Source organism: Equus asinus, chromosome 9, assembly GCF_041296235.1.
Source record: "Equus asinus isolate D_3611 breed Donkey chromosome 9, EquAss-T2T_v2, whole genome shotgun sequence".
In the NCBI taxonomy this organism is placed as follows: Eukaryota; Metazoa; Chordata; class Mammalia; order Perissodactyla; family Equidae; genus Equus; species Equus asinus.
Window position 1 is genome coordinate 56811236 of NC_091798.1, and position 226094 is coordinate 57037329.

At 40.3% G+C, this 226094-nt stretch overlaps 2 protein-coding genes and 1 non-coding gene across 10 annotated transcripts; all 3 read right to left on the reverse strand.

The window, feature by feature from the left end:
* Nucleotides 1–5384: 5384 nt before the first annotated feature.
* HSD17B4 (hydroxysteroid 17-beta dehydrogenase 4) lies at nt 5385–86513 on the reverse strand. The gene is made up of 24 exons (XM_014844074.3): nt 86285–86513; nt 84102–84155; nt 75134–75241; nt 72897–72956; nt 71621–71642; nt 71470–71516; nt 69756–69840; nt 68465–68652; nt 59170–59261; nt 56538–56562; nt 54768–54896; nt 52158–52261; nt 50482–50715; nt 47911–47962; nt 43071–43142; nt 41033–41136; nt 38121–38186; nt 30697–30766; nt 29991–30097; nt 28803–28889; nt 25865–25951; nt 24657–24795; nt 13815–13942; nt 5385–5805 (listed from the first exon to the last, which is right to left on the reverse strand). Exons 1-24 carry the CDS (start codon nt 86340–86342, stop codon nt 5716–5718), a joined length of 2208 nt encoding a protein of 735 aa, XP_014699560.1. The 5' UTR covers nt 86343–86513; the 3' UTR covers nt 5385–5715.
* A 28109-nt stretch (nt 86514–114622) lies between these two features.
* Nucleotides 114623–225043, reverse strand: TNFAIP8 (TNF alpha induced protein 8). Of its 8 annotated transcripts, XM_014844072.3 has the most exons (3): nt 180333–180385; nt 175903–176324; nt 114623–116143 (listed from the first exon to the last, which is right to left on the reverse strand). In XM_014844072.3, exons 2-3 carry the CDS (start codon nt 175913–175915, stop codon nt 115578–115580), a joined length of 579 nt encoding a protein of 192 aa, XP_014699558.1. In that variant the 5' UTR covers nt 175916–176324; nt 180333–180385; the 3' UTR covers nt 114623–115577. The 8 variants fall into 8 exon arrangements, with proteins under 8 accessions (XP_014699558.1, XP_014699559.1, XP_070373652.1 ...); XM_014844073.3 differs by lacking the exons at nt 175903–176324; nt 180333–180385 and adding an exon at nt 224905–225043; XM_070517551.1 differs by lacking the exons at nt 175903–176324; nt 180333–180385 and adding an exon at nt 224471–224642.
* On the reverse strand, nt 135633–135739 carry LOC123275893 (U6 spliceosomal RNA). The gene has a single exon (XR_006512067.1). It is a non-coding gene; the product is annotated as a U6 spliceosomal RNA (small nuclear RNA).
* Nucleotides 225044–226094: the final 1051 nt, after the last annotated feature.

Consider the following 226094-nt stretch of genomic DNA (forward strand, 5'->3'; position numbering starts at 1 on the left):
GTGTTTTAGTAAGGCCTCTGGTGGCTGCAGGGAAGTGGGTGGTGAGAGAGTGGTGGCTAAAGACTGGAAAGCCATTAAAATGAGCTATTAAATATGAGTGCATACTTGAGGAGTAGTATCATAGAGTAAAATAAATGACAAGAGTTGGTGAAGGACTGAATGTAAGGTGTAAGGAAGAGAAAAGTCAAAGATGACTCTGGTTTCTTAGTTTAGTTCAGCAAAAGGTGATGTTCTTAACTAAGACAACAAGAATAGATGCAGATGTAGGAGTGGAGAGGAAGATCACGTTTATTTTAAATGCGTGTCTGCAGTAACTATACGACAACAGTATAGTAATGATTTGGAACTCTGGGTGAACTATGGAATTATAGAGAGATCAGAGGTAAAGATATAGACTCTGAGTTACCAGCACTCAGGTGATGGCTGAAGATATGACAGTAGATGCAACAATCCAGGAAGAAAATGTTTACCAAGAAGTGGAGAGGTATGAAACCTTGATTAAAAATCCTGAAAAGATAGACGGATGGAGGAAGTTACAAAAGAGACAAAGTAGAAGTCAGTGAGATTAACCCATAGGTTCATCAAGAAGTGAACATATTTCTCATTGGACTATAAAAGAGAAGTAAAAAATTAAGAAGGATAGTGCATTCAACAATAGTAAATATTACCAAAAGGTTACTGAGTATTAGGACTAATAAGAAGCCCCTAAATCTAGCTATCAGTAGCTCTATGACCTTTAAGATCGACAGAAATGGGTTAGTAAGATAATTAAAAGATCACTTTCTTAATATGTTTTAAGCATCTAGGGTTTATATTCAACACTTCCATTAATGTATGGTGGCATCTGATTAATTTTAATATGCTAGTTCTATTTGGAAGAACACTAAGCTTTTCCAAGCTAAACAGGAATAATAGCTGTTATAAAATACCAACATTAAAAGACTGCCATTGTTTTTTTTTATTCAGTTGGCATAACAATGAATCATTCTAAATTAAACTTATGGGATGCAACAAAAGCAGTTCTAAGAGGGAAGTTCATAGTGATAAACGCCTACCTCAAGAAACAAGAAAAGTCTCAAGCCAGCCCTGATGGCCTAACAGTTAGCTTGGTGTGCTCCACTTTGGCGGCCCGAGTTTGGTTCCCAGGCACGGAACCACACCACTCATCTGTCAGTAGCCATGATGTGGCAGAGGCTCACACAGAAGAACCAGAAGAACTTACAACTATATACAACTATGTACTGAGGCTTTGAGGGGGAAAAAGGAATTTAAAAAAAAAAGAGGAAGATTGGCAAATCTTCCCCTACAAAAAATAATAATAATAATAATAAATTTAAAAAAAGAAACAAGAAAAGTCTCAAATAAACAGCATAACTTTACACCCTCAAGGAACTAGAAAAAGAAGAATAAATGAAGCCCAAATTTAGCAGAAGGAAGGAAACAGCAAAGATTAGAGCAGAAATAAAAGAAACAGAGACTAAAAAGACAATAGAAAAGATCAATGAAACTAGGAATTGGTTCTTTGAAAAGATAACCCAAAGTGACATACCTTTAGCTAGCGTCCCCCCCAAAAAAAGAGAAAACTCAAATAAATAAAATCAGAAATTAAAGAGAAGAGCTTAACAACTGATACCATATAAACACAAAGGATCATAAGAGACTACCATGAACAATTATATGCCAACAAACTGGATAACCTAGAAGAAATAGATAAATTCCTAGAAAAATACAACTTATCAAGATTAAATCATGAAGAGAGAGAAAATCTGAACAGACTGATTACTAGTAAGGAGATTGAATCAATAATCCAAAACATCCCAACAAACAAAAGACCAGGACCAGACAGCTTCACAGGTGAATTCCAACAAATATTCAAAGAAGAATACCACTCTTTCTCAAACTCTTCCAAAAATGGAAGACTCATTACCCTGATACCAAAACCAGAAAAGGATGCCAAAAGAAAAGAAAATTACAGGCCAATATGCCTGATGAACACAGATGCAAAAATCCTCAACAAACCAAATTAGCAAACCAAATTCAACATATATTAAAAGAATTATACACCACAATCAAGTGAGATTTATTCCAGGGGAGCAAGGATGGTTTGACATTTGCAAATAAGTCAATGTGATACATGACATTAACAAAATGAATGATAAAAATCATATGATCACCTCAATAGATGCGGAAAAAGCATTTGACAAAATTCAACATCCATTTATGATAAAAACTCTCAACAAAGGGGGTATAGAGGAAACATTCCTCAACATAATAAACTCCACATATACAAGCTCCATAGCTAACATCATACTCAACAATGAAAAGCTAAATGCTTTTCCTCTAAGATCAGGAACAAGACAAGGATGCCCTCTTGCCACTTTTATTTAACATAGTATTGGAAGTCCTAGCCAGAGCAATTAGACAAGAAAAAGAAATAAAAGGCATCCAAACTGGAAAGGAAGAAGTCAAACTGTCACTATTTGTGGATGACATGATTCTATATATTAAAAAGCCTAAAGAATCTACCAAAAAACTATTGGAAATAATAAATTCAGCAAAGTTGCAGAATACAGAATCAATATACAAAAATCAGTTGTGTTTCTATACACTAATAACAAGCTATCAGAAAGAGAAATTAAGAAAACAATCTCATTTAAAACTTCATGACAAAGAATAAAACACCAAGGGATAAATTTAACCTAGGAGCTGAAAGCCCTGTTTACTGAAAACTATAAGACACTGATGAAAGAAACTGAAGACACAAATAAACAGAAAAGTAATCCATGTTCATGGACAGGAAGAATTAATATTATTAAAATATCCATACTACCCAAAGCAATCTACAGATTTAGTGCAATCCCTATCAAAATTCTAATGGCATTCTTTACAGAAATAGAACAAACAATCCTAAATTTGTATGGAACCACAAAAGACTCTGAAGAGCCAAAGCAATCTTGAGAAAAAAGAATAAAGCTGGAGGCATCATACTCCCTGATTTCAAGCCACATTACAGAGTTATACTAATCAAAATAGTATGGTATTGGGATAAAAAGAGACACATACATGAACGGAAGAGAACAGACAGCCCAGAAATAAACCCAACCATACAGGTCAATTAATTTACAACAAAGGAGCCAAGAATACACAATGGGGCAAGGACCGTCTCTTCAATAAATGCTGTTGGGAAAAACTGGACAGCCACACACAAAAGAATGAAACTGGACTACTATCTTACACCATACACAAAAATTAACTCAAAATGGATTTAAAAACCAGAAGACCTGAAACCAGAAAACTCCTAGAAGAAAATACAGGCATTAAGCTCCTTGACATCAGTCTTGGCAATGGTTTTTTGAATCTGACACCAAAAGCAAAGAGAACAAAAGCAAAAATAAACAAGTGGAACTACATCAAACTAAAGAGCTTCTGCACAGCAAAAGAACCATCCACCACATGAAAAGGCAACCTACAGAACGGGAGAAAATATCTGCAAATCATATATCTGATAAGGGATTAATATATAAAGAACTCATACAACTCAACAGCAAAAAAACAAAGAATCTGATCAAAAAATAGGCAGATATGAATAGACATTTTTCCAAAGAAGACATACAGATGGCCTTCGGGTGCATGAAAAGATGCTCAACATCACAAATCAAAACCATGAGATATTACCTCACACCTATTAGAATGACTATTATCAAAAAGAGAAGAGATAAGTGTTGACAAGGATGTGGAGAAAAGGGAACCCTTGTGCACTATTAGTGGGAATGTAAATTGGTGCAGCCACTATGGAAAACAGTTTGGAGGTTCCTCAAAAAATTAAAAATAGAACTACCATATGATCCAGCTATTCCACTCCTGGGTATTTATCTGAAGAAAACAAAAACACTAACTCAAAAAGATACGTGTACCTCCATGTTCACTGTAGTATTATTTACAGTAGCCAAGATATGGAAACAACCTAAGTGTCTATCAATGGATGAATGGATAAGAAAATGTGGATGGATGTGTGTGTGTGTTTGTGTCTAATATATTACACACACCAAAAAAATGAAATATTATTCAGCCATAAAAAAGAATGAAATCTTGCCATTTACAAGAACACAGATGGACATCAAAGGGCATTATGCTAAGTGAAATAAGTCAGAGAAGGACAAATACTGTATGATCTCTCTTATACGTGGAATCTAAAACAATGAAACGAAGCTCATAGAAACAGAGAACAGATTTGTGGTTGCCAGAGGTGGGGGAGAGGGGGTAGGGAATGAGAGAAGAGAGTGAAGGGGGTATTAAATATTAAAACTAACTAAATAAATAAAATTAAAAGTATGCTACCAAAAAAAGGTTAATTTTATGATACCATACAGAGTTCATGAAACTAAGGCATAATTGGCAAACATGTAACTTTTCTTCTACGCCTTCTATATATCCTGCTCATTCATTAAATCAACAATAATACACTGACATCCTCAACTATGTTCCATTACTGTGCAAAGTATTACAATTTCAAATTTTTGAGACTTTCTCCCTTGATCCCCAAGCTCTAGTTCCTTCAATCTTATTCCCTGAAGCAAACTGCTGTGCTGCACTCCCAGAAGCCCCACTCAGCTGATGACATATTATTCCCCCAGGTAGATTATCAACTGACATAAGAACATACCTGGAATCGCTCTGCTGCTTTGGCCCCTTTGCAGGGCAGGCTATAATCAATGATGAGTTAGCTCAGGACAATTCTGAAGGGCAGTCCCAGCTTCAGAGCTCCCAAAAGAATGGCTGAGGCCTTGTGGTAACTGCACCACAGCCTAACTTCTCCCTCGGCACAGCGCTGCTTTCTTTGCTTACCACCCCTTACCCCCAGGTATTGATCCCAAGAACACTCTCAAACAAATTTCCTGCCCATGAATCTCCTTCTCAAAGTCTGCTTCTCAGAGAACTCAGCCTATAACACCCACACAACCAAACATATTCTCCTCAGTTGTGCTCCATGATTGAAACTTACTCCATCCCTCAGCTGAGCATCCCACTAATTGGTCACCTTTGCAGCCAACTCATCAAAAGAGCATCTCGTCAACACACATCATCTCGCCAAAATGTTGGGGAAAACAGTGATATGACAGTACTTGCCAGTAACATGTTTATGATTTAAGATTATTGATTAAGCAAGAAAGCTGTATATTTGGTAAATTTACAGCATCATATGAAAGCAAAGAATTTCTAGCAAAAGGGAGGGAGGAAGAAAGAAAACTATTTGGAAACCCAAAGACCTTTCTCTTGACTTAAAGCAGAGCATTATCTATTATAGCAAAGTGTGAAAAATGAGTACATGCATAAAAATTCATGTTAAAACTGGAGTATCAATTAGAGAACAGAAAATAACAAAATGAAGCATAAAAGGCATCCAAGTGGCCTTTATTTATTTAATTTTTTCTTCAACTTATAAGTGCTATCACAATTCTAAAGAGATTGGACTTGGGGGAAATTTTTTATCAAGATATAGATCTAAGAACAGAAGGATAATCATGTGCTACCTTACAGTTTCTTGTAAAAATAATGATAACATGAAAAATTAGTAGAAAATGAAAACCTGAAAAGTTATCTGAAATCTGAAAATGTTAACCAATTTCCCCTGTATCTTAGTTTTGATCACTTTTGCACATTTGAGTGAAGAGAGTATTTAATTTTTCTCTTTTCATTAATAATGTAGTATGTCCTTCAGAGCTTGGCGTAGTCTTTTAGAATCTTCTGAAGCTTCTGGCTCACCATGATGTTCCCTTTGGCCTTCAGTTTGCCACTAAAGAATGCCTGGAAAGGACAGAGAGAAAAAGAGTACCTTCATCATGTTACATTTTATTTCTTTCTTTTAAAAGATCATTGTTCAGACTAAATACAATTGAGTTGTTAATTCTGGACAACAAAGGCAACTTTTATCTAGCAATGATAGTTTAATGATTGCAGATAGCACCCATATTTTTAGATATCTAAGAAAAAATAAATGTTTCTTGTGTAGTTTAGAAAACCATAGAATAATTTATCTGCACTGACAGATCTGGGAGTTATGCTTCAACCTATGCTTCTGGCTTCAGTCTACGTTCTTAAACATAAATTTGAGACCATATGAATAAAAAGCCTTTACTGTATTCCTAAGAATAAAAATATTCAGAGGGGAAGAGGTACGGGGTAGGGTAAAGGGGCGCATGTGTATGGTGACAGATGGCAACCAGACATCTGGTGGTGAACACAACACAGTCTATACAAAAGCTGAAATATAATGTTGTACATCTGAAATTTATATACTGTTATAAACCAATGTGACCTCAATAAAAAAAAATTTAAAAATTCAATTCAGAACTTTTGAAAGCAGATCAAAAATATTTATTACATCTTCATGAAATAGAAAGCCATATAATGCCAAAATAAGATAATATAACAAAGTCGTGAATAGATCCTAGGCTGTAGCATCGGAATGCCTGGGTTAAAATCTAAGGTCTGCCACTAACTAGCAAAGTGAGCTTAGGCAAATTAGTTAACCTCTCTGAGCTCCCACCTCCTCATCTATAATGGGCATGACAACAGTACCTAAAAAAGACAGCTTTGTTGTGTGAGTTAAATGAAATGGTGTGTAAAGTGCTTAGCTTAGTGCTTGACATGTTGCATATTAAGCTCATCATCACTAAGCACAAGGCTGGCAGGTTAAAACACTAAGAGCTTCCATACTACCTCCGCATCTGACCTGACAACAGAAACTTGTGCAAGTTGCTTAAATTCTCCCTCAGTGTCAAGTTCCCTATCAGTAAAATAAAAATAGTAAATCACAGATCAGAGTTTTTACAGCTTATTGAGAAAATAACATGGAATATCAAGTGAAAAAGAAGTCCCTAGATTTTTAGCTAGATTGAAAAGTTAGTAATATCCATGTATACTTAACATTACAAAGCAGCCCTACAGATACTCTCACTTGAGAAGCACAGTCATCGACTTGAAGTGGCCATGTCAGCAGTTCTCATCCCAGTTGACAGATGAGAAAACTGAAGTTCAGGGAGCGTAAATAACCTGCTCAAGGCCACAAAGCCAGCAGGAAGGAGGGCCAGGACCTGAACTCGGGTGATCTTTGCTCAACATCATCTCCTGCTTATCAACTAGCAGCAACTTGATCTCAAAAGTAAATTCTCACCAACTTGACGAAAAGCAAAAACTACTTAAACTTTTCATCCCAGAAATAATAAGGGAGAACGCATTCAATCAGGATCAAGTGCCAGGTATTCAAACTGGAGATGGGAATTTCAAAACGAAGACTGCTTTCCCTGTACAGTTACAGAAACAATGGTCTGTGACTCCTGCAAAGAGGGCAGTACGTAGACTTGCTTGCCAGGGACTAAAGGCTGAGAAGAACTTACAACCTAAAATACGAACACCTAATTCCTTGAAGTAAATACACCAATATTTGATGGCTGTTATTGAGTGGAAGGATTTTGTACATAAGTCTTAGTTCCTATCTATTTTCTTAGGATGGATTCTTAGAAGAAGAATGACTAAATCATGACATTTCTTAAATAAGGTTCCTGACTATACTTTCATATTGCCACAATTTCCAAACTGTGCACCGTGGCGCACCAGAGCATCACAGCAAACTCCCAGGGATACTGTGGAATATTTAAAATTTTCCAGGAAAATCCAGTAACATTGGTAAAACACAACATGAAAAACTACTATTGTTTGGGCCTAACTACTTACTTAACAGAACCTTTAGGTATTTCTTTTGGTCTAGGAGTGCCATGCAGAAAGTGGTGAGACCCTAAGTTGCTATAAAGGAAGAAAGCCAGCGAACCTCCGCCACAATGCTTTCCAGAAAGACTACATCAAACTGATATTCCTTCCAGCTACATGTGAATTCTCTTATCCTGACCTTAACAATGCTATTTTCTTAATCTTTGAAAATCTGAGGGAAAAATCACATGCTTTAATTTGCATTTTTTGGATCCTGAGAAAAATTAATAGTTTTTCTCATGTATGTTATTCATTTCCATTTTTTTTCATTAATTATTGGTTCATACCTTTCGCCCATTTTTTATATTGAGATCTACTGCTTTCTAGACTTTTTTATAGGTTACTGATACCAACATAGTGTGTATCATTTTCTTTCCCCCAGGCTTATGGGAATATCTTACGGAGTCTGACATGCAGAAGTTCTTAATTTCTAGATAGCCTAAACTACTGCTATTGAGCTTATGTTCCTTATTTCTATCCTTGCTTCAATCTACTCAAGTATTAGATTGGCAAGATTCTAGGCTAGGAAATATATCTCTCTCCCTGTGCTCATGAGTAACATTATAGAAAGGGAGTCAAAAAATAAAACGTAAACAAGTAAAGCCTGTTATAAATGCTATGAAGGAGAGAATAGGATGCTATTAGAGAGTCTAACAGGAAGGAACTACTTTGGATGAAATGAAGCTAGCCATGCAAAAAGTTGAGGGTAGAAATTTCAAAAACGTCAAATGCAAGACAGCAAAGGGGTGAAAGCTGATGGGAAGGAACTGAGAGGAAAAACAATGTAAGTGGAATTAGCATAATAAGTGATGAGGCAGGACCGGCCGGTGACGCAGCAGTTAAGTTCGCACGTTCTGCTTTGGCCGCCTGGGATTCACTGGTTCGGATCCTGGGTGAGGACATGGCACTGCTTGGCAAGCCATTCTGTGTAGGCGTCCCACAGATAAAGTAGAGGAAGATGGGCACAGATGTTAGCTCAGAGCCAGTCTTCCTCAGCAAAAAAAGGAGGATTGGGGGACCGGCCCCGTGGCTGAGTGGTTAAGTTTGTGCGCTCCGCTGCAGGTGGCCCAGTGTTTCGTCAGTTCGAATCCTGGGCACGGACATGGCACCGCTCATTGAGCCACGCTGAGGCGGCGTCCCACGTGCCACAACTAGGAGGACCAACAACTAAGAATATACAACTATGTACCAGGGGGCTTTGGAGAGAAAAAGGAAAAAAATAAAATTTAAAAAAGAAGGAGGATTGGCAGCAGTTAGCTCAGGGCTAATCTTCCTCAAAAAAACAAAAAAAACACAACTAAGTGATGAGGCAGGTAGTGTGGGATGAAGCTGAAAAGATGAGCAAGGGAAACATCATATGTAACATAACAACAGGTAGTTTGGATTTTATCCAAGTGCAAAAGGAAATCTTGGGAGTTTTTTATCAGGTGGAAAGAACTATAATCTGATCTACATTTTTAAAGTATTACCCTGGCTCCTGTGTGGAGAACAGATTGGTGGAGAGGTAAGACTGGAAGCAGCGAGATCAGTCAGGAAGCTACTGTAAGCCAAGTGAGAGGTGACAGAGGCTTGGATCAGGGTGCTATCCTTAGTGAGGAAGATGAAGTCAAGATATATTTTGGAGAAAAATCAGGCAGGATTAAGGATAGAAAGGACACACAGAGGTACAGAAGGAAACCAAGATGATGCTTACATTACTGAGCATATTAATTTGGGTAGACAGATGACAGCGCCATTTCCTGAAAACTGCTTATAACACTACGAAACTCAGAGAGGACGACCAAGCGAGACATTTAAATTTGTGAATTGTCAACATATAGATGGCTTTAAATACCATGGGATGGATGAACTCATTTAAGGAGAGTGTTATTTAGAGAAGCTCCCTGAAATGAGCCCTGAAAAACACCAAATTTAATGGTTGAGGGGAGAAGAAGACACCAAAGGAAATTAGGAATAGCCAAAGGTGGAGAAAGCGAAAAACAGGAAAACACAGAATCATAAAGCCAAGGGATGAAATTATTTTAAGCAGTTGGTGGTTGACTGACTTGAACATGACTGAAAGGTTGCGTAAGATGCAGATAGAGAAACAGTCATTGGATTTAGCAAAACAGAACCTTGACAAAAATGCTATCAGTGGAATAACAGACGTGGATGGAATAACAGACGTGGAAGTCAGATAAGAGAGGGTAGAAGAGCAAAGTTAAGACAGAATGTTTAAACCGGTGCTGCCCAACAAAGTAGCCACTAGCGTATGTGGCTGCTGAGTACCTGAAATATGGTTAGTCTTGGCAGAGATGCACTGGATTTTAAAGATTGAGTATAAGAAAAAGGATATAAAATATCCCATTAATATTTTTAACATTGATTACATGCTGAAATATTTGACTGTATTGGGTTAAACACATGAAATTAAAATTAATTTCATTTGTTTCTTTTTAACTTTGTTTAATGTGTCTACTAGAAAAATTTTAATTATATATGTAGCTCACATTACATAACTATTGGACAGTGCTGGTTTAGACAATTCTTTTGTGAAAAGAATCACAGACATGCTGGATTGAAATCTGATATCAAGAGAAGGCATTTAGAGGCTGGCCCAGTGGCATAGTGGTTAAGTTCATGCACTCCACTTCTGTGGCTCAGGGTTTGCAGGTTCAGATCCCAGGTGCAGACCTACACACTGCAAATCAAGTCATGCTCTGGTGGCATCCAACATACAAAATAGAAGAAGATTGACACAAATGTTAGCTCAGTGACAATCTTCCTCAAGCAAAAGGAGGAAGACTGGCAACAGATGTTAGCTCAGGGCCAATCTTCTTCACCAAAAAAAAAAAAAAAAAAAAAAGAACAGGAGGACATTTGCTTTAGAATCAAGATATTAGCCTGCCTGTATGCTGTGTGAGAATTATGTAGTGGAATGGGAGAGATTGATTCAGAAAAGAGAGAAAAGGGGAAGCAGCAATGATCTTGAGCAGATATCTGGAAGAGAACTGAAGGGACTAGTCTTTGACAGGAAGAGAAAAAATTCCTTTAATATAGTATATGGGAAGAGAAAAAGATGGATGCAGATGCTTATAGAATAGACCTGATGATAGGAAGGTAAAAGTGTTCATCTAAAAGCCTTTTGTTTTCAAGGAAACACGAAGGATGTTTGAAAGGGAGGTGGGGGTGTGTGAGAGTTTAGAGAAGACAAGTACGAAACAGTCAACAGGAATGGAAGTTTACTGGAAAATCATAATAAGATTGCTAGACAGTGCTTAGAGACTCTTTGAGGCTTGTGATCAAAAACTTAAAGGGAAGCCAATCTGTCTAGTTGGATGGCTTTTTTCCTGCCACGTTCATCTATTCAGGTACAGATACAAAAATGGCAGGGAATGGGGTTAAAACAGGGTGGAGTTTTCCAGGCAAGTAAGATGAGAGCGATACAAGGGAGTTGAAGGTATTTTCAAGGGAGATATTATGCAGATGAACCATGGAATCTAAGGTGAACAAGGAGAGAAGACAAAACAGAAGGGACCTGATGGATAGAAAGTGGTGGTGTCAACAAACTGAAGCCCTCAGCTCTAGTAATAGGAATAACATAACAGGTTAATGGAACTGTAGGTGATGGTATTGAAAAATAGAGATGTTTTGAAATAGATGTTGAAGTTGTACATTTTATGCTGCTAATAAGGACTAAAGCTGATATACAATAGAGTAAAAGATAATTAGAAGTGAGATCAATCAACGAAGAGAAGTCACTTTTATGAATCTTGAAGTAAGCCACCAAGGTTGACAAGAACTGGTGGCAGAGAAAGACTGTCCACTAGCAGACAAGGTCTTTGATAACTGAAGAAGAGTGATGACAGCACCGCAGTGGAGGAGAAGGTAATAAAGCCAAATAAGTCTAGAAAATCCCTGATATTCAGTGTCTCTAAGAATTAGCATTAAGAACAATAAATATCCAAGTTTTCATCAAGTTTTTGCTTTGCTTTTATTTTCCACATTTAATTCTATCCCATGTGCTATGATTTAGGTATACGGAATGACAGAAAGCACTACCACTTCCTACGCAACTCCCCAGTACCATTCACTGAATAAACCATTCATCCCCAAAAGGCCTGGTATTCCAAGCAATTATATAAATGTTTCCCTAATCCTACATTTAATCTTTATATACATGCATCTCAAATATAACATATCTAAAAAAGAACTCTTAATTACCCATTCTCTGCCCCAAAGTCAGCTTTCCACTTTAAAACTCAGATGCTGCCATTCCACAGCTCAGTGGCTTCCCACCACACAAGAGCTAAACTCCTCGGCAAGACCTACCAGGTCCTGTGGAATCTGGCCCTTGCCTACTTCTCCCATCTCACCTCCTACCACTCTCCTCCCTGTTCGTTTTACTAGCTCTACTGGCCTCCTCACAGTTAGAAAACCACAATAAGCCTCCAGCCTTTGCACTAGTTGTTTCCTTAGGCTCAAGGCTCATTCCCTCACTTCGTTTAGTCTCTATCAGGCCTTTTCAGACAACTCTATCTAAAATAGTGCCTTTATCCCGTCACACTCTACTCTAGGGGTTGGCGAACTACTCCCTGTGGACCAAAACTAGTCTGCTGCCTGTTTTTGTAAATAAAGTTTTACTGGGACACAGCCCCATCCACGGGTTTACATATATTCTACAGCTACTTTAACTCTTTAACAACAATGAAAGTGAGCAGGTGAAACAGAGAACCCTGGGCCAGCAAAGCCCAAAATATTTATTATGTGACCCTTCCAACCACTGCTCTAACCCATTACTCTAACTTGCTTTTCTTCATACCTGAAAGAAAAGTTGAATTCTATTTCTTTTCCATTCCCCTCTAGAAGTAAACTCCACACTGTAGGGGCACTGTCTTGTTCAGCCACACTTCGAATCCCAGTAATAGTAGGTACTAAATAAATTCCCGGGAAGGAACTAGGTGAGGACTCGGTGCCAAGCACTACACTAAGCTCTTCATGTATATTACTGGATTTAGTTATCATAACAATCCTTTGGGATTACTGCAATTATTATATTCATTTTACCAATGAGAAAATTGAAGTTTAGAGAGTAAGTGGCAGGGCTAAGATTCAAACTCAGATTTAACTGATGCCAAAGAACATATTTTTAAACACTATACTACTTTACAATTCTTTTTAAATAAATCTTTCTAGCCAGGAAAATTGAACATTGTCTGATTTATTCAAATTGCTTTGCGTCTCGTAAAGTTGTATAGTTTTCATCACATAAGCACTGTGCTTTTCTTGTTAGCGTGGTCATTGGTATTTTGTAGTCTGGGTTGTGATTATCAACAAATTTATTTCAATTATATCTTCTACTTGGTTTTTGCTTCTCTGTGAAAGCTATTTTTTAATAATTATTGTGCATTGAACCACTTGTTTGAACTCCTTTATTCTAAGAATCAATAAGTTGATTCTCTTGGGATTTCTAGCTAAAAAATCATGATTTGAAAACAATAAACTTTTCTCCTCCATTCTAATTGCTAAATCAGTTACTTTAATTTTGTGTGCTTGTGGATTGGCTAAAGGCTTCAGAAGATTAACTCATAATGGTCAGAGAGTCTCTTGTCTTAATCATGATTTTCCAGTGAAATGCCTCTAAATGTTCCACTTCCAATAAGACACTGACTGCTATGTTCTATCCTTCTATTTCCAGTTTTCAATAACAGTAAAGACTAGTTCTTAATCTTATATATCAGGAACAAATATCTTATTTTATAAAATATCTACTAATATCATACTGTTTTTCACCTCTGAACTAATGGCAATAATACATTAAAAGATCTAAATGTGGGTTTTATACTGTTTACAGACTAAAGAAGAATTTCACCCAAAAATTCAGTTTTAAAAAGTGTTCAGTTCAAACTCCACTAGAAAAATATATGATCTGTCAACTCAGATATTGCTATCAACTGTCTTCTTCAGAGTTGTAAGCGATCTATCTTAGAATTTGGGAGTCAGCTAAATACATCAATTGTCAACAGGAAGCAATAATGATGAAGAAATGAACATTTTAAGAGTGTTACCTTCTGAGGATCAAGCTTGCCCTGGACTACCTCCATGAAATGCTCATCTGAAAGTGTCAAGGTTGTGTCAGCAGAGCCTCTTGCAGGGCCTTGATACACTTCTCCAGAACCATTTTTCAGGTCAATAGCTGGGAAAATAGGAAGAAACCAATATGTATCATTTTTTCTTCACAACATGAGAGTAAAATACACCAACTAAAATGCAGACATTTCTATAGTTTCCAAGTGGTTACTTATAGTTAATGTGGTAGTTATTCTATGTTACATATTACCTGTCATTCAGAAAAACTATATAAATCCTTTATTTTTTGAGATGTCCTTTCTACAAAGAAGTTCTTCAAACGTCAAATCAATAATAGATTTTCCTCATTGAAGAAGTTTACAAAACAGAGATACTTTAAATGTGAATCAATGTAGGATAACATATTATAAGGAAGTTGTTGGAGGTTATATGGTTAAGGTCTTTAGGTTCAAATACAGACTCCACAGTCAACAAAGGACGAAAGCTGGATTTTAAAAGAGTTGTATGTTGTTGGGTTGGGAGAAGGGAAGACACACTCTACCCACCTTTCAAATACCTGAATTTATCAAAGGTTCTGTCATATGGATAGCAAGATAGTCAAAACACATTTTAAAAAGATTTTAATTAGTTTGTTATACTTATGATTTATTTATAAAGTTTTTATTGCCATAACTGTTGTAAACATTAAAATTAGCTTCTTTTTCCTTAACTCTTTTTGACAGTAGGCTTAAGTGTCCCAGAAACAGTCTGGGTAAGTGGGAAAACTACTAAAAATTTACCTTTATTGCTCTCTATCTAACACTTGTAGAGCTGTATGCCAAAGCTACATTTTAGAAAGTTTGAACTGTCTCATACATGACCGAAACCAGTCATCCAGGAAGCCCAATTACACTCATCCAGCTCCAGCCACATAAACGTGCTTTCTCTTGCCACAGTGAAGGAACTACAATTGCATCACTTTCCCTAAGAGTGTGAAGGGAACCCTCAATTTAGGGTCAAGGAAAAGCTACGCGTACATAAGAAAACAACAAGTGCTTAACTACATTCTGCTTAGCCAAACCCTGCTCCAAAAAGAAAATAAAATCATTCCAACTCTCTTCAGAAGAGAATTTTGCCAACTAAACTAAAAATAACTTGTTGATAATGGTTACCTTGAGGAGGAGAAAGAGTGAGGAGGACCTTTTTACTTTGTATACTTCATTCACTCGCTTCACTGTGAAATTTCTACAATGGGTATCAGACCATGCAAGGTATCAGAAGTGAGGCACGAAGAGCAAAGGCTCTGTTCTTATTGGCACCTACATATTGTGAATGTGTTTCCATGTACTATTGGTACAGTTAAAATGAAAGAAAGGGAGAAAAAGAGAGTGATGGAGGTGGGGGGTAAGAGGAAGGAAAGGAGAGGAGAAGGAAAGAAAAGCAAGCCTCTGGCATTCGGCAGATAACATTCACGGTTTTAACTCTTCACAACTAAGACTAAGACCCACTATATACACTAGTCTTGCTCAGGAATAAAATTGGACCATAAACATCTTAATGCTTGCGTGTGGGAGTAAGTCTCAGGTAATGAAGGTTCTTAGCTGTCCACCTGCCCTCACACTCCCCTGCTGCTGCCTCATGGCCATGACTCTTGTAAGCAGTAAAACTTCTTTTTTTTTTAAAGATTTTATTTTTTCCTTTTTCTCCCCAAAGCCCCCTGGTGCATAGGGGGTCCTTCGTTGTGGGTCCTTCTAGTTGTGAGCAGTAAAACTTTTTACTGTGGAAAGCTAATAGCTAGGGCTGATAAAAGAAAAGAAGGCTAACAAAGGGAAGGTTCTCAGCAAGAATACAGAAATTTGGGGTGAAGGAGTGGAAGTTCCAGTTCCACAGTGGCTCAAGTCATGCATGCAACATGGCTCCTATGGGAGAATCATCCACCACCGTCACCTTGAGTTTACAGATGCCTATAAGGTCATGGCTAATCTTGCTAAAATGAAGAAACAGACTGTATGTATTTTCTTTTAGTGGAGATTTCAGAAGCTTTATGAATAACTTTAGCTCTGTTTTTACATAACCATTAAGGCTCTGAAAGAGTTCATAAAAATTTCAGTTATAGTTTACAGCATTTAATGGGGGAGGGAGAGGTGTTCAACAAGAACGTGCATCTGGAAACCTGGGGACCTTTGAAGGTCTTGGGATAAATACCGTACAAATTACAAAAGGCTACCACAGGAGAAAGGAGTTATTTTTATTGCTGCCTCTACCCCTTAAGATTATAAATTCTTTGCTGGAACAAGAACGTCTTGTCTTTGTATCCCCTACACTTCCTTGAACATAAAGTACTTAGTAACTATTTCTTAAGTGTATGATCAGAAAAGCACATGGAAGAAGCATCTCTATAAAAAAAATAACAACAAAGAAAAACTTCAGTTAAAAATAAAGGATTTTTAAAAAATCACACCAAGAAGGACACAATACTTTTGTGCTAGTCCTACCCAAAATTCATAAACTCAGTCTAATAATCATGAAGAAACATTAAGCAAACACAAACTGAAGAAAATTCTATGAAATAACCAGCCTCTACTTTTCAAATATGTTGAGGTCATGAAAAACAAAAACAGACTGAGGAATTCATCCAGATTAAATGAAACTAAAGAGATCTAACAACTGAATGCAATATATGATCCCAAATTGGACCCTGATCAGTTCTTTTTCTTTCTTCATTTCTATTATTATTATTATTATTATTATTACTATTATTATTAGTTTGCTACAAAGGACACTACTGAGACAATGGTACAATATTAATAAGGTCTATATAATAGATAATAATACTATATCAATGTTAATTTCCTGATATTGATAATTGTTCTATGAATAGATAAGAGCAAGACTTTGTTCTTAGGAAATGCTACTAGAGTATTTAGGGATAAAGGGACATTAGGTCTGTAAGTTACTCTCAAGTCCTTCAGAAAAAAAATAATATGTATGATGAAAATAAAATAGTAAAAAGCAAAAATGGAACAAAATGTTAACAATATGGAGAAACTTGGTGAAGGACAGATATAAGTTCTTAGTACTATTCTTGCAACTTTTCTGTAAGCCTGAAATTATTTCAAAATTTAAAAAAATATATGCTATTAAGATGAATCACATGCACAGCAAGATAGGAAGCCGTAACAGTTTTCAGTGGTTTTGTGTGTAAATGCACATGGGCAAGCAGTCAGGGGCTGTCCTGGTAAGAAGGGAAGCAGCCGCTGTTGCTAAGGGAATATAGAGTAACCTGAAGTAGATGACTCTCCAACAAAAAGGCTCCCATCCTTTACCGGACAGCATATTTCTTTCCAAAGGTCATCTTTCAAGTCTTTTCTATAAACACATGAGACTCTCATTTGGATCCCAATTCAAAATTTGGAAACAATACCTTTAAGATTTAGTTTATATCCAAGATGAGAAATCCTAAAGAGTAAACCGGTTTGACTACTAAAAGATGAGCACCAATCCAGAAGCTACTAGGTTCTAATGATCAAATGGTATCCTCAAGAATGAATGTATCCTGATCTTAAAAGAACGCCAGTTGCCAAATCTGTCTACATTTTCCACATTCCGGCAAAATTCCAAGATCCAAAAGAGATGACCTCTAACATTCAAAGAACATCTTCACCCAATCATTGTGACATAGTGCATAACAGATGCCTGGATTTAATCCAAATATGCAGACTGAGCTCTACAAAATCACAGTATATATTTTTTAAAACCCAACTCACTTCATTACTTAACAAAATTCCAGCAAAATTGGACAGTATTTCTAAAATCTTGCTATATAAATGTAAATTCCAATTATGTTCCTTCAATGGAAAAGATTACAAATATGTGAAAGGAAACCAAAATTCCTTTAGGAAGAAAACAACCAAATTGCTCAGTGCTAACCAGCTTAAACCTATCATCCTAAGGAAAACAAAATATATTTTTTACTCAGCAACATTGTAACACTGTTACATGAAAATAAATCTGTCTTTGTCAAAAGTTTCAGTTGTATGGCTATTTTACCGGATACATTCAAACAAGTAGATTCTTACTTGGAAATATGGGATTATATTTCTGCCTAGAGTTACAATAAATTGCATATTTAAAATCTGTGGGCCAAATTCTAAGATGTTCAACTTTATTTATGGACAAATGGAAATACTGGTGTCATTACTCTACAAACCATGAATAGCAGATAATCTTGGAGGACAATGAAGATTTCTTTCCATTTTCTCCCCGCGTGTCATGAAGCAGAGTAGCAAAGCTAATGCTCTGAGTTCCAACTACTATTTCCATAAATATGGTTTCCAACTGTCTGTCTCTGGCTGTGAACTTACCCCTAAATTCCAGGCTGCAGTTCCCAGAATCCAGTCCAGATCTCGGTCTGCTATAGTTCTGGCACCACAGCGTGTCCTCTTCTGGCCTAAACTTCTCTCCTCTCCCATGTTTTGCATTTCTAGTAATGGAGTCAATATCCTTGGTCACTCACGCCAAAACCTCAGCATTAGTTTTGACTCTCTCTCATTCTTCTTGTTTTATTAACTGTCTTGTTTTTCAGACATCAGTCAATTCTATCTTAGCAATAGATCCAGTAAGGCCCTCTCCTCTCCATTATCACTTTAATTTAGGTCTTCCTTCCCTTTAATCTGCAATGCAACAACCCTTGTATCCTGAACCCCAGGATTTCACACTTTCCTAATACATTGCTTCTAACAGTTATTACCATGGACAAACAAAGATATCCTGTCTTCATATTTGTAATCTACAACATCGCAGAGAACTGGGTACACAGTAAATGTTCAAATTTTTGTTGAATGAACCAGCTTCCCATTCTGTGAAAGCCAACAGCACCTTTTCCACGTCTCTTATCACTTGTTTTCTATCAGAATTACTTATATATATATACACAAGCCCCAATTCCTTATTTGAACTCCCTGAGGCCAGATGTGTTTTGGAATTCAGAATTTTTCAGATTTTAGAAAGGAAATACAGTACATAAAACATGTATTATATATTATAAAAGCCCCTCCAATGGTGCAAAACTCTATAAACAAATACATGATTTCCATACTCAACTAACCCACGGTAAGTGAGAGAAAGACAATCAATCCCATCGTGTAGGTTCAGACCAGGTTTTGCCACCAATGAGTTAGGAGAAAAAATATTCCATTTTTAGAGCTTATGGTTTCTGAATTTGCAGATAAAAGTAACTATGTTTTAATTTTCAGGAGCAGACTATTCTATACGGCATATAAAGCCTCTGATTCCTTATCTTCTTTATGCCTTCCTGCCATCTTTTATTTTCTTTGAGTTTTCACTCTTGCTTACAACAACAGAATTGGATCCAAAGGGTTTACCAGAACAACTTTTGGGTGGTTTTAGAAATTAATAGTGATAAATATTGTAAAATATAATGCTTACTTATAAATGTTTTAATGGTATCATACTGTTCCCAGACATTTCACTCATACTAAATAGAAAATAAACGTCACTATCCATATGATAAACTTATTATTTTAATAGCGGGAAAGCTACTAATTCAGCACTTTTTTAAAAAGGCAGACATCTAATTCCATCTAAATCTATGCATTCTACGTGGCTTTTAGCATTTATTCAACACATACGGAATAGGCTACTATGTGTTATAGACCATACTAAAAGTTGGAAATAAATTAATCTGCAGCTCTTTCTCAGGGTTAAGCCCAAGACCAAGTGGGAGGAAACATACAATTATAAATGATAATACAGTAGGATAACTGTGACAAGCAACAGACTCTATTTAAACAGAATTCAGAGATTTATTTCTCTATCTGATGTCCATGTCACCTTTTCAACCTAATTGAAGAATCCCTAGCAAAATAAAAAGCTAAAGGACAACCATTATTCAAAATGGTAGAATACCTGAAGGCATAGGATATTGGAAAAAGGTGTTCAAATACGTCTGGGCATTCAATTACATTTTGGAGTAATAAAAAGACATAGATAAGATCACTGTGTTCTTTTTCTATTATTATTATTATTTTTTGCTGAAGAAGTTTTGCCCTGAGCTAACATCTGTTGCCAATCTTCTTCTTTTCGTTATGTGAGCCACCACCACAGCACAGCCACTGACAAATGTGTGGCATAGGTCCACACCCGGGAACCGAACCCAGGCTGCTGAAGCAGAGCATGCCAAACTTAACCACTAGGTCACTGGGGCTGGCCCAAGATCACTGTGTTCTTGACATTATAACAGATATTAATAGTGAAGTAAGAAAGATAGGCTTCTATCTTGACCTCTACCTACCTAAGGAAGCACTACCTACGGATATTTTTAATAATTCTAAGACAATAATTCATGATTAAAACATTGTCTCCAGAGGTAGAAATTAGAAGGTGCCAGTGACTATTCCAGGATATGGCTTCCTTCCCAAAGGCAGCTCACTGAGGCCCTTCCTCTGGCTTCTTATGCAGATGAAGGACCTCTATCTCTCTGTTGCACACTCTCAGCCCACAGAGAAGAGAAAAGGGCTCTCCAGCCTCTCTCAGATCATCTAAGCCCAGAGAGGCAGAGGCCACACTGGCCCTCACCCCGGCAGCCCTCCTGCTCCTAGATGACCAGGCACAACAGGCTTCACAGGGGCCTAACCTTAAAGGACACAGCTACAACGCCTCCCCCTCCACAGCCAAAACCAACCCTGACCCAGCACTGAAATGAGAACTCTCCTAATTCTCTCTAGACTCAGACTAATTTGGTTTTAAAAGACCCCCAAGACATACATCCTGCCCAGAGATTTGTTGTTGGTGTTGTATGGATGGCAGAATGGGGGAGGGATCAGGGAAGATGGGCACAGTCTAGCATCTCTGGGTTCGAATATGCCTTCCAGGTCTCTGAGCACAAACCCCTCAGTTCCAAGACTTGCTCAAGGTCAGTCACTTGTCTAACTCCACTGATACCTGTCCCCAGCCAAGGTGAACTGAGGAGCTTAGCCTTGTTGTCTGTAACCAGACTCTGGTATGCCATAATGTAAACAAGGCTGGGACAACTAACAGCAATTTAAAATACAAAACATTTGTAATTAAGTGTTTAGCAAAACATTTTTAAAACTGCTTGTAAAAAAAAAAAAGGTAGGTATTCCCTAAGTCAAAGCATTCAATCATCTATTTGATGTCATTAAGCACCAAGATGCAAACTAGAGATGCCAACATGGAATCTTCTAAGACATCATAAGTCAAAAGACTTAGATAGTTTCTACTGCTGCCAGCTACCGTGATTTAGCTCGGTGACACAAAGACTGCGAGAAAACAACCAGAACTAAAAGAAGTTACACAGTTGAGAATCAAATCAAATAACAGATGGGCAGACAACCAAAGAGAACGGTAAATGCTTTTAGAGAAAGCTTTAAGATCCAATTTGATTGTTAGCTTTAATAAATAAGGACCTGAAGAAGAGATGACAAAACAGACAAAAGCCATAAGGCATCAATAATAAGTAGTTACAAACAAGATTTCCACATTCCCATTTTTCCAGTGGAAATGTAAGGAAAAACCCTTTTCCTAAGTTAATCAAATGTCACTTTCAAATGTAAGCACATTTTCTAATATTGCCTACAAGGAAAGTGCCACCAAGATAAGGCAACAAGCTTAGTTGGTATTGACACTACATTGAAGGAAACTGTCCTGTTTGCTAAGAATTAATCATCTGTACACCGTCACGTGTCACCTAATGACAGGGATACTTTCTGAGAAATGCATCGTTAGGCAATTTTGTCATTGTGTGAACATCACAGAGTGTACTTACACAAACCTAGATGGTATAGCCTACTACACACCTAAGCTATATGGTACTAATCTTATGGGATCACCATCTATATGCAGTCCGTCATGCACCAAAAGTTGTTCTTCAGTGCATGACTATACTTTATAAATCCCTACAGAGTTCTATTCTGCCAACTTTGAGACACACAATTCCAGCATATGTTTCTCACCCTTATAGATCACATTCCTCTCCTTCACCAATATCTTCAAAAACCTGGTGCTTTACATTTATAACTTAAATTTTAATATGCTTTCATCCATAGGGAAAAAGTTTAATTCCATCATGGACGGATACAAAGAAAGAAGGACAGAAAGAAGAAGGAAAGGAAAGGAATAACACCTACATATACACTGTTAATCTATGAACTTATTTAGAAAATATTAGGCACTTTGAAATTTGAGGGACTAAATACATACTACATTTTTGCCTTCCTTTATCCCCCTTCTGAATTAATTAACTTTCTATAAACACAAACGTCTGTCAGAAGAACAAACATCAAAATGTTAACTGTGGGTAGTGGGATTATACATCATTATTTTCTTCTTTATATACCAAATTTTATATAATGAACATAAATTCATTTATATAATGAACTCCCTAAGGGGAACAGCAATTGTTATATTAAAAATAAACTTGTTTATTTTGAACCAAAATCAACTGAACAAAATTCCATAATGTTTTATAGGAATATGTAATAGAAGATCATCTCAAAAAGTTTCAGTTGATTTAGATACACAGTTTAATTTTTTTTGTTTAAGTGAGCATTTACAGTGATTTTTAGTTGTAATGAGGAATAAAACAATCTGATTTTTAAGGCACTTAGGCATTCTAAAATAGCAATCAGAACAAAAATAATGGAAATCTGTAAAATGTTAGCTTCTACTGTACAAGTAAAAACCCAAACCTATAGATTTTTTTCCTTGAAAAAATGGTTTGAATAGACACATTACTTGCATGGTATGTGTTGTAGAAATATTGAGCGACGATGGTTCATTCCATCAGTTATGGGATTTTCAGAAGACAGCCTATACTCCTTGCTTTCCAGTACCACCCGAGTATACTACATCTCATACACTAGCCCACAGTCCCTAGAGAAGGATTACAACCAGGCTTGAGATGGGCCTAAAAGTTTAGATGGTCCTAGAGTATAAGCCAATCACAAGCCACCTCCAGGAGTCCCTTAGCCTTACAGGGGCTCTCAGCCAACCTAAAATACATGGGATCCCATTGTATTTCACAATAATGAAGGAAGGGAAGAATCTTATGAGCTAAAAACTATTCTGGATGCTTCCTACCCTACATTAGTAGACAGACTCAGGGGACCACAGCTGTCTGACTACAAATGAAAGGATCCTGTCCCTTAGGACTTCTAGGTAGAAAACATGAAAAATCAAAAAGTTTCAGCGAACATTCACTGGTACACCATATTTCTCCAACAACTCTAGAGGTCAGAATACTCTATAACATAAAAGTAAAAGAAATGATGGTCAACGTTCATTAATAGCATGTTTCAAGATTCAAAATATGAATAGCTGTGAGCCATGGAATGAATGTTTGTGTCTCTCCAAAATCCATATATTAAAGCCCTAATCCCCAATATGATGGTATTTGGAAGTGGGGCCTTTGGAAGGTAATTAGGTTTAGATGAGCTCATGAGAGTGCAGTCTCCACGATGAAATACATTAGTGTCCTTAGAAGAAGAGACATGAAAGAGATGACCTCTCTGTCATGTGAGAACATAGCAAGAAGGCAGTTGTCCACAAACCAGGAGGAGGGCTCTCCCTGAACCCAACCATGCTGGCACCTTCATCTAGGACTTCCCAGCCTCCAGACTATGAGAAAATAAATTTCTGTTGTTTAACCTACCCAGTCTAGGGGTAGTCTATTTGTTATAGCAGCCTGAACTAAGATATTCTCTTTGTTAGAAGCAGTGGCTCATCAATTTATAACTGATTGATGAGAAGAGAGAATGCATGTGTACTCTCTTCACTACTCTCCACTGTCCTGTAACCTACTTGGAAACAGCACAGTGAATCTGATACAGCCACACATTTTTCTGTCATGACAGAAAGACACTGGATGCTTCCAAACTCGCTAACGGATGACTGATTAGCAAAGTGAGCCCACAAAAGTGCTAGTGCCGTACTATGTATACAGAGAAAATTCTCTAATCTAGAAAAAACCTTTCACTCAACTTTAGTAATTTCATCTTACCTTTCCCGATTTTACTTTAAGAATTAAATTAAAATTGGACACTGCAATCTATTATATCCCACAACATAGAAAAGTTTGTGCCATGATTAATATGGGTCACATTCTTAAAAGTAGATGCAAAAGGTCTGGTAGGAATTTTTTTTATCTTCTTTCTCTTTTTATCACCTAATTTCCCTTTCTTTATAAAAGAGTACCAAGGTCCTTTTGGACCTCCATATTAGTGAATGGAAATGTGACTGCTTTCTTTCTGCAGCAACTTAGTTTATACAGGATGCTTTGCCAGGTTGCTAACATGGCACTCTAACAGATAATTTCCCTAGACTAGATATAATTAGCACCTTTGACTGCCATCCGTATAAGTCAAGAAAATAATTATGACTTTTCACTGATAATTAAGGTGATAAATCCAAATTATTAATGTTTGAGGATGAAAAAAGAAGTTTTAAAACTGTCAAAATTTAACAATTTAAAAACATTTCATTTGACCTGATGTACTTTATGTTTAAAAGGAATTTGGAGATTAAAGAAGCATACAGCTAAGATGACTGTTTAAAACCACTATTTGAGGTTACAATGAAATCTTTAAAGCAAATATTTTCATTTTAATTGATTCCCTATCTGTCTAAAAAACATACATGTCTTTGGGTGTCCTGAAACTTGTTACTTCCCAGGAAAAGCAATTTACCTAAGACGGTAGGATTTATTTACCTTCAAAAGACAGGCTTTCATTATAACAAGGATATTTCATCTCTATCTACTAAGAGTTATCTTAGAATATCATAAAGGCAGAGATATGACTTACTCCACGTAGCTGCAGTATTTCCACCTTTAGTGATATGCCACTCAAATACAGCGTTTACCGTCTTTACCACCTGGTGCCCAATATCCTTAAGGCGGCGACCTATTTCCTCAAAAACAAGGGTACTCTGAAGCTCCCCACCCTAGCAAAAAGGAGAAAATTTAAAGATTTTACTCTTCCGTTTTCTCCCCGAAACCCCCTAGTACCTAGTTGTGTATTTTTAGTTGTGGGTCCTTCTAGTTGTAGAAAATTTAATTTTAAAAGTTATATAAAAATGACTCAAGGGGAAAAATTATTACAAAATATACGTGCAATACGGTGACGTGCAATACGGTTTTAAAAACCTATACATAAATAAACTAGTTTTTTTCATACCAGGCTTCTTTCACACTTTCTTTATGTTTATTTATGTCATGCAGAACCTCAGTCCTCTTAATAAAAGGATTTTACTTTGATCAGAATTCAGAAATAATATTTTAAAAGGAAACTAGGAACTGGACAGCCTATGTCCTAACTAACTTCAGCAGGGAGATACTGGACAAATCAATCTTCTGTGGTCTCATTTCTTGACTTGTAAAATGGGACTAAATTGCATGAAGCCTGAATTTCTTTCTAGCTCTAAAACTTCTTAAGAGATTCTCTAATTCTTCTTAAAGGGACTTTAATTTTAGTTATACGATAATACGGCTGACAGACAATTAAAGACCATGGGTATGAAAACCTCAACATTACAAAGTTAATATTTTGGAGACAGAGAATACAAACATTTTTATTAAAAGTCTCAGTATGTTAATAGAGAATAACACAAATGTTTTAATAAATAATACATGCTACTGTTTTTATATTTGCATACAAAGCTTTATACAAATATTTAAATCAAGAAAAAGGTACAGGATATTTCTTTTTAATTGATTTTTCTCCAAAATACCATTATTTCTCATTAAATAACTGACTTAGTTACTCTAAACCTAGAAAATTATTTTCCCTTGAAAGATACACTAATATTTTCGAAAAAAATTTTTCGTAAATTCCTAAGTTGTCAAAATATTCCCCTTTCATTCCAAGCAGTTCTGATTTAATGTCCTCCAGTTCAAGAATTAAGAATCTTTCACAGCTCTTAATTTTCTAAAGTAGCCTGAACATTCTTAAAGTGATCTTAACTGAAATTCATAAATCAGGAAATGACTTGGGTACCAGTTTTTACAACCTACCTTAGAGGGTGTCTTAGCTAACATATCAGATGTTGGCACAAGATCCACATACGCATTTGAAATGACGATGTCTCCAGTTTCTTGGATCTTATAAGGAGTACAAGAGAAAAAAACAGTTCACTCTTATGATGCCAATGAAAACACAATCGTGAAACAGTATAAAGTCTTTTTTTTAAAAAGAAATTTACATTTTTTCCTCATATGAAAAAGAAAATAACAATCCAAATTAAATAGTTTATAAATTAAATGTCAAGATGAACGAACATGAAGGCTTACTCATTTAATACAACTGCTATTAACCCTAACTGTAGAATCAACTGGAGACCTTTTATTTATGATCAGGCCCCCTCCAAAAACTCCAATCTAAACGGTCTGGGGTGGAGCCTGGGCATCAGTATTTTTCAGGGATTTTTTTTTTTTTTTAACATAAGTGCATCTAATGGGGAGCCAGGGTGAGAACTGATAAATTCTTCTGTAGTAAAAGGAAAGGCACAATATCCACATGAGGTCCTGCTACTCAAAGTGCATTTGCTCTGTTAATATAGAATAAAATTGGCTAGGAACAGACCACAGCAGTCTTTTTAAAGAAATACTTACAATTATTTCAAACAGGAAGTGTATAGAAGCATAAAATAAATGCTTAAACAGTGTTTTATCAAAATACTCATTAAATGAACTCGAATTCTAATTCCTAATACTTCATCTAAAATTATTCCAATGGCTATTCTTTCATAAAATTATGGTATTGCTACAAGAGCAGAGGATAGTGTCTAAAAATTAAGGTAGCATTTATTAAAGATTGATTTTTAACAATCAAGATCACTCTCGCTTGAATACTTCCCATCATACAGAAAAAAAGATCCTTCAAACAGCTTGTTCATTTTATTTCAAATTATGTACAGTGAAAAGCATGGAAAGAGACAATTTATGAAGAAAATACAGTACACGTTAGTAAATTACTTTCTTGTAACCAAGCCAAGCATATCACTTGGAACATTAGTTTAAAATGTTTCTTAAAATATAACATGAAGCAAGGAAGGCGGGGAGGAAGGAGACATTGAGGGAGCGAGGGAAGCATCCCTCTATATAACTAATAGGAAAGAATACATCTAATAACTGGAGGAAAAAATAGCCAATATACTGAATAGATAAGAAGACATGCTTAGAATTTATCAAAGTGGCAAGAATGTATCATATTTACATATTAAATTATTTTCAACTCTTTAAAATTTGAATCCATAGAAACTATTTCTGTACTGTTCACCACTAGAATCATAGAAAAATAAAAACCTGTAATGCAGTCATGGTCCTTAACACCTTTAGAGTTCATGACCTTATTCAAAAACTAAAAGTTACATGAAATAATTAGAAAATAATAGGGCTCCAGAACATGCGTCACAAATATTAATTGTAAGAGGATTTCGGAGAGAGCCAATATGCATCTTTGTACGGGTGGGGAAAGGGGAGAAGCAAGGGACTGCCTCTACGGGCAAGGGAGAGCTCAAACTGAAGCCTAAAAGACGGAGGAATTCGAAACTGAAATAAAGTTTGCATAAATTAAGCAGGAGAACGATATTGCAAGCAGCAAGAAGTAATAAGAAGTAAGGCAACCTCATAAACAAGAGTTCTGCAGGGTTATTTATTTATGAAAGACATCATGACACAGTAAAAAGAGTTAGGGCCCTGGGATCCAAGCTGTGAGACAGGCAGACCTCAATTTCTACCTCAGCTCCACCACTTTGTGTGTGACCACGCGCAGGTTATTCAGGAGCCCCGAACCTCGATTTTCTTATATTAAATGTAGAGTTATTACGCATGTTGGAGATAATGATACAGCCTGCTTACAGGTACTCAACAACTGGAAGCTGTGATTATTGTTGGTGGTGTTTAAACTGCCCAAGACAAACAATCTGTGTAGTGCAAAATGAGCACGCCAAAAAGTATCAGCTTGGTCAACTGTGTGAACAAAACATACCTTTAAAAAACTTACAAATAAAAGGATGATTGCAGGTCTTTTTAGTATTTTACTGGAGCACAGCTAAGAGCCTCAACCAAAAATTACTTAATTCTATAGGGAAATATAATTTTGTCCCATCACTTTCTATTAATTAGGCCCAGGCTCTGATATAAGATATTAATTTGAGGATTTTTGTGCGATCAAGAGGCACACAATTTCTGACCAAAAGAAAAGATAACCATAACGGATATGATTTTATTGCTCTGTAAGATATTAACCAGTTTTGTCTCTAACTCAGCAAAAGTATTTTAGAATGCCTTTCCTGTAGGACTATATAAACACTGTCCTTCTAATTCTCTCTTTTTTGTGTGTGTGAGGAAGATTGTCCCTGAGATAACATCTGTGCCAGTCTTCCTCTATTTTGTATGTGGAATGCTGCCACAGCATGGCTTGACGAGCAGTGTGTAGGTCCGTGCCCGGGATCCAAACCTGTGAACCCCAGGTCATGCAAGCAGGAACACACAAACTTAACCACTACACCACCAGGCTGGTCCCTCTAATTCTCTTGGGAACCAGTTTTATCATCTTGCTAGCCTCCTCACTAAAGAATTAAATAAATTTTTGTCATGTTTTCATTTTATATCTGTCTGAGGGTCACACCTTTAATTTCCTGAAGATTATATTTTGACAACTTGACTGACTGGTTGAGCCAAAAAGATATGGTTGGTTGGGTTTTCAGAATAGCTGTGCCACTGCTATGTAGACAAGCACCAACTTAGTAGAGAATAAAAGAGAAAATAAAAAACAAGGTATGTAGACATTTTATTTTCAATTAAAAGTTACCACTGACTTAAAAAAAAATTTTCTAGGTTTTGTCTCATGTCCACAGTATTAACCAAAAGAATGCTAAGATGAAACATAATTAGAGGGTCTGGTGAAGAGGGTAACAAAACAAAGTACCTCGAACTACTTTATTCATACCTTGGTTTGGAAATGGATTCTATTTCCTTCCTTCCACATCTCAGTTTGTAGAGTTTGTCCTGGATATACTGGTTTTGCAAAACGAGCCTTTAAAAAAAAAATGAGCATGGGAGTTAAAAATGTTTTAAAATAAAACTTTTCTACTTGCGCAGAAAAAAATTCAGAGGGAGACTGGAGAGTATAAAAGGAAGAAAATAGAGGTTTAAATATATATAAATTCATAAAGGAGCAAAAATAATAATATAATAAAATTAGTAGAGAAAGGATATAGTTGGTATGAGCTAATTCTTTGTCTTTCAAAGTATTGAGTCAATAAATAAGGCTTAAGCTTGACAAGTCAAGAAACTGAAGCACAATCATATTAAGTCGAATTCTACAGGTAACCATCAGAACAACTTAAAAGCAGCACTTAAAGCTGGCACTATTTAATTCTAGGGATTAAGATCTGGGGTGGGTATATAGGACAAAATAATTCCACTTTTTATTTCATAATTTTCTATACTATTTTATTTGTTCTGTGTACATATTATTGTAAAAGATAGTTATAATAAAATGAAAAACATGAGAATAATCAGTGTTATCATAGGCAAGGAATCACAGAATGCATTTTCATTACTGTGTGGAGCACAAACTCATAAAACCATTTGGAGTGATCTGACACTCTCAAACTTTTTTTTAGTGTATCTCTCTTGACTTATGCAAAGATACTGTGCGCAGAGATAGTTTTCTTTGTAATTTATAATGGATGAAACCATCTTAAAATACAAAAGCTAAAATCAGTATGTACATCATATTGATATAGGTATATATTTATTAGAGTTCAAATGCAGCCACTTAATTTCAATTAAAGTAAGGCAAATTACAAAACAGTAAAAAAAAATTTTTTTAAAGATAAATCTTGAGTTTTTGTTAAAGCACATGCTGATATATGTATGGTGCTAATAATATATAAAGCAATCCAATCAACCTGTTAGCATTATAACTGTGCATGATATCCTTCACGATGCATGGGTAATAGAGGTGTTTATAACTACAAAAGAAAATATGCTGATTGCCGAGTCAATGAAATAATAAAAATATATATTGCTTCAGTACAGTACTTATTTTAAATGAAGTCACTAAAACTTTTCTTCTTTAAAATACAAAAAAAGGAAGTGACGTTCAAATTATGCAGTAATATACATATACCTTAATTGCCTTGAATCTTGACACATCATGATCTGCAAACTGCTGTAAAACATGCCTGGCAGAAAATCCAAATGTACACAATCCATGTAATATTGGCTTGTCAAAACCTAAAAGAAAGAGAAAGAATTTAGTCAGATATGGGCACATGTCATGATTAAAAACCAAGAATAGTTAATTCAAGATTTCAAAAATAAATCTTTAAACTGCATTAGCAAGAATTATACAATCTATTTTAAGAAACATGGAAAATATTTTATCAATAATACTTCCTGGGAGAAAATTATGAAATAAACAAAGAAAGAAAAAAAAGAATGTTAGCGATCTGGGAACACAAAGAATTGTTTTGTTTAGCTTTGGTTGCAACTATGCAAGCATCTGTGGTCATTTCAATATCCGTGTACGTAGATGATCTTCCCTAACCTTTCAGTTCCTTGCTCTCTCCTCTAATGATAACTCAGACATCCAACCCCATCGTCCTATCCTAGACCCTGCACTAGCAGGAGCTTCCTTCCACCATAATCTGAATTTCATGCACCATTTTATGAACACTACTTCCTACTTTTCCATATCCTTTGTATAAATGTATTAGGAGAGGACTATTTTTAAAATGTTACTCAAACTACGAGTCATAAGTAGTAATGTCTTTAAGCATTATTTAGATGACTGAGCTAGTATTTTTCATTGATACATAATATTAGCAACTCACCTGCTAAGCTAGAGAAGTTAGGATCAATGTGTAAGGGATTCCAGTCTCCACTGAGGCGGTACAAAGCAGCCTGTGGAGAAAGAATTATAAAAGTAACTCCACTCAGTGTTTTCTTAGAATACATTAAAAGAAAAACAGGAAATATGGCTTGTAATTATATAATAAATGCATCATAATGTACCTAATTGAAGCTTTGATTAAAAATAACTATTTCTAACAAAAAAATATTAACTGTAAATCAAATGCTTTTTGTAACACCTGCCACTGGAATCAGTTGAGAAGCAGAGGAGGACTGTCAAATAACAGGAAGGGGAGCCAAGAACTACATGTGAGTATAACCCTGGTCACCACTACCTAAAGAGAAATTCACAAAAAGGAATCCATCAATCTACTCTCACCAAAACACAATGAAGGGGCCAGCCCCATGGCCAAGTGGTTGGGTTTGTGCACTCTGCTTCAGCGGCCTAGGGTTTCTCGGGTTCAGACCCTGGGCACGGACACGGCACCGCTCATCAAGCCATGCTGGAGCAGTGTCCTGCATGCCACAACTAGAAAGACCCACAACTAAAAATACACAACTATGTACCAGGGGACTTTGTGGAGAAAAAGGAAAAAAATAAAATCTTTAAAAAAAAACACAATGAAGATAAGGTAAATGTTTACAGCTTCTTCTGTCCAAGTAAAATTTATGCCAACTTTCTTAACAGGGTGTCTTAAATTGAAGCCACACAATACTAGACATATAAACATCAAAGACTTCTCACAAACTTTCATTCTCCAGGTACACTAAATCCTCAGCATCAGCTCATCCCGCAAGAAAACAGACCGATAGCTTGCCATTAAGATTAAATTTCTGCTTATTCTAGATTTTCAGATCACTTCTTTACTTAAATGAGGCAGAAAGATATAGATAATAGAAAAAAAAGTCACCATACTTTCCAGCATTTAAATTTTCCTTTGTTCAAACTAGAGAGTACACTTTCCAGTTCTGAAGGGGAGAAATTCACAAAACAGCTAAGAGTAAGCATTTAAAATATCTGTAAATTAACTTGAGAGCCCTATGGATCTGCCTCGAGACTTCTTCCCTTTCTCACCAGTTGGTACGTTACGCTTCTTTCCATGACTATTAAAATGTTGTGTAAGGACTAGCCATGTCAGCATATCTGACTTTCTTAATTACTGTTTTTTTGTTATTTTTAATTATTGATTATTCTTTTTAACGAATTTTATTTATAGAAAATAACACTGTCTATAATTCATAGGAAAATGTCATTTCCTTTTTAATATGCTTTGTACAAATTTAATAAGCTTTTTCCCTTCCCCATTACCCCATATGATAGTTCTATAAATTATTCATTTTTTTCAATGACTCAATATTTTTTCCCTGAATACATCATCTAAAAATAACTAAATCAAATCAACAACTATCAAATAGTGGTGACTTGCAAGATTCTGTAGAAGACGTTGGAGGATTAAATGATAATTTCAAAAAGTACTTTACAAACCAATAAAACATCAGGCAAATATACATCCTCATGTTTCATACAAATGAAAGAAAAGATACATTTCAGGGCCTGAAGGGAAAGTTGTCAAATGCATGATAAATCATGGGCTTTGGCACCCGACAGACCTGTTCAAATCCAGTTCTGCCATTAACGGGCAAGTTTCTTTATCACCCTAAGCCTCAATTTTTTCATTTAAAAAACTGAGATGTTAATAAACCTCTTACAAAGCATTATCCTTGATAAATATTTATACCTCAACAAATGTATGCCATTATTGTTGTTTTAAAAGATTTTAGCAACAGTATAAGGCAACCAAGTTTTTAGGATTAGTACCAGTATTCCTATCTCTCCGATATCATTTTTATAAATGAAAAGAAACAACTCTTCTAAAGAAATCATACTAAAGGAATATGAAAAATTTCATATTATTTCAATGAAAGCACTGCTTCCTACAGACAGCATAGTTAGCAAAGACGAAAAGAAAGATCCATCATGAGAAATGACTAAAGTCAATTGATTGGATATTTAACTAAATTCAATCATAATGCAAAATAATTGTTCTCTAAATAAAAAGGAAGGCTGTCAAGACATTTTCTGAATATTTTAAAGGACTTCCATATTTCAGAAGGAAAGCTAAAAGTTTCTTGTTTTGTTTCATTTCTGCCTAGATATAAAAATCACTAAACTTCATACAAACCCAAACACAGCCAACTAAGAAAAATAGCTATATATTGTCTTACTGATGTATTACATGTGAGTGGGAGGCTCCACATACAAGTAAATTAGTTCTTAATTTTATTTTTAAAAATCGTGCCATTAAGTTAAACTAAATGTCAAATAAAAAGGCTCAGGAATCAGTGCTTCCCAAATCTTCACATCCTTCAAACAAGCACACAGATCAACAAGAACAAACACAATTAGACAGATCCCAGGCCTCCAGTGTAACTAGAAGACAGAGAACACCGCAAACTCAAATTCCTGCAATTAGAAAAATAAACACCAATTTCTAACAGAGATATCTTCCAAGCACCCTCTCAAAGCTACCGTAGAGAGAGAGGCAGGAGGGCGGGTGGGGAGGAGAGTGCAGAAGCAGAGCATGAAAAAGAGAAGAGCAAAAGAAAGAAAACGCTTCTAGAGAGAGAAAGTCCAACTTAAGGAGAAAAATCCTGGAAGATTAGAACACCGACTACAGAGAAAAGAAGCACAAATGTACAGGCCTTAAAAGGCAGTTCCAGAAACGCAATACTTCTAAGGGAGAAGAGGATAAAACAAAGACATCCCCTTTGAAGACCCAATAGTGAAGGAAAAAAAAAGCAAGAGGGGAAATTTATGATCCTGCAAGACAAAGAGAACTAAGAATAATTTGTTTTAATAAAACACCTGCCTACAGTGCCCTACTCCAAAAAGCCATCCATTAAAGAAAACGCACTTTGCTACACTGACAATAGGGAAATCCTGAATTCCTTGAAGAGGGAATCTTGTAAACCATCCCAAACTACCGACATTACCCATAAAATGCATATAGGTATGTAATGGTCATCTGTACTATAAAACCAAAAGAGAAAATAAGGAACAAAACATTATAATAAACCAAATTTCCCCCAAACAAAACAACTACCAATCAGAAGAAAACTATAACACAATATTCAAGCATTTGAGGATATGAAACAAACATCCTGAATCTGAAATTCAAAAACTAGAATATAAATGGACAACAAACATGAAGAACTGAAGTAAGATATGATTAAACCCAGCAAAGAACTGGAAGGAAAAAATCAAAATCATATCAGAAATAAAGACTAAATTATAAGATGCCCAAAAGAGAACATATCCCCACAAAAATTTAATAAGGGGCATAGAAAAAAGGGAGGAAAAGAACCAAGAGAATGGAAATGAGATCAAGAAAGAAGAACAGAGAGAAAGTAGTTGAAAGGCAGACAGAAAAAGACCCAGTGTATATGACTGGAGTACTTGAAAGAAAAACAAAACAACGAATGAGAACTAATACTTAAAATTATAATCCTAGAAAACTTTTTGAAAACAAAAGAAGATCTGAATATACATTTTAAAAAGGCCCATGAGTTACATGGGAAAACCAAGCTGGAATGAGCAACACTGAGACATATCCTAGTAAAACTATCAGACTTTAAAGATAAAGAAAAAAATCCTAAGAGCCTCAAGAATAAAGATCAAGTAACTCAGAGGAAGATAATTAGACTGGTATCAGACTCCTCAAAAGCAACATACAAAGCATGGTAACAACGGAACACCATTTTTAAGAAACTCAAGATTTCATATCCAGCCAAGCTGTCTTTCAAGTCTAGGGCATAGAAAAAGTCCTAAATACATATGAACCAAAGGAATACCATAGACACGAGCCCTTCTTGGGGAACCTACTACAGGAGGAATTTCAACCAACCAGGAGATGATGGGGCACCTTTGGCAAAAGAACTGATAGATTCAATTGCAAATCTAAGACTAAAACAAAGATGTGGAAGAGAGTGTAAGAATAATACATAAACATTAAATGTCCTGAAAAAGTAAAATTAATGCATCCCAAAAAATTGGAACAGTAAGGGAGAGAGAAACAAGAAAATAACATAGGCTCTTTAATTGATATACAAGAAGCAAGTAGAAAACAAAGGACAGCAATAAAAAACTGAAAAACCAGATAGTAATAAATCAGAAAATGAGGTAGTAAGGGCATATACAAAGGTGTAGGACATCCACTTCTGGCCATGATGGAGTACCTGGGGTGGACTTACTCTTCCACTGAAAACAACTAAAAAAAAAAAATTTTTTTTTGAGTGGGGAAGGAGATACTGTTCTTAGGCACTAGACAGTAGGTAGTATGGGATTGTGATTCTTGACAGAAGAGAAACAAACAAGATGAACTCTACAACTGCCACAGCTTTCTGCCTGACAGCACTTTCCAGACTGCCATGCAAGAAGGAAAACCCAAACAGAGCAAAACAGTCTCAATGAGTGAAAGAGGTGAAGATCAAAGTTCTGCGAGACTGTGCAGCTGGAACATGTATGTACTAAAGAGGAAGAAGCTACACAGAAAAGAACTACAGAAATCTAAATAGAAGTCCCCTTGAGGGCCATACAGAAAGGCCCTGGAAGATGAGACACCACATGAAGGAAGAGGCCATGTGGACAAGATTAGAGACACCCCAGCCAACAGCCAGCACTAAGGTCCTCGACTTGTGAAAGAAGCCATCTTAGCCTTCCAGTCCTGTCCAGTCACCCTCTCAGAACAGCTACATGAGTGATAGCCAACACCATTTGTAGCAGAAGGACCATTCAGTCAACCCACAGTGTCTCCAAAAATAATAAATCATTGTTTCACAACAAAACAGCCAGGGGCCAGCCTGGTGCCCTAGTGGTTAAGTTCATGCACTCTGCTTTGGCAGCCTGGAGTTTGCAGGTTCGGATGCTGGGAGCAGATCTACACACCACTCATCACACTCATCATGCTGTGGCAGCGTCCCACATACAAAATAGAGGAAGACTGGCACAGACGTTAGCTCAGGGCCCATCTTCCTCACACACCCACAAAAAAGACAAAAAACAGGCAGTACTTATAATACACATGGCAATTTAATAAAGTATTCTATTTTAATAGATAGTATAAACCAATATGCCAAAAATTTACTTTATTTAGTAATGATGATAGCTAAAATCATAATTGTTAGAATAAGTAGTATAAGATATGTATCTGGGGAAACCACAGATTTTTGTTTTTGTTCTCCCCAAATGCAAAGCCTGACATCTGATACCTATTCATTCTTTGATCTTCCTTGATTATAGGGGATGAATTTCCTATTTATTATGAAAAACTATAAAGTACACTTGTAATGTCATACCAATTTAAAGAGGAAGAAATTCTCCTAAAGACATGATAAACAGAATATCCCAGGAGTGATATTGGCAGAGGTAAAAATATGGTTGCCAGTTCCCTTACTGATTAAAAAGTCACAATACCTAGCACAAAGTTCATGCTATAATGGCATAATTTTTTCCTTATTTTCACTTCTCCTTAAAGATTTGCCCATCCACAATCATCTCCCTCTACTCTCCAACGTGAACGCTGTCATTCTTACTCCTTGTACACTCATCAGGCTCTTCTCTCTTCCAGTCTGCTATCATTACTTCCTATCCCCTTCCTGGCAACGCTGCAAGCCCTGCAACTCTGGTAAGACAGAACCTACACACCATTTTAGTTCAGCTAAGTCCCATCTTTTCTAACAAACCCTCCCATATATCATTTCCTAATGAGCATCCCTTCTCTGAAAGTCTACAGTACTCACTCTATAATTCAAAGCCTTGTACTTAATAATTCGTTGTTTGGAATAGGTGCCCTAGTTATTCAGACATCTACATCTTGAGTATCCGAGTGTCCTTCCAGCTCTTTGACAACAGACCACATTTCTTCCAGATTTGTATCTCCTACAGCACAGATCCAGCTGAACACAGCCCACAAATCCCCTGAAATTTATGCAAAGTTTTATACAAAATGTTTTTTGAACAAATAGTAGGTAGCTTTCATCATATTCTCAAACAGCCATATGATACAAGAGAGTCAGGAACCTCTGTCAAAGGATGAGTGCCCATTATTTATACAAAAAATATCTGTTAACTTAAAAACTGTCCTTCGTTGCACAGCAAAACAGTCAACTCTGCTAAAAGCTAACAAAAAGTTCTATTCATCTGAAGAAGAGTAAAAGAAAGAAATTCTCTCTACTTAATGTAGAAATCCAAGCCTTGGAAACTATTCAGCTTTTCTTATCTACAGCAGATACATTTTATTATTTCAGTAACCCCAGAATAATAAAGGAGCATTGTTGGGTTTTCTGAACCATGAAACCATGAAGCCTTTTCTGTTCTTTAGCACCCTAATAAAATTAATTTCATTATGAAGCTTTAATTAAACATAAATATGGGTGGATTCTTAAGAAACTGATAAGAAACGGGGATGGGAAAAACATTCAAAGGCAAAAAACTAATCTGAGGAAAAAAGTATTGTTCTTTCCGTCACTCAATTATATAGTGCAGAAAAAAATACACTTAATATGTACCAATCTTAAGTCTTTCTGGCTCAGGAAATTATATCTATGTTCCAGTAAACAAATCCTGCGTAAGTTCTCATATCAAGCATATCAAAATTAGCATCAAAAATTAAGTAAACTTTATGAATAATTTGCTGTCGTTACCTGGTCACTCACAGCATAACTCTGGAGCTTTACTTACTCTGTTCTGTATCTGCATGGTCAGTAGAGAAAAAATCTTTATATCTTTACATCTCTCAAAAACAAAGTTGCTTTTCTCATCTTTATGGTTACCTTTTGTTTCTTAAGTCTTTGCATGCTCAAAGAATTTGTTAACTGATAGGGTATTTTATCTCCTTCATCAGAAAACAAATTATTTATGCTAAATAAAAGATTAAATCACCTACCTCTTCTAAGATGCTTTATTTTGCCTGTCTACTAAAGTTAGCAAATAATAATCTGTTTCCAAGCCATGTACTCAGCTTTCTTTCCCAATAGAGAAAGGATGATTAAAATTTGCTTTTTAATTCTTTTTATCCTGCCTTCTGAGGCTTTCATGAAATTCTTCACCACTAAGCTAGGCAATCTCTTTAGGGCAAGCACTCCATTGCCAACAAAGCATGATGCTTTTTGAATTGACTAATGAAAAGCCATTTTATATTTTCTTTTGATACCTAATGGAGAAAAAACCTGGTAAGTAAAAATTTAGAAAGAATGAATTCCAACCACAGAAATATGTCATTATTTTTAATATGTTGAAAGACATAGCCACTAATTTTGGACTCACAAAATTATAGGCTATCTGAGTTATAAATTTAAAAGTGTCAGCAGTCAACGGCTTCATCACTTCTTGAAAATACAATCTTACCTGATTAAGTGAGGTGGTGTCTGTAAGTATAGCATCAGGAGGTCTGTTAGGTACGGCTACCGCTACCTGAAATCAAAAAATGTTATATGTTAAATACTAACAAAGTCATTGGTATTCTCTTTACCCAAACTGGTATTTGAGAAAGACCTATGTTTCAATATCATAAAAGCTGCAAGTTGAATAAAAAGTATTTTTTAAATATTTTATGCTCAGGAGATAATGACATTTAAAATTTCATAACTGCTGGCTTTATCAAGATTATGATTTTCCTGAAATGCTCTGTTTAATGAAAGGAATTATATAATCAGATCTATTCTCCAGGCCACAAAGGAGAAAAAGGTAAAGGCTCTTTTCCCAATGCAAAAGATGATAATAACTACAAGATTAGAAAAACAATTCACATCTAAATTTATTTAATCTTTAAATGCACTTTACTAAGGGTGTGGATCTCTGCATTTATATCATATTTGGAGGTAGTTAAGCTTCTTGGATGTGTTTTTCCTCAAAGCCATTATTCCTTCAATTATTTTTTCCTGCTGCTTTCTCTCCTCTCTTTCTGATAATCCTATTACATGAATGCTGGTATACTTAATGGTATCCCACATTTTTCTGAGGCTCTTCATTCTTTTTCTTTTTTTCTCTCTGTTCTTCAGACAGACATAGACAGATAAATAAATAGATAAATCAACCTTCAAGCCTTTTTATTCTTTCTTCTGATAGTTCAAATGTACTATTGAGCCCCTCCAGTAAATTCTTCATTTTAGTTATTATACCTTCAGCTCCAGAACTTCTATTTGGATCTTTTTTATAATTTCTATTTATTTATTTTCTCTATTTAATGAGTCATTGTCGTCATACTTTCCCTTAGTTCTTTAACCACGATTTCCTTTAGTTCTTGGAACATATTTACAATAGCTACTTTGAAGTCTTTGTTTGTTATGTCCTCTCAAAGGCAGTTTCTGTTGCCTGTTTTGTTTTGTTTTCCTGTCTATGAATCATGCTCTCCCATTCCTTTCAGGTCTTTGTAATTTTTTGTTGATAATCAGACATTTTAGATAATATATTGTAGTAACTCTAGATACTGATCCCCCTTCCCCTTCCAGGGGTTGTTACTGTTAACTTCTTTGTGTGGTGACTTGGCTGGACTACTTTAGTTAAGTCTATTTCCCCCACAGTGTGCAGCCTCTGATGTTGCTCCTCAGAGGGGCAGCCTTGGGCAAGCACGCAGCCACCCTGGGATGACCATGGTTATAGCAGGGCTCTCTGTGCCCCTCTCTTTCTCATCTCTCTGTTAAACTGTCTGCCTCATTTGGTATTATACCCAGCTGTTAGGCTCCACTAATTGCCAGACAATTGCTCTATAATGTTCAACAATGCCCTGGGGCATAGATTGCTCCACAGTCTGATCCAATTAAAGTCAGGCCTCTTTGCAGGGGTAGTCTTTAATGGCAGCCTTTGAGATGTGTTATGATCCCATGAGGGCTCTTTCTCTCTAGTAAACTTCTAGTTGGACTAGTTTAGCTTACTGCTCTCATGGAGCTACCAGCCTCCTCTTGATTGTTTATCACGAAAGTAATCTTGTTTTTGAGTGCACTCTTACTTTTGAACTTCCAAATACTCCATTCCAAAACAAGTCAATTTCCTTGGAAAGAGCTTCAGAGCTCTCTATCATTACAGCCTGACTTGCCTCCTGGGCAAAACTTCTGCACCTCTGCAGCAGAGATGGGGACAAGGATGGTGGCCCACTTCTCTCCAAGTGACATCCGCACTTTATAATAGGGTGCTGGTCAGGGATAGTAGCTTCTGGTCTTTTCAGTTTGCTTCTCCCAGCTTGTAACCCCCATCCTATGAGTAAGCTGAGGCAAGAGTGAACAGGCCCAGTATTCTCAGCCTACCATGGGTAGAACAGAGTTTCCACCCTACAAGTAGGGGCTGGGCGGAGGAAGAGAGCCCCATAACTCCTAGCCCTTTTACCCAGAATAGCACTTCTGCAATACAAGCTGGTTGGAGAATAAGAAAAACTATGACCTGCTCCTCCTAAGAATATAGTGTGGCCCTATTCTGGGAGCTGGGGGCAGAGGGATCCTGTCTTTTTGGCTATACATGCCTAGAGTGGAGTTTCTGTCATGCTGAATCACTGGAAGAGGGAGGAAGGAGACAATTGTGGCTCAAATGCCATAGATTCTCACTGTTCTTACCAAGATACAGATTTTCTTGAATAAATATTTCTTCATTTGCTATATACCCTTATGACAATTCCCAGAGACTTTGAATATTTATAATTTTTACCAATTACGATTATTTCACTGGGGAGAGGGTCGAAGGAACTCCTCACACCATCATTCCAGAAGTAGTCTCTCAATACTTCTTTAAGTAATACTTTATTTACTCCAGAAAAATATTTATTACAGTATAATCTTAACTCAAATAAATTAGAGGCAAAGGTCAGGTAAAATCAGTGTAAAATCCAAGTTATAAAATATTTTTAGGAAAAATATGTTTTTAGATAGAATTTGAGAGCTAAAGAGTAATTAGAATTGTCTTACACAAGAGAAATGCTTAAGTCACTTAATGAATGAAGATTTTAATTTATACAAGGATCACCTGTATATGCTAGGTTTTTCTAAAGACTTTTGGGTGCTGCAAAGTTTATATAAGAAAGTGAAAATATTCCCATAATTATCTCAGGTATATTATACTTATCTCAGCCAGACTTCTTTATATATAACATATGTTATATATTAAAACAAACATAAACAGCACTTCAAATCCAAGGAACCAATTCTGACTCAAAAAACTGTGGATTACTGAGGCTCTCCTCTATGAAATTTCACATATGGTAATATGGTAAATTCAAAAAACAGACAAAGATCTTTAGCCACACATATTTTCCTTACAAAGGCATAGCCTACCTTCATTTTGTCTGACGTCCGTTTTCCACCAAAGCCTCCAGAGCCAACAAGGAAGAGTGAGAACTGATTATAACACAGAAGTTCATTTCCAGAATAAGAATAAACTGAAAAGTCAATGAGAGAAAAAGTAAAGTTACATCAAAAGACATGACTAGTTAACCAATATACGACGAATAATTCCTCTAAAAGTTTCAAAAACAAAATCCAATTCCTAGAAGGTTTTGTAATTTAAAGATGCCAACTTTTGGGTTACAAAGCATTCATTTTATTCATTCACTGGCAGTCTCTGGAAGGCAGAGAGAAGAGATCTTCCCAAATCCTGTCTTGTCTATGAAATAGCAGTTTCTCTCACCTCTTCTTAAACCTCCCCAGCCACCCTTCATACTTCAATTCTCTCTATCTCAAATATTTCAAATAATCCCACTATCAAGTGCAGGTACCCACACTCTCAAACTTTCAAAGGCTCTGCCAAGGCGCTCAAAAGAGCCTGAAATATGAAAGAGGAAATAAGTGATAATGAAGGTATAAGCTTCAGGAGGGCAGGATCATGACTGCTTTGCTCACCATCATATTTCTAGCAATTAGAAAAGTACCTAGGACAGAAAAGACACCTAATAAATATTTATTAAATTAATGAATCAATGAATAAACGACATGAGAGAGCAAGTTAGTGAATAAGCAAGTAATGAATGAAGGTAAGACAGCTGTCACTCTTTCTACTGACTAATTTCCTAGTCAGAGTTTGAGTATTATCTGTATCTCCAGCTCTAGAAAACTAGGAATATGATTTTGAACTGTAATCTAAATACAACAAAAAATAAGAAACGCCATGGCAATTTGTATTTAAAATAAGATTTTCATCTTTATTACACAAGAAATTGGATATCTAATTTCATCTATACTTTATCTATAAATTCTAACACATTATTACCTATTACCAAGCTATAGTTAAATAAATGGAGTAGGTCAAGAGAGAATAGTAAAAACTAAAGCTAAAGCTACTGCAGAGGTTCTGCTTTGTGGTATGTTACATTTGGCAGAATGGTGAGAAGAATAAAAGGAAACTGGGAGGACTGCAGCCACGTGTTGGCCAACATCTGGAATGACAAGAAAATACAAAGATCTAAAAAAGGAGGAGGAGGAGGAAGAGGAAGATGAGAAAGAGGAAAAGGAGAGAGAACAGACATATGATGAAATACTGAGTTAACAAAAACAATGTAGTAGAAGAATATTTAACAGCATCAAAAATGTTCTCAACACATTAATAAGCAAAAATAAGGCAGTTCCAAAACAGCATATACAGTATAACCTCCTATGTATTTAGAACAAGAGTGACAAAGCCGATATTCCAAATATCAGACAATATTAAACTTTCCACTGTTATCTCTAAAATTTTTGACAATACCTATTTCTTGTTCTTAAACTTTAAAATAAACAAATTTCAAGCATTCTATCTTTAGCTTATGTTAAATTACTAGTATTTCAATGTCTATTAAACTACTATAACCTTTTTTCCCACTGCAAAAAAATGTGGCTATGGTGTTTTAAACCACATTATGAATTCAACGGGGTTGAATGCGCAAGGTCTCAGGAACCTAACTACCAGTTATAAGAATGATTGAGGGGTCAAATATGTACCAAATTCCAAAGAGCTAACATAAAAAAGAATATTTACAATATAGCCTAATTATCAACTGAGGGCTATCTATGTATTCCTCTCTGCCAAAAACATACTCTAGCAAGCATAATTCTCCTCTTTGTTCTCTATACCAGCATGCTTCTCACCTCGGTGCTTTGGTTATGTTGTCTCAAATCCCCTGAAATGCCCCACCCTCCCCACCCCTGTCCAAATCTACTCCTTCTGCCCTCCCTCCCTTATTTTCTAAAAGAGCTTATAAATTTATGGAACGCTTATCTTGCTTTCTCACCAATTGGAAGATAAATACAAACTTACTGATCAACTTCTATGGTGAAGTATTATGTTACATACAAAGTCTATCAATCTAACAATATTACTTAAGAACTGGAAATAAGTTACCATCCAGAAGAATTACTGCACTGGATCCTTTATCTAGGACATCAGCAACAACCCCTTCACATTTTAATTTTCCTAAAATGAAAAGTAAAGTAAACAAATAAATAGACTGTTTTAAAGATCATAAGTTATTATAGTAAGACATGAGAGAATTTAACAAAATTTCCAGTATATGTGCAGCAAAAGTAAAAAATTATAGCTTGAAATAAATTTCAATATAACGTTGAATTAAAAGCAATCAGAATATCTGAATGACTAAATTTGAAACATCAATATTTCTGATAAATTGGGTTTTAAAAAGTAATTTTCAATCATTCAACAAACATTTGTTAAGCATACAATCAATACCATTTACCCCATTCCTTCTCAAATCTCTACTCTACTAGATTCAATGAGACATTGTTTCTTTCTAATCACTCTGTTCTTTTATGGACTCTTCTTTCCACCATTTTACTGGTGATGTCTTGATGGATTACCAATGCCTGAAGGTGAACTCATTTATTTTTGCTCAAACCTGCTCTTCTCTTTTGTTCCTTATATGAATGAATAGTACTAGCCACACTGCTGCCCAAGCCAAAAACTTGACCATCGCCCCAACTCATAAAATAGAGTCTAAATATGTGGCAAGACTGGAGTATGCAGAGATTGAAAGAAGCTGGATTACACTAAAAGCTTTTGACTTCATCCTAAAGTCTATGGATAACCATCTGGGGTTTTTAAAAGGAAAGTGACAAACACACTTGCATTCTGGAAACAGCATTCTGGCTGCAGTGGGGTGAACGGACCTGAGGGGAGCAAGAATAGAGGCAGAGAGAACATTTAGAAAGTGAGAGGTGATGGTGGCCTAATGAAGAAGTGGAAGTGGAGGTGGACAGAAATAGAAATTCTTGATGCAGTGAAGGGAGAGAACCCAAGAACTTGCTAACTGTCTGGATATGAAAGAGGGTAAAAGAGAAGTCAAGGATGAGATCCAGATTTCTGTCACTTTCACCTGCTAAATATCTCTCCGATCCACCTATTTCTCTCCATCTCCTCACTACCACCTTAGTCTAAGCAACCATCATTTCATTTGAACTACCACAACAGGCTTCTAACTAGGTACCTGCACATCCACTCTGACCAACTTTAAAACATGCTCCATCACTTCTCAAGGCTCTTGGGATAAATATAAAACTCCCTAAGGTGATCTATGTGATACTATTCTCTATCACCACTACCAGGCTCTCCAGCCACCCTGGCCTTCCTTTGTTCCTCCTTAGTCATGCTTCTCCTTATCTCTAGGATCTTTCCACAGGATGTTGGCACTGTCTGGAATGCTATTCTTTCCCTCTTTGCCTAACTTCTTATCTAGGTGAAATCTTTCTTTAAAATCTCTCCTCCTGTCAGTTCCTCAGAGAACACTTCCCTTACCACCCTGATTATGTCAAATCCTTCTATTTTAAGTTCTAACAGTGGTGTGTATGTTTCATCTGTAATGCTTACCATATGTAGTTGCAGTTGTACGTTTATTTGTGTGGTCATTTGATTATTGGCTGCCATCCCCAACAACTAGATGATATGCTCCATGAGGGCAGTCTAGATTTGTTTCTGTTCTCCATTTATTCACAGCCCAAGCAGAATGCTCAGAACTGAACAAGCAATCAATAAATAACTGACAAATTGGTGATGATCTCCCCAGATGATCAACTCCACATACAACCAAACAGGGCCTACTCCTTACACATCTCTACAACTCCTCCACTTGGATCCATCTTCATGCCTGTAATCCTATCCAATCAACTACGGCCTCTAACCTAGATTATTACAACAGTCTCCTACAAAATCTCCTTCCCTCTGTCTCATTCCTTTATAATCGGAGCACCACAAAGATGAGCCAGAGTTGATGTTTTCTAGAATCCACATTTGATCACATAATTCTCTCCTGCTGACACTGCTTAAGTGGCTATCTATTGCCTTTAAAATAAAATCCAAACTTCTTCACCTGTCTTTCAAGCCTGTTCAAGATCATTTTTACTTCTCTGCTCTCATATCTTGCTTTCTTCCTCAACTTACCTTTAAAGAAGCTTGAAGTATTTTCAGTTCCCCTAACAGCCAACGTTCTTCCTCACTTCTAAACTTTTGCGTATAGTGTTTCCTTTGCCTGAAATATTTTTTCAATCTCCTCCTAACACGGTTAACTCCTAATTTCAGAACTCAGTTTAGATTTCATTTCTACCAAGAAGCCTTCCTCAACCCCTCAAGTTTAGTTCCGGGTTAGAGACTTTCCTATGTGCTCTTGTGCCAAACCTACACTTCTCCCATAATACTGGATTACACAATGTTTATCATTGCCCATCGTCTCCATTCATCATTAGACAGACTCTAAGCTCTGTATAAATAAATAAAACGTCTTTTTTTGGTTATATTATCAGCCATTTGTGGACAGCCTAGCACATAATAGATATTTAATAAATATTCAATCAGTGAATAAAATTACAGACAATTGTTTTCTTGCTACACTTTTCTATAATTTCCAAATTTTCTATAATGAGTACATCTTATTTTATAATTTGGTAAAAATCTACTTAAATATGAGTACTTAAGGAGAAAAAGGTTAAATGTTTCCTAACAATCAAAATCACAGCTCCAGGGGCCAGCCCTTGGTGTAGCAGTTAAGTGTGCGCACCCTGCTTCGGCAGCCCAGGGTTCACCAGTTTGGGTCCCAGGCACAGACCTACACACCCCTTATCAAGCCATGCTGTGGTAGGCGTCCCACATATAAAGTAGAGGAAGATGGGCATGGATGTCAGCTCAGGGCCAGTCTTCCCCAGCAAAAAGGAGGAGGATTGGCAGCCAGATGTTAGCTCAGGGCTAACCCCCTCAAAAGAATAAAATAAAACACCACAGCTCCATGGGGTACTATTTTGGGGATTTGGCATAATAATTTATATTTGCATAATGCTTAACTGTTCAAAAGCACATTTACATATGCTAACATTTGATGATCACATATTTCCTGTAAGAGAATCAAGGCTGCTAACATTATCAATCTCACTTTCCAGACGAAATAAAGTATTGTTTTGCCCTAATAATAGAAATTATCTTCAAAAAGAAGTGATTCTAATTAAGAAAGACATCAAGTAGAAACATAATAAAGATCAAACTTTTGAACCCAGCAAATCTAGTGACCAGCACATCATAGACTAGAACATGTCTGGTTCATGATGGAAAATAAAGTACTGCTGTTAGGTTTCTCGTACTTCATCTAATGCTTATTTTTTTACCACAAGGAGGGATAAGTCAGCCTATGATGGTACCACTGTAGCTAACAAATGAGGCATTAAGAGATACGGAGATGGTGATATCAGTCTCCTGATGCTTGAGGTCCTAGGTATCAACTGGTGTGTTTTTATGGAAAGTTTATAAATATTAGTCATACCTTGGTTTTCTGCAGTTTAAAGAGGTTCCAAACCATAAGTACCTCAAATTCTGAATATTCATATTTACTAGAGAATAAACTTTAAACTTACTTAAAGAAAATGCACAGGAACTACCTCATGAGCACCATAACTTGAAGCTAAGGAGGTACAAGAAATTAAGTATTTTCTATCACCTTCCTATTCATATCACTTTTCGGTTGTAATCATTTTTGAGTATATGCCTAATTTCTCTCTTCAGATTTAAAATCCCTACAGGCAGAAACCTATCTTACAACATTTATACTTCCCTTATAACAATGGTTCCCAAAAGAATGCTAGTTAGGCTGGTTGCATACAAAACATATAGAGAGCTTCCTAGCCTCCACCACTGCCACCAGTGCCACCACCAGAGCACATACACACAACACAGGCATACACACAAAATCTCCAAGGTTGGGATCCAGAATCCATATTTTATTCAAATAAGAGGTGATACAATATAATGTAATAATAGGCAATTTTGATATGCAGCCAGGTTAGAAAATTATCTGAAACAGAACACTGTGCCATGCACGTGGCAGGTATCCAGTGGATATCCGATGAATGCTCAGTCACCACACACTGTGCACTGCCTCAGATAAAAAAGAGTTCTGTGGAAACTTATGCTATAACACTAACACTGAAATAAAGCTATTTAGCCTTAAGCAATGTGAATTTCATAATTTTTTTAGTAAAATAAAAAGATACAGGAAAAAAATAAAGTAGGATTCTAGCTACTTGCTGACCTCTGTTATATAATGTCACATGATAAACACTTTTTTTTTTTACCACCTTCTATGGCCACTATATAATTAGACAATATTCTGATATCAGAGTAGTGAAACAAACAAACATACCAAATTATAGTGAAAGAATAAAAAGAGAAGCTTTACTGAACAAGTAAATATTATTGAGAAAAATAAAACTGATCCCTAAGGCAGACTTGGTTTTATTTACTCTAAAACAAAACAGGAAAGAGTTAAGTACAAGAAATTCTGTATCTTTTAACATTGTCTACTTTATGAAAACAGTACTAATATAGATACCAAAAAAAGAATGAAGAATCATATTAATAAGAATCATAAGTGATTATACACAATCACTGTTTAGAATACACGCACACAAAATGCTCCTTTCAGTTGTTAATAACACAGACATCAACAGAGAGAAACTGTTAGTATTTTGAATCAATTTGTTAAATAAGATTATTAAAAGACAAAGTTTAAGGAAACCAAAACAGGTACTAGTTAACATCAATCTACTCTAATGGCTGACATGCACATAAATAACTTGTGATGTGATTTATTTAGGTCACACTATGCCATCTTAACACACTGACAGTCTGGAAGGTTAGTCAGAAAAAGAAACTATGCTATGATTATGGAAACAGTGTATGAAGAACTCACCCGTTCTGGGAAGTGGCTTATATAACTCCAAGTATTGCTCTCCATGAAGAACCTATGTTAAGGTAAGTAAAATTTTATTAGCTGACTTTCTTTTTCCACAGGGTCTGCCTCTGTATATTGCTAATCAGAAGTGACATTTTACTGTCCACATGCTCACATCACTCCTTCCCCCAAATTATCTGCCTCGGTTTGGCTTCTATTTCTTAATCATATGATTCAGAAACAATCAGTCTTCCAATCTAAAGACTATCAACAGAGAAGATATCTTATATTTGTGTTCTTCCTTGTCAGTCATACATCCTGGTTGACTGATAATTATGGATTATTTGCCAATGGGGACACTAAACTGTGCTATACTTCTAGTGCTTATCACTGTGCCTGAAACACACTGGGTACCAAATCAATATCTGTTGAATGAAACTGAACAAATTGGCCAGTGCTAGTAATTTCAAGTCCCACATACCAAATACAAACAACTCACCAAAATACAAAGATAAACCTTACAACCACCTTCAAGGTAACAGCACTATCAATATCAACATTTCCTCAGTATGATATTTTGTAAATTATCTACAAAGATAGATACTAAGTGCACTGTGTAACTTCATAGCCACTTAACCTCAATGTATCAAAACAAGAATATACAAATAAATGTAGGAAAACAATAGAACAGGAAAAACAAAACCCAATAGAACAGGAAAAACAAAACCCGACCCACATGTCCAAATGACCACACTCCACTGCCATAGGACAGCTTAATTCCCAGTCTTCCTCAGCACCCAGAAGGAAAAAAAGCAGGAGGCAGGTGCGGCGGAACGTGATAGGAAGACACGTGAAGGACTGCCTCACTGTGTCAAATGGCCTGGAAAGTCGAGGTTGGGAAGACTGGCATTCAAATTCTAAGATGGTTATCATTCCTGGCCACAGATTTTGAACACCATTCATGATTTCCAACTCCTTCCAACTCAGAGAGAGAATTTTAAAACATTTGCTTTAATTGTTTGCACTTAACGTTATCCAAACAGAAGAACTGTTTGCAGCAAATACCATGGGAGAGTGACTCAAACAACAAACTGCTTGGCACATATTTCTCACCTCCCTCTCAACTTCATCAAACACTCTAATAAAATAAGTTCTCATAAATTGAGAGCAGCAGTGGGCTAACCAACCCTCCAGCGAATGGGTTCTACAATCAGCCAAGGTCGCAGAAATCAGCTAGCAGCTCTAGGAGTCAACAATTATCACTGGGCTCACAGCCTGAACCTTACTCGTGGAAATAAAATCTACACCACCTCAAAAGCTCTCTCATAGTTGTTCACTCCTTCCTTCTTGAAACAATGTATTCACTTTGCTTCTCAAATACCACATTCTCCTGATATTCCTCATACCTTACCAGCTATTCCTTCTCAGTCTTTCTTACTAATTCCTCCTCATCTCTTCAACCTCTAAACACTGCAGGGCCCCTAAACTCAGGCTCTTCCCTACCTACACTCACATATTAGGAGATTTCATCAAGTCTCATGTCTTTAAATATCACTTTAATGCTCAGAAACCCAGTTGGACCTCTCCCCAAAACTCCAGACTCATATACTCAACTGCCCCCTTTATATCTCCATTTGAATGTGCAATAGGCATCTGAAACCAATTCCTGATCATTCCCATCTTAAAGTAACTATATATATCTATTTTATTATACACAGTAATATGTCATATGTAACTACTGCACATATTAAGTATATTTTACATAATTATAAATAATATGCATATGCATATACATCATCCCAGTTGTCTTGACTAAAAACCTTCACCCCTGACTCCTCTTTCTTTCCCCACCTATCCAGCCTTTTGCCAGAATTACTCCAATGGACTTCTAAGCAGCTTCCCTGCTTCTGTACTTGGCTCCCATATAATCTATTCTCCATACAGTAGCAAAAATGTGCCTATGAGCGATCATAGCCAGATCATACCACTCCTCAGTTCAAAGCACTACAAATGGCCTCCCATGTTAATCAGAATATAACCCAAAATCCTTACAATAACTTCATTCAAGGCCCGCTTCTCCTACCACTGCCCCCTTGCTTACTTTACAGCTATACTGGCCTCTTAGCTGTTTCAAAAACAAGCCAAGTATGCACCTGCCTCAGGGCCTTTTATACTTTTTCTCTCTGCCTCAAATACTCTTCCTCCAGATAATTACCTGGCTTGCTCCTTCACCAATATTATCAGGTAAAGATTATCATGTGCCTTTTATAGATAAGGAAACTGGAGGTTGGAGAAGTTATTTGCCCTTGGTCAAACAGCAAGTAAATGGTAGAGAGGAAATTAATAACACAATGCTAGGGTTACGGGGCTGTACATAATTGTTGTCTTCTTTTTGCTTGCCCTTTCAACTCTCTTCTTCTCTTACTCTTAAAAAGAAAAATCAAAAGATAGGCTACATCTTTATTCCTGAATCAACCAATAAAAACTATTTTATTAATACACACATACACATATAAAGGATGTGACATTTATCAATCATATTTAAAGAAACAGAAGAAAAGCAAAATAAAGTTTGCTTATTATACACACCTTCGCAAAGTCGAGTGAAAGCCCAGGAATCTGTGCTAATTCTCCAAGCACAGATTTCTGAGCTGTAATAACTCCAAAGGTAGGCAAACAGGAGAAATCAGAACTTCCTTCATAAATAAATTTCATATCTTTTGGTTCCTTGATTGATGCTCCCACTCCAAGGGCATACATAATAGCTTCCAGTTCCGTATAAGTGGAAGAAAATGAAGGAAGTTTCTGGCCAATAGCTCCAACCTGTGGGACAATTGTAGAAAATAATTTTTTCCCTGATATTTTTGTCAAATCTGTAAGGTTTTAACTTTTCAAAACCACTAACTGCTTATATACCTAGTTTTGCTTTTGAAAAGAAGTGAACAGAATGTCATTTTAGTGAATTTGATGGAGTATCATAATTGTTTCATTATATTTGATTTTTTTAATAGAAATCAATTAGATAATGTGTGGGAAAGGAATCATTTACATATAAGTACTTAATTTTATCGCTTGCTTCTTGCTTACAGATAGTATGTCTCATTTTCAATTTTCCTATCTCCAATGGTGGAAAGCCCTATTAATTCAGCAACTATTAGCTACTGAAAAACACAAAAAATAAAGAATTTATTATAAACAGGGATAGTGCATTGCCATATAAAATCTATTGTATAAAATTTACTGTAACAGATGAGCAAAACACTGCTTAATGCTTGTAAATTAGACTGCCTTATAATGGTTTTAAAGTGAGATTTTACTTGAAGTTCCTTCCTAGGAATGTCCTTTATCTAATCGGATATTGTATTTTTCTTTTTAGTGATGATATGCCCAGCATATGTGTGAAGCATATATTAGGTTATAAAAGAATAATGTCCAATTTTCAATCACTTTCATTCTAAAGCAGGAGTTGGCAAACAACGGCTGAGAGCTAAGAAGGGTTTTTACATTTTTAAAGGTAGTTAAAAAAAAGAAAACCAGGAAGAATATGTGACAGAAACAGTATGTGGTCCATCATTGCTAAAATATTTACGATTTGGCCTATTACTGAAAGTTGCCAACCCCTATTCTAAAGCAAAATCACATTTATAAACTGATAATATTCTCAGGGTTAATTAGATTGTTAATTTTGTCACTATGTCTGCCCTGACTCACAAAACACCAGAATCAAATGTGTCAGACGATTTATTTATTACTATTTATGCACTACAATGTTTTTTTTAAAGGATAAGTACAGGAGACAGTATCAGCAAACTTCAGATGAGCTATAACCACAACTCTACTAGAATTTCTGACACAATGGGAGGCTTTTTACTTGCAGCCATGTTGAAATATTTGCAAAATACAATCTATCATTTCCCTTAAAAGAAATGACTCAGAAGAGGCACTAAAATAAACAGTCTTTTATAAAATATTACTAACTAAAGTAGGATTATCAATAATACTCCAAAAAAAACCCAGACACGTCTAATTATACTGAAGAAGAGAAAAGGTTACATTTAATATTTTAGCCTTATGTTCAAATTTATAAACATTTAGTACATATTTTATGAGAAGTCTTATAGTCATATCTTTCCTATTTAACAATAAATTAATAGCTTGGAAAATAATTTTTTGTATGAAAAAAGAGAAACGAAAAAAAAGAAACAAAAAAAAATAGAAGAAAATCTCCACAGAAGGCACAGCTTTAGGCTTTTTCCCCCGCTTACAAATCCTGATGTGGCCGTTGATGCCGCATGACTGGTATGATTTGTTGAAACTCCTCCATTGGAATCCATTTTACTTAGAAGTCCAACTATACCGCCAGTTGATTCTACAAATAATAATAATGCTTTTGTTAAAGATATGACTAAGAAAAGTGTGGGGACTGGGAATTGGCCACCCCAAGATATGTCTCTTTGGCATCAGGATTATTTGAGGCTGATTGCTTTTGATAAACTGGGACAGGGAAGGAGGCTCTGAGGAATGGAACTTGCCCTTTGTTAGGACACATTTACATTTGCAAGGTAAATCTCTATCTGTAAAGGTGCCTCCCTCTCTGTACCAGGAAGAAGAAAGGAGATGACCTTCTCTCTAGAAACTCTTAGTCAATACCAAAGGCAAGGACTTAAATCTGCATTTTATTGTGCTAGTCTGGTAACCTCCTGTAACTGACTTCCCTCCCCCTCCCAATGCTGGCATTTCTTTAAGGATTAAGCATCTTTCCTTAGGCTAGGAACTGATTGCTGCACTCACCTGTGACCACCCAGCTCAAGACAATAGACTTGCCTCCTGCTACGCCCATAGCAGACCACTATCTGCTGTGTCCATCAAGCACTGTGCCGACAGGGCAATCTTGTGACTATTGTGAGAGGGACATTTCAATCACATGTGAAACACCCCGTTTGGGGGTATATAACCACTATGTGCACCCCACTTCTTCGGTGCCCTTTCTTCCTTCAGGAAGAAAGGTCCCGGGCCATGGCTCCTCATAAAGCTTTGTTTAATTTTCTCTTGCTATTCTGTCTCATGTGAATTTAATTCGTTCTCCGGCCAGACGAACCCACATTTGGGAAGAGGAAATGTCTTCCTCCCCTACAAAAGCTACACTGTGCTAGATAATTATTCCTACAACATTCAGCAAGCCTGCTGCAGAACCTCCACTGGCACCCATGAACTGAATGTATGATGTCAGGCTATCATAGGAAAAAATTATGAAAGACTTTGAAACAGACCAAAAGTAACAGGGTGTCGTCAATGGAAAACAAGGCACTGTCCAACCTACTCTTCCCAGGTTACGACTCTAAGGAGGCTCTGAGCTTTGCAATGTCTTTGAGTGATTTTCCAACTCTGTCAAGTGGGATCCCTGTCCATAGACATGCAATTTCTATCTGGTGGAGGGACAACTAATTTCCCTTCTCTCCCCACCATCACCCTCCCGTGGGACAGAACAATGTCAAGATTACCCCCCAAAGTTTCCGAACAAATAATAGCTCTGAAGATAGTACTAAAAATTCTTCCCGAGACAACCGTCAATATGACGAGTGACTCCAGACAGGGTTCAGAAGCTGCTGTTCTGGGGTCCAAAAGGTTAATAAAGGAAACTCATGGAGTAGCCGCATGTGCCATAAGTCCAAAGGCTCTGGGACCTTCCTAACAAACCTTAGAGATATGGGCCTCCTTCTAAACTCAAACAAAAACTATGACCAAACTACAGACTTTGAGATGACCAGAGATAACTGCCATCCCTGGCAACACTAGTGGAGAGGCTTCTTGCCTACTAACCCTCCCCTTACCGATCCATTCAGACTGCTGCCTAGAGGGAGGGCTATTTAACTGAAAGTCATCTTGGTACAGGCTGAAAGTACTGCACTCAGACACAGGCAATCTGACAAAAAAAGATTTTTCTGTAAAATAACTCTGATTCATGATCTTTCCCAGAAAGGCCCTTTAAATCTCATATACTATATGCATACATGATTTATACTGGAAAAAAATAATGCGACTTTCATTGGTGATCTAGTCCTGTGACATATCCTCGATGATTCGATAACTCAAGGTAGCGAGCATTTACTAAATCCTTTCTACAAGTTCAGCACTATGCTAACACCAAATACAAAAAAAGGACATAGAACACACAGTTTCTGCCTCCAAAGGAACTTACCATATGATTAAGAAACCACATACGGATGAAACAAAAGTTGTGGAAAATTATCATGAGATGTTCAAGTGGTAAGAATTCAGCTAAGAAGAGAGATTAGCGTAGCCCAGAATATCTGGGGAGGTTTTGCTGAACATCTGGGGCTTGACTTTTCTAAAGCAGCACTAAGATTAGCACAGGTGATAAAAGGAGGACGCAGCATTTTAGAAAGAGAAGCAGTTAACAAAGACAAAGTGCTAAAACAAAGCAAAATCTATTCACTAGACAGAAAAGAGCTAAGCCTAAACGGAAAATAGGCTTAAATAAACTTTTTGGGAAATAAAGAAAACTCAGGTCAGATAAGGATCACGTGGTTAGATAACAGAAGACTTTGAAATCAACCATCGGATGGGGAGTAGAAGCATTCAGCACAAACAGATAAACACTTCATACCATCCCCCAACCACCCACAGACCAGAAAAACAGGATTATAAAAAAACTGGAAAATTGACAGTGGAAGTGACATACATATCTTAACTTTGAAGAATTCTAATACCTACTAGAAAGGAGAAATGTGCTCTAGCTGATTCAAGTGTCTAAACCACCACAGTTAAAAGTAGAAGACAATTCCCTAAGAAAAGAAAATACTTTGTTGCCTCTGGTTCCCCAGCCAGGACTGAACTGGATTGGGACTCTTTACCTTGAATTGTCTGAGGATTGCTGACACTACCAAAGTCACAGATCTTCTTCCAGTTCGCCTTCACTGCCTCAGGAGTCATTGGCTGATTCCTCTGTCTTACAAGGGCTCCAAGGGTCCGCTCCCAGCGTACTGGTTATAGAAACAAAGCTAAGATACTGAGCAGTTGTTGAGTAAGTTGACAGAAAGTAAAATTCACAAGAGCCCCCGGAATTTTCTTTCAACTTCAAGAAAAAGGGAATTCAGAAAAAAGATTCTAACTTCTAAAGAATTTTACTATAAGTCTTAAAATGCATTTTTCCTAAAATAACAAAGCCATTAGGATAACGTCCATTTTTTTTTAAAACATTGAAGCTGAAGGGAAAAATTTCTCCTCTGACTATGCCAGACACTACTACAGGTAGAATGAAATGCTGAATCAGAAAAAGTTAAATTATAAATAACCATGCCACAAGACTGACTTCATGACCACAGATTATTCGGGTAATACACTTCAAAATAACAGAATGGAGGTTTGTTAGATAGCAAACTAAGGACAAGAGATAATAACACGTCAAAGAATCCAGATAACCAAATTAATATATCAGATAGCCCCAAATAATTATCCCTTTTCCCCTTTTTGCTCTTCCTCCTTTTCCACAGGAAGTCAACTAGAATGCACAGATTCACAAAAGTCATTATTACTGTTTAAGTTCCATGAAGAGAATTTTTAACATTGTTTTCTTTTTAAAAAGCCCAAGGAATAAATAACCACTAGTAACTTATTTAAACATAATGGTCAGACTTTGATGATGATTAAATGGAAGATTTGTCTTGGGGAATGCCAGAAATGCCTAATTCTAGAGCTTTCCTATTGATAAAGTCCCAGACACAGCTTTTATTGTAACAACTGATCATCCTTTCTTATACGGGTGTCATAAGACACTTAAAAATGCTTGAGTAATATGTTACTTTAATAACTGGAGAGAATAGTCACTTATAATGAAAATACTGATACTCTACAATATGTTGTAACAATGCCCTCCCATAATGGCAATCTTTTAAATAACTCAATTAATTTTAATACAAGCAGCCAATGAAAACTTGAATTGGGATATTGGAATTTTTCACCAATTTTTTAAATGTCATAAAGCAATTACCCAATGTGGTGCTCACAAGGTTTGAGAGGTGGGGTAAGAGAGACTTGAAGCCAAATGAATTTACTACTGGGCTGAAGGGGAATAATTTCCAGAGATCAGTTGCAATTTCTGCCCCAGAAAGTTGTTCAATGTGATTCATCACTGTCTCCTACTGACGTCCCATGCCCCAAAGAAGAAAAGCAGCAAATGAGAGAACTAGAGAACCTGCCTGCTGTGCCGTCTGGGAAAGGGTTCTTCCCATCTTTTCAAAACAGCCCTCCCTCCCACTCACTTCTCTGCTGAAACAGCAGGCACAAGCATGTGGGATGCCAGAGACATGAGAGGACAAACATCAGTATAAAGAGAGACTGTGCTATCTGAAGGAACAGCCAGTTCTGAATAAGACAGAACAAGTCCTGAAGAAGGACTGCCAACAGGAAGAAAATTGAAGAGAATCTTGAAAATGCCACAGGCCTGCAGGACAACTTCCATGTTTTAGAGGACCTGTTGGCATAACAATGTTTGAGTTTGAATATGTGTGCATTAGAACCAATGTTTAGACATTTGACAAGATCTTTACCCAGCTCTAATTCAATACGCAGGTTTAAAGATATGGAAATAATGTATGGCAACCCAAAAACCGAAAGAGACTTACATTTTCCAATCCATCCTGCTCCAACCTACCAAAAAGAGGAGAAAAAAGTTATATCATCTAATGTGAAATCACTAATAGAATTTTTTAAATTAAAAAAACAGACAGCTATCTTACTATTAGAATGCTAGACGACAATGATGAAAATAATACGGCTCCACAGAAGTCCATTGGCCCCCATGACTTTGCACTCTTCATGTTACCAAGAGTAGAAATATGAAGCAGCACAAAGCAGTAAGAAAGGCACTGTGCTTTCTACACACTCTACACTCTGACGTCAGAAATCTCAGAAATCAAGGTTTAATACCAGTTCTTCTACTGACTAGCTGTGTGACCCTGGTCAAGTTATTTGACTTCCCTAAATCCAAGTTCCCCCTTATATAAACCAAGGATAACAATACACTCTTCATGAGGTAACCATGAAGGTTAAATACCATAAATAGTAAAATCGCCCAGCATTATCACAGGCTTGAAATACATGGCCCTCTAGAAAGACCTAGTGAATAAAAAAATAAAAAGCAAAGAAAACAAAACCAGTATTTGACTTAATAAACGATACATAGCCATTTTAATGAAGCACCTTTATATAAAGATAAGACAAATGACTTAATATATTAATATATGTTAATATATTAACTGCCATGCAGAAAGATAATTTTTTTCTAGATGTCATTCAAGGAAATCCTCAGAAGAAAATGTCTGATGTAAAGACACGCCTGATGTTTGTCATATCTTCAAAGACCAGGCTACAGTGTGCCAGAACTTATCACAAGAATTCCGCATGCATGTGACTGAAGAACATACCAGCAGACGGCACATATCTTAGTGCTCAGGGGTATGGGTTTTAATCACCTTTTGCCTTTATATTAATATGCCCCCACCTTTTACAATAGACCAATCAGCCTTGATGCTATCAGAGCTGATAAATCAGCAGTGGTTGTGATAACAGGCAGAAGAGAGATCATCTTTTATCTTATTCTGGGAGTAAAGCAACAAGCTGCAAGATCCTCTCAGGTGTTAGAAAAAACAGCTCCACTGAGCCAAAGAATCTTTATCTGCCACGCTAGATCTCTCTCAGAACTTCACAAAGTGGCAATTTACTTTCGAGGTTTAAGTCTGGATACTACACACATCTCTTACTATGTTGGATCAATTACACATACCAAATGCTCCTCACTAAGAATGTTCACAATATAGTAAAAGAAAACAACATACAAAACCTCATCACGGCATGATCCTAATTGTCTGTATATATCTGGATGTGTGTATAAAATGCATATCTAAAAAAGGACTATTCATGTAAAATGTACATCTAAAAAAAAATAAAAATATTAATTGTGGATGACTTTTATTTTGTTCTATATACTTTCCCGTACATTTGAAGTTTTCTACAAAAAGTATATATTATTTTTGTTAACAGAATTAATAATAAATGTAATTGTAAAATATAAAAAATTTTAAAAATTCCTTAATGAGGTAAAAGATAGGCAGGCCAAATTTTGACCTGCAGTTGGCTTGATATTATTAAATTTTCCTCTTCTGTAAATTTAGAGTTTTAAAGTTCTTTCCACCTCTAATTTTCCACAATTCACATTCAATGGCTGTGATTAAGAAAGTGGGGGCACATATCTCTACCTAGACATGTGCAGACTGTTTTTTCTTTACCTATCAGCTTTATATTCAAATAATCAGGCAAATATATCATTCACTTCAACCTGAAGCAAGTTATTTTACTATCAAAAAATATTTTTGGATGTCATAGTTTTCCTCATACAACAGGTTCACTATTATCACAGAGAATCAAATAAACCTGGGAGGGGAATCTAAAATATAATTGTTCATGCTAGAAAAGAAAAAAGTGAGCAAACCCAAATGAGGAACCAAAAATGTATAAACTGACATGAAGAGATCTAAAAGGAATTTGACTATGGAGTGAAAACTCGATCTCATTGGATGGTGGGATTATGTTTGATTTTTATTTTTACAATAAACGTTTAAAGCTTTGCAACAAGGAGAAATAGAAAAAAAATTTTAAAGTTAAGATAAATAGTAAGTTGTGTTTACTGATCTATCATACCCAGACTAGATTCCTGCTACATTAAAATAGCAGTTAAAATTGAGGGGTGAGTGCTATGTACTAGGTCCTATGCTAAGAGTTTTTAAAAAGATGATTTCTAGTTGCTAGCACAAAACCCCAAGAATACTAAACGCCAGGGAGGTTAATTTGTACAATATTCAAGCAAGCCAGCAATTATCGGAACAAGAATTCCGAAAATGTGGCCCAGCTGACTCTAAATCCTAACCCCTGTCCTTCTGCTTTACCATTCAGCTTCTCAAACCAAATGAGACTAAACACATCAAACCGGCCACATTTTCATTTGATAAGAGTATTAGAAACGAAGAACTAAGGAAAAACAGAATTTATGAAAGTGCTGTTACTTTCTCAAAAAAGGACATTGGTCAACACTTATTCCTTAATTGTAACATAAACATAATATTTAAAAATATACAAGTAGCATCAGCTGATGTAGATTTTCACAAATGTGAACAAGTGGAAAATACTAATTTTTAAATCTTTTTTTATATTTAATTACACAAATATTGCTTTGGGAGAAAGAAGGAAGGGGCAGAATACCTCAAACAAGCTACCATTTTCCTCACAACTTTCGTGACAAAGCCAAAGGACCAGGGGGGCCACGTAATCCGGCTTCAAAGCTTCTACAATATCTGAAATAAACACCAAAAAAAAGTTTATAGAAAACAATATGTACATACTTAATCACCTTACCTTCTGAAAATTCCTTACTTATAAAATCACAGGTAATTTAGAGACTTTTTAAACAAGAACAAAATTAGATACACATAATTAGTCTAACATTCAAAGCTTTTGGAATAACTTTTTTCATCCCAAAGGAGACATTCCTGAAGCTCTCTCAAGCTTCTAATATTGAAGGTATCAGACACACCTTTTCAAAATGGATAACATACTGTTCAGGCGAAAATAAGTTAGAGCTGCCTAGGTAGACTGGTGAGCAAAGCTATATATAACGTGAGGAACTTAGGACCATTCATTCCCAAAACTATTTTGCTCTCCCAGCTATTTAAGCAGAATCTAGAAAACTACAAAACAGCCTTAACAATTGCAATAGCAGTAAGATAATGATGTGAAACGGACCTTGCAACCATTACTGACAAGTAACAAGGTGTAAGAAATATTTTCCCGTTGCATACTTTCTCTGAGCAACTTAATAGAGCAGAAAGGTACCACACGAGGAGTATGAAGACCTGGATTTTACTGCTGGCCCTGTCATGGAGGCAACTTAGGACTCTGAGCACATCACTCAATTCCCCTGGATCAGTAAGTAATTATCAGTAAGATGGTAATTAAAATGCTTTCTCTGCCTAGTCCACCAAGTTGTTCCAAGGCTCAAATGAGATCCAATTTGTTAATACATCTTACAATCTTTAAAGAATCAATAAATGCAAATTTTAATTGTGAAACGACGAAATATAATTTTTAATTAATATGCTAAAGTAACAAAAAAAAAATTAAAGAGCAACTCCAAAATCTTTCACTTCATAGCCTCTAAAAGCTTTCAAGTATGCAAAAAGTCCAATGGCACACTGTTCTCCATTCTCCAATAAATGAACGAAGAGAAAACCAAAGGCAGACTCCACCCACGTCAAATTACACGACAAAACACATTCTTAACCTACATACCATTCACCTTAATCTATAACATTTCTCTAATTTCCCTTATATATCAACTGACAGATGAATGTTAAAGTATATTCACACAGATTCAGATGTTTGAGTTGACTAATTTTATAATGACTGCAACAATAAACACATCTATGGAATCCAACTGAGTATCTATTATCTTAGGTAAGAAAAAAGAAGAAAAAGGGGTCAACTCAATGGCGGAATGGTTACGTTCACACACTGCACGTCAGTGGCCCCGGGTTCGCTGGTTTGGATCCTGGGTGCAGACCTACACTCTGCTCATCAAGCCATGCTCTGGCAGCGTCCCACACAGAAGAACTAGAATGACCTACAACTAGGATACACAACCATGTACTGAGGCTTTGAGAAGGAAAAAAAAAAAAAGAGGAAGATTGGCAACAGATGCTAGTTTACGGCCAAAAAAAGAAAGAAAGGAGAGGAAAAGAAAAGAATTTAAGCCATACAGGAAAAATACTTCTAACTTGCATCTTATTTCACATATTATCACTAATAATGTAAGTAAATATTCTTGCTTTCCAGTTCTCAAACACGTTCCCAAACTCCTAGGTTAGCTTCTTAATAAACGCAATTTTATGAACAAAAACCAAGGCTCAAGAGGGTAAGTGAAATTCCTGAGAAGTCTCACAGCTAAAAAGATATAAAGTTATATGAAATCAAAGGTAGACCTTAAGATTATTTACTCAATCCAGTGTTCTTTTACACAATACCAGATGATAGGATTTCTAACATTACAGTGAGCTAGGTACATTGAGGAACCCTTCTCCTGCTAGAAATGAGACTTTCGAAGTATTACTGAGACAGAGAAAGTACTCAACAAAAAAGAAAGAGGAAAAAGAGCCCTTAGCTCTGTGCTGCAGGGAATGCAGGGTTGCCCCCAAAACAGATACAAACAACAGTACTAATATATGGGTACTTAGAGGTAGGCCAGCATCAAGATGGGGTCTGGAGCCTAAACTGTTATACACTGAACCTCAGCTGTCAAGGAAGGTGGAAGTAGTCCAAGGCTGGCTGTGTCTCCTGGTTACCAGCAGGAGCAAAGAAAAATCCTCTCTGAGGAAAACATTGGTAATTTAAAACACAAAACAAACACAGATTAAGATCAGGCAAAGAACTCATGATTAAAAATCACCAAAAATACATGAAGGAAAGCCACCATGAGTAAAAGTCAAAAGAAACAACAGATTTAAACTACAATGAGACAGAGGTACTGGAATTTAAAATATATCATACACAAAACCTAATTATGATTCAGAAAATAAAGAATACAATCACAACGGTAAGCAAGCACTAAGAAACTGTCAGGAATAAATAGAGTAGATCTGGCAGGGGAGAAGGGAAGAATTATTGAAAGCAAAGAAAATCAAAAGATATGTTAAACAGTAGATTAGATACAGATGAAGAGTGAATTAGTGAAGTAGATGACATATTTGATGAAATTACTCAAAATTCAATATAAGAGAAAAGAACATAGAAATATAAAAGAGAAGTTAAGAGAAATAGAGGACAGAATTAGGTCTAACATACATCTAACTGACATCTGGAAAGAAAGAAGAAAGAGAGTGGAGGAGTAATGCTTCAAAAGATAAAAGCTAGGGGTCGTCCCGGTGGCACAGCGGTTAAGTTTGCACGTTCTGCTTCGGCGGCCCGGGATTCACTGGTTTGGATCCCGGGTACAGACATGGCACTGCTTGGCAGGCCATGCTGTGGCAGACGTCCCACATATAAAGTAGAGGAAGATGGGCATGGATGTTAGCTCAGGGCCAGTCTTCCTCAGAAAAAAGAGGAGGATTGGCAGCAGTTAGCTCAGGGCTAATCCTCCCCCTCCCCCCCCCAAAAAAAAATAAAAGATAAAATTTTTCCAGAACTTGTAAAACTAAACAAAAATATAAACATGAATCCACAGATCAAGAAACTACAATGTAAGCCAAGGATGCTCAACACATAAGAAGAAATCATGCCCAGAGACATCCGTGAAAGAACAGAAGGCAAAAGATGAAGAGACAATCTTAAAAGCACCAGAGAAAAGAACAAATCATCTGAAAAAAATGACAATTCATCAACAATGGATACCAGAAGGAGTGGAATGGCTTTATCAAAATGCTGAGGGAAAATAAGGATCACCCTGGAACTGTGATCCCAGAAAAACTGTTATTCAAGAATGAAAAGTGAAATAAATACATTTAAAGATAAATTAAAGATAAAAGAAACTGAGAGAATATACAAAAGACACTAGCACTAAAGTAACTTCTAAAGGACATATTCTAGGGAGACGAAAAATGACTCCAAAAGGACGGTCAAAGATACAAGAAGGAAAGTGAATTTAAAAAACGATAAACAGGAGCTGGCCTGATAGCATAATGATTGGGTTTGGTGCACTCCGCTTTGATGGCCCAGGTTCGCAGGTTTGGATCCCAGGCACCACTCATCAGCCATGCTGTGACGGCAACACACATACAAAATACAGGAAGACTGGCACAGATGTTAGCTCAGGGCAAATCTTCCTCAAGCACAAAGAGGAAGATTGGTGACAGATGTTAGCTCAGGGTGAATCTTCCTCAGCAAAAAAACAAAAGGAAAAAGAAATGTATATAAATCCAAACAAATGTTTTACACACAAAATAATAACTACAATGATAATATCTAATTTATAGAGGTAAAAAAGGAAAACTATAAAAATGGAAAGCAATAACACATAAGTCAAAAGGCAGATGACAGGGTTAAAGTCTTCTTAGATCCTTATACTGTTCAAAAAAGAGGTTAAAATATTATTTAAGGCAACCAGAAAAAGAACAGAAATAGAAACAGAATATGTACATTTTAACAGAAAACAGCAAACAAATGAAATTTTCAAACAATCTCCAGTAATCAAAATACAAAAAGCAAGAGATGCACAGAAAAAGTAGTATTAACAGACATCATAATCCAAACATATCAATGATACAATAAATGTAAATAAACTAAACTCATCAGTTAAAAAAGAGTTTGTCAGATTTGATTTTCTTTTTTAAATCTCAGGCAGTTTACCAAAGAAAAACAACAAAAAGACATGGAAAGATTGGAAGTAAAAATATAAAAAAAGAAAAAGGAAAGAAATCCCAGGAAAACACCTATCCACAAAAAATCACCTATTTTAACATTAGACAAAATAGACTTTTTAAAAAAATTAGGAATAGTAAAGGGCCTAACACAAAAATAATCCAATAACAAGAAAGATTCTAAAAACATATGTAAATCAATAAAATAGCCTCAAAAATTACAAATCAAAAGCTGATAGAAATACAGGAGGAAACTAATATTTATTTATATATTATTTCCAAAGCATGACATTCAATATATCTTTCTCAATAACTGAAAAGTTGAGCTAAAAAAGCCAATAAATACATAGAATATTTCAAAAACATAATTATCAGGCTTGTTATGCTATAAAGAGCTCTGCTACCACCAACTAGAAGACACTCTTTCTTCTCAAGAATACAATGAACATTTACAAAAACCAATCATATACTAGCCTATTCAGAATATCTCAAGAAATTCCAAATAACCAGTATTACAAAGATCATGTTTTCTGACTACAAAGCAATTAAGTTTAAAACCAATAACAAAAAAATCAATGATTAAATACCCATGTTTGAAAATTTAAAGTATGCTTGCCACATATATATATTTGCAAAATATATTTCAAAACATGTCTGACGTAAGAAACACGTAAAGTTATATATATATATATATTACTTTCCGTTTATCAAATATATTTCAAAGGGAGAAACTGCAAATGTCTCCATATATTACTCATAACGTGGTTCTTTAACAAATAATTCCTTTAATAACCTATAAGTGTATATTTCAGAGGAAGAGAAGAAAAAGTATGGGGCAAAATAAATTTTCAGCGCTTTCTAAACTGCAAGAGTAATAAAAAACAAAATAAAAAATAACAGAAATTTAGAATCTGAAGAGTCTTTTTAAAATGATCTACAATAACTCTCTTTACAGAAGGGAAACAGGGCAAGAAAGATTAAGTCATTAAAGTAGATGTTATTTTCCAAACTTCTTTTACTAAAGTATGGTAGGCATAAAGGATACTACAACAAACATTTACCTAACCTCTCTAGAGACAGAGACCCGTCCAAAGAAACGGAAACTACATTCTCAAAGGAAAACAAATTTAAAACCTAAACTTTTCAATATTTTCTTGAAAACTTACTGCTTCCCAAGAAGAATCTACAACCAAGAACAAAAAGTGACTAAGGTAGAAGTCCAGTAAAGAACGGTAAACACGAAATTCTAAATAGTGGTTATCTCTTGGTATGAAGCAGAGAAGGTAGAACAGAGGGTACGAAGTTAGACACAAGTCATCGGTAATATTCCAATTCTTGGGCTGAGTAGTGAGTTCAAGACAATTCAGTATATTTTTATGCTTTACTTCTTACCAGCAACCTGCACTATTTCGCATAGATATGTAGCATCACACTTAAAAGGAAAAAAAATGAATTGTATCTGTCCTTCATATAATCTGGCTCTTTCACAAGAATTCCTTTGACATAAATATGAGAGTATAAAGAGTTTTTAAAATAAGAAAGTTTTAAAAATGGCCCTGCTGACATAGAAAAGGAAAAAAATTAGATCTCAGGTCCAAATAGCTCTATTCTACCCTAAAGCAAATTGGTTAGGCACAGCTCTTAGCAAGGGCTGGTAGGTATATGCCTGGTATTACAAATTCTAAGTTCTAAAACGAACGTTAGCTCAAATGTAGGAAGTAAATGGTACTGTGAATAAATATTTGTGTTTCATGAAGGAGCTAACTTTAAAATCATTTCATCAATTGTTCTGCACCATTTCACAGAAGCTACTTTTAAAGTATTTTGGAGATTTTCTTTTTATAAATATGTCAAAACCAGGAGTATCAAAAACAACAAACAGTTTTCCACTAGTCAAGTATTCTATTTATTATATAAATAAATAAATAAGAACAGGTTCTCAGTCATAGATTTAAATTTTTAAATTTCATCTTTTCAAAGAACAAAGTTGGAAGACTCACATTACTTGATTTCAAGACTTAGTATAAAACTATAGTAATCAAAACATCATGGATTTGGTAAAAAGGTAGGCACATAGATCAATGGAACAAAACAGAATCCAGAAATAGCCTCACACTTATGTGGTCAATTGATTTTCCCCAAAAGTGCAAAGGCAACCCAAATCAAGAATGAGGAATAGTCTATAGGACAAATGAACTAGATTTTTCAACAAATAAATGGCTTTTTTTTAAAAAAGAGAACAAACTATTATGTGTTAAATGAAACAAGAGATACAGTAGCAAAATGCCTGTGGACTTTGGATCCATGTGTAGTAAACCAACTCTAAAAAGATATCTTTTGTACAGCTAGGAAATTTTAACACAAATTTGGTATTAGGTGATGTTAACAAATTATTTTGTTTGGTATGATAATGGCATTATGGTTATAAAGCTCCTGTCTGTTAGAGATACATTTCCAAGTATTTATGAAGTGAAATATAATGTCTAAGATTTGCTTTGAAATATTAGAGAAAAAAAGGGAGAAGGTAACAAAAAAATAAATAAAACAAAATCATTTTGAAATATGGCCAGAGCATTCTGTTCTCTTTAACAAAGGCCCATCCTCAAGGGAAACTACCAGAGACTTATCTGACCCAGGGGAAGGGCAATTAGACAACTGGAGCCCCTCTAGCCTTCCTGTCCCAAATATGGGGAGGAAAAGAGAAAGGCTAAGAAATTCTTCCACAAGTCACAACCCAGGGACTCTGACCCATTAAAAAAAAGAGGTTTAATCCTAAAATCATAGAACACTTCCCTTCCCCAATAACTTACAGCCACATCAACACAGCTCCAGTGTAACAACAGTGGATTACAACTGAGAGCACTCCAAGACACATACTCTATTTAACAAAGAGTTTCTAGGGAAACCCAAAGACAACAGGGAACACAAAAACAAGGACACAGAGGGAAATGAAGCCTCTGACAGTGACAGCTATAGCAAACAGTAAACACAGCCTAACTCCTAGCCAGATAAACATAAAACCTCACACTAAAGACCTATTTACCTCACTTTATATTACCCCAATACATCACGTTCAGCTTCCAACAAAAATTTCAAGGCATGCTAAAAGGCAAGAAATGCACAGCCTGAAGAGACAAAGCAAGCATCAGAACCAGACTCAAATATAGCACAGATTTTAGAATTATCAGACCAGGAATTTAAAGTAAATGTGATTAACATGCTAAGGGTTCTAATGAAAAAGTGGACAACATGCAAGAACAGATGGCTATTGTAAGCAGACAGACGAAAACCCTAAGAAAAAATCAAAAGGAAGTGCTAGAAAATAAAAACAATGTAACAGAAATGAAAAAAGAATCAGTGAGTTTGAATACATGTCAAAAGAAACCTCCCAAACTGAAATGCAAAGGGGACAAAGAATGAAAAAAAAGGGAACAGAATATCCAAGAACTGTGGGATAATTACAAAAAATATAACATGCCCATAATGAGAATACCAGAAGGAAAAGAGAGAGAGAAACAGAATAAATATTTGAAATAATGATGGTTGAGAATTTTCCAAAATTAATGACAGACACCAAACCACATATCCAGGAAGCTCAGCGGATATCAAGCAATGTATTGCCAAAAATCTATAATTAAGCATAATATATTCAAACTGCAGAAAAAACAAGGAGAAAAGCTTAGAAGAAGATAGAGGAGAAAACACTTTACCTATAGAGGAACAAGGGAGTATTATGTCAGACTTCCCTTTAGAAACCATATAAGCAAGCGGAGAGGAACATGAAATATTTAAAGTGCTGAAAGAAAAAAAAACACCAACCCAGAATTCTGTCTCCAGTAAAATTATCCTTCAAAACCAAGACATTAAGAGAGTAAAAGGACAAGCTAGAGACTGGTGAAAAAATATTCACAAAATATCTATCTGATAAACAACTTGTTTCCAAAATACACAAAGAACACTTCAAACACAACAATAAGAAAACAAACCAATTTAAAAATAAGCAAAAGATCTGAACAGACACATCACCAAAGAAGATAAATAAATGGCAAAAAAGCATAGGAAGAAATGCATGACATCATATGTCATTAGGGAACTGAAAATTAAAACAGTAAGATACCGCTACATACCTGTTAGAAGGAATAACATGCAGAAGACTGACTACAATAAATGCTGACAAAAATGTGGAGCAACAAGAACTCTCATTCATTGCTAGTGGGAAAGCAAAATTATAGTCATTCTGGAAGATAGCTTGGAAATATCAAAGCTAAACATAGTTTTACTATACGATCCAGCAATCGTAATATTTACCCATATGAGTTGAAAACGTGTCCATGCAAAAACGTATACATGAATGTTTACAGCAGCTTTATTCATAATTGCCAAAAACTGGAAGCAACCAAGATGTTCCTCAATAGATAAATGAATAAACAAAGTGTGGTACATCCATATCATGGAATATTACTCAATAAGTGTGCTTCAATCTTCCCAGACATTCAGGAGGAAAAGGAGAGGGCTGAAGAGGTGAAGCACAGGGGATTTTTAGGGCAGTGAAACTATTCTGTATGATCTGTAATGGTAGATATATATCATTATGTGTTTGTGAAAACCCACACAACTGTACAAGACAAAGAGTAAGCCCTAATGTAAACTATGAACTTTAGTTAATAATAATGGATCCATACTGGTTCATCACTTGTAACAAATGTAGCACATTAGTGCAAGATGTTAATAATACGGGAAACTGGGGGGCGGGGGGTAGTTTAAGGGAACTCTCTTTACTGTCTGCTCAATTTTTTTATAAATCTAAAACTGTCCTGAAAAGTATAGTCCATTAATTTTAAAAAATAATTATTTTTTATAAAACAGTAAGAATGCTATTATCTCATTATGTAAAACAACACGTATGTATGTTTACCTGCACAAAGAAAAAGAATGAAAGTTTATCTCAGTGTGGTAGAATTATGGGCCATTTTTTATTTTATCCTTTGTGCTTTTCTAAATTTTCCATAATGATCATAAATTATACATAATGCTTCCTGATATTGTAAGGAAAATAATTTCTTTAACTATTCAGATTAAATACTTTTGAAAGCTCACTCCATACAGATTTATGGGTAATAGCAAAGAAAAAATCTAAGGTACTTACTTACCCTCAGGAAAAATAGTCTGGGTCAACCGTGATCCAGCTTGAGGGGCAATAGTGTTACAATGAATGTTATTTTTCTTGCCTTCAATTGCAAGAGTATTTGAAAGGCCCAGAAGACCCAGCTTTGCAGCACTATAATTTGCCTGGCCAAAGTTGCCATATATTCCCGAAGCTGATGAAGTCATAATGATCCTAAAAGAAAAATCGGTCTCTCAATAGCATCTTTTCTGTTTTGATAACATTGCCATGCTAAGCCTTTCTTTTTTCTTTTTCAGTATTACTACATTTGTCAAAAGCAACTCTGTATACTGTCATTAGGTTCTTAGAGTCATGATTCACATATCTAAAATAATATTAATAATAAAAGTAATCTCTCAAAATTCAACTATAAGATTTAACTATTTTTTTAAAAATCCTTGGTAGGACCAAATGAATTCAAGTCTAAGAATGATATTCAGTATCTATTGTAAATAATGATAAATATTTGTAAACATAAAGTAAATTGGCAATATATGCTAAAATTTTAATAAGAAATATTAGCAAAAGTAGTTCTAATTCTTTAGTCCTCATCACTTTGCCTCTTTCTTTTTCTGGATAATATTAAATGCCTCATATCAAAACAATGCTCTCATACGAGAACCCATTCTCACTCACTCTACTTAGTAGACCAAGTAAAATAAATCATATCATTTACTTTCAGAAACTGCTAGGATCAGGATAAAGTAGAAATCTCCAATAAGAATAGGTATTACAAATGATTTACTTCTAGGAGATGTGTGTGAAGCCTAAGTTAACAGCAGTGACCTTGATATTAGAGTGCATCGAGCTACTTACTAGCTCTGCCACATTGAGTCACTCACATAGATGCAACCCCAAGAGTCCTACAGTCTCTAAACAGTTTATAAAGACTAACTCATGTCCAACCAGTACCAGCTAGGAGGAAATAACCACTCTTCTCTCCCCAGTTGGTCACTAGACACACAAATGATATTGTGATTAGACAATAAAATACAGCTAAATCCTCAATATTTGTACTGCTAAAATATCAGAGAACAGCAGGAAAACCATTAATAATAAACAGTAGGAGGTGAAAGAAAATATAAAGCTGTCCAGCTCAGGTAATCTGTAACCAAATGACACCAATTTAATGAGAGGGTATATGCCAAAACTATATTTAAAAAGCCTGCACATATCTGAAAATATTTTACTCAATGTCAAACCAATTATCTTTCCCTGTACCGAAGAACCCACACACTCTATCTCCAATCCCCCTTTACAGCCTCATTCAACTCTACCTTCCAAACTTCTGTTTCTTCATGTGATCCCACGCTGCCCGGGTCACTAGAAAGGAGCCCCGCAAATGAACTCTATGGATTATATCTAAAACAAGAAATTATTTTTATTACATATTTTGTGAAAAATTGGATACGCACATCTCAGAATCAACATAAGCAATGATTTACTTATACAAAGATGCCCACTGCATACCTAGCATTCAAAATCAACTACTGTCGCACTGCTAAGTAACTATTTTTGTTTTTGTTCCAATTGTGTAACCAATCAATAGTTTACATCCATTTTCCCTATAATTTATGATAAAATTGTTATAATCCTTGTATACATCTAAATACAATGCCATCTTTAATTTATGCCTACTTTATATAAATATTCACTAATACAAATATCCAAGAATTTTACATATAAAATTGGGACTCAACACAAACATCAGTTAAAGCATAATCATAAACCACACAGTTCATCATCAGAAATGTTTACAAAATGCTCAGTATTTCCCTATATCCCTATTTTTACCAAGGTTTGCAAAAGAGTTAGGGAGGGGAAGATGGGGGGAGGGTAGTAGGAGAGGAGAAAGGAGAAAGAGAGAGAGAAGCCTATCAGGTTTTAAAGATGTCAATCTAATGAATAGACAACTTGGAGAATGATTTAGATAGACAAATAATTCTAGATTTAATTTTATTTTTTTAATTATGAAGTTTTTAACAATTTTTACTTATCGTTGCTTCAATCTGGGGCCTCAACAAATGTTTTCACATGTATATTAGAAAAATAACGTAAGAATGAAAAGAGGAACCAAAAACATGAAAGGGTAGTTAGGAGTGGTGAGCTTATGGGGAAATAGCCCAGTCCCACCAGAGCAGAAAAGAAAGTGCCCACATAAGCCCCCTTTGCCAACAAATCTTATCTTTCTCAGCTTCTTCTTTACCATAGTTGTTACAAAGGAAGAGGAAACTAAAAGCCATTTTTTGCTTAATTCTCAGTCACAAAGATATTTTGCTTCTTCCAAAGAACTTGTAGCAATATTCCCCAGAAGCACACTCTACAAACAGTGACATAATTCCCCTCAGTTACCATGCCTGCGACTACTGTCTCAGCCACCATTGTTGGTTTTGTTCTGACTGGGAGGGCCAAGGAAAGTAAGGGCAAAGAAGAGCAAACACAAAACAAATTTTTTCATAACTATGATTTGTTCATGATCTAAACTCAATCTTTCCAACATGGCATTCCTAATGGAAATTTTTCCTACTTATTAGAAGGTTCAAAATACTATTTAGGTTTTTCCCACTCATTCTCAGATCTCCATCATTTTTAGAGCCCAAGACTCCCTTCCATATCCTGCTCTCACTCTTGAAATGAGAATCACGCAGTGAGATAAGCAGGCTAAAGGCAGTTAGAATGAGTTAACACTGCTAACAAATGCTGACAACCTCTTAAGAAGAAAAAGGGAGAAACAAATCAAAAAGCACAAAATCCTTTTGCATAACTTCCACCAATTGATTTAAAATTTATTTAATTTATCAAATGTTAAAAAAGAAATAGACTACTTCTAATCGTTCATTGTTTTCAGTTGCAAAGCTTATTCTTCACTTATATTAGCCAAAGCAAAAGCAGGCAGAAGCAAGTTTATCCTTAAATATATAAATTTATCAAATATTAAAAAGCTGAATGGTTAGGTATGTTCCACAGAGATATATATTAAAAACAACTTACCCCAGTCTTCATCACTTAGTCTACCAAAGGAACGGTCCCTCAGAATTCTAAAATATTGATATTACAGAGGTTAGGTGGGGAGGGAGTATGCATTTTGAAAAAAAAAAGCTTTTTAGGCACATTACTAAAAATGAAAAAAAGAAACACTCACCCAGCATTGTTGACCACAACATCTACAATATAAAAAGATCCAAGTCACAAATATAAAAGCAAGCATATTAATTTGCATTTGCTTACAACTCTCATTTCTTTCAAAAGTGTTTTCTTCCTCATGGAAAAGTAAATATAATAGGTAAAGAGTACTATTAGAACAAAATTTTATACCTACAGCAAAAAAAAATCTGACTCACAAAAGCACAGTATCACATTATATCAGCACTTTCCTCTCAAACTTACATATTTAAATTTTTCCACCACTACCTTCTGCTGAAATTCTAACAGCTTATTCATAGAATTAGCTGTTGCCTAACTCTTAGGTTCTTAGGATTCAGTGGTAACCATAAGCCCTCCCTCATTTAACCTCAAAATTCACTCGGAAAGTTAAAGTTTAAAAGTTTTTTCCTTGCCATTCAAAAGTCAAAAGCCTAGAAAGGAAACCATTAGAGTTAGAAACTGATGGCCTATCTCAATAGATAATTATATTCTCACTATGAAAAGAAAGGACTTATTTTCTAAGGTTCAATCACCATCTTGCGGCTATTTTCACCCTATGACTTCATACCTTTGTGGTCTCTATCCCTCTGGCAGATGACATGTAAACACATCTCTTATGAGCTTAACCAGACATAACCAGAAAAATAAATACACTAGACAAGAAAAAAGGGGGGAGGAAGGGAGTACATCCAAATTATAATTACTGCTTTTCAGATTGTAAACATGTTGGGCTTCTCTGCAGGAATGTTTCCCTCCAGTAATTCAATAATCTTTTATTAACAGTGTGTAGGACTAAACCAGGAAGATTATCTAAAGAAGGATGGACTAAACAATATATTTGAAACGCTTCTTAAAAATGAAGATTTTGATTATATGATTCACCTTGATTAATTTGAAAGATACCGAATCATTTTAATCCAAATCATTATAACTATCCAAAAGATTCCACTGGGTCCTCTACTGCCATAAACATATTTGAAGTAAAATTAAATTATCATAAAAAATGAATGTAGAGAACGCTTACAAGTTCTTTAAAAGCTCTTAAAGTACAAAAAACTATATAACAAACTCAACACATAGATGCATAAAAATTGTCACCTTGAGCCCTTTGTGGAATAAGGTAGGGTATGTAAAATAATTAATTTGTAAAACAAATCTAAAAATTTGGTTATCAAGAAAGAGGGAGTTTTTAATAAACAAAGGTTAAATCAAAAAAATTTTATTAGGAAGGTAGAAGCCTCTCCCTTAGTACCACACATGCAAAGAAACATCACCTATTCTTCCAAACGCATCCAAGGCTGTCTTCACAATCTTCTCTCCTGCTTCCACTGAATCTGAGGGAAAGGGAAAGTAGTACAAAACCTCAGTAATATCCCTCACAAATGACTTCTAAATTCTATGGATCAGTGCACATGACAGCTACTATTCACGCAACAGAACTCATTTCCAAGAAGAATACATTCCAAGAAAAGTACAATATAAATGTATATTTCAGGTACATGATGAATCAAAATATAGAGGCGCGGACCCTGTGGCCGAGTGGTTAAGTTCACGCACTCCGCTTCGGTGGCCCAGGGTTTCGCCAGTTGGGATCCTAGGCACGGACATGGCACTGCTCATTAGGCAGCATCCCACAAGCCACAACCAGAAGGACCCACAACTAAAAACTATACAACTATGTACTGGGGGGATTTCGGGAGAAAAAGCAGAAAATATATATATATAAATAATCTAGTGTTATAAAAGAAATTTAGCCCCATGACAGTTCTTTAACCTACAAAAACAAGGAAAAAAAAAAAGGAGACGGGGTGAATAGGAAATATTTGGTAAATACTATCTAAAATAGCACTGTCCGACACAACTTTCTGTGAGGACAGAAATGTCCTATTTCTGCACTAATACAGAAGCCACTAACTACACGTGGCTGTTGAGCACCTGACATGTGGCTAATACGACAAACTGAATATTTAATTTTATTTAATTTATATTTAATTTTAAATAGCCACATAAGCACGTCCCCTTAAGGATGCAAATCAGAATTTGGGAGGGAGAGAAGGTGAATGTTTAATTTGAAAAAGCACGTTCAATGCTATATAACTCACATGGAAAGCAAACCTGCTGTTTTTGCAATACTAACTACAAAAAGTAAAGCTCAACAAAATATTATGGCTTCATTATTTTCTACTAATCAGCCCAGGGGAAAGGCTCATATCCCCAGAGTTGTGTGTCAAGTGGTCAGCTATCAATTCAACATCACCAATGCTTCTTTCTATATTCTCTGCAATCATAGGAGAGGAGCCAGGAAACACAGTCCCTTCCCTGAGACCCATATAGTCTGCCAAAAAGAGATACTCATCTAAAGGATGGAAAAGTAGGAGATTCCTGCAGATGTACGCAACATTCTGAGCAGACTGCAGACGTTAAGATTGGCAGCACATCTCCCAGGTGAGCTCTTGAGAAGCACACGAGGCAGGATGAGATGGTCGACAGCTTCCCTGACATGCACTTGCCCAACCCTTCCAATGGTTACAGAAGCCGCTAATTCCCTGTATTAAAACCCTTCACACTGGGGAAAACCTAGTGGGGGCTTCTGTTTTCCAACCTGATTGATACAGGTTGCATAGCAACCCTTGGGGAAGGAGAGTCTGCAATGTTTATCTTTATAAAATAGGTTTTTAAAACACCAGAATTAAAAAAAAAAAAAATTGAAGACATTTTTCTAGATCATCAATGTGGAAAGAAGATACTAAGATGTCTGCCTTATTATTCTCTCAAACACAAAAAACAAATCATATCGCATTTCCTTTCCTCTAAAATTTCAAAATGAAGTCACTAGCAATCTAATTTTATCCCTAGCCCATAAAAACAATCTAATTTGCAGAAAAGTCAGTAAGCGCTAGCTTTTTTAAAGTAAATCTATTCAAGAAGGTTCTTTACAAATACTATTAGAATGAATACGTCAAACGTAAAGGTTGTATTTGCCGTTTTTGACGTGTCTTTATTTTAACGCCTAACTTTGACACTTAAGTTTTTATAAAGATAAGAAAGCTACATAGAGCAACAACTACTTGTGCAGAATGGAATATGGAGGTTGGGTACAGAAAGGAGGCATTTCACTTCTTACACTATATTACTTTAAGAACTTTTTTAAAACAATTTTAAAAAGAAGAATTTAACGTTATTCTGTAGAAAAACATACGACCTTTTAGCTAAAACCAGTCTTTTAAGAACATCTACAATAATTTACTGATTATATCATGTGCTCATTAATAAAAATATTAAATAACCAATAGAATAAAAGTTATACTTGTGAAATAATCTACACCAAAAGTGCAAAAAATTCTCACATATCATAGAAAATATGCAGTCAAATAGCTCTGGCTGACAGATAAAATCTAATTTCACAATTACACTGAAATGCTGAGGTACTTGCCCAGTGATTATTAATGTAAGCAGTAACATCAGTGGAAGGAAAATAAAGGAAACAGTACAGTTCTCTCAGATAGCATACCATAGCTGGCCACTGCTTTTCCGCCTCTGCTTCTTATTTCTTCAACAACCTTATCAGCGGCTAAGGAGCTTTTACCAACTCCCTTCATGTCCCCTCCTAAATCATTCACTGCAAAGCAGAAACAAACAAGCATTCATTTCTGGACCTTCAAAATATGAGTTGGAAATGAAATTCTATTATTAGTGTATTTCTTCAGTCATTTGCCCAATCCCCTCCTACCTCTACCCCACCTTATTAAACACACCGTGAGATATGTTCTTTCAAAATATGCCTCTTTGTTTTTAAATATAGATATGAAGAAGCAGCAAAATATTTAAACACGGTTCATTTCATGGGACTTTTTTAACTTTGCAATGCTTTTCCTTTTTTGAAAAGAAAAAGAATATGATTCAACTCACTTTTAGTAAAAAAAGAAAGAAAAGAAACAACCTGAAGTTTACTTTAAGGTTAAACACACAGGAAAACAGTATGGAGGTTCCTCCAAAAATTAAAAATAGAACTGCCATAAGATCTAGCAATCCCACTAGAATTCTAGGTACTCCTTCAAAAGAACTGAAACCACAATCTCAAAGAGAGTAACCCCCTGTAACATGGGCATTACAGAAGGGCAAATACTGCATGATTCCACTTACATGAAAGTATTTAAAACAGTCAAACTCATAAAATCAGAGAGTAGAACAGTGGTTGCTAGAGACTGTGGGGAGGAGGAAATGGGGAGTTGCTAATCAACGGGCATAAAGTTTGAATAATGCAGATGACTAAGCTGTAGAGATCTACTGTCCAACTGAGTGGTTATAGTTAATAATACTGTATTGTACACTTAAAATTTGTTAAGAGGGTAGATCTCATATTAAGTATTCTCACCACAATTAAAAAAGAAAAAAATTAAAAGCACAATGTGAAATATCTTCTCCATGTCAAGAAAGCCTTTGTTTACAGGAATGGTGATAAAGAACAAGCATAATATCAAACTACTAGAGAAGCACACTTGTAAACTTTCATAAAACATACTATGTCATGGTCTATGATGAAAGAAATAAAAACTATTTAAAAAGGTCCAGAACTAATAACTGTTCAGTTGCTAATTTATACCGTGACTCCATCTTTATATGTTTAACAACTGACTACACTTACCACATAAAATCTCCCTATGTCCAATTACATAGATACAAACATTAACTGAGCATTCACTATTTGCAAGGAAATCTACAAAGGGACACACAGATATATAAGAAGGGTGATTGTCCTCAAAGAGTTTATAATCTATTGAAAGTTAACGTACACTTGAAATTTACATAATGTTATAAACCAACGTCACCTCAATTAAAAAAGAAAGTCAAGTATGTGATGATTATAGAAATGCACAGATTTTAGCATAAGGTATTTAAAGGCCAACATAACAAAGTACAGGGACAAATAAAATTAATTTATACAATAATTTAAGGTAATATTTGCAAAATAACACGCAAAAACTACTGAAAATATAAATAGATCAATCTCAAATAACTTGAAAAAAACTTTGAGAAAATGACTTGGGACAAAGAATTAATTTGCACTGCAAACTGGTCATTTTTGTAGGGTCGTTGCATAGATTTTGAGAAATTGTAACAACAAAAAATTACTAATTAGTAAATGGCATATCGCATGGTGGCATATACTAAACTTCAAAGTCTTTTACTATTATCAAATTGATGATTACCACATCTGAAAAAAAGATCTTTTTTTCTTCTGAAGAATGGCTCTCTCTTTTTGGACTGGGGTGAAGGTTGCAAGTGGGCTGGCTGGTAAAGGAGATAAAGGGATGATACAAAGAAAAAGTTAATGCCTAATCACACTTAAAATCTACTAAGTCAAATGCGTTTCTACTTTTTTTTTTTAATACTTTTTCTTTTTAAGGAAATGAGTTTTTCAAAATGTGGACTGGGATATATTTTTCTAACAATATAGTCTTATCAGTCTTACTGCAAATAAAAAATGCTATGAAGACACAAAATAAAGGAAAGGGGATTACATTAGCCCTCAAGAGATGAAAAAAGCAGTAAGATTCTCAAGACTAAATTTCTATTAATTGTTCATTTCCATGCAATTATTGAAATGACAGGAAACAAGCAGCAAAAAATATCAAGATGTTAAGACATGCAGCTAATAGTCTTTTAAGACCCTTTTAAGACCCAAAGAAAAGTTCAAAAGCAAACTGGCAAGTGCAATATTTAAGAAAGTGTTCAAATGTGCAATGAAATACTACCCCCAAGTGGAAATTGCTCAAAGTGCAACCAAATAGGTAAACACTGAAGTCTGGATAAATAATTTATCGAGACCAATGATGTGCAGTGAAACAGTATCAGAATAGATTATTCAAGACAAGTTTCTACATTAGAGAGCACTAAATTAACACCGACCCCATTCAGTCATCCCACTATCACCAGAGCTAAATCACAAGAATTAATCACAACCTTATCTAGAAAAGCACTGGTTACCTGCCGAAGGGCTTAGATAGCAACAAAGGTAGAAGATCTTTTTTGCAATTGTATACAAAGAAATGTATCAATACTGTGAGACACTGTTACTGCTTAAATGCATGGCCAACAATTCTAATAAGAATAATAATAAATAAAAATTTTAAATACCATCACCACCTTATACTGGTATACTTTGCATTTTCAGAGAACCATTCTGTACACTGCTGCATCTGATCCCTATACAGCTGCTTAGGAGGTTGGCAGGAACAGTCGTTCCCACTTTCACTGATAAGGAACCAGTTTGGGGAAAGTTAGGTAATTTGCCCACGCTCCAAGGCTGTATGAAACGGCAAAACCCAGACTAGAACCTGGACCTACCACTCTGCTCCTGTAATGCTGTAAGCAAGTTTCTTTTATCCTAAAAAGAATGTAATTATTTCCAACAAACAAACAAAAAAATCACATTTGTTTGGGGAGGGTATAGGGGAAACGATCAATCAGCCATCCCACTGAAACAAATAGCTTTAAAACAGGTAGTAAAAACAGTAAGATCATGATAGTTAAGGATAGTCTTTTCAGCTGAAACCATCAAAACATCCCAAAATGTGACAACTTTGTAAATCTTCCATATATAATCCAGCTTATAACCCTGAAAAGTTTTTTTTAAAAGATGAAAAATCTTTGCCTATTTCCGTCATATTAAAGAAATCAATGACTTGGATAGTCTATTAAAGACTACATAAGTATTTTCCTAAAAATCCATCCCTGAGATTTTATTAAATACCCGCTATATGCCAATCACTAGAGTGGGAATGTAAGGATCCAGGAAATTCTAAAGCACACTTAGAGTTTATAAAAGTACTCTTGCCAGACCAGTGGCGCAGTGGCTAAGTTCGCACATTCTGCTTCAGCAGCGCAGGGTCCGCCAGTTCAGATCCCAGGTGCGGACCTATGCATCGCTTGTCAAGCCATGCTGTGGTAGGCATCCTACATATAAAGTAGAGGAAGATGGGCACAGATGTTAGCTCAGGGCCAATCTTCCTCACACACAAAAAAAAGAATCACGTCACTGATTTTAGAGCTGTGGGCCCAATAGGGATTTCCTCCTGTATTCTGTTTATGTCCTGACTGCTACCAAAACATATTTAAAGTGACTAAAATATAAAGTACATGTGCAAGGACTATTAAAGAACAGAAAAATTAACAAACAAAACGTTATGTTAGGGAAAGACAAGCCTACTGAAAGCACAGGCCAGTGGTAGTTACTCTAGCTGAGGACGGTGTCAGGTTTACCTTTAAGATTCTTGACAGCCAAGAAAAACGGGGAAATGCAGGGTTGCCATACTATTTTCACTGTTTGGTAGTGTGAAAATTAATAAACAGATTTATAATAGAGTTGGGAGGCCAGAAGAGAGAACTCTCACACACTTGTCACTCAACACACACTACAGACTACAGACCTCACAGGAAGAGACATAGCTTGTACTCCCACAGGAAGTGATACTACTTTACAACCCCAGCAGAAAGAAGAAAGAAATTCCTCCTTGCCCAGCAACAGCTCAGCCAATCAGAGACTGCCATAACTCAGCCAAGCAAAAGCCACTACATTTCGAACTCCCTGTCTCCTCCAAAGGACTCTTTGTTTACAACAGCCCCTCTCAACTTCATAAAAGAATTTCCTTTCCTTTGTTTCTCTGAACTTGCATGTGGTTCGCCATAGACCACAAGTCCCAGATTGCAATTGCAATTCTTTGCCATTCTCAGAGAAACCCATACTGCTGGTAAAATAACTGCCTATTTATGTGTTTTAGGTCAAGAGTAGAAAGATACAATTACCCTAAGTTCATCAGGAATCTTTTCCAGAATGACCATAAATGTATCTAAATATCTGAAGGACTCCCAAATGTGGTGGTGGTAGATTAGAGAGCAGTGTCTTACATTAGGTCCCTTTCATTGATTTTCTTTGTCTCAAAAAGAAGGCATCGGGGCTCCGGTTAAGTTCGTGTGCTCTGCTTCGGCAGCCCAGGGTTTCGCTGGTTCGAATCCTGGGTGCAGACATGGCACGGCTCACCAAGCCATGCTGAGATGGCATCCCACATGCCACAACCAGAAGGACCTACAACTAAAAGTACACAACTATATACTAGGGAGCTTTGGGAGAAAAAGGAAAAATAAAATCTTTAAAAAAAAAGGCGGTATCAAAAGTATCCTTAAAGGGAGAAGGAACTGAAAATGAGACACTGAGTCATCCAGATTTACTCCTTGGAGCTCTTCTCCTGTTTATCTGTACTCATGACCTGGGGAATCTGATCTAGTCTCCCGTCTTTAAATACCATCTATAACTGAGAACATTCAGATTTACATAGCTTCAACCTGTCCCCACAACTACAGAGTCCTATATCCCACTGCCTACTTAATATCTCCACTTGTAAGTCTAACAGGAATGTCTCCTCTCTGCCAATCTGGTCTTCCTTCAGTTTTTCTTATCTCAGTAAACGGCCACTCTATCTTCTTTCCCTTAACCCACATCAGCAAATCAGCAAATCCCGCTGCATCTACCTTCAACCCTCCCACCATATTAATTTTTAATGTCATTTAATCCCCACCACAATCCTGGAAATTAGGTAAAGTGGCTACTAATACTCAGGTCATGTAATCAGGGAGCAGAGCCAGGGTTTGAAGCCTGACCTAATTTCAAAAGCAATTCACTTTCCCAACTAGAGTTCACCTTCCAGCTGTCAGGATCACACAATGCTTAAAAACACAGGCTCTGGCTTCAGGCCAAAGGAACTTAAAATTCAACTTTGTCAGTTATCATGTAACTGCAGCACAGAAATCATGTCAATCTTACTTTAAAGGATTATAACTTCTATTTCCCAAAGGTATTACTTCTCCGGTTCTAGAAAACTTTCTGCCTTTCTTACTGTGAAAGAAGTCCTTCTTGCTGCAACACTTCAATCATCTTTGTGTTAACGCTCTCAACATAACACTTAACATTCATCTACTGAGGAAACCTCAGGACTATTCCATTCCTAACATTTACTTCAGATATGTGCAAACATTTCCTGAAAGATATAATTTATACAAAACCAAATGCCCCTGGTATAATTATCAGCCAAAGACTTAGCAGTTCTTATATCCAGATTTAAATCTCCTATAATTCTTTACATGATGGAATATAAGATATAGCAATCACATTAACACAAAGTTGGAGAATATCTTAAGTGATGCCCTTAACTTTGGACTTGGCCGAGTGATTTCCTCTGGCCAATGAAATATGAATGGAAGCAGCATGCCACTTCTAAACAAAAAAATTAAGAGCCACCAAGTGGACACATTGTTTTTTCCCTCTGTCCCACGAATGGCAATGTCTCTGATAGAAGCTGCTCCTTCAGCTGGGATCCTGAAATTAGGAATACACACAGAGCAGAGACACAGTTGACCAAAAGCTGAAAGGTCACGTAAGCATGAAATAATCCTTTAGTATTGTAAGCCATTGAGATTTGTTTGTTAACCGAGCGCAACAGAGCAAAAGTTGACTTATACCAGAAACATGCTACTCTATTTCTTAAGGACTTGCTTCTTACTGGCCTCTGAGCTAGTCACTGAATTACCTCATTAATCGCTTTTCCACAAACAAGATACTCTGATGTCATAACATCCTAGGTTTACTTATTCCTCTTTCTATTTTATGCTTACTTAGATAAAAAAAATATGTTGAGCAGGGGCTGGCCCAGTGGCATAGTGGTTAAGTTTGCATGCTCCACTTTGGTGGCCCAGGGTTCACAAGTTTGGATCCCGAGTGCAGACCTACACACAGCTCACCAAGCCATGATGTGGCAGCATCCCACATACCAAATAGAGGAAGACTGCCATAGACGTTAGCTCAGTGACAATCTTCCTCAAGTAAAGAGAAGAAGATTGGCAACAGATGTTAGCTCAGGGCCGATATTCCTCACAAAAAAAAAAAAGGTGCAGATCCGGGAGGCAGACAGTCCTGAGCTGCAATCCCGGCTCTGCCATTAAGGGAAAGAAAAACAAATATGCTGAGCAGAACAAAAATTAACAGAGAAGCAATGTTAGTACACGTTACGCAAACTGGAAGTAGGGTATCTACATTTTAAAAAGTTAAACTAGAGGGTAGTGGTGGTTAGGGAAGAACACATCCCACTGCTGGTCCAGAAAGTGCACAGATAGGTCGTAGTCCAAAAAGCGGTAAAAAATATCAGCCAAAAGTTCTACAGTCTCACGTAGATGATTTTCCCCTAAACTAAACTCAATCTGGCTCTACAGGTAAGTTTGGTAACTATTTTTCCAAGATAGAAATCTCCTACCTTCATGGACTTCAACCAGCACTTGCTGCAATACCATCTCTAAGGCAATGACAAACTAAAGACACATTGTACCTGTTTATCTTTTTCAGAGAACTGAAAAACTCCTCATCTGAATTTAACAAATTCAAAGGTAACACATAAATACAGGAAAACCGATCCACACAAACACACATTGCTGTAAAATTTTTATAAAACAAGTTTATAAACTAAGATTATACCTTAGTTACAAACAAAAAAAAGAAATTTATTCAACCAATCTCAGACATGCTGGCTTCTCCCCCCAAAAAAAGTCTCTATCAAACAACAAAAAAACCAAGGAACAAAGTACCCTCTTTGCACAAGGGAATATTCTAGGTCCTTTAGGAGATAAAATGAGGCACTCACAGAATTGAGGGGAAAAGATGCAAATAAGTAAAAAGTTATAAGATAAAATATTAAGAAATAAATAGCAATATTAAAAAAAAAAAGAACAAAAAGAAAAAACAATAACAATATGTCTTTAGGCCCTGACATGAAATATTCTTGGGACAATCTGGCAAAGAGGGCCTGAACTATATACCCCATGGCCAAATACCATGTCAAAGTTTGTCCTTGCCACAAGAAGCAGATGGGATTAACAGACAGCAGCTCTGAGCTGAAACAACAACCATCCCAAGTCCCTGCATCCCCTCCATCAAGAAAAGCTACCCATCCACACTGAGGGAGAAGAGCATATTCAGGCCCTGAATAGGTCTTCTTTGTTTAGAAACCTGGGGGTTTGCTTACTCTTTTGTTAGACGTCTCCATAAACAAATTGGGGGAAATCTGTCTCTCTGTATTCCCTAGTAAAATGTAGAAAAATTGGGATTCGGAGGTCATTGTGGGCAAATAAGGAAAGATTCCAATTAACATTGGGCCATAACATCTGCCATAACGCCCTGCTCTGAGCACTCATTCAGTTTCCCCACGAAGGCTTGGCTGTGGACAAATCCGCTCCTGCATCCACACCAACTGCCAAGTACATCAGGCCAGTCCAAGGCAGTAAATCACCAAAACCTCCCACCTTCAGGATTCTTCAATACAGCATCTTCCAACTGACCTCCCCCCCCCAAAATAAAATCATGCACCTGCCTCTTCCATTAAAAATTTTAAAAAATCGTGGGAAACAGCTTCCATTTTAAAAATTTTGATGAATGAGATAAAAAAATACTTTGGATTCCCTGACTCCAAACTTCCAGTTTTCGAAACGTACTTACTTCTTACTCTTATCAATATATTTACATTTACAGGGATTCATCTCGCACCAGCCTTCTATCTTAAAAAATTACAGCCCACAATTTACCAGATTCAAGAATTTCCTTTTATACAATGAATACCTGTCCATTTTTAGCAATTCTGTTAAGCAGCAAATGCAGTGAAACTAGTTTACTTTAAAAAGTAAGTCATAGCTGGTGGGAATGCAAACTGGTGCAGCCACTATGGAAAACAGTATGGAGATTCCTCAAAAAATTAAAAACAGAAATACCATATGACCCAACCATCCCAGTACTGGGTATTTATCCAAACAACTTGAAATCAGCAATTCAGAGAGACTTTTGCACCCTTATGTTCATTGCAGCACTATTCACAATAGCCAAGACCTGGAAGCACCCTAAGTGCCCATCGACTGAGGACTGGATAAAGAAGATGGGTGTGTATATATATATACACAATGGAATACTACTCAGCCATAAAAAATGACAAAATCGTCCCATTCACAACAACATGGACGGACCCTGAGGGCATTGTGTTAAGCAAAATAAGCCAGACAGAGGAAGACAAACACTGTGTGATTCCACTCATATGTGGGAGACAAACACACACATGGACAAAGAGAACAGGTTAGTGGTTACCAGGGGGAAGGGGGGTGGGGAGGTGGGCACAAAGGGTGAAGGGGCGCACTTATAAGATGACTGATAAATAATAATGTACAACTGAAATTTCACAATGTTGTAAACAATCATGACCTTAATTTTAAAAAAAAAAGTAAGTTATAAAGTCAGCCTCAAGGGGACAAAAGCCTCCTGGTAGACAAAAAACATAGTAATCAAGTTTGATCTTAACAGATTAATTGGTACAAGGACAAAGGTGGCTGGCTTGTGAAGACTGTGCTCTAATCACCAGTCACCAATTAAAAAGAAAAACGTATCAACTTACCAACAACTGACGCACCTCTTTCTGCAAAAGCCAGGGCATAGGCTCGGCCCAGTCCTAATGAAAAACAAAATAATCAGAAAGGTGAGCAAAGGTCAGCAGAATTTCTTCTGTCCCCTCAACTGAATCCCTATTTTGAAGTAACTGGTGAAAATTAATTACATTAAAATGGTAGTCTTCATTGGTACTCTCAACTTGTATTTCACCCTCTTCTACTTACAGAAGTTGGAAAGCTTAAAACTATATTTTCCAACTATTCCACCTACCATTTCATACCATTCTACCTACCTGCTAGGATACTAGATGTGAACTGGGTTCCACCATTAAATGCATTTGCATGAAATCTAGAAGGTGGAAGAGTCCTCGGTATTAACAACACAGACGCAGGCCCAGCGGGCATTCATGGACACCTTCCTGGGATGTTTAGCAGTGCCTCAATTCTGCAGGTATGGATCTCTAAATAAGAACACCAAGAGCTCAAGGACAATAGTCTCCATGATAGGGCTGCAATTAGACTTCTCAGTGATGGCCTATGACAGTCTCAACTTCACTACAAAATTCTATTGCTCCCTCAGACAAGTATTCAAGTCTAATGGCTAGTGACTGTAGCATAATCCAGGCAATGGAAAGTCTGCAGGGCTCTTTAAAATATGAACCGGTTTATGAACAGGAAGGATTAAACTCATAATGGTCTCATCACAACTCATTAACACTTCACAAAATCAACGCAGGGTGGTGGCAGTCTGCATTTACTTAATGAAACAGAACAGAAATTTCGGAGTGTATTTCATTAACTATGTACCGTGTCAGGAATTTGTTTCAAATATAAATAGTGTGTGTGTACTGGGTCCTGGTGTAAAATGTATTTCATTTCTGTGAATCACTCGCTATCAAAAGAGTGATTAAAACTTAAAACCAGTGACTTAAACACTAAGTGCATTTCCATCAAAAGCAAAGTGTAAACAAAACGTTTTCCCAAAAACAGATGACCATTTTAGAATGAATATACCTATGACTATAAAATACTTGGCCACCAATTAATACTAAACGCATTTTCTGAAAGGCCGCATTGGAATCCACTTCATCAACAGAGAGGTAAAAGTATATATGGATTAACGAAAAGAATTCCATTGCTGTTACTTTTAATAAATAATTCAACTTAATTGTGCATTAGGTCTATTCTAGGTATACGGCACTGCCAGCAGGGAATCAAAGGTGCATGAGGTCAAGATCCCTGCACTTGGAGATTATAAAGGTCCACCACTGGTGAGAAATAGTGTCAAATCTCACTGCAGAGCATCGGTGTGGGCGTGAGTGGTTTGTTTTAATTTTTTGTCCTTTAAAAAGTTATTTCACATAAATCTCCATTCTGCTTCTCCTTAAACATAGGAATATGGCACCCACTTGAGAAATGTCTCTGCTCACCAGTTCCTACTGTCCCCATCCCACTCCCATTTTATTCCTCTACCACCTGCTTGACTCCTGCAGGCATCTGAGTTTCCAACCCAGGCCAAGACTCCAGCGAACTCTGACTAGAATGCTTGGCTTCATAAGCAAGATCCAACGAGCAGGGTCTGATCAAATGACCTCTTTAAAGAAGGCCCTCTCGAGAACTTAAAATCATCCGAAAGCGGATGAATTTGAATCATCCTGAATGACTGACTTTTCAAAGGCAAGGGGCCGACATCTCTAATCCTCTGGGGTGATTCCAGGCTCCGGAAGGTTCTTCTTCAACCTCTGAAAGACCTGACAGAGGCCTACGAGAGTGTATTGGCCGGAAGAGTCACAAGTGAGGCTCACAGAAGAGCGTCAGGAAGAACTTTTACCTAGTCCTGCAACCCACAGCCCAGACGGGCCTCTCCGCTCATGCAAGACCTGGAGCCTCGGGAAGCTCCCACAGAAAAGCTTGGGGGAAGCGGGCTGCTGCACCTGCCAGTGCGACCAGGTGTTTCTGGCTCCCCACTGAAGGCAGGCCCACTCCATCCCTCCCCTCCTCAGCAGATTCGGCGCCCCGACAACAGCCATTCACTCCCACCGGGCGCACTCGCCTACTCCCCAAACCGCCCCCGTCCGCAACCCCGACACTGGGACCGCAGCTGCGGCAGGGCATGTGTCCCCGGCCCGAAAAGGGGGATCGTGCCCCGAGAGCGAGGCAGGCGCCCACCCTCCAGCCTTCGCGTGCTCACCTCCCCCCGCGCCGGTGACCAGTACCACCCGCCCGTCGAATCTCAGCTGTGAGGCCATGAGTCCGGTCTGCAGCGACACACACACACAGGAGCTGCACTGGACCTGTGTAAAGACCACTGGACCTCAGACTGCGGGACAAGAAGAACAGGAGTGGCGCGGGCGGGAATAGGCGTGACCTGCAATTTTCTGGGGAGGAGACGGACGCCGTAGTTTTCCAAGTGCGCCTGTGCGGGTATCCCTTGGAACTCTGGGAAATGTAGTGCTTCTAGTGGCTGCGAGAGCCTGCCTCAGAGGCTTGGCTTGAAATGGCAGTTTCTACTGCTAGAAGTAATAAGAGCTGCTGGGACCTACGTAGTAAGCTGACTGATTGGGCACCTTGCATTCATCCATTCACCCATCGTTTTGTCATTCACTCAACAGGCGTTTTCTGGATTTAGGCACTAGCCTAGGGAAATAGAACGCAGTCCTTATCCTTAAGTAGCTTTCAAAAATAGCCCCTAAGGGGGCTGGCCCCATGGCCGAGTGGTTAAGTTCGCGCGCTCGGCTGCAGGCGGCCCAGTGTTTCGTTGGTTCGAATCCTGGGCGCGGACGTGGCACTGCTCATCAGACCACGCTGAGGCAGCGTCCCACATACCACAGCTAGAAGAACCCACAACGAAGAATATACAACTATGTACCGGGGGGCTTTGGGGAGAAAAAGGAAATAATAAAAATCCTTTAAAAAAAAAATAAAAAAGATAGCCCCTAAGAAGGAAAGACGTACTTGCCAATAGGTAAAGATTTCTCAGAATGTAATCCCTGGACCTCCTGCATGAAAATCATCTGAGAACTGTCAAAAATGCAGAGTCCTGGACCCCCAATGCTCACCTCCTGAAATGGAATCTCGGGGGACAAAAACATGGTAACAAATGCTCCTAAATGATTTGTGCTTTTGTAATATCGAGAACAGTCACATGGTGTAATTCATTCATTTAACATTCATTAAGCATCTACTTAATGGCAGTAGGTGGTAGGCACAAGTTTACAGATGAACAATAAGGATCTCAGGAGCTATTTTAAGTCAGATGGTAAAGCTTTATTAAGAGTTGCAGCATGATGACTTGTGACAAATGTGTACAGGTCGGCTAATGGTGCCAAATAAACGGATCCTATCCCTACTGGGGAGAAGGGGAAACTTTCCATAGGAGATGATGCACAAAGAACCTTAAGAAGTGAGCTCTGCAAACAAACGTGGACATTACAAGCAACAGAAGTGCCAGCTAGATTTCTGGGGGCCTGTGGGGGTGGGGAGTGGAGCTGCACAGAAATAAGGAGAGTCAGTCAGATCACGTTTAGATGTTTTAATTTAGTGCTGAAAATGGTTTTCAGCAGGATTACTCCAGAGAACACATCTACATCATGGAAAGATCACTCTGCCCCATTATTGAGGATTGATTAGCGATGGACAAGGAGAACAGATAGAAATGAAACCGGCAGAGAGCTACCATTGATGATTAAGTACCTAGGAACTAAAGTTCTTTTTCCTTTTTGCAACTACTGATTATAGCTTTTAGCTGTTTCACCCACCCATTGTTAACTGTGCTGTTTAGGCAATATGCTATCTGACTCCCAATAGGCTCCTAGAGATAACATCTCCCTGGAGCCTGGGTCACCATGGTAATGGGTGTGTGAGCTGTTTTTCAGGAATTGGAACTCCTTGTCCACTTCAGGCAGGTTGAGACCACCAACTCATCAACTGGGCCCATCCAGATGTCTAATAGGCAACCTACTGACGTCAAGAGGCTAAAAACTCCACCCTCAGATCATGCTAACACCGCCACTGAAGAGGCATGAAGTCTGACTACGTTTGTGCAGATCATTAATTACCTCACCTCTCCTCACCTCCCATCACTTCTCTCCACATTTGAGACCACCTTGCCCTCTATCCCATAAATATCCCTGAGTCCCTATTTTTGGGGAAGTGAATTTGAGGCTTAGACTCTCACTTCCTCACGTGGCTGTCGTATGATTAAACCTTCTCTCTGCTGCAATCTCGTCACCTCCGTGTTTGGCTTTCCGGGCAGCGGACAAAAACGAACCTGGTTCAGTAACAGAAACTTATTGGGAAAAATTATGGACGTCAGAAGTAAGGCAGAGGAAATGTTGAAGAAGGAAAATTCGGAGATATTTTTTGGAAATGGAGTCAGGTCTTTGAGATTATTTGGACGTGGATGTGAGGGAGAACTGACTAAAATAACCACCATATTTCTGGCTTGAGAATCTAGGTTATGGTGGGCCATTCATTAACATAAGGAATAGCGGGAGAAGAGCAGCTTCTGGTGGGAACATGACTTCGATATGGGGCAAACAGCGGTTGGGAAGCGGAGTGGCTGGAGATGCCTAACAGACAGCTGTTGTTCTAGAGCTCTGAATTTGGTTTCTATGCTTAGGCCGAGCAAGAAAACTCTCTCTAACTGAAGCCTGAATCTCCAAAGAGCACCTTTCACTGAAAGCGCGCCCCTAAACCAGCACCTTGCTCTCTTGGCCATTTGTGCACATCTGCCTTACTGACGATCGACCCCTGAATTCTGGTGCTCAGTGAAACCCAGGAAGGCTGGCCGCGAGAGCGCTGGACCCAAAGATAAGAAAGCCCAGGCGACAAGAAGGAGGCCACCCCCGGAGATTTAAACTAGACCTGGCCCCGCCCCGGCGCCGCCCACAACCAATGGGGACTGCCTGGAGGCGGAGCCCTCTTAGCCCTGCGCCGCTGCCGCCCCCGCAGCCCCCTGGTCCCCGCAAAGTCGTGTCTACCCGTGAGGCTCTCCTTGGTTCAGACCAATGGCGATCCTCTTTCCTTATTGGCCGTGAGGAAGGCCCGGCGGTCCAGTCCGCAGGCATTTCGAATCCACGTTCGAATCAAGACGTAAAAGTGAACCTTGGACATGGTCGTTTGAATCCTAGGTTCAAAGGTAAGCCTGCGTGACAACTCAGTAAACTTTGGTCTCCACGACTCTGCTTCGTGCCGAGGAAGCTGATGGAGTTACGGCAACTGAGCAGAGCCAAATTTTCTCAAATTCCATCCGACCAGGATGCCTGGTGAGCCGGCCCCTTCGCCAAGCTCTTTGTGGTCTAAGTGTGGAGATCTCCATGGCGAGTATCTGTTTCAGTCTTGTGTTGTAATCTTTCTTGTTTAATCCAGTACCCCTGTTCTTCTGTTTAAAAAATAATAATAAATTTAACTTTAAACAGAAATAAAAGGCTGTGTGCATTATTCCTACTTTCGGAAATGTAAGTGCAGAATCAACCCCGTTGTTACCTACCATGAGGTGCGTTCGGCCACAGACCTGAAACAGGAGGGAGAATTAAGGCTATCTCAGATATTTCTGGGGAGCCGATAGTCCACTTCCCAGACTCACAGCTGGGCCCCAGGTAGTCCCAGACCAGAGCCAACAGGGATGGTTAAATGCAAGTGCCCGTCTCGATATATCTCAAATATGAATGAGAGGCCATACAGATTTAGGAATTATAGGTGTGGAAGAAGAGTGAGGAGTATAATTTAATACACTACAAAAGAGTGTTGCTGTATAAGTGTAGGTTATGTTCTCTAATGGTCTCATCTTGCTCTCCAGTCCTCATTCTTGTGGGAGGGGAGGCAGAAAAGGAGACTTACACTTGCCAGTTAAAGGGGTAACTCAGTCTGTTTGGAGTAAATGCTATCTTTCAGCCTTCTCCCTCCTCCCTTCTCTAGCCTATATGTCCCCTTAACATAGAGGAAAGGTTTGGCAGGGGTAGGGTGGTCCTTAAAGTCGTGCTGCCCTCTCCACCCACCAGCTACTGATAAAGTCTGTGGTAGATGAAACTTGCAGTTTATTCTCTCAGCATAATTGAGGGGTCTCAGTGGTTCTCCACCCACCTGCACTTGACCCCAGCACAAATTAATCTAGCCTCTAAATTGTATTTACATCCATGTGTGGGCTTAGGGATTCCTGGAATCTGCTGTGTATCTCTCACTCTCTGACCTATTTTAGCAACTTCTATGTGAGTCTAAACTTATTTCAAATCAAAAAAAGAATTCAAATAAAATTTTTAAAACAAACAAAAATAGAACTATTCCAGGCCAGCTAGGAACCAAGGGAGTTAGGGGTAGGACCTTCAGCTCACTCACTGCATGAACCAACAAGGCCGTTACCACTCTGCTGCAGTCACCCTAAGATGATTCAGGGTCACCTGCATGGCAGTGTCTTCTCAGAGTCAAAATCTTTCTGGAGCTTCTATCCTTTTCACTGCCCTAGCCCTTCAGGCTCAGGCCTTGGAAGGGGTGAGGGGTGTCGGGTCCCTGAGGAACCCAGGCCAACTACACTCCATGTTCTCCACCCTCCTAATCTTCTCCATCCTCTGCCCAGTAAGAATTCTACTGTATCTTTCCTTCTGGTCAGAACTCCTTGCAAGTTTATCCTCTTTGCTCAGCCTTAGGGATATCTCTTTTCTAAGGAGTCACTCCTCTAAGGGAGACACTAACTTTTGTGGCTTAGCCTAATGGTATATGGAGAGCTGGGAGAGCATGAAGGGATATTTCAGGGAACAGGATTCTTCTCTTTTTGTTGCTCAGTCTCTGAACCTGCTTCCTATTGTTGGAGAATATCTCCGCCTCTTTCCTACCTCAGAGGCTGAAAATACCAGATACTCACAATCCTAGCCTCCCTTGCCACCAGGCATAGCACATGACCTAAGTTCTGCCAATCAGATGCTTCCTCCCACCACTTTGAATTGGGCTGGAGGGAACAACAAAATATACAGAATCCATTCTGGCAATGGGTGGTAGAAGCAGCAATGGCATCAGATCTAATGTAGGAGTGGGCACAATGCAATGGCAGTGATGTCAGAGGTGCGAGTGGCAGCGTCTAGTAGGCAGCTGCAAGGATAATGGTATCTCCATCAGAGCATCTAAGGCATGATTTGGGCGTAGTTCCTGGCTGCAGAGCCTCTGAACCTCACTCTCTGGCCCTTTTAGGGATTCTGTCAGCTGTCACTGAGCTGCAGCTGGTTTGAGATTGCAGCTGCCCAGGCTGATTTAGCTCTTGTACACCACAGTAGCCGAGTTTAATACGAAAACAGCTGCCTTTGGGAATCAACACAGGCTTTCCAGGAACTCATACTGCATGTGTCAGGATCAAGGCTTGAGTGGAGACAGAAATTTCTGGGGTCACGTGAAGGCTCTCTAGAGAACCCTGTACTGCAAAGGCAGCTGTACTTTGCATGAACTTCAGACCTTTTGCTAGCGCCAAGAATGAAGCACTTCAGACCTGGCTTTTTCTCAAGCTTAGCTTAGTAGGTAGAAATCTAATGGATTTTTTGCTGATTTTTTTTCTCCTTTATCTTGTTCATTAGCCTTGGATTGATGACCCAAGTTGGACCTGATGCAGCAAGAAAATATTTACAGGAAAGAAATATTTATGCATCTTTTTGAGTAGGAAAGTTTATGTCAATGTGCCTTCCCTGGGACTCTGAAGCACCATCTTGGTAGTGACAATAGCTACCAACACAGCTGGAGAAAGCCTTGGGTTTCTACAAGAAGAGCATATGGAAGCACAACTAACCTCTTCACAGAAGATTTTTCCCGATTGAGTTTAGGTTCACAGACTCTGGCCAACTGGCACGTGTGACTTGTAGTCTGATAAGCTCAAATGAGAAGCTTTTCTCTTTTCTCCATCCCCCAGATAATCCTAAATGAATTGGCTGGCAACTGCAATATAGATCTGGATTGTGCTGGAATCTTGGAAAGTCATTTTTGCTTGTGATAACTGCTGCTAGTGTTTTTCTAAATATGGGAATGTGGCTGCTGCTACACTGACCTTATATATCCTGTGCTCTTTGGAAAGGTAAGAGACACAAGAGAATTGCAGTTGGGTTAATCCTACTTTGGAGGTATTACAGGAGTTACATCCGTTCTAGTGTAACAGCACAAAATAGAGTGATAGCATCTAGTGGTGGCCAGTGTATAAAAGTCAAAAGCTTTTAATAAAAGCAGGACCATGTTTTCCATTTTAAACTTAGCTCTTGTTCTCACAGACGTCTATGCAGGAGGTAAGATTTGAATATTCATACGTTCAACCTTTATTTATTAAGGGCGGTATAAGTCAGGCACTGTTCTTGGTGCTGAGAACAAAACAGATAAGGTCCTTGCACTTGTAGAATGTAGTCTTACATTCTAGAGAGGAGAGAGGATAAACATACAAATAAATAAATGATTCCATATAATTGCAAGTGCTAAGCAAAAAATTCATCAATTTATCAAACAGATATGTTTGTCCTAGGCACTTTCTTAGTGTTTTACAAATATTAACTCATTTGATTTCCTGACAATCTATAAAGTAGGTGCTATAATTATCCTCATTTTCAGATGAGGAAGCTAAAGTACAAAAAGGTTAAATAACTTAGCTAGCATGTAGTGAAATAAGGATTCAAATTCCAGTGATGTAGGTCTGCTGTCTGAAACAAGGCAATGGGATTCAAAAGAGATTAGAAGTGAAGAAGGGAGGGAGGTACTAATTTAGAGAGGGTAGCTAGGAAAGGCTTATGATCTGAGACTTGAATGTTGAAAAGAACTGGTCAAGCATTTATTGGGATGGAGCTTTCTGAGCAGAATGAACAGCACATACAAAGGCCCTGTGGGAGAACACCTTCGTACCTCCTGGCACGTGAGGAGGTCAAAGAGGTAGGCAGGGACCAGATTGTGTGGAGTCTTGTAGGCCACAGTTGGGAGTATGGATTTTATTCTAATTATATTGAGAAACCCTTGAAAATCAGGGGAGTAAAATGATCTGATATGCAAAACTACAGATTCCCCTTTGTACACTTATGAGAGTGTGAACACACAGAGAAAAACCCAGGAGGAGCACACCACCTGATGACTGGTTCGTTCTGGAGCTGAGTCAGGAACCGCGGCAGTGATCAAGGGGACTTTTGCTTTATCTGTTTTTCACATGAAAATATATTGTGTAATTATACAAATGGATAGCTTTTAAAAATAATTATTTCCCTTTCTATCTGTAGACGTAGATAAATTATAACTTACACTCACAGATGGTTAGATATGTTTATGCTTAACCATGTGTAGAGTTCCTAGTATGAACCATGAATTTAGTACTTCTCATCTAATTCTCAATATCAAAGAGTCTCTTCAATATTTGTATATGAAAGGTGGCTTAATATTAGTTACTGCTACACAACAAATTACTAGAAAACCTAATTTAAGCTCCAGGGGCCGGCCCAGTGGCATAGTGGTTAAATTCACACGTTCCGCTTCTCGGAGGCCTGGGGTTCGCCGGTTCGGATCCTGGTTTCAGACATGGCACTGCTTGGCATAAGCCATGCTGTGGTAGGTGTCCCATGTATAAACTAAAGGAAGATGGGCATGGATGTTAGCTCAGGGCCAGTCTTCCTCAGCAAAAAGAGGAGGATTGGCAGTAGTTAGCTCAGGGCTAATCTTCCTCAAAAAAGAAAAAAATTTTAAAAATTAAAAAATAAAATAATTTAAGCTCCATAAAATCCCCTGTAGTATGTAGCTGAAAACCCACTCAATTACAAGCAGATGCATGATGCTAAAGAAAGCAGTATTTGTGCAGCTTGTGAAGCTTGCTTTAGACACAAACCTGAGTTAAAGGATGTATATCTCCCTTAAAGAAACCACAAACAGTCATGTGTGTTGAGACGGTCATCTTAGGGAAGAAGTTCAGCATACCGAGAAGAGGCGGGCTAAGTAAAACTGCACCGTGAGGCTGAGAAAACCCACATAAGGAGTCAGAACTTGGCTGGTTTCTCCCAGTGGGCAACTGATAATCCTGTGCATTTTCAGTATGTGGCGAGCTACTACCATTTTTGTTTTTCTTTACAGAATGTACTAGATGGAATGTGCCTTAGGAGTAAACCTGGCTTACGTCTTACACCTACTCCTTTGACACTTGAGTCTCTTGGGATTTACCACCCACTTTCATATCTCTTTGCTTTCAATCTTCCAACTTCCTCTTCACCACCCCTCATGCATCACGTAGTTTATTTCCTGCTGCCTTACTCTTCACCTCTTTTCATTCCGTGTGGAGACTTCAGAATCCATGCACATGATCCATCCAATTGCCCTGCCTCTTAGTTACTTAATGCTCTCCCTTCCAGAAACTGTTTTTTAATCCAATCAGCTATTGGCATTTTCTCCCATGGACATGTGCTGAACATGTTCATTACCACTTACCACTTCTGAAATCTCACGTCCAAACATTCTACCTTTCCAGTTCAAGTACTCCCATTGTGGAATTCTTCTCTATCATCATGACCTCCAATGGGTGACTCTTGTGGCTCCCTCAATACCCATCGTTCCTCTCTCTTCATTTCTGTCTTGCTTAGACTCCATGACTCATCGTTATAATCCACAACCTTGTTTTCTTTTCCTATCATGCACTCCTGGAAAATTTTGACCTTTTCCAGTTTAAAATGCCTTCTAATTTCTATTATTACTTCTTTCTTGATGCATGAGTTATTTAAAGGTATATTTCTTAATATCAGACATAAGGAGATTTCCTAGTAATCTCTTTGTTGTTGATTTTCAGCTTAATGCACTATGATCAGAGAACATACTCTGTTTTCAACTCTTTTAAATATATCAAGGTTGGCTTTATGACCTAGATATGGTCAATTTTAGTAAAGATTCCATGTGTATATGAAAAGAACGTGTAATTTGCAGTTTGGGGCTCAGGATTCTATATGTGGCCATTAAAGTTTGTAGATCATATTTTTCAAGTCTTTTATATCCTTACTGATATTTTGCCTTCTTGTTCTATCAGTTACTGAGAAAAGTATGTATAAACTATCCCACTGTGATTGTGGACTGTGGGGCAGGTCTAACTATTTAACACAGATTAATGGAGAATACAGAATTCAGCAAATGCAAAGAAAAGTTCTGGAAAGAATGATACAAGTTACTTTTACTTGAAAGTGACAGCTCAATTTTAGTCCCTTTTCTTTCCCTTTCTATCTCTGTAGACTTAGATAAATTAAGTACTTTAATCTTCTTCTAAAAGATGTCATTTAAGTGCCTAGTAAATAGTAAGTGCTCAGTAAAAGTTAATTCTCTTTATTTTATGAGGAGGGATTGAAAGTTTACTCCAGAACAACACAGCGATTATAACTTACACTCACAGATGGTTGGATATATTTATGCTTAACCATGTGTAGAGTTCCTAGTATGAACCATGAATTTAGTACTTCTCATCTAATTCTGAATATTAAAGAGTCTCTTCAATATTTGTATATGAAAGGTGGCTTAATACTAGTTACTGCTACACAACAAATTACTAGAAAACCTAGATAGCTTAAAATCACAAACATTTATTTATTTTCTCAGTTTCTGTGGGTTGGAAACCTAGGCATCATTTAGCTGGGGACTTCAAGCTCAGAGTCCCTCAAAATGTCTCTCACGAGCCTGAAATCAAGGTGTCTACTGTGGCTACAGTCATCTCAAGGCTCATTTGGGGGAGGATCCACTCCGAGCTCATTCCTGTGGCCATCAGTAGACCTCTGGTCTTTGCTGGCTGTTGACTGGAGACATGAATCCCTTGCCACATAAGCTTCTCCCTAAAGCTGCTCACAACATGGCAGCTGGCTTCCCTCAGAGAAAGCAAATGAGAGAGCAGCAGAAGCCACCCAAGTCAGAAGCCATGGTCTTTTTCCTTTTTTAATAGACTTTATTTTTAGAGCAGTTTTAGGTTCACAGCAAAACTGCACAGAAAGTAGAGAGTTCTCATATACTCCCGACCTCCACACACACACACAACCTCCCATATCGTTGACATCCTCCACCAAAGTGGTACATTTGTTACAATTGATGAGCCTACATTTGCACTTCATCATCACCCAAAGTCCATAGTTTACATTCGAGTTCACTCTTGATGTTGTACATTTTATGCGTTTTGACAAATGGATAATGATGTGTATCCACCACTATAGTATCAGACAAATAGTTTCACTGCCTCAGAAATCTCTTTGCTCTGCCTACTCATCCCTCCCTCCCCCAACCCCTGGAAACCACTAATCTTTTTACTGTCTCCATAGTTTTGTCTTTTCCAGAATGCCATATACTGGGAATAACAGTATTGTAACCTTTACAGATGGCTTCTCTCAGTTAGTAATATGCATTTACATTTCCTCTATGTCTTTTTATGGCTTGATAACTCACTTCTTTTTAGCACTAAATAATATTCCATTGTCTGGGTGTACCACCATTTATTTATCCATTCACCTACTTATGATTGCTTCCAAGTTTTGGCAAGCCATAGTCTTTTTGTAACCTAATCTTGTAGGTAACATCCCATTGCTTCTGCATTCAATTCACTAGAAGTCAATAAATTCAGTCCACACGCAAAGGGGAGAGATTACACAAGGGTGTGAGTACCAAGAGGAGAGGATCATAGAAAGCCATCTTAGAGGTTGCCTACCACACCAGGAGATCAATGTTTACAGCTACCTTGACCATGCTGAAGCAGCAAGGCCAGTTAAAGAATGCCCATTAGAGAGTCTGTGCCTGAAAAGTCTCTACTCTTGTTTTGATGTAGCATAATTTACCAAAGCACTGAAAACTCTTGAGCAACACAATGGATGCACTTGGCCCTATACTGAATAATCCTAAAGCCACGCAGAGCACTTTAAAACTTGCTGCCTTCTCATTTTCCTAGAGAAACAGAATCTGTTTCTGCCACCTTTTCTTGAACAGATGCCTATCCCATTCAGGTTTACAAAAAGGGACCTCCCAATTAAACCATGTCATTTGTTCCAGTCCTCTCTGTGCTGGAGAGTGGAGTATATAATAGAGGATGAAATATCCAATAAATAAATTGCTTTCAGTATTATTACATATATTATACCACATATTATATCACATTATATATAATAATATATATTATTATATCGTATCATTATATATATCATTTATATCATACATATGAGATATATATCATTATATATATATATATATATCACTGGAATGTATATCTGAATTCAGATCCTACATTTTTATTTTTGATAGGGAAAATTTCTATTATTTATCCTCAGATGGAATTGAAGGGTGAAAAGTTGATGCTTTCTTCCTCCCCAGATCATAAAATCCCCATACTAGCCCAACATTTGGTGCAAAAGGTGTTTGTGAGACCATCTCTTGGTGATTACAGTGGATCTACATGCTTATTTACAGCTTCTCACAGCCGAAGTACTTAACTCTCTGAGAGATGTGTCCAAAGGCAGCATCCACCCTCTACCTTCATCTTACTGGATCATTACATCCAACCTAAATATGTTTCATGTTAAACCACCTGGTGATTTCTGCCTTAGGCTGAAACATGACGGTTTTTGATGGTTAGAAGACAGTGGCACCACATCACCACAAGAGGGAGTACAGAGCCATAGAAGAATCTCGCTCGGTATTTTTATGGCTAGGTTTTACCGTTCTGGAGAAAACAGAACTTTTGCTGTTTCTATCTCCCCCATCCTCTTTCCCCTTCTAATAATCCTGAGACTGTCTTCTGGCCAAAGGCAGGGCCAATAGCTGAAGATCTCTCTGTAAAGATGAGGAAAATATAGCTAGGAGCAGCTTTTTTCTTCTGCTGCTGTCCAGGCTATCCCAAAGAAATACTCCCCAATACCAATTCACACAGAGTGGGTTCCTGTCTCAGTGCTGAGGGCACCCTCCAGTGCCTGTCTCTGCTCTCTGATTTACCACCAGAGCCCAAATATCTGGTTTATGAGAATACTTATTATGTTCAGCAATTCAAGTACATCTTGAATTAATTTATCACAGCACTAAAGCAACTAGGTAATATAGAGGCCAACGAGTAACACAGCCTACAGTAAGCACTCAGTAAGTAGAGAAAAGTCAGACTCAGAGCCTGGGAAAACACACCTTTCTTGGAATGACATAAATAGAAATCCCCAGGTATAATCCACAATCATTCTTGAGTCCTTTGCACCTAGGGAAGTTCTAAACTTCTGAGCCCCATATATGGTGGCACATTATACCCAATTACCACACAGGGTGTTTGAGGATTTTTTTTTTATTGTTAGCACAGCCTGAAAAGAAGAATGATGAATAGAGCTGAGTAAGATAGTTTTCCCTCAGCAGAGTTAGTCAGACGCTGCAGGCAGAATGTCAGGCAACAAAATACAGGGAGGAGTAAATACAATGGGAGATAAGTCATGACTGTGACAATAGAAATATGATTCCTTGAGTCCTGGCTGATGCTTACTAGTACATACAGATTCAACAGAACAGGTTTCCAAACCACAATAGAAAAAAAAATTGAAAATAAATTACCAAATGTCTGTCACAAGAGTTCATTCTTTTACTAGATTTCTATGATATATATCTCTTCTTGAAAGAGTTCAAAGCGTTGTACTGAATGGAAATGTAAACTTCTTTGCCAGAGGCAATGCCGAGTCTGGTCATGGTGGTGGGAGAAAAGATGGGAGATGGAAAAAACAATAATCAAGATGCCTTAAAGACTGGAGATGACTCCAGATGACTGCAGAAAGAGCAATGGCTAAATCTTTTGTCGTGAAGACATTCTGCTGGCTGAAGGAATGAGAATACAGCCAAGGCCTGTACTATAGCAGTCGTGAAAGCTTGGGGGAGCTTATTGCGACTTGGGAGATACATCACATCTTGAATCTTGGAATCCTCCAGCAGATTTCAGATCCAGACTGTCTTATGATGCAATTCCCCAAACTCCTCTGCCTAACACTCTTCTGCTATTAACACTGGTCCCTATTATACAATGCTCATTTATTATGGAGAGATATATGCCTCCAACTCACCACAAACTTGTATTCCTGCCATTGCATAGTGTCCCTTCCCAGCTTTAGGTCTGATCGAGTCAAAATGATTTTACAATTGGGTCCTCAAAGCTCAGGAACTTCGGAGAAGCAGGTCAGCCTTGTACCCAGGCTGAGAAGTCCCTAGGTCAAGGTCTATCTCAGAAGTCTCAGCAAAGGAGCATGGAGTCCCAGTGGCTTGTCATTATCCCTCTCTGCAGTAAAGTAAATATGAAGCTTTGATTAGTCAGACTAGGGTCACATGCCACCTTTAGAGCTCTGCTTGCATTGAGAGTAGGAGAAGGGTAGATTCCTGGTGAATGTCGGAAGCTGTTAGAAATAGAGTAAGTGAATTCTGGGCAGCCAAGAAGCAATACATGTCCCCCTACTTTTCAGCCTTTCCCTCTCCATAGTCACCCAGCACAGGCCCATTTGGCTTCCAGGGAAACTTGAATGTCTGAATTTAGTGCAAATGGAGCCCTTGGTGTTGTACAATGTGGTGGCCCTGACTATCAGCAACCACGCCCTGGCCATTGCTGTGTGATGAGGATCATTAGTATTTGTTTTCTGGATACTGTTTCAATCTCTGCTCACATCTTTCTGTAATTTCTATTGTTACCAAGTCACACACTCCCCACCCACACACATACCACACACAGGCAAATCACAGAGAGACAAGTCAAGTCAATGACAACATCTGACAGCAACAACAAAGACCTCAGATAACAATCACAGTGATAGAGGAAACTTCAGGGATGGTGAGGGTGGTAGAAGGTGTTCACTACCACTGTTTTAAATTCATCTTAGAACAAGTCATGTTATCAATACAAAATTCACATAAAATAAATAATTTGTGGGGCCAGCCTGGTGGCACAGCGGTTAAGTTTGCACATTTCGCTCCTAAGAGGCCTGGGGTTCACCAGTTTGGATCCCGGGTGCGGACATGGCACCGCTTGGCACGCCATGCTGTAGTAGGCGTCCCACATAGAAAGTAGAGGAAGATGGGCATGGATGTTAGCTCAGGGCCAGTCTTCCTCAGCAAAAAGAGGAGGATTGGCAGCAGATGTTAGCTCAGGGCTAATCTTCCTCAAAAAAATTAAAAATAAGCAAATAAATAAATAAATGATTTGTTTCAAGTAAACCTACTTCCCCCTTTGAGCATTGTATTTAAAAAAATAAAAAGAGTAGATACTTTTTACCCACATCTGGTTCCCATATTAACCACATGTAATCAAATCAATTATTGAGTGGTTCATTAGGAAGGAGTGATTGTCCTTCCACAATGAGGCATCTCCAAATTTACAGAGCAACAAGCAGATATAATGAGACTGTAATAGTTTTTCCCAGGAAGACATCCTTTTTCCTCAGAGTGATTCAGTTCTGCCCCCACAGTCTGCAGCTTGCCGCGGGAAAACCCCACTATCAGCCTTTTGGGTGATCCTGGGGGCACTGACTCCTGGGAACTAGGTCTCCTGGAGCTCTTGGACCTACAGTGAACAAATGTGGGCTGGGAATCTAGAGGGTAAGAACTCCCATCCTGCTAGACTCGAGAGTGCACAGGCAAGGAAACAGTGTGTGCCGTGGCTAAAAGCGCAGGCTCTGGAGGCAGGCCGCCTGGGCTAGCCTCCCAGCTCCACCACTCACCACCCATGTGTCCTTCAACAGTCCTTTCTTTCTGAGTCTGAGTTTTCTCACCTGTAACAGGGTAATAAGAGTTCCTATTTTCCAGAGTTGTGATGGAGTCAAGCTGGTTCACAAAGAAAGTTTAGCATAGTGCTAGGCACATAGTACCAAATAAAGGTTAGTTTGGATCAAGCTTTTTGATTAGTGTGATTGTTTTATTTTTGAAAGGAGCTGCTTTTGTTTCTTTATTTTGGTGAGGAAGATTGGCCCTGAGCTAACATCTGTTGCCAATCTTCCTCTGTTTCCTATGTAGGACATTACTACAGCATGGCTTGCTGAGCAGTGTGTAGGTCTGCTCCCGGGATCCAAAACCTGAACCCTGGGCCACCAAAGTGGAGTGTGCAAACTTAACCATTAGGCCACTGGGCTGGCCCCAATTTTGTTTTTTTTCAAGTGTGCAGGAGGTAAAGCTTGGCCTGAACTCTTACTTCCATTAGGAAAAGTACTGGTACTGACCACTTATAGTAGCCTTTAACTGAGAGAGGGGAACACCATTGGCTAATTTGGTCCTTCACTAAAAATAAGAAAACAACTAGTACTTAGGTTTCCCTTTACCTACCAACTTGGAAGGGCTAGCAAAGAAATCTTAGGCAGCCAAAGGAGTATTTAATACACCTAATATCCTCTTTCTAGAGAGTTTGTACTTCTAGCTTACATTATTTTGACTCAATTCTGGATCAAGGATATAATATGATACATCACACAATCCAAGAAGAAAAAAATCAGAGCGTTAATGGTGATAGCTTCTATTTATTGAGGATGTACTAGATATCCTCACCTGAGTGTTTATGTGCCTTTAATAATTATTTGAGATAGGCACTGTGGATATGCCCATTTTACAGATGAGGAAACTGAGGCTCAAAGAAATGAAACACTTTCTTAAGCTTCAACTACAAAGTTTGTTTTCTTATCCTGAGAACACTTTGCAGCCTTCCCAAATACTTTAAATAATTGATCACAGATGCTTAAAAATAATAAGCCTTACTTTGAATCAATACATTCTGGCAATTCTTCAGGACTGACTTTAATCCTGGGTTCCAGTTGGTCTGTCTCCACTGACCATGCCTGGTGTCCACTAGTCTGTTTCTCGGCAAAGGTTCCTGTGACTAGAGGTTTGTAGGTTCCCTCTCCTTTCTCTAAAAGAGCAAGAATTGGCAAATGCTTTCAAGTTGTAGCCCGGCCCCTGGGAGCACCCACCGAGCTGCTAGTGCTGCCTCTGGGAATGCTCCCCACTGAGTGGTGGAGCTCAGCCCCCATGAAGGAGCCCCTACCAAGCACAGCAGCTCACAGGCTCAGATCCTGCATGCCCCCAAAAGAAAATGACCCTCCCCTCCCACCCAGGGCACCAGCTTGGCCAGTCCTCTGCTGAGAGCAGTGCTCCAGCACCAGAAGGAGCCCCAGCGGAGCACGGAGGCCCTGCCTGCGCGTGCACCAGTGGCTTGCCAAGCAGCTGCGCCAGCGCGCAAATGCAGAGAAGCCCTACCAGCACAACTTCCAGCAGATGGAGTGGGATCAGAAAACACAGCTCCTGCCCCCTACCCTCTACGCCAGCCATGGCAGGTGGAATCTGCGACCTGATACTACCGCAAATGCACCGGCAAGGGATCACTTCATCAAATACCGTGAAGAACTGTAGTAACACTTCAGAGCAGAAGGAAGACGATGAGTCTCTAGAAACCAATCCTGACCTCACAGAAATTTAAAAGAGCAAGAACTTTACACAGGGCATGCAAAACCAACCTAGCAGTCAGCTTGTATCACTCAGAACTCCTTCATTTATAAGGAAAGAAATTAGCTCAAACTGGCTCAAGTAAAAAAGTCAAATGTATCAGCTCTTGAAACAGAAGAAGTCCAGGGGAAAGCTGACTGCGGGTGTGGCTGAAAACACTGCCTCAGATGACGGCATCAGGACTCACTTTCTCTCCTCTCTTGACTCTGCTTTCCAGGTTTGTTTCTCAGGCTGGCTTTCTCCTCATGGAAGCACATTGGCTGCCAGAAGCTCCAGACTCATAGCCTCAGAGTTTCAGTTCTGGTGAGAGGAGGGAACGGTTCTTTGCCTGTATCTCACGTGGAAGTCCTAAACTCCAGGCACATGGAATGACAACAAGACACAACATTAGAAATCAGGACAATTCCTAAAATCCAGGCCAGATAACTACTGCCAACACATGGGTAGAGGTTCTGTTCTGGCAAAGCATGGATTTAATCAGTTTATATAAAGCACCTCTCACTCAACAGTTAAATTATGCCAGAGTCAATACCTGTGAATCCAGAGCAATGTAACAAGTGTCAATCATCCCTCTTGCCCCACACTCACTTTGTCATAACCTTGGAAATTCCAGGATTTAAAACGAAGGAGCCAGAGGCAAGCAGGCTCAGAAGTTTTCAGTTTATCCTAAAGAGCTACCAGAGGAGACAGACTCTTCTCAGACGATGTCCATATGATTTACATATTGTGTCCATGGAATTTATGTCAAATCTACAGCCAGGGACAAGGGTGATATGATGATGATGATGGAAGCTAACAGGAATGGAGCACTCACTTTATGCTAGGCACTCGTCTTTACACAAGTGCTTTACATGAATTATGTATAAGAGCTACAATTATCTCCATTTAACAGATGAAAATAACAATCACCTTTCTTAGAGCTGGAATCCACCAAGAACACCATCTCAGTCAGGCACTGGGGAATGAGAGGGCCTATTGCTGGAGGAAGCCAGCTGATGGGTAAGATGGAATTCGATTTTGCTTGGATGAAACTGCTAGCACAGCCCTGGTACCATTGGTTGAATATGTTATTATATTCCAAAAGTAAAGAGAAAGGTACAACATGATAGCTAGTGAATATTTTCAAAATGAAGATTAACATTGAACTCTAAATCTGAATTTTCTTCAAAAAGAAACTGCTAATTTAAAATATCCCAAGGATTAAGCAAGTCTCCTAAATAAACTGTTTATGCATCAGATCCCTTCTTCATAAAACAGCCTGGATGATGGCTAAAGTGTGCTTCAAATCTAAAATTCAACAACTAGCATTTTCTTAGAAAGGCAGCTGCTGGGGCCGGCCCTGTGGCCGAGTGGTTAAGTTTGCATGCTCCGCTTCAGCGGCCTGGGGTTTGTCAGTTGGGTTCCTGGGTGCAGACCTACACACTGCTCATCAAGCCATGCTGTGGTGGCATCCCACATAGAAGAACTAGAATGACCTACAACTAGGATATACGACTATGTACTGGGGCTTTGGGGAGGAAAAAAAGAAAAGAAGATCGGCAACAGATGTTAGCTCACAGCCAGTCTTCCTCACCAAAAAGGCATTAAAAAAAATAAAGAAAGGCAGCTGCTAACTACAGAGGTATCTCAGCCCAGAAACCTGCACTCAGTTCACATTCAGGACCACTCCCATCACCTCCACATCCTTGTCCACATTCTCCAGGTGATATGATGATGATGATGGAAGCTAACAGGAATGGAGCACTCACTATATGCTAGGCACTCGTCTTTACCCAAGTTCTTTACATGAATTATATATAAGAGCTACAATTATCTCCACTTAGATGAAAATAACAAGAGACAGAGAAAATAAGTAACCTGCACGAGGTTACAGCCAGTACGAGGCTCCATTGTCCACATGTTCAACCCAATCATCTGATTTGTGGACATGATAGTAAGCATCTCAATTTTCTCACTTTCTGTAACAAGCTAGTTGTTATTTTTGATAATTTTCAGTTTTCTAATTTGGATATGCATGAATGAGCCTCATGTAAGTAAAGACAGGTCTAAGATGATTCAGATAATTTTTTTCCCTTCTTGTCCCCAAAGCACTCCAGTAGATATTGTATATGCTAGTTGCAGGTCCTTCTGGCTGTGCTACGTGGGATGCCACCTCAGCGTGGCTTGACAAACAGTGCTAGGTATGCACCCAGGATCCGAACCCGCAAAACCCTGGGTAACTAAAGTGGAGCACACAAACTTAACCACTTGGCCACAGGGCTGGCCCCTAGACAATTTTTTGACAGCAACTTTCTTTGACCCACCACAGAACATTCTGCAATTGAACATATGGAACCAGAGAAGGAAGGTGCTAAGGATTCACCTCAGCTCAGCCACTCACTGGGTCTGGGAGCCATAGGGTGCTGCACAGAGAGTTGGGCTCTCCGTGTCAGTCCTGGGGTCAAGCCCTGACTCCGTCACTTACCAACTGAGTCACTTGGAAAATTTCTTATCTTCTCAGTGTCAGTTTCTCTTCTGTAGAGAGTGGCACCACATACCTCACAGGGAGAGAGCACAGTGTAAAGCAGCTAATAGCTTTAAGTTTGCCTACAGTAAATGCTTCATGATAATAGCACCAAATTCAGGGTGGGAACGTCAGGATTTCACAACCATCAATATCAGATATCTTCAGATGGAACAGAAAATTAAGAAGACAGGAAAGGATTAAACTCAGAGATACCTATTCTATCTCTGCCAGAACTAATCTTGATTGAAATAACCACAAATGTGCTGCTTCCCCTTTCTGGGAACAAAGAACAATTTTATCATCTGCAAGAACTTCCATCAGAGTTTCCCTTGATCCACTCTTACTTATACACAAAAGTTTTCAAATTATGACTAGCAGCAGCAGTGCTACTGGTGATGAAAGGCGGGAGGAGGGGTTTGAGGGGACAGGTCAGGCAGTTTCCTCTACCTTCACCCAAACGGTCTCAGGAACGCCACTTCATGAGAGGTACCAAGAAGCCGGTGGTGGTGGTTCATCACACCTCAGGGAAGTATGATCCCTGCTCCCACTCATTAGGTTTCCTTCTTGATAATATCTGCTTCCCCATTCCTAAAGCTATCCCTACAAGCAGCTTCTTTGAAAAGACGGACGGAGAAGAAGGAGGAGAGTACAGGAGGTTGGCTCAGTAGTTTCTATTTCAGAATTTACTTAGGCTGCACCATTATCATCACCATCCCACTACATTATTTGGTCATTGGTGTTTGTCAGGTGTCAGAAGTACTGTGGCTTGGCTGCTGACATTAGGCCCAAGTGAGTAGGGAGCCAAGTGTGGTTCGGTACCCTTATATTTAACTCCACAACATACCTTGGAGAATATTCTCCTAATATCTGCTGCCTAAAGTTGGCAGTCAGTCACTGTTAGAGATGGATGAGGAGAATATTTGAGGAATCTTAAGAGTAAAAGAAGTAGACACAAAAGAGTATATACTGAGTGATTCCATTTATATGAGGTTCAAAAACAGGTAATACTTCTCTCTAGTGCTAGAATTCAGAACAGTGGATCTACCTTGGCTGGGGGACTTCTGGGTGATAGAAATCTTCTTTTTCTTAACTGGAATGCTGGTTAACGTATGTGTTCACTTTGTGAGAAATTTCTAGAACTGTACCCTTATGCTTTTCTGTATGTATATTATACTTCAATAAGTGACTAGGAGGAGGAAGTGAAGGAGGAAGAAGAAAAAGAGGAAGAGGAAGAGGGAAAAGAACAAAAGAAAATGAATGATAATTTAGAACAAAAAAAGTAAAATAATAAGAGCCTGAAAACATTTCATTAATTAAAATCACAATGAGCCATCACCACACACCTATTAGAATAGCTGAAATTTTAAAAATGGTGATAATGCCAAGTGCTGGCAAGGATTTGGAGAAACTTGGTCCCATACATTGTTGGTGTGACTGTAAAATGACATAGCCACCCTGGAAAATGTTTTTTTGCAGTATTTACCACATGATTCAGCAATCACACTCTTGGGCATTTATCTCAGAGAAATAAAACCTTATTTCACACAAAAGTCTGTACATAAATATTCATAGCAACTTTGTTCATAGTAGAAAAATATTGGAAACAACCCAAATGCCCTTAAGGGAAAGAATAGTTGAACAAACTCTAGTACATCCATATAATGGAATACTACTCAACAATAAAAAGGGATAAATTATCGATACACGCAACAACCTAAATAGACTTCAAGGGCATTACACTTAGGGAAAAAAGTCAATCTCAAAAGCTTACATAATTTATGAATCCATTCTTACAACATTCTCAAAATAATAAAATGATAGAGATGGAGAACAGATGACTGGTCACTAGGGATGGGAGGGGGATGGAGTGGGAAGGGGTGTGAGTATAGAGAGGTAGGTAGCCTGAGAAAGTTCTTGTGTGGTGATGGAACAGTTCTGTATCTTGATTGTGGTGGTGACACAAATCTATACATGGGATAAAATTATGTAGAACTACACACACACACACACCCATACATACACACACACACAAATGAATATAGGTCAGGTTAAAAAAAAAGAACCCTGTTTAGTGAAAAGTAAATGAGGTCTGTAGTCTAGTACCAATACCCCAACGTAATTTCCAGTTTTGATATTCTACTACACCTATATAACAGGATGAAGTGTACACAGGACTCTGTACTATTTTTACAACTTCCTATGAGTCTATAATTATTTTAAAATGGAAAGTTTAAAAGAAAACAAGAGAAGAATCTTCAACCCTGTCCAGTTTCGATTAGCCCCACATGTTTGCAAATGCTGCTCCCCTCAGGTAGGCTGTTACCCCAGAAGTCCTATATCTTAGTGTCAAGCACTGTTAGATGAAAACACAGTCCTTACATGGAAGCCCATCTACAGAAAATACTTGCAAATAGTGAAGGAAGGGAGCAACCGAACTATGCTTCTTAGGCTCAAGGGTTTATCTCTCTTGATCCTTGGGCTTGTATGATTTGCATAACAGGTTTCATATCAACTTAGAATTTGACTTTTTTCCTAAAAGTGGAATCTTCATACACATATAGAAATATTTTCTTAAATATGAGAACAAAACAGAAGAATTAAAGGTAAGCTACTTAGGGAAAATATCTGTATTGAAATTAGCAGTGGAAAAAGACTGAAAAACTTAGGCTGTCTTAAATTGCAAACTCAATTTTTGCTGACAGGAACCAGGAAGTCAAAGCCTCTTACCAAGATGGCAGCTTTCCTTTTTCTTAAGCAAAAAAGAGTGGGGAACTTATGTCCTATCATTGGGAATGCTTCCTTTAAAGTCTGGGAGAAAGGAGTGTGGCAAATGCAACCCTAACACCAATTAGAGAGGTCATGTTCTTTCCTGTCTTGCTAATAAAAGCCAAGTTGGTTCAGGACATAAGGTGGATTTTTAAGCAATCAGTCATGTTTATATTATTACTCTTGATTGAAATCATGGGGTTAGTCAAGAAATAGATAAAATAAACTAAAACTAACACTTCAAAAGCCCATCTTTTTGGAATCAAGAGAAAAAGTCCTGTGGTGAGTTAACAAGTATCAGGAAGTGTTGTGATTTGTCCAAAAAGGACTTTGGACACCAACTTTCTGGATGTAACCCAGTGAAAAGGAAAAGACCTTTGCCTTGTCTAGAGCCACAGGGAAATCCACTGGGGATTAAACACAGTCAGGGTCTAAATCCCACGTGGGGCTTCGTTTTGGAGCTGTATTCCTAGGCCTGATTTCCAATCTTTTCCCAGCAAGAAGTCACGCTGTTTGCTAATGTTTCTTCTCCAAGCCTCAGTGAGCTTGGGCCAGTGATTAGCAACAAGTGAGCAGACAGAACCAAATAGCGGGCAGGACCCACTGAGAGATGGCTTGTGGCGTGGCTGGCAAGAAACATGGAGGGCCATGCTCACTGGACCAGTTCAATCATGAACTTCTGTGTCCTGGCCTGAGGCCTCAGGGGACACAGCTATACCTCACTAAGGACAAGGATATGAAGCCAGAGTCTATCCAGCTTCACAAGTTGGATAACAATCTATTGCTGAAAAAATTATTTAAAAAAAATCCTTTCCTGTTGTTACTTCTCAGATATTCCCAAGAATTAAATATTAAATAATGTTAATTAAAATGTTAATTAGAATGTTTATTAAATGTTAACTAAAATGTTACTTCTTAATTTACACTTAGATTCTTCCACTCGGTACAGTGTGTAATCTACATTTTGCCACGGTCTCATTTACAACCATTTTTATTTTGAATGGAAAAAATGGCCTGTAAACATTTTTCTTTTACCTGTACTGTCACGTCACACACACACGCACACACGCATGTGTACTTCCCATTGGTTATGAAAACGAAATCTGCCACTACTTTGAGTGGGTTGCTTTTAAATCATGAATTTAAAACTTGAAAAACTGCTTGAAAATTTTAAAGCCAGAAAACCTGCCTGTGGCTAACAAAGCCTTTCTGGGGCTCCTCTTCATCCTGGGAATCCCAATTTAGTAGCAACTCACCTATGCATTGTCGGCGTGCCCACCTTCTAGTAAACTCCCCAAGTGGAGGAACTAGGTGTGATTGTGTAGTTCCAAGGCCCAGCCTGGTGTCAGACACATAATAGGTATTCAATTATCATTTCTTGAAGAGATTAATCCATCAGGCATAGATGGGACTCACATCTTCACATGGACAAGAATGTGATTAACAGGTGAGTCAACTATTTCATATTTTATACATATATGTGTTTGTATCCAGTTAAAACAAACTATTCCATGAAGAATTTCAGACTCCATAACTACTCAGTTATCTCTGTTAGAGTCAGGAGGGGAAAATAATAATATGGTAGCTGGTCTCCAAGGATGGCCCCCAAGAACCATGCATCCCAGAATTCATGCCTTTGTGCAGTCTGTCCTATACTTAATCGGCGTTGGACCTGTGTGCAATTAAGGGATAACTCAGCAGGCTAGGGATGATCAAACTCTGCACATTCCAAAGAAAGGACTGACCCTTGACTAGGTCCTGGCAGATAATTTTTAAGCCCTTAGTATATCTTGCCTGATAACAGTGCCTTTGTATAACTAGGGCCTTGGGCCACAAGAGATAGTTTATGCTAACAATGTGATTTATAGTAAACACCTATTTTTATTCACCTGGGACTCTAGGACATCCTGTATCAGTTTGACCTCTGGAGGGGCTGGAGACTGAGTAACAAAAGTCAGTCACGTGGACATTCCATGCTTATGTAACTGACCCTTAATAAAAACCCTGGACACCAAGGCTCAGGTGAGCTTCCCTAGTTGACAACATTTGTACATGTCACATATCATTGCTGAGACAACTAAGTCTTGTCTGTAAAACTCTCCTGGAAAAGGACAGCTGGAAGCTGAACCTGCTTTCTCTTGGACTCTGCCCACGTGCCTTTTTCCTTTGCTGATTTTAATGTATATCCTTTCACTGTAATAAACCTTAACTGTGAGTACAATAGCTTTTCTGGGTTCACTGAGTAGTTCTAGAGAATCATTAAACCTGAGGTGATCTTGAGGACCCTACACACAGCCTGTAATTTGCTTTAACCAGTAGAATGAGGCAGAAATGACACTATGCCTGTCCTGGGCATATGACTTAAGAAGATCTGGAAACTTCTGCTCCTGAACTTTTGGATGCTCTGAGTAAATAGTAAGTAGAGACCCCGGGAAGAGAGGCCTAGTCATCCCAGTGGCAGAGTCAAATCTCTGGAAGACTCTAGTCCTATCCACCATTTGACTGCAACCATATAAGACCCCAGTAAAGACAACTGCCCAGTTAAAGCCAGTCCACCCACAGAATCATGAGAAATGACAAAATGGTGATTGTTTTAAACCACTAAATTTTGGGGTGGCCTATTTACGCAGCAATAGATAACTGAAACCAGCAGGAAGGATAAAATAATTGAAGAGACTCAGAATTTCTTTGGCTAGGATATCATACACAAGTAACTGCCAGAAACCGTTACTTTCAACAACTCAACCCAAAACAATTTTCTTAAATTAAAAGCAAAATACAATTTTTTTCCCCTGCTTTTTCTCCCCAAGTCCCCCCAGTACATGGTTGTATATTTTAGTTGTGGGTCCTTCTAGTCGTGGCATGTGGGACACCGCCTCAGCATGGCCTGAGGAACGGTGCCATGTCCGTGCCCAGGATCTGAACCAGCAAAACCCTGGGCCACTGAAGCAGAGCGTGCAAACTTAATGGCTCGGCCACAGAGCCGGCCCCTAAAATACAACTTTTTAAGGGGACTGGAATTTAATAAAATTCTCTGGGGCTGCAGAAGCCTGTTTTTCAATTTATTTTAGGCTCCAGGCTTATTTTCATCGCGTAGGTAAACCACACCTCACACAGGAACAGTCCTCAGGGGCTTTCAAAGCCCTCCATGTCTTAATTTTATCCTTAAAATGAGACTATGAGGTAGTTGATTTTATCCAAATTTTAGAGACAAGGCGAGAGCTCCCTGGCAGACATGGAGCTGGAAACACCGGTTTTGACTACTCCAGCACACGCCCTCTGTAGCCGCTGGGTTCTACCTCACCACCCCCCAGTGAGTCCCCGGGAGGAAGAGATGCCAGACTCCTGACACATGGTGTTTGAAAACACTATGGAATGTTTCTACTCGTGAATTTCACTGCACATTCTCCAGCGACTATTTCATTAAGCTAAAAACATGACTCCTCAGTCATGAGAACACAAAGTCCATATGATTAGGGAACAGCAATAATGTTGGCACTTTTATGTAATTATCAGCAAGTCCTCCTCCAGGACATTGAATGTCTTTTACATTTTTATAATTTACCTGGCAAGTATTTATCCTTTGGTGAAAAGATGCGGTCTTAGAAGAGGGCAGCAAAAGATGCTGACAAGTCACTTAGGATGGGTGGCTCCTGCTGGGCTGATGAAAGTCCATTTTCAAGAAAATGGAACCTTGCCTTCTTATAAAACATCAATCATCCCAGATAATGGTGATAATCTAGGCATGTATACTCAGAGTTTTCACTTCCATGCCTTGTGTTTATACTTCACATCAGGCGTTTTAAATAACTTAATCCATCTGTACACTTTTAAATGGAAAAACCAAAGTACAGAGAAGCATATTGTCTTGGATCATTCTGCGAATCAAAACACATACGTTTTAAAATCAAGTATTCTTTCTTTGTGTTAAGAACAAACCCCAAATGCCTGATCAGCCATGTTATTTCCATGAGGCAGAAATACAGTTAAGCAACTGTGAGTGGGCAAGGCAGAGAATTTCCTCAGCCGCCCATGAAGGAAGAAGAGGGGGCCTTATCCATTGGCTGGCAAAAATTCTAAAGATCTCATGGAAATTTGGTGGGCCCAGAGCACAATTCTTTACACTTGAAGAATATTTTCCAAAGCACAGATGTTTTTCTCTTAACTATGAACACTGGCTGACTTATCTGCATCTTTTTTCAGGGCTCAGCAGGATGTTTTTGGAGTGGCTTGTCCCCTCTAACTTGGGGCTGATGTTCACTGCTAGATGGAAAACACATCTTTGCCTAGACAGACATGAATCAATATTACATAAAAATGTTTCCATTTTGGGAAATACTCTGAGATAAAAATGTCTTTCTGGCTCTGGGCATACATAAGTAACCATGAGGACACCTCAGTAAAAGAGAAAACGGATTTTTAATAGTTTGTCATGATATGTCATTATAAGCTCCAAAAGATGTTCCTGTTGTTCCATTGTGGAAACAAAAAGTTGACTCATTTTTCTGGCTAGTGTCTCATCATTTTCATTAGGGGGTTTCTATAAAACTTTATCTGAATCACAGCAAAGAAAATTATTTCAGAGCTAGGATAAAACTTTATCGTCATAAACAGCATTGCAAATGCTAAAATCTACTTTGAGCTTAACAAATTACATAGAAGCTTAATGCCCAGCAACGCAAGACATCAAGTACAACAGTGATTTTTCAAACACTGCAAAGTTCAACTAATCTAGCTAATGCAAGTTGGGAAATGCAAGATTGGCTAAAAATGTAAAAATTATCAATCCTATTAACATGCTAATTAAGTTTGTATTATTAGAATATTTTAATTTCCTAGCAATTAAATACCACAACTTTTTACTACAAATATTTCATCATGGAAAGACCACCTGGCTGGGAGGGGCACACTGTACCTCATGGGTCAATGTTCAAAATCATTATCTGTGAGAACCTCGAAATGAAGTTCCACAGGGGACAGGAACTTGAGCCAGGAGATGCCCCCAAATTAGGAGTCATGTTGTAAAGTTCATAAAATGTCTTTGTACAAAATCATACCCAGATCTTTAGAGAACAGGTCAGACCTGTATGATTTAAACACAATCTAAGATGTCACTATGTGAAAAATCATTTCAGAAGTGCACTGACCACTCTTCCCTGAACCAATGATGTTTCTAGAATTGCCTTTATCCATACCATCTTTAAATGAAAATAAGGTTTTATTGATATCCTGGTTTTAACACTTAATAACTATGTGACCTCAGACGAATTCCTTCATTTCTCTTGCCTTAGTTTCCTCATCTGTAAAATGGTGAAGGTTGTGGCCAGGATTAAATGAGTTAATGTGCCTGGCACGTAACAACCACTCTATTAAGTGTCAGCTTTGATGCTACTATTATCACTCACCTATTATATTAACTCATGTTTGCAGAGAAGCCATCGGCACAAAATTTTAAAAATCAATTATAACACAATTCATGATTTTTCCCAAAATGTAAAAAGACTCAATTTTTTAAAAAATGTTTATAAGACCCCAAAATGACTATTAACTTGCCTTGGAATTATCTATTCTAAGCACATCTGGACTCTTTCCAGCTTTCCCCCACAACTAAATTCATGCACAAAGGGAGTCCTGTTGCATCAGAAAGGAATTTGCTGGTCAAGACTTTGTAACTGCTCTTTCTAAGGCATGCCTTCCAGGAACAGGATTGGTAAGCGGATGGGTTCCCTCCAGATGTTGCTGAGAGAGGGCAACAAACAGGATTCCCTCCTTCAGGATACTCTGTACTGCCATCCTTCTGTGTGACGTGAAGGGTGGCTCTCCTCCTCCCCCATGCACATTTGATTGCTAGCCTGCAAGCATAACTCTATGATCCCAATGTGCCCACACTGATCTAAATTTATCCTTAGGTCCTCTCTCTCTGGTTGGTCCTGTCCATAGCTGGAGATGAGCAAGAAGCACCCACCAGTTGCCCAGGCACTCCCTTTTCCACACCTCTGCTCAGGAAGATCTGGTAGAGAACAGAATGCACCAAACCAGTAGCTCCCACAGATCACACTCATAGCCTTCCCTTGTGAGGAAAGCAGAACTTGTCAAGGAAGGCTGCTGAACTAAATTTATAAGCTATTTAGCAGGCTGTGACATTAGAAGGGTCATTTCTGCAGATACTACGCTATTGCTATAACATATAGTGATCCCCGACCGGCTGTGAATGCGAGAATGGTAATTTCAGTTCAAATCATGGTGTCAGGATTTCATATCAAACAGGGAGATAGTCTTTGCCTCTGTTGCTTGCCTTAGACAAGCACGTAAGGGTCCCAGGGAAAGTGACCACCTCCTCTAGGCTGTAGTGGGTTCAAGCAGATCTCAACCTCTTGAATTTTCAGTAGTAGGATCTTACTTCGTGAGCTACTATTTTAATGTCAATATTCTGGAAGGCAGGCAAATTCAAGGCAAAGGCATACAGTAAATCATAGACCCAGTGACAATGCAAATATTTAGTGCTGGTGGTTCAGTCTGTTATTTCCTAAGTGGAAACAGTTGGCTAGCAGGTTTCCATTTCTTTTTTTGCAAAATAAGCAAATGCTTATTTTACCATTCACACACATGAAATTATATAGAAACAACACACGAACTGCATGGAATGTAAATATTCTTTGGTTTACTCATCAAAACAGCAAATAACAAAACAGCAAAAACCTTATCAGTTAAATAAAAAAGTAACATTCTTTATTTACCTATCAAACTTTATTAAACATTGAAATGCGTTAACTTTCATTCTCATATTCTGTAGCAATATCCTTTCTTCCCTTTTGCCCCTCATCCCTCTAAATTATTTTGATGGGCTCATCTCTAAAATAAAGATTGTTTTATCTTTCTTAATACTACTTACTTTTTATTGTCCCAATTGCAAGAACAATCTAGGGTTTTCTCTTTGTCTCTTATATTTGAAATGCATTTTAAAAATGGAGATTCCATCAGCCCATTTTCAAGATAACATGAAAGTTAAGCCCTCAGCAAGCATTTCAAGGCAATGTCATGCCATTACATTTTGGGGAATTATCATGTTTTGGGAAGTATCACTGTTGGTACTAAAAAACAAGACCTGATTCCAGAAGCATATTCTTATATTAGACATTATTCATAATGTCAAATACAGTTGGTTTCTACAGTATTGATTTCAGAGACGGAGTTTTTTGAGGGTTCACTTTGCCTTACTTCTTGAATGTCTTAATTCTTAATTAAGACTTAATTCTTGAAGGTCAATAACAAAATCTCTAACAAAAGAATCTTTAACCAAAGATAGACTTGAAAATGGAATTGTTTCAAAAGGAGCAATGACAGCAAGAGAAAGTTCTTGGCTTTTTTAAAAAGGTACATATACATAGTAAGGAATAAAAGTGAATCAAAATATATAACTTCGTACACGTTAGAAATATCTAATGTGCCACCAACACAACAACTGCCCTAAAAAAGATGTCTTGAGGTTTGAAGCCATACGTATGTTTCTTTGTATAACTATATTTGCATTACACAGCCAGACATCTTGCCCACGATCTGTTAACCGTTAGGAAGCTTTTTACCAGAATTTTTGGCAATATGCTTTTCTTCAAATAAAACAAGCCTCATAAAACATGATCGTTAATGTCTGACAATTGAATTGGGCAAAATCTTTCTGAAATATGTATAATCCTTAAAAAATTCTTCTTTTTTCCTTCATAAATCAGCAGTGCTCCATCTTCAAATAAATCATGAGCAGTCACGATCTTAATTCCCATGCTCATATGTTCTCTTCATCCAACATTTTGTTGATACCATCACAAAGTTTTTGTAAGTGGGGTTTAAAACTTCCAAATGGATTATACAAGGCAGCCAAAAAATCACAATCTGAAAAATGATCAAAGACATTATTAACCCGTCCATGTGACTTTGCGGTGAGGTGACGCTGGATGATCTGGTGGAGCATCTCTCTGCATTCATTCAACAGCCTGGATAACACATTTCGGTCAAAGGTGTAATCCACCTGATGGAAACTGACCACGGTCATAGCAAGTTGATGAACTTTCTTCTTAAATTTCTCCATCAATGCTAGCTCATCTTGATTAAACTGATTATTCCTGTAAAGAATGGCCAGCTTGATGACTGTTTTGATGAGGTTTTTGATGATCTTCTCTGCCTCCTTCTTGTTTTGGGTATACTCCTTGGTCACTCTGTAGAGCTCATCAAGCACCTCGCTGCTCGTGTCATCGATTAAGGTGGTAGCGATGGATTTGGACACCATTTTGCCCAAGATCTTCTTTTGTGCCTGAACGGCCAGGTTTTTGGAATTAAAGACATCTGTGGCCACTAAAAACAAAGTGGGGGAGGACAAAAGATTAGTAAATATCAGCAAGAGAAGCACAATAAAAACCATATATTAAGGAGTATTTTCCTTCTCATTTTCCCCCTATATAGTTTGCCTCCCATCTACTGACATTCATTTCTGTTCAGAAAAGAACAAAATTTTCCTACATTTCTGGGCATGAGGTTCTCATTTGTGAAATTAATGGGTTGTTATGCATAATCTTTAAGGTCTTTGGCACTTCAAGTATTTTATACCTTCTGCTATGTGGTCAATAGTTTGTTTAGAAGTTAAAGAGTTCAACCATTTTAAAAATAACTTTTTCTGATTATAAAAATAGTATGTCTCATGAGGCAGTGCAATTTTACCCTAGTTTAATTTTAAAAGAAATATATCAAAAATATATAATCAATACCACAATTCTCCTCTGGGCAACAGTAATCAAGAATACTTTAAAGAAACCCATTTAAATGTAAGAGGAATAAATGACAGAGCATACATATTGAGTAAAATGACAAATTCATGGATGCAAATCAAAAGTAGAGCTCTGCTTTATAATCCAGTTGCAAAAAGTCAAATTTCCCAAGACATTGGCCAGCACCTACCAGTCTGGCCATCCTAACCACCCTGAATTTCAGCTCCCAGAAGTTGAGTGTTGGACAGAAATATTCCTTGGCGAGCTTATTGTCACTTGCTATTTCTGATGAACGGCCATTGTACTCTTTACATTTTTATACATTTTGAGGAAGTAACCATACTGTATGAGCTAATGAAACTGCTACTTGAACAACATGCTTTGAAAAAGCTGATCCTTAGAGTTTACTTTTGGAATTATCATAACTCAATTTGACAGAGGTTTAAGATCCATAGAATAAGAGTTGTATGTACTGAATATTAATGAGACACTATGTGATGCTACTAGCTGACAGTCAGTGAAAATGCTCAATAAATGTTCATTCTCCAGACCAGGTTTAGTTTTTCTCCAAAATTTTCCCCTACCCTGTGCATGCTGCTCCACTAAAACTGTGCTTTCTCCCTCTTCTCCTTGGTCCTCAGAGCTAGAGATCTAGGGGTGTCAATTCCACCTTTGGGTCCAGGAGCAGCTGTTCTTTCTGTATATGCCATTGTATAAGCCTAGGCCTGGGTGTTGGAAAGCAGCCATTGAATAATGAAAGATAAAAGGCTTAAAAATACAGATATGTAGGAATGAGTCAGGGCATCAATGATGTAAATTATTTCTAGTTTGGACAAAGTAGCAACATTAGAAAATAAAAAGGCAGCTGCTCCCAAATCCAGGCTAGGAGGATATATAAGAGTGACTCCATGAATGTGGAACTGCCATGTCATTTTTGAAATTTGGGCCAAAGTAGCTCATGGTGTATAGTAAAGGTAGCTGTAAAGCGATACCTAATGACCAGAATATCATTCATAAATATACAGGGATATTCACCCCAAAAGAACATCTTGATTGAACTAGAAATGGTGCCTTCACAAATGTCGATATTTAAACTTCCGAAACATGAACTGAAACTGCAGAAGAAGAACTAAAATATATTTTGAGAAAGAAAAGGAAAGTGAAAAACATGAGAAATAGCCAACTTTATGAGGAAGGTTTCCAAGCTTTTCTACATTTTCATCATTTAAGCAGTAGTCCATTTCTATTCTTATTCTTCAACTGTTTGCAAAAGAGTGTACTGGTTAATTCACACTAAAGAATTTATATCAAAACAAATGGCACACAAGTCAATATTACCATATTAAGACCAGGGACCATCTTCTATCACCAAACTTATGATATGGACCTCAACAAATAAATAAACCTGATTTATATAAGAAGAAATACCCCCAGATTTTCAGATACACAGTAAATAACTAGGATTTCAGGAATTTATTTTATATAAAGTCGAAAGGTTATTTTATTTTTAATCTATTAGGACAAGGCACGGTCTACAAACATCTCATCCAGATTTACTGCAATGTCTATTAGATGGAAATACTGTACCTTGTGAAATAACTGAAAGCAGAGAGAGAGGGGTTCAAAAGATTCCTCTGTGCTCCTTTTTCCAAGGCTGGACTTGCAAGTTTGCACCTCTTCTAAGTTACTTTTCATAGTAAATCTAAATGTCCCATTTAATTTCAAACATAAAAACAAAACAAAAACTCTATGGTATAGCACTTTAACTTCCTGCAAGAGAAAGCATACATGGCCAGGCTGCTGCCAACTAAGCAAGATCATTACCAGTAACCAAGTCAGAACCAGGACAGAGAAGTTGATCTCTGAGGGTTTCATATTTGTTCCAGAGGAACTTCAAACCCTGCTCTAGAAGCACAAAAGGAGCTTTAGACTTTAATTGTATTCTTTGGATTATATCTGGTGCAATCATCTTTTAAAATGAAGATGAAGCTCTTTCTCCCCTCCACAGTAGATTTCTCTTCTAGCGTTACTGGAGGCTTTTCAGAGCCAAGTGGGGGTTGTGGTTGAGAGTTGCTGGCCAGAACTGTGTGGTCTGTGATCATGAAATATGACGTTTTTTTCTTGCAAATTAACTGCCCTTAGCCATTCCTGCTCAAGCTCATTTGTCAGTTTCACATCCTTTACCAGATCCCTGAAAGGCCTGGTGTATCTCAGAGCTGGTCCAGGTCCAAGTTTTTCTCCTTCATTCTACCCTCATCACTGTGTGATCTCATCCACTCCCATGGTTTCAGATACTATCCATGTGCCAATGACTCCCAATGTTATAACTCAGCCCTGACCTCTTTTCCGGACTCATTTTACAAATACATTCAAGGTTTTTCTTTTCCTTGGCTATTTTGCAGGCATCTCAAATGTACCCTGTCCAAAACTGAATCCTTGATTCCCTCCTGCCCCCAAAGTACTCCTCCTCTGTTCTTTATCTTAATTAAAAGGATCCCTTCCATCCATTTGCTCAAGTCAGAGACCTGGGAGGCATCCACCATACTATCCTCTCCCTTACCCAGTCCATTACCAAATTCTTTCCATTCTACCTTCCCCAAATTCTCTAAATTCTATCCACTTCCTTCCACCTCCACGGACACCAGCCTTGTCCAAGCCCCCTTCCAATCTTTTCCCACATAGCAGCCATGGTTTTTTAAAATGTAAATTAAAAAATGATGCTCTTCTTAAATTCTTTGCTAAGCATCACACATCCTTGTTCCTGAAATCCTCATCATTTGCCTAAATTTTTATTGTCTGCCTTTCACTACTAGAACCTAAGGTCTTTGAGAGCAGAGACTACATATCTTGTTCACTGTGTCATCCCCTGGGCCTACAAGGGGGCCTGGTAATGGTGCTTCTGACAGAAGCAGAAGTCAGCTTCCCCCTCTCTTCGCTATACTTAAATACTTCTCTATGAAAGCATGCTGGCCTGCAAAATGAGTTTTAAATACATCTGTGGGTGTTTTTGTTTGTTTATCTTAAAAGATAGAGAAACAGATATTTGTTTTACGCAGATAAATATGTGGTTTTCTTCCCTTTAAGTGTACTCCAAAGTGTGGTTTCTCTTGCTGTCATCAATTAAAAGAGGAAATCATCAATTTAAAAAGGAAGGATTTATTAGACACAAGGAGAAAACATCAGAGGACAATAATACAAATATTTGGCATAAAAGCAGGGTGCAAGGTTCTGACCTGAGCTACAGTGGAAGATTAAACATAGGCCCACCTCTACCTCTGGCTCACTCTATGATTAAACATGTAACAGAAGGATGGACCAAAGGTATGTCCTGGGAAGCAACTAAGATATGAATAGGAGATGTTCTGAAAAGAGAAAGTGCTGAAAGTATTGATTAAATATTTTACCTATTAAGATGAATTCACTTGTGTTTGGAAATATACATATATGTTGTTGACTAAAGAAAAATGATGCTACATACCAAACATATACAAAGGATTAACACTATGCTAAAACTATTTAAGATTGTTTTATAGAAATAGGTGTAAATGTTATTTTACATCTATTTATCTTACTGCTACCCCCATGTCTCTATGTCTCCTTTCTTGGCTTAATCAAATAGTCCATTGCAGCAATGTTTGCTGTAAAGCAAACTATATTCAGGGAATCCTGGTTTTAGCATCAACAATTATAAATTTGGAGATTTATAATTCATGGTAAAAATATACTGACCCCTGTATACAAGAAGAAAAGTGCTCAGAAGCAAAAACAAAATAAAACAAAACTTTTCATAGCATTAATTAATAAAAAGCTATAGTTTTCAGAAATTAACAAAATTTCCCCATAACATTACTCCTACTGAGAAATTGCTAAAACAGTGAAGCATTCAAGTCACTTTCTTTACAACCTCACCAGCAAATACATAATTTCTTCAGCCATCAAATTTGTTACGCTTGGAACTTCTAAACGATGACTACAAATGCACATTTATGTCACTGCTAATTCTTGCCTAGTTAAAATTTGATCCAGTGGGCCCAGTATTAGAAGGATGGAAAAGAAAACAATTTGGAGAGCATGTCTGGATGTTGTGGTCTGTTAATAAAAATTCTTTAAACAAATATATAAAATCTTAGCTCTCTTGCATCTGAATAATTCCAAACCTAAATGGAGCTTAGTACAAATACAGCTTTGGGGATAAGAAAGTGGCTATAACCAACCATAAACATTGTCACAAAAGAAGTCAACAGGTTAAGGGTTGACTCCCTACTTTAGGATTTGGTAGTGCTCCAAGAGAAAGGCAAAGAAGAGTTGGAATGGCTGGAGATATATCTGTGACACCAGCCTCCACACTCAAAAATCCCAGAGAGGGAAATTCAACAAGATAGAGAAGAAACAACAAACACAAAGAAAGAAAGAAAAAGAGAGTGAGAGGAGGGAAGAGGCCCATAACCAGAAGCAGCAGAGATCCGAACTGTGGAACTGTGAGAAGGGCTGACGCTGAAAGCGTCAGCAGCAATGACCATGACAGCAAGCTGGAGGCAATCTTATCCAGAGAGAAAAAACAAGTGCCAGGAACCTTAACCCAACAGTCGGCCTTGGGTCACACAGATGAAGGCCCTACCACAAAAGAACATAGCCTTGAGAGAACCAATACACATGGTACTGAATCCAAATTTTGATAGGTATGCATTTTCCTGAAAAACCAATGGTAAGCATCATCACAGTGACAAGCTAAATCATTCAATCTCTGTCTCCCACCACCTCCAGAAAAGTACATGCTTATTTTAAAAGGCAACGTGATAAAGAAGACAAATGTCAGAAAAATAATGACATTGAAATGGGCCAAAAAAGGGGGGAAAAAAAATCACTGGGTGGCTTTTCAGTGGAGCATTAGGAATTGTAAAGCAGCCCCTTCCAGATTCCTTTTATTGTTCTTCACTTAGCTGTTTTACAACTCTGTAAGTAAATCTTATAGCACTGCAAATGGCTCTGGTCCACAGAGATACAAATAAATTTGGTCTAGTGGAGGTGCAATTGATTCCTCATTTTCCTGTTTGTCTGTGTTGCACTTGGGATTCTCCTTGAAACCAATTATAAGAGCTTACTGATTCCTCACTAATTAATGAGGTAAGTAAAATCTTTGGCAAGTCTGTTTTGAATTTTTATGAGCATCATTCGTTTGCCTCTTTAAAAATATACCCTTTAACACATATTAGAATCTTTTCATCAAAACCATTTAAAGTAAAAAAGTTGCAGTATAAACCTTTAGTGAGAACTAGTATACACTTCCTGTGGCAACTTATTCCTCCAGGGTTCTGGAAAAGAAGATTATACTTACAAAAGTCCAAATATTCTGTATATAATGGTCCCATGAACTGCCATACTGCTCAGGGATATTACTGAGAATCAGTCTCCCCAACTCTGAGAATAATGATCCCCACCTCTTGGAGTTGTTCCAAAGATAAATGGACATGGGCCACAGAGAAAAGTCTCACAGGATGCCTGGCACAGAACAGCTCTCTCCACAGGTTTGTTTAAAGAACTCAACAAATTAAACTTCGAATACATTCTGATGCTCTTTAGTACTGCATCACATTTGGTCAAAATTAATCAACTCCTTCCAGAAGCAACATGGAACTGAGAAATGCAAAATGCCATATGGTTGTGTTCATGAAAACACAGACATCAAATAGGTCAGTTAATAAGGAGTTATATTTCCTTTTCCATGATGACATTTTAAAAAAATCTAACGTATATTAAAACTTTACTGGGGAATTTCTCTTTTTTTTTAAGAGGTTGAATTTTAAGGTGTTTTGAAATTTAAAGTGTTGAATCTCTTGTTAGCAACAGATTGAGTACTACAAGGACTCTGATAGGTAGCGTAAGGGTATTCTGTCCAGTGAAAACTGGCCCCTGGAGAACAGAATCGAAGGCTACCACAGAAAGACAAGAGGAGAAACAGTGTCAGCTTCTACACGAAGCTGTGCCACAGGGTTAAGATGTAATGGAAATGGGCCAAACATAACGCCAAAGTGAAAACCCACAGTGGCCACCAAGATTACTCCAAAAAGTCACAGCATCTCACCCAGATTTTCCAAAGCGTCCCAGAGAATCAGAGACCTGAAGGCAGGGCAGGAAGCCAAGGAGGAACAGCGTGGATGGAAAGAAAAGCCTCAAGGTCGAGTCTCAGGTTGTAAACATGGGTGCAATTTAATTTCTTCAAACCTCAGTTTTCTCATTTGCTAAGGTGGGGCATCATTTCCAGTTGGCATAGTTTAAATGAGATTTAATGAGTTACAAGTCTGAAAACACCCAGTGGTGTGCTAGGCTTGTGACAGACCACAAAGGCACACTGAGTTTTGCCCCTTATTTAATACAGCTGAAAGATTCAAATTCAGTATTTTAACATACCATTGACAAATAAAAATGGCAAGCAGTAAGAAATATTGGAGTATATGAGGAAGTCATTTGGTATAAACCCAATTCGGCCTGATTTTGTTTTTTCCAAAAGGGCCTGACTGTGGCTATTGAGCACGCATTGCATATCTGCTTTAAAACATTTACTATGGCAAGAACAAATGGCCTTAAGATAAACGTGCAACTTCCCCCTACATTGGCATTTCCTTAAGGATAAGCATCTTTCCTTAGGCTAGGAAGTGATTGCTGCACTCACCTTTGACCACCCAGCTCACCTATGACCACCCAGCTCCAGACAGCAGACCTGCCACCCTGCTGTGTTCCCCGAGACAGCAGACCTACCTGCTGTTTCCATCAATCACCGTGCTGACACAGCAGTCTTGCGACTATTGTAAAAGGGACATTTCAATCATATGTGAAACATCCTGTTTGGGGGTATATAACCACTCTGTGCACCCCACTTCTTCGGTGCCCTTTCTTCCTTCAGGAAGAAAGGCCCCGCCCGGGCCATGGTCCTCAGATTTCAGCTCAGAATAAACTCTCCCAAATTTTCATTTATAGATTGGTTATGGATTATTTTCGTCGACACCATGTTCTTTCTACTCATTTCTCCTTATATCTCCTATTTCCCAAATTTGTGGACAGGGGAAATTATGTCCTAAAGAAAACACTATAAAGACATTCCCTGTGTGATATCAGGCTGTTTTTGTTGCTTTAATTCTGGAATCTTTTCATCATGATTTTGGGTTCAACTGTGCGTTCTGTATTCCCGTGGCTTACTTTTGTGATGATTTTGAAATTAAAATGTCATTGCCTGAGTTTCAATTCCTTTAACTTCATATAAGACTACATCTTTGCTCTTTTTCAGACAGTTTGCTCCAGGAATCACGTGACGCCTTGACGGCTTGCTGCACGGCAGAAACTCAGACCAGATATCCCTGCCGCCCTAGTTCACTAATTCCAGGATTCGGAAGAAGTTTGATGATATTTATAAGAAGTGGTAAGGTTGCACCCCCAGGAATGTCAGTCTCGTAAATATTAGGACAGAGGATACAGGAATAGAAATGAATTTTGTGGCTACCCACAGTCAGAGGGAGAGGTTTACAGTCATGAGAACCCACTGGTTAGCCATTATATTTTAAACTCTTATTACATTATCCCAAGAACTGCCCAGAATCTGCATGATCTTATTGAAGCTTCACAACAACCCCAAGGAGGCTATTATTATCCCCATGTTACAGATAAAGTAACTGAGGCCAGGGAGATTAAGTTACTTTCTCAAGTAAGTAGAAGAGAGGAATTTGAACCCAGATATCTCCTTAATCTATTCTCTTAAGAATTACATTACTCTACGTGAGCTTTTAAAAAAAGAGGTTCCTCTTGAAGGTAGGGGACGACCTAATAATACTCAGCTAAGTGAAGTGAAAGAAAAGACAAGAAAGAGACCACGTCATAGAGTTTCTTGTCCAAATAGGATACCTTTGAAAAGGGCACCAGTAGTAATTACACCATGACAACAGACCTGTGACTATCCCAGGTAAATGTAAGTAATCACTAAAGACTACTTAAGTACGTAAGTGCTAAAAACACTCAAGACTAAATAAGAAAGGGTTAAAAGTAAGGATTAAATATTTAGGACCTGAGAAATTTCTTGGGAACCCCACAAAAGCACTAGCCAGCTTTTTTCCAAACTACATTAAAAACGAAACGAAAAACTAGTTCTTCCAGAAGTTGAGTGTAATGGGGAAAAAACTTCTCGAGTTAAATAAGTTTGAGAATCAATATATACTAAGATCCCCTTTGAGATGCACAAAATGATTGATCATATGGGAAAGGTCTCGAGGATTAGTGCAGCAAAGGAACATCTTAACTTTACTTACCCAAGTTCTCCAAACTAATTTCGCAGAGGATCCATTAAGAAATTAATGGATAGGATAGGTAGGGATAATGGTAGGATAAAGTCAGTGGAAATTATTGGCTAACAAATTGACTTGGGTTCTTCCACCCCTCTGGAATGGATTCCCGATTGTCACATGCAAACAGGGGAGGGCAAGACAAGCAGTGGGGCACAGCCAGGCAATGTGGCAGCTGTGAACCTGAGCTCTAGAGTCACACTGTCTGCATCAGAAGCCTGGCTCTGACACTGAGCACCTGGGTCCCCGGGACAAAGGACCTAACCTCTCCATGCCTCAGTTTCCTCAAGTGCAAATGGAGAGACCTCAGGTTTTTATGAGGATTAAATGAGAATAATCTACGTAAAGTGCCTAGAATAGTGCCAGATATAAAATAATTAGATCAAGTAACATAAACTATTCTTATCCTTACTATTAAGGTAAATATTGTTGAAGTTCTCCTGGTATGAGATGATACATTCTTGTAATCATACAGTCTTCTGAAATAGGAGTGACGGAAGAAGAGAGAACATGAACCCGTAGACAAAACATTCAACAGAACTTCTGAGTGTTTATGATGTATCAGATACTGTGCTTTCATTTTGCTGGGGTGGGGGAGGGAAGCTGGCTTTGAGGAAGGTTTCATAAAAGGACATTGACCCAAGAGATTGCCTTTGAAGAAAAAGATTCTGCCTTACAGAAATAAATGTGACTGTCTTCCAGAGCTGACCTATAGAATTCCTACTGGCAGGTTAGGGATTAAAAATTTGCCCAGCAGTGTACCTATATGTTAGAAACCCAAGGATGCAGGTGGGTCCTATGGATTTTAGAAAAACCTTAAATGCAAACTATGCATAACATCTTGTCAAAGCCCAGGGAAACTCACTACAAAGATACTCAGTTTTTGAGAAGATACTGGCAGGGAGAGGACAGATACAGCAGGTATCTGGGGCAGCATCCTCAGTGGCATGGGCCATCTGCAGTAGAAGGGCCTGGAGGCTTCCTACAAATGCAGATTGCCCGACCGACTGCATCAGAATCCCCAGGACTGCAGTCTAAGAAGCTGCATTTGTAAGAAGCACCCTATGGTGGTTCTGATATAAAGTTGGAGGACCCTTCTCTGAGGTGTACTCCTAGAAAACTGTAGTTTACAATTTTCTAATAGACATACTCTGGCCATGAAGGCATGTTGAAAGTAGCCTATGAACAGATTTAATTCCCTCTCAGATTTTTTTCACCAAAAAATAGATGTGCGCCTGTACACAGAATCCAGGGAAAATGTTTTCAGAACAGAGCTTATTATATTAAAGCCTCAAAGAATTTTGACAATGTATCCAAGAGAATAGAAAAGTTAGTCTCCTTAAGATGAAACTTCAGCCAAAATTTTAAAATTGAGACCTAGCAACAGGTCTCATATGTGTTTACAATTAAATAAAAAATATCCTACAAGCACTTATACCAAACTGACTTCAGTGAAATAGTCCTTTTCTTTTTAAATTAAATGAACCCTTCCTTCTTTATTATGTTGGATTAGGATATGTTATGTTTTCCTTAAAGACTTTTCGATTAAGCTGTGTTTATTTACATATTTTCTTGAGACATGAAGCCTTTCCACTGTTGATATAATCCAACCTTCCGCCAGAATGCAGAGGAAAATCCTCTAAACAAGCTCCATGATGATCTACACTTTCCACCTCCTGTTCTCCCATCCTGCCAGAGGCCCTGGCTCCTGATGAATATTTATATTCACGCAGTGCTTAGAAAACCAGGAAGAGATTTAAAATCCAGCACACTGGGTGCAGTTTAGTTACTGACCCAACCCCTAAAACTGGCATCAATGGTCAAACACCCTTTCTGGTCTCATCAAGATGCTCCTGGACATGTAACAAAGACAACCAGACACTAAATTCTAACTGTCATTTGTGTAGTACTCTAGAGTTTGCAAAACATTTTCACTATAACACTTTCATGTTTACGATATATGGTTTGGTCCTCTTATTACTGAATCCTGAGGGCGCCAGACGAGAGAACTGAGTCTCAGAAGTCAAGTGACTTGTCCAAGGACATATAATTAGTAGCAGAACTGAAGTACACTGCTGCCTGCTATAGTATACAGCTGCTCTGTAAGAAAAGTGAAATTAAGATAGTGTTTGCTGTTTACGAATTTTGTGTTAAATACCATGATGTTTTTCAGCCAGCTGCAGAACTGTACTTCCTAGAGCTTGTCTGCTCCCCAAGATAAAGCAACTGCTTGAACCAAAAAAGGAGCACAGGTATTACACATCAGAGAACAGAAACTAAAGAAAAGCTGTGTATCTACTCTCATCCTCTCCCTCCCTCCCTGCCTGAAAAAGTCCTGCTCATCCTTTAAGGCTCATTTAAATGCCACCGCTTCCAAAAAGCTTGTTCAAATCTAATAGTGAAATAATCTCTCCAAGTCCAACGGACAGAATAAATCTCTCCTTTTTCTAACATACTTTTCTGCCTTGTGGAAGTAAATTCCATCTTACCTCATTTAATTATCATCCTTGACAACTAAGGTACCATGTCTATTCATCTCTGCATTCTTCAGTGTCTAACATGTACCCTCTGGTTAGCATGAAATGAACTAAACTCCAGTGCTCCAATCTGCCTCCATGGACCCCATCAATATCTTTTACAGCAATTCATGAAGATGTGTCAGGAAATCGATTCAATTTCATGTATCTAGAGCTTAACAAATGAATTTATTTGTACTCCATGGACAAAAACATAGCCCTACCTGTGGGATGTAAATACTTTTTTTTTAAAGGAGAGGAAACTATATAAAAGACATGCATTTTTTTGTTGTTTTTGGTTTACTGCTTTTCTCCCCCATCCTTTGCCAAAACATACAGCACAACCAGCTACTTTTGTTTGGAAAAGTGACCATATTTAGTTAACTCAATCTCCACAGCAAATGTTCTGGAATCTTCCATGCAAATATCCCAAACTCATCTGTTTGAATATTTTAGGAGAAGTAACCTCTTGGCCTCAGCTTGGGCATCTGTCAAATATGCATCTTGGCATAACCTCCCAGTACTCTTGTCAAAACCTTTCCCCAATAACTGTATTAAAATGTTAAGCTAGTCAAGCATTTTACAGCCATGTCAATGTCCTGGAAGCTTGATCCTGTTAAAGAGAAGCAAATGCTCACATAGGATTTGCTGAGCCTTAAAGTGAACTATCTCATCCAAATATCAAGATACAATGAAAGTCTGAAATTCTAGGATAAAACTCTAAAAACCCAGAGGTTTACAGAAGCAGCACTGCTTACCCCCGGGGACTTCCAGCACGGCACTCAGGTTCTCTGTGAAGTGGTTTCTACCGCTCTGTCTAAGCTTTTCTCCTCTGCTCCTCATGCTCAGGTATCACCCGCTGTTTTACTTAGATCAGGATGTCTTGCAGAGGTTGTAACCTGGACACCGCATTATCTGGCCTTCACCGTGTTGTACTGTTCTTAGAATTAGTGGTCCATGTTAGAAAATCAGGAAATTTAACCTTGAAATCTGTGTTTCTGATTTTCTTTCAATTATCATAAGATCTGACCAAAATGGGCCCCCATTCCCACATAGCAACAGCAGTCTTGAGCTAGACCATGGCTGCCCTCTTTAGAAGGAGACCACCACCCTTTCCTGTTCACCACAGGCCCTGCCTGGCCATCTTCACACATTTACATTCATCTCCCAGGCTCTGTAGACCTTTGTGTGGACAACTCCTTCCTGACAGAAATAAATGTGACTATACTGCAGAGCCAACCCACAGAACTCCTATTGGCTCATTAGGAACTAGAAATTCTGCCCAGCAATGTACTTGTACGTCAGAAAGCAGAGCACGTGTGTGAGTCCTACAGACTTTAGAAATAATTTAAACATAAATTATGTGCAGCCAGTGAGATTCTAAGGAGGGTGTGCTGAGGGAAGTAGAGGGAAGGTTAAGGGCAATAATGATTTGTTTTCATAACACTTGTTATTTAGTCACAGACTTCACGAAGCTACATTTGGGCACCAAAATCTGCCCCTCGTTTCTACAGAACATATTAACTAGGTCACAGAGAGGTGGTAAATTTGCCAAGTTTATAAAGATCCTGGAGAAAGCTGAACTTGGCTTTTCCCTATGAGTTTGGAGCTCCACACAGTAAATGGACTTGTACCAGAAAAGCCTTCCCCCCAGCATTCATTCATTCACTCATTCTTTCACTCAACACATTTTTACTGAGAGCCTACTGTGTGCCAGGCAAAGCACCTGCTCTCAGGAAGCAGAGATTCTAGTAGAGGGAGACCTAAGACATAAACAAACATGTATAAAAATGTCAACTAGTAACAGAGGTTAGAAGAAAAATAAGGTATGTGTGTGTGTTGGGGAAGAGTAAGAGGGGATGTTAGTGGGGAGAGGAAGCTTTGCTATTTTATCTAGGGGAGTTGGGGAAGGCTTTCCTGAAAAGGTGACATTTGAGCAACGTGAAGGAAGCAAGGGTGCCTTGGGTGAAATCCTATCCATTCCCCCCTGGTTCTTCCCAAATACCACCTCTTCTGTGAAGCCTTCATTGACTAACTCAGGCAGAAATGCTCTATCCTGGTTCTAATTTTTACTGCAAACTGACTTAAGTCATATTTATTTGCTCCCATTTTCCCTGAAAGTAAAATCTTTGGGATTGGTTCAATTTATTATTTATTCCTTGCCATAATAAATGCTCAATTAATCCTCTAAATACACCTGCTGGATTAAAAATATTCCCAGGTCATCTTAGAGGGGCAGGAAAATAAGGGGAGAGGAGTGGAGAATGACTGTTTTTTATAAGACACAAGCAAACTAAGAGACTATAAATAAATTATACTATTAATTAGGTATCACATCTCAAATATTCTTACCTAAGAAATGAATAGTCCAATGTAATTCTTTGGAAAAAGTTTATTCTAAATGAGTCAATTCATAACTAAAGATAGGCATCCAAAAGAACCATCTCTTGATAACATTTGGAACTGGTAAGAATTACTGAATAACCCACACTCTGCAGAGATAATAATTCTGTTCCCAGGATAGACAAAAAAGGCATATTTTTTGGGCAGTGGATATGAACAGACATTTTTCCAAAGAAGATATATAGATAGCCAACAGGCGTGTGAAAAGATGTTCAACATCACTAATTATTACGGAAGTATAAATCAAAACTACAATGAGATATCACCTTACATCTGTCAGAATGGCTATAATTAACAAGACAAAAAATAACAAATGTTGGAGAGAATGTGGAGAAAAGAGAACACTCATACACTGCTGGTGGGAATGCAAACTGGTGCAGCCACTATGGAAAACAGTATGGAGATTTCTCAAAAAATTAAAAACAGAAATACCATATGATCCAGCTATTCCACTACTGGGTATTTATCCAAAGAACATGAAATCAATAATTCAAAAAGATACATGCACCCCTATGTTCATCGCAACATTATTCACTATAGCCAAGATGTGGAAGCAACCCAAGTGCCCATCAACTGATAAATGGATAAAGAAAATGTGGTGTGTACATACATACACACACACACACACACACACACACACACACACACAATGGAATATTACTCAGCCATAAAAAAGACAAAATTATTCATTTGCAATAACTTGAATGGACCTTAGGTATTATGTTAAGCGAAATAAGCCAGACAGAGAAAGACAAACATCATATGATTTCACTCATATGTGGAAGATAAACACATGGATAAAGAGAACAGATTAGTGGTTATCAGAGCAGAAGCAGGGGGTAGACAAAACGGGTAAAGGGGCATATACATATGTGATGGATAAAAACTAGACTATTGGTGGTGAGCACAATGTAGTCTGCACAGGAACTGATATACAATAACGTAACCTGAAATTACACAATATTATAAACCAATCTGACCTCAATAAAATATTTTTTTAAAAAAGAAACCTAAAAAACAATGAAGGCATATTTTTTAGGACTAATTCTAAAAAAATGGAAATTTTAAAAGGCATAAACTCTACCTTTCTTTGCTAGTTTGTTAAGAAAGAAAAAGTTAAAGATTAAGCTGGGATATAATGTAAAATCTTAGATTTTATATTTTGCCCTTATTGAAATTGGCTAACTTAAAATTATATTTAGAATTAAAAATAATAAAGCCCCCAAAACCATGAAGACAAATAGTTTTGCTAAAATAATTATAATCCTTTGATGCTGATGACACATATTTGGTATATTAAACTCATTTTTCAGTTAGAGAAAATAACTAAAAAGACCATTATAGTTGTTCTCTTGTAAGAACTAAAAAATGTTTGCCTAAATATATTAACTGGCTGTCTTGGAGATGGATTACTTCCCTAATGGTAGACATTTGGGTAAAATAAACTTTGGCAAATAACATAACCGATCATTTTACAACTAGTTGCCAAATAACAAAATAAATCATTTCTCTAAAATACTTTGGCAGCCCCTACCTTTTTGTAGCTGTGTCTTCTCAGTCACTCACTCAGAGCTCTAGAATTAAGGCCACCATTCCACCTCCCACCATTTCTATCACCAGTCCTATTTTTAGAGATAGAAGAAGCCATGGAGACCACAGGCAGGAAAACAGAGGCTGAGGTTAATGTAGGGTCACAGTGCGACCCCTAAAAACTCCTGGTCACTGGCACCCCTGTGGAAAGGTGCTTTATGTTGGAGTTATCAAAAGTAGCAAATAGCAATTCCCCCATTCAAAACAGAGCTTATAAACTTTTGGCTGGTAACACGTTTTGGTTGGGCCCCCATAATATATTTTTCTTTTCAAAATTCTTTAAAAATTTTTTCTTAAAGAAAATTCCTAAAACATAAAATTCACCATTGTAACCATTTTAAAAGTGTACAATTCAGTGATTTTCATTATATGTACAATGTTGTGCAACCATCATCATCATCTTATTCTAGAACATCTTCATCATCTCAAAAATGGGCCTTCATAACGTTTTAATTTTTTTGTAATTAGTAAAAAAACAAGTAAAAGTTGGGAGCAGTGACATAAAAATTCTTATTTCCAGCTTCTCAAGAAAAATATGAACTTCGTGGAGGAGAGGGGAGAAACTCACCCTCTCCAATTTAACACCTGGCCACCTGCCTACGGGCCAGGAAATTACCCAAGGCATATGAGTTAGCCACCTCTGCCTTAAACGATCAGGGGCTCAAACCACTCTGAATCACTTTTCAGAGAGCCTGGGTGGGGCTCCAGCAGGGATTCCATGGGGCTAACAGCCCTCCACTCCCCTAGCTGGCAATCAAGCTGGGCGAGACGGCTTCCCAGCTCTGACCAGCCAACAGATCTCTAGGTTTCCATCAACTTCTTTATTCACTTTTCTCACAAAATGCTTTACATTTTCCACCCTAAGATCCTTGCTGAAATCCTTTTCTTCACCCAAAAAGCCATCCTGTATCTACCTGAGTAACATCCTAAACCCCTGTCCTCTGAGAACCACCGTCACAACTTGCCTTTGTTTTCTACTTACTACCTGTGTTTTACTTCCCTATGGTTACTTAGTCTATTTTTATTAAAAAATTAATTTATTTTAAAAGGAAACCATATATACTGTGTGAATGGAAACTGGTACTATTCCCCTAAGTATCATAACCATAACAATTATTAAAAAAATGTTAAACCATAAAAATTAATTCAATGAAACAAATTTCCAATATTGTTTGTTTCTAGCCAGAAATTGTTGCCTGCCAAAGGCCATGAGCCCCATGTCTACCTGCATGGTATAAAAGAAGGTGAGTCAATGTGAGTAAGGCGGCAAAGGTCATACAGCCCCAGACACAGACATTCTCCATGAATGATGCAAAATACTCCAAGGGAACTGCAAAGGGACTAATCTTCTCATAAAGTGACTGAAGATGATTTAACACTATGCCTGGGGCCTCCTAAAATCATTCCTGTACCACCACCAGTGGTACATGTACCATACTTTGGGAAACAACCACATGCCCCTCCCTTCCAAAGCTTCCTGCCAATGCCATCCACCTCAACAGTTCTGCCTCAAGTATCTCAGCCACAGATAGCCCTTCTTGAACCCAACCCAGAGGTGGCATTCCCCTCACATGTACTTCCTTAAGTGCATGTCTGATAGCTCCTCTAGACTGAAAACTGCTCAGGACAGAGACAGGTCTTCCACGTAGCTTATCTTTCTCTGGTGAAGACTCCTGGCATTAACTTACATCTCGTCAGATTCCTGGCATATGCCTGTTTGATATTCCTGGTGAGGAGAGTTTTGAAGTGACTTTTAAAAATTCCAAACCAGTTTCTAAATGAACTTAAACATATCCTAGTACATAACGTGCTCACAATGGTGAAAGGCACAGGGATAAAACTCTGCATTTCTTTGCTATTTCTTACATTTTGGAGTATTATAAAGCAATAAATACAATTACTACTGGGAAGTCATTCTTGGTGTGCTAAGTAAGAGCTCCTCTATTTAGGACAGTTTTTTTTTTAAAGGGAAATAAGTGTGCCTAGCAGTCTGGGAAGGGAGGGGTGTGGTCTAGGCTTTGTCTCTGGAGTGGACAAAGGGGTTGAGCACTTTCTATGATGACTCCAGGAATCATTCATGCCCAGGAAGAACTGATTCACACTACCAGGGTCAACTTGGTAAACAGACATAGGACAAAGATCTCCATAAGCAAATAAAAGCAGTGTTAACCAACACAACATTTAAAAAATATATTAGGAGATAATTTATGATGGTCAATTTGTACTGTTATGGAATCTAGATTATTTTCTAAAAGACTGGAGGGCTTATAAGATCTGCACAAATCACCTGTTGATGCTCGTCTTATAAGGCTAGGAATATAATTTTATGGAGTCAAATGATTAGCAAGGATTATGGTCAAATTTTTCTTCTTGGGAAATATTACTGATCATATCTAGCAGTTATTTTACATTAAGTTCTTGATAAATAACAGAAGCTCCAATTAAAACATTTGTTCTATGGAGAAAGATAACCTACGTTATTGAAATGTTCTTCTTCATGTGATTTCTAGTATTGTCATTGCTTCAAAGGCAGAAGATATCTTAGACAAATAATACTAAATTTATCGCCAAGATGTGAGACAACGTCTATTATAAAGAGTACTTGCCTAGGAAAAAGATGAGTCAAGTCTTTAGAATGTGTGATTTGAGTCATTTCTAAATCTGAAAATTGAATCTACCTTAACCAAACAGTTTCCTCCTGTTAATTTTCCATTTATGCTATTCGGTCTACTCCTGCCTGGAAAAGGACTGTGAGGGCAATTAATGGATTTGCCAAAAAGAACGGCTTTTTCTCTTAATGTTTTCAGCATCTATCTTTAATGCCATTTGTTAATCTTGGAATGAAGGAAACAGATGCTACTGTTGGATGTGAAATGTTGTCTCATACAGTATTTTTAAGCAGTCAGCTGTACAGTTAGTCTTTATATAGGCAACGAACAAGTGCTTCTCTGTACCTTTATTTCCCGGAAACATACAAATACACAAATGCCGGAACTCCACCCACATTCCAATGCAGGGCACATTCTATAGCAAATACCCAAAATGAATTCTGCCATATTTTCCCTGTTGAGGAATAAAATAAAATCTTTTTTCACTACATCCTATAGAACAAAATAAAACCATATACCGTACTGCCCCCACCAAAACTTAAGAACCATGTTTAAATGAATGTTTACACTCTAGCTAACATCAAAAGGAGTTTAATTCTTGAATAGCAAGTGTCCAGCATCTATGAATATTTTTCTTCTGTTAAATTTGAATTATCACAAAACAGAACAATCTTAGATACAGGCAAAAAAATGTAGAATTCTTGGATTAAGATTCCAGGTCCAAGTGTAGCCTTAATAATCTCCCACTTCTCCAAGGTTTTAATGGCATCTAATAAAGTATCGAGGGGTCAGGGGTTGGGTCACCTTTTCTTGAGCTGACTTATGGCTCACTGCATTCTGATGGAGGGTAGAGAATCTGAAACATTTTAATATATATATTTTTAAATCCCTAGGGGTAGCTGAGAAGATGCCTGCAACTCCGGCTGGAGGGTGGTGTTGGGTCAGTTGAGGTCTCAGTAACAGCTATTCTTCTGTCTCTGGGCTCAATGCAAAATAGTGGCCAAGCCTAAAAAGGCCAGCACTTTGGACCCTTTTGGTCTTAGAGGCAAGATTTTCTTTTCAGGCACAATTCATATCATTGTGAGCAGCAGCTTGCCTTTATCACCCATCATTTGATAGAACTTCAGGGCACATATGTTCATGGTTAAGCAGGGTTGAGGCCTTTAATTTGCTGTCAAAGTCTGATAAAGTCCATCTCTCATCTTCTACAAATAAACTAACAAATGAAAGCTGGGATTTTAGTTACTAAAAACATTAAATCAAATTTAAAGCCCTCTTTTACTCAGCCCAAAGAGTTTTACATTCAGATTCACCCACTGTTTCTCTGTCTCCTAATCAAGTAACAGCTTTCTCTTCTCTAATCTGTCTTGTAAAAATTGTGTTTTTTTTCTTTTGCTTTTTTTTTTTGGTGAGGAAAACCGGCCCTGAGTGAACATCTGTTGTCAATGTTCTTCTTCTATTTTTTTTCCCCCAAAGCCCCAGTACATGGTTGTATATCCTAGTTGTAAGTCATTCTAATTCTTCTATGTGGGACGCTGCCACAGCGTGGCTTGATGAGTGGTGTGTAGGTCTGCACCCAGGATCCAAACCAGAGAACCTCAGGCCGCCAAAGCAGAGTGTGAAAATTTAACCACTCAGGCACGGGGCTGGCCCTGAATTTGCATGTCATCCTTGCGGAGGGGCCATGCCAATCTTCTCTGTATCATTCCAATTTCAGTATATGTGCTGCTGAAGTGAGCACTGCTTTTTATTTTAAACTAGACTTACTAGTAATAAGTGTCTCTGAGGTGATGCACGTCCCAGTGGCTGAAACCCAGGAAGAATGCCACAGATGTACAACTCCAAGGAATGGAAACGGAGAGATGCTCTTGTGGCAAAAGAAACAAAAAAGCTAGAGAAAAAAAAAATAAAGCAGGCATTTCAAACACACAGCTTGCCTAAAAAGCTTCCTTTTCCATTGCCCACAAGATGTGCCAGAAGAGTTTTTGACGATAAAGCCCATCTGACCCAAATTTGAAAGACAACTCTCCAGCTTCCATCACCTTTCAACAGAGTAATAAGTTATCCTGTTACTACTCCAGCAGCCTGGACAGACCTGGTCTGGCTAAAGCTCTCCCATGGCTCTGCACTCAGCTTAGGCCTGACCCCTGTGATTCAAAACACCAGCTAGGACACTAAATATCAACCACATGGCTTCAAAGGGCACCAGCAAGAAGGTCCTACCAGGCCTTCTTAAATGCCCCCATATGCACAGCATTCTGAAAGGCCATCTTGGTTTTAGCTGACTGCTGGTACTATGGATGGTACAACTACCTACCGAGTTACAACGCCCTCCTGTACCTAAAAACCAGACATCAATGCCAGGTGTTGGATCATCATCAATGTTGGATGATCCATGAATCTCATGAAAACAGCAAAGATTTAAATTCTGCAAAATTTTTTACCCTCTGGACCATGTCTACCCTCACATTTCATTGGTTATCAAGCACTTTCTGTCTGCCTACAATGTGCCCATTATCATAAAAACTAGAAGAGTCTCACCACTGCAAGAGTCTTCATCACTACAAAGGTCAAGGAAATTAACATTTTAGATCAGGGAATCATTTCATTCAACGAAAGTTTGGCTTGTATAAACAGTCTCCTTTCTCCCCTGAAAGCATCCTACTAGAATAGGTATAGGGTTTGACCCACGTATGGTAACCATGACCCCATTCTTTATAAATTTATGATTTATTTCTAAATTTGGCAAATGAAGCTTAGTTGTCCCAAAGAATCATTACTGACTTTACCCTAACCCAAACTAAAAATATTTGCATGCATTTTGTATTTTAAATCATCATTCTCCAGCACAGTTTCTTATTTGAAAAACAAATAGAAGCTCAGAGACTAACACTTGCACAGAGTTATGGATTCAGAAAAAGAAACACCTTTTTCGTTGTTAGAGCCACTCTCATCTAATAAATGCTGTGTCTAAGTCAGCATTCCCTCAAAATGTAGTGTTAAGACTTCTTAAATCCCTAAGACCAAAAAAAAAAAACGCTCCTTAGAATAAAAAGGAGAGACAAAAATATTTTTATTAAGGGTTGAGAAATTACATTGTTTAGGGAGACAGCAAGAAAAAATAAAACATCAAGTTATCTTTAAAGCACTAAAACAATAGCCATAGGCAACAAGATGCCAGAAAAACCTTCTGGGATCTGTCAAAATAATACAATTCTTCCCAGGTTTCTAAGGGGCTACCTGACAAAAGAAATGCAAGAAACACCAGATTGATTGGAATTGACTTTGGGGGGAAAAATTGCTACTTCCAGCAGGCTTAGATTCAAGAAGACAAGTCACACAGCACATACAGCTGTCCAGGCACATGCTCCCGACCTTTGGTTTCAGCTGCTACATAGGCAGGTGAAGATTAGTTCCCCACTACCTACCCCAGGAGGGTGATTTTTTTTAAAGGAGCTAACAATAAAAGAGGCAACACAAAGAGAATACTGACTCTAGCTGATTCTCACGACTATTCAAATATCCTCTTATTTAATTAAAAAAAAAACACACAAAACACCAGCACCATAAAATAAGTTTCAATCTGTGTAATAGAAAATGTCAGGTGAAGTGATGGCTTGGAAAAAATGAGAAAGCAAAGTAGCTGGCTTTGAGCTTCATACTTATCAGGCATGCTGGAATGAGTGACAAAGACCTATGCTGTCCAGAAATCCCCCTCTTTATTTTTAAGCCTGGAAACTGGTTAGTCATATCTATACTGAACACTTCCTGTCCAGGGGCACGATGATGGCAACAAACTGCCAAGTTTAGTAGCTGCCTACATGTAGTCAATTGAGTCATTCATGGAATAAAAAAGAGCATCAAACATTAAAAAGAAAAAATCTGACTACTGAACCTTTAAAAGATATACAATGAAAACAGGTTTGACTATTTCACAGAAAAGGGATAGGTGGTGCCATGGAAAAAAAAAGAAAACAACAGACAAAATTACTCTAAGAGACTATGTGCTGGTACTTTCTGTGACATTCTAGCCCCACAACCAAATATAACAGTTCCCTCACTCCCACCCTCGAGATTAAATAGTCCAAGTGACATTTCACATCTTCATTTACAAAAATGCCTGAAGACTGTAGAACGTCTCAAGGAACTAAGCAACAACAACAAAATCAATTTGTTCCTTTTTTCTTTTAATTTGGCCTAATTATATTTTAAAGGAAGGGCCGCCTGAGAATTTTAATGAAACAAGACTGAAGAGGACTAAAATATAGATCAGGAATGTAAACTTCATTAACTGGTCTAATACCATGATGTTAGATTAAAAACTCATCTTTGAGCAAGAGAGGAAAATAATTAAGGATTGTTAAGAATGACCCTTTCCCCAGCAACCCTGAGGGCTGTGTCAGACTTCACCGAGGCTGCCTCTCCCAACGGCAATTATAATTTACCTGATTAACCCTTACACATGTTGAAACAAGCCAGCTAAACGTCCACTGCTGAGAAACATAACGAACACACCTCCCCTCCCCCAGGGCCCTAACCACATGCACAAAGGGGGCAACCCCAAAGCATATGGGGATAGAGGGCAATGATAGGAATGTCAAGTAATGGCTCCTGAACTTCTAGGGTTATCAGCTTGATCACCAAGTCAAAGCTATAGTGGAGTGAGTCAAATAATTTAAACCATTTCTGCCTATAAAAACTCTCAGCCTGAAATTCTTCAGGGAGCCTGCTTACCATCAGACTTGTTAATGAGTGAACCCCCCAGAAATTAGGTCCAGCTTCATTGGGAGGGAGTGATGGCTCTCTGCTCCTCCAATAGCCATTCACCAAAAGTTCCACTGGCCTCCCATCAAACGGATGGCACAATACAGCCGACAGCTTTGAAATGACTCCCACAGGCGGACATTACTGCTTTCCTAATTCATCATCTGCCATTTGCAAGTTTTTTGAGGAAATCATTTTTATAACCCAGTAAGAAAAGTCTCTAGAAATTCAAGCCAACAAACACAGCCCTTGCTTTTCACTGGCCCCAATTTAGCAGTTGGAAAAGCAGCAGCATTCCTCAGTGTCACGTCCTTGTTTACGGGCCCCTGCATGAATCCAGCCTGAGAAGAACTGGAGTGGTTCTGTGTCCTGCAAGTGCCACTATTTCATTGGCTCCAAGTCTGTCTGGTACTTTGGAGACCAGCATCCCACCATGCTTCCTGTTAACTGCAAAATCAGACAAAATAAACCAACTACCAAGATTTCTTATTCCAGTCACAAAGGCCTCTTACCAGGTAGACTGCTGCTCACCTCTCTAGTTTTGCACAAGTAACCTTTTTTTTTCATTTTAGAGTTATTTCCTTACTCCTCCCTTCCTCTCTCTCTACACGCCTACCCCTTCCCTGGCAGGCTCTGCATCAGGCCTGGATCCCGCTCTGTGTCTCCCACCTCCTCCCACTCCCCATCGCTCCCACCCTCTATTTCTTGCTTATTGTTCCCCTGAAATTTCAAAACCTGCCAAATGGCCACTCCCTCGACTTCCTTCACTATTCTGGTTTTCCAGAAGTTTTCTTCTTTCCCTTTCAGTAGGTGCTACTCGCCCCTGAATTCTACCTCCTTGAAAGCTCTTCTGAGAGACTCCTTCTTTAATTATTTCCTTTCTCTGAAGAACTTGAATCCTGCATTTAGACTTATGATATTGGGGAGGGGTGCATTTTCCTTCCAGGAATTTCATAACTGACTCAGTTCTAATTTTAACCCTCAAAAGGTGAAAATGGTTTTATAAGTGCTTTACAATAAGGAGAACAGTCAGTGCACTAATATTTTACTTTTATCAAACAACTTTACAGAAAGGAAGAGTTCCTTGGGGCAAGCCCATCCTTCTCTGCTTTTTAAAGAACGTGAAATGAGTACTTCTTGATCGGGTAAATATCACAGGCAGGCCATGGGTGGGTTCTGTCTCCGAGTGTGATTAGACGTCTTATTTATACAGCACCTCCTGAGTGAGGCTGTCTGATCATTGACACAAGTATTAACTCATTAGTTCTCACAAGGGACGAGCCGTCTAGCATATTTCCACTGGTGTGACAATTGCCATCTCAGGAAAAATTAAAAATTTCTCAGAATGGATCAACTTAATAGTGTGGCGCAATCAAATTTAATATGTATAACACTAAAACCCTCAGAGTTCCAGATTATATGTCAAATCTAGGGTATCCCTGGCAGAAGCATCAGTGTTTTTCCAGTCACTTCCCGTGACAAGCTCCTGTCACAGGAAGAAAAAACATGGAGGGAGAGGAAATGAAGGCAAAAGGGAGGAGAGAAACATTTTCTAACTTTCAGACTGGCCAAAGCTTTTTCCTAGTATGAAGAGCTGGATTAAATTTCCGACCTAAATTTACTTGTTACCCTCATGCACCAGTGCTGATTTTGTGCGATTACCACAAGGAGAGGTTGGAGGTGAGGGGGTGGAGATCAGGAAAGAATCTGCAGGCAGCTAGGACTTGGAAGGTGTGCATCAATGGAATGATAAAAGCCTTCCTCCCTCAGGAGACTGGGCACTTGCACACAGCTTGGGCAGTCATCCCTGGAGCCCCACACGCCTTCCCTCATCCCTCAGTTGCCCACTAAATATTGATTGAATATTCATGATGTGTTCTCATCCTTTAGCAGCTGAGCTCTTCAAACCCAGGCTCCCAGCTTTTGCTGAAGTCCAAAGAGAAGGCAGCAAAGCAATCTTCTACAGAAGCTCTCTGTAGCCATGGCTGACCTCGCCTCCATGGGGCTCTCATCCTCCTGGCTTCTAAAGCCCTGCTCTCTCCTTGCTTTCCTCTTACCTCTTGAACTACTCCACTTCTCTTTCCTTTACTGGTTGCATCTACCTCTTTCCCTTGTAAAAGTGGGTATTCTCCAAGGCCAAATCCAGCCCTCTTCTCTCTCTCCAATTTCCCTCAGAGATCACATAAGGGGAATCAACTCTCCCCTTATGACTAGATACTCACACACTTTTCTGCCCGGGCTCCTTTTACTCAGGCTCAGTCTTGTCCTCCAGACCAATGCATGGCTCTTGTCAGTGTGGTATTCCTAAAACACTACTGTGCATCTATCTGCCCTCTTCCAGCTCAAGCCCCCACAGGTCCTAACAACAACTGTGTTCCCATCCTAGAAGGTTTCTTGAGCATGCTTTAGTCTAATACCAATGCCTGCATTTTTCTAACAAGGAAACTTTAGTTCAGAGAGACTAATCAGTGATTGAAAGTTCCACAGGCAACCAAGGGCAAAGTCAAAAGTACAATTGGTCTCCTGATTCTCAGTGCCTTGTCTGTTACCCATAGTGTCCCTCTGGGCAGCCTGGCCTCTAGTCTGGCCCCATATACCACTGCAATATGGCCCACCAATGCCCTCCATGGACCCTCCACTTCACACTGCTGTAAACTGCCTTCCTTCACTCTCCTCTCCTCTTCCTAAAGGGCTTAGCTGAAGTCCCAACTAACCCTTCTGTGAAGTCACTGCTGCCCATGCTGACTTTTGGTGAACACTTCCTCGTCTAGCCTCTCATAGGGTCTGCTGCCTCATCCTCTGAGCTATACTCACCCTAAGCTCCTCATCATGTATTTTGTCCCATGAATGCACCTGTGTGGTGTGTGATGCCCTGAACTAGAAGCTCCTTGAGGGCAGGGCCCTCCACACACACATCGCTGGTTCCCCGGGCCCCGCAGAGGAGGTACTGACTCAGTCAACATTTGTTGTGACAAGTATCTGAGGCCCAGGGAAGGCAGCAGTGATTGAAGAAGAGAGGCTGCATCCTGGAAGCAGGAGTCTACGTGACTGTCCATGGCGGGCAGAACAGCCTCTGCTCCTGGGGACACCTCTAGTCTCCAGCTCCTCACACCAGCTGAGAGGGCCCATGAAAACACATACCCAGGCCAGAGGAGCTGGCACCAAGCATGGATGGCATGTCAAACTGGAAGGCAAGTTCATGAACTCCTTGTTCTCTGCTTGAGAGTCAACCCTGACTTGGACAAATGAGGTCTTAAGGCTTCAGGAGCCCAAAGCTATTGTGGTCATTCACGGCATTCTGCTTAGTGGCCTCTTTGTTTCCTCATTTCCTTGGAAAAACTTTGCTCCTAGTTATTTATAAAATTAAATGTTGTTTCTCACTGCAAAGCTGGAGAGTATATTCCCACATAAGTTCACAAACAATATTACCGTCATGCACCACGTAATGACATTTCAGTCAACACTGGACTGCCGGTATGACAGTGGTCCCATATGATTAGTACCATATACTTAGGTGGGTAGTAGGCTGTATCACCTAGGTTTGTGTAAGTACACTCTACAATGTTCACACAATAATGAAATTGCCGAAGGACGCATTTCTCAGAACGTACCCCCATCCTCAAGCGTCGCATGACTGTATACACACAAATACAAACTCCCATGAGTCTTTAACACCATAAATACCATGAGGTGCCAGCCTAATAACACTGGCATTGCACAATCAGATTCCCAGAGTAGCACTCCCTCAGCCATTTACTGCCCACTCAGCAGTTAGTCATTCAGGACACACCACAGCTCTATGTCTAACTCTTCTTCAAGGTTCTTAAGCCCTTAGAACATGATTTAAGCACCTGCTCCTTTCAGGTATCTTAGTCACTGATTGGGGGAGCATTGGGCTGCAGCCCCACAGCCACTTCCTGAAATAGAATGTGTGGTGAACCCCAGATTGCACTGGGGAAAACAAGGCAATGAGACACCCATCGGCTCCAACAGTGTCATATCTGTGTCTGAATGCTGACTACCATCTTACCCACAGACACGCACACCTTCTCCCCAAAAAGGAGCGCCCTTGCCCAACAAGAACCCCAACAGCTAATTTTCCTGAGTGATGTTCTCAAAGGAATGAAAACAAGTGAGCTTGCTGTTTGAGTGCCTCTCCCTCAGTCTACCACTTTCAAAACCAGGGGTCTAATGGGATCTATTCCCAGTGCTAAATTTTATTTCACAAGGCGTCCTCATCTTCCACTCTCCCAAGTCACACGTAGGAGAAGGTGAAATAGGAAATCTCCATATGTTCAATCATTCCATTTAGGTTTTATAAATTCCCCCACGTAGTGAATGACACCTATACAAACAGATTAGGCCTGTCCTGCTCTAAGGAGATCTCACGCAAAAATCCAGGATGCTGCAACTCACGTCTGCAAAACTTCTTGTTTAGCAAACAGGCACAAGGTGGGTAGAAAGGGCCTGGACATCTCTGGGCTTTGCTTCCTCATCTCTAAAATGAACAGGTTAGAGGCAAGGACCTGCAAAGCTGCTGTTAACTCTAAATCATGGTGATTCTACTTGTATTTATAGGGGAATCATTTTAATTACCAAAGGCTTCTCAGTGCAGATCTTCTTTAAATATTGCAGATACACATAATATTTGATGTTTTTTTAATTCAGCTTACATTATCATTTTAGGCACAATCCACTAAATGAAGACAGGTATACAACCATGCTCATCTCATTGTTTTCCACATTGTAGTGTCTTTCTCATATAGATGGAAATGTTGAGAAATAAATGGTTTGTGGCAAATCCAGCGCCTCTGCATTATTTTGAAATGAAATCACTGGGTCCTGAGATTTTCCGGCCCTACTGCATTCTCCTTCACCCGCTGACTTTTTTGGCTACTTCCTGGATTACCAACAGCCAGGAGCAGAGAATTTAATCATCCATGTTATCCTGATTTTTCAACGGCATCAGAATGCAGGCACAAAAAAGGTGTGACGCACATTCAGTCTGATGAACGTTTCAAAAGTGAGGAAGAAAAAGGCCTGAATATACTTAAGCTGCAGAGCTGGGGGTGTCAGTCAATGCCAGGTTACCCGTGATGTCCACTGTAGAGGAGACAGTATGGCACAGATCTCTAAACGGATCTTCCGCTTTTAGTCCTTGTCAGCACACCACACTCCAAGGCTAATGACTACATAAAAGGAAACATAATCACATCAAAGTCTGGTATTTTAGAGCATATGCTGCACCTTTCACATTATATATGACATCAAGGTCAGCTGCACCAAGTGCCATGCATTTCATTAGAGACCAACCATTGCTTCACCTCTTTTCTATTCATTCCCTCTGCAGAGCAAGGGCTGAGCAAGAAGGCAAGAGGGGAGAAAACTGGTACAGTGATGCTTAGCAATGAATGCTATTATATAGCTGCCACACCGCGAGAGCTTAAAACAGGGAGGACACTACATGGCGTGGCAGCTTACATACCACCATTGAGCCTTTTGATTACAGAAGAGGATATTAGTGAATCAGCACCATGGGACAACTGAGCTTTTCTCTTCTATGACAAATACTCTTCCAGGTATTAGTCCCATTCTTTCTAGTGGAAGTATCTTTTTGTCTCCCTGAAGAGTAGTATCCCTAGGAGGTGGGGCAATGCTGACTATGAGGTCTCGGGAAGGCTCTGCCAGGCTGCCTGCTGGCATGATGTGCTTGGGGGGCAGCCTTCAGGCATACCTCTGTCTGGCATTTGACTGACCTCATTCACTTGACTGGCAAGCTGACTGATCAAAATGGGCTTCTTGAAAACCCACTAGGGAACTGCGGACCGCAGCTATGGCAGACTATGATGTGATGGGCTCAGCTTCTCAGTCCAGAGAAACTACTGCAGAAGCACTGAGCAACAGGTTAGGTGCCTGTTACATGATATTTAAACTGAGGAGGGCTACAATTGAGAGTCAAATGCCTGTGCATATTCCCAACAAATTAATATATTATCCCGAGATACAACAAATTAACTGAGTGGAACACAACTGTGCTGAGAATCACTCACTTGTGTATACACACACACCTTGCAGATTTTAAAGAAACTTGAAACTCAGTGGATGCTACAAAGTCACCAAGTTGTGATAACATAACACACATGTAACTGAACCCTGTTTCACATCAGTGACCAGGGGAGTCCACACTCTCCATTCTTAAGCTAGCCGCTGCCCCAGCAAGTGAGGTGCCTCTTGTCCCAAAGGTACTCAGGTCCCTCTCACTGCAGTGGGCTCCAGATGCCTCCTACCCAGCCCTGCTGGGCTCCTAGACCTCCTGCATCAGGGGCAGAAAGATGCACTCGAGTAACCCCACCTGTGCCCCTGAATGGCAAAGAGCGAGCCAGGGCCTGGGCTCTTCTCTTTCTCCTCCAAGACACCTGGTCTCTCCACTCAAACTGGGGCACAAGTGGACACAGGACCACAGAGAGCATCCTCCTGAGCCCCAAGCTTCCTTGAGGATGGGGGAGGGCAGCTTTTGCACCTTCCTGGAGGTACGCATCAGGGTTGAAAGCACAGGCTCTACAGTTAGTCAGCTTCCATTCAAAGCCTGATTCCACCTTTCCTAGCTTTGTGGTTTTAGGCACATTTTTTAACCTCTCTGAACCTCAGTTTTCTAAATCGTTATGTGGTATTAACACAAAGGGTTATCACACAAATATTAAATGAGACAATATAGATAACCAGATGCTTAGCACTGTCTGGCACAGCTTCAAAATTGTTTTTTCAGTCTTCAGGGCAATTTGAGATGCTGGCAAGCCACTGTGGGCCCTGGACCCAGTGATCAAAGACACATGCTTGTTTTGCTTGCCATTACAAGTACTCATTGGAGAATTTAAGGAACCTTAAATAGGTTTGTCCTCTAGATTTGGAAAGCACTATTCCTATAAAGTGAGACTAGACAACTTTTAAGCAGTGCTCTAAAAGTTTTCATCATGTCATGCAATCTCATTTTAAATTCATTAATTAGCTTGATAATACTTTATTAGGCCATCCTATATGGGAGGCCCTTGGTCAGGCACTGAGGATTCAGAAAAAAAATACACACAAATCTTGCTGTCAAAAAGCTATAATGAAGTGGAGGCAAAGGAAAAGAAAAATCAAACCATGATACATGAAAGCATGGTACAACTGAGAGAAGTATGGGGTGTTATGGGGATAGCCTGAAAGAGCATCTACTCCAACCTGGTTCAGATCAGAGATACTTGAGGAGTGGCAAGAGAGTGATGCCAACAAAGGAAACAGCACTTGCTGAGGGAAAAAGGGGGTAAATAAGAAGGCAACACTAGGGTTGGACAGACCAGCCTGATGGTGTGGTAGATATTTGTTGTTTTGTTGGTGATCCAAGTGAGAACTCCCTTTCTATTTCTGGAGAAGTCCTCATTTTACAAGTGGTGGAAGGAGTCAGACCTCTGTCTCCCACTACCAAAGTTGGAAATAGAAGTTCCCTCGCCCATAGGCAGCAAGCGGTAGGTACCCAATCCAGCACTGAAGAATCACAGGGTTTCTTTCCGGGACTTTGAATGTCGAGGATGACCAAATATTCAGCCACATTAGGAGTCCCAGCAGTGACAAAAGTGAAAAATACAGAGGAGGCGAAGGCTGTGGCAAGGTCCCAACCTAGCAATTCTTGGGTATGACCTTGGCTGCATTTCCTGATGTATTTTCCAGGCTTTCTGTGGATGTAAGAACTACACAATACACTTCATAAATTCTTCTCCTTATGATAGGAAGAATCAATTTCCATTTCTTACAACCAAGAACTCTGATGGCAGAAGTAGTTATTGAAATCATCAGGATATAAATGCTGAGGGTTTGAACCAACGCAGGGACAGGGAAGGTGAAGAGAAGAAGATGCATTAAACAGATAATGAGGAGGATGAAGTGCCAAGTGGAAGCTGAAGATAAAGGAAAGGGCAGGGTCCAGGACAACTTGCAGATTTGTAGTTTGGAAGCCAAAAAGAGACCAATGAGAGCCAGATGGCCTAGCAGTTAGTTTGGTGCACTCTGCTCCGGCAGCCCAGGTTCGGTTCCCGGGCACAGAACCACACCACTCATCTGTCAGTAGCCATGCTGTGGCAGTGGCTCACAGTGAAGGGACTAGAAGGACTTACAACTAGAACATACAACTATGCACTGGGACTTTGGGGATGGGGGAAAAAAGGAATATTGTCAACAGATGGTGGCTCAGAGCAAATCTTTCTCAGCAAACAAAAACAAATGTAAAAAAAAGAGAGAACAATGATATTCAGTGAAAATACAAATGGAGGATCAGACCTATGAAGAGTAGGAAATGATGGGCTCAGTTTAGTTCTGTTGAATTTGAGGTACCTATATGACATTCAAAGCATGGCATTTACCAGGCAGCTGGCTGGACAGGTAGCTCTCAGAAGAGCCCAGGCTGGAGGTCTAGGATATGAGAAAGAAACAGCTAGAAAAAGGAAGGGAAATTAGGAGAGTAGAGTGTCAGAGGAACCAAGGAAGGAGTTTTAAGATTTTAGGGACACTGGCCTCTTGGCATCAAACGCTGCAAAAACGTCAGGTAAGATCAGGATGAAAATATGAATGCTGAGTCACTGGTGATTTTAGCACCTGGGAAGTCACTGATGATTTTGTGACTTCACTGGAGTGGTGGAGAAAAAGACGGACTTCAGTGGTATGAGGGATGGCAAAGAGTGCAAAAGAAGAAACACAGAAAAGTTGTTTTTTTTAAGATTTTATTTTTTTCCTTTTTCTCCCCAAAGCCACCCAGTACATAGTCGTATATTCTTCGTTGTGGGTCCTTCTAGTTGTGGCATGTGGGATGCTGCCTCAGCATGGCTTGATGAGCAGTGCCATGTCCGCGCCCAGGATTCGAACCTACGAAACACTGGGCCGCCTGCAGCGGAGCATACGAACCCAACCACTTGGCCACGGGGCCAGCCCCAAAAGTTTTTTTTTTTTTAAAAAAAGGTTCATTTTAAAGAAGAGAGAAATACCTAAAACTGGACAAAGTTGTTGAGAATCACCTTTAAAGAATGGAGATCATTCATTTCACAAATACTTAATGATCACCTTTTACTGTGTAGGTCTGAGAGATACAGCAGAGAATAAAAGACATAGTCTTTCCCTCAAGAGCTTGTGGTCAAGAGAAAAGATGCTAAACAATGTGGTGAGTGCCAGCGAGGAAAAGAATAGGTGCTCTGACAGAGGGCAACAAGGGATCCTAATTGAGGTTGGAGGTTCAGAAAAAGCCTCTCCAAGGAGCGGACCAGGAAAAGGGAGTCAGGTGGGGAGAAGGATATTTTAGCCAGAAAGTGAAGGTGCCAACATTCTAAAGCAGGAGCTCGAGCACGCCTATCCACTGAAGGGAAGGAGCCAGGAAAGACGTGGGGCCGACTGGTGAGGTGAGGAACCCAAGGTAGAAGGAGTGGCCTTCTTCAGCAGGGACAACACCTGTTTCACTGACACTGGGAAGGTGGGTGTGGGCGAAGGTGAGTCTGTCAGTCCCGGAGCAGGAAGTTGAGGGAGTTGTCTGATGGGTACTGTTTTTCTTTGTGAAATAGCAGGCCTGGTGAGGCATAGAGAACTAGGCGAGGTCGTGGTGGGAAATGCTATTATGGGCAATGGAGGAGGAGCTGAGCTCACTCACAGCTCAATCCTTACTCTCTTCCAAGTTCACAAAGCAACCCCTTCCAACAATGGCTTTCTCGCTTTCTGGTACTAAAGCTTCAAAAACCAGGACAAAAGAGCCCTGGATCCCCTGATGCTTAGCACTGCAAAAGGTCCTCAGAGATCTTAACTGCCATTCACTTTTCCTACTTCATAATTAAGTAATTTACTCAACAGGAAGCAACTGAATGCCAAAAATATGGTTACCGACCTATCCCCTCAGGAAGCCCCCATCCACTGGAAACTGTTGATATCCTCCTTTCAATGGCCTTCCCCTTTTTAATAACATGAGTTTCTTCTTTCATTTCTCTTGCTTTCCTATCCGTTTTATGCCTGGATATCTTCAATTCATTCAGCTTCTAATAAAGTAAGGCCTGGATTATTTTTCTTAGTTTGATACTCAAGCACAATCACCTATTCATTTCTAAGTAGGCAAAACTAAATCAATTCTTTAGGAGGTGGCTATAGACCAAGGATGGAGGGTCAGCACTCCTGGCACGGAGTCAAGTACGTTCCAAGCTAAGATGGCTTAACAATATCCCTAGTCATTGGCTTCTATGTTCACTCACATACACAAATATGCTGGCCTCCAAAGACCTCTGAATCCGACTTGATATTTTTTTCAGATCCAACCCCAAACAAAGTATACTAGTCTCTCACTGCGGTTCAGAATAATGACTTAAAAGTATCTCCCATTACAGCAAATCACACATGAAGCATCCGAAGGCAATTTTCTTGCAATGCAGACACTGTGGAGAGCTCATGGTGACCTCACACTAAATAGGATACATAAGTCCATCAGGAGAAAAAATAAGCTAAGGAGAGGGAAAGGGATTAGTAAGGATAGAGAAGTAAAATAACTAAGTTATTTACACAGCACAGCTCCACTCATAGACATCTGAGCAGTGGTAGCTAAACAGAAGGTTCTAGATTACAGCCAACAACCAGCCTTGCAAGAACTACCTGGGACACACATACACATGACACACACACATATACACAGACACTCGTCCTTTGTTTCCTGGCAGAAGCTACAATGATTCTGCCTGATAATTAAGTATTTGATCAATCTCCCTCAAGAGTTATTCCATATCCTACCCTAATAGCCATCAATTTAAAACTCTAGCACCTCACGTTATTTTAAAAGAAACATTCTGGGCTTTCTATAAAAAGCACAGAGGCCAGATAATTTGCTGCAGGTCTGTAGAACGTAAATGATGTCAAGTGGAGGTAAGGTGAGGAACAAGCGGAAGGGGACCATTAAGGGACCACTTCACACTCCAGTTTTCAGGCTTGCAATCAGAGAGCTGGGCAGGAGGGAAGAATGTGGATGCTGCTAGAGAAAGGTATAATATACTTCAGGATACTGCTTTCCCACCTTCTCCCCACTCCCTTTTTCTCAAAAGAAAGGAAAAACATGCCTGGCAGAAAATAGCAATTTAAGTACTACTCATAATTCATACAAAAGTGCACTGTTGGATTCTCTCAGCCAGTTCCCTATTTGCCTTCAACTACTTTTGACTTACTGTAAACTGCTGTTAAAAAGACAGAAAAGAAAAGCATCCATCAGCACATAGCTCCATCAGGACAGAGGCCACAGTGAGGAAATTAATCCCCCAAGCTCCACATCAAGCTCAAAAACAATGCTCTTGGCTGTCATTTTTCATTCACACCAGCCCCGTATTGCTATTAAACAAGCCTCTTTTTTATTGACTGCTTTCCTCACACAGCCTAATTAGGTAAACATCAGCCCACAGAGATTATATTATGAAACACAGAGCTTTACTTTGAGCGGGGAAATCAGTAAAAGACAGAAGAGGACAAGTTTCAAGGGCTCTCCCTACTGATAAATACCAAATGGAGAAATGATGGGGTTCCTCTCTGTTCCTCCGGGCTCCCAGAGCTGCTGTGATTGACTTGAAACCTACCAGTTTCCCAAGAGGCAACTTGAAAAGGAATTTCACAATCTTGAACAGTCTCCTTTCTTTACTCTTTAATTTTCCCCAACTAGCCCCACTTCCACCCCCACTTACAAGAGGACTTTTGTATACATAAAGTTTCAGGAAACAAAGCATACAAACACTCACACACAAATAAACTCCCCAAACTAACACCAGCGTATAATTGTGTTTTGGTTGGAGCTTTTCCAGCCCTGTCACCGTTCTCTGTTAGGAGTAAATGAAACCCTTTGCTTTGGCAAAGTTAGAAACAGACAAACTCTCCTCAGTTTCAAGCTGCACAAGGCCCCCTCACCTCTCTCAGCCCCCTTAAGCTCCCAACAAAATGAATTCATGCTGAAAAGCCAGCAAGGGGGGGAAAAAACCCCAACCAACCTATTCTCCCAAAAAAGATCTTTCACTTCTCCCCCTCACTCAGCTTCCCCTTTTAGCCGGAAACACACGGCGTTTCCAATGTCTGAAACCCTTTTCAAGAGACCCTGACTCTCAGGGCTCTTCCAGGGGCTGGAGATTTCGGCTGTCCCGATGCTGGCAGGCAGCGCTTTTCCAAGTACATTTTGCATTCTTGGAGTCAATACTGGGACCCTTTCGTTTCCAGGGAAATCTTAAAAAGCAGCCTTTAGTGGGCTGGCGGAGCTAGGTCCGACTCTTCCTCCTCCCCTCCCCTCTGAACGGCAGCCGGGTTAGAAGGGTACAGAGTTCGGCATATTCAGCCCTAACTGAGCTGCGAAGGTGCAGGGAAGGCGGACAAAGTACCCATGGCTCACTTTAAAACTCCATCTGCTCCCCTACTACGCCCTTCCCCCACATTCCTCCGCAGAACTTGGCCAGCCCCCTAAAGAAATCAAAATCCTACCTTCCTTGGATTCTTCTGCTTCGGCGTGCATGGTGTCAGGGTAACCGGCGGCAGGGGCGACTACCGCGGACATGTACTTGGACGAGTCGCAAGTCTGCTCCGCAGCCAAAACCCGCACACGACGACGGAAAATAAAAGGAAGGAAAGCCACTAAAATCAAAACCTCCCCAGGGCGGGAGGGCTGGTTCTGGTGCAGGGATTTTCAGGGGGAAAGTTCTGCAAGAGTGACGAATCGCGTCTCAGCTAGGCGGCGGGAGTCCGCCCCTGAGGCCGCGCGTCCCAGCCGGTGGCAGGCGACCTGGCGCGGCTGGCGGCCCGGGCGCACGCAGGTGGGGCGAGGCGGGACCGCAGCCCGACGCTGGCGAGGCAGGGCAGGGGGTGCCGGCGGCGGACGGAACAGAAAGGCTACGCCTGTGAGCCAAATGTGCAAGAAAGAAAGAAAGGCTCCTCTCAGCGCGCGCTGCAGCTTGACATAAATAATACATGCAAACGCAGTGGAAGAAACGCTTCTGAATCTTTGGGTTACACTTTTCGACGCCCATTTAACTTTCCTTGTCTTGGGGTCTTATACCCCCCAAATTAAGGATTTTAAAGCTGCTCAGTTTTGTGCGTTATTTTTGCAGGAAAGTAACACGGATATTGGGCCATGTGGCTGGAAGGACCTGCTTCACAAGGCACAGTTTCACAAGCCCAAGAGGGGGCCTTTTGATGAAGGTTGGGGCGGCTCCATCCCTTCCCTTTGCAGGGAAAAGCAGAGCAGGCGGCTTACTCATGCAGTATAAGCCCGGCGAGCACTCTTACTCAAACCCCGCCGGCACACTAACTGCTCTGCAGTCACCCAAAGGGTCGTCCCCAGACGGGAGCGCCGATCCCTCCCCGCCTGCCCCCAACAAGCAGGGATAAATTCCATCAAAAGGCCGAGGAGGGGAGAGGAGGGAGGTGGTATCCTGACTTTTGAAACGCTGATAGAATAAAGAGGCTGGAGAGCCTTGAGAACCCATCTCTACTCTAACCCCCGGCCGGGTCCACAGGCTCCTACAATTGGCTGAGAGGAAGGTCTTAGCTTTGTGAAACCTCGTTTTTTCCTTCGGAGAAGTGGGGACAAGAGCTGCCACGGATATCCCTGGTGTTATGGAGGTATTTTGCAGAGCGCTAGTTTTATTATCAGTCTAAGGCAAAAGGTCCTCAAATAACATACCCGAAAGATGGATTAGGAAATTGTGAGAAAAGTTATATTCTTTTCATAAATTTTTTTCAAGTTGCTTTCTTTTTCCTCATTTCCTATTTTCATATGGGCAAAAAACAAGAGTAGAGGCACCATGGTAAATTTAGTGGAAAGAATATACAAAAGATATGGATTTAAAGAGTCTAAACTAAAATTTATCATTTTTATGACCTTGAGCAAATTATTTAAACTCTCTGGGCCTTCCTTTCCTCATCTGTAAAATGAGAATAAAAATAGTATTTACTTCACAGGTTTATGTTTGGTATTAAATAAAGTAATATAAGCAAAAAGTGATTTGAAAAACCGTAAAGTTACTACACAGATCACTACAAACTATTGCACCATTAAAAGTAAATTTTTGTAAAAGATACTCGGGTTTTTTATCTCAATATCGGGTTTGAATAGAAAAAAGTGTTTATTCTATTCACAAGCAGTGAAGGCTACTATAAATATTAATATAAGCTATAGCTATTACATGACTTCCTACTGCTGAGTGATTCTAACATGCCTAACACCCTAAGCAGAATTTTATCTCAGTTTCACTGAAAGGGCAGGACGATGAGAGGAAGACATAGACAGTCGAGAGGAGAGAAGAGGAGAAACATCTGGAAAACATCAGTGTTGTGGAGCCTTCCGGAAACTGACCTCACCACCAAAAGGGTAACAGGCTTCACCCTTCCGAAAGTCAGTTAAATGTGGGGTCCCCGCTGCCACACATCCTGGGTCAGGAGCTGCTAAGATGCATAGCTCCACTCAGTAACCTCAAACTTAGGGAGGACACATCAGGATCATTCTGAACCCAAAGAGGTGCTCCCTCAGCAGTCAGAAGTCACCTTTCCTGTCCTATCCAAGGAATCATTCTGGGATCCCCGCCCATCTGTTCTTGCCCTCCCCCATCGAAGCCCAGATGTCCACAGATGTCCACTAGGCGCCCTGCAGGCTCTCACCAGGGTAGGGCACTACACAGATGAGATACCTCTCATTTATCTATAATTGGACTAAGACACAACACCTTTCAAGGTGATCATTATGCAAATTCAGACAACCCCAATTCCATACCCCATCCTCCACAGGCAGGACTCACTTTCACCTTCTTCTTTCAGAAAGTGTCCCAAAAGAATTACTTATTAAATGTTCTTTTGCAAGTTAAATTATGTACAAACCACATAAGGTGTGTTAAAATACGTCCTTAATGTCCTGCTTGCACTGGCTTCACAAAAAGACCTTGGGCGCTGCTCAGGTCAGCCAAGGAGAACAACCACTGAATGAACGGTTCCAGTGCTGCCATGTCAGCCTTGTAATTCAATTTAGAGTTATTTTAGCAGCTCAGTTGATCTTTGAACATTCACCATGATCCTCAGGAAACCTGGAAAGTTCTTTTGTATTTAAACGCAATCCCGAAGTCACCTTGGGGAAGAATGTCCAGATCTAGCTCAAGAGGAAGGAATGTTCAGTTTATTTTAAATAAGGATGCTCCTCAGTCACTGCATCACCTCAAAGCCATCTGCCCTGGGCAAACTCCACTGCCCCACGCCCCAACCCTGCAAAATGGGCAGTTGATTCTCTGGGGATTCCCTGGTCTTCTGCCATTTCCAGATATACACTAGGTCGGTCACTTCATCTTTATTTTGCTCGCTTTTATTCAAAAGGGGATTAGTTACTTTTTAGCCCCAGTGAATAATGCTCCAGTATATCATAATGATATGATGATGTCATCTCTCATAGGTGGAACCTGTTCACTCCTGGATGTTTAAGAAACACTCCAACATCCTTTAGTCTGGCATACGCTTGGAGTCACACCAACAATCTATTACAGACCACCTGATACATAATAGCAACTAAGTTAGCAACTTCTCATTTACTACCAAACTCTATTTAAATACTATGTTGAACTCCTACCCATGTCTAACAAAGGATCTCCCACCTTCTGTGTCAAGATGGGGGAATTAAAACGCTGGCTAAGATTCTGATGGTCTTTTCATTCATTCAAGCATTATCAAATACTTATATGTGTCACATGTAACTGGGCCCTGCTCATCTGGAACTTACTGGTATAATTTTGATAATTTTTTTTTTGGAGGAAGATTAGCCCTGAGCTAACATCCACTGCCAATCTTCATCTTTTTGCTGAGGAAGATTGTCCCTGAGCTAATATCCATGCTCATCTTCCTCTACTTTATATGTGGGATGCCTGCCACAGCATGGCTTGATAAGGGGTGCATAGGTCCACACCCAGAATCCAAACCGGCAAACCCCATGCTACTGAAGTGGACCACGCGAACTTAACCTCTACACCATGGGGACAGACCCTAATTTTGGCAATTTTGACTATAGACCTAAAGAACTCAACCTTCCAAATGACCTTGGTTCTAAGGTAGGTTTACTAACACCATCTCTCCACTGAACTTTATCACAGAGCAGCAGAAAAACCTCCTCTTAAATTATACTTCAATTAAGCTGTTAGAAAAAGAACCAAAAACACCTGGCCTTTTGGGCCTTTGCCTACAGCTGCCCAGATGTCTGTTAAGAACAGGAACACCAGAATGTTTCTAGACTCACACAAATGAGAAGACCAGCAGAAGTGGGGAGAGTAGGTGCAGCTTATTCAGGACATATCACATACTCTGCTCACATTCAAGACTGCTGTGACTTCTCTGGAGTGAAAAGTACTCAGCATCTCTGTCAATTACTTATATACCTACAGCTTCTAGGTCATAAGAACGCCAGGTCACAAAAATGGTAATTTCATCAATATTTTTATTTCTAACTTGCTGACAAGAGGCTGAATTTGTACATACAACATTTTAGGTAAAAAAAAAAAAGAGTTGTTTACACTTAATATAAAAAGTGGCTTTCTTCTACTTGACTTTGAGGTTTTGCTCAACTTTCCTTGTCTATACCCGATAGTCTTTGAAACTTCCAAGATCCACATGTAAAGTTGGTTTTCCATCTCTCTCATCTTACGTGGGAAAGATGTGTGTTCTTGGTCTCACCTGGTTGGGGCTGCAGGCTTTGCATCCTTCTTATCCTCCTCAGACACTCTCTTGCATTTAACCCCAAAAGAGAGGTGGGGTGAAACGGATGTCTCTCCACAGCCGCGCCCTGGTCCAGGTGATCTCGCTCTCCTTGCCTTAAGGAAATTTTATTTACCAGAAATGGAGAAGGGGCCACTCAAATGACAGAGGAGGTCGCTTATGCACCTTCTCAGGAGACCAACCCTGTACCTCAAGCAGCCTTATGCTTACGCCTTGCTGGGTACCGGGATGAGGCTGGGAGTGTGGGGATAGAGGATGGGGCAGAACTGCTGTGAGGCGAGGAAGAACACTGAGGATGAGTGTGGAGACGGAGGAGGGAGAAGGCTGCCTCCCAGGGCCCTGCTTGGGAGTTTGAAGCTTGTTATGGGTAAACCCTCTCCTCAGTCTCCCCTGTGAATCTTCAGGAAATCCTACATGCTCATTAAAGCTCTGGATGTGAGTGGGTAATTTTGAGGGGATGGGAAGAAGTGCTGACATCTGAGGGGAGCACACACCCGGAGGCAACGGTACATCAGCAGTACACTTGTTTCCTAGGCTTTTATTTCTGTCCTAAGAAGTCTTCCTTGCTAAAAAGCTTTTAGCAGATGATTAAACACACACACACACACACAACACACACTCAAAATCAGGTCTGAAAATATAATCTGAAGAATTTATGACCCATGGTCTTTTATAATAGTTAGCAATGATGCCTTGCATTTATATAGGTTTAATTCAGACTTCCCAATTAGCTCCCTTGGGTCATCATACCCATTTACAGACAGGTAATTAAAGAAAGGGAGGTTATATGATTTGCTCAAGGTCACAAAACTAAGTAATAATATTCTTCAGACTGCAGTAAATGCATTCTAGGCCTCCTGTCTCCTGTATCCGGACTTTCTTTCTTTCTTTTTTTTTTTTTAGGAAGATTAGCCCTGAGCTAACTACTGCTGCCAATCCTCCTCTTTTTGTTGAGGAAGACTGGCCCTGACCTAACATCCATGCCCATCTTCCTCTACTTTATACGTGGGACACCTACCACAATATGGCTTTTTGGCAAGTGGTGCCATGTCCGCACCAGGGATCTGAACCGGCGAACCCTGGGCCGCCGAGAAGTGGAACATGCAAACTTAACCTCTGCACCACCGGGCTGGCCCCTTTCTGGACTTTCTCACTCCATTAAATTACTCATGTAAAATTCAAGTCCTTTATTTTTCAGAAGAATAACTCAAAGACTGCTGTACTAAGAGATTCCCAAAGAGCTTGAGCTGGCCATGATTCTAGCATAGACTGTACGAATCACTCTGTTCGAATGCTTAGATCACAGCCTCAAATTAAAGTTATTCCATTCCTGATATTCAATGCTTTAAATAAGCTACAAGTTTAATAGTTTCTATTTATTCAGTTACATGAAACTATAATAGCTTCTATTTATTCAGCTACCTGAAACTAGAAATCTTTTTTTTTTTTTAATTACAAGTTTGGTCAGGCCCCTAACTGAACCTCCTCGGATGTGAGGCTGCCAGGAGCAGGGAGAAGAACACGCGCTCAATTTCGGAGACATGGACCTGTTACCATAAGCTTGGCAAACACTGCATTTGCTTTCCATTGATGGGGTTTTTTTTCCTATTCATTCTTCTCTCACTTTTCTTCTAAAAATGGGCAAGCCATTTAACCCCTCTGAGCTTCCATTTGCCCATCTGTAAATGGGGATAATGCCACTTATTTAATAGTAACAATAATTAAATGAGCCAAGAGTATGACAAAGCACTGAAAATTATGAAGTCCCCTTCCATCGTTTTTCCAAACACTTTTGTGAATAAGGTCAGACTGTTTTAGGTTGTGGAGCAACTATTTGGAAGCCTAAATGCTGGCCCTACAGATATTCCAGAAAGTGTGGCAACTTAATGTGTGGTCCAGCGACAGCAAGAGAAAATGAAAGGGCTGAACTTCCTTACTGTGCCAGGTTAATCGGGTCAAGGTGAGAGGGGCTACAGAAGGGATTCACCAGGAAGGAGAGAGGCAGGGCTGAGACCGGGCCCAGAAGGCACAGAGTCACATGTGACTTACGAATCCCTGGCTTTCCTTGAGAAAGGTAACAGGAGGAATAAGTGATCAATGATCACGGTCACAAAAACTCAGGCTTGGAAGCAACTTTAGAGGTCATTTACTCTAATCCTCTACCTGGCTGGTGAAGCAATCCCCCAGACAAGCATTCATCCAGAATCTCCTGGATTACCTCTAGGAACACAGACTTACCCCTTTAAGAGCCAGCCCTATTTCCTCTCTAATCATTAGAAAGTTCCTCTTTATAATGAAATTTAAGCTTAAGGGCAGTGATTGTCAAATTATTTCCACTCTAACCACTGCCTTTACTCCTTACAGCAAGGAAATAATTTTGTGACGAGATAAACACAGATTTTTCACTGAATTTTCTTTTTCAATAACCTAGTGGAGACCCCCTTATTGGCTAGCGCACTGCAGCTGAATGCAATGTGAGACAGTTATGCAACTTTCCAGTGCTGGCCACACATCTGTTATTGATTACTGTGAAGAATTCAGAAGCGAGCGGCTCTGGCTGAGGCGGCAGCAGTGACGATCTCTTTTCCCTTCCGTGTGCTCACTCTATGGGGGTAGAAAACGATGCCAAGACAGGTGAGATAATGGGCCCTACCTGTCTGCGTTGTTAAGAGCTTTACTCAGATTTCTGAACAAAATCTGACAGAAGAAAACAAAAGCAGTGCTTCATATGTGCAATTTGCACCACAGATTTCAGGTATGAGATCCACTTGAAAGTCCAATCCACTCCAAGTTGTCATAATTTGATTTTTACATTGAGTTTCTGACATGGGTAGAATCTCTATGAAGACAATATTTGTGCCAACTAGTCACTGTTTCAGAGACAGGAAAGGCTGGGAGGTGAAGCTACAAGGCTGGACAGGCTTGCCAGGTGACAGCAGCCAAGGCTGAAACTCAACAGACAAACTCAGCAGGTGGTGAAAATGTGAACCGAAGCAGAAATTATCCGAACAGGGTTTCAGGGGGAAAGGGGAGGCTGCTTTACAGGTAGCACCGAAAGGCATGGATCAGAAGTTTTTCCATTTGAAAAGGTCAGGTTCCAAAACTTAAGTTATTCAGCTTCTCCTTAAAGAAGTGCTATAGAAATATGTCATAGTTATGATTGACAAAGTGTAGACATCACCAAAATGAATGCATTTTCTGAGAAACTGCTAATATGGACAGTGTGCCTGCCTACCTAAAAAAGTTCTTCTTAAGTCGACACATTTCCTAGTAGAAACAAAAAGCTAAAACCCATTACTTCCTTAATCTATTTCAACAGAATTTTTATGACTGAATTCAGCAATGTCCTATCATATGCCATTTAGCTTTCTCAATTTTAACTATGTACAATCAGTCCAAAACAGAAAGACAGAGAAACATAACAATCTAAATGGTGCATCAGCCATCCTTCCATTTAATGATTTTATGCTGCCAGAGGAAGCTTGACACGGATGCTGAGAATTTGCTAGTCCCTCCCTGACTCTCGTCTCTGCATTGTACCTCACACTGTGAGCATCTCATGCATTAATGGTGAATGTTGTGTTTAAGGCTATGAGGTTTTTCATATCAAAGTCCCTCTAAAGACAAGCCAACTATTTCATCTGGTCCCAAAGAAACAGCATTCTGTTCCAACACTAGAGGAAACACTAAGTCTTACGTTTAATGGAAGATGGTATGTTATTCTCCAATCTGGTAACTTCCTAAGAGATTTTCAAAAATAATATTAACCCCACACAATTTTTACTTTACACAGGACTCTTCTTTACGTTTAACCAAAGCGGCACCTTAGATTCTCATTTGTTAGAGTTTTATAGGTCAGAGTTGCCGAAAAAGACTCATGATTTCAGCCCTGAGACGCCCCAAAATGTGTGCCGTGGGGCCTGAGGGCACTACAGCAAACTCACAGGAGTGCTGCAGGATATTTTAAATTTTTGAGGGAAACATAGCATTATTCAACATCTCTCAGACACTGCATGAACTACTAGTTCAAGCTAGTTCACAGCGTAACATTAGATTGTGCTATATTTCTTTTGATGACATCATGTCTTTGCAAAGCCAGGCTGTTGGTGGTTGCTGTGAAAAACGGCAAGTGTTACATGAAGACTAACATGGACCAGGAAATTAGGGTAGTGGGATCAAGTCTGATTTTAGGGTTTGAGAAGTTGTGAGGTGGCCAGGGATCAATGCATTGCCTCACAGCTCCAAATTCACCCTTCATTGCCTGCTGTGAGAAAATAAAGATGGGACTTTAAGTGTATTTTTCTTTTGCCAGCTGGTACAGTTCTAAGATTTGTCAGTAGAGTGCGCTGTAGAGATATTACAGGAAGAAGAAGATTTCCTTCCTGGTTCTGGCGTGCTCTTCCCACAAACTGCTGCCAGCACACTGGGCACCTCCTTCACCCAGTTCCTGCAGCACAGCACATTCTTCAGCAACTGGCTCCTGCTGGACCTGGTGGTCAGCACCACCCTGCCTTCAGCAGCTTCTGCTGGCATCCCCTTTCTGGCGGTTTTATAGCACAGTCCCTACAGTGAGAAACCTCCCATGAACAGATTTCCTCAGCATCCTAGAAAGTGGATTTCCAGCAAGTTCTACCAGCACAACATCACAGTGCCTTCTCCACCATGCAAGGGGCCCTGGCCAGCCATCCCCTCTCCAACAAGGTCTGGAGTAGAAGAGAAGGAAGCTCATGCTTGGTGCTCTATCTCAAACCTAGGGGAAGTGGCTGATCCTTATATTTGCTATTCCTCTATTGTCTAGAATTCTCTTTACTTCCTAACAGTCAGTCCTCATCAATTGATATTTCTTTTTTTTAACAATTTCTTTTCTTTTTTATTATTATTTTTAATTGTGGTAATATACACATCATATAAAATCTACCATATTAATCATTTTTAAGTGTACAGTTCAGTAGTATCAAGTACATTTACATTGTTGTGCAACCCTCTCCACCATCCATTTCCAGAACTCTTTCCATTTTGCCAAAGTGAAACTCTGTACTCATTAAAGAGTAACTCCCCATTCTCCCCTCTCCTTAGTCCCTGACAACCACCGTTCTACTTTCTGTCTCTGAATTTGACTAAGTGCAGGTACATCATGTAAATGAAATTACAGAGTATTTGTCTTTTTGTGACTGGCTTATTTCATTTAGCATAATGTCCTCAAGGTTCCTCCATGTTTACCATGTGTCAGAATTTCCTTCCTTTTTAAGGCTGAGTGATGTTCCTTTGTATGTACATAACACATTTTGTTTGTCCATTCATTCATCAATGGACACTTGGGTTGGTTCCACCTTTTGGCTCCTCTAAAAAATAGTGCTATAAACACGGGTGTACAAGTACCTGTTCAAGTCCCTGCTTTCAGTGCTTTTGGATATATACCCAGAAGTAGAATTGCCAGATCATATGGTAATTCTATTTTTAATTTTTTGAGGAGCTGCTATACTGTTTTACTAGTTAATATTTCTTTATACAGTCGTTCCACCTTATCCATGGTTTTGCTTTCCACAGTTTCAGTTACCTGCAGCCAACCGCAGTCTGAAAATATTAAATGGAAAATCCCGGAAATAAACAATTCAAAGTTTTCAATTGCATGCCATTCTGAGTAGCGTGATGAAATCTCGCACCATCCTGCTCCATCCCACCCAGTACGTGGGGACTACTGAATTGTTATAATTGCTCTATTTTATTATTAGTTATTGTTGTTCATCTCTTACTGTGCCTAGTTTATAAATTAAACTTTATCATATGTATGTAGGTATGGGAAAAAACATAGTATATAGGGTTCAGTACTATCTGTGGTTTCAGGCATCCACTGGGGTCTTGGAACATGTTCCCCAGGTTAAGCAGGGATTACTGCATTAAACTTTCCTGTTCAAATTATCATGTGGTTTTCCTCCTGACTGGATCTTGACTGAAACATGCAAGGCCCAACAGGTGCACACATTCCATTAGTAAGTAACTGTGATGAAGAATGAAATAAAAACATTATAATTTTTTTTTGGTGAGGAGATTAACCCTGAGCTAACATGTGTTGCCAATCTTCCTCTTTTTCCCCCAAAGCCCCAGTACATAGTTGTATATCCTAGTTGTAGGTCATTCTAGTTCTTCTATGTGGGATGCCACCTCAGCATGGCTTGATGAGCAGTGCATAGGTGTGTGCCCAGGATCTGAACTGGCGAACCCCACATGAACCTTTAACCACATAGCCATGGGGCCAGCCCCCAAAACATTATTTTTTTATCGTTCAACTTATGTGTATTATCTTTTCACATGGCTGCAAAGTTATTAGTACATAACTACTTATTAAGTTATTTAGACCTAAGTACTCAATAAATGAAACTGTTAGGTATTTCTTTTGTCCTAGAAAATGACATTAAAAAATTACAGAGACACTACGGGCACCACGAGTGAAGAGCATTTGAGAACCTTTGCTCGGGTCTACATGTTTGCAGCTGCCATTAGGACTTGGCTGCTTGGATTAGGCTCACCCTGTCTAGGAGTATCCTTATCCCTAAAGATACAGACAGACACCCTCCCAAACACATATTCCCTTAAATGAGACCATGGGTTGAAAATTCCAGTGGCCACTGAGGCTAGAAATACAATAATTCTACCTACCACAACTAGTGGCTGCCTCCACTAGTGGCACCCATGAAGGCAACAGGGATAAGTAGACTGTGGGCGAGGCCCCTAGGATGCCAGCTGAACCACCAACCTCTCTCGCCGAAAGACAGCAATGGCAATGCAAGTGAGTGTGAATGACGCTACTAGTGGCAATGTCATGAATGTGCGCTCCCACACATGCAGACATGAATGATTGGAAAAGTAAGTAATCATTCAGAAACTTTGACACTTGTTTTTGCTAACTGGAAATTACTTGAAACAAACCTTATGATGAATCAGGAGACCTTGTACAGCCACACTGTGGAAGCAGCTGCTGCTGGTCTACTTTTTCTGCTGTTACACCCTTTTTTTACCCCTCCCAAAGCCTTGCTCAGGTCTCAGCTCCCCTTCATAAAGCCTACTGAAACCTACGCTGAGCTTATACTTCTAAAATACTTAAAGTTGATCATCTTGAGGCTAGTTGTCTTCTGAGGCAGATCTGTAAGCTATTTAAAACACAAGATTATACCTTGTGGGTTTTTTCTCCTTGGAGAGTAGAACACATGTTGGATACTTTGAAGGCAGTGTATAACTAATAAAATAATCAATTAATTATTCAAAATATTGAATTATGACAACATATAAGAATAAACTTAATTTCCCCTTACATGAAAAGTACATTACCAGGAACTGTTTCCATAAATATTTGCTATCTTCAAAGAAAGAAAACAAGAAAAGAAAATAAGCATTGCATCTGGAGAACTAAGGCTGGTAATCTCCCACCATCCATAAATCTATCAGGTTTACCAAAAAATCTATCAGAGAAAGAGCCAAGAAGAAAATAATTCTGACAGCTGCAAACCTTCTGTTTTACAACACGCACAGAATGGACGCACTTCCTTCAACACCCTCGTAAACAGAGAGTGCTGATGAGCAAATGCAAACAGCCCAGAGAAGCCACTGGAGTCCAGGCTGCAACTAATGGATTGTGCTTATCTTTATAGAGGCAACCTTACCAGCCACCTAGCAAACCTACCACAGTTGTCCTAGGAACCATTAATAAGATGGATTGAACAAAATTCCATTTCAGTTGATGGAATTTCCAGGGCCAGCAAGGTACCAGCAGCAGCCGCCCACTTTAAAAGAGCAGCAACCTCACCACGCTCAGAGTGGGAGCTTTGTTTCTTTTAGGTTAAGAACTAACATCCGGCACTGGGCCACCTGAGTATATATACTAATAAATCCCAGATGGGAATTTCAGACACCTCTTTACTCAAGGCAGGAACTTCTCTCAGGCGATAAACATTCTATTAAGCAAGTCTCGTAGGAGTGAGCTTCCCCTCAGAGGCTGTTTGCGTTTACAATACACTGTTTTCAAAAGCCAATTTGGGATCCATCATTGCACAACGTGTAATTAATTTTGTCATCCGTTTTCTTAATGGATGAGATTAATCTGTGAATGTAAAAAGGCAGAATCTCGGTTGTCCCAAATATCCTGTTATCTGGACCAGAGGAAGGAAAAAGTATCCCACCTGGCCATAGCCCCAAATTCTGAACTAGCAACCTAGTTTAAAGCCAAACTATTCACGTGCTTATATTAAGCTACGTCTTGATATCATCAGCAATAATAAGTATAATTTATCAAGCATCTACTACATGCTAGGCATTATGCTAGGCACATTACAGAACATATCTCTACTCTTACTACAACTCAGCAAGGTGGTATTTTCTAGCTCTTGAAGTGCTTTCGCATACATTGCCACTGATCCTCATAAGCATCCTGTAAGGAAGGAATCTTGGGTATTATTGGCTCCGTTTGCTTCTGATGAGGATACAGATCCTCAGAGAAATTAAGTAGCTGGCCCAAGATCACCTAGCTAGGACTAAGTGTGAACTGAGACTAGAATGTGGGTCCTCTGGCCTCATTCCATGCAACTTTTCTCTATACTATGGTGTCTCTGATTGAGCAGAGCACAAATAGTTACATTTCGAGGCAAACATGCCATATGTTCCAAAAGAAGAGGGATATAGAGCAGTAAGAGAGGGCAGAGGGCAGAACTGCCTCGGAGGCTCTGGGCCTGGCTGACTTGGAGGAAGAGGGAGCCAGACATTAACAGAAAAGGGGAAGTCCGGAGGAGGAACAGGTGTGGCAAGGAGGAAGATGAGGAGTTCCACTTCACATATCTGAGTCTAAGGTCTGAGCAAGACGATCAGTCTGGGGATGTGCTCCAGCCTCTTCTATCAAACCAATTTCCCATACAACTAGGGCTCTTCCAGGGAGTACTGCTACTTCTATAAAGCTCATAGTTTTTGATGAAAATACCTTTAGAACAGATTGCATTGAATAGCTCCTCTTCATAAACAAAGGCTACGGAACATACTTTTATTTTATTGGCAAGGTAGACTATTGCCGTTAATTACACTATTCTGTAATATAGACATGAACCTATTGTTCCCCACTAAACCCTGCCTAATAAAGCTGTCCTTTTTCATTGTCTTTACATCTAGTCAATAATTTCTACCCAATTTCAAGAGACAAGAAGATGCATGTGATCAAAATTTCACATACTTCTTAACTGCTCTAGAAAGCCTGTTCCAATACATAGGTCCACAGGACAGATATAACACCTTTCATATAGTAGAGTCATATAGGTTCTACCTGTAGTAGAAGGGAGAGGAGGGACACTGGGTTCTAATATCAGTAAGCTGCAATTGCATAGAGTTAAAATTACCCTGAAAATTCTGTAAGTGGCCCAGAAAATACAGTACTGTCTACACGGTTTTGTATCTACACAACATTTATCAGTTCCTCTAACTGACTCTATGTTTCTCTACACTGGTCAATCAGATATTCAAGTTCTTCCTCCTGGATAATGATAAAATCATTACTACCCACTTGCCTGGTCTCCTGAATGATGTGTTTCCCATTCTGTTGGTAGTCAGAACTCTTATCTTTTCCATTGGTTTCATCAACAGGTAGCCATCAATTGTTCAACATAAGCAAAGCAGAGAGTTACTGCCTGGTCATCAAGCAGGTGAATGTGATTGGTTAGGATTTCCAGACCACCCATTCTACATCTTCTAATTGGAGGTTCAAGGGACCTAGGGGGAACCAAAGATTGATGGAGGAAACCAGGGACTCATCATTTGCTTTAGAGGAAGCTATCGATGCTGCTGTTCAGGTGTCGTCTTCGTTTACGTAGTTCTTCATTCTGCAAATATTTATTGAGCATCCAACATATACACGTACAAGGCAAATGCTACAGATAAAACAACCATTGTACATGCCCTCACAGAGCCTGCAGTACAGTGGGGGAGAGGAAAGGACACTAATTAAAATATAGTATGATAAGTACAATAACAAAAAAGTATGAGGTGTTATGAAAGCTTATAGGAGAAGTACCTAAATCAGACCTGGGGGGAGGGTGTCATCAAGGAAGGTGGCTTCCTGAAAGAAGTGATGCCTTAGCTAAGATTTGAGGGTCAAGGAATTAGCCATCAAAGGAAGGGGAGGTAAGGAAGAAAAGAAGGAAGAATGGTTCCAGGTAGAGTCAACAGCACTTGAAAAGGTCCATAGGTGAAAGAATAACCAGTCAGAAAGAAAGGCTAAAGAAAAGGCCAATGGCTATGATGATCACGTGGCCAGTGGGGATCTTTGAGAAAAACTGTAACACGACTAGAGATAGAAGCCAAATTACAAGGGGCTGCAGAAGAAACCGGTGTTAAGGAAGTCGAGAGAGGATTGGTGGCCTATTCATTTATGAAGTCTCACTGAAAGGATGAAGTTGAGTGAGTACTCTGAGGAATAAGCCCTATCGATCAAAGGAACACAATCTTAGCACAGCTTTGATTGGGCAGCTTTGCTGAAAGAATATTTAAATTCTCATAACTCTCCCACCAGCCAACACCCCAGACACAGGAAGCCGGGTGCCACAGATCTCTACAAAAACACATTTGCAAGAATTTGCAGGGACTCTGATGTGAGCTTGAATAACGTAAATCAACAAGGATAAACTCCAAGCCCCCTCCCTGCTCAGTGGCTGTGCAAGTCCGGCAGGTCTCACCTGAAGCAGAGCAACACAAGGTGTTATCTCTGAGGCGCCTGGGAGGCTCCGCAAGCCCCAAATTACCCTCCTAGCACTACAGGAAATCTCTCATTAGAAAGGCGGTGCTTTGGGCTAAACTTTGCCCTGTATTCGGCTCTACCATCAGGTTCTTTTTAAAATACAAGAGTCCCTTGGAGGAAAGGCCTGTGGATGACTAACATCTAAGAGTAAATGAATTCACTGGTTTCTTTGTTCCTTCATAGGGTGTCCCAGGTGGGAAGCAGGGATGCAAAAATTAAGAGTGTGGGAAGGGGTGGAGGGTTGGAAAAAGAGTGGACACTAGCTTGTCTCTCTGCCAATCCCACTCTGGTCACTAACCCCACACCTGTCTAACACCAAGAAAAGACAAAGAGGAGTGAATACACCCAGCAGACAACTTGCAAGGCAGGAGTGTGAGTTTCAGATGTTTGGGGTTTCTTATCTTTAGTAATGCAACTTTTTCAACTCATGTATAATACTCAGAACTGTTTTGATAGAGATTTCCACCTCCGCTTCTCTAACTTGATTCGGCCTCCCAAGGCCATGAAACAAAAAACTGATTTTCATGACAATATCGTTTCTTTTGAAGTATTTCCAATTTTGGGGTGGAAATTATGGTCACCCACTTATTCCAGCCATAGTCTTCTAATCCAAGGTAAAAGGCTAAAATCTATTACAAAAATGAAATTACAAAAGGCTCACATCCATAAAATCTGGCATCTCTGAAGCTGAGCAAACCTATCAAAGACAGCTGAAGTTAGTCAGTTTATAGCTCAAGAATCACAAACTGGTAGCCTTACAACTGAATCCAGCTCATGGAGGAGTTTTCTCGGGCCAAATAAGTTTGGGTTTTCATCTGAATGTCAATGCCTTTAGATGAGACCTGTTCTCTGCAAGTTTGCCACAGGACTCAGGACTTTCAATTGTTCAAACAAAGCACTATTTACACATTCCTATCTCTTGCCTGGTTCTTGCAGGCATTTGAGTTTGGGACCACTGGTTTATACAGACGGATATTAAAAACAAACAACCTCTCTCCTATTAAGGTGGACCTCCAGGGCTAACCGTTTCAGAGAGGAGCACAATGTGGGTTATTGCGCAAGAGGATCACCAAAAAGCCATAAAGCGCAACGGTGCAATACCACTTGTAATCAGACTTTTAACAAAACAGGAGGCCAAAACACCAGTGGGGCTCCCCAGTCCCTGGATAAGCCGTGTGACCACGGCTTTGAAACCACTTTTTAACAGAAGTATCTGCCATAACTCGCCATCTATCTCGCCTCACATACACTGCTCCTGCAAGATCCCTGACATCTGGAAGTCACAGAACACAAGCCTGGCAGCCAATATCCAAGCCTGTCTTGGCAAAGGAAACAATCCCTCTATTCACTGAGCTGTGGCTACACTGCAGTATCTGTAGTATCCAGCTAACAACACTCAACATGGAGTAATTCACGCCCAGCACCCAGCCAGTGGAACTACTTGGTAGCTATCTAAGACATCTGTAGCACGCAATACAGAAACTGTGCCATCACCTCTCTGGCTGTCTGTCCTGGCACAAAGGATTAAGTCCCCACCCTTAACACCATCTCAGTTACACATGACACTTCCTATCACACCCTGCACAGAACCCAAGAATCAGAAAGCTAGTGCTTAAAGGAAGCTTTTGAGGTCGTCTCATTCAACTTCTTCATTCCTTAAACTAGTTCACAAGTGAGAAATTAGGCTCAGTAAGTTGATACGAGATGTCCAAAGGCTCATCAAACAAGTGCTTTAACAGAAACTAGAACTTAGGTCTCCAAGACCTCCAGTGTGAAGGTGTCTTCCCTGCGACCAGCCCCAGGGGCACAGAATGCCTCAGGCACCATGTTCTTCTGCAGGCCAGCCCAGTCAGTGTTCTTGGACTTGCTTTCTGGGACCCAAGTGGATGGTCCAGCTCACTCAATGTCATCAATAGGGTTTCGGTCAAAGCCCACTGATAATAAAGGGTCCTCTGTCCAGGTTGGCCCTCTGTGCACATTTCCCTCAGGGCTGCAGCAGGGAATATTGGCTGCCTGGGAACAAGGCTCTGGAGTTTGGAATCCTATACCCCAGCCATGGATTCCATCTACAAAGATAAACTGGCACCTGTTTTGTTCCAACTTACTCATCACAAAAGTGGTGTTCCTCTTTGTACCACCATGCCTTTCACTCCCCCAGGAGCCCTCTGATGCTGCCCCTAGACAGCCATTCTCCTGGAGGTCTCATCTAGAGTAAACTAAATAAAACTCTGGATGACTGATTGTCCCATTTCATTATTCGTGTGCAGCTTCAAAGTCTCTCCATTACCCAGAGCCCAGTAATAGATAAAATAGTCAAATATGGCAAATTAAGCTTGTATCTATAAAATGTAAGCGTATTCTTTATAGGAACATAGGGCCTTATTACACTATTTTAAAAGAAAAATTATATTGTATTTCAGGATTTTATAGGGACATATAATTATCATGGGTTGAAGAGCTGCCTGTAATTTATTTCCTCTAGTTCTTAGTCTCATTTTTCAATGCTCACCAGACCAGGTCTATGGTACCCTGGGGATGCTTTACCAGCCTCTGAGACTTTCCCTTTTTGATCTGCAGTGCTGTTGTGGGTCATGGAGTCTGTGTCCTGCTCTCCCTGATAGCATCTGTGTCATTTGTCATGGCAGGGGGAGGGGGGGATTGGGAATCCAATATGCAGGGCCCCATTCACTGTATCATACCATTGCCAGTCTCCAAATAAGAAGCGATGGGGGGAAAAACACAGTGAAAAGAGGCCTGTGTAGTAGAAATTGTGGCCGACTTGACATCACTTCCTTGCGTAGTAGCTGTGCTGTTTGAGGAGAAGCTGACATCACTCCTCATTCTCAGGTTCAGCCCTGACCATTTCAACTCCATCAGAGTCATCCCATCCCCCTTGCTATAGAGTGACTGGTTCATACAACCCAAGCCTAAACCAATCAACACAGCACATTCCATAGCCAATAACCTGGCTTAAGATTGGGCACATGGCCCAGTTTGGGTCAATGAGACACCAGAAATTTGTTAGTGGCTTCTGGAAAAGGTCACTCATTCCTCTGATAGAGCCACCCGAAGCCAGTTCTTTCTTTCCTTCTGGCCAGTGTGTCGTGGACATGAAGTCTAGAATTGCAGTGGACATTTAAACATCACGAGAGGAGTAGCTGAGGATGAAACTTAACCACAGAAAGCCGATCAGAAAGAAAAGGAGTTCCTGACATCAGTGAACTGCTAAATCAAATCTGGTTCTAGTTATATAAGCTAATAAAAAATCCTCTTTTGTATGAGCCAATCTAAACTGAAGTTTCTCTTTCTTGAATAATAAGAGCCATAATTGATATAATATCCTGGGCAGGTAATGAGAAACATGCTTGAGGACTTCTAGCCTTGCTGCCGGCTTTACCACATGCCCGGCCCCCGGAGGACAGCAGGTGAAGGAGCCCGAGGATGCACAGCTGACCAATCCTTTCTCCCCGATTTCCTCAAGCTTGCTGACTAACAAAGGCCAGCCCACAGCATGGAAGCCCCCTCTCCTGCAGGGTACCACCTATCTGATGGCAGGTGTAGCTGAGAACAGAGACCTGGGGTGGAGTAGGGGTGCGAGGATGTTGAGAAACCTCAGTGGCACAGACAGGGTAGAGAGCCTGAGAGGTAGGACCTGGAACCCTGAGCTCCCTCCTCCTCCCAGCATGGTGCTGCCCACCATCCCTAATGGGGCTTCCTGATGGACCCTGTACGAGAACATCCCTGGCACAGGGGTGGCTACCTTCCTGTCAGGGGGCAGAAAGGGCAAGACTTGTAAGGTGGGACAAGGTGCTGGGAAAGTGTGTGTGTATAAGCTCCAGAACTCAATCTGGACCCAGGAGCCAGGAGCCAAGTCAGCCTGCCCTGGGATTTCTCCCAGGAGATAAGGGTGTGGTGAGGAACTCAGGGACACATTTGGTGAACAATAGGAACTTATTAAGTACGGTCATGGGCTACATAACAACATTTTGGTCAACAACGTACTGCATGCATGATGGTGGTCCCATAAGATTAGTACCATACAGCCTAGGTGTGCAGTAGGCTATACCACCTAGACTTGTGTAAGTATATGCTATAACGTTCGCACAATTGTAAAATCGTGTAATGATGCATTTCTCAGAATGTATCCTTGTTGTTAAGTGACACATGACTGTAGTTAGCAGAAAAGGGGCAAACCCGCAATGGAAAGCACTGATCTATTAAGGTCAGGCCAGATTTTTGCCTTAGGATGTGCTCAAAGTCCACTTGGGGCTGCTTTTAACAAGGCACGCAGCACATGGCTAACTGCATTTCTGAGCTTCCACTCTGCAGTCTTATAGCTGAAACACTGAATTCCAACAGAATGACTTTCTGGAAGCTGGGAAAGTCACTTAGTGTGATTATAATTAGGCTGTCTTTGTAGGAATCTTTAACTGAGCATCTCATTCTCCATTATCCATATGCAGCAAATACTTGTTCATAAGCAAGAAATATAAAAATGTTTCACATCAAGTTTTCTTAAGGCCCACTTTCTGCTCATAGCAAGCCCCACATAAATATTTGCACTTCGGTATCTGCTCTGTTGACCTACCAGCCCTGAGTTTTGATAATAGAATTTCTTGAGTAAGCCCTCCTCAGGTTCTCTCCAAAGCCAGCTCAGAGAGCTCTGCCAGGAGCACCCCTCTCCTGAAGACCACAAACCAATGGGCCACAGGGGTCTGTGCCCTTAGGCTCCAAGGGCAGACAAAGAATTTAACTACTGAGAAGAGTACTGACTCCAAAGGATGCAAATCAATGCTAACCCTAATGGTTTGAGGTAGTGGGATTTCAGAGCTCATTTATAGACAACATACACAAATGAACATATGAACCTACCTTGGTTGAAAACAAAAAGTAACAAATGTTGGAGAGGCTCTGAAGAAAAAGGAACTCTCATACACTGCTGGTAGGAATGCAAACTGGTGCAGCCACTAAAGAAAATAGTGTGGAGATTTCTCAAAAAATTAAAAATAGAAATACCATATGACCCAGCCATCCCACTACTGGCTTTCTATCCAAAGAACTTCAAATCAGCAATTCCAAAAGTCCCACGCAGCCCTATGTTCACTGCAGCATTATTTACAATAGCCAAGACGTGGAAGCAACCTAAGTGCCCATCAACTGATGATTGGATAAAGAAGATATGGTATATAGAAACAATGGAATACTATCAGCCATAAGAAAGGATAAAATTGTCCCATTCACAACAACAGGGATGGACCTTGAGGGTATTATGTTAAGTGAAATAAGCCAGATAGAGAAAGACAATCTCTGTATGATTCCACTCATATGTGGAAGTTAAACATGTAGAGAAAGAGAACAGATTAGTGGTTACCAGGGGAAAGGAGGGGTGGGGTGGTGGGCACAAAGGGTGAAGTGGTGCACCTACAACATGACTGACAAACAATAATGTACAACTGAAATTTCACAAGGTTGTAAACTATCATAATCTCAATAAAAAGTTAAAATAAAAATAAATTAATTTAAAAAATTATGAAAAAGAAATTGTTGGCAAAAAAAAAAAAAAGGAAGTACTAAACAAACAAATGTAAATGCAAAATAAGAGGATGATGTAAATCTCACATTACCTGTATTGGGAGCTTTGCTTTGGAAAGAAGGGAAAGAAGAGCCAGGAAAGTTAGGGATGAGTTAGTTCCCTCTACAAGATGGGACCGACGTTGTGCGAAGGACTCACGTTACTTTGTCTACAGGGCAGGCCATGAGTGATTACAGGAGAGGAGACGACGCACGTGATAGCATAAAGTCATTCTCCTCCATACCTAGCACTGGTCTGACCGTCATCAAAAAGCGAGATTACAGGATTTGGTCTGTGTGCAGAGGACAACAGTCATAAGATCTAAAGAAGATGGAAGGAAAAAAACGGCTTGAACTGGCTCACGGTAAAGCAAGAAAGACAAAGAATGTTGGGCAAAAATTGTCCAGGTCAAGCTGTATTTGGTGACAACCAGTCACTCTCTCCTCAACTGGTTGTCTTGCTTTCAAGTTCATTTTAAATAACACTTAAGGGGCTGGCCGGGTGGCGCAGCGGTTAAGTTCCCATGTTCTGCTTCTCGGCAGCTCGGGGTTCGTGGTTCGGATCCTGGGTGTGGACATGGCACCGCTTGGCAAAAGCCATGCTGTGGTAGGCGCCCCGCATATAAAGTAGAGAATGATGGGCATGGATGTTAGCTCAGGGCCAGTCTTCCTCAGCAAAAAGAGGAGGATTGGCAGTGGTTAGCTCAGGGCTAATCTTTCTCAATAAATAAATAAATAAATAACACTTAACATTCAATCTTCCTAACTCTCCTAGTGAGGGTGTGATACTGAGAACTGGGATCCAACATCTCAGGACGACAGGCATTTTATTATATTAACTATATCCAAGTAACTTAAAAATGAATGTAAGGTCAACAACGTACTGCACTAGATGGCTTTATGAGATTGTAGGGTCTTGGAGTTAACCACTGAGAAAACCCAAAGGATTCAGCTCCATACCAAAACAAAGGGAGGCAGTACTTGGCAGAGTCCTCCTCGGAGATAAGAGGTCCGATCCTGTCTTGTGTTTGCTGTGGGGCTGTTATAGATAGGTGGGGACACACGGGGGGAATGACGGAGATGAACCAGGTTGAGACACAGCTGCAGGAAGAGCCCACAGCACTTGGCTTCCTCTCGGACCACTGCACCTGCAAGTCTGGGCCTGTGAGTGGCCGTGCATCCCTACTCGGGCAGGCACGGTGACAGGAAGAACACTGGGGTTGGGGGCAGGTTCTCACCCCAGCGCCAGCACTATGACTTGGAATAACCACAGACATCTGACTCAATTTCTTTGTCCTAAGTTTCATTTGTAAAATGAGAAGATTAGACTAGATCAAATGGCTTCGCTCATGCCCAGTAAAAGTCAAATTCATTCTAATTGTCTACAAGGCGCCACCTAATCTGGCCCCTCATCACCTCTCTGGCTCATCCCCCCTCCTCTCATCAGCCCCTTTGCTGTTTCTGGAACATCAGGCCCATTTCCACCTCAAGGCCTTTGCATCTGCCTGGCCTCTGCCTGGAATGTTCTCCTCTAGGATAGTCACATGTCTGGCTTCCTCATGTCGTTCACGTGAGTCTAATATCACATTCTCACTGAGGGCACACAACTGCAAATCTTCCCCTCATATACATACAACAATGCTTATCCCTATTTTTCAACTTAAAAATATTTTTGGGGGGGCCAGCCCGGTGGCATAATGGTTAAGTTTGTGCGCTCTGCTTCAGTCACCTGGGGTCTGTGGGTTTGGATCCCAGGTGTGCACCTACATACTGCTCATCAAGCCATGCTGTAGCAGCATCCCACATACAAAATAGTGGAAGACTGGCATGGCTGTTAGCTCAGCAACAATCTTCCTCAAGCAAAACAGAGGAAGACTGGCAACAGACGTTAGCTCAGCCAATCTTCCTCACCAAAAAAAAAATAAAAACTTTTTTTCCTCCTTAGCACTTAATAATATCTTACCTTCTATATATTTTACGTATTTATTTTGTTTATTGTCTGTCTCCCCCACTAGAATGTCAACTCTCCAAGGGCAGGGGTTTCTATCTGCTTTATTTACTTGTACCTAGAAGAGTGTGCTGATAGATGAGAGGAATTCAGTAAGTTTTGTGGAATGAATGCATGCATGCATGCATGGGTGGAAGGGAGAGCAGGAGCACGGCCCTCTACAGCGTCTTCCAGCTCTGAGGTCCATGGGCTGTGGTGTCTACAGTCAGAGGGCTTTCCTCTGCCACCACTGCACCAGGGTGGACGCTACAACCACATGAAACATCAAGCCAACCCAGGGCCAGATGCGATACGCTTTCATTCTGCTGCAGAACTTCTCAAGCGCTGCTTCCTGCATGTTCCATGGCCCGAGCTGAAGGGCCATGTACACGCTGCACTCTCAGCAACACCACGGTCTCCACATGTTGTCTATGGGAAATTAAGTTGGCCTTCAGCTCCATTTTCTAGAGTCAAAATTAACATGATTTTGGAGGAACAGTTACATCCATCTCCTTTCTCTAATTTTTCATTTAAAGTCCTGGGGGAAAGGAGTAGGAGAGAGCGTCCCTACTCTCAAGATACCCCACTATTCATTTAACTGGAAATGAGAAGAGGTGGTGATGCTCCCACATGCATTTCAGCCAGTTCCACTAGATGGCAACATGGTCAGGGTGTGCTGGTCTCCAAGGGTGAATCTTACCAGCAACACAGGATCTAGAAGCTCCCTCACGCCCCTCCTGTTCTTGTCTACACTTATTCCCGTGCCTTCTCTTCACTTTTAGCCTGGCTATTTTCAACCAATAATGTACAGTCCTCTCAAATGGCTCATGCTTACTCACTGAATGCATCTGATTTAATCTCTCCAGCCTCGGAGGCTAAATGTATGCTGCTTCTTTCTGCCAAAGTACGTAACTTGCCCTCCCTTTGGAACTCTACCCAAAACTCACTTCTTTCACAAAACCCTCCCAACCAAACCTGGCTCTGATCCCAACTGTAAATACGCCATGATATACAATCACAGACACATAACTATTTTTATATATTGGGCAGAACGTGCCTATCTACATATATAAAGAAAGTAGACAGACAATCACATGCACAGCTCTGGGCCCCTGGTAGGCAAATGCACATTTAACATAGATGATGTGCAGGTGACCACATTCCATGCAGCAGAAGAAGTCATGGCTGCCAAAGGTTCAATTAACGGGCCAAGAAAATAGATAGACTAACACCCACCTATGTCTCCCAATTTCTAGTTCCTTCCTAGGATTCAACTAAAGTTCCAGAAAAACTTTTGAGCAGAAAAATTTTAGATAAACTTCAACAAATATTACGCATAGACTTGAACAACAGTGTGCAAATACCAATATAACTCTAAGGGGTATTTCAAACACTCTTTATTTCAATCCTTGAAAACTTTTCCAACTTGCCTTAAAAATAAAATTAAGTCTACTTGTAGCAGCATTAAGTATGGCTGAAAACAAGCCTAAGCCACATTTTAAAAGTACAAAAGGCCTTATATGCGGGATAAAGTTGCTTATTGGCTGTTAGAGGAAATGGGCGCAGCAATATTCTGACAAATATCTTCACGATGGGAGAATAAAAATAAACACCCTGTGTTGGCAGGTCACCACACAGCATGACCGCCACTCGCAGACCACTGCGAATCAGAGCCATCTTAGGGTTAATAAACACACGGGAAATGTAAAAAGGAGAAACTTTAAGTGAAAAAGCTATCTAATCTTCTTAGAGCCCCATTTCTGAAACATTTCAACCTTTCATTTGTTTACAAATGAAACTGTCTACACAAAAATTTCAGATGCGATTTTTTCCACCCACCATAATCAAACCTCCCTCAGCTTAACACGGATTCTCCACACCGAGTCACAGCAAAAGAAAAGCAGTGATTTGCTGGACACAACCACTTTAAAGCCGCAAGCAAATGTTACTCCCTTGTAGATGGCAACACCATGTTACTTAGTCATCTGAATATTCCGCCAGATTCCAACGAAGACATTACATCCAACTTAGTCCGAGGGCAGTTTTAACTCACCTAGTTTCAGCATGTCCTCCCTGCGTCAATCAGACAGACAGCTTCACAGCACCTTGGTAGAGTCGCACAGACTGGGGGAACATACACAGCTACCCTGTTGCTATGTATTCTATGGCATCTGTATCGCCTTCAGGAACAGTAGTCCTCCCCGAGAATAATTCCAAAGAATTTATGTCGTCCTTTTGAAAAATCCACCAGAAGATTACCAAACAAATGCACAGAAGACACTAGTCAACAACAGTCACCTCAAAAGTTGTCTTGCTTGTTATTCTGGGAGCTGGGTTTCGTCACCTGTGGTGGAATGCACTATGTAGCCTTTAATTGTGAATCCCGAGCGGTCTCCACGTCCACAATGGGGATGGACTGGTTGCTGCCTGCACTTGCCACCTGAAAACTACGGCTACGCAGAAACACGGGATTACCTGTGATAGGTGTACAGGAGACACTTTCAAAATCAAGCAGAAACAGGAAGTCTAACGTTTCAACATGCTAGAAAAGACGCACGATACTTTAAAAAAAAAAAAAGTGAGCAGCTCCAATCATAGATGCCTGGAAAAAAGAAAATTAAAAAAAACCCATCTCATTCCAACCTGGCTAGTAGAAACATGAATGCCTATTAATAGCAGTACTGCTTAGAGGTGTTCCAATTCTCAGGAGAACTAGAGAATACAGTTGGGGCAACGTTGCTGCTTAAAATGACTAGCCTTTTGCTTTTGAAGAGAATATAAGGTTTTTACAATGAATGTACATGTGACTGTATCCAGGGACACACAATACACACATGTACATATACACAGATATATGCATTATAATATCTAATAGTCTCTTTAGAAGCTATGTATTTACCTGGGCATTTGACAGTCATCATCACCCCCAAATCTTTCCCTTATCCATCCCCACTGGGTAAGATTCTGCCAGTCCCCGAGGTGCACTTCAAGAGCATCACCTCTATGATGTCGTTTCCTGAGGATCCCAATGAGCTATGTAGGATCTCAGCCTCTTCCTTTAACCCTCACAGTACCTCATCTGAGCTTTTTTTTCTTTTAAGGAAGATTAGCCCTGAGCTAACTACTGCCTATCCTCCTTTTGCTGAGGAAGACTGGCCTTGAGCTAACATTCGTGCCGATCTTCCTCTATTTTATACGTGGGACGCCGACCACAGCATGGCTTTTGCCAAGTGGTGCCATGTCCGCACCCGGAATCCGAACCGGTGAACCTGGGCTGCCAAGAAGCGGAATGTGCACAGTTAACTGCTGCGCCACTGGGCCAGCCCCATCTGAGCTTTCTTGGTTAACACTTTCTGGGTATCTAATCACAGTTGTCTTTATATTATCTTTGGTGGCATATCTATCTTATCCTCCACTACCTGGTAAGTTTCTGATTTGATTTTTATCCTCTGTAGCAATAACACTCTGCCTTGAGCCTACCAGGTACTCAGCAAAAAAGATACCAAGTGGAATGCAATGGACAAGTGCTGTGGAGTCTACTAGGCTCGGTTCAAATTCTAGCTATGCTACTTTCTGGTTTTGTAGACTTGCAAGTTACTCTACTTCTGTGAACAATTTTATTTTCTGTCAAATGAGAGTAACACCACCTACCTCATAGAATTGCTTTCAAGATGTGAAGAGAACCATGGGAAGCAAATAATATATTGCCTGATGCACAGTGAGTGCTCAAATAGCAATGAACATTATCGTTGACCTAAATTAAAATCAAATGCCTACTACTAATTTGGGGAGGAGGCTAAAAGAGATACCAAATCAACATCAATTTGCAAACATACGTTTTCTATTTTCTTTAGCCTACATTATCACGTGGTTAACTCATAATGGTTTGAAGTTTATACCTTAGAAACCATCATTTTGCTTTCCTTCATGTTATCTCCCCAAATTCTGACCGGCCCCCTAATGCTATAACAACTTCATCAGGGACTAAGGCTCAAAGAAGATGCTAAGAGAAAACTCCTCCTGGAAGCGCAGGATTCTAAACCACAAGGACTTCCCAAACACTGACTCATTGGCAATTCCAATGGTAAGTTACAAAGTGTAAAGAGCAGAATCTTACATCTAAACAGAGGAAGTGGTCTCTCACATTTCCTTAAAATGTGGCCTCAGTGGTAGCTGCACGGCTGGGTGGCTACCAGGAACCACTCCGTCCACTAGCGCTGGGAGAGGATGGAGCAGCACAGTGAAGCTGCGGGAAGGGAAGGCTAGAGGAAGAGTCGTACAGCATTACATGAAAACAACGGCCAACATGGTGGCAGAGCCCTCACACATGCTGCACCGCAGTCAGGGAGGCATCAAGATGGTGCTGACACCAGGCTAGGGCAGAGAAGGCTGCAAGCATTAGAGCCTCATGAATCATTTGAGCTCCTCCGCACACAGCAGGACCAATTCCTGATTTTTGAGAGAGCTCTCCAACAATGGGGGAATAAGAAACAACACATCTGGATAGACTAAAAGTCATGCAAGAGGTCATTTCCCTATGACATTCCTCCCTTTTCTCTTATTTAAGCTCAGAATGCCCAGGTCTTACAGGCTCAGATCTATTCAAAGTTTGCTGTTTTTTAAAGCAGTCCCAGCAGCTGTAATTATATATTCTTCTCATCCTACTTCATTTGGGAAGAAAGAAGAATCATAGACAGAGATCAGGGAGATTTGTGGAGCAGTCAGAACTCACAGAATAGCCTTATGTAAAAAAATATCTAACTCTCTTCAGTTGCATTTGTAGACATGAATACAGCTCTCTGTACCTCCCGAGGACTTGCAAATTAGGACACTTTCAGGAGATTGAAGGATCAACAGCTGTGAGAGTCGCCCACTGCAGAGGCATCACCCATGCCCTGAGGTAGGGAGGAAGAGGAGGCAGGCGGGACGTCTAGCCCTAGACACTCTGCCTGGTGGCCCAGTGACTGAGGAATCTGTCCACATCCAGCTTTGTTAAGGCAATATGTGCTCAGGATCACACGTAGCTCTGTCTTTTTCTGTTGAACACAACTCCACCACTGAAGCAGGGTGCTCCTCAGCACCCCAACACCCTCAAACCACTGCCCTTAGGAGTGCAACTGGCACTGCCATTGACAGAGGCACTCTGGAACTTCACCATGATGCTAAATAAGCCATTGATAGGGAAGTCTGGGCCCATCTTATCTGGTACTTCTTCTTCATCTATCTACAACCACATGATGGTGGCTACTTGAAAACCAGATCGTCCTCTTGGGAGCACAGGCACGCTATATTATCTAGGTGTCTCAGAGCAAGGCACTATCACTTAAATCATCTCACTATCCCCACACCCAGGGAAAGTGGGTGGCGATCCCAATTCCCAGTGAGACTGACATAGCAAAAGAGATTAAGCAGCATATTCAACAGGGACCTGCAAGATGAGGCAGGGCTGAGAAGAGAAGGCACGAGACCCAAGCCCTACCCTCCCAGAACAATCTCCAGAACATACACTCTCTGGCCTAGTTTCATCAACTGCTTAATACACACCCCAAGAAAATATTTCCTTTACAGCCACCCACATCCTTATCAGCAGCATATTCAACAAAATCACCAGAAGAATGATGAAATGTGTGCCTGCATGAAAAAGATACCTTCATTTGGTTTTTCTCATCTGATTCCATAGCTTCAGAGAGAGAACTGGAAATGTCTACAGAACACCGTGACCTTCATGCTCTGGCATTCCCAAGACGCTCCCTAGTCGCTAGTGCACAATACCGCCGCTGCCAAGAGTAGTGCTGTTTGCTTCCTGTTCAACCCTCTCCTCTCCCCACTGGTCCTCTCTGGACCCTCTTCTTCTGCCTTCTCCCAGCCACCCCTCCTCTTTCAATGGGCTCTCGAAAACCATGGCCCCAACCAGAGCCACCTCCTCGATTTGACTTGCTTCTTTTTGTCCCTCTCCTGTCCTTCAAGGAGGAAAGAGTCACTGGCGAAGCAGGAAGGCAGGCTGGCTGAGGGGAAATGACTCCAGGAGACACAACGCCTGAGAATGGCAAGGTGCTCCAGAGGATGTTCTAGATGTTATCACAGAGACGGCAAATGGTGAGACTCACCCTCTCTCACACAAGGAGGCTTTGCCACTGCAGAGGAGTACGTGGTTCATGTCTAGACAAGGGTGAGGAAATCCCACTGGCTGAGCAGCCGCTAGCTGCTGGGCAGCACGCACGATGATTTCCCTACATTCTTCTAGTCCTCACCGAAACCCTGGGGGTGGACACAACTATCCCCAGGTTACAGATGAGGGAACTGAGCTCCATGAATTTAACACACCTGCTTAGAGCAAAGCTAGGATATGAACCTAGGTGTGTTACTCCACATCTGTTGGCTTTTTTCTCTTAATATCCTATCATGAAAGAGTCCCTGGTTCACCAGACAGAAAACACAAATAGAGGACTGCCTGGAAAACAAAAAGAATATCTGGAAACCCACCTTTAAAGGCCAGGCAGAGCAGTGAGTTAAACAGCGTGAAGAGGAGCTGCTGGGACCCAGTGTTGGCATCAGAGATAGGGCTGGGGTGGAGACTTCTCAAGTTTGTCATCATGTCAGCTGCCATGCGCAGCCTCCTCCCCACAGGGCTGCACAAAAAAATCAGTGTGGGAGGCAGACCTTTCTATCACATGTGTGTTTCTATGTTTTAAGTATAAATTTTATAAAATGTTACTCAGAAGCAAAAAAAAAAAGGCTGTCTTTCTCTTCTCTCTTAGAATCACCTAATTTTGGTGTCGGTAAGTCCTCTGATATTATCTAACCTCATTTCACAACAAGGAAAATGAGGCAGCCCAAGGAGGAGGAAAGGCGTGCCCAGAAATCACACCGCTAGCTGGTTAGCAGGGCAGCTGCGGTGAGCGCCAGCTCTGAGGACTCCAGAAGGAGCCTTTATGTCCGTCTTCCTGAGATGCAGGCTCAAATCTCTCTTCACACTTGCACCACCAATGAAAACACTAAATCAGCATTTACAAAGCAAAGAAACGCTGTGCGCCTGCTGCAATAAATACACTGGCACTTGGATGTGGTTTATTTTCTGCTGAACTGAATACAAACCGAGTCCTGACGTTTTACAGCATTCTTCCATTGCAAACCTTCATGTAAAACTGAACGTGATCCTGAGTAATAAAACACCAAACTAATGAAACTCTCTACTTGCCAAGAAAAACTCTCCAATTGCAGAGTAAATTTCTCTATAAATTTCTAGCATTTCTAGTTAATATACAACATATGATATTTCCCAAGCTGAATTCCTAACCCTCCCTCCATCACCAAACCTGGTCATTTTTCTCTCTGTTTTAACCTCTCTGGATTCCATCAGCGCCCTGTCACCCATCATCACTGATTCCCCCCTCTTGGTTTGGATGGTCTCTCATTCACCAAGTGCTGCTGTCTTTCCATCTGTGCTGCTCCCTTCTCATTGCCATTTGGATTCTGTCAAACCCTTTGCTTTAAAGGTGGCAGAAGGTGGCTTCTTGAAAAGACAACTTTCCAGAGAATGCCTACTCTCCATTCCCCCTCTAGAGGACAGAGAGCTTTGTCATTTTGTAGTTTTATTTATGCGGCTATTTTCAAACCTAAATTTAAAATAATAATAAGAACTTTCAGAAACTTTCCAATTTAGAGAGCAATCAGAAATTATAGCATGTCGGGGCTGGCCCAGTGGCACAGCGGTTAAGTTTGCAGGTTCGGCTTCAGTGGCCCAGGGTTCTCCGGTTCAGATCCCAGGTGCGGATGTGGCACCGCTTGGCAAGCCATGCTGTGGTAGGCGTCTACATATAAAGTAGAGGAAGATGGGCATGGATGTTAGCTCAGGGCCAGTCTTCCTCAGCAAAAAGAGGAGGATTGGCAGCAGATGTTAGCTCAGGGCTAATCTTCCTCAAAAAGAGAAAAAAATGTAAAAAAAAAAAAAAGAAATTACAGCATGTCTTGAGTAAAGCTTCCCTTTGATTTTTCCCCTCAGGAAAAACAAACATCGGTTTTGACCATTTGCAGGGGAAGGACAAAGTGTCACCCAGTTCTGGGCCTTATCCCATCAGTACCCAGAGCCCCCATGCTCAGGCACCCAACAGTCAGCACCTGTCCTCCACCGCATCCTCCCCAGTCTAGCAAATGAACAAGTTTACCTAACAACAAGCTGACATCAGACAAGCCCCTTCCATGTGCTGACTGGGGAGCAGGCACTGCCAGCAAACTACTTCTCATCCCCTGGAGAGATCTGAGAGCCCCGCTTTCCCTTCCCACTAAGCAGTCCCACACTTACACATGAGGAGGGGGCCATGGGAGCCTGGAGTCTCCTGTCCTGTGGTGTATTTCTATCTCCCCTCCTCTATCTTCTCATCACTCAAGAACTTTCAGGACAAAGGAGAGCACATGGGCTAGTTTAATCTAGAAAGCTCACTCATATGGCAAAGGGGTGGGCTAAAACTAAATTCATACACTTCCCTACCCCAAAACACTTCTCTTCTGGGCTCCATATTTCACCTTCTCATCAGTAATTCACACAAGAAGCCTCAGCATCATCATGAACTTCACTCTCGCCCTGCCAGCCACCAAGCTCTCATGTTTCCTCACCTCTGCAATGCCCCTTCTGCCTTCCGCTTCGTTCCGGCCCCATCACCCCATCCTACTTTGGGCTTCATCCTCTAGCCTGAATTTCTGGTTCCTTTCGCTTAGTTGCCCTCAAGGCACATCTTCTGAAAGCACAGCTCCGTCACCATAACATCACCATCTGTGCCTAGAACGGAACTTAAAAAGTGCTTCCACATCCTCACTTTACCACGACACTCTCCGACGAGGAATGTGCAATGCTTCCCAGCTGCTCATGGATCAGAGTACACACTGTCAGCACCGGAGTTAAGGGGTCCCCAGTCCTGCCCCAACTGTGCTTAGCACTGTCCTACTTCTGGGCCTCTGCTCCCCCACTATGCTTGGCCTCTGGAGTCCTTTCCACCATCATCAGCTACAAAACACTGCCAGTCTCCCAAGGCTCAGCTCACACGAGGCTTGTCGTGATGCCTGTAGCCCACACCAGCTCCCACTACTCTGTCTCCCTATGCCACTCACAAGCTTTCTTACAACATTTAGCACATCACTCCAAGAGATAGCCATTGCCATACACATCTCGTTATCCCCACTACACTACACATTCCTAGGTGACAGGGAGATTTCCTCATTCATCCACCAAAATCAACCCACATTTATCCTGTACCTACTGCATGCTAGGTGTTGACATAGGTGCTGGGGACATGGTGGAAAATAAAATACATGAACCGACATTAAATGGGAGAAAGAGATGGCAGCCAAGTAAACACATACATAAAGGACAGATTGTGAGAGGTGCCAGGATGGAAATGGACAGAGGGTCCTGGTGGAGACCACTCTGGCAGAGGTGGTATCGCAGGTGTATGCCCAGAGCCAGAGGAAGAGCAGGCCGGGCAGTGGGAAGAGCAGGTGCTCCAGTCTGAGGTAGGACAAGCCTGGCACGCTCCAGGGAAAGGAGCGGAAAGGGGGCCAGTGTGGCTGCAGCGCTGGAAGCACGGGAAGAAAAGTGTGGGAAGCAGAGGGGAGTCAGGCAAAGGCCAGAATAGGGAGGATTATATAGGACATGGTCAGAAGTTTGTATTATATGGTGGGAATGTAAAGCAGGACAAATGCCTGGGAGGCAAAGTGGCAATAAAGATCAAAACCTTAAAATCCTACATGCCCTTTGAAACACTTCCAGGAATATATCCAATGAAACAGAGACAAGTGCGGACAGCTGCAGTGCAAGGGAGCTGTGGGGTGCTATGATAATGGTGACGGCTGCAAACAGCTCCACTGTCCAAGTGGGGGACCGGTTAAGTGAATTAGGGTGCAACTATATAATGGCATGAAACACAGTTTTTAAAAATGATCTCGTAGAATAGTTAAAAACATGAGAACTCTTCACAAAGGCTACAAAGCAATACATAAAAGAACAGAAAATAATTATATTAAGTACTATATAATTTTTGTAGAGAAAAACTATAGGCATACAGAAAAAGCTTGGAGTGATATTCACAGTATGTTTTTTTCCTGGGTCGTGAAATTAAGGAGTACCTTTTTTTTCATTTTTCGTTTTTTTTTTTTTTTTTTTGGTCAAATTGTAGCTGATAAATACACTACACAAGCATGTGATACTTTTTTATTAAGGAAAAAAGCTTTTTAAAAACCTGTGAGTAACAAGAAGGTATAGCAGAGTGGACATCCTACGAGATCACAAAATATACAGAGGCTGCTGATTGAGAGAAGGCTAGGGAAATCTTCTGTCTTCTTAGGGAATCTTGAAAGCCAAATAAAAAAACAAACCATAAAAACTCTCTAGAACTTAGGGCAGGAAGTGTGTCATTCCTTTCTTGCTTATCTCTCTGACTCAGCACTGACTGTTAGGCCCCTCTGATCCTTGTTCTGAAGAAGTTCGAGATAGGAATTCTGAGAGGATGGAGACTTAGAAACCTCACCCAGGAGCTCCCAGCCCTGAGGGTGAAGTGTGAAATGCTGACCCGGATCTTCTAAGGAAACAACCTTTCCCTGTTCCTTAGATTCATTACAACTGACAGCAACAGTCCCCCTTATATTATTACGCATTAACCATGCGTACATTCTTGTCTACTTCTTTTAAATGAAATTTACCGCTCAAAACCTACATATACTCTTGTGTTCAAGCCTTCCTCCCAAACAGGTTTGAAAATTTAATAAACAGTTCAGACAAGTCACAACAAGTCTCAGGGATTCCGATCCTGGCTAAGCATGCCCAAGTTGAAAAAGTTCACTGCAGAGGCCCATTCAGCCAATCTGCCTCCCTGCTCGCCGCTCGGTCACAAAGGTAGTTTGGTTCCTACGTCCTGTTTGGCAGCCTCCTAAGCTCGGCACTCAACAGTCCCTCAAGGAGCACAGATTGAAAGTGATTTGCTAGCAGAATCCCACATATTTCTTTTAGTTTCACTTTTAATAATCCCCTGGAAATTACAGACCTGAGGGAAACATATACACAGGACTTTATAACAGAACAGAAATTTTGTATGTGCGTGTGAGAAAGATTGGCCCTGAGTTAACATCTGTTGCCAATCTTCCTCTTTTTGCTTGAGGAAGACTGGCCCTGAGCTAATATCTGTGCCAATCTTCCTCTGTTTTATGTGGGATGCCACCACAGCATGGTTTGATAAGTGGTGCACAGGTCCATGCCTGGGATCCAAATCTGCGAACCCTGGGCGGCTGAAGCAGAGCATGCAAACTTAACCACTACGCCACTGTGCCGGCCCAAAAACAGAAATTTTTAAATTTTTTACTTATTTTTATTTTTTATTTTTTAATTTTTTCAAGGAAGATTAACCCTGAGCTAACATCACTGCCAATCTTCCTCTTTTTTGCTGAGGAAGATGGGACTTGAGCTAACATCTGTGCCCATCTTCCTCTATTTTATATGTGGGACACCTGCCACAGCACAGCTTGACAAGGAGTACATAGGTCTGCGCCCAGGATCCAAACGAGCATACCTCAGGCCATCAAAGCACAGTGCACAAACTTAAATGCTATGCCACTGGGCCGGCCTCACATGCCAGGTCCACATGGGTTCACTGAATACGTTTTTTTTTTTTTTTTGAGGAAGATTAGCCCTGAGCTAACATCCACCACCAATCCTCCTCTTTTGCAGAGGAAGACTGGCCCTGAGCTAACAGCTGTGCCCACCTTCCTCTACTTTATATGTGGGATGCTGCCACAGCATGGCTTGATAAGAGTACGTAGGTCCACGCCTGGGATCCAAACTGGCAAATCCCGGGCTGCCAAAGGGGAGCATGTGAACATAACCACTATGCTACTAGGATGGCCCCAAAACAGAAATTTTTGACTCTGGAAGACTTTAAATTTTTACGGCAAATTAAATCAGAATGAGGACACTGACAATTACAATCCAGGGTCACTGCCTTCTCACATTCATTCAACAAATATTTAGTGAGGGCTCACTGTGCCCCACGGTAGCCCCTAGGATAAATGATAAACAGGGGGGCCGGAGGAGGCCTGTGACGTACTGGGGAGGTGGGCCGGGGGTGTGGAGTGAAGGAGGCAGATACTGCCAGGAAACTCCAACAAGTACAGTTAGTTTGAGAACAGGTTATAAAGGATCTTATAAGCCCTGTTTTAAAAGTTTAGACTTTATCAAAACTCCAATGAGGCATCTTAAGCTGGGGATGATATAATCAGATGGACATTTCATAAAGATCAAAGCAGCACAGGAAGCCAGACTGGTGTGTGGGTGGGAGGAGGGGGCATGTGGCATGTCAGCTGTCCTTGAAGTCTCTAGTTGGTGGCCATCCTGTGACAAGCAGTGTACAGATTCTACAGCTCTTTAATAGGAGAACTGATAATATTGGCAATTGAGTGCAGGTAGGGGTGAGGTAGAGGAAGAAGCCTTCCAGGTTTCTAGATAGCCAACTGCATGATTTACTGAGGGGAAAACGGGAAGAGAAGGTAAGCTCAGCTTACTTCACATTGAATTTGAGTTGCCTGTGAGATATCCAAGTACTGATGGACACTTTACAGCTGGACATACAGGTCCAGACCTTCGACAAGAAGATGGGCTTGAAACACAAATTTGTAAGTCATTACCATGTGGAGAATCTGAAGCTTTAGGAATGGGGAGAAGCACCAAGAAAGAGAGTGATATAAGAAGAGCAGAGAACCCAGACAGAGCCCTAAGAAATATCAACATTTAAGGGAGGAACAGAGAAGAGGAAGGAGACTGAGAAGGAACAGAGAGAAGAAAGAAGAAAATGGGGAGAACGGATTATGAAGGGCAAGTCTGCAGGCAGAACACAGGAGCAGCACAGACGTGCACAGAGCAGTCAAGGAGAGAATGGCAGAGTGTCTATCCACCCATCACTGAAATGCCAGAGGGGGCCGCACTTCTTCCCCACCCCTCTACAGTTCTGGAGTCATCTGTGAGCGGGCAGAGGCCAACTGGGAGGCAGCGGAAGAGAGCAGGTTCTGAGATAGACTTAGCAGTAGATCCTGACCATGGCCAGCACGGTCCGCTCAGGGGCTGGAAAAGGGGCCAGAAAAGGGACCGAGAGCCATGGAAGAGACAAAACGCAAGGTTCTGGTAAGTCGAAAGTATTTACTGGTCATCTGCTATGTATGGGCACTGTTTAGTGCTGGAGATAAAGCAGTTCTAGCGAAACAGCCAGAAAAACGGGATGTCAAAGAGAGAAATGCTGTGGGGGAAAAATAAGCCAGAAGGAAAGGATAGAGTGACCGGGAGAGGGGAGCCTTTTGGATGGGCCTTCTCCTGGGGTGACATCCAAGCAGAAACCTGAGAAGAGTACGGGAGAGAGCCAAAGATCAAGCTAGGGGGAAGGGCCTTCTGGGCTGAGGGAAGGGTGGGTGCAAAGGCTCTGAGGCAGGAGCAAGCCTGGAAAGTTTGAGGAACAGCAAGGCAGCCAGTGTGGTCTCATAGGAGTGGGAGATGCTGGGGGTGGGAAGAGATGATGCTGGAGAGTTGGTCCGGGGCCCCTCAACGCTCACGGTGTACCTCATGGTAAGAAGTGCAAACTTTATTGATTGTGACAGGAAGGTATAGGAGGGCATAGAGCAAGGTAACGACAAGGCCTGAAAGGTTTTATAAGAGGACTCTGACTACATAAGGAGAAGTGGCTGAGGGGGGCAGGCAAGAGCACAGGGAGTTCAAAGGCTACTGTGATCATTGAGAAGAGAAATGGTGGTAGTAGGAGAAGTGGTGAGACGTGGGATATACATATTTGGAAGGAAAATGGACAGGACTTGCTGTTGAATTAGCTGTGGAATGCCGAAGGAATGAGAGGAATCAAGACGCCGCTGAGGCTTTCAGCCTGAGAGCTATGTATACAAACATGTGGACCGAGACGGGCAAACCGGGGGGAGCAGCAGGTTTGCGGGAGCAGGGGGTAGAATCAAGATGCCTATGCCTAGGGGAAGTGTAAAACAGACAACAGAATAATCAAATCTGGAGTTTGCAAAAAGATGTGTTACATACATTAGTTTGGAAGTCATTAGCTAGCTAGTATTAGGTATTTACTCTGTGGGACTAGGTGAAATCACCTGGATCCCCCATCCTGACTGCACACTAGTACACCCAGGTAACAAAAAGAAAAACAAACAAACAAAGCAAAATTTTAAAAACTGATGCCCATGAGTCTTCCCTGAGATTCTAAATTAAGTAGACTTGAATAAGACCTACCCTCTTCTCCCCCGCCGCCTTTTTCATTTAGGAGCCCAAGCCAGGGTAAGAACCACTGCCCAGAGACTGTGGGTAAGGAGACGAGAGGCAGGGCCCGAGCCCTGGGGCACTTCAGTACCATCAAGGCCCTTGGAAGGAGGAATTACTAAGGGAGGAGGAAATGTGGGTGTGATGCCCTGGAAGCCAAGGCAAGAAGGTGTTTTAAGAGGGAGGGACGAAGGATGTGGAAAACTGCTGAGGTTGAGGAAGATGAGGATGGAGAAGTGGCCAAGGGATTTGGTAAAATAGAGGTCTCCGGTGACCTTAAAAGGAATGGTTTTGGAGGAATGGAGGGGTGAGGGAGAAGGGAGGACAAGAGACCACAGGCAGAGACAACTCGTGTGGGGAGTTTTAGGGAGTTCTACCAGAACAGAGAGCAGAAAAATAGGGCAAGAGCTGGAAGGCTACTTTGGATTGAGAAATTTTGTTTTTCATTTTTTAAGATGGGTGCTAAAAAGGCATGTTCTGTTGCTGATGGGGATATTCCCAAAAGGAGAAAGAGATGTTTAGAAGAGGAGGTATAATTGAAGGAGGACTTGAAGAAGCTGGAGAGAAAAAGCCATTAGGGACACTGAACTAATGAATCTGGAATTCCCCTTCAAATGCCAGATGTCTTCATTTTTTTATTTTTCAGGGGATGTAATATGTCCTAAAAATCGCAGAACGGCTAGACGAGAATGGAACTTAAAGATCATCTAGTCCAACATCCACTCCCAGTCCACTGCTGGCATCTCATGTCCCCTCCCATTTGTGGTCTTCCTGACAACCTCCTTTGGGAGTGAACTCCTTCACCTCTTCACTCCATCTACTTCCTACCCCTCACCAGCCCAGGGCTCGCGATCTCTTTGGACACCTTGAACTGAGCCAGAATCTGTTTTCCTGTATTTCAATCCTCTGGCTCGGGTTCCGTACCTTCAGGATACACAGAACGTGTCTAATCCTTCTTCCATGGCTTTCAAACATTTGGAAACTATTAACTCTTGCCCCACCTTGTTAATCCTGTACTCCCCAAACCAAACCAGTTCTTTTTACATGTATGGACAAACAGGTCCTCATTCTAAGGAACATCTACACAGGGGCTACCAATTCACCTAGTTGTTCTTGCATATGATGAGAATGTAGACAAACATATTGGAATAAAAGTTACAACAATATATATTTAAATAACCCAAAATACCCTGTTCCAAGAAACCAGAATGGTCTCAGGCTATTTCTATTTCAAGGTTTGGGCTTGATGCATTCAGTCCTTAAGCACTAATTTAATTCTCTTCATCCCCATCCTGCCCCCCAAGCCCAGCAGAGGTCAAACCCCCTCCCAACACACACACTCACACACCACATCCACACACTTGCTCAGACTCTCAGGAGAACATCTGACCATTTATTATTAAGCACATCTGTTACTAAGCATACCTTGTCATGGTTCTCATGACAATCAAGTTTTTAGGAATGAGTCTCTCCACCGTAAACTTGGATTCATTTTCTGCAAACTTCATACAACAAAACTCCAAGGTCAAAAGAAAAACCTGAATGTTTCAACATCTGAAGAGAACTTTTTAAAAATGCAATTATAAATTAAGTTGAAACACAGCTACAAAAACCAGGCTTAGATTAAAACCAAAGTACCCCTTGGATTACGGAGTCATTGCTAAAGCTCAACGAAGAAAGAGGGTATGTTATTCCAACACAGAAGTGTGGAACATTCATGCCAAATATTACATGAGCTGTTATTCTTCCAGTCTTAATTTAAAACATTCCAACTATGAGGTGTAAAAGGGACCCAGCACACAAGAGTATTGGCTTAGTGCCTCAAATCACACTAAACTAGGCTGAAACTTTTTTTTTTTTTTAAGGAAGATTAGCCCTGAGCTAACTGCTGCCAATCCTCCTCTTTTTTTCTTTTTCTGAGGAAGACTGGCCCTGAGCTAACATCCGTGCCCATCTTCCTCCACTTTATATGTGGGACGCCTTACCACAGCATGGCTTGCCAAGCAGTGCCATGTCCGCACCCGGGATCCGAACAGGTGAACCCCGGGCCGCTGAGAAGTGGAATGTGTGCACTTAACTGCTGTGCCACTGGGCCAGCCCCTGAAACAATTTTTAAAGCCATTATAGTCATCAATGCAAAGTGCACATAGTAAGCCCTGAAAGATTAACCAAATGGATAAACTGCCTTACATTAGAGTCAAAGGGTTCATGCAATAGCAAAAAAAAAAGGAAGGAGAAAACTGAAAAGCTATTATAAGCATAACCCCAGATTCATATACATGAATTTAATTCTAGTAAAAATGTTGATGTAGAGCATTAAACATACTACTTGAAATATATTTAAAGGGACAAATTAAAAAAAAAGAATTGGCAATCAATCACTTGCATAAGATCAACAAATTGAGAGCAACTTCAAGAGCTATAAATACCTGCTTTCAATAATTTTGAGTATATTTAATACGTTATATTTATATTTAACATTAAAATTCACCACCTGAATTAAACACTTTAAATTTGACAAGTGTGCACAAGACAACTTATTTACAGCAAATATCTTTTATGTGTGTCACATTCCAGAAAACTGGGTGTGTACAGGGGGAGAAAAAGTTCACGCAATTAATTATACAATATAACAAATATAGGCTAAAGTTAACCTGCCATAAAAGTATTCCTGAATCTCTCAAAATGAAAGAAAATTATACTATGCTAAAATTAAAAATGCCTTTTCTCTTATCCAATCAAAAGGAAAAGAGACAGAACTCTCCACAGCACACAAAACCAGATTTCTTATAGTCCATGTACAATCACTTTCAAATGGTTCACTCCCTGATTTTAGGAAACTTTATATAAAAAGGCAAGCAACTCAAAAGGCTTTTTTAAAAATTACTTATCTTGACTAATTTCTATGAATTTAATTTTCCTAACTTTAGTCTTCTTCTAAGCCATTCATCAAGTGCAACAAACTTGTGTTCAACCACAGGAAGAGATCCTGCCCAAAAAATCAGAACCAGGAGGCGCACCAGCTATAAGGACAGGCTAGGACCACATCATCGGATCACCGTGATGGCAGACACAGAAGAGACTCGAAGGATAGATGTATTAATTAAGCCACTTCTCTCTCCTCACCTTGCTGGGAAGCCAAAACTGTAAACTTTTACATGCTATAATTTCCCCACAGTGGGCATATGCATTGCTCTGGCATATCTCATTTCTTAAGCCTGATTATTCTAGAACATACTGTTTCTCAACTTCAGTACTATTGACATTTTTAGCCCAATAATTACTTGTATGGTGGAGCTGTCCTGTGCACTGTAGGTTGTCTAGTAGCATCTCTGGCTTCTACCCACTAAACGCCAGTAGCACACCCCTCCAGAGCCTAGTTGTGACAACTAAAAACAGTTCCAGATATTGCTAAAGGTCCTGTGGGGGTGGGGTGGGGAGAGAATTGCCCCTGGTTGAGAGCCATTGTTCTAGAACAGTGATTCTTGGCTCTATTTTGGAAGCACCTGAGGAGTGTCGAAAAATACTGAAGTCTCACCCCCAGAGACACTGATTTAATTCACCTGGGCTAGGTCTTGGGCATCTGGATTTCTGAAAGTCAGTAGATTCTAAGACGCAGCCAAGTGTGAGAATCTCTGCCCTAGAGTATATCAATGATATCAGGTAAGTCACTGAATCAATTTAACACAACACAAAATGCATTACATTCCCCCAAATTAGAGTATTCCTTCTCTTAGCATTAGAATCTACACAACTACAGTAATAGGAAAAAGTAGAGGAAATGGAAAAATGTTAACTGTAGTTCTGATCCACAAACATCTTTTCTCTTTGGTTGGACAGGAATTAGAGCATAAAGATTTACCTGAATCTTAACACTGCATCTTAAAACATCCTACAGTTTGGGAGATTTAGAAACCAAGCTTCACAGATAGGAAAAACAGAACTATCTTCTCAGAGGGTGAAAACGCCAGCTCTATAATGAAGGCAACTTTGGAGTTGCCATCTCTTTAACGAGCGCCACTACCAGGGACCTACCTGGAGTTGACAGTTAAGCTTGACTCTGTACAAAAGCTCCCCGGCCATGAACAGCCTGAATTTTTCCCTCCTCCCCGTTACACCTCGGTGTCGCCTGCCAGCCTCGTCAGTATGTTCAACAACACTGGGCCTAGTTCCAATTTTTGCAGAGAATGGCATGGCACCACACCCGAGGGGACTGTTCCCCTAAGTGCTAGTCTCTGGCTCTGGCTTTCCCATCAACCATGTGCCAGCCTACTGGTTGTGCTAACAGATTGAACGCCGTTTCTTTTTTTTTTTTAAATTTTTTTCCTTTGTCTCCCCAAAGCCCCCCAGTACATAGTTGTACATTCTTTGTTGTGGGCCCTTCTAGTTGTGGCATGTGGGACGCCGCCTCAGCGTGGTTTGATGAGCAGTGCCATGTCCGAGCCCAGGATTCGAACCAATGAAACACTGGGTTGCCTGCAGCGGAGCGTGCGAACTTAACCACTCGGCCACGGGACCAGCCCCAGTGCCGTTTCTTTAATTACAAAAAAAACAAGTAGACACACACATGCACACACACACGACAGGGATTCTTCTCCCAGCCCAGGAACAATAATAATCAGCGACTTGTATTGAGTGCTTACAACATGTCTAGTACTTTGCTAAGACCATACATGCAATATCTCCCTGACTCCTGACAGCACTGTGAAGGAGATGCTATTACTGTCCCCATTTGATAGACAAGGTTATTGAGGCTTAGCCAGTTTAAGAAACTTATCCAAGGCAAAGCCAGGACTTGGACCCATTTTTCTCTGGCACCAAAGCCATGTTCTTAACGACCATGCAATGCTGCCCTCCCTGCCCCCCGTTCTCCAAAAAGAACCCAAATCAGTGACTTGACTTCTACCAATTGTGAATGTTTCAAGTTCTCATTGATTTGGGCTAGAAATGCTGGGTTAAGAGACAATTTCCTGGATACAGAGAGGATGCATGATGTCCAGATTTTGTTCTGGACTCCGTCAACAAGGCCCCAGGGGACTGTGTATGTCTTGGAACCTGCCTTAAGTTAATCCTGGAGTTCAGCTTTGGCTCCTCACACTCACTATGCTTTACTGATTCTTCTTTCAAGTCTCTCCCTAACGCTCTGTTTTCCTTGCTAAGACTCTCTCACTTCTCACTCTTGGATTTGCAAGTGCCTCTGAGCTGGCTCAGTCCAGCTCACATAACTACAATCCATCTTGCACACAGATGTCAAGTCTTCTTTCAATGCCACTTGCAAGTTGTCCCTCTTCTGCCCAAAAATCTGTAACAGTTCCCTCGTTCTGACAGCCCCAACTTATCTGCACAGCTCTGAAGGCTCCTTTGGCTCAGATCCTATACAAATCATCCAGTGTTCTCCTTACTATTTCCCAGTGTAAAACCTCCAAACTCTAGTCAGACCAATTTCCTCTATTTCCCACAAACACTCTGCTCATACCAGCCTCTGGGACCTGGCTCTGAGAGTCCCACGCTCCAGTCTAAGTCAAGTCCCACCTTCTTCACTTTGGATCCTTTATTGCATTCATTTATTCATTTAGCCATATATATATATATATATACATATGTATATATGATTTTTATATATAAATTATACATACATTATATGTACATATATATATAAATTAAGTCTAAGGCAAAACGACTGTACTAAGGCACTCTGATCTTTGGATCTGGCATGCTCTCCTTCCCCCTCAAAATTGCTTAAGCAGCGCCAAGCACTGCTATAGGTGCTAGAGATAGTGCAGGAGTGCAAGAGATAAAGTTCCTTGTACTCCTGAAGTCTTCCTTCTCCAGGTTTCCCTAAGACTTTTCATGGGCAAATCACCTTTTCCCAAAGATGCCAGGCCCTACACATTAACATTCAAGTGAGCTCAGCACACGCCATGAGCTGGAGCCGGGGACCCTCTTGAGGAATCAAAATGAGCTGTCGTGCAGAACAGAACGCTGCTTTACTTGACTTACCCAGCACTCGTCATGATGCGAGAAACCCCTGTTTGTGTTCATGAGAGAGAGAAGGAGAAAGAAACATCCTACAGAACATAATTGATGGGAAAAGCTGGTTTTGCCACTAGTTTGTAAGCTCCCAGAGTGCATGGACTACTTCTATGAGCACTTAATCAGTCCACAGCTGTTACTGAATGGTGCCCTGTCCCACTTGCTGGAGATTCACTGGTGAACAAAACAAAACAGCCATTCATAACCACGATGCTACGTAGCCTCTACTATATTGTATGCTAATTGCATCTGAACAATTAAATTTTGACACATATTGCCAGATTGCTTCCCAGGAAGTTGCCAATGTAGAAACTTAGTGAGAGCCTTTCAGATGGAGAACGCCCCTGTTTGCCCACTTTCCCTCCAACCCGGGTCCTTATCAAACTCTCACTATCCAATAAGTGAAAAATGATATCCCAAAGCACACAGAGCTAGAGCTGCTCTGTAGTTCCCCCGACATCTTCCCTCTGATAAACAGAATGCCTGGGTTCCCATTGAAAATGTTCTAGATAAGAATTCCATTTACACTCACTCTGAGTTATAATTACAAGGTTATCAGCTAGTGCTATTTCAATACTTCATATCATGACGCTAAATCTATTTTGCAACAACAAAAAGAACCCGGGGGAAAAATGAAGTAGGATGCTGATGAAAGAGAATTCAAAGAGAGGAGGAGTGGTTCTTTAAGGCTATGGTGGAAACTGGATGAAGAAACACTTGCCGCGAGGAGGCCAGTTGTGTACTTTGCAACCACCCTGAAGAAACAACAGAAGCAACAATCTGCTGAACCTCAAAAGGACCACAGGTCTGTGGGTCCATTTATTTCTCTGCCTAACACCCAAACTCGACAAACCGGAGCTTTGTTCCTCCTTCGCAAGTGAACCCCCACAGACCTCTTTGTCAGCACTTTGTGCTAATTTTACTCTGCTTTTGCTAATCCCCTTATTTTCCTATCCCTTTGGTATAAAAGGGTTCATTCATCAGGTTCTTAATGTTCATTTTACCTTTCAAAACTCATGTTGCCACTTCCTCCTTTTGTTCTTTTAAAATGAACACCAAACAAAGTTAGGAATATTTAAGCCTTTGGAGTACAACGTTTTTGTTCAAAAACTCTTAAGTAGATCTTGGAGACTAGAGAAGGGGAAGGAAAAGGAGAAGGGAGGGAAAGGCAAACCCCTGCTCTCACAGCATCTTCCTCAGCCTTAAAGACTAGGCTTGGCCCTGACCGGGTTTGGAACTCCTCCCTCTCCAGGTTTTCTGAGACCTTCCTTCCCTCCACTGTGGAGAGCTGTCTGTAGTTCTCTAGGGGGCGGGGCTGCCTGGGCTGACAGCCTTGGGCCTTTCCCAGTGGAATGTCCCCTGCTGAGGTTACCGTCCTGGGGGGAGGTTCAATTTCTGTGAGTGGTCACATGGACTCCCTCCCCTCAGGACCCTTCCAGGATGGCCCCCCTGCCTTTCCAGTCTTTGTGCTATAACCACCAGAGACAGTGCCAGCCCCAGCGCGCCCAGTGGCATCCAGCGTGTTGGAGGGGTGCGGCGGCCACTGAAGAGTGACATCTATTTCCTAACCTCTGCAAAGGCATCTGAGTTCTGAGAGATACAGTGAGCTTCAGCGCTGTTAGTAATTTCTGTTGCTTTGAAATCCATCTCTTTGTGGAAGAAAACCTCTCCTCACAAAAGGAATCAAAGATGGACAGGGGAAGGGAAAAGGACACTTGCTGAAATCCTACTATGTGCCAGGGGTTTTATTCAGGTCATTAAGCCTCCCACAATCCTGTGCACCTGGTTTTATTTCTTCCCACTTTCAGCGGGAAAAAGCAGCTTGAAAGAAGTGAAGTAACTTAACTGGCCAAGGCCTCACACCTGTGAAGCATTAGAGCTGTAATTCAGGTAATGGTCCAACCTGGGCTTCTTGGGCCCACACATAACTCCCATCAAGCCAGAGAGCAGAACTTTCCATCCTGAGGCCCACAGACCCCTACCAGCCCCTGGGTGGGCTTTGGGGGTATCACAATGTCCTGAGACTGGGCTGCTGTGCTTTTTGTTGGAGGGTCACTTGACATGCTCCCATCCTTTGCTCCTCCTACAGTCTGAACGCTGACACTTCAACTGCATGTAGAACCATCCATGCTTGCTTGGTCTTACCCTAACTCCTCTATTGTTATCTTTTCATTAGTTTTAAGAGCCATCTTGTTAACATATTATTTAAACAACTGTGGAAAGGGAATCGTTTTGGAGAACGTGCTTGAGTGAACCACGGCAGCTGTCCTTGGTTACCAAGCCTCACCCTGCTTCAGGCTTTCATCAGATTCTCAGAAGGGTCCATAACCAACAAAAGGGTGGTTTTAGTGAGGAGCACCTCCATAAAGTCTTTTTTCCTTTAAGAAATAAAAACAAAATATGCTTCTAGCTAACCCTCTAAGTGTCCTGCAAGGGTATCCATTCAGAGATACAGAGGCCCCCACAGATGAAGTGGTCACATTTCATCTTGGCCCAATAAAGTTATTATGTGCCACCGGGGGTGAGAAAGTCGAACACTAGCACACGTTGCAGAGGCGTTTAATACAGAGGAAGGAAGTTGTGGTCTGAGAAGGAGAGGAAACTGCAGAAAAGATCTTTGATCTTTCTATTTCACAAAAAGCAACTGAAAATGTAAATAACTGTCCCCTTCAATACCAGTTGACAGTTAACAAGAAACAGTTGAACAATTTTATCACACACGTGCACCAGGCATATGACAGATAACTGGGAAGAAAATGAGCCAACCTCTATGGGGCACCGAGGAGCCCCCTGGCTCAGACACCCTGCCAGGGCACCAGCAGAACAGTCTTAAGAAAGACCCAAAAAGCTAAGACAGCCAAAAACATTTCTTGAGTGCCAACTGTTTAAGACCTCCTCCCAAGGCCATTTTACCTTCCAAGGGCGCCTTTGGAAGAGGGGAAGGAAATGAGCTGGAAAGCTGGACTGGAACCAGGTAACAAGGCCTTTAATATGTGAGGTGAAGGAGTCTGAACTTGATCCTGAAAACAGGGGGAGAGCGCTTCTGAGAGTTTCAAGCTGGGGAATGACAGGATGGGATTTGTCCCTGAGAAAGATCACTGGAGCCCAAGGGAGGAAGACCCGGGGAGGGCAGAGGGAAAAAGGTCAAGAAAATTTCCATTCAAACCAGTTGAGATGCTGACACTTGGAAACCACTTACCTGTTAAATTTACTGAGGTGAAATATTTCACCCTCTAACAATGGTGGGAAATTATTGCACAAGGTGCTAAAACTCAATGTGGCTGTTTTATATTTACTTTTGACTATCGGGTTCATTTAAACAATGAAACTGGTGAGAACTTGTGGGAAGGGTGGCCGTCTCATGAAGGTATGCGCCACTGCTGGGAAGAGGCTAGCCCTTTCTCCCCATCAGTTCCTGTTGCTGCCCAGGGTTACTCTTTCTCCTCAGCACACACTGTGTGAAACCTCTACAAGAACTCAAATGGTTGGTCCTTTCTGTTTGATTTCTCTGAAGCAAGCATCCAACCCTCCTGGTTTCTATGCCATCTTGTCTCTCCTTGGATTGACTCACTTCACCCACTCGTACCCACAAGAGGGCGGAAGGGAAAGCCCTGAGTTCTCTCTTTGAGGGCTCTGAGACTCAAGTCAAGAAGTAGAGCTGGACTGACCCACAAGAGGCGCAGGTACACCTGACTGAGCCCATCCTGGAGCACACAGGATTACTCACACTGTACACGAGAAGGGAGAGCAGAGGGAGGAGGAAAGGGGCGAGGTGTTTTCTGCACAACATGTTGTCAGTAGCAAAACATTAACTTGGACCCAATCCTCTGGCTTCCGAACTCAGCATTTTCTACCAGACAACACACACTTTAAACAAAACACAATGCTCATTAAAGTGAGTATATTCTTCATGACCTCACTGGCGTGGGTAATGGAAAACCAAGAAGTTATCTCTAACCAAACTGGAATGTTTATTCTGGCAGCAGAGCTGTTCCCCTAAAGGAATCCGCCAGGAAACAAGGCCTCGGTTCCCCAATTTCCTAGTTTGTGGTTTCTGCTCAGCAGGGCTCTCGGACACAGGAAGTCTTTCTCAGAGAAAAGAAGCAGACAAGAGTATGGCGGACATGACAGACAGGTCTTTTCAAGCAAAGTTCTAAAGCATAATAAAATCCAATGAATAAAGGCATAAATTATAGTTTTGAGGGCTCAAAGTATAACAATTCACAATATCAAATCTCTACCCAGAAGAGAGAAGGCCCAGTTAGGGGCAGCTCTCCTTCAACACTGATACAAAATGAGGGCAGAGAGAAAGTCCAGGAATATTTTCACTTTTCTCCTCAGCATATGACAGGGGAGTTGCTTTGCTTTGCTGTTTTGCATTTTCATTTGTTTTTGTAGGTGAACCATCTTAGATCATACGCGTTAAGTGTTAATTAAGAATGGAAATGAATGCACTGATCCAGCTAACGCTGATGAAAAGATGGTCAGGTGAATGACACCCTCCAGATGAGCTCATAAAATGTCCATTAAAAGACTATGGCAAAAAGGAGGAGGGAGACTATGGAAAACCAGATGCTGTCCACTCGATACAGGTGAATAATTTGACAGTTCTGCCCAAGAAATTCTCAAGAAAGACATAAGTCATTTTCAGCCCATCCTTCCAAGGGAAGGTGAATTTTTATTTTTAACATTTACCCAGTGACTAGGAAGAAATGAAGCAGAGGAGAAAAAACTTTTTCAAGGTTCTGTAGAAAATATTTTCTCTAATAAAAGGAGGCCCATATTTCTGGATTATCTCCCTTGAATGTAAGCATTTTGAGATCATCACCCCTGAAAGCACAGGAATCTTCTAGTCCATAAAATACCAATAAGCAGTTACAGGAAAGTTGTACTTCAGAACCAAGTGACCTGGTATTCAACAGGTGGTTGGAAGCTCAAGTTCAATGCACTAGCCACTCTGACCCCAAACAGGTCACCAAATTTAGTCCTATTATTCAAAATATCCAGTAAGTGAATAATCAGCCCATCCTTTCTCTTATTTGCTAAAAGATGGGGACTAAAACAACCAAAAATATTTCAGGGATTGATGGGGCCTTAGAAATTATGTACTCTAAGGAGTGTCTTCTTTCCTAAGATAAACTGGAAAATTCCTAGGAACATCTATCTCACCCCTCTTCAGTTCCTCGACTCTAATTTTCCTACACCTTCCCCAACATAACAGTTAGATGAGACATGAGAAGGCAAGGGGGCACACTGGGACTATCCTTAGTATCTTGGTTGATACTTGGACTATATTGTACCCTAAGAAAGAAGACTCCACTTCTGGTACACTATGAATGTGTGTCTTAATACTTCCAGGTCAGTTCCCATTTATTTTCCACCGAAAGATGATTTGTTAAACATTTTTAAAAATCAAAAATCAGAGTTCCATGGAAAAACTCATTCTACCCACATTCCCTGAGGGCCTACTAGGTGCCAGACCCAGAAGTGGGTGATAAGATACAAAGATGGGACTACAAGGTCTCCAGCCTAAAGGAGCTGAGGCACAGAAACAACCAACAAAAATCACATATAATTGAGGTGTGTAGGAAGTGTCGTGAAAATCCGGAGAAGCAAGTAGCTGGTGCTGCTGAGGGAGGATCGGACAAGGTTTCCCATAGGAGATGACATTTCATATGCTGCTTTGAAGGCTGAACAGGAGTTGGTCAGTAGAGAAGGGGGAGTAAGGAATTATAGTCAGTAGGAACAAACCAATCCACAGAGGGCTAAGAACTGTGGATATTCCGATGGCATAAGCATAGGGGGCCCACTGAGGAAAGGTGGGAGAGAGAATAGAAAGACATGGGGAAGCAAGATATGAGGAGCTCTGAACACCAAATGAAGGAGCTCAGACTTTAATCTGTAGGTAGTGTGGGGCCATTGATGGTTATTATACATGGAAGTAACACAACCGGGCAGCAGGTCCAAGAATGGACTGAAAGCTGGGAGACCCGTTAGAAGACATAATAATCCTGCCAATAAATGAGGATCAGAATTGTGAATCCTGAATTCCAAACAATTGTCTCCATCACCTTCGACTCAAAGCTTGGGACCCATTTGTAATGTTTTCAGCATGAGGCAGCCCAAAACCCGCCTTGGAGATGGTCAACGGCTTTAACTGGCAAAGGTGTCTGCAGTTTCTCTCCCCAGAAGAATGTCACCTCCTCTCTCCCATCCAGCTCATGTGGATTCCATTAAGGGAGCATATCACGTAAGTTAGACCAAGGTTGGTAGAAGAAAGACCTTTGACAGAAAATAATGTTCCAATTCAACCAGGATAGTAAAATTGATAAGAATGCAGTCTGTAGAGCCACAGACAGTCCCAGCCCTAACATTTACTCGCAGCTTGATCTCAGGCAAGTTACTCGCCCTCTCTGCATCTCAACTTTCTTCATGGTAAAATGGGGACAAAAAACTACCTTCTTCAGAATGTTGATATGAGGTTTGAAAACAGATCCTTGTACAAGTACACAGCAAGCAAGAAAAGTAACTATCACTCTTATACTCACTTTTGACAACAGACCATCTGGAATGGAATATTGCTTCTAAGATTCAAGTGTTAAAAAATCCAGCTATTCAGAGCCATTACAAATGACATTATTTTAGATGGTCTACTTTTCTAAGATTGAGGGTCCCCCTGTAAAACACAAAGGCTAATTTTAATTTCATTCTTTCTAGAAGGTATCCCACTTACTTAAACAGAATATGCTGATCAAAATTTAACCTTCTTGGGCTGGCCCTGTGGCATAGTGGTTAAGTTTGGTGTGCTCCACTTTGGCAGCCCTGGTTCATGGGTTTGGATCCTGGGTGCTGACCTATACCAGTGGTTAGCCATGCTGTGGCGGTGTCCCACATATAAAACAGAGGAAGACTGGCACAGATATCAGCTCAAGGCTAATCTTCCTCAAGCAAAAAAAAAAAAAAAAAGAGGAAGATTGGTAACGGATGTTAGCCCAGGGTGAATCTTCCTCAAGCAAAAAAAAAAAAGTAAATTTAACCTTCTTTCTGATGCTGTGATCACCGTGATTTTCTCAAGTGCCTGCGGAGGTATCAGGAAGAGCTCACACATTAAAAATGACCTGATAGACTGTGGATTCAGTGTCAATGGGGGTTAATTTATATCCCAAGAGTATCCAGAACGTTCCTCACTCTAAAATGTAAAACAAATTTGCAAGGGTTATCTGACCTCCACACAATAACAGGTTCTATTGCCTTTTTTTCTTTATCCTTCTATTTTAAGCATTTTTAACATGTAAAATTTCAACCGCACACGAAAGTAGGAAGAAGAGTATAATGAGCCCTCATTATCCATCGCCCACTTCACATTAATCAACATGTGGCCAGTCTTCTTCACTTATACCTCTCCATCCCTTACCCCTCACTGGTTACCTTTTCCTTTTTACAGCTTCATTGGGGTATTATTTACCCCAACCGTAACTGTACAATGCAATGATTTTTGGTAAATTTAGAGAGTTGTACAACCACCACCACAAGCCAGTTTTAGAACATTTCATCATCCCAAAAGTGCCTGTTTGCAGTTAATCCCATTCTCGCCTCAGCTTCAGGCAACCACTGATCTACTCCCCGTCTTTACACATTTGTCTTCTCTGGACATCGCATATAAAGGGAATCACACAATATGTAGTCTCTTGTGTCTGGTTTCTTTCACTTAACATGTTCTTGAGGTTCGTCCGTGCTATAGCAGATATAGTACTTTCTTCTTTTTTATTGCTGAATAGTATATCATTGTATAAATACATCTCATGTTGTTACTCATTCACCATTGATGGATATTTGGGCTGTTTCCAGTTTGGGGCTCTTATGTATTACGCTTCTACAAATATTTGCATAGAAATATTTGTGTGGGACATACGTTTTCGTTTCTCTTGGGTAGGCACGTTGGAGTAGAATTGCTGGGGTTTTATCGACTTTTCTACCCAACAGAACAAAAAAAATCAGAGTTTGAACGGATCTTAAACATCATATGTTCCAACCTTTTATTTAACAAATGAGGAAACTGAAGTCCAAAGATATTAACTGATTTGCTTATATTCACAGTTCATTGGTGACAGAGACAGGATTCAAACTCAGAACTTCTCTTTCTTTGTTTTTTCTTCTCTTTTAATCAGTTTCATTGTCCCCTTCCCCCCGCCCCCAGAAACATCCCTCCCGGAGCCCTCTTGCCTCTGCTCCATTCTAGACTAGCTGTTCTCTCTGTTCCAAAGCTGCTGTCAAGGAACTTCCCTCCTTAGTCTTGCTGGGAATCCCCTTCACTTCTTGTTGACTTGCACACCCTCACTCTCATTCCAAGGCCCCCTGCCTCTCCTCTGTGGAACCTGAGAACTCTCATTTCTGAGCCTTCCTGGGATTCTCTGAGCACATCAGTTGCTTCTGGTCCTCTCCCCACTGCAGGCATTTTATTCTTGACCCCCTTCTCTCTGCAAACCCATCTGCCATCACTTCATGTGCTTTCTCTCTTCAAGTCCTGTGTGGTTCAGGGTTACAGATGTCTCCGAGGTATATGAGGATATAGTCTGCACTCCTGGTCTTTTACTTCTTTTTAGTTGTTTGAGGGTGATTTTCAATAGAAGAAAGCAAAACTGTTTTTATTAGCTTGAAATCAGAAGTCTCCAATTTTCATGAGACTATGTGAAATATTTACTTAGTCAATGAAAATAGAAGGACAATGATCATTTCATTCAAACTAAGGAAAGGAGGGGAGACAAAACTCTGCCCCAAATGCCCAGCAAGAGTTTTATTCTGTAAACGTCTTCTACGTGCTTGAAAGAGGCTGCCCTTTCCTCTTCAAGAAGCAAGCAGCCCTTATTTCACTCTGACTGGTAATTACTCAATTTGCCTAATTTAGTCAAAAAAAGAACTCTCTTTGAAGCTGAAAATAATCCATAGATTTTTAAAAATAAAATTATTTTATTACTCCAAGTTCCCCTGAAACATTTTGGCAAAAGCCAAGGCCACAGAACTGATTCTGAATACTTTTTCTACCTACATAAATCAAATTCACTGCAATTGCTCTCTCTTTTGAAAAATGTTTAACTGTAACCATGCACCACAGGCCGGAAACAGTGGCTATACACACATATAGTAATTGTCTGCTTTTAGCCAATCAGTTTGCAAATATTTATTGGGCACCCAGGGCGCTAGGCACAGCAGGGAAAATAGAAATGGATAAAGATATGGTCCTTATGGCCCTTGTAATCTACTTGTGATAAGACCAAAACACGAAAAGTTAAACAGTACAAGGTAGTATGTGACCGAGGGGCGTGGGCAGAAGTGTCACAGAATTTTAGAAATTAGAGAGTCGACAACCTGGATGATACTGAGAAAAAAGGGGAAGTAAGGGCACCCAAACCCTAAAGCTCCCACACAGACTGAAGCTAAAATATGCCCAAGATTATGTCACTCACCTGCTCAAACGCCTTCAATGACTCATCCCTAACCATCAAAGAAAGTCCACACTCCCCAGCTTGGCCTTCCAGACCCCTTTCAGTTTGCCAGATTTTGCTCCAGCCAAACATTCCTTGAACACACAATACCTACTGCTGTCCAACTCTCTCTGCTGCTGATGCTCTATCCTTCTCAACACCCCTACCCTCAACCTCAGCTACTGGAAACCCATCAGTTTTACATTCCACCTCCTTCCTGGAGGTACCCCAACACTGTCTTTTCATTACTTCACAAGATCTTGCCTCTTGAGAAAGCCAGTCTCCAAGCTGCCTCCCCAAGGGTTCTCCCCTCCTGGCATTCACCCTCTTGTGTAGTCTCTTCCCACACTGAATAAGAACGACCTGTGTGACCAAGACAATATTGTGGAAGTGGTGGTGTGTGACCTCCAAGGCTTGATTCCAGAAGACGTTTGAGACTTCCATTTGTGCTCTCTTGGATCACTCACTTTGGGGAAAGCCATCCACCATGTCATGAGGACACTCAAGCAAACCTGTGGAGGGGGCTGCATAGTGAGGAACTGAGGCTTCCTGCTCAGAGCCAGCACCAACTGGCCAGCTATGTAAGTGAACCATTTTGAAACTGGATCCTCTGAAAAAAAACCAGAAAAACCTTCAGATGTCTGCAGACCTGGCTGACTCCCTATCTCTAGTCTTAAGAAAGAACCCAAGTCAGAATCACCCAGCTAACTTGCTCCCAAATTCCTGACCTACAGAAACTGTGTGTAAGAATCAGCGTTTATTGTTGCTTTTAGCTGCCAAGTTTTAGGGCAATTTGTTATGCAGCAATAGATAACCAATACACCTCTCTGATGTAGTTTGCGTTGCATTCCAATTATTTGCATCCTAACGTTTTTCTTAGAACTAGATTAACATTTCCTGGAGGGCTGAGACGTTCTTTGTCATTTTTCAATTCTCTGGGTGCTTTAGTAAGACACTTAGTAATCATTAGTTGATTGACTGAATTATAAAGACTAGAAAAACTAAACGAAACCATTGGTGAAGCTGTGCCTTGGGTTGACTTCATATCAGTTTTGGATGATTCTGTAATTTAAACATTTTTTAATTCTTTTTTATTTTTTACTTTAAGGACTTGGTATTTTTACTTAAGGGCTTGGTAGTGTGGAAATAGGAGCAGCTGGTAGTCTAGATTCTGATCCCAGCCCTGGTTCTTAGGAAACACTGCCAGGAATACAGACAGACCTCACCTCACCTCTACCCCAAGACTTGCCTCCCATGCTGACATTCCTAACTTGTCCCAGGACAGGAGTAGCTTCACAGGGTCACAGGTGATGCATAGGCAGTGAGGCAGGACAAGAGTCAGGGATGAGAAGAGAGGAGGAGACTGGCAATAATAAACAGCAACTACTTAAAGGGCCTGCAGTCGGTCAGCCACATCCACGCAGCCTGAACCCGGCAGAATCCCCATTCCAGGGACTCGGGCCCCAGTCCCAGGAACTGAAGGCATTTCCCAGGTTTCTAATTGAGAAGATTTCTTCTGAATCCTCCAGTATCTTAAAGAGCGTTCCAGCCCAGTGCAGGTCTTCCCCTGAATTCAGGAGGAAGTTGTGGTCTAACAGAGTCCTTCTCATAGGTCTTCTTGGAATTCATTGTAGCTGGTCTGGGTGAGTAGTAAGACTGAATACCTCTTTTTAAGCCATAAATAAAAACAGGACCAATTTTTTGTGGGTCCTTTTACAGAACAAACCATAGACATCACACAAAGATGCAGTCACTCCTTTGGAAAACAAAGAAATCTGTTATCACCCCTGAACTAAATCATAGGAGATTATACACAGTAAGTATAGTAAAGCAAGAGGATAATAAAATATACTAATTCCTAACAGGTGAGCTGGCCCAGAAGGTCAATTTACCTTGCATAGATATTTGTATTAATGACTCTGAAGATAGAAACAGCAAAATAATTAGGAACTTCCATATAGGAAAGCTACAAAATCATGTTAGAAGACAGTTGGTTTTCACTGTAAAAAGCAGCGAATGTGGCTTTAAGTCAACAACAGCGGTACAAATCTAGGCAATTTAGCCCAGGGCCAAAGCAAGATTAGTTCCAAGAATGAGTATATAGCGCTTGTTAGAATTCTGTGCAGTTTAATTTTAAATGCCCCTTTCTCTCTTTGGAGACTATATCTACAGACCTCAAAGAGATTATGGTATTTAGCCTAATAACTTCCATCTGTTAAGCACACCTCATTGCCTATAGGCACCAGTCAGATCAGTTTCTTCTGAAAAAGGAGGCTAGAGATTGATTTGTCTATGTAAAATTATTCTATCCTATTAGTGTTGGAGACCTGAAATTCATTAGCAAACAACTTGGGGCTAGTTATACAAGCCTTCTGATAAGAGAAGGCTGCCTTCCAGCTGTTCCTAACACGCCTTCGTAAATAAAGAGCCATGGCTCTGTCTAATCTCTTAAAGATGTGTATTTCATTTAAGAAAACAGTTTTAAAGTGGCTCATGATCTTAATCTCATTTATTGTGCTGCAAACTACAATCAAATCATTTGTTAATATTTTTGCTCCAGTACATTTCAGCAATATCAGAATAAGATCATGTCTTTTAAAATATACAATGCGTATCATATATTCCGTCAGGCTACATCTTTGTCTTATAGTCTCCATTTCTTGTTCAAGGCAACAATCAACTGAACTCCAATTGTTTCATTGAGAAACATCGATAAAAACATGGGAAACTGGGTAGGAAATAATGTTCAGAGAAAAGCAGAATATTAAGGTATAGGCTATGGTCACAGCTTTAATAAAGAACTATGGATAAGTATGGCAAGGAATATGAAAAATAAAACAAGTTGTTTTCTCACACACATCTATAACCTTTCTATGTTTTTTCTTTCTAAATTTCCGTCACTTCTTTCGGGAGTTGTCTTAATAGTGGCTGTAGTTTATTTGCTTTTTAAAATTATCAGGTAAGATCTCACCTCATCAGACAAGAACTTATGAGCCAGTCATTGACGAAAAGGGTAGTGACTGCTTCAAGCACCCTGAAGAGATGCCTGCCTGTCTCTTCCTAAACATTCCGAATGGGTGAGCAATTCCACAATTTCCAAGTTTAATCTCTGCAAGGGGGAAAAAACTCTTGTTTAGCCTGCTAATAATAGTGGATTTCAAGGAAATGTTCTCATTTTTAACTTCAAACTAAAATAATCCTTTAAAGGAAAGCAAAAATGATATTTGGGGGTCCAGCCCGGTGGCACAGTGGTTGAGTTCAGCGTGCCCTGCTTTGGCAGCCTGGTTCATGGCTTCGGATCCTGGGTGCAGACCTACATGCCGCTCATCAAGCCATGCTGTGGCAGCAATCCACGTAAAAAATAGAGGAAAGATTGGCACAGATGTTAGCTCAGGACCAATCTCCTTCACCAAAAAAAAAAAAAAGATATTTGGGCAAATCATAAAAATGAAGTCATTCATTAATACATATTTACTGAGAACACAGGTATAGACATAAGAGTTCTAGAAATGAACAAAACTTAGTTTCTGCCCTCAGGAATGTAACTTAGTAAGGCACTGATAGCTGCAAACTGAAGCAAACGCCATTAGTGGTCTAATCAACATAAAGGTAGGGAAAGCAGAATGAGCTATTCAAATTCTTATGAGGAAGAGATTACTTTTGGACTTTTTTCCTGATAAAGCATAAAACCAGTAAAGGTTGCGTGGAGGAGGAAACATTTGAACTAGATGAAGGATAGTCTAATTTTGTCCAGGAAAGAGAAGCAATGGGCGTTACAAGAAAGAAGGATGAAAGAAAGAGAGAGAAGGAAAGAAAGGAAGAAAGAAAGAAAGGAAAGAAAGAAAGAAAGAAAAGAAAGAAAGAAAGGGCATAATCAGCAAAGACAAAAGCAGGGAAGAGTGGAGTGTGTTCTAGAACCATGCACAGTTTAGGAATTGGAACCAAGGAAACATGCAGAAGAGTAGTGGGGATCAGACCTCGCCTTGAACAGAGAGAGAAGGATGGGGCAAGACAGCAAACATTGTCCTTTGGGGCTTGGGCGAGAAGCCTTCATTTGCTGTTGTATCTAATCCTGACAACTTATTTTACAAGTGATAAGACTGAGGCTCTGAGCAGTCACATACGGTTTCTGAAAAGCACGTCATTCGCCTGTGCATCCCTGAGCCGGCCCCAAACCTGGTGCCCAGCAGGTCCTCCATAAACACTGCCCAAATTCATGAATGACAAACCAACAGGTCCATGCTCTGCCACTCCACCATATTGCTCTTCTGGACTGGCTTCTGATAGAGGTTGGGAGCCATTGACAATTTTGGGTTAGAGGGATGCAATAATTGGAGAGCTGTGAGTTAAGAAGAGAGGAGTAAAGACTGAGGAGGTGGAACGGGGGAGTTACCCAATGTTTGGAGTCTGAAGTGTTTACACACAACATTTTCCTTTGCTCAGCATGCTTTGTTATACAGATTTTTCTAAGTATTAGAATGCCTCAAAAACTCAAGTGAAATCTAAATTCTCTCCTTTACCAAATATATTTTTATCATGAAATTTAAGCACTGTGGAAGGTATAAGACGAAAAGTTAAAACTCCCTTCCCCTCTTGCAATCCACAGTTCCACCATTAATAGTATATTGTTCATTCTTCTAAAAAATGCTTATGCACTCATGAGCACATAATATGCTTTTTTTTTTAACATAATGAGATCATTATTTTGCTTTTTTATTTAATCTGACTTGGAGATCTTTCCATGTCAGAGCACAGAGACCAAACTTGTCCTAAAGCTGCATAATGTTTCATCTCAAGGAAGTACCGTACTGTATATAAGCTGTTAATGCACATTAGGTTGTTTAGACTTTTTGTTTTATTTGTTCTTAAAAACAACACTGTAATGAACTCTTTTTGTCCCAAACTGAATTCACTTGTGGTCACTTGTATCAGCTTCGTGGATAGCCACAGATGAGCTCTTTGTGTAAGGCACAAGTTAGCAAATTTCCTCATATGTTAATGTAGTTAACAGTCACTTATCTTAACAAGGAAGGGGAACACAAAGATAACCTAAAACTAAATTTACTCACAGGAGTGCCTCAGGATATTTTGCTGTCCTGGAGCCCCCTGGAAACACTCAGGGCCAGAGTTCTGGCCTCCGGGCCTGAGCCCCTCTTGCAGAATTCCTCATTCCACACTGGGGTAGGACAGCATTCCCTCCGAGGAGCCCAAAGTTCTACCTTTTTGGCTCTACCCACGGTTTCAGACTCCTCTGGTTTCCATGCTTAAAATGACCATGAAAAGGGCAGGTGAGAACAATCAGAATCACAGGCTTACAGAGCTGGGAGACATTAGAGATTATCTAGTCCACACCTTCCATTTCTTAGATGTGGCAGTGACGACCCAGAGGGTTGACTAATTCAGCAAAATCACACAGCCAGGCCACTGCACAGCCCAACTTCCTCACACCTGTCCAGAGCTTTCTCCCCTACATAAAACCAAATAACATCTGCATCCTCTGCTTAATTATTTCAAAAAGACCATGTAAGCAAAATTTGTCTATAATATTCCCCTGCGTAGAAATAATGATGCTTAAAAAAAAAAAAAAGACCACGCTGAGAATAGATGTAAAGATAGCACAGATAGTAAGAAATTCAAAGACTTTATTTTTAGATCATTTTAACTTCTTTCTCCACCAAATTTACTAGTAGAATGTCTAACAAGTTTCAAACTTCACACATTTAAGTTTCACCTCCCTTCTCCCGTCCCTCGCAGAGGCGTTAACAAGCAGGTGCCGGTAACACTGCTGACTTGTTATCAGCAAGGCTCACAGCTCTCAAGTCATCTGCAGCCCTGACAGTGGATTTTCAGGCCTGGGGCTACTCAAGGCCGAGAGACTCTGGAGCCACATTTGTATTACTCCCCACTCTCCCTCCCTCTCATGCTGTAGAGTCTAAATCAGGGATCTCCAAGAGCTCTGAGAAAAGTCTGTTCAAGATGTGAACATCACAGAGTAGCCAGCTCCCTCCTGCAACCCCTGGAGCCCAGCTCTGTGACCGACCTCCAGCAAGCACCTGCAAGCTGGTTGGGTGGAGTCGGCGTTTCTGCAAGAGCGAGGACAGCAATCTGGTTAAGAACCAATGAATTTGAATATCAGCTTTGCTTTTAACCTTGAGGAAGGGCTTAAATTCTCATGGTCTCAGTTGCCTCATCTTTAGAATGGGGGTAATAATGATTGAACCTAGAATTTGGCAATGTTTATAAAGAGCTTAGTCCAATATCTGGCACAGAGTAATACATTTTGAGCCGCTGCCACCATGTGGCTCACACACGGGCCAACCAGAGGCAAAAGGCAAAAATACAGGCAGCTGAAGGCAGGAAAAGAAGAAAAAGTCTTCAGTATGATTTCTGCTGAATTAATAAAAGCAGAATAGAAAATGGTTACATTTTTACACAAGCCCATGTTGCCTATGGAAATTCCTAAGAGCAAAGAATCCTTCCCAGGACTGTTTCCACAAAGACTTGAAATGCTAAATCTGGGAAAAAACTCACTAGGGTGGGTCAGGTTGGTGAGCTGCCTCCCAAGGGCCCAGCCACAGCCACAGCCTGTGGACCGACCAAGAACAGAAAAGTGGGGCAACCAGAGCAATTTCTCATGTCAGGGGCGGCTTTTCCATGTCACCAACTCTCTGTTACCAGCAAGATTTCCCTGGTGTAGTCAAGGCTATAGGGTTTCACTATTTCTACCTGCCTAAAAGATCACCTCAACATTCACATCCATCAGAGAAGAGCCACTCTTCCATCACTTCTTGATTATTCTCATCATTGCTTTTGTGTGCAAACGTATCATATGTTGTTTATTTGTTTGTGTTAATTACATGGCACTGAGGTACTCAAAAGGAAGGGAAAAAACCAGTCTGCGCGGCCCACAGGCCAGGACCTGACAAGGAGAACCAGGGAAAGGACATTGCTGAACTAGTGCAGGCCAGGCATAAAATGAGGCCGCCCAAGATTATGCCTGTATGAGAAGTGCTCTGACAAGTATGAGATACCAAAGGTCAGAGGTCACAAACTCAACTGTCTATAGGAGGCAGACAGATAAATGAAATGTGCGACTGACCAGGGTAATACACCAGCAAGCAGCAGAGGCTTTGGACAAACTGGCATGCATGCCCCTCTAACCAGCATTTAAATTTTAAAAACTAAACACAGTGCGTATGTTGAATAAAATGCATCTGAGATCACATCTGCACCGACAGCTCCCATTCTGATGTCCTGCCATGGATTCTGGCGGCCAAGAGGTAGAGAGCAAAAAGGTCAGCCAAGAAAGGAAGGGGCAGGCGGCAGCCCCAGCATCCTCAGAGAGGCCGGGGTCTGGGCCCCACATGCCAGGGGCCTGGGCCGTAAAACCAATAAATAGAGGTCAAGGGACCAACAAACAGGAGGGCAAGCAGGTATGAGGACCATGGCAGCCTTCAGTGTGGAGCCAGATACTCTGTGAGCCAGGGGTTCCAGCATGCTGGTCCTGAGAACGCCGTAACATAAGAACGTGGTCTGACAACCTGACGCTGTGAGTACAGGGACAACCCAGGACCACGGGTGCGGCGCCCACACACCTTCTGCTCAGGGCAGGGCCTGCCGCAGGGAGCAGATCTGAGGCAAAGCCTCGCGTGACTGGAGGGAAAGAGACAAAGGGGCGAGGCAGTTCCTGACAGGCTAAAAAGAAAAGGAAAAAACCCACATCCTTCCACATCATTTACTTCATAAACAAGTATATATTTACTGCCAACTCTATACACTTTACAAGGTACAGCTGAAGTTACAAAGATAAAAAGCTACAGTTACTGAGAGCAAGTGGCTTATTCTGTCTTAACAGGAGGGAGAGGTTATTTGGCACGGTGGTTGGCCAAGTCATCAACTTGGATTTGGTACCATAACAGCTCACTGATTACTGTATTGGAGTGCTAGGTAGACAGTAGATTGAAGGAAACAGATATATAGTTGATGCTCTCCAAAGAGTAGGTCACATAGAGGGACAGAAGATTAGATTATTATCATCAGACTTTTTGACAATACTTTGTCAGAAGAAAACGGAGTAACATAGTTTTAAGATTGTCAAGGAAAGAAAATGTGGGCCAAGGATGTTATATCCAGCAATTGACCTTTAATAGAAGGGTCAAAGACAAAGTGTTATCAACAAACTGGGGAAATAAAAAAATTAGGGAAAATTGTTCCCATGAGCCCTATCTAAGGAAACTACTAGCTTCAATTAAGATATCTAGAGACATTGATAAGAGGACTGATGATAAGCAGGACACACACAGTTACCTGTAGAAATAAGGAGACTGCTGTATGCATAATACAGGACAATCAAAGGGTAATTATAAGATATTCTATCTATCCTGTGACTAAAAAACCAGGATTCTAAGTGTGGAAGAAAGGAAATACAAACGTAATACAGAGGAGGTTAAACAAAAACCCCAAAGTCTTGAACTTGACTTGGAAATATGAATATGAACTCACAATGTATTTTACCTTTATATGTGGATATATGTTTGTATGTAAATGTGTGTGTCTGTGTGTATTTTCCCAGTTCTGACCAGTAAAAAGCCCTATACACAATGACCACTCCAGTGAGTGAGCATCTCTAGTGCCTGGATTATGGCCCTGAAATATTGTTCTCATTAAAAAGCAAACAAACAGGGATTCTTAAAAGAATGGCTGATTCCAGGTCTAGCTAGGAAATGCACAAGACAAGCCTAGATCACCTTAACATTCCAGGTAGCATAAACGCTATCAGAGATTTCTAAGGTCATGTGAGAAGGACTCAGGAGCCAATTGGAAGAGGCTCCCACTGGTCAAAGATGAGATCATTTGAGTCTTAGTAAAAATTAAAATTTCAATGGATTGAAATTCATCAAATATATTTAATTTCATGATCATGGCAATTTAAAAAAACTCTAATTGGTCACCTTGTAGGAATGATAGGAAACCAACTCTTGAAAACTGGGTAAATCAAAGTAAAGAATCAAGCATTTATCTTGCTTTTTCTACATGAACTGTACCACTGGGTAATCAAACAACAGATGGAAGAGGAATCTATCCGTATAAAATTATTCCAGCTAACAAATAAAATCAAAATGACAGAATTAGAATATCACCATCCTGCAAACCCCAGTGAATTAACAGGTCCAGACAGTGAGGATCAACAGCTGCTAACATCAAAAAGGAGTGAAAAAACCAGACATCATGTGCCTCCCGTGAGAGAATACAGCGGCACCCGTAATCTTGCCAAAGGGATCAAACCTGAGTCTGATTAAGCCTCTAGACCCAGATACAGGAAATAGAGGGCAAAGGAACAAGCTGACGCGCACCATGAGTGCACATCTTTCTTGATATCAAGACTGTGAGAAACTACAGATCAAACAGCCAAGGTCCTTCAACAAAATAATTATTCTTTAAACGGGGGAGGATGTTAAGGGAATCTGTAGATTAAAAGAGATTTAAAAGACACTTGAAGTTTTTAAGAAATGGGCAAGACTAAACTATAGTGGGTTAGGCTGTTCACTTGGGTGATAAAACCATAAAGAGATGCAAGGAAGTGATTATGATAGAAGTCAGGATGGCATTAACTTTTGGAGGAACTGAGGGCAATGTGATTGGGGGGGGCACGTGAAGCCACTTCTGGGGTAGCAGGCAAAGTTCTAGTTCGTTCTTTCTTTTTTTTTTGGCTGAGAAAAATTTGCCCTGAGCTAACATCTGTTGTCAATCCTCCCCGTTTTTTTGCTTGAGGAAGATTTGCCCTCAGCTAACATCTGTGCCAATCTTCCTCTCTTTTGCACATGGGACACTGCCACAGCATGGCTAGTGAGTGGAGCAGGTCCATGCCCATGATCTGAACCCATGAACCCGGGCCACCAACGCAGAGTGTGTGAAACTTCAACCACTTGGCCATGGGGCTGGGCCCCAAAGTTCTATTTCTTGACCTGAGTGGTAGTTATATGAGTGCTTGCCTTACAATAATTCATTAAAGTGTGCATTTGTTTTGTATGGGTTTTCTTGGTATTTGTGTTTTACTTTGCAATAAAAAGGTAAAAAAAAAAAAAAGGAAGTATTAAGAAGATCTAGGCATGTCAGCACGGTAACAGCCAACTGATGAAAAAGACTGCAAGGTACAGAGGAATGACAGGGGCCCCTCAGGAAATCAGCCGCAAGCTAGCATCTTTGGAAAGACTTCCGTGTCCATGAACTTCTCATGTTCAAGGTAAACGATTTCATCTGTACTGTTTTAATTAAAATTTGCCTAATAACACTTTACAATTTTCAAAGCTTATGGGAAATGATGTGCTCCTAAACATCTCAAAGGCAACCTCAGTTCAAAATGACCTCTTGGAGGCCTTCTGGAGTTGCAAAAAGCTGTTGCGTGTTGGGTTCTCACAGACATGAGATTTATCACCAGACTCAAAGTTGAAGCATCAACATACCAATCTATGGCAGCTTCAAGTTCCCAGAATCAGACATGGAATTTACACCCCTCCCTCTCCTACTCAGCTCCTCATGCAAGTTATTAGCAAGAGCAGATTAACAAAAACAAATAAACAAAACAATTTTCCCTAAGCTTTAAGCATCCTAAAGTCTACGTGAAACGCCACACCCAAAGTGTTACAGCTTTAGCAACAGGAATTCAGGAACTAAGTGAATAAACACAGGCTCCCAAAGTCCACTCTGGTCTGAGCTACTGGGGCTGGACCTCAGAGCAGCAGCTCCATTGCAATCCTGGCATCAGAGTCACAAGATGAGAAGCACACATAGCATTGCATCTACTAAGGGCAACTCCCAGTTGCCCAAGCATTCTGCAGGCTGCAGTTTCTGCACGACCGTTAAGAAGTTGTCCCAGCTTCTGCAAAATCTGCCTCACACAAAGACTCGATAACCTGAAGACAAATTTGCCCTTCACTCAGACTGGTACTCTGCTGCACGAGACAATAATGAAAGGTGCATTTCTGTGTGTTATTAAAATTGTCCCATTTCTGGGCCAGCCCAGTGGCATAGTGGTTAAGTTCACGCGCTCCACTTTCGCAGCCCAGGAATCACAGGTTTGGATCCCAGGCACAGACATATACACCGCTCATCAAACCATGCTGTGGCGGTGTCCCACATACAAAATAGAAGAACACTGGCACAGATGTTAGCTCACGGCCAATCTTCCTCACCAAATAAAAAATGAAAAATAAAAAATAAATTGTCCAACTTCTTCCCAATATGAAATAGATAAATAGTAGCCTCTCAATTTGGGAAGTGCAGCTCCACTGATTTTGAACTTCCACACCCCTACTTTGAAATGTGAATGATCTGTAATAAACATAGGATTTGGGGTACAATCTGCAGATGGCAACAGATCTGTGAATGACAGAATAAGTGCTGGCACGTGGCCCTGCAGATGGCCTCACTCTGTGTCTCACAGAGGAGACTGTGGTGACTTGTTGAAGGTCACCAGGTGAGTGAGTGAGTGTCAGCCAGGCACACTCTCATGGTTCAACTTTCTACTATTAAAAACAATAAAATGTCAATTATATCTCAATTAAAAAAATGTGAAGAATTTAAAACAAGGACACAGTCTATGAAGTAGACTCTCACTGGCTGAAGAAGTTAACAGCCTTTGTGAGTTCACAGAAAATGAGGGAGTTTTAGCTGTTTTATTGGGGAGTTGTACACTGCAGCAGTTCAGAGCACAAGCGTGGGAGGCGGCTGAGCTGCCAGGGTGTGAAGCCCGGCACAGCCAGGCATCTGCCGAAACTGATCTAGCCGCCCCAAACCTCAGCTCCTCACGTGTAAATGTGGATTAATAATAATGCTTTGCTCATAGATCTGTTATGAAGATGAAGTGAAATAATGCAGATAGAGCACTTAGCGCCTGGCCCACCATAGACACTCAATAAATGTTTGTCACTACCACTGTTACTGGTCATGTTTTGTGAATGTTTCTGGAAATTTAAAGAACTCTCTGTTTGATGAAGGCATCTTCTGGGTTTCAATGCAGGATGCTGCTTCCACAGTAAGTAGTGCTATTTTTATAAACCCACAGTACTTAACATTAAAAAGTCACTATGAGTAGTAATTAAGTATATGTGAGTTTTCAACACCCTCCACATCTTTGTTTTTCTCCTAACTATTCATCGTGGGTGGTTAATTTTAATTCCAATGAAACCTGGGATGATGATTATCAGTAATAGTGGTGGCCTTAGCTAGACAGCGTCTAGGGAATGGGAGCCTGGGGTTAGTGCAGATGCTATTTGCCCAATAATCATGCCCCTCTCCCTTCTGTCTGTTGGCACAGCCAACCTCCCACAGTAGAGCTTTTCCCTCAACGCCCACTACTCACTTTCACAGCTTCCCTTGCAGCCACGACTTAGTTCTGGCCACTGAGGCCTGAGGATGCTTCAGGAAAGATTTTATCCCCTGATGAACAAGAGAACAGATTTATGGCTGCCCTCTCTGTGTCCCACCCCTCCTCTCTACATCCGCACGCACTTCCTGCCTTTGAATGAAGTTGAGGGGAGTGTGCCATACCCATTGCTGAGGAAACCATTTTCTGCCCATGAGGTAGCAAGTCTGCAGAAAAAAAGGTAACATGCTAAGGATGGGAGAGCAGAAGAATGGAAGGAACCTGGTCCCAGACGATATTGTTTGAGCCACTGATTCAACCCTGAATGGCACCAACCCCAGACTACCCTTCACATAAGATAACTTAATAACTTTACTGTTCAAACCACTATTAGTCAGGCTTTCTCTTACCTGCAGCCTAAAGCATCCTGATTGTTATGGGCTGAACTGTATCCCCACAAAACTCATATGTTGAAGCCCCAACCCCCAGTATCTCAAAATGGGACTGTATTTGGAGATACAGTCTTTTTTTTTTTTTAAAGATTTTATTTTTTTCCTTTTGCTCCCCAAAGCCCCCCGGTACATAGTTGTATATTCTTCGTTGTGGGTTCTTCTAGCTGTGGTATGTGAGACGCTGCCTCAGCGTGGTCTGATGAGCAGTGCCATGTCCATGCCTAGGATCCAAACCAACGAAACACTGGGCCGCCTGCAGCGGAGCGCGCGAACTTAACCACTCGGCCACGGGGCCAGCCCCTGGAGATATGGTCTTTAAAGACATGATTCAATTAAAATGAAGCCATTAGGGTGGGCCCTAATCCAACTGACTGGTGTCCTTATAAGAAGAGAATTGGACACACAGACACTAGGGCACACATACAAAAGAAGCTGAGAGAATTTGTTTCCAGCAGAACTGAGCTACATGAAGTATTAAAGGAAGCTCCTCAGGCTGAAAGACCAAAAAAAAAAAAACCTGATGGAAACTCGGGTCTACGGCAAAGAGCGAAGAGCCCCAAATACAGAAAATATGTCAATCATTACGGAAAACTTTTCTCTCATGTTTCAATTTCTTCAAAAGATAATTGTTTAAAGTAAACAATAAATAATAACCATGATTTCTGAGGACTCTACAAAGCAGATGCAAACTATATGACAACAACATAAGGGTATTATTTGTAATGCCCTTCACAAAGGTGATTGTCATAGCTGGATTTCTGCCCCCACCTGCTCCCCCAGATTCTTCTGTTGAGGCCCTAACCCACAATGTGACTGTATTTGGAGAAAGGGCCTTTAAAGAGGTAGTTAAGGTTAAATGAGGTCGTAAGGGTACCCTAATCCAATATGACTGACCTTATAAAAAAAGAAAGAGAGACACAAGGGATGTGTGTTCACGGAGAAAAGGCAGTGTGAGGACACAGCAAGAAGACAGCCATCTGCAAGCCAGGGAGAGAGGCCTCAGGAGAAACCAAACCTGCCAACACCTTGATCTTGGCCTTCCGGCCTCCAGAACTGTGAGAAATAAATTTCTACAGTTTAAGCCACCCAGTCTGTGGCATTCTGTTACGACAGCCCGAGCTGACGAATACAGTGATATAGTACATTATTTATTGTCATCAATATACACACACTAAGAGCAACCATAAAAGGGAAGAGAACTTACAGAAGACTGATTAAAGGGTAAATTAGGGGTGGAGGTGCTTGTAGGGAACTGAGAGTCCAGGGATGCACTCTGAGGGGAAGACTGGGCTGCTTAATTCTCTGCCCCTGTGGTCTGTCTGCAAGTCACTGCCCAACCTCCATCTGCACTTTTCCGAAATTGTGAGGCTAGAAGGCCCCTGGTGTGCTGGACTCTAGGCAGCAAACCCGGAGGATGGTTGTCTAGAGAGGAAGGCTGAGGCAAGACTCAAATTAGTCCATTTTCATACTTCTTGGTCCCTAGTCAAATATTTAAACCTAGAGGGAAAAAACTAGTGGTTCTACTAAAATTAGCACTATGTATTATCACTAGCAGACCTCCATTATTTATAATTTCCATGGACCCTATGAGAATGATAACTTGAAACTTGATCAGAATTCATATAGAGGGAAGAAAATCTCAAGTACTAGCACAAGTCAAAATGTGAAAAGAAAAAAAAAAGAAGATAAAGAAGGAAATTACAGCAAGATGGCTTCAAAGAAAAAAGTTTGTTCTCCATTTTCCCATTGCCCACTATAAGGAAATGAGAGGGGTATTCTGAGAACAAGACAGATTCCCAGAGGTGCCAGGACCCCAAGACAGGCAAACAGACCCAGAGCTGGGAAAAGAGGCCACTTGGCAACTCAGTCTTGGGCCTGGGGCTCCTCCAAATATGGGCCACTCCTGAAAAAAGGATGCCCATCCCATGTCAGTGATCTACAAAGCCACGTGAGGTGTCCTCAAGTCAGCGAGCACACTCGAGGATGCTGTCAGCATGGCCAGTGACTCAGAATCTAGACTCTCAATTAATAAACACTGAGCAGATTCCCCAGAGTCTCTGCTTTATGGCTTTCAATTCCTGGATCTCTTTGTGGCACACCACTACTGGTTTTGGTTGTTATTTTTTGTTCTTGACCTGGTTGTTGGTCAACATTTTTCAACCCAATGAAGGCCTACTTGAAAAACCACTTTGTTATAGTTCTTAGGATGGGTACACAGGTGTTCATTTTGTGCGTGTTCATTTTAATCTTCTTTAAACTCTAAAGCCACTCTGTACTTTCAAGAGATTTGCTTTCCACCGCCAAAAAACAAAAAAACAAAAAAAAACTCCTACAGATATCTGCTGCCTGAATAATCTTCTTTACAGAACCAGACTTAAAACTGGTCTCCCAGGCTAGGGGTTTTCAAGGTGCTGTGTATCAGTCACCGGGGGGCCTTGTTAGAAATACACAGGTTCAGCCTCTGTGATGCTGCAGTAGGTGGAGCCCGAGAATCTATACCTTTTGTATCAAGCTTCCCAGGTGCTTCTGCTTTGCAGCAGGTTGGGACCTAGAGCCCTAGATGAGGCCTAAAATACAGCAGCACATTGGACAAGCTCAAAGTTTCATTTGGCATATCACCTTTGTGGCTGCCCAGACGATCACGGTCTCAAACCATGCCCTCTGCGGCACACAGGGCAGGGACTCCCGACTTCCTTGGGAGGCGACCTGTGGATACATGGTCTCTGACCCTGCAGGTGTTAGCAGCCATCCATTCAGGCACCCTCAGTCAGTCCAGGTCATAAAAGCAAAGGAGCAAAATGGCTAAGCATGGCAACACAGAGGCCATCGCCAGAGGCTGGGGGAGGTCTGAGCTCATTCACCTGGTCCAGGCAGACTCCATGAGTCCCCGGGTGCCTATCGCTACACCAAGGAAGAGGAATTCATTCCATCCCCAAGTCAAGACTGCTCTGCCCTTCCAGGGCCGTGATCGTATTTAATCAAACACCAGCCATTTCCCAGAAAACTGCCTGATCTTTTTAAAGAGAGAAGAAGGAAGAACAAAGGAGTCGTTTCATGATCACAGGGTTGTGGAATCAGGTACTGGACTTATTTCTTAAAGGTTTGAGTCATCGAAGCTTGTTTTGAACTTTGCAATCTGTTGCCAACAGTGTGCCTGCAGGTTTTCTCAAAAGACCGAGGCATTTCTGCGGAATTCCCTTGTTGCACCTGCATGTGTGTGAGACTGAACAGTCAGCTCAGGAGCCCGAGACAGGAAAGGATGAGGGCAGTGAGCTCTCCACGGCACACACCACGGCCTCTGTCTCCCTCACTTTGGTTGAGAGTGATATTCTAAGAAACTCATTTGCAAAAATAAATAAAATACTAGGAGTGGAGAAGGCTTGAACGAAACGAATTTGGTTTGAAGGAATAAAAGCCTGGCTTAGGAAAAGGACTGGCCGGGTGGGCTGTTTCTTACTTTTTGGCTCCTTTCAAATATTCATGAGTGTGCGGTGTGCCCCACAGAGTGCCGTGTTCCCAGAAAAGCTGGCCCCAGTGAACAAGCCTGAAGATGCATCCCTGCCCTCTGCCTCCCGGAAGTCTCACAACTTCCCCTGAAGACATGCCAGCCCGAGTCCCCTTGCGACACCAAGGGCAGCTGAGACATAGCTTCCTGTCTGTCTTGGATAATCCGGTTTCACACACTATCTGTTTTAAACAAGGGCCTCCAGAGGTGAAAGGCCAACTCTCTCTCACAACTTAACTGTAATAGGTCTTTGAAAAGCTCCCCTCACGTACGGGGAGGCCCAGTGGATGCCACAGCTCATCTTCATGCTCAGACACATAAATCCCAGATGCTCTGCTCTGGCTCATTTCTCTCGAGCAGCAGCAGCAAGACAGCCCTCTGTAATCACGTGACCCTGCAGCTGGGAGTCATTGAAATTGTGCTCTATTCACCCCACTGTGGGGGCTCCTCCGGCATTATTAGAAGAAAAAAAGATCATGCTAAAGCACATGTGGTACAAGTTACCACTCTCCCTCTCTACTCTACTACGACCCCATACAAACGCCATCCTCTTGAAATGAGACCGATCTGGCCAATCTAACAAAGTGTACCACTTGCTGGGTGCCTTCTGCATATTGGACAACAGGAGAGGAACATTCCAGTTTAATTCACACAACAATCCTATGATGTAAATACTATCCCCGTTTTTAGGAGAAGAAACAGACTCAGAAAGCTTAAGTAGATTGTCCAAAGTCACTACACAGCCATTGGTGGCCGAGACATGAACAGCTGATTCCAGCAGTCATGTCAACCAACCACTTCTTGACTAAACTAAAAGTCATCTTTATTCCCAGTGTTTAAGGAAACTACAACAAATGGAATTTTGGACTTAATTCCCTTCTCTGATATGAAAGAAACAAATCTCGATTTGTTTATAAGTCAGCTTGGGGTACACCAGGGGAGTCCCATTCCTGTTGACCTCTCACACCTTTTTTTTTTTTTTTTTTGGTGGGGAAGATTGCTGTGTGCCTAGCCTCCAGTCACTTGCAGAGAAATATCACCATGTTGGTCTATTACCCTTCTTGTTCTATTTGAAAAAGCACAACCCTAGGAAAACAAACTTGTTGACGCCCATCCAGCTTTGCAGCTGGTTCCGAACCTCTGCTACCTTGGTTCTGAAGCATAAATACTTGCTTCTAGAGAAAAAGCAATTGCTCTCTAAAAGGATAAGTGGGTGTTATTGGATTATTGCCGAGCCTGTGACATTTTCATACACGTTGCTCAGGTGACTTCTATGCTTGACATGAAAGGCCAAGAAAACAAAATTCTGTGCATCAGGTTTACTGCAGTTATACCCCCGGTTATTTGAAACAGACATCAGAAGAAATGTTTCTTATTATTGAGAAATAAAAATACTTTAAAAATTGTTCTTAGCTCAGGGCTAATCTTCCTCAAAAAAAAAAATTGTTCTTCTACTGTCCTAAGAAGTGCCTTTAACTTTCTTTTGTGAAACACAGAAAAATTCTGAACCCATTTTTGCCACTGTTAAGTTATCTTCAGGGACTTGTTCTTATTAATAAACATTTTTCTGCAAGTCACTAGTTCTCTTGGATCCTAAACCTTCATGTGAACATGAGAGGGTTTTGCAGTGCCATGCACACAGTAGGAACTCAATAAACGCCTGCTGCATGAATGAATGGTGTTCACCTTGCAAGCTGGACAGAGGGGATGCCCCTCCAAATTTGTATAACTTGTATGACAGCAAATGTTATGGTCTAAGATTCATGTGCCAGAGGGTTTCTAAGGTGCCTCTTGCCTCTCACATTCTAGAATTATCTACCCTCTACTTTCAGCTCACGTCTTCCCCTTAAGGTTAAAACATAGCATGCAAACTGACATCCACTGGATACTATTTGACCTCATTTACATTTTGCAACAAGGTTCACTGAATTATTTTAACCCTCGATGAATCATCCATTTTCAGCTACTGGGAAGCACCACTGATGGACAAAAGTCTAGAAACTGCAGTTGGCTCAGACCTCAGTGGCACAGTCATCAAAGCCAGTGACAGGAGAGCGGGAAGTAAACTGTTACCCACGGGGAAACATAAGGTGGGACGTTAAAAGCTGCCTTTTGGGGTTTGTTGGGTTCTTGTGTGCATTTGGTATTAAATGCAGGATGTGGGCAGCATGAGGAGGGGTGGGGTGAGAAAAGTTAACTTGCTCACACAGTGCCTTCCCTTAACTTCTGCATCAGAGCTGATTCTCTGTGAATGCCAAATGGGGGCAAAAAGTCCACTTTCCATCCAGGTTGGCCCCGGGGCATGTCCCCATTGTCCAAGCCAGTGCCCCTGGTACTGGGGTTGTTCTAACACTCCGTTTCCCCTCCGTGAGAAACCAGGAGGCCCTTATTTGTTATCACTGCCACTCCCCTGCCTCCTGGAGGTTATCCCATCTTCAGTCTCTACAATTTGTACCAGGGAAAAATGGAGGGGGTGGGGACAGGACTACTCTGCAGGGTGTGGAAGCAAAGCTCAATTCTGACTGAGTACAATGAAATCTCCAAGAAGAAAATGTGTTACTCCCAAGGGGCTATCCCAAGCAGAAAAGGACTAACTGGATCAACTAACTATGACACCTCTGTAGAGCCTGGCACTGTGGCAGACTCAACATCAAGGATCAGCAAGCTCTCTGAAGTTCCCCAAGCCATAAACCACCTGGCCATCCGCTCCTCCCCCCACATGGCATTTCCTAATGAGAACTGTTGGATGCAATCATTTCTCTCCACACACCCTTTCCTCCAATTTCAACAGAACGAAGAATTGCAGAGTACAGGCCTCAGAAAATACTGTTCCTGGCCCTTGCAGCGTGCCTGTTCACGCTCAGTTTCTGCCATTCTTTTGGGACCCCAGAAGAGCCTGTCCTCATAACACCTCACGACACAGAGGAGATTATATCTAGCAATACAGTCAGAAACAGAAAATTAACAGACAACGAAGATGAGAAGATTTTCCAGCTCACAACACCCCTCTTCTCGTTAAATTTAAACACACCAGAACAAAAGACACAATTGATTAAAAGTCTCCCCTAAAGACAAAATTGTAAAGACCCATTTGTGCAGGATCACCATACTTTCAGGGGAACTTCCTTATATTCAATAACTTATTAATGATTCTTAAATTATCAGATAATCTAGACGAATATAATGGCTTATAAGGCCTATGTCTGTTAACGTAAAGAGCTTCACACGAAACACTCAGTATCTAAGGTATTCATATTTTACTGGGAGGTAGGACATAGTCCGCTCCCCTAAACTTTATTACTCAAATTACAGGTAAAAGTCAAAAGGTGGGCAAGGGGTGGGGGAGGCAATTAGTGCTTATGGAGGAGAACAGGCATCCCAAAAATCTACAAAACAGCTAATTTTGTGACCAGCCACAATATTAACAATAACTTGCTGACTTAACTCCCCCTGACAGATCTAATTAGAAGGTGGCAATAAATGGTTCCAGGTGTTTAATTAAGTGTGATAATTATTTCTTTCCTTAAAGAGAGATGGAGTCATATGTTTACATTTCAAAGCATAATGTTTCCTTAGTTAAAACACTGTGGAAACACTTTTGTGTAACAAAGGATTCAAACCAGGATAAAAATATCTGCTGCGATAAACAGCACTTAAAGTGATTTATCAGCTCTAACTTTCATATGCCCATGCCCGACGGCAACTTAAAGGCTGCTCTGTTCTGGTTATTTCTTTAGCCACATAGTTTTGTTATCCTTACACCTCAGTGAATAATTTCTACTCAACCTGTCATTTCCCTACCAGCATGTCTTAAATGAAGTCTTATCAAGGAAGTGGGGAGATTTTATGGGGATCTCCATTCACACAACAAGAACATAGCAAGAATAAACAGATATAGAAAAATTCAGAGACTGTTAGAATTGGATGGGATCTCAGCAACCAGGGAATCCTTTTATGGATGGACTCAAGTACAGTACTGCTCTCAATTAGCGGCAGTGATTCAACTTTTTAAAAGTGCAGGCTGGTGTATATTTTTTTAAATATGCCCCACATTAAGATAGTATTGACTCCCCAAAAAGTAATTTATGGAGGGATGGAATTATCAGTCTTAAGTAACCCAAGGATTTTGTTGTTTCAACACTGGGCACTCAACTCGTGTCTCCCTCCTTCCATGATTCCCTCAGGGTACTACTGCTCTTTCTACCTAGTGCTGTGTTTTAGGAAATAAATTGGCTTTAGAAATACGATGTCACTGAACCAATAAACACCCTTTAGGTGCCCAAGCCTGGTTGGTCAGCGTGGTCTTGAACTCTCCTGGGTCGGAGGGAGTTCATCAGGTGTTCTTGCATCAGGTGCTGAGGGCTCCAGAGTCACACGCGCGCGCAAGGACACACGCACACACACAACTTTCTTCTTCAAAGGACATCCACCAAAAACTCTCGTCCCTGCCGGTTTTACAATTCAGGGTTGGATTACAATCTCATACCAGCATCTCGGTCTGCAATCTGGGGCATCCTGATAACCCGGGCAGTCCTTTCGATAGCATGAGCTGTTACCAGGAGGGCGTGACACATAGCAGGGGCCGCGTTGACGAAGGAAGGAACAGCGAGTGGCGCTCAGGGCAGGAGGTGGAAGCTAGGGGATCGATCCGAGTCGGTAAGGACCCCTCGCCGGAGGTCTCAGATTGTTGCTGCAACGCAGGAACTGGGTAAAACTCCGGGGAGTTTCCGGGGCTGTGCGCGCCTGCACACACCCTTACACACACTCGCTCACATTCACCTACTCACACCCACTCACACTCACTCACTCCCGAAACTCTAGGTGAGCGGAAAGCGCGCCCCAAGGAGCAGCGTGCAGCCCAGCGGCCGGGAAAGCCCGGCGAGGGTGTGTACGGGACCGGCGAGCCCAGGAGGCACTTACTCGGAAGAGGGGGCGCGGTGGCGCCGGGACACTCAGAGGCGAGCTGGGCGATCGGACGGCGCGGAGTCCCCTAGTCGCTCTAACGCTCGCGGGCTCCCGCGGACCGGTCAGCCGAGCGCGGGATAGGGCCGGCGGGAGGAAAGGAGCCAGGGGCCGGGGGCGGGGCAGGCCGGGGAGGAGGAGCGGAGCCGCCGAGGCGGGCCGGGGGAGGAGGAGCCAGGGGCGGGGCTGGGGAGGCTCTAGGGAGGCGGGGGCGGGGCCTAGAGGACGCACTAGGAGCCTGGAGGCAGAGCCGGCCGAGGAGGGGGAGCCGGCCGGTCCGGGGCGGAGCGTGCCAGGGAGGAGGAGCGGAGCGGCAGGGGAGGCGCGGGAGAGGAGGAGCTGCCGGGCTAGGAGAAGCATCTACGAGGCCTGGGGCGGGGCGGTAGGGAGGAGTCTGGCAGCTGGGATGGGGCGGACCGGCCTGACCCAGGGGGTCGGGACCAGCCTGTGCTCCGGAGAACCCACAGGAGGGCTGAGCGGCGGCCTGAGCGCTGGATCCGGACTGCGAGGCGAGACCCCTGGGATCCAGGGGCCAGGACTGGCTTGGAAGATACGCAAAGATGTTATCCTTCAGATCTCTCAAGTTTCTTCAGTTGTAAAAATGAGATACCAAATGAGCGTGTTGAGACGGTTAAACGAGCTCATGCATGTTTGCTCCGTGCCTGGCACATAACAAGTACACATGAATGTTAGCGTCTGTTGCGATTTATTATTATTATTATCCGTATAAACCCCTCAATCCCGCCTCTTTTTTTTTTTTTTTGGCTTTTTAGCCTTTCCTGGCCTCAAGTCTTTGTGGCGTTGTCTGACGCGCTCGTGATTTCTGGTTTCCGTTCGCGGAGGATGCAGGGCTTCCTCTCGGAGTTAAAGTCTCATTGGCTCCGGGGAAGCCAGTCCAGTGTCAGCCACCCCACGGAGTTCTCTTTGACTGCCCCTGCCCGTGGAGCCAAAGCCTAGCTCTCCACTGGGATGGGGCAGAACCTGGGCCTTACTTCTGCTGAGGAGCCCTGACCCGGAGCCATTCTCAAAGGCAAGAAAGCTGGACCTTCGTGGGTATGCGATAAAACTATCCATAACATACACATCCACTAAGCACCTGTTACATGGTGACTCTGTGCAGAGGGCTGGAAATAGTAATAATACAGCAA

Coding starts and splice junctions, on each gene's coding strand:
- HSD17B4 (XM_014844074.3), bottom strand. CDS start 86,342: ATGGCCTCACAGCTGAGATTCGACGGGCGGGTGGTACTGGTCACCGGC. Junction 59,262..68,464: donor CCAGACTATTTTTCCTGAGG/GTAAGTAAGTAC, acceptor TGTTTATTTCAG/ATATTGTAGAAGCTTTGAAG. Junction 41,137..43,070: donor TGCAGTAATTCTTCTGGATG/GTAACTTATTTC, acceptor TTGACTTTTCAG/TTTATTCTTATTCTGGAAAT.
- TNFAIP8 (XM_014844068.3), bottom strand. CDS start 180,456: ATGGCAGCTGACATGATGACAAACTTGAGAAGTCTCCACCCCAGCCCT. Junction 116,144..180,332: donor GCTCTGCCTGGCCTTTAAAG/GTGGGTTTCCAG, acceptor CTTTGTTTTTAG/TGGCCACAGATGTCTTTAAT.